Source organism: Pseudonaja textilis, chromosome 7 (assembly GCF_049901715.1).
Source record: "Pseudonaja textilis isolate UNSWEBS1 chromosome 7, rPseTex1.2, whole genome shotgun sequence".
NCBI lineage: Eukaryota > Metazoa > Chordata > Lepidosauria > Squamata > Elapidae > Pseudonaja > Pseudonaja textilis.
The window spans coordinates 25,184,224-25,472,581 of record NC_141996.1 but is presented as its reverse complement, the minus strand read 5'-3'; the positions used below and the strand labels follow the sequence as shown (position 1 = coordinate 25,472,581).

The window sequence follows — 288,358 nt, the reverse complement described above, 5'->3', positions numbered from 1 at the left end:
TGCAATCTAGAAATATCTCTAAAGATGCTATTACAGTAAAAATGAAGAGGGGAAAGTGAATCCAGAAAAAAATGAAAACAGAATAATAGAAAAACAATCAAAGGAAGCAAGATAAGATCATTGAGGGTAAAGAAGCTTATTGCACACAAATAAGCACCAAAAGAAAACAATTTAAGAGGAATTGACATAAATGAAGTGGATAATTATGGATGGGTCTAAAGAAAATAATGAGAGGAAAAATAGTAAAAGCTAAAAGGTTGAAAAGCAAGGGAAAAGAAATATATCATTTGATTTGATTTATTTGATTTGTCAATCGCTTACAAGATAATAGGTATAAGTATAAACATAGTTATGAATACATGAAATGGATACATATAAGAAAAATAAAAGAAACAATAAGACAGGGACGGTAGGCATGTTGGTGTGCTTATGCACGCCCCCTACAGACCTCTTAGGAAAGGGGTGAGGTCAATAGTAGACAGTCTAAGGTTAAAGTTTCTAGGGTTTGGGGAAGAAACCACAGAGTCAGGTAGAGTATTCCAGACATTGACTACTCTGTTGCTGAAGTCGTATTTCCTGCAATCAAATTTGGTGAAGTTAACCTTGAGTTTGTATCTATTGTTTGCTCTTTTATTGTTATGGTTGAAGCTGAAGTATTCATTGACAGGTAGGATATTGCAATGTATGATTTTATATACTATACTTAGATCGGACCAAAGGCGGCATAGTTCTAGGTTTTCCAGGTCTGGAATTTCAAGTCTGGTGGCATAAGGTTTTCTGCAACGAGTAGAGGAATGGAGAACTCTTCTTGTGAAATATTTCTGGACTTTCTCAACTATGTTAATATCAGTTGTGTAATATGAGTTCCAGACTGATGAGTTGTATTTGAGTATTGGTCGAGCAAATGTTTTGTATGCTCTAGTTAGTAGTGTGATATTACCAGAGAAAAAGCTACGTAGGATTAGGTTAACAACTCTTAATGCCTTTTTGGCTATGTAGTTACAGTGGGGTCTAGCACTTAGATGCTATATTTTTAAGTAGGGCATTTTTAAAAAAAATAACATGTTGATCTCAATGATAATGACAGTTAAGAATTCTCTGTTAAAATAATTGGAAAATCAGCCTCTTATTGCCATAAATTGATTGATTTTGAGACAATGAGCTCAAAATTATGTAGAAAACCAAGCAACACTTAACAATACTAATGAAATCCATGTCCTCTTCAAAAACTGTGTTACAGTACATTAGTGACTGCAATGAATATTGGAGTATTGTGTCCTGCAACACCACCATGTGGTAAATCTGTTTTCATTGTGTTGCTCTCAGACAGAAAGTGGTTGATTCCCTGAAGGAAGGAATAATAATAAATATAAAATTGAAGCATTCTTTTATTTAAAAAATTATCAAGCAAGTAGTCTAATTATTTGGATACTAAAAGTGGTAATCACAACAGTGATGGTGATAAAAAAAATAGTTAAAAGACTGTAGTCCTTGTAACCTGATAATTTTTAAAGGGATTAAGACAACATTGTCTAGAGAGATGTTTGTGGTCATTACAAATGTAGAAGTCATATACCACAGTAATTAGAGAAGGCATTTTGGCATTGTGAAGGATATGAAAATGCATATGTACAAATGTAGGTAGGAAATCAGAGAACCAAACATAGAAGGAGGTCGGATTAGTGGGTGAAAGGAAATAGAGAATCTAAGTGGAAAATATTGAAATTGTTTAAATAGATGAAAACTAATTCAAGAACATTTGAACTGTGAGGCACCACAAACTCTTCTTTAGCCAGTATTACTAACTGATTATTTAGTCTTCATGAACCATAGAAAATGTGCTATTCTGTAGACCAATGTGGCTGAACAGATCAGAAGAAGTCAAAGTCTATCACCTCCCAGCTTGGAACAGATTGTATAATCATTTCTCTTCTCCACATTCATATTAAGAGCCCATTTGACATTATGACCATCTTTTTTTCAGACATAATTAACATTTTGTAGCCAAGCTGCTGAGAAGAAAGAAGATAGGGTCATTTTAGAGATATTCCATTACTGATACTCCAAAAAGTGTTGTAATTTGCCCATATGAGTTTCTAAATATATTATCATATATTTACAATTTCATTAGGAATGAATGTTCCTGTGAAAATAGGGCAGGGATTTCTGGCACAGCCTGAGTGGCATCTGATTTTTCAGATCAGACAATAGCATACAATTGCTACAAATCTGTGCCTCTGGTGGCTTAAATAGACTGAAAGATATAGAATCTTCCTTCCTAGAAAAGAGTTGTTTGAAAAGTAATCTCAGTAAAAGGGTAGCATTTGTACCTCCATTGAAATCCCTTACTAATCTGCATGTCTTTCATGCGACAATGTACTGGCTGATTTCTCAATATTCAAACTATTGTGAAGAAATGAAGAGTGCTTTAGTGCTAAATAAGAGCTGAAAACAGATTTCAGGTTTGTGATTCTGTGTGTCTTGGATCTTTCAACTTTTGTCTTTAGGATCAACTTTAGACATGATAAAACATGTTTGGTCTTAATCTATCAAAGAAACAAATTTATGCCCATCTAATATATTGTATTGGTTCTTCCGGTCATGGCAAAATTATCTAGATTATTGATTACATTGTGGCGTGAACTCAGGCCTCCATGTTACTGTTGTTACTATTGCTACCTGAGATTGTTCCTCAGCAGAAGAGGAACAACCTAATGCTTTCATAGAACTATATGATGTGAATTGATTTTGATTCTACAAAGGATAGTGTTATTAAGTGACTTAATGAGCTAAAGATCTGTCCTAGATTCTGGCCTTTAGGGAATGTTAGCAGGTATTGGTAAGTATAGAGTTGCATTTTGATTCTGTCCAAGGCAAAATCTTAAATATGATCTACATTCAGCTCAAAGGAAAATTTCAAGGAAGTTTCAAAAGCTATAACCCTTATACAATGGTGTGTGTGTGTGTGTGTGTGTAGCAAGATCATATTGCTCATATTTTGCCCTGCCCCTTATAATGTAAAACAATACTAGTGGTTTGGGAGGCATTATTGATAGGAAGAAATATTGGCCAAAACCAATTACAGTGAAAATAAGTACATGGGCATAGATGCTTCCAAAAAAAGGTTCCTGATGGGATATCCATCTGGTCTCCAAATGGAATGCCAGATTGCTTGCAATTTCAGTACCGAAGGCATATTTAGAAGCAGAAGCCAATGAAATATACATAATTGCTGTATCATTCCTCTCATCAAAGAAGTCAAAAAATTCCCTATTCCTGAATTTATCTTTCTAATCCACTCAGACGCTCTGTGAAGATTATTTTATGAGCAATCAAATATGAGTCTGCTGTGGTCCTTTGGGTAAGTCAGTATATTTCAGCTCCCCTTAGAGGCTTATAGTGATGGATTCTAAATTGATATTAGGAAAGCACAACTCATACTTTGCTTCCCACATCAATGCTTGTTTGGGAGGCATGCGAGTTATTTCAGAATTAGCTACATCAAATAATTGCTCCCCTTTGTTGGCATCACTCTTAAAGTATCTTAATTTGCATCTATAGTCGATCATATATTCAAGTATTGGGTGACCTCTGGATCTCAGAGTTTTAACTAAAACATTGTTGCCCTGGCTAAGATTCATATAGCCAAAAGTGATGAGGCAAAATTATGATAATAATATATTTATGAATGTCAGCAACCCTATCCTGGGGAGCTTATGGAACCCCCGATGAGGACGACCTTTTCATCTGATACTATGTCCACAGGGAACCAACCTTACCATTGAGTTTTCTGTGCTTGGAATTGGACTCTCCCTGTGGCTTAAAACCCTTGAAATTATTTCAAGTTGTTGTAAGCAAATGCAGTGTGTCTATCTGATGAATCCCCTGAGACAATTTAACAGTATGAGAAGGAGCTGAGGAGGGAAAGGAGAACCTCTTCCTGTAGAGATGCAGAAGCCCTAGCAGTGATGTTTAGATAGCTCCATGGGAAAGAAATCTTTCTCACAGCAGAATCATCTTCCCTGAAACAAACTAACAGGCAATTTCTATTATCTGCTTAAAACAAATGCCTCAATGCTGCTGTACACCCTGCAGTGGTTTTCAGTGTCATCTCTTAAAGATCCATATCAGCTGGTGGTAGGCAGTTGGTAAAAGGGAGGAATTGCTCCATAATTAACCTCCTTCATTCCTGGGATTTCATCACATACAGAACAATTATATTTATCAGGGCAGAGCCCATTAAACCTAATTTAGAGGTCAACATTGCTGTTGATTTAACTAATTAGAGAAGGATGCATGGAATCTTCCTGGATACCGAAAGATTTGGATTTTTTTTAAAAAAAAACCCTCTTAATATGTGGCTATTTAATTTAATGATTAAAATGAATATACAAAACTAATGATAATATGTAGATAGATAGCCAGATGTCTGAGGAAAGAAATAGGAACTGAAATCTTAGTCTAGTTCTGGCCAGGACTTATTTGCCCTGAACTAAAATATTATTTTGCCAAAGATGTCTTAGTAATGATCTGCTTTGTTCATAAATATAAGGTATAGGTAATCTGCATTTTTTCAATTTCCTCAGATTCTTAGTTATGGCAGACAGTTATTTTCTGCAGACCCAGTTATTTTCCATGATGTGATTTTCACCAGAAAATTCTGGCGACTGATTCTAAAGCCTTGCAAAATTGACATTTTACTAATGAGGTACAGCCCATATAGCAAAGCTTGCAGCAGAGGGCTATAAAAGTGACACTAATTGGAAAGGAGAAGCATTCCCTTACTCAGAAGAAAAATCAATCCTTTATATAGTCAAATCAAAAATTAATAAAACTCAACTTGACCCCACCCCGTATATACATGTCCTTTTTTTCAAGCTTCTCCAACATTTTTCCATTATAAACGTTTAAAGTAATAACTCCACTATTACGCCTGATAAAAATAAGGGTTTTTTCCCCATTTCTTTTTCATGGAGTTCTATATTTTAAAAGATTCCCTAACTTACACTCAGGTTTATTATTGGACTTCAACAGGGGTGGGCTTCAAAAATTTTAGCAACGGGTTCTCTGCTGGGTTGCTGGGTGGGTGTGGCTATGGTGGGATTGTCCAGTCAGCCTCCTGCACCATGGTGGAGTAGGATTTGCCCTCATGGGCTCTGGAGGCTTTCCTTGTGCCTCCAGGAGGGTGAAAAAGGTCTCTCTGGACTCTGGAGGCTCTCTGGAAGCTAGAAATGGGACCATTTCCAGCCTTCCCAAACTTCTGGGAGGCCAGTTTTTCACCCTCCCCAAGCTTCTGTATCTAAAATGTGGGAACTCCTGGGAGGAGAGGGGTGGGGTGAATGAGGTCAGCCAGGAGTGGGATTTGGAGAACCCCCAAATTGCATGGAATATTGGCTAGGGGTTCTCCTGAACCCCTGTGAACCTCCAGCAGGCCACCTCTCGACTTCAAAAAATTTAAGCAGAGAAGTCAACATTGCTGACACATTTGGGGCATGCTTTCACTCTTAACACAAGCAAACATGGCTTTCACTTTTTCACATGTCCTTCTTGAGAGCTTGCATCACATCTATAACCCAGTAACTTGTTATAGCTAAATTAAAATGTGTACAATGCTTTCAACATTCTAATCAACCCTAAAGAGAATATCCAGTCCCCTCCTCAATGAATTTCATAAACATCTGTATCTGTGGGAAAATATTGTGTCTGTAATTAATAAACTGCAGTCATCCAGCTGAATCTGCATTCAGATTACCTTAATATAATGCAAGGGTTGAAATATCCATACAAAGGTAATTGTCCTAATTCAAATGCACCATACAGTGTCACCATAGTTTGTTAATTCTTAGGTGTGCACTGCTCATCTTTCTTTCATTGTGTTATCTGGGCTGACAGTGAAAAGAGGATATGGGAACTGATTGTTGGTGCTGAACTATTTTGCTGACCACCAGATTGAGATGGAGATTCATAGCTTTGAGTTCCCTGTGTGCTTCATTCTCTGCAAGATATGTAGAGTTTGTGGAATATGTGATGCAAGAACTGTATCCAAGAAAAAGCTTTCACTGGCTGATGGTACCCTAAGGGCAAGATGTGGTTGCCTAGCAACTTTTGCTGAGTTTTATCACAGATATGTTGAAATCTTTCAATTACAGACTACATGTAACACATTTTGCATTAGAATTCTAATAAAAAAAAAATCTATTATACTAGGGGAATACTGCTTTCCCCTTTAGGTGTTTCCTTTCCCAGTTCAAATTTATTTTAGACTTGTCCAGAATCAAGTGCAATCTAGCTCCTTATTCTGTTTTTCATGGGTCTGCATACATTATTTTCCCACTACTAGCAGATTTACTACAGACTTACAATAAAATTTCAGTATGTTCTCATTGATTACCCTTCTGCTCCAACACTCCACTCTTGCAACTTTGCTTTCAATCTTAATTAAACCAAATATTCAATTCTATCTACTGGTTTAGTTAAAGATACAAAGTGTATAACTCCTGAACTGGTGGTTCAAAAACCAATTGCACCCCAGTGGATGAGTTAAGAAAGTTCATGCTACTTCAGCCAGAAAAGCTTTTGAGAAAGCAAGATTTATTCTCAGATGGTGACACTTTCTCTTATGACATGAATGCGTTTAAGAAAAGTGAAGTCAAATAGTGGTAGAAGGAGGAATGAAGCAGAGATGAAACAAAGCAACTATTGCCTATCCTTATCCTTATCTATTCAACATATCTGAGAACTTGTTTAAATGAAATGGAATGGGTGGATGACCTTGGGGAATGAAGGAGAAAATACTGCTTAGGAAACAATCAGACAAGAACCAGAACCCCAGTGGCTTAATGGTCAGACAAAGAAACATAAAAGCGCCACCATAATGGAACAAGCAATTAAAAATGGTGGCAGAAAGTTCATGCTTTCAAACTTGCAAGATTCTATTAATGTAACCTTACAATAAAGTAGAATTAGTTCATCTAATCCTGCTTCCTGCCAGGTTTATCTGGGAAGGCTGACATCAACATCCTTAGAAATGATGTTTTCTGCTGAATAAATTTACACACATTGGTAATTCATTCTGGTGAGAATTGTTTGTTACATAAAAATGATGACACATGTTCAGGAAAAATACACAGTATAGATCAGGGGTGTCAAAGTGGCAGCCGGCAAGCCAGATACATCACGTGCAGATCATGCCCATGCCAGCTCCATGAAGGGAAAAATTTGCAGTATGTCACATGACGGCAATGTGACACAGCGAGTTTGATGCCTGTGGTATAGACTGCACATCTGCGCAGTTGAAAAATACAGCAAAAATGTATTTCCTAGTTGAAAAAAATTACTGATAGAAAGTCAAGACATCAGGGATGACAAATAAAACAAGATGTATATGAGAAAAGAAATGAAAATGAAAAATAAAGCTTAATATCTTTCGAGGAGCACAAAATTTCCTTTTTAAAAAGAAAAGAAAATGATTTTTTTAAAAAAATGTATTTACTGATCTCTACATTTTCATGAAACCATCCCCATTGGCATCTGGGAAATGCAGTCCAAGTGTCCCATAGTAATAAAGTGCAATCCAGAACTCTTCTTGTATCAGTAGAAATATCATTTACTTGCTTTTTGTCACTTTGGTCTGTTTACGTTTGTATGTTGGTGTATCTCTCTGTGTGTGTGCACGTGTGTGTGCGCGCGCACCTATGTGTGTGTGTGTGTATGTGTATGTGCCTGTGCTCATGTAAACATATTTTAATTTTCTATCAACTTGTCTGAGAGATTCAGTGGCTTTGCTGAACTAGACTTGGTCAGTAATTGAAGAGAAAACTGCTTGTGAGTTTATCCATATCAGCTTGGGTTCTATTACTTTTTAAATTATGTATATAATTCTAAAAAAATTCAATCATGGCCATGAAATTAATATAATTATTAAGAAAAGCTATTCACTAGGATATTCCAAGAAACATTAGGGCTGGATATCTTCATGAAACTGTCATTAAATGCTACACCATTGGGTGGCAACCTTGTGCTATAATTGGCTCTCTAGAGGTTTGATGATATCCATTAGAATTTTGGATTACATCTTTGGATGGAATTCCATATCAATTATGACATTTTTTATGTTAGAGATTTTTTATTTTAAAATCATAGAATACTTGTAAACCATCTGATCCCTACCTTCAAATAATAAAATTTAATTATCTGAATTTGAGTAACTACTTTAAAATACCAACTTAGATTGAATTATGTTCAAGCCATACAGGAGGGGAGAGGATGAGGAAGAGGGAGAGGAGAGAAGAGGAGAGGAGTTCAAAGGAAGTCAGCAACAGAGAAGCAAATTAAATTAATGGACAGAACTTGTGTGTTAAATGTGCATTATTTATGAACAAATGGTCCTGTCTGATCAGAGCAGGCAAGAGAATCGAGTACTGAATGGAGTACTGAACTACTTTTAGTAGCAATATATATTTCTTTCCCTAATGTTTTTTAACATCAGTACTGAAAACCATATGTGTTTCTTGCAAATTAGAAAACTAATGTCTGGTAATGCCACATTTTTCCTTCTGAAATTTCTGGAGAACTGCTGTATGTCTACAAGTAGGGAAATCTTCAAAAAAAGATGTGCTGATTCATTATAAAGAATTCATGTAGAAGAATGCTATGGGAGGGGGCAGTTAAGCATGAAGAACTTAGACTTGATACTGCACTGACTTTATGCTTCAAGACAAAACTATATGCTTCCATTACAGCCTGTCTGCTTCTTTGTGTTTGACTTAATTGTAGTACATTCAGAAAAGATGTTCTTGAGTTCTTCAGTTTCTTAAAAAACTAGGAAGAACTTAAACCAACATTATTTAGAAATTAAAATCTGGCTCATTACTAACCAACTTGCTTTGGTATCCCCCTTTATTTAAGTATCCAATGTTCATGGGTATACTTGACCCCCTTGCCTCAAATTCATTAACATCAATAAATTTTATTTGGTTTATTGCCTTTTGTTTCTGATTAAGGTAGTACGCCCTACTTTTGTCCTTTATCAGTTTATATCGAGGACGGTGGCTAAAGTTTCAATCTATGTCAGTCTGGAATAAGTGGTCAATGTCTGGAATAGTGGTCAATGTCTGGAATACTCTACCTGTCTCTGTGGTTACTTCCCCAAACCCCAAAAACTTTAACCTTAGACTGTCTACTATTGACCTCACTCCTTTCCTAAGAGGTCTGTAGGGGTTGTGCATAAGCGCACCAATGTGCCTACTGTCCCTGTCCTATTGTTTCTTTTATTTTTCTTATATGTATCCATTTCATGTATTCATAACTATGTTTATACTTATACCTATTATCTTGTAAGCAATTGACAAATCAAATCAAATAAAAAATAAAATAAAATATGTCATACCTATTATGAATTCACTAAATGGATACCATTCCCTTCTCTTCACCCTTCTTCTGAGGAATTTGGATAGTAAAAGTCATTTACATCTATTATATGAATTACTATGAACTGGGCTTTACAACAAATTGGCCTTCTCTCTGTTTGCAAGTATCTAGTAAATGCACATGTATAGCGTTGTGTCTTCATTTTCTGAATTTCCCTGAAATACTGGAGCAACGTAAATGATGATGATATTTTTGTGGGAAGCCCCAAACCAGGGATAGAAAACTCATGGCCCTTCAAAGGTTGCTGAACAACAGCTGCCAGCAGCTTCAACTGATATAGCTAAAATGGAAGCTAATAGGAAATATAATTGAGAATATTGGAAGTTTGCATATTATAATTATTATTGCAGAGAATGTGAGGAAAATTCAATACAATGATGCCATTTTCAGAACTATTTCTTTAGATGGTGTTAAGTGTAGCCTAGGCTCTAAGAATTTTTTTGTAAAAAAAAGTCTGCATGTTTATAAAAATGGTAATAAATCTTAGCTCTTTAGATATTATTTAACTGTAACACCTATTATTTGTTATCTATTAGTCGTCTTGGTTAAAGGTAATCAAAATTAAAGTTTACTAGAATCTGAAACATTACCAATGATCTCTCTAAGGCAGGGCTGTCAAACTCCTGGCCTGTGGGTCAGATGCATCACATGATGGCCACACCCATGCCCAGTTTAACAAAAGAGAAAAAAGTTCCAATATATCACGTGATCACACCATGACAATGTGAGTTTGGCACCCCTGCTCCAGGCTTTTTTAAAACTGTTGATTCATACATATTCCATTAGTAAGATTTCTCATTAGTGAGTAGCCTTTTCCCACAAGATAAGTTCCTGAGTACAGAATGACAATAGTTGAATAATATTAGAAAGAGTTTTCAGAATTCTATACAAAATAATCTTACTATGCAATCTAAATAAATAAGTAAATAAAAACCATTTCTAATGCAGCTTGGATCAAGAGTGTTGTTGGCATATAAAGGACACTTGTGCATAAAGACATTTTTAAAAAATATTTTAGCCATATGTATATTCACTCATGTGCTATTTTTTACCTTGCAACAGATGCACACTCCTCCTTCATCCTTGTGCCACACACAGTTTGTTTAGTGGATTGTGGCTTACTTACTAGTTAGAAATCTTATTACAATGGATAAGATATACTGTACATTACTGTCACTAAGATCTATGTAGCCCCATTGTTGTTATATTTTATTTCATTGCTATTTTGTCATTTACCATGATTGCTTCAGCCTGCAAATTTCATGGAATTTGAAAAGGGAAAAATAACATTGTTTGAGAAAACAAGCGAATTTAAGGCTAGTCCCTTCCATTGCTCTCATTCAAGTAAGCATTGAATAGAGTGCTGGAATAAAATAAACTCAACAACTTGGAGTTGGGAATAGATTTTCCATATAGGGGAAATCTTAATCAAACTGGGTAAATCCATCAACTGCATAGTTCAATCCAACCCAACCCCACCCTTTCTGAAGCTGGTTTACTGTTGACTGTTTTCCCATAGGCTGCAACTGGGAAAAGAAGATTATATTTGAGCTTATTCTCTGTGAGAAAGAAAGAGACAAAATTTAAGAATGATTTGTATGCTGCCTATATTTGAGTCACTGAAACAACACAGAAGCAACTAAAAAGTGTTAATCTTATGAATGAGTTAAACATAAAAAGTCACTTTTTTATTTAAAAATGATCATTTTTAGACATTTATTTTTTCCAGTTAAGAAAACCTGTTGTGCAGGGAAAAAATCTTTGTTCCATATATAGAAATGAAATCTGAACCCCAAATATATGCTTTGGTTGTGTCCCATAAGTTTTGGATTGATATTTGTTCTTTTTTATTTTCTTTCAAGAAGTACTCCAACTCTTTTTCCATCATCTTAACACAATCTTTTTCTTTTAAAATCTCCCTATTTAACATCCATCTTCTTTTTTTTTCAATCCTTACCAAATTATTTTAATAGGGTTATGATCTGCCCATATATTCATTTCAATTTCTATTTCTTTTATTACATTCAATTTCCAAATTTGTCCATAACATATGCATATATATTGGTTTTTTTCTGAATTTCTTTCTCTCCATATATCTTTTAAACCTAAATCATTCGTCATTTATTTTATTTTATGTTTTATTTTATGTTTTTAAACTTTGGAAAATTAATAAAATATTTTAAAATAAATAAATAAAATGGATAATTTGATTGTAAAACTAAAAAAGTGGCTATTCTTTCATAAGACTCTACAATAAATGTATATTATGTATTAAAAAAAAACACAAAATGATCAATATCAACCCCTAAGGATAAATAGAACTATGTACTAAAAAAAAATCTGAGCTATTATGCATGTATTGGATTGGACTTTCTTTTGCTATATTCATCATCAGGAAGATAAGTGAAAATGGATATTCTAGCTAACCTTGCCTCAAAAAAGGCTAAGCAAGCATGGACTTGGTTAGTACTTGGATAGGGAACCATGAAGAAATACTGTGTTTCACTGAAGATCAGATCCAACCAGAAAATAAGCCCCAATTAAGATCATCAGCCAGATGGGCACATTTAGTTCAGTATTTCCCTGAAAATAAGACCTGACTGAAAAACAAGCCTAACGCATCTTTTGGAGCAAAAATTAATATAAGACCCAGTCTTATTTTCAGGGAAACACAGTACTAGGGCTATAAGCTAAATGGAAATGTTGAAGACAGAATTTAGAAAATAAGTTGCAAGCTGCTTGTGCAAGCTGCTTGTGCACTGTTATCCCCACCCCCAAAAAAACCCTATAGACTTGCACATGAAACAACAGGAATTGAGTGCAACTTGGCAGAGCTTATTTTAAGTGACATTGTATTTCACAAACTTTTGAAGTAAACCTTTACCCAAAATATGCCAGATACATAAATCACAGATTGTTGTAAATCGAGGATTACCTGTATTTCTTGGATGAGAAATTAAACAAAAAACTTGTAATAGTGTAGGAGTGGGAGCGGAAGATGGAATAACTCTAAAACTGTATCCATTGTTTGTTTAGGACCCCCACACAACACACACTCAAAAAACATAAGAAAAAACAGGAAAAACATAAGAAAAAACATAAGAAAAAACAAAGAACGTAAGAAAAAAACATCTATAATCTGATGTTTGTTTGTTTGTTTGTTTAAAACATTTATTTAATCTAAATATTATGCACATTTATATAGCCACTGTTAAGTTTGGGCAATGAGAGGCTGAACCAGAGCATGAGTGCAACAAGTACTTTATTATAACAATAAAGGGCTGACCGTGCTTGCCACGCCTGGGACTGGCTCGCAGCAATCAGCAACTGGTTGGACCCCGCAGCCTGCTTTTATAGCTGGCTGCTGGGGAGAACCAACCAATGGGTGAAGGGAAAGGTCGCCCACGCAAAGGGACTGGACCTGAGTGAGAACTCCTAGAATCCTCAGGACATAATACCCCTTCCCCCCAGATGCGAACATGCATAGTCCTTGAGGTAGGCGGGGGGCTTGTGTTGGCGCCCGGAACGGCGCAGCTCTGGAACATTGTCCGTTCAGGGTCAGTCAGGGACAGCAGAGCTGGCAGAGTGTCACCAACGTGCTCTTCGGCTCGGGCATCCCCGGGACTCGCAGGGTTGGTTACTGGGGACAAGCTCCCGTGGACTGGATCAGGCTGGTCATCCCTCTGGGCACTGTTGTCCGAGTTCGGGCTGTCGGGAACGACTGTAGGTGCGAACTGGTCGTTGGGCACGATGTGGTTGTGAGGCGGATGAGGAGGCCCCCTTTCGTCGGGTGACTCTGGATCCCTGCTGGCGAGGATGCTGAGGCGCCTCCGCAGTTGGTCTATGTGCCTCCTCCCGACGCGGCCATCCTCCAGCCTGACCCTATACGACCTCGGCCCGGTGATGGCTATGATCTCGCCCGGAATCCATAGGGGGTCCCCAGCGAAGTTCCTCGCGAATACTGGCTCCTGTAAAATAAAATGTCTAACCCCCGATGAGGAAGCGAGGGGAGAGTCAGGGCAGTATTGTGGGTGAAGTCTGTCCAATACAGTCCTCAGGCGCCGGCCCATCAGGAGCTCCGCTGGGGACTTATTGGTGACTGAACAAGGGGTTGAGTGCTGGCTCATCAGGAACCGCGAGAGTTTGTGGTGCCAGTCATCCCTGCTGAACCTGGCGAGGGCTTCTTTAGTGGTCCTGACGGCTCTTTCAGCCAACCCATTACTGGCAGGATGAAATGGGGCTGTGAAAATGTGGCGGATACCCAGGTTGGCAGCGAAACGGCTGAACTCAGTCGATGCGAACTGTGGGCCATTGTCCGAGACAATGGAGTCAGGTAGTCCGTGCGTTACGAACAGGCGGGTTAACACGTTGGTGATTGCTAGTGTGGTGGTCGTGGATAGCTGCGCTACGTCAATCCATTTGGAATAGGCGTCCACGACCACTAGGAACATCTTCCCATGCAAGGGGCCGGCCAGATCGATATGAATTCTGGACCAAGGGGCGCTGGCGCTCTCCCATCTGGTAGGGGTGGCAATGGGGGGAGCAGGACGGGATTCCTGACAGATGTTGCAGGAACTTACCCAATTGACAATGTCCTCGTCGAGACCCGGCCACCACACGTAGCTGCGTGCTAATGCCTTCATTCTCACGATGCCAGGGTGTCCCTCGTGCAACGCCTCCAGGACTCGGGTACGCAGCGAGGTCGGGATGACCACTCGAGTGCCCCATAGTAGACAACCCTGCAAACTGGACAGCTCCTGCATGCGAGTCTTAAAGGGTGTGAATTTGTTTTCAACGTTGCCACCCGGCCACCCCCTCCTCACCCAGTCGAGCACCTGGGCGAGCGTTTGGTCTGCCTTGGTTTTAGCAGCAATGTCAAGGGCAGTGATAGGCAGGTCCAACTGGGTGATCTCGAAAATAGCGTTGACAGGAGCGGGGTCTTCAGCCGGAGCGGGTAAGGGGCAGCGACTGAGAGCGTCGGCGTGGGACAGTGTTTTGCCCGGGCGGTGTATAAGTTTGTAGGAGTAGGCTGCTAGGAAGAGTGTCCACCTTGTTATCCTAGGGGAAAGGACTTGAGGGGTCTGTTTGTCCCCTCGGCCAGTAGGCCCAGGAGGGGCTTGTGGTCCGTAACCAGTTCGAAAAATGGCCAAAAAGAAATTCGTGAAATTTTTTCACGGCCGCAACAGCTGCTAGGGCTTCCTTGTCGATCTGGCTGTAATTGCGCTCCGTGGTAGAGAGCGTCCTTGAGAAAAAGGCGATGGGAGCCTCGGCGCCATTGGGAAGTCTGTGACTAAGGACCGCCCCAATTCCAAAAGGGGATGCGTCTGCTGCCAGCACTAAAGGAAGGTTAGGGTCGAATTGGATAAGCACCGCCTCCGACGTGAGTAGTGATTTGACGGCGTTAAACGCCTGGTCTTCTTTGTGCCCCCAGTGCCAAGGTGACTTTTTATCCAGTAATCTGTGTAGGGGTTCGGCTACTGAGGCTTTATGGGGCAAGAAGGATGCGTAAAAGTTCAGCAGCCCCAAGAAAGCCTGTAGCTCAGTTTTGGAGGTTGGAGTGGGAGCCTCGTGGATTGCCTTAACCTTGGACTCCAGGGGGTGAATGCCAGAGGCGTCAATTTTATAACCCAGAAAGTCCACCTGTCTAGTGGCAATGGCACATTTTTCTTTTTTCAACTTGAGGCCATGCTGTCTGAACCTTTCTAACACTGCTCGCACTCTCTGGAAGAGTTGGGGTCTGTCCCTGGCCGAGACCAAGATGTCGTCGAAGTAGGGTACTACACCAGGGAGGCCCTGTAAAATCCGCTCCATGAGGGATTGAAAAATACCTGGGGCAACACTTACGCCAAATTGGAGACGCTTGCATTGGAAGGCACCCCTGTGAGTGACAATGGTCTGGAGTTCCGCTGTTTGGTTATCAACAGGGAACTGCTGATATGCTTGAGACATGTCCAATTTAGCAAAAATGCTGCCTGGCTCGAATGTGTGCAATAAATGCTGAATGACGGGCACAGGGTAAGCGCTAACTTGTAAATATTTATTGATTGTTGTCTTGTAGTCCGAGCAAATTCTCAGGCTACCGTCTTTTTTGAGGGGTGTGATAATGGGCGTCTCCCACTTGGCGAAATCTGTTGGCTCAATGACCCCTTGTTTTAATAGTTTATCCAATTCAGCGTCTAGTTTTGGCCGAATAGCGAATGGGACTCTACACGGTTTTAGTCTGATTGGGACTGCCTGGGGGTCAACTGAGAATGAGATGGGGGTTCCATTATAACACCCCAGCTCCTCGCTGAACACATCTGCGTAATCAGCGAATAAGGAGTCAGTGTCTAAGGTTGAGACAGCATGGACTCCTGTTAGCCCTAGGCCGAGGTGGGGAAACCAATCGAGCCCCAATAAGGTGGGTAGATTGCCGTTAACTACCACTAGGTAGGTGACCTTTAAAAGTTCTAAAACTGACAAGGAACTTGCCTCTGCCGATCACAGGAATGGTCTTCCCCTGGTAGTCCTTCAGGCCAAACTGGCATCTTTGAAGCCGGCTAGTAGATAGGCTGGGGTGGAGTCTCTTGAGGGTGTTCCACGAGATTATTGAGAGCGCTGACCCTGTGTCAACCTCCATGTGGCACGGTTTACCTTCTAGGGAAACGGAGAGAGAAATTTTACTAACAGTGTGGCAAGTGCGCTTGGCAAGGCGGTGCGTGCGACAGTTTAATACTTGCCTCTGCGGTCCCGAGTGCGAGGGAGGGTGTCTTTGTGCTGCGCTTTGGGGGCTTGGCAGACTCTCGCGATGTGCCCCTTTTATGGCAGTTGTTGCAGGTGGCTCCTTTAAACTTGCAGGTGGCCCTTTGATGCGATCCCCACAGGCTAGGCACAGGGTGATGTGCTTGGGTGGACCGGTGTTTTCTTGTTTGGCCCCTACCTGCGGCCATCTGTCATTGGAGAGGCGGTGGACGTCGTTTTCATCGCTGAGGGTTTCCTCTGCTACCACCTCCTCGGAGTGGACTGGGAGTGATGTCAGCTTGGCACTTGGGCCCTGTATTTCGGTGGCTGAGTTCGTTGCCAGCTCGGCTGCCAAGGCCTCCTCGACTGCTTGTGTGAGGTTGAGGTCTTTTTTTGTGAGAAGTCGCCTCTGCAGGTGGAGGTCCTTGACCCCGCAGACTAATTGATCGAGGAGCATGTCCTCCAGGTAGGTTCCAAACCCGCAATGCAGTGCTGCTGTTCTGAGAGCGGCCATATATTGATTGATGGTCTCTTTACTCGATTGCTTCCTCATACGGAAAGTGAACCTCCGGGCGATCTGTGAGGGCCTGGGAGCATAGTGGTTAGTGAGGATCTCAAGCAACTCAGACCACGGAACGTTTTTCAACTCCCTTGGAGCCACGAGTGCTGCGGCAGTATCGTAGACGGAGGCTCCGCAGTAGATTAGGAAATAGGATTTTTTCCGATGCTCTCCCGCATCCGCCAGGCCGACCGCATCGATGTAATGATTGAAGCGGTTCTTATACGATTCCCACTTCTCTTCATCTGGTTTGAACGCCGGGAAGATTGGATTGGAACTCATGGTGCTGGGACCGGCTTGAGCTACCTGTGGAAAAAATCTCTCTGGGACAGCGGGCAAAGTTTTAGTGCTCGTGGTATGCAAGTGATTTCAGCTCCGGAGAGGCTTTTCGCTATCCTCTCTCTCTCTCTGGGTTAACCACGTTTGGCTGTTAGCCATTGGTGGCATCTAGATTCGCGCCAGTGTGGGCGTCAGTGACTTCGCTACAGCGCTGTGCTGTGTCTCTTAGGTTTGAAATTCAAATGACAACCGTTTGAATTTTGCGCCTGATACAGAGCGGCTGCGGCTCGCAGCGCTTCACTTTCCCTGTAGCTGGGCTAACAAGCGGCTACAGACGCTTCTAACTTTCGAACCTGACCGCTTTCTCTGGCTGCGGATCAGCGTTGCTTCTTCTTCGCTTGCTGACCGCTTTCTCTGTCGGGCGGATCAGCGTTTGCTCTTTTGTTTGCTCTTTTGTGTGCTGACCGCTCTCTCTGGCTGCGGATCAGCGTTGCTCTTAATGCCGGCCGATCGCTCTCTCTGGCTGCGGATCGGCGGCTAGTGACTCAGCGGTTGCATGGTGCTTCTGGTAGCCATCCCATCCTCGTCACCAGTGTTAAGTTTGGGCAATGAGAGGCTGAACCAGAGCATGAGTGCAACAAGTACTTTATTATAACAATAAAGGGCTGACCGTGCTTGCCACGCCTGGGACTGGCTCGCAGCAATCAGCAACTGGTTGGACCCCGCAGCCTGCTTTTATAGCTGGCTGCTGGGGAGAACCAACCAATGGGTGAAGGGAAAGGTCGCCCACGCAAAGGGACTGGACCTGAGTGAGAACTCCTAGAATCCTCAGGACATAACAGCCACCATCTTGTATCCAACTTTGGGAGCTCCCAATATTTTGTGCCCCAATTTTATATCCTTATAACATAGAAATAGAGTCTATGTTTTCCTTTGCTGTTTTGATCCTGCTTTTTTAATGTTTCTTTTTACTCCATAGAAAGATGATCTGATCCTTTCCTTCACATCACCCCCTTTCCTCTCATGTTCCCTGGTCTGATATAAATGTTCAGGAATTCCTTTCTTCTTCTCAGTTCAGTCTTCCTGCCTGTTCACAGCTCTCTTTATATGTCCTCCCTTCAGCCAAATATCTATTTTGTCTCCTTCTAATCCACCTTACCTTTTTACCTTAACTTGCTATCTCTTAGGCCTCAGGGTCTACGTTTGCATTTCTAATATACTTTTCATGTCCTTTACGTACTTCACTTGAATACCAGCAATAGATGCTGAATTTTTATTGCTGGTGAAAATCTCAGAATTGTTGCCTTTGCTTTTGCCCTTCTGCTTAGCACTGAAATTAATTAATTATATCTTATAAGAAATACACAACATCTTGTCAGCAATAAAATATGAGAAATGATTACTGGAGATGGAGGAAGAACATAATCTTCTTAAGTGTATAACAGGAGTATGTATTCTTTTGAACTTCCTCCATGCCTTTCTTCCTGTTTACCAATGGAAACCATATGGCTCAGTAAGACGCAAATCTAACACACACACACACACACACACACACACACCAGGCTGAATGTAACTCCCTGCACCTTATTTATACCTAAAACCTCTCCAGAGGTAATATACTTGAAGCCATTTTATTTGTGGATATTAAAGAGACAAAACTGGTATGTAAGTCTTGAAAAATCCCCTTAAGAGAGCTATTTTATGGGAGATTTGGGGAGCAAAATAGATCTTTCGTGTAACCTGCCCAAAGTTTTAAAAAGCATTTCAGTATTAAGCCCAACCCATTCTATGTCACAGAAGATGTTAGCCATTTAGCTAAGAGCTAATTAGTTCTTATAACTAATGTTCAGTGATCAGCCTTTCCATTTTTCTCTCATCAACATGTTTATGGCTTTCAGTGGTACTTTCAGTAAACTCTCTTTAGTTCTCATATACATCATCAATTAGATTAACGATTAAATGATTCTCAATATTCTTATGTACAATATTAGACTACCAATGTAAAATATCTCAAATCTCTTTTGCATTAGCTTCTTAATGTCTTTTGCCCTAAGGTGGTTTTTTTCTCCCTCTGTACTGTTGATCATGTTTTTCTGAAAGTATATTCTTGTCATGTCTTCTCTCACCGGGTCTCTGAAAAACCTAAGTCACAAAAAGAACATCTAATGTTTCTGAATATGTTGCTTTGCTGAAATATTCAGGCAATATTTCTAATTTAATTTCTCTTATGTTTTAATGTAATTTCTCCTTGTTATGCAATTTCATTTTGCATTTTCCTATTATAAATATTATTTGATTCACTCAGTCACCTTATGAGGGGATTGGCATGCAGTTCTGATTGGCGGGTAAATGTTACTGAAATAACTAGAATCCACAATTTATTATATCCTGCATCAAAGTTCTCAAATATATTTTTCAGTTGGATGGATTGTGTTTCTTTTTCATTAATGAGGAAAATATTCATGTTTTCTACATCATATAAATATGATGAATAGATTTTTAAAACCCTATATTTCTAGCTCTTATATTTACTGAAATAATGTTGAAACTTGTAACCTCATTGCAAAAGGAAGACCAAGAAGTCCACTCTCTAATTTAGTGGCTATTGTTCGCACTACTTCAATAAAATAGAAATAGCGATAGCACTTAGAGTTATATAGCACTTCACAGTGTTCTACAGCCCTCTCTAAGTAGTTTACAGAGTTAACATATTACCCCCAACAATCTGGTTCCCCATTTTACCGACCTCAGAAGGATGGAAGGCTGAGTCAGCCTTGAGCCTGGTAACATTTGAACTGCCAAATTGCAGGCAGCCAGCAAACAGCAGAAGTACCTTGCAGTACTGCATTCTAACCACTGCGCCACTGCAACTCTTGATTCTGAATCAATCAGAAAATTGATTCATTAGTTAAATAAATAAAATTTAGAATGCCATGTTGAGAAGATAGCCACAAGATATTGAGCATTAGAAGAAGTAATCCCTAAATACCTTATATGCAATCCATAAATTCAGAATTCACTTCTGTGTTTTGAACACACTTCTGTGTTTCAATATCTGATATATTTGTATTCATTAAAAAAAACCTTCCGACTGCAGTGAGGAGTGTCATCTGAAAAGCAATAAGCTTGCATTCATAATGTTTAAGTTTTAAGGTAAATATGATAGCTTCAAAGTAGCTGAGAGCATTGAGTTGAATTGACTATGCAAGTCCTCCAAAACAGGAGCTTTGCAACATGCATGAGTGCACAGGAAGCACCATTTTCTGATTATTGCAGCAAATGTATTTTGTCCATGTTTTCATAGCTGTTTCAGAATCGGTTTCATGTCTCCCCACATATGTGTTATGCACAAGTATGTTTGGGCATGCAGAGACAGGAGCAGAAACAGCTTATAAAATACAAGCTTCATAATTGCCTATGCTATTGTTGTGCATGGAAAAGATTTAATGTCAAAGATTTAATGGAAAAAGATAGAAAAATGGAGGATCTGCAGAAAGCAAATCTGTTGGTTTTATGTAGTTCCTCTGAAAGCAGGCAATTCCAAGTTTAGAGTACAAAAAAAGAATAAAAAGCAGAGGTTTTTTTTCATGGAAAGACATATTCAGAACTGAGAGTGATGGAGTTGGAAGGATAAACATGTACTTGGAGGATAATGTCAATAAGAACACAGAGATATCAGGTAAATCTTTAAAGGTAGGAGCAATGAAACTGTTAGGCCAGTAGTCTGAAAACCATCACAGTGATTTAAAGAGGAGAGATGCATGCAAGGCAGGGAAAGAAATTCTTGTTGTTACTTGTCAGATCAGGTAGTTATGAAAAGACCAAGTGAAACAACAGAGAAACTCAGAGAACACTATAGGAAATTTATATGAGTCAAAATATCAGTTGCCCACTCTAAATCATGACTAACTAGCTTGAAAAACAGTAATCCTAATTGGAAAAAAAATGTATAAAAGTATATAATTTACATCATCTTGTTGGCCTTTTATTAATTAATTTATCTCAGTTCTGAAAAGCTCTGTATCAATTTTTGGGGGGAGGGGGAATCAACATTCCCACCAAAGTCTTCTGACAGCTAAAATTCCCTACATTCCTAGAAATGTCAAACAAAATATCAGCAAGTAAAATGTGATGGTTTGGGTTTTTTAGCCCAACTCTCACAACAAATAATAAAAAAGAAGTGACTCCTGCATATCACATACAATAAAGGACGTAATGAAGCAAGACATGTGTTACTGAATCTTTTGTTATATTGGCAAAGATACAGAAATTTTCCACATAAAGAAAGTTATGTGTCTTCCCTTTGATTAACATAGAAGATAAAGTACTAAACCTGGATAACATAAGTGCTCCTCTATATGTAGCAGAAGTAATCCTATAAAGATAGCTAGGAACACAGAAGGGCCATTAAAGAAGTCCTTGAGACAACATGGTGAAATTTTAGCTCTGTCATTCTGTATATTCAAATCAAGGATTCTCTGATTAACTGCAGCATAGCTTTATCAATTCCAAGAGACTTTAGAAGCTGCAGGAAGACTAATTGCTGGGTGTGATTTTTTTTCAAGTGGAAACGAACTAAAGCAAATGGTCAGTGGTTCATCTCAGAATATGTCTCACCCAATCTTTCAAGTGGCAGATTTTCATTTGGACTGCTAAAGAAGGGCATTTAAGTTCTGACTATAGAAGGGCACTCAGCGTAAAATGGGAGACTCGAAATAAGGTTCCGATGAATTTATACTGAATTTCAAAATATTAATAAGCACAAAATTGGATACTCAACAATAATAAGATTAGCATCTTAGTACTAAATACTTTAATAGCCACAGAGTGATATGTTTCTGTTGCACCTAGCAAATCTAATAATTACGCTGGAGTCTTTCAGATCTCTTGAATTAGATATGACCTGGAAGTAGAATACTGAAAATAAGTAACTAAATGTTTAAAAGTTTTTACTTTCTGTTGCACCTTGATGAAACAGCTTTGTTTTAGAATAGTTTATTCCCAAGACCTCAATCTGGCAATGTTTGGCTAATATCAAAAGCCTACAATAGAAGCCAATCTGAATTACAGAAAAAATAGCAGTCATCAACATGAAAGTTGTCCCAAAGGTGCTTTTTCAAGAGGCAATTGGAATTTCACATTTTTCTTTGAAGATGTTTCACTTCTCATTGAAGAAGCTTCTTCAACATGAAGGTACTGTACATAGAAAATATTACATTGTTTAGCAAGGAAGGATGATTTGAAGATGACTAGTGCAACCATTAACATAAACATTAAATTTTAAAAGGGTCAGGTATCATTCTTGCTTGATTTGCTTTTGTTCAGGCATTGTTAAGGTGCCACTGCATTTCAGCTTCATCAAGCATTATTATTTAGTTACACAATCTTATAATCAGTAGAGGATGGGGTTAATTTTTGTCAGATTTACTCACAAGGGATCAACCTAAAAGCCACATTGAGATCAGTAAAGGTGACATAAAATGTTTCTTAATAATGACTAGGGTATTTTTCAACCAGGTGATGTTGGGAAACGCCTTGATCAGAAATCAAGAAGCCTATCTTATACTGTCATATTCTATGATTAAAATATCTTATTGATTAATCTAAGCTATCAGTTTTATATAGAGTTGCCTAGCGTATAGTTTGCTTAAGGTCAGCATTCTTCATTCATTAGAAACTCTTTTATGACTGCCCCGTCACTGCTTCAGAGATCCTTAAGGTTATTTTCCAAATAAAAAGTGACAAAGCTGCAGGTAGTGATATTTCAACTGAGCTTTTGAAATTAGTAATATTCTGGCCTGGATTCTTTAATTACCATCACTGATCATTCTATGCAAAATATGTATAATTGTTCCATTACTATCTCAATTTCCAAATAGAAGATAAGAGTTTGCTTACTACCCCAGCCTATTAAGTGTAATAAGCAGTCTACATTGGTCCATCACACGAACTGTTTACCACTACATCCTGTTTTCTATACATCAGCAGTCTCCAACCATTCCAGCTCCATGGACTAGCAGCAGCAGTGGTGGTAGGAGGGAGGTTTCATGTGCGCTGCTTGTATGGGAGCTTTACATGTTCGCCTGTCACTGCAAGACCCAGTTCCCAATAGACTCCTACTATACATAAGCCAGTTACTATTGTTTTTAAAAAAATAAAAATAAAAACCTTGTGCTTCTTACATCATGGCTGCCAAGTAAGTTAGCTTATAAATCATGTTTATTAGGCCTGCATGAAGCCTTATTTGTTTCAATCAAAGCTCTGGTGAAGTATCCCTTTGATGGAATTCCACAAACCAAACTAGCACCCCACATTTAGACTCTGTTTCTGAGGTGCCTCAAGCAAATAGATAAACTGCTTCATGAGCATTTGATGATCTTCTGCTTCTTGATGCACATGCACAGAAGATATTCCCACATGAAACAGCCTGGCATAATAATTATTTCAGTGGAAAAGACATGCAAAATTTGTGACTTTTCTGCATCAAGTCATCACCTTCAAATGGATTGCTCCAAGAGCTAGAGTCAGGAACTTTGTGAAGTAAAGTGGCATCACTTTACATAGCCCTCTTATCCACATACTTGACATTTTTACTTACAATTCAAAAAGAAAGGTAGTCAAATAATGTTTTTTGATAATCAGTACCAAGATGAAAAGAGCCAAAGGACTGGTGGCACAGTGGTTAGAATGCTGCATTGCTGGCTACATTTGCTGACTACCAGCTGCCTGCAGTTTGGCAGATGAAATTTCACCCGGCTCAAGGTTGACTCAGCCTTCCATCCTTCCAAGGTCGATAAAATCATCCTCTTCTTTTAACAATGCCATAACCCCTTGCAGCGTGGAGTCTGGGCAACTGAATGGAGCCTAGCAGAGTGTCTACTGGCTGGATACCCTTCTTGTCTCCAATGCAGAATTTTGTTCAGCAGATATATTCTCATTTCACCCAGAGAGAGAAATATTTGCCTCTACCTAGGATCAAACTCACAGCCTCCTGAGCATGAGGCAAGAGCTCCACTTCTAGCCCACTACACAATTCCACTTCCGAGGTCGATATAATGAGGACCCAGATTGTTGGAGGCAATATGCTGACGCTGTAAAACTGCTAAGAGGGGGCTGTAAAGCACTGGGAAGTGGTATATAACATTAAGTGCTGTTGTTATTATGTTAACAGAGGAGTAGGAGTTTTACAGTAGGAGTATTCAACTCTATTCATCTTATCAAGGAAAAAAAACAGGAGAAACGAAAAAAATAATTGAAAGGGGCAATTAAAAGAGGAAAGGTGACAGGAAATGGCTGGCTGGCTAGCTGGCTGGCTCTTATTTAACAATGAAGAGAGAGAAAATCTTTAATTTTAGCATTACAGAAAAAGAAGGAATGGGCAGAAATGGTGGACCAATCTACTGCACGGCGTCAAAAGTAGAGAAGATACACCAAGGAATTGATATGTATCAGAAACATAATTCTCTTACATGATGAATGAGAATGAGAAGGCTGGGCTTTTATAGCAAATGAACTCAGCTAGTTTGAAGTTTCCTAAAGAGATATCCAACTGCATAATAACAAGAATAAATGGATTGGAGGAGCACTGGTTGAAGGACAAGTGGTGTGGGACCCCAGAATGCAGTATCTTATATTACTGTACATCTGATTTTGGAAAGCAGTTGTGGTATAACAGAAACAGCTGAAAAGCAAGCTCTTTCTCCAGATAAATGGAACTGAAGTTCACTGTTGAAAAAAGAACATGAACATTTATGTACTAATTTCAGACAAAAATATTTGAGAAGTACAAATTGTCCGTGAAAACTGGGAATCTAATTTGTGCCACTGCAACTGTGCCAATAATCTTCAGGCTGCTTTTTCAGCTAAACTATATTATTTGAAATTTATCGGTTTGATCTGATCATTTCATTGTCTTATACTTGAAATTCCTCACAAGCTTGTCCTCTAAATTATTTGCAGCTTTCCAATGATTCTAAGACAGGCAATACCGAACAAAATCCTCTTTTTTTTACTGTTTCATGCTCTGTATCACATGTCACAAATTCTTTTAATGCTAGAAAAATGCTTTTGTTCTTTCAGTACTTTGCTTGCATACTAGCTCTTAGTGGACTCACATTAAATTCTATCATCCATATAAATAATCTACAATACTATCAAATTAATATCTATTGCCATTTTTTTCAAAATTCATTCTTTTGACTAGACTACAAACTACATGTCATCCAAGTTTCCAAATGCACATCTGTCAACAGCTGAACTTAAAGGAAAGATTTATGCTGAAAATATTTGATAAGATCAGCATAAAATTAAAAATTAAAAGGTAAAGAGCAATCAAATATTTTCATCTGTACTGTAACTAATTTGTACTAACTTGTACCTGTAGCTGAATGATTGAGTCCACAAGATAGATCTCCAACCTCTTCTCTTAGAAACTCTCTGAGTTTTTATACCTGGGCCCAATACCTGCACCTTGTGTTAGCATCTTAATACTGTCACCTCTTATCTTCCACGAAGCACCTCAGCTGGTGTTCTATTCCTGTTTTATGAGATCTAAGCTCACAATTTTTGTTCCCTTTCTGGTGGTTAAAAGGTAAAAAAGTGTGTGTGTGTGTGTGTGTGTGTGTGTGTAAAAATCTCCTGGTCATCTAATTTTTGTGACAAGACATCTTATTTATCCATTTAGGAGATAAATTCACTTGCAGAGAGAGAGAAGGAGAAAATAACTTTTCATGTTTAGATATCCATGGGTGGCAGAAAAACCAAAGAGAGTAGGTACAAAAAAATGACCCACTGCACCCCAGGATAGGAAGAAGGTTAGGAAGCAGTTCTTTTGCTATAAGTTCTCTGAAGAGATTGGGAAGCTTGCAACAAAGCAACCATTCCCTACTCTGTCTCTCCACTCCTCTTCTTCCTCTTTCCATAGGTAGCAGGAACAATAGAAAAGAGGAAAGAAGCAAGAGTTCTTGCTGTCAGTTCTCCAAAAACCAAAACTTTCCTCAATGGTCAGTCTTCTGAATTGAAGAGTCCTCCTGTTCCCATGGTAGAATTGCTTATCCCATAATTATATGTAGTGTCCAGCAGAGTATTAGTACATAACTAGTTACCTATTTTCAACCCCACCCCAATAAAAAATTCGGGGAGGTGACACCCCTCTTAAATGGCTTGGGAACTATTAGAAAATTGGCCAATATGGCTTCAAGGCATATTTTAATTATACATCAAGTGGCACACCACTACACAATTGTATTTAAAATGTTCCCCAAGTCATGGGGGATTGCTAGTTATAGCACACTATTGCTCCCAACTATCCATAGGATATATTCCTGCATATATGTCCTAATTCATATATTTCTTTAATCACACTCATTATTCATTTCCCCTGTACCTCCTGGAAAAAAAGCATAGTGTGATAAGTAAGAATGGTTATATATTATTTATACCTGGCAGAACTGCCAGGATGTCACAAATCTGTCCATATATCGCTAACAGTTACCAATACCTGCCTACCTGTTTATCTATCTATCATCTATCTATCCATCCTACTATTACTAATGTGATGCTGATTTCATTGGTTATATGTCTTCTAAACAGTAATAGACAAATAGAGGATAATGCTCAGTAGCTATTAGCCCTGATAGTGAAATGGATGTTCCAGGATCAGAAGCAATTGACTCCTAAATACCATCTGGTATAAAGTAAGAGATACTGCTGTATCCTCAGTTTATAGCCTTCTAAATAATATCTGGCTAGACCCTATTAAAAACAGAATGCAGGGCTAAATAAACCCTCAGCTTGATCCAGGAGGGCTTTTCAAAATTATTTATGTTGCTGTCAAGGCATTCGCAGTTTCCATTTGCTAAATTACCTTATCTAATAGGACAAAACTGACATAATTATTGATTACTTCAAGAGCTGCAGTAAGAACTAAGACTTCAGTGCAAAGAATATGTTTTTAAAACATCAGTGGATACAGATTCTTCCACAACAGAATAGTACATTTAAGCATAGTTCAATTTTTATTTAGTTAGCACATTCATACAACTACCCATCCACCAATGGAATTGTGAGTGGCTAACAAAGTTAAAGTCATAACGCAATTATCTAATCCAATTACTCAAACAAAGAGTCTAATTGCTAACTTCAGGAGTCATAACAGCCTAACTAATGGCATGTGGAATGACCTTGAGAGACAGACGGACTACTAGCATGTAAAAGATCACAGAAGCACGGAAGGCATTTGCAACATTTCAAAAGGGACCTTCGCTATTTTCCAGACAGTAAAAGGAAAGGAAGGGAAAAATAATTCTAATCCTGCAAGGTTCAATATTTGAGTACCTGTTTTTCATGTAGCAGATCTTAGTTTCAATTTTCAATATCTCCATCTAGGGCTAGTGAAGCATTTTTTCTGAAACCATAGGAAGCACTATTCTCTTGTGGAGATAATAACTAGTTAGAGTGGGTTGGCAATTTTCTGGCAGCTGAAGACTTATTTGTAAGAAGGATTATTATTATTTTAAACATACAGTATACAAGCCCTTGCGATATATGTAAGGTGTTATGACTTTCTAACACTCCATTATAGCTGCTTCAACCCTACGGTTACTCTTTTTAATCAAGATGAAAGAAATGAGGGCTGGAAGAAATATGACAGGAGTTTTAAAATGCTTTGTTTGCAGGGTAAAACTAGATCAGTCAAGGGAAGATAGTCTTAGAATTGCTTAGCTGTACCTGTTTACAGATTTTACATGGTTTTTTTTTTTAAGTGCAATATTTTTAAGCTAATGGAATATATGATGCAAAAATCCCTCAATAATCCATAGATCCTTTCAAAATAGAAATGATACAACTGAAACCCCACATCCATTGCTTCCAATCTCATCAGATAATAGCAAATTCTAAACAGGAATGCAGTCAATCACTAGAAGATAAAGATATCCCCTTTGGCAGCAAGCTCCCTTAATAAAGCACTGTTGCAACTGAAACAAATACATATCCTGATGCATTCTACCATTAGAACTTCTACAGCTCAATTCTGTATGCTTGTGAAGGGAATTTTTTAAAAGGACTAGCTATAAGAACCTAGAGTATTTTGATGATTTCTTGGATACAACAAAACTTCCAGTATAAAAAGAGAAAGTTGATTTATGAGCCAAGCAGGAAATATTGTGCATATGCATGTGCATCTATTTCTGTCTTCTTTAAGATGTTCAAAGCACATGAAAGAAACTGATACTGGGGGCAATGGATGCAATAGCTTCAGGAAAATAATATGTATGGTATGCATTACAATTTCATAAGCCAGGTTAACCCCGCAGGGCTGAAAAAAATCAAAACCAACATATTCTGAATAAATATGATATGGAAATCATATCATGGTCAAGGCAGTGTGAATTTATCTTCGAGGCTACCACTTGGATGGGTGTGAGACATCATCAAGATAAATTTTCAAGCTCACAATAGAAGAGATTGGCAAGGCTCTTGACCTCCAAAACGTGTGACTTTCTCCAAAGAAGCCAAGGCGTGACATTTCCATTTATCGGCATGTTGTTTTGAACACATCATTTCTAGATCCACAAGAGAAAAAAAGCTAGATTTACTGTACATCTCACTAATTCCCTTAAGTATGTCACTTTTCTAATGTATGGTAGTGATTACAAATTTTTATTTAGATGGATCCCACTTCAGCAATCTGAAAGCAAATAATTTAGGTTGCACTTTCAGTAATCTCTTTATTTGATTTGGGATTGTTCGCACATTTTTTTAAATTCAACATTTCATGCAACTTCACAAACTAGACTTAAATTAGCAACAGAGGTATAGTGTTTTGTTTTAGACCACATCTTCAATCATTTGCAATAATAGTGGATCCTTCTGTGGGAATGCTAAACTTTGCCTTGGATAGCTGGTTTGCTCTATCTTAAAAGGACATTTGGATCTTGTTATGTATTGTAGACGGTGGAGCAGCAATTCCTATTGTTTGTATACAATCAGGTATGTTGTGCTACATTAAATTTGCCTCTTATTATTATAAGGCTTCTCATTTTCAATAGTTAGGTAGCAGATGGGTAGTACTTAGTACTAGGACTTTGACTGTTGAATATATTCCAGTGATGATAGTAAAGTATTTTCCTTTAGAATAAGAATCTATCAAAATTCACCTTTTTCAAAATAATAGAATTGAACATTAGATTGAAGAAGTATTATCCAACAAACAAGAACAGGTAAAAATAAAGAAATTCAGCCCTCAAGTTCTCCTTTGGTAAAATGACAGATTCAATCTCCATAGACCAGTAGTGATTAATCTTTTCAGCACGTGCTGAAACGGGAGCATGCACATGCGTGTGTGGAAAATCAGAAGAGACCTCCCTGATGTGCATTCACAGGACTGCCCCAAACTGCAAGCTTATCTTCCCAGCACACGTATGCATGCTGGCCACCTGGTCTTCCAATTCCCAATGCTCATGTATGCATGAAGACCAGCTGGCTGGTGCACCCATGTGCTCCAGGGAGCAGCTCTTCTGGTTTCCGGTACTCCTACATGCACGAAGATCAGCTGGCCGCCACGCGCATGTACTCCGGGGAACTGCTCTTCTAGTTTCCAGTGCTCCCATGGGTAGAAAGACCAGCTGGCTGGCACACATGCATGCACCGGAACCCGGAAGAGCAAGGGGTGACAGCTGGTATACCCAGAGAGATGGCTCTGCATGCCACTTCTGGCACGTGAAGCATAGATTTGCCATCACAACCATAGACCAATAAGACACACATTTGGATAATGTATAGTGAAGGTTGTTCTGTGTGCTAGATCTGTAGTATACTGTATGTCTAGAAGTTTTGGCTCCTCGTAGAGACAATGATATATAGGGCAACAACAACCTTAGCTTCTAGATTCATTGAAGGACTTTGTGTGTGCAGAATAAGCTTTCTGAAAATTTAATCTTTGTAGTTCTAATGGCCATATGGGATACAATTTCAGTGGAACCTAAATGGAGAATCTAGTTTCACTGATAGTTGACTTAATCTATGAATATATATAGTAGTTCCAACTAGCTCTAGCTGTATTTTTAGAAGCACCATGATAGGCAATTTGGAAGTAAATGTAAATTCATTTACACTATAAATTCACTCGCCAAAACCAACACCAACCATAAGAACCTCCATTGTCGCCCTGACCTAACCATACAGCAACGTGCCCGCTCCCATGTACTCCGCACTGAACTCAAAAAATGTATAGACAATGGAGAGAAGGACCTGTACATTGACTACCATGCTGACTGTATCAAAAGTAAGTCACACAACCCGCAACTCAGCTTTAACCTTCAACCACAACCTTACCTCAACCAATCCACCATCACCCAAGACTAGGCACACATGCCCCTAACTACCTCAATTCCAACTACTGCTGGCCTTAAATGCAAGCTACTCAATGCAAGAAGCCTTGCGAATAAAATACCTGAATTTCTCCTCTTACGAAATATGGCTAAATTCAACATCATATTTGTCTGTTAAACATGGCTCAACGCATCTCTCCCTGACTCCATTACCACAGTAAGAGACTATCATGTTTACCGATCAGATCGTGAAATTCGTAGAGGAGGTGGTGTTGCTATCTTCTATAAAAAGTCCTTACATCTAAAAAACATCCAAGTTACCCAGGAGCTTGCTCTTTCTGAGACCATCATCTGTGAACTATCCTTAAATATCACATTTCAATTCTTAATATGTTATAGAGCACCTGATTATGACATCGAACATGTAAACAAGCTAAATACACTACTAACATGGGCAGCATCCTGCCCACACGCTTTTATCTTTCTTGGTGACTTAAATCTACCTCATATTGACTGGACCCTAAATGAATGTACAACTGAACCCATACACGCAACCTTCTCCAATGCTGTTACAAATCTGGGACTGGAACAACTAGTAACCAACAACACTAGTCTAAACAATTGCCTTGATCTCATTTTCTGCAATAGTTTGAATTTAATTTATGGAATACAAACTAAAGAACCCTTTTCCAGCAGTGACCACAATATGATTGACTTTTGTCTCAACATACGCCTACACAAAAATCATCACAATGGCGTAATCCCCAATTATAACTTCAAAAAAGGCAACTATGATCTAATAGACAACGATCTCTCATCCCTTGATTGGCAATCTCTATTCACTGGATGCAATACTGTTGAAGACTATTACAACATATTTTTACTTGAAGTCAAAAGAGTCATCAAACTATATGTTTCAACAACAACTCCCAAAACAAAACAAAAAAACAGATTACCCATAACAATAAGAAAACTTCAATCCAAAAAGAGATCACTCTGGCAGGAAAACAAATCTGGTCACGTTGCCAATTTCAAAAGCCGATAGAAAAAATTATGCCACCAGATAAAGACTGAATGCACCAATTATCACATTAAACAAGAGGAAAACCTTCTATGCACCAATTCCACCCGCACTTTTTACAATTTTGTAAACAACATACTAAAAGACTCAAGGTCCATCCCACCCCTGATAGGACGTAATGGTAAAGACTGCAACGACGACACCATTAAAGCCAACATCATTAACACATTCTTCAGCTCAGTATTTGTAAACAGCAATGGATCATGCCCAGTATTTCCTAGCCAAACCAGACAACTACAATGATCTAATACATATTTTACAGAAGACAATGTTGGAAAAACACCACGCAATCTAAAACTATCTATTGGACTGGATAGAATATGTGCCTACTTCTTAAAAAAGCTATCCACTGCCATAGCTGAACCTCTAAGCATAATCTTTGAAAAAATTTTCAGGACCAGCTCCTTGCCTAACCTATGGTCACAAGCCACGGTCATCTCCATCTTCAAAAAGGGAGACCCCAGCCTAGTTGAAAATTACAGACCAATCTCCTTATGCTGCATCACCTGTAAAGTCATGGAATCAATTATTAACCAATCCATTATCCTCCACTTAGAGACAAACAACCTATTCTCCAATAAACAGTTTGGTTTCAGGAAAAAATTATCCTGTAATCTGCAACTCTTGCACTGCAAAAACATGTGGACTACACAACTCGATCAGGGCAAAGCAATAGACGCAATCTACATAGACTTCTGTAAAGCCTTTGATTCAGTGGTACATGACAAACTACTCCTAAAACTAAAATCTTATGGTATCTCTGGACAACTGCATAACTGGATAGAAGCATTCTTGTCAAACAGACAACAAATGGTCCAAATTGGGAGTGTCCTATCAAATTCTGTACCTGTCAATAGTGGTGTCCCCCTAGGCAGTGTTCTAGGACCAACTCTCTTAATACTCTACATAAATGACCGCTGTGATCATATTAAGAGCAACTGCGTTCTTTTTGCTGATGATGTAAAGCTGTTCAATGCCACAGACAATACTGCTACCCTTCAAAAAGATCTTGACGATGTATCAGAATGGTCAAACAAATGGCAACTTCAAATCTCAACAAATAAATGCTCTGTCTTACATATTGGCAAAAAAAACAGAAAATAAAATACAAGCTGAATAGTCAAGATCTTGTTGATGATCCAAGCTCTGTAAAGGACCTTGGAATACTCATCTCTAATGATCTAAGTGCTAGAGCCCACTGTAACTACATAGCCAAAAAGGCATTAAGAGTTGTTAACCTAATCCTATGTAGCTTTTTCTCTGGTAATATCACACTACTAACTAGAGCATACAAAACATTTGCTAGACCAATACTCAAATACAGTTCATCAGTCTGGAACCCACATTACGTATCTGATATTAGCACAGTTGAGAAAGTCCAGAAATATTTCACAAGAAGAGTTCTCCACTCCTCTACTCATTGTAGAATACCTTATGCCACCAGACTCGAAATCCTAGACCTAGAAAACCAAGAACTACACCGCCTTCAGTCCAATCTAAGTATAGTATATAAAATCATACATTGCAATGTCCTACCTATCAATGAATACTTCAGCTTCAACCATAACAACACAAGAGCACACAAGAGATACAAACTCAAGGTTAACCACACCAAACTTGATTGCAGGAAATACGAATTCAGCAACAGAATGATCAATGTCTGGAATACTCTACCTGACTCTGTAGTTTCTTCCCCAAACCCCAAAAACTTTAATCTTAGACTGTCTACTATTGACTTCACCCCTTTCCTAAGAGGTCTGTAGGGGGCGTGCATAAGCGCACTGATGTGCCTACCATCCCGCTGCTGCTTCTGCCCCCGCCACCGCTTCTGCCCCCGCCGCCGCTTCTTCCCCCGCCACCGCTGCTGCTTCTGCCCCTGCCGCCACTGCCCCCACCACCGCTTCTGCCCCCGCCGCCGCTGCCACTTCTTCCCCTGCCACCGCTGCTGCTTCTGCCTTCCAGTCCTGCCTCATCCAGCCAGGCCACTTGCAGGCGGAGAGGTAGGCGCGAGGCAGGCGAGCTTTCTCCCCCCCACCCCCCGCAAAATTTGGCTGGAAAATAAACCATAATAAAAAAAACCATGATAAAAAAACCGTGATAAAAAATAAATAATTTTTAATGAATAATGAATAATAAATAATAAAAACATCTCACTAACTTCATTTCCAAATAAATTTAATATTTTAACTATGTTTTCTATGGTTTTTTTGGATGATCAGGTATCGTTACTGTTATTTTATTTTATGTGCGGCCCAAACCAAATTTTCATCTTCTAATGTGGCCCAGGGAAGGTGAAAGGTTGGACACCCCTGATGTATATACTTATATTGACTCTCTTGTAAGCAATTGACAAATAAAATAAATAAAATAAGATAAAATAAAATTCTATTTTCAGAGAGCTTGTAATAGGCAACAAGGTTTTTAAGATGCTTCTTCAAGGGCTTCTTAGAAATATCTAACCAGTCATCTTTTGTGTATATGTGAGTATGTATGTCTGAGTGTGTGTGAGCATACATCTTTAAGTCAGTGTTGACTGCTTATGACTGTTTGAATAGTCTCTACAGCTTCCTTGGCAATATTTTGGAAGTGGTTTGCCATTACCACTTCTTAATGGTAGTGCTTCTTAAGGCTGTAAAAGAATGACTAACGCAGGACTAGAAGTCATGTTCTCCCAGTTCCTAGCTCATTGCCTTATCCACTACACCAAACTGATTGTCTCTGGAAATGGAATGCTTGGATTCCCATAGCTTGTTTAATTGGCCTGTCTGTACATAACTAATAAGCCTGGTTCATTAACTTTGGAAGGCCTGAAGGGAGGAGGGGATAACTTAGTGTTTTGGGCAAAGCGAGCTTGTTTGATGTTTGTTTATGATTCAAAGTATTGGTTGAAAATAGGTTAAAATTCAGCAACCAGCTTAATTGTCTGTCATAAGATTAAGCATCTTGGCTCCTCCCCATCAGGCTACAATTTTATCATCAGCCCCATTTAATTCAATTATGTATCTTTTATTCATTTTTCACATTCTTGAACTGTCAATCTCCCTCCTTTATAGGAAATGGCTTTTGGGGGGGAAAGTCTTTTATGTAAAATATAAATCTGTTTTATAGAAAAAGTAATAAATAAAATTTTACATGTGTAAAGGGGCTTTCTCTAAACCAATTTTTCTCAACCTTGGCCCCTTTAAGAGATGTGGACCAATTCCAATGCTGGATGGGAAATTCTGGAAGTTGAAGTCCACACCTCTTTAAGAGGTCAAGGTTGAGAAACACTGCTCTAAACTGGGGGTCTCCAACCTTGGCAACTTTAAGACTTGTGGACTTCAACTCCCAGAATTCCACAGCCAGTTTTGCTGGCTGAGGAGCTCTGGGAATTGAAGTCCACAAGTCTTAAAGTTGTCAAGGTTGGAGAGCCCTGCTTAAACAAATCATTAAAGGAACAGAAAATATAGTGTGTGTGAAATGTATATTTTTTTTTCTAAATATTACAATTTTGAACGTTACTTTGCATTTTAAATCCCCAGAAGTCTGTTCTGACAAGAAATAAAGGACAGGTTCAGTTATTTCATTTTTGTCAGTGGCTTTTTACTTATTGTTCTATTACCTTTATACATTTTTAACTATGTTGTGATTTATTACTGGCTGTGTCAATTTGATGCATATTTATGCTAACTGTATCTTTATCTCATATATGACATTTTACATAAACATATTTCCCTTGATGATTAGATTAACATTTGCTCCTAGGAAATAGTATAATATGCCAATAGCCAATCTTTGATGTGTCTTCTCTCTACAGTTTACTATGAATGTTGAAAAAAAAGAATCAAGTATTTATCTTTGAACTTTATATCACAATTTTTGCTTTAAATATTTTAAATGTTACTTTTAAATATTTTGCTCTAAATATGTAAAATATGATATCAGAGACTTAAAAATGCCAGGGATTAATGAATACTCATATGTAAAAGTTTAGGTGTCCACATTCAACAACGAATTAATGATGCAAGGATTACAGGTTGATGTCTGTGATGGCCCTATTTTTAAATGTATTTTACTGATCTCTATTTGGTATAGGCTTCTAATCATATTACAAAATTAAAAAGCTCATGAGAGAATTTACAAAGCTGGTTGGTAAATTGGCCAAACATCATTCTCAGCTAAAGTTGCAGTGTGGTTAGTCACAAATGACTAACATTGAACGATGTGTCTTTGGATCATAAAAGGAAGCAGAAGTGCCTAATTTTATTAGAAATGAAATGTCTACCTCTTTTAGAGTTATGTGGTCAACGATAAAAATCCATCAACTTCAGGTTCTGCCATTTCAGAGTTTTAGCACAGAGATATTTTCTACCAGATATAGGGTATGGCCTTGAAGAACAGCAGGAAGAGCTGCTACAAAGGTAACAGTCAGATAAGCAAGTTCTTCAGTCTGGATCAAGAAAAGAAGTTGAGAAAATATCTGAGACAAGCCAGAATATGAATGCAGCAGAGGTGGTATTCAGCAGGTTCTGACCAGGTCTGGAGAACCGGTAGCGGAAATTTTGAGTAGTTCAGAGAACCAGCAAATACTGCCTCTAACTGGCCCCTCCCCCATCTATTCTCTGCCTCCCGAGTCCCAGCTGATTGGCTGGGTCTTCTTTTGTTGCCCTGCACAGGAGAACGGAACTGGAAAGCAGGTTAGTAGGGCGTGGAGGGAATGGGGTTTTGCAGTAATCTTCCCCTGGAGTGGGGAGGGAATGGAGATTTTGCAATATTCTTCCCTGCCACACCCACCAAGCCATGCACACCAAGCCACACCACGTTCACCAAGCCACTACCACAGAACCAGTAGTACAAATTTTTGAATCCCACCACTGGTACTGTTGATAGTAGATTATAAGTGTCGTCCTAAATAGAATTTTTGATGCATTTGAATTTATTACATATTGCAAACCTACATGGTAAAAAGGTCAGTTTGAAAATATACAGAAAAGGAGCCCTTTTGAATTTGTAGAATTTGGATCTTAATAGTTAATTAAGTACTGTACATTTCCCATGCATTTTACCAGTAAGCGTAAATAAGTCAGGTTCAAAAATTCAGCACCCTTCAAAGTATACACATGTACTACAAATCTATTGGTGATGTCCATTTTGCTATATGAGGGCATGGTGGCTTAACTCAAACCCTAACTGAGGTTTCCCCCAATAGGATTTTCCCATGTATTTTACCAAAAACATAGATAAGGCAAGGTAAAAAAAAGTCAGTGCCTTCCTAAATATAGCTATGAAGACCAATTGGCAATGACAATTTTTCCATGGTGACCTAACCCTAACCCAAATTGGATTTTTCACCATTGGGATATTTCCATGTTTTTTACCAAGAAACGTAGATAAGGCAAGATTAAAAAGTCAGTGCCTTCCCAAGCATACCTATGCACACTGATTCCGTTGGCAATTTTGGTCTCCAAATTCATGGTGACCTAACCCAAACCCTACCAACTGCATTGTGATCTAACCCTAAATTGATTGTTGACTCATTGGATTTTCCCAGGTATTTTACCAGGAAACGTAGATAAGGCTGGCTTGAAAAGTCAGCGCCCTCCTAAGCATGCCCATGCACTGTGAATCCGTTGGGGATTTCCATTTTTCTATACAACATGGTGACCTAACTTTAACCCTTAGTGGTTTTTCCCCCAATGGAATGTTCCCATGCATTTTACCTGGAAACATAAATAAGGCAGGCTCAAAAAGTCAGCACTCTCCTAAGCATACTCATGAGCTGTCAATCCATTGGCTATGTTCCTATTCCTTTCTGAATTCATTGTGACCTATTTGTAAAAGGTGGATTTGCCTTCCAAATGGCATTTTGCATGTATTTTATCACGAATTATAAATAAGGCGGACTTGAAAAGTCAGCACCTTCCTAGGAATACCCATGCTCTCTGAATCTGTTGGTGATATCCATTTCGCTATCCAACTGTAGTTACCCTATCCCTATCCCTAACCCTATTTGGATTCTCCCCCTATTGCATTTTCCCATTTATTTTTCAAGAAAATTGAGATAAGGCTGGCTCGAAAAGTTAGCACCCTTCTAAGCATACCCATGCGGTCCGAATCTTATTTCATTAGTGATGTCCATTTTTGTATCCGAATTCAAAGTGATGTAATCCTAACCCTATCTGACTGAATAGTGACCTAATTCTAATCCTGAATTTTCCTCCAATTGGATTTTCTCATATATTTTACCTGGAAACTTAGATAAGCCAGGTTTGAAAAGTCAGCACACGCCAACGCATACCCATACGATCTGAATCTATTGGCAGTGTCAATTTTGCTATCCGACTGCATTGTGACCTAACCCTAACCCTTAGTGGATTTTCCCCCAGTGGGATTTTCCCATGTATTTTATCAGGTAACATAGATAAGGCAGGTTTGAAAAGTTAGTGCTCTCCTAAGCATATCCATTCACTGTGTATTCATTGGCAATATCCATTTTTGTATCCAAATTTATGGTGATTTAACCCTAACCCTAACTGAATTTTCACCCAGTGGGATTTTCCATATATTTTACCAGGAAATCTAGATAAGCCAGGCTCAAAAAGTCCACACACTCTTAAGCATACTCATGCAATCTGAATCCTTTGGCGGTGTCCATTTTGCTCTCTGAATTCATTGTGAGCTGACTTACCGAGTGTACCTTATCTATGTTTCCTTCTAAAATGCATGGGAAAGTCCCATTGGGGGACGATACACTTATGGTTAGGTTGAGGGCACCATGAATTCAGAGAGCAAAATGGGTATCGTCAAACGATTCAGAGTGCATTGGAATGCTTAGGAGATTGCTGCCTTTTCATCCCTGGCTTATCTACATTTTCTGGTAAAATACATGGGAAAATCCATAGAGAGAAAATCCACTTAGGGTTAACTTTAGGTCACCATGAATTTGGAAAGCAAAATGGACATTGCCAATGGATTTGGAGCACCTGGGTGTTCTTAGGGAGACCCTGACTTTTTGAGCCTGCCTTATCTATATTTCCTGGTGAAAATCTTCAATCCCCAAATACCACCACTACTCAGCTTCTTGCCACAAGAAATTTCATCCTTGATTGCTCAATTGATTGTAAATCCTGTCCTCTGGCTTTTATCAATATTCATAATAATATTTGTATTAGTTTTGCTGCTCCTTGCCTCCCTCTCTAGATTAAATAGTTTTGGTGTCTATCCTAGAAGAAAATCCCATGCGTGCCATCTTAATTAATCCAGAATGACCATTACTCCGTGGCTGTACACTCACAAATATCTATCAGGAACAGAACCATACTTCATCAAGATATATTTTATGTGGACAGTTATTTAGTCACATTAGTGCTTTCTAATGTTGATGTGTCACATAAATTCAGTTTTATTCTTTGAGGACTTTCCTGCTGGTACTTCCTATTCTTAACAAGAATATCAGTTGCTTTATTGCTTAACAAGTTCTGCTATGATAACAATGAATAGCTATTTTCTCTCATAAATAATAGCAGACTAAAGACCGCTGAATCAATTCAAAACACTTTTGAGGAAATTTGTGGGGAATTCAAAAGTAGAAGAATTGTGAGGATAGAAGTATAAATTAATTTGTCAGAAATTGATGTGTCACTTATAAAGGTGTTTTATTAGTCTATTCTTCCTGTGTTTTATTCCTCTCAGTTTCACAACAAACTCTGAACTGCTCTTTGTATAAAGGACATATTAATGTATGACTCTATTTCAAACCTCATCTGGAAAATACTTACATCACAAAGAACATACATAGGTCCATCCTTTCTTTTCTCTCAACCTTTCTAATTGAAGTGTATCCAAAGACTCCTTTAACTATTTCACTTTGGTCTGGAGATTATGTAGTTAAGCACACCTGCATAATCATGTTTTTGGGTCTAGAGAGCATATCAAATCACTTGCCAATCAGCATTTGCCTTTCCCACAATAATTAAGCACAGTAAATGGTCAACCAATTAATGCTAGTTTACTTACTAGCCATAAAATCTTAGCCCTTCCTCAGATCTGTGCAGTGGTGGGATTCAATTTTTTTTACTACCGGTTCTGTGGTCATGGTTTGGTGGGCATGGCAGGGGATGGATACTGTAAAAATGCTGTGCATATCATAGCGGGGGACTTTAATCAAGCTGATTTAAAAGCAGTGCTCCCTAAATTCTATCAGCATGTTAAGTGTGCTACTAGAGGAGCAAACATATTGGACAAAGTATATACCAACATGGTATATACCAAAGTATATACCAAACATGGCTATAAGGTTATACAATTACCACATTTGGGACAATCAGACCATATGTCACTGCTTTTAGCACAGTGTACATCCCTCTTAGGAGACAGGCTCTGCCAATAATAAAGACAGTGAAATCTTGGCCAGAAGATGTTTCCCAACAACTTCAGGATTGTTTTGAGAACACAAATTGGGACATCTTTTACTACGCTGACCTAGAGAAGCACACTACAACTGTTCTGTGATATATCAAACACAGCACAGATACTATCACTGTGGATAAACGTATTAGGATCTATCCGAATCAGAAACCCAGGATGACCAAGGAAGTCCAGCGCCTCTTGCATGACAGGACCAAGGCCTTTACCTCTGGTGATAGGGCAAGATACAGTGTTGCCAGAGCTAATCTGAAGAAAAGTATTTGGAAGGCCAAGACTGATTATAAGAAGAAGATTGAGGATAATTTTTATAGCGATAACATGAGGCAGGTGTGGCAAAGGATTCAACAGATTACAAACCATCAACTGACCAATGTCATCCCTGTTGAGGGAGATGCTTCATTGGCAGAGAAACTAAATCATTTATTTGCTCGCTTTGAAGAGGAGACATCAGAGACAGATAAAATACAACCATCAGCCAATTGTAGCCCCCACCTCATTGTGGAGGTGAGGAGCATTCTGAAGGCTGTGGACCCTAGAAAGGCTGCCGGTCCTGACGGTATCTCTGGCCAAGTGCTTAAAGACTGTGCTGATCAGTTGGCTGGAGTCTTTACCAGGATCTTCAATCGGTCTTTATACTAGTCCACTATTCCATCTTGTTTGAAGGCTTCCACAATTGTTCCACTGCCAAAGAAGTTCCCTATCAATAACCTCAACGATTACAGACCAGTGGCATTCACTCCTATCATCATGAAGTGCTTTGAGAAATTGGTCTGCTGGCACATTATTTCTGGTCTTCCACATACATTTGATAAAAACCAGTTTGCATACAGACAAAACAGAGGATGCTATAGCCATCACTCTTCACACTGCTGACTCATCTAGAACGGGGGTGGGGGGGCTATGTGGATTTTTTGTGGATTTTACTTCTGTGTTTAACACAATTCTTCCACATAGACTATTGTCTAAACTTCTGGACCTTGGGCTTTCTAATTCAATCTGCCTTTGGATTATGGATTTCCTGTCTAGCCACTCACAGAGGGTCAGATTCGGTAATCATACCTCTTCATCCCTTATTTTTAACACTGGTACACCACAGGGTTGCATGTTGAGTCCCTTATTCTATATTCTTTATGTGCATGACTGCATTCCCACTCACGCTAGTAATATTATTGCTAAATTTGCAGATGATACAACAGTGGTGGGACTTATCTCCGGGGGAAGATGAATCTGCCTACCAAGATGAGGTGGACCGGTTGCTTTCATGGTGTGGAGACAATATCTTGGTCCTCAATACCAATAAGACCAAGGAGCTTATCAAAGGAACAGATCAGACATCCAGCCCTTGCTTATCAATGGAGACCGAGTGGAGCAAGTGGCCAGTTTTAAGTTTCTGGGTGTTACCATAAAAGAGGACCTGACCTGGAGTGCTCACGTTGCAGCACTGGTCAAAAGGGCCCAGCAGAGATTATACTACCTGAGACTTCTCAGAAAACAACAACTGAATGAAAAACTGCTGGTGACCTTCTACCGCTGCACCATAGAGAGCATTTTAACATACTGCATCTCTGTATGGTTTGCCAATTGCACAGTGGCAGATAGGAAAGTACTCCAGAGAGTTAACATCATTGCCCAGAAGATCATTGGTTGCCCTCTCCCCTCTTTGGAAGAGCTTTGTAGCTCCCGCTGCCTTAAAAAAGCTCAAAACATTATTAAAGATCCATCTCATCCTGGGAACCCTTTTCTTGAACTATTACCATCTGGCAGATGGTACAGAATAATAAAAATAAGGACAAATAGGCTGAAAAACAGCTTCTATCCCAGGGCAGTAGCTCTTTTAAATTCTGCTGTATAGTGCAGTGTTGGTGTGGTGTCGGGGTTTTTTGGTTCAATCTGTGGAGGATGAAGGATGTGTGTTTGTGTTTATTTTCTTGGTCATGGTCATGATGTGCACTGAAGATGGTGTTTGATTTCATTGTACAAGGTGCTATGACAATAAAGTAAATAAAATCTCCAGTCAGAAGTGGTATTTGCTGGTTCTCTGAACTACTCAAAATTTCCACTACCAGTTCTCCAGAACTGGTCAGAACCTGCTGGATACCACCTCTGGATCCATGTCTAAATAAATAACCCTTTCTTTATATAAAAAGAGAGAATTGGAAAGCTAGCATTCCCCTGAGTTTCTGTGGCACACCATATTCTCATGTTGAAAATATTGACATTAACTCTTTCCTAATCATGCCAGTACTTGGAAAGCAAATTGAGCCAAAAATTTTCTCCAATGATGGCATAGAGAAGCCTCAGAAGCACAAAACAGCAATACATTGACTTGAAATAACATTATCCTATTCTAGATACATTATATATAGTGCATAGGTCTACGTCAGAAGGGCTCACATTTTCAGGAGGCACTTTATAACTTTATGTTATCAACAGGGGGCTCATCTCACCTCATTAACACAGCCACACTTTTCCCTGGAAGGCCTCATAAAAGATGACTGAAAAGAAAAAAAATGCCTGCTAAATCTGATGGTATTTACACAGTCCCTTCTGCTGCTTTCTTGCCAGTTGCTATTTATAACTTTTTCCTTATAAAAAAAAATAGTATAATATGGTGTTCTTAATATACACTAAAATGACTTGAGAAATGAGGAATATTTAATTTTCATTAAAGAATGGAAACTATGTTCTCTCTCTCTCTCTCTCTCCCCCAACCCCGACCGTGCCTTTACCTCCCCCCCACTCCCCTATGGGAGGCTTTAAAAAATGCTTAATTTCATCTTTCAGCATCTCACACCGCTGCCCATGCTCAACAGCTGGGTTTCTTGAGATTTGTACATCTGAAAGTCCTCAAATCACATAGATCTTATTATCTAACAGCTCTCTTTCTCATTCTTGGTTATAGTTCCATCTAATCCATACAAATCAAATAAAGTAAAAATATATTTTGAAGATCTGAGATAAATAAAAATCTGTGCTACTAATTTTGCTACTCCTTGATGCAAAATCTGATATTTTTTCCCATTATTATGTGGTATCAGTACTCAAGGTTCAATAGATAACAAGAACATCACAGAACATTTGAATGATTTATCTTCAAAATATTTAGTTTGTACTATATATAATAGGATACAACAAATGCAATGCCTGTTGTTCAATATCCTATAGTAAAATGTTCTCACATTTAAAATGTGGCACAAACAAGAAAAGCTGTGAAATTCAAGTACAGAATAAGACAGCTGGCCTTGCTACTTTGGCAATTCAATAATGTCAGCTAAATGCATGTTCTTTCTTTTTCAGTGTATCACTATATAAATATGTAGTTTCACTCCTTTCATGGAACTATAAGGATTTCCTTTTTGATTGTTAACATCAACAAATAAAAGACCATAAAAATAAAGCACTTCTACTTAGTTCTTTGATAAAGTATGAATCATAATATACATCTAAGATTAAATATTAAAACTGGTATGTACTTATCACAGTCCTTTATACAGACCTAATTTTGGACTGAGAGCAGAATACAATATCCTGAATGAGGAATAGAATAGAACAGAACAGAGCAGAGCAGGACAGGACAGGACAGGACAGGACAGGACAGGACAGAACAGAACAGAACAGAACAGAACAGAATAGAATAGAATAGAATAGAATAGAATAGAATTAAAAATGACTTGAGAGAATCTTCAAGAATTTCAGGCTCACATATTTGCCCAAATTTTTCCAGTATGTCAGAAGAGGCAGAGTATCTTCTTCTGTTTCTAAACAAGCCATAGCTCTTTTGATTTATGAAACAGGAGAACAATGGGGCTTTGGGATTTTTTTCCCCAAACTATCATGAGGAAGAAAAGATTACATTCAAAACACAGTTCTTAATGCGGCCTCTCTTGTAGAAACAAATGATAACTCCTTGAATCTTCTTTGATCTTTTCCTTGAGACTCACTATGTCTCATTTTCATAGTGGGAAACCATAGTTTCCTGGGTAATATTTGAACTGAGTCAGTAGCAGACAGGAGATTAATAAAGAGACCAGCAGTTTCAAGGCTCAGGGAAAAAAACTTGAATAATTTACTTACCAGAAGCATGTTGAAGACCACACTGGCAGTAGATCAACCAAAGGATTTTGTTGAAGTGCTGTCTATAGAAAGCATGAACAGCAGCTCACTTCAAAGTAAAGACACCTGACTACTGTTTTTATTGATCAAAACCATCAAACACTTTTCTGGTCTGCTAATTAAGAACAAGTTCATGCTTTTTAGAAAACTGAGTACTGATGACTGTCATTGGCAGACTCCAGACAAGAAACAATATCATAAACCTTTAAAGTTGGTTTGGGGAATCAGTGGTTCTTTAGATGTTACTAAATCACAATTCCTGCATGCATAATAATAATAGTGCAAAATAAGAACACCGTCTGCAAATTGGAAAGTTCTTAGTCAAAATTCTGTTTCTGAGATGAACTCTCTGGAAGGTCTTAGGGAAATCCACATATCTCATTTAAACATCTGCAATACTGGGAATATGACAATATTGTAATTAATGTTACTGGGATAATGTATATTGCCTAACTCTTACTTATTTTGCCCTAGCTTTAACCTAGCCTAATGCTGTTCAGTTGTGTTAAATTACAACTCCCATAAACCACAGGCAGCTTAGCATTACGCTAAGGAAGACCAGAATAAAAAAGTGACTAGTAAACACATTTGGAATTTCAAGAAAATAATATAACTGCATTGACAAAGTGAGGGTTCATTCATAAATTAACTGCCAATGGTGTGCATGACCAGTGACTATATACCCATTTATTAAACTGGTAGTCCACAATCAAAGGTGTTCACAAAATCCAATAGTTTTGTCATGACAAGTAAAGAGCTTCACAACAGAAGCTTTGACCCTTAAGTATGCCATTGCAAGATCATAATGAATATTAAAGGGGCAGAGATTGCACTGAGACAGAGCAATGCTTATTTTATTGTTAGTTTCCTCTTGCCTTAAACTTATGGATGCTTGTGGTCCTAACCACCTCTGGCCCCAGGATGTCATCTCCCCACTGCAAGCACATTTCTTTATTATGTTGGGCTTTACTTTCTAAGAATGTTTCTGGGACCCATATCTGAGACCTATATTGAAGGAAATAAATTTAATGCTGGGGGCAGATGCTTTGACATACCAGCTTCTCGTTTAAAAAATAAATAAAAATAAAATCAGGTGAAGTGATTTTAGCCCTGCCAGATAGTTCAAACTAAGAAATCAATGCCATGTAGGTCAGATCTACTTTACTTGTCCCAGCTTCTGCCAACCTAGCAGTTCGAAAGCATGTAAAAAATGCAAGTAGAAAAATAGAGACTCCTTTGGTGGGAATTGGGAAGGTAACAGTGCTCCATTTGTGTTCGGCATTTAGTCATGCTGGCCACATGACCATGGAGATGTCTTTGGACAGCGCTGGGTCTTCAGCTTTGAAATAGAGATGAGCACCACCCCGTAGACTAGCACATATGTGTGAGGGGAACCTTTACCTTTACAGTATAAGTTCATGCTTGCCTAAAAGTGTTTCCCATCTTCCTCACTTTGTCTTCATGTAAACGAGGGGAAAAGTTATGTGAGATGTTTTCTCAAATTAGGTCCTTGGCCTGGACTGAAGGCTCACTCCTTGGTAGCAGTTCTTCCTTCTGTCTTTCAAAGCCATTTCTATATCCTGCTCTATGACTGTAATAACTATTTCATTTGATCTGATTTGAAACCATTCCTTGTGTTGTCTACAAACAGGGGGCTATGCCTATTCCTAGAGAATCAATATTAGGGGAATTGGACATAAAAATTAAGGTAAAGCAAAATAAGATAATCTTTATTGCCACTATTTTCTATGACATTCTATCTCACATTAAAAATGAAATTCTGATGCTCGCTCACAAAAGTGTGTGTGTGTGTGTATGTATATGTGTTTGTATGTATATGTGTTTGTATGTATATGTGTTTGTGTGTATGTGTGTGTGTGTGTGTGTGTGTGTGTGTGTGTGTGTGTCTTTGGTTATTTGGGTTTTCTCCCGTGTAAGATTGGAAGTATCTAGGCAACGTTTTGATGAAGTCAGCCAAATTTCTCGCCAAACAACTACAGCCCTATGCAGAATCCATCAACTCACACGCAAGAAACTCATTCCAGTTCATAAAGGTCATAAAGAAACAAAACTTACAACCCAGCGACCTACTAGTGAGCTTCGATGTCATATCCCTCTTCACCCAAGTGCCAATAAAAGAAGCCTTGACAGCCATCCAAAACAAATACAACCCCCACAAGCACATCCTAGATCTGACCAACCACTGCCTATCCAATACATATTTCACCTACAATGGACAAAAGTACAAACAAATAGAAGGAGAACCCATGGGATCACCCCTCTCAGCTGTCATCACAAACCTCTACATGGAACACTTTGAAACACAAGCTCTAGAAAAATATGATCACAAACCCAAACTCTGGCTCAGATATGTAGATGACACCTTCATAATCTGGCCACATGAGAAAGAAAAACTGAACAACTTCCTCACACACCTCAACGGTCTACACCCTAAAATACAATTCACCATGGAAACAGAAGCTAACAATCAACTTCCCTTCCTAGATGTCTTGGTATACAAAAAATCCAATGGCTTCCTAGGACACACCATCTACCAGAAGAAAACACATACAAACCGCTATCTACACGCACTCTCACACCACCACCCAGCACAGATCAATTCCGTAGCCGAGACACTCATCTCCAGAACAAAATGCTTAGCCAACGAACACCTAAAAACCGAACTACACACTCTCACTAATGTACTAACAGCCAATGGATTCCAAAGAAAGAAGATTACCCACCTAATTCAAAAAGAAACCCCAACCAAAATCCAAGACAGAGAACAAGAGAACGGCAAAGCCCTCCTCCCATATATAAAAGGCAATACAGACAAAATCAGCAAGATCCTCCAAAAACACAACATTAAAACAGCATTCTGCACAAACAAAAATATCCACCATCCTAAGAAACCCTAAAGACAAAATCGAGTTAGAAAACCAAGAAGTATACGAAATCCCTTGCACCGCCTGCCCTACCACATACATTGGACAAACTAACAGAAGAATAAGTGCACGCATTGAAGAACATAAGAACTCAATCAAAAAAGAAGAACCGACCTCTTCCCTGGTCTAACACCTCAAAGCCACAGGACATGTGATTGACTTTAAAAATACCAGAACTATCGCCAAAACCAAACACTTCAACAACAGAATAATCAGAGAAGCCATAGAGATAGAAAAACACCCACACAGCATGAATAAATGAGATGATACCTCCCGCATACCAGCCATTTGGAAACCGGCCCTCACGAACAGACGAGTACCTAACATGAAGAATGACACCAGACCCACACCCACGAGAACCACACAAGATGCTACCACCACACTTCCACGTAGAAAGCAGACTCACACCTACACAGAAGATGAGACACGACCACAGACCAGAAGCCACACTGCAACTGCATCACTACCCGCTTCAAACCCCTCCGAGCCATACATGAAGCGAACTGACACCCACCATGAAGATGCGGCACGACCACGAACCCAAAGCCAAACAGCAAGATCACAGCTCACCAGCTCAAATCCCCCAGCAACTAAGACTAACCTGAGCACAACCAAGCCCCCACCTGAACAGAACACACCTCCAGCCAATCAGAACACAGCCAACCCCCCAACCAATGAGAACACAGCCAAAACCCCAACCAATGAGAACACACCCCCACCCAATCAGAACACAGCCAAGCCCCCATCCAATCAAGTCAAACCCCCACTAGCAGTTAAAAGGAAGAAGCAGCTGCAAGCTCACATTACTCTGAGAAGCACAGAGCAGAAGACACAAGCCTGAAGATGATTAATGAGACTTCATCGAAACGTTGCCTAGATACTTCCAATTTTACGTGGAAGAAAACCCAAATAATCAAAGATCCATACAAATACCTGCGAGAACCTCAGAAAACAAATACACACACACACACACACACACACACACACAAATACATATTCTCTCTCTCTCTCTCTCTCTCACACACACACAAACATACTGTAATATATATATACTGTACATATATTCATCACAGTCCATTTTGAACACATATGGAAAAAAGAGTCCACTGTATGATACAGCATCTAGTTGTTGTGCTTCAGATAACACGAAGCCTCCTTCCAGAAGGTAACAAAGAAAACCGGTCATGGACAGGATGTGTAGCATCCCAGACAATATTGTGGACCCTGGTCCAGCATCACTTATATGCTGTGTTCTGGATAGAAGGAGATGAACCTCCAATAATCTTTTCTGCCATCCTTACCACTCTCTTCACAGCCTTCCTGTCCAAAACAGTAATGCTTCCAAACCACACCATAATAAAATATGACAGGATGCTTTCAAGTGTCCTTCAATAGAAAGTGGCAAGAATAGGGAAAGGAAGATGTGCTCTTCAATATTGTCTGAGATGCTACACATTCTCTCCATGACCAGTTTTCTTTGTTACCTTCTGGGAGAAGCTTTATATTATCTGTGTCATCTGCAAGTCTGAGAAGCATCCCCTTAGTCACCAATTCCAAGCCATTTATAAAAATATTGAATAGCAGAAGACCTAGGATAGAGATTTAAGGAATGCCATATGATATTTGATGCTTGATAATCAAACAGAACCATTAACCATTGGAGGCACAATCACTTAGCCCAATGTGATTCCACCTAACCATCTAGATCAGATTTCACCTTTTATTATGGAGAATATAGTAAGAAAGATTCTGCCAAACACTTGCTGAGATATAGGTACATATTATATGCCCATGGTATTTCTCTGATTTATTAAGCTATTAAATCTGTTAAAAAATGATGGTAAGGTTAGTTGGCATCTGGCATAAACTCAACTGTTTGATAAGATCTGTTTAAGAATCCTGTCCCGTATCAATAAAAACATTGTAATTTCCCAGACCCTCCATATCATCTCACTTTGCCCTTAAGTACATTTGTCCCAATATGTAGTTCAAGTACATACATTTTGGTTTTTTGCAATATGATATAACACACATTTTATACTTTGTCCTTCCTCCATGGACAGCTTAGTTATGTAATCTGGTACAGTCATTCTGATATTGAAAGAAATTATCAATGCTAATGGCAATATATCTCATAATTATTAATGTGGAAAATGCCTTTTATCGCTTTTCAAAAAGTAATCATATTCTATGACAAACTTAGTTTTGGGAGAGAAAGAACAGTATACTTTACCATGACTTGTAAATAGCACAACACTCTTCAGTACATTTTAAGGCATAATAAAGTACTCCATGAAATTTGAAAACTAATGCAGGACAGAAAGACATTACATTTTTTTGTGGTGTTCCCTCTGGAAATAGAGGCAGATAATTAGTCTACTAAGAATCAGATGTAATGAAGGAAGAGGATATATAACAACAAGCTATAATGACAGCAGTAATTATGTAACAGGAACTCTTCTGGTTTTCTCTGTATTATTGTGACTTCTTGATCCATCAAAAACACAGTATTCAGAACTGTAATTATTTATATCTTATTATTTCTAAAGTCTTTGTAGGCTTATATAGGCAAACTTGGTTTATTAAAATTATTCATCCTTCCTACTCTGGGAAAAGTTTCCAATTTGTTAGAGACTTTGTTAATTTTTATATCATTATTTTGAAAAGTTGGGAAGATATAGCAGCATGAAACCATTTCAAGTTGAAAACTATTTTAAAGATTAGACTGAGGAAAAGGAGGAAAAAAATATTATTATGCAAGCTAACAGAAATTCCAGGACTGCAGTTCAAAAGACTAGCCTATAGGATTGTTAAACTTCAAGAAAGGCAGTGAAATGATGCCAACCAATGACTTGACTCAGCTGTGATATGCAGCTGGAATCCTTGGAAAGCTTCTTTATGGTTAACCCACCTCTGCTCCTAGGATGTACCCTAAGAATTCAGCATGTGAAATTCATTTATTTAGTTAGGGACACTGGATTCTAGACATCCCTTTTGATGATGGAAACTTTGGTCGAAATTAAATCATGCACAGATATGCTCTGCTGCCATGTATAATCTTTGGCTTTATATATGTGAGGAAAATAATTCAGTGGCGCCTGCCTCTTTATAAATCTGAGTAAGAATGCTCTGTCACCTGGCATTCTTTGAAAGGTCCATGGGAATAAATAAATTTAAAGAAATCATTGCAAAACTCTTAGTTCCACTATAAAATGAGCTCTAATATAATCCAACTGTCTGTGAGTAATCCATTCATATATCTCCTCAGAACAACTTGGGTAACATAATTGACCAGGTATACAATTAGTCAGGATGAAGTAGCTCTCTTTGGAAAAATCAGACAGGGATCAAAGAAGATAATATAGCTTTGGAGCACTTTCTTGTGTGCCAATAAAACAAATGCTTTGTACCTCTAACCTAATTTATTGCCCTTTGGCATGGTATTGGATTTTGGGTAATTAATACTATAATGAAATCTCTCTCCTAATTTCTCAGAAGTCTTCTCACCCTTGTGAAAAAAAAAACCTGTTTAATCACCTTATCCTCAGAGTGCTTTAACAGTTCATGAGTATATTTTTACTGTGTAGAGTATTTTATTGTGAATATCAGAGAAGGCTGTATCCATCTCTATCATTTTCTAGCCTTTCTGGTTGCTCCTATTTCTTGATCAAAAACATATTAAAGGATCATAATTCATACCATAAAAAACATAAAATCTTAGAATTGGAAAGTACCATTTAGCCTATCAAATTCAACCTGATGCATAGTACACAGGAACCTAAGATTTAACATCTCACATAGATAGCTGTTTAGATTTAAGGTGAATCTGTTGAAGCATCTGAATCCATTTCCTTCCATGAAGGGAAACTCACCATCTCTGTCTTTCCATTGGTCAAGTGAAATTTGTTCCAACATGAGGATTCATTCATTGTGTCTTTTCTCAGCCTTTAATTGTGTGAACTATCACTGGACACTTCCGGTTCCTGTCATTCCCTCCTCTCTGAATCCTTCTATCCCCTCTCCTTATACTTTATGGCAGGCTATCATCAAAGCGAAGCAGGGATGAAGCAGTGTAAAGGCAGATCTGATAGGCAAGTGGTTTCATCACAACTATTTGTTGGCCATGTAAACTGGATCTTAAGACCTCTTGTAAGGGTTGAAGCAGGTCGCAATGTTTCTCAGGTCAGAAATGGCCAACTTTCCATCAATAGCACAATTATATGCTGTGCTATGTACTGATTAATTCAGAAGAATCCACCAATTTAAACCCCAGAAAGCATAAAATTTACCTTTTATAACTAAAGTATTTTGCTTGCAATACAGATTTTAATCAAGTGAATTATTTCTTTAAGTCTTCTGCCAAGAGGGCCTTAGTGTCTGACAATCTGAGATTTCCTACCATGTCCAAGATGGAAAGACTGACAACCATCATCTATTGAGATTTGGAAAGCCATAAGTTTACTACTGCTGGCCTAGACCATGTGGGGTTTTCCTAGTTAAAAATGTTTTTGGTTATTACAGCCTTGAAATAAAGTATTTCAAGATAATCAAAAGCACATACCTTTTCTCTTCAAAGTTCTAAGAGTTCATTCCTTCACTTTCAACCCAACTTCAAACCACTTTTATCTACAACCCAAGTTACCTATAGAATTGTATTTACTTCATCATATCAGTCCATACCCTCACAGTCTGACAGGAAAGGTAAGTTGCATACTATCAGAGTTTGTATCGTGTGACTGGGTGAGACAACCCAGGAGCAAATACAGCACACAGGTTTGTATTTACATATAGTGATTTTATCCCTACAAAACCATATGTGCATAAAAGTACTTTGATATAAGCCTTGAACAAACATCAATCAGTAATCAGCTACACATGGAAACACACATGGAGAGAAAGATACACCCTCACAGGGACTCTCTTATATTACAGCCTCTTAAAGCGGTAGCAGTCAAATAACCATGCTGACTCATTGCTACCATTGCATCATCGTTACAGTGTTACAGTATAACATTACCACAGCTGGTCAGCTATCAAATCATCATTACTCTGGCACATACCCTGTCATTTAAAGAATTCTGACTGGTGGAGTCCAGGAAGACACCCTCCTCCCCTATCCTTGGAACATTCTCCCTCCAAAGGCGAGGTGGGTCTCCATACTTCTGGCCTTCTGAAAATTGTTATTAATTTAACCAGTTAAGATCTGGTTCTGCATCTCACTTGAGGGTCACAAAAGAGCATACACTCTAGGGATGGTTAAGAACCCTATCTTTTAATTAACATTTAATATTGAATTTTAACTAATCTTGTCGCTATGTTAAATTTCTATATTGTTTCTGTTTCTAACATTTTATTTGTACGCTGTCCAGAGACCCTCTCTGAGGAAGATGAATGGTTTCTAATAATAAATAAACTTTTGCTTCCATGTGGATTCCTATTTTTGGTAAAATAATTCGTAGCAAAAGCAAAACCTTGAGCAATATAATTCTAGAAGTTTCAATACAGTTAAAATATGTTAGTATCAAATTAATTTTTAAAGCTCTCAATATAGAAAAGGACCTCTTGGTGAAGAACTAACATTTGAAAGGTATTTAAGTTAAGATAACTACAAATGTAGCCATTCTGCTTGATATGATATCCTTTTCCCCCTAACCAAGACTGAGAAAATTCTCACATGAGAACAAAACCACCTTATGGAAAAGTGGGTAGCACATGAATGGCTTCACAGTCTCTATAATCTTTAAATGATAATTCATTAGACACACTTTTGGATAACCTTCTACAGCGATTGTTCATCATTTGTACAAATTTGCCTCGTTGCCAATTTTTATTTCCTCCCAACTTCTGCTTTTAGCCTTTGGATCTCATATGCATTTGGAAAATTAAAGGCTGTTTTATGACTCTCTTTCTATTCCGTTGCTTCCCTATGGCGACTACAGAATTTCATTTGATTGCAAAAAAAAAGAAGTGAGGGGAGGGGGAGAACAGAACCAGATTAAAAAGACACAAAATAAAAATTCTCTTTGAACCAGTGTGATGTAGTTAACTGTTTAATCCCCCGAACCCTTCAATTTATACTTTACACATTTTCTTTTTCTTCTTGAACAAAAGAGTTTTATATTCATTATCTCTTTATAGGCAGCTGTCCAGTATCATGTTCTCTCAGATTGCCTACCGTTTGGTTCTGAAATACTGGAAATTGGGAAAGTTAGTAGACTTTGCAAAAGAAAGAAAGAAAAGATTTTTCCCTATTTTATTAATAGGATACTGCAACATGGATATCATTTGTTTAAGTTTATTCTTATTTAATTGATTTATTTCTGTTCTGGAAAATACTCCAAAAAGCGAACAAAATTTATAAAGGAAACAAAAACAATTAAAGAATTTAAAAGATCAATAAAATAGATTATTATCTTTAATAAAGATGTACAGTAATGTTAAGTGACTCTCCCCTCCTGATAAATATGGACTCCTGTAACTTTTTTCTATCTCCTTCTCTGTCTTATTTCTCTCAATACTACATCTGCTTGCTGTTTGGTTTTAATTGTCTATGGCAAGGATGTCAAACTCATGTCATCATGGTGGTGTCATGTGATGTATTGGGACTTCCCCCCCTTTGCTAAACTGGGCGTGGCCTGCACAGGACACATCCAGCTCGTGGGCCAGAAGTTTGACAGCCCTGGTCTATGATGTTTCTCAGTCATTTGCATCATGGTTATCCCAAAGGTGCTTTTTCAAAAGGCAACTGAACTTTGGTTTTCCTTGAAGACATTTCGCTTATTGTGATGACCCAGGGTGAGATACAAAATAAACACAGTCACAAAAACAGGTGAAGCCTCTTTTATTCCTTCACTTTGCTTCAAAGCTCCAAATATCCTTGACTGGAGACAAAAAACTCCCCCACAAGCAGTTATGAAAAGGAGCAAATGCCGTTGAAACTAAAAATGCCTATAAAGAGTAAAAACAACACAAACCACACTGAAGCAATTAAGGGAACCAGGCAAGATAAGGGCTTGAAGATGTCCACAGATATCAGAACACACACTGGGAAGGATGCCAAACTCAGAGAGGAATGTCAGATTAGAGATATTTCCACGCTTTGTTTCTAGCACTGGTCCATACGCATGTCCATCCTTTTAACCAGTTCTCACAGCTGCAGCCCATGCAGAGGATCAAGGCCCTTTCCTCGCCCATGTCATTCATGTCTCTCCATTATCCTCTCCTCCCTGCATGCCCTAGGATGGAGAGGGGATAGGCCTGGGTCTTCTGTGACTGCCCAGCTGGCCTCTGCCCTTCCCTAGCCTTCTCCACAATCTCTGGAGCCACACTTCCACTCCCTGTCGGCTGTTCCTCCTCTCCAACAGGGGCATGACACTTATCATCCAAGAAGATGGATGTCAGAACTTCAGTCAAAACTGAAGACAATTCTTGGATGTTAAGTGAAATGTCTTCAAGGAAAAACAAAGAACTCTAGTTGCCTTTTGAAAAAGCACCTTTGAGACCTGATTTTAATTAAACTCTTCAGGAAGAGTTTAGGCACTAATACTGTGAACGGGAGGAGAACAGGAAAGAGAAATGGCAGAATCTCAAACTGTTGTTCAATGTCACCATTTATGCTTTTATAGCCTTACGTAACTTGTTTGAGAGGAATATACTTTGGTAACACAAAGAGACTTTAAGAAGATGAAATCATTTGTCACCCTCTTTGACTTCATTGACCTGTTTGCAGTTCTTAAAGTCACTCTGAATTAGATTTTTGCCTGCTTCTCACCTTGCTATGATATACTATTGGAAGACTGTGTTAAATATTATATATTTATTTATTTATCCATTCTATTCATATACTGTCCATCTCAGCTAGTGATAGTGGCTTACAATCATTAAAACTAATAAAACATTCAATTCGGCTTAAAATTGACAAAGTTGGGAAAGAAAGTTGCAAGATGCATATGTGGGTGTTGTGACTCCGAGATTTGAATCTGATCAGTCAGCAGATGTGGGTTCAAGCGATGAAGAAGATCTGGCACTGAGATTCGAGCCTGCATTATTAAGTGACTTAGAGAAGAGTCAAGTAGAGGGAGAGGAGTTGGATCTGAGATATGAGCCTGATTTATTGGAGGTTTCAGAGTCCACTCCCTCCCCTGAATCTACTTCCCTGATTGCACCTCAGGTGTTAACTGTTAATCAGGAAAGTGTGTCAGAGGCTTTAAGTTGTGATGAAACTGCCGGATGCTGGCTGGATGCCAGAACTAGGAGAAGATTGAGACGTCAATCTCAATTAGAAAAGAGACGTCCAGCAAAGGATTAATTAATGAGACTGACACACCCTCTCTCAGAGGATATAAGGGAGCATATGAGTTCGTAATCTTTGCTGGAAACAAAGTGGATTTTGCCTTGGAAAGAAGTGCGTCTGACTACAGCATTGTGATTTACAAACTACACAGAATTGCCAGACAGATTCTATGAGGATTGCCAAAGGACTGTGATAACAGAGCAATTGAATCTTCTGTCTCTGGTTTTGTTTGCGTAAAGTATTTGAACTCTGTAACTTGAGATTCTCACCTGTGGATACAGGTGGGACAGAACATGTGGGTGAAGTGACATCTTATACAATCAGTTATATCTGTCCCGAGTCAGACCAGAGATGACTTAGGAGAGGCCCATGGCTGCCCTGGGTGCCATGATCTCCTGGCACACTTCCAAGAGCCAACCCAGGGATGGCAAATTGAAGTTCCCAAGGACTATAAGCAAACATAGCCTGAGATGGCCACCAGCAGCTTACGTAGGTAGGTTGCTACACAGCAGGGAGGCTTGTACAGGAGCAACAATCCCAATTGATCCCATAAGCCCAGTTTCAGAAACAAGGTCTCACAAAAAAATTTCTAAACTAAACCATAAAGTTATAAAATAACATTAAAATGTTCATAAAGTCATCGAGTTATATCCTTCCTCTCCCTCATGTGGTTGGTTAGCTTGAGGAGAAACATGTCAGTTTTTACAGACTCACTGTCTGTGTTTCTATGTCTTTGTAAATTCTCCAAATTCTAGTACTCCCAAGATCAATAATTTTGTGTCTTATGATACCGTTTAAGGACAAGCATCCATGTATACAACAGTGGTCTCCATGTTGAAGAAACCTTCACAAATTATTTATGTATACATTGCTTTTTCTGTAACTCAAACACTAGCTGTGCTGAGTTTGGGGCCTGTACCCTCAGTAGTGACATCTTGTACATGTGAACACTTGTCCTTAAACCACATTACAAGTACTATGAGGAGTTTATCAGTTTTTATAAAGTTCTAACTACACCCTATAAAAGCTTCAGAAACATTCAGTTTTGGATTCAAGTCAATTCTGAAGACCCCTGCTTTGATTTTTACATCTTCTAAAACTTTGCAACTCAGTTCAGTTCAGGATACAGTTGCACACAGCCAATGATATACTATCATATAATTGTCAATATAATATTCTCTTAATTTTATTTTTATGATCTCAGGGATTACAAGTCTGTTCAAAAGGCTATATTTTAAAGATCATCATCAGTGTAAATTATGCTTTTTCTCTAATAGAATTAGCATGTAGAATAATGAACATATGGCATGATTGCAGCTTTTAAAGGACTATTCAGTGTATGGTGAGAAAGGACTGGGATACCAAAATAGTCAGAAAACTGTTAAGGATCATAACACCTTTACAATAATTTCAGAGTTTGTGTGATACCCCCCATTTTATCGTATGAATCTGATCTCTCTGCCTTCATCAGTAAAGCTTTTACCCAAAACTATGTAGAAGTAATATTTCAATAGAAGAGAGCACCAAGCCAATTTCCCCTTCTGCACCATTTTTTTTGGTACACACATGCGCAGTCAGTCTCACTTCTGGTCATGATCAAATCAGGTTGTGACCGAAGTCATGGAACGGATTATGATTGTGACCAGAGGTTCTACTGTATAATAATAGTACAATTGTTGTTATTCCCCCCTGTCTATATGCCAGATTTAAGCCATGGCTACTTACTATACCCGTAGGAACATGTGTTAGCCTTTTCTATGTGAGTGCTGTTTTCTTTCATTATTGAAGAAAATGCAGAATGATTTCTTTTTATCTCAAGAATGAGATGAAGCTATGGAAGAACAAGAAGAGCAGTTGTTTTTTTACAATGCTACAAAAAAATTACCTAATTTCCAAAGAGTGACCAGAAGATGTATGAGAGCCAAATCACACTGTCAAATGTGGAATTCATGACAACTAAAATGGCAGAATTGAAGACAATGAACCATATATCAGGCAATAGTAAGTCAAAAAGGATTTTGTTCCCTGGACCAATCGTCATTCAAAAGCTTCTTTTTGAACTTGTTTCCTTGAAACATATGTCTGGAATGTCAAATTAAATTGATAAGAGACTAAGAAATATGACTTGAAGGACAATAATGAGAGAGGGCTGAGTTAATCCCCTTCTTAGTTAATCAGCTTCTTTTATCCAGCTGTTATTAACTGTAAGCTGATGCACAGTCATTTACTGTGTTACTAAATTAGCTCTTTGCAGCACTGGATTGGAAGATAGAAAAACATTTGAAATTGCGCAAACACAGAACTAACTTTCTAATATTCATTCTCAGGTGTGTGAGCCACTAAAACATAAGATCCTCAATCCACTTTAAAAATGGCAGTACTTCTGCATTTTTGGCAATTCCAATTCAATTTGGAGCAGGAAATACTGTTGAATTTTTAAATTGGGAATAAAAATTCAGTGAGGTTTTAACAGGTTGATTGCAGGCTTCTGGTATTTAGTTTGTTAAGGGATGATAAAGAGGCAGTCAACTTTACAGTTGTCTCTCCGGTAGTCCCATGTTTCAATTAAATCTTAAGAGAATGCTCTGCATAATCAGAAAAGAAATTAATTCTTCCATAGGGGATGGTGGGGGGAAAGCAGTGACAGCCAGGGAGGTTGAAAAATAATGGAGAGACACCTAAAAAGAAAAGGCAATAAAGCAGCACCCTCTGTCACTTTGCAAGAATAAGGTAAGCTCAAGAACTAGCATCAAAGGAAATTCTAAAGGAAAAATAGTACCTTTAGAATGAGGTAGAAAAAAGGAATGAGGGTGATTCCCATAGGAGAAAGAACATCACCAATCGCCAACTTATGAAATGTCTCAGGAATTGTGGTAGTATCTTGATTAATGGTATCAAATTTCCCCCCAAATCCAGAAGAATCACCACTGTCCCATTTTTCTTTTGGAAGCCATAAATCATGACAATTAAAATACTTGAGCTGATCAGTTTGTCATGTAAGTTAGAAAGGAAAGTTTGGACATTTATTTTACTAATGTTTGCCACTGCAAAGTTATTACTACTTCAATCATATGAGCCATCATGCCATTTAGGTTCCTTTTTCTATGAGATGTTTGCTTTTACTTTTGCCTTTGCTTATCCAGCTGAAGGATAAGCAGAGAGACACAATTCAGATATTATTCAACCCTGATGTTCCATTCCATTGCTAATAAAGATATTGGAGGAAGATCAGATGCCATGTCCTGCATGCTTCCCCTACCTAGTTTATTCAAAGTAAAGAATACTTTGAACAAAGGGTGGTTCCTGATAAGCAAATGGACATATCTATGTTGTCTTCTTAGCAGCAATATGAAAATTATTTCTGATTGCTTCTGAGATGGGAATTTTTTCTTTAAATTCCCAAATGCTGCCACCAATATTGATTTGTTTTTAATTAATTATGGTTGTTTGTAATCCTAATGTTTTTCAGGGAAATAAATAAAAGGGATTGAGACATCCAGAAAATTTCTGGGCCATTAATGCTTAAAATTTTGTGGTTTAGATCCCCTTTATCAAATGCAGGGAAGCAAGAGTGACCAATCACTTGGGGTTGACTGACCTCAGGCTCTAATATCTGAAATATTTGGAATATATTCTAGGCACTTTGGAAGGCTGGCTCCTGAGACATTACATTAATACATTCATTTTTGCCATTTTGGAAGCTTTATTGTTATGCTTTTGTAATGTAGTATAGTTAATTGTTCCCTTTATCTCTTTTTTTCAATTTTATAAAGTTGAATATCCCCAGAAAAGGGTTTTGATTATATATGAATAAACTCTGAATTTTATAAATATACATATTGTTAATCTTAAAGGTATCGGAGAGGTGAACTATGCCCTGTGAACTTCAAAAGGAGAAGACTGTACAATCCATGGCATTAGCGTCAGTTGAAGTATGCTGTGAGCATGTTATTCAGATCAATTTAATAGCCCAGTATGTGAGAGTCACCACCTTTCTTATTGCTAGAAATTGAATTCAACTTTGGAACTGAAAAGTATTATGTAAGGAGCCCAGACAGAATCTTACACTAAAAGCTGTAAAAGAGCAGAACTATATACACATTATTAAAATGTTTTATGTTGAAGAACATGCAGGAAAAATCTCATGCTCCCAATTGCCATCATTCAAAGAGTTCATGTTTGTCTCTGAATATCAGATATTTGGGACAAGCATCAGGGAGAAAGTATTGCATTCTTTATCCTCCTTGTGAGATTCTATAATAGAGATGGGACTTGTGTTTTTACAGATATTAAACTGTGATTCTATGTCCCACCAAGCATGATAATGATTACATCTATGGAGCAGCAACATCTGCAGGGTCATAATTTAGTGGCATTTGTAGCAGAGATACTTTTATATATTTATTTATCAAATGTATATGCCGTCTTTTACACAAATGTGACTCTAAGCAGTGTACAGTAAAACCAACAACTAAAATATTCTCCAAAACCCATTAAAACAATTAGACATAAATAGAAATAAGATCATCAGAGAATTCATCAGAATCCTAAGCAATGCCTACCAATAAAGTCATTAATTTGAATATTATTGGTGTAGTGTGGATGCTATTTCTATCCATATAATCTTATATTGCAGCCTATGCCAATCTACCAACTGCATAAATTCCATTTTTGAACCTGAGACGGGCCAAGTGAGGCTGCTCAGGTCCCTCCCACCCCAGTGCCTAGAGGTTGTGCAGATCTAAAGGGGAAGGAACTGACTGCAGCTCAATCCTACCAACATGGAGTGACTGCAGATGTTATAGCTCTGTGAACCTAAGAATTTTCTGCCTATATTATAGGATGGAATTACATTTTCCCATGCAAGGATAACATATAATCCAGGGTCCTTTTGAACCCAATGCTCCTATTTGAAGAGCAGATAGTGTATTTTTTGCACTTTAAGATGCACTTCCCTTCCCGCAAAACGTGAGTGGAAATGTCTGTACGTATTGTAGAGCGAATATTGTGGCGAGGGAGAGGGGGTTGGAATGGCAGCAGCATTCACCGCCACCTGTCACTGCTGCTGCCATTTGCCACTGTTGGGGAACGCTGGAGTCTTCACTGCTAAGCAGCTGATCAGTGGTTGGATCAGCCTCTCAGAATACCGCTGAGCTGTTCTAGGTAGTGGGGATTGCCACCACTGTTGTTCGCCACTGATCATCACCAGTGTTCACCACCACCACAGCCGCTGCCGATCACCGTCACCGAATGGCGATCGGCAATGAACAGGGGTGGCAACAGATGGTGATAGACGATGATAGGCAGTGGCAGCAGCAATGCCCACTGCCTAGAACAGCTGATCAGTGGTATCTGGGAGGCCAATCCAGCCACCAATCAGCTGCTTGGCAGCGAAGGATCCACCATTCCCCAGCAGCTGCAGCAGATCAGCTCAGTTGACTAGTGGTGGGTGTAACAGAGTGGAGCCCTGATGAGCCTTGTGCAGGAGCTGCAATAACATGCTGAAGCTGACCAGGCTGTTTGCTGTTTGCTGCAAGGACTCTAGCCAGATGAATATCGGATGGATGCTAAAAGGCAGATTTTTGAATCTGCTTCTGAATACAATTTATGGTGCTGATCATTGCCTATGAAGACCCACATGGCATAGGGATGAACTATTTAAGGGACTGTCTCACCTGCTCTTTTGAATGTGATGCCTCCTGAAATCCAAGAAATGTGGCTTCCAGCCTTTAGCATACCATAAGGCCATAGAAACTTGGTTATTCTCCCAAGCCCTGTATTAAGATACATGGAGCCCTTTCTTGATTATATATTTTTAATTTTAGTTTTGATTAGTTTTAACCAAACAAAATCAGATAAATACATTTTCATAAATCCCCCCCCTCTCTTTGTATATATATATCTGTATATACACACACACACACACACACACACACACACACATATATATATATATATATTCCTTAAGTTTTCGCGGGTACTTACATGTATGGTATTCAGCTTTGTTCGGGTATTTTCCCACGTCATTGTAGTTGTGCTTTTAAAGTTGTAGCAACGTTTCGGCAGAATCTCATCTGCCATCATCAGGCTTCTGTATTGTGTCTGTCTGGACACAACAGACGGACACAATAAAGAAGCCTGATGATGGCAGATGAGATTCTGCCAAAACGTTGCTACAACTTTAAAAGCACAACTACAATGATGTGGGAAAATACCTGAACAAAGCTGAATACCATACATACATACATATGTGGATCTTTGGTTATTCGGGTTTTCTCCCGCATAAAATTGGAAGTAGCTAGGCAATGTTTCGATGAAGTCTCATTCATCATCTTCAGGCTTGTGTCTTCAGCTCTGTGCTTCTCAGAGTAATGTGAGCTTACAGCTGCTTCTTCCTTTTAACTGCTAGTGGGGGTGTGACTTGATTGGGTGGGGACTTGGCTGTGTTCTGATTGGGTGGGGGTGTGTTCTCATTGGTTGGGGGCCTGGCTGTGCTCTGATTGGCTGGGGGGTTGGCTGTGCTCTGATTGGCTAGGGGAGTGTTCTGTTCAGGTGGGGGCTTGGTTGTGCTCAGGTTGAATCCCACCACTGGCCGGCATGATTAAATGCTGTTACCTTCCCACCAAAGTGGTACCTATTTTTCTGCTTGCATTTTTACATGCTTTCAAACTGCTAGGTTGGCAGAAACTGGGTCAAGTAACAGGACCTCACTCCATTACACGGTGCTAGGGATTCGAACCGCCGAACTGCCAATCTTTCAGATTGACAAGCTCAGCATCTTAGCCACTGAGCCACTGAGTACCCACAACTGTTTATAAATACTCTCTAATCCAGTTCTATTATAATTTGCAAATAAAACATTAATTTTAAATAAAGCTTATTTGTCTTTATGCTGATATTTTTAATCATAGTGATTTATACACTCTTCTCTTAATACCTTCATAGCTTCCTCATGTAATCTTATTGATGTTTCATTTGTATGATTCTCTTAAAAAAGTTTTTTCAAAGTTTGAATTAATCTTTGCTTTGCTACTAAATTTTATGCTATTACCAATTATACCAATTACCAATTATAAGTGAATGCTTTCTTAAATCACATGAGATTTAAATGATTTAACATAATTAAATCTTTTTCTTCTTAATAGAATCTCCCAGACCTCTAACATTTAAAGAAATAATTTTACATTGTTCTCCTATCACCCACATTTTTAGAACGTCTCTATCTAATTTCCCTATGCAGTTAAGATAATCTTACAGCTGAAAAGTTATTAAAAGCTTATTACTTACAAAATCTATCAAAAAGTTGTCTGATATTATGGAAAGCATGTATAAAATTAATAGTCTTTCCCCTGTCTTAATACCTTTCTCCCTCTCAGAAAACCAACCATCACCTTTAACCCTTCATCCATCCCATCCCCCACCCTATGCAATTCTTCCACGTCCAACCTTCCTCCCCACCAATCCCACTTAGACTCATGGCAAAAGACTTTCAGAGGAATCTGGTTCCTTCTTCTCTTCACTAGCCAATGAACACCAAAATATAATTATGAAAATTCTTTAGCCATAAGTCTTGATGTATGCAACAGACGTATTTTTGTCAACGATTTAGCAAAGTGCGTCCAAGATACTATCTTGTTTTGTTGTGAACTGTATTTTTTATTACTTAGTATACTGTGAACATACATGGTGGCTCAGTGGCTAAGACGCTGAGCTTGTCAATCAGAAAAGATGGTGGTTCAAATCCCTAGCACCATGTAAGGGAGCGAGCTCCTATTATTTGTCCCTGCTTCTGCCAACCTAGCAGTTCGAAAGCATATAAAAATGCAAGTAGAAAAATAGGGACCACTTTGGTGGGAAGGTAACAGCATTCTGTGCAGCGTTTAATCATGCCGGCCACATGACCATGGAGACGTCTTTGGACAGTGCTGGCTCTTTCGCTTTGTAACAGAGATGAGCACCCCCCCCCCCCCGAGTTGGGAATGAGTAGCACATATGTGAAAGGGGAACCTTTCTTTACCTTTACCTATACTGTGACCTGCCAAGAGTCAATCTGAAGTCAAGTGACACATGAAATGAATGAGTGAGTGAGTGAGTGAGTGAGTGAGTGAGTGAGTGAATGAATGAGTAAACAAACAAACAAACAAATAAATATTTTTAAAAGAAAAAATACATCCTGGGTTGAGGGGAGATGTAAAGGCATCACATTTTCTACCACAACTGTTCCCATTTCCTCTGACCCACACAGACATATCTGCTTTACTAAGCCTTCTATGCAAGAGAGTTAAAGGTATCAGATGGAACTATATAAAAATAACTGCTCCCCCCATACTTGTAATGCTTTAGTTCTGCAAGTGTTTGACTCAAAAATGAATAAAAGCTGGGTAAATGCCAACAAACCAAGGTGAAAAGATTCTATTTGCTCTTGAGCATGAATTCATACTCTGAAGGGTAATATGTCTGGAGGATGGATTATTCATATTCATATTTTAACATTCAGACTTCTTTCCCTTATTGAGCTTAACTCAGTTAATCACTATTGATTTCAGAAATGTTAAGCATGACTGACTTTACGTTCTTATATGCTGAGGAGGAATCACATTCTTTCATTTGGGGGAATAGGAAAGGCATCCTTTTCCTCTGTCCCACAAGGAGAATTAAATGTGCACACTTGGTTATTTATTTTTTTCAGTTCTTAATTTTTTTTGTATTCTTCCCAAAATACAAACATAGAACTTTCTTCTTTCTGAATGCTCACATACTTCAGAGAAAACAGTCTTGATGTAATCATATCTATGACTGATTGCTTTTTCTGCTGAGTTTTACTAATGTACAAACATGCTTGTTGATTGGCAGAATTCCACAAGAAAAGCATCAGGACTAATAACTGAAAGCAGGTCTGTTTTATCTCCATCTCAAGTTGCCTCAGCAATATTACTGAGGATGATCATCAAGTCAAGATTGGATAAATAGCTTTTGTCCATTTATCAGAAGAATAGACCAAGTGGAGGCAGGTGATAGAATAATTAAATATACTAATAAAATAGTAATAAAGCTTTATGTAAAATATTCATAAAATATGATATTAAAACATATCAAAGGAGCATAAAATATTTAAAGCATAGTAAATGAATCATATAAAATGATTAATAAAATGATTGATGAAATGAAGCAATTGCAATACAATTAACTAAAATGTTTAAATTAGAATAAATAATAAATCAGAAACTAATCAAAGTATCATCAGTGGCACAAGGCATATTAAATCTAATGGGAAAATAATACATAAAATTCCAAATTTTGCTAGTCCTACTATAAGCCTATTTAAGAATCCTATTCATTATTTTTAAAATAATAATAATAAAAGGACATATTTCCATTCCAATTGAAGACTCAATATATTTAAGGTGGCTAGATCAGCTTGCATAAAGCCTACCGCATTCTAGGAAGGCCCAATTCACGGGAAGCAGCAGAAGAAGAAGACATCTCTGACGTGCACTGAAAGAGGGAATAATTCTCAAAGGAGCACCACAGCACCATACTCAAGTTCAGTGGCAGCAAGCAATAAATTAGGGCATGGATGGAGTTGCTGAGTGGAGTTATGGTCTGAAGCCATTTCTTTGCAAAGGGATAAGGAATTGAGTTAAGCAGAGAAATAAGAAGTGCATGCAAACCCTGCTTGCCAGCTGTGCATCACAAAATCTGTGTGTCCTGAAATATCACTTTTCAGAGTCCACATCCAGAGCTTGGAGAGGATACATATATCTAAGTTAAAGCCTAGATTTGGAATTAGGAAGTGGTGCAATGAGTACAGGGCTTTAAAATCTCTGTAGAATCTACACACTTATTTCCTTTCCAACTTTGGCAAGCTGAAATCTCACAATACATGAGTCTTTCTCCCGCTTGTCTTGTAAGTCACACTGTCTTTGGTAGAAGGGTTGCAAGACTTAATATCTCACTCTTCGGGTCTGGTACTGTTCTAGCTTGTTGAGTTCAGCAACGTGTGGATATATTTGTTCTCTATACTATTTTGTTCACATGGGAAGGGGAGATTATCATGCATGGTGGCATGTATCTTCTCAGTGCTCACAATGCGTAAATGTTCCCACACTCAAATTACAAATGACACTAACATGGCCGACAAAGTCAAAGAGAATCTGATTTTAAAAGAACCAGAGCAATCACAAAACAGGTTTAAGTTTCTTCCATGATTTCAGCAAGAAATTGATCACTGGAAATAATAAATGTGTAATAATAATGGTGCAAAGCCCCAGTGAAGCACTACTTTGATGTGGTTGTGAAGTTTGCATGCTCTGAAGAGGATGAGGCATCTGCCAGAGCTTCAATCATACTGGACAGATCTAACCAGAGGAGCCAGATAAAAAGGGCTTCTCCAATAAGCAAAATGGTAAGACATCATTTACAGAAACCCATACCAAATCAGTTGTCATCTGGGTCAACAAGGACCATACTAGGAGTTCCTGGATTTTTATGCCAGGATTCCAAGTAATAAATCCATTGCAAGCAAGACTCCAAGATAATTGAGTCCCTCAGAAATCATTTTTATTGGAAATATATTGGCACATATAGGGGTGAGTTTCAAAATTCAACAACCAGTTCTCTGCCCTGTTGCTGGGTGGGCGTGGGCATGGTGGGCATGGCCTAGTCCTGCACCATGGTGTGGGGGGGTGTTTTCATCCTGCCTGGGTGACAGAGGCTTTTCTTGAATCTCCAGGAGGGCAAAAGTGGCCTCCCAGGGCTCCGGAGGCCCTCTGGAGGCCAGAAATTAACTTCCAGGAGGCCTATTTTTCACCCTCCCTATGCTCCAGACAGAGGTAGTATTCAGCAGATTCTGACCGGTTCTGGAGAACCAGTAGTGGAAATTTTGAGTAGTTCAAAGAACCAGCAAATACCATCTCTGACTGGAGATTTCAAGTATCTTTCCCCTGCCACGCCCACCAAGCCACAGCCACAGAACTGGTAGCAAAAAAATGAATGAATTCCACCACAGGCTCCAGAGGCTTTCCTCAAGCCTCCAGGAGGGCGAAAATGGCTTCTCAGGGTCGGGAGGCCCTCTGGAGGCCAGAAACAGGAGGCCCATTTTTCACCCTCCCTGAGCCTCTGTGCGGGCCCTGCACTTACCTGGGATCCAAAATAGGCCGCATGGAGACTCTTGGCAGGGTGGGGGGGGCACCCAGTCATTGCAACTACCAGTTCGGTGAACCAAATGTAATATTAACATCCAGTTCACCCAAACCGGTAGCAGCCCACCCCTGGGCACATATCTGATGAAAACTGATTCTGAAACTCCTGTGGTTTTCACCTTATGAAAAGTAAAAGATTTTCTACTTTCTCAAAACAATCAGTCACATGGTCCAATTCATGTGCAGTCTGTCAATCTGGCAGCATCACTCCGCCTCTTTCCAACTAGGTGTGAGAATGTCCTTGGTTCCCAAGAGAAAGCATTTGGCTACAAAAATCCTTCTATCTCAAATCCCTCCTCCCTGACCCTCAGCTCCAGTGTGGCAACACTGAAGCGGACAAAATGGCTTTGATCATGACAGGGTTGACAATCTCCTGACAAATGGGCTATAGGAATCAGGACTGTTGGCTGGGCACCGATGGTCAGCAGCGCAGGACTAATGGAAGAAAAGTGGTTTGCAAATAAATGAAGACTGGAAACAAAAAGAATAATGATATGTTATTACAAATCAAATCCTCAAGAACAGGATATCTGAAATGAATGCACCAGTTCTGGTGGGGGAGGGGACTATCCAGAATAAAAAAATAACAGAACAGAGGCTAGCAGATAAACATTGATTTCTAATACATAAAAAAGGAATTCACAGAAGTTGAATTTGAAGAACTGCAAAGGGATACCTAAGACAAAGAATTTGGAGACTTGCCAGAAATAGCTTAGATTGTAGAGGGAAACCAGAGGGAGCTGGTAGTAAAAACAGTGAAAAATAAAGACAACAAATCATGCCTTCAACCATACAGTGATGTTGACAGAATCTGTTTACCGAGCAAAATAGGTGGGCGTGGAATGTTGCAAGTACACCAGATATTTGAGGAAGAAAAAAGGGGCATTGGAGTAATATCTGGAGGAGAATGAAGAAGATACAGTGAAGCTAGTATATGAAGGTTTACTGAGTACTGGAGAGATCAAACTGGCCTACAAATGAAACTACAAAAGAGATACGGCAAGGCAAATTATTATGTGGTACATTAACAAGAATAACAAAAAATAGCAGGGAAAGCAGATAACTATAAGACCTGGCAGTGGCTAAGAGCAGGAAAGTTGAAGAAAGAGTCAGAGGGGCTAATTATGGCTTCAGAAGACCAAGTCTTAAGAACAAAAGACAGCATTGAGAATACAGCAACTGAGCAAATGCTGCCTCTGCAAAGAAATTGAAGAAAGAGTGGGCCATCTTGTTAGTTCCTACACAAAGATTGCACAGACTGATTTACAAACAATGGCATGACAAATAGTAGCTATGGTACATTGGGATGGTTCCAAGAAACACCACTTTCTTTCAGCCAAGAACTGGTGGGACTACAAAATAGCCAAAATAATAGAAAATGAGCAAGCTAAATGCTCTGGGTTTTGAAAATTCAAACAGATAAGTATGTGCCACATAATACCCCAGACTTAACAATAATGATAAGAAAGACAAAAAAAATCTAGATGGTACCCATTGCAGTAGCTGGAGACAGCAGAATAGGGGATGGGAAAGAACTAAAGGGATTGACAAAATACAAAGATCTGCAAATTGTACAAATGTAGCAAAAGAAAGCAAAAACTGTACCAATAGCAATAGACACTGTGAGTGTAATCCCAAAATATCTGGAGGACCACTTGAACATCATCAGTGTTGACAAAATCACCTTCAGTCAATTGCAAAAAGCAGCTTTGTTTGGAAGAACATATATCCTGCCACTATACTTTTAACAGCACCAAACAATGGCATCTCCCTATCCGAGGGACAGTCAGACTTAGATACAAATTCCAAATCATTTTACTGACCTCAGAAGTATGAAAGGCTGAGTCAACCTTGAGCCTAGTGAAATTCGAACTGCCCAATTGCTGGCAGCTGGCAGTCAGCAGAAGTAGCCTGCAGTACTGCATTCTAACCACTGCACCACCACAGCTCTCATAGTTATAAAACATAATTGTGCACTGATTTACCGCACTATTAATATGACAATTAAATTATCATGTTTTTTTCACAATTCTGTGTCCTTCAGTTAAAATAACAAATGAGGATCTAATATTAGAGTTACCTGGCCTCATTTAGAGGAAATATTATGTCTCCCCTTGGTTAAAGTGGCACTGAAAGTGTCTTCATTCTTTAATGGTATGCATTTTTGGACAAGGAGGAGAAGGAAATGATTAGCAGGATGTGGGTGGTGAAGCGTCTGATCATCTCACAGAGCATACAGTAAGACAAGGTGCCAAGGTCCTTGTAATCTTCTATCTCTTTTTCTTTATGTTATGTAATGGAAATTTGGCTTGCAAATTATCAGCCGAGGGATGGCTGCTATCGCTATCTCTCCAACCATATACATTTGGGAAAGCTAACTTAGGAATTATTTCCTTATGGATTTTTTTCCCAGAAATTCCTCATGTATATGATTAGTGAAATATTCTTTACTGAAACATCTTTTCCATATATATATGATTATTTCAGAAGAGCATTCCTTGATCATTACATCTGATTTCATCACTTGGTATTCCCAAACTTGTTTACTATATAGGAAACTAGAGAAAGATAAATTATTAAGCATTCATGGCTAATATTTGAAATTGGCCAGAGGGGTTCTTCATCATGAATTTGTGATGTCCTGCATTATGCTCTACTGCAAACATATTAGATTTTAACTGGACAAGGGTCCTATAGGGTGCAAATTCTTACCATAGCACAGTATATCAGTGCCTTGCCTAATTGCTATTCTCCAAAGAATGAACCCATTAATAAGCTAAGTTGAAATCAGATCTGCATGCTAATTAGGGAGCTGCCTCAGAGGATATTAATTAGGGGTGACCCTTTGAGGGCAACATCTATTTTTCTTCTGCATGTCCCTTTTAAGACGTGCTCTCAATGAAAGCAGAATATGAAGAGCAGAGGATCAAAAAGAAAGGAACAGAAAATGGAAAAGGAGAGGGAGGGAGAGAACATTGCAATACTAAGCATGTGTCTTGGAAGTTTTCAGAAAAAGATGTTTACACTGAGGTTATAGAACAAGTTTCTATTGGTTTCTCCACAGAGACAGGGTATATTTTTCTGGTTCTGCTGCAAAGACTCCCTTTGAATGATTGCCCACTTTCATATTATGGAATATTCTCCAAAATGCTTCACATTTCTTTCAGAAATTTTAAAATTTACACTCAGGAAAGAAACGAAATAAGTAGGAGGAAGTGAGCGTACATGTGAGAGAAATTATAAAAAGTATTTGGAAAAGCCTGAAGCCTAGAAATCCTTATTCTCTATTAATGAGAAAAGAACATATTTCTGTAAGCAGAGAACTGGATCCTGGTTACAACTAAAGTGGAGAGAGAGAGAGAGAGAGAGAGAGAGAGAGAGAGAGAGAGAGACTAAAAGATCTCTTTGTCCATTGGCAGAAGTTACATTTGGTTTCTTTCAGGCCCAGCCTTGGCACCGCCACTGAGTACCTTTGTTTAGGATGGCCTACATGGGGCAGTGGTGTCCAACATTCAAATTCCCATCCTATCATATTTTTCCTCAAAAAGGAAAAAAAACCCAGCATTTTCCCATTGGAAGGATTCTGGCAATCAAATTCAAAATCCTATTTCAAATTCAGATGGACATTACTGCTATAAACTAAAAGGAAGTTTACAATCCTCTTTTCTCTATCTCAATTTCTTTTCTCTCCCTTCCCCAGTTTCTCTTCTTTGATCAAAATGAAATTACCTCTTGTGGGCAATTTCACAGTATACAAGCTTGGTCATTTAGATACAATCATTTTAAAAAATGTTGCCTGGTGTCAATGACTACCTGATTTACAAAATCAGCATTTATAATCCTTTGATACTTTCATTTGCTAGATTGAGGTGAGCATATGTCTGAGAAACCTTCACTAATCTGACCTTATTAAGCACCAGAGTTTTTCTCAGCCCTTTGCTGAGTACTCTGAATGTCTGGGCAGCTTAAAGGTCTTTTAGCCATTTCCTGTAGGGTTTGTAATAATTTAGTAAGTGTCCAATTGTATGTTGCCAAATGATCACCTGTACTATAATCCCACTGGGGATCTAATGGAGGTCAACCCATTTTTGGTTTAGGGGCTATTTATCCCAGCCATGTCTGGTCAATTAACTATTTCTATAATTTTTTCCAGCTAATTTTAATCTCTTATCTGGGGTCTACAGAACATGCATTAAATTCTGGACATCAACACAAATGATTAATAAGACTTTAAAATAGTACCATACCTTTTTTGGATACTTTCAGAATGAAGGGGTATGCTGTTGCCCATTCACCAATGGTGTGTGAATTTGTAACGGAAACAACTTGTCGCTTCCCTCCCTTGCAGTTCCAATTAGCAGCACTCAAAGGGGTGCAACGACCAGGATTTTTGCAGAACGATTTATGGTTTTGTATGGTGAAGATACCAAGATTTCATCTGGTGGAAGATGACAAAGACCCTTAGGACTGTATGGGCAATTTCCATATGACAAATTTGTCCACAGATAACAATATCTGATCTGCTGAGGCACCAAGTTCTCCAGAAGTTACCACAACAGTTTGAAGGGACAATATTGAGAAGTACTAAATTTTTTGCCAAATCTGCCTACCATAATTACGTTTTCAACGCCAAGTCCTAGCATGCATTTTTGATATGCTGGAAGTGTTTCTTTAATCCATTGAACAAAGAGTTTCTATCAGTAATTTAAACTTATTGTAAACATATAAGGAAGCTATTCCAAGAGTTTGTGAAAAAGATTTAGAAAAATATCTGTAGGAAAGGATCAGACTGGTTGGAAGCTGCAAGTGGCTGGAAGCAAATAACACAACAGCTTCTAAATGGAAAAAAAATCCAATTCAAGCAAAGGACTTGATCCTCCAGGAGCTCTATTTTATTTTTTTTTCTGTAACAAAGCAAGCAATGAAAATGGCTTTATTGTTTCAGTAAGGAAAGGAGGGAAGGAGACGACTAGTGTGCTAGGCAGAACAAAATGTCCTTGGAGTGAAAAGCACTTTGCAGATTGTTAAGTGTTACTGTAAGAGCCTGAAGAATAATGTTGAAGAAGGAAGCAGCAAGAAGAAATGAACTCTTTATAAATTATTAACCTATTTACACATTAATGTAATTCTGTTTACTAAAGAACCTGAAGATCATTGTGTGTGGAAGTAAATATGAGCCTTGTTTACATACACTGCCACAAAGATCATCATCTATGTGTAAATAACTTCAGCTACCCCTGAACAAGCCTGGTATCTTTATTTAAGATCATATGCACATGCACGCACCTACTATATACATATCTCTGAATGAGGAAAAAGTTGAAATTTATAAATTGGGCTAAAGGAAAGCAAGTTGTATTGCTGTCTCTTATTGACAATGTCTGTCAAGATAGCAGGTAAAGGAAAAGAGATCTCCATAAAACTACAAAATTCATCAAGATACACAACAAACCAATTGCAATGTGATAATGATAGAATTGAAAAATAATGAAAAGACCATTTTCATCTTTTGTTTGGGAATGAAGAAACCATCTACGAAGAGTCTGGCATTGTTAAGTATGATGTTTTAGGAGACCTCATCCAGAAATTGCCCATTTTAAAATATGGACATTCCATTTTCCAAATCTTAAATGGAGGCTATTTAGTTTTATTTATCAAATTTGTAAGGCTGCCCATCTATCCAGCAAAGCTCTGGATGCCCACATGTGCATATTATCTTATAAAACATTATATGCCATGTAAAATGTCAGCATTAATAAAACTAAGCAAATGAACTAAGCAAATATCCCTGGATACGGTCCTCTCATTAAAAACACTTACACCATGCATCTAAAGTGGTATTCCCAAACTAAGATCCTGGTCTCAACGCCTAGAGGAAGAATCTGGTCTTCATAGTCTTCAAAATATCTATAAGTTTGGGGTTATCCATATCTATTAGGAAAGGCTGCTCCATAGGGCAAATACCATGACAAAAAAAGGCCAGCATCCTATTAGGTGACATTGTTTCATTGAGGAGACCTGGAGCATGCCTACGCTGCCAGCTTTGGTGGAATGAGTAGAGACCATTGGGTATATGGAGTTCCACATGTAACCTGGCTCCAGGCCATGCAGAGCTTTAAAGGTGACAACCAGAACTTTAAATTGCACCTGTAAGTCTACTCGACTGTCAATGTAGCTTACTGGAAATCAATGTATCTCACTCACACCATAATAGTATTATGTGAACATATCACGCTGTACTCCATACTGCATGTCCCACCACATTCTAAACCATCTGAAATTTCTGAAGCATTTCAAGGGCAGCCCACACAGAACACATCGCCACAGTCCAATTGGGAACTGTGGAGAACTTCAAGACAGTGATCTGACCATGTCAAGAGACAGATAACAATTTTTTCTGAAACACCAAATTACTATTATCACAAGATAAGAAGTGGAGCCAATACATAATTCCCAGTGTGAGTTGAGCCCTCAATAAGGTGGAAAAGTCCTTCATTTCCATGATGTCCATAATGCCTGAGCCACTTCTGCCCCTATATCAAAGGACAGCAGACTGAAATCTTCCAGCATGATAAGCTAGGGATTCCACCACCAACATGGCCATAGAGTCAAGAAAAAAGTAAAGCTGTTGTTCAACAGGGAGAATGGTACATAAACATCAGTACCAACTGATCTTTACATTCAAACTTTATAAATATGGTGTCATAACCTGATGGGGCCATGACATCCACCTTTCAGTGGGACACTGACCCAGGAGGCCTCCATAGTCTTCTGGATAATGGCTGAACTTCCACCTGTATTCTAGAGTCCCTGCTGATGCCACATCTGAACCTCAGCCAAGTATATTTCAGAGAAAAGAGCAATACCTTTTCATCCCAGCCAGCTAAGTCTCAGTGATGCATGCCAACTTAGCCTGCTCATCCATAGTTATATCATGGATGAAAGAACCCTTATTATAGATTGACCTGGCAGTCAGTAATAAGAGAGCATTGCTTTACCCTACACAATTTTCCCCATTCTCTCCCCCCAAGGAGAGAATGTCCCTGGTTTCCTACTAATATCTTTTCCCCAAACCCATCTAAAACCAAAATTTCCAATCCCACCAATCCAAACACAGATCTTCAACAAATCTTCCTCATCAATGCCATGACCCATAAAATTATTCATAAATTTGGATAGTATTCTGCCCACATATTAAATTATTTCATTTGGGTTAGGGTTGGGCAAGAGCTAAATATGCCATTTACCCTTAATCAGTCCATTTTAATCTACACATCTAATAAAAACAATTACAGAACCATTTCATTGAATATAAAACATTTTCATGAGAAATAATCTATCAATTAAATTTAACCCATATTTTAAAAGGGAAAGAAAGTTTTACATGATTATTAAAAATCTATTTTATTTTTCAGGTAGCCATTCTAATTTCTCTAGCCACATTTATATTAAATTTTTATTTGCTCTTTCTCACAACAAGTATATAAAATTCTAACTTTGCTCCTAGCTTGTCCAGGTAGAGCAGGAACAAATTCTGACAGAAATCTAAATTAGGATATGTGAGCTACAGAGATTGCTCATAGCAAGCCAGGGTTCTGTCAGGCTGTGCTCCAGGCTTTCTTTTCCATTTTGCTTGAGCAAACCAATTGCCAGCTTGTCTAGTTAGAGCAGGAGGAAGATCTGACAGCACTCCAGCTTTGTACACGTAAGCCATAAGGCTTGCATATGCAGAGTTAGAGGCTTGTTCAAAACTTGCTCCAGAGTGAGCTTGGATGAGCTGGTTTCTGGCTTGTCCGAGCAAAGTGGAGGGAATTCTGACAGAAATGGGTTCTCAAGTCATTTGGCAAGTGCACACAGATCTGGAACCCTGCAAGACAATGCTCTGGGCTTTGATCTCTGCTTTGATTGGACAAGCTGACAGATGGCTTGTCAAGAATAAACAGGAGCAAGTTCTGATAAGGTTTCTTGCTTTGTGGGTGCACAAACCACTCCCAATTGCAACTCCCCTTAAATTTGCTAACAACCCTCAGAGACTTGTGACCTATGCTTGAGAAACTCTGTCTTAAAAGAAGATGTTGAAAGAGTGGCAGATTCATCTGACAGCAGGTAGAAAGCATTTCAAGCTTTACAACTTAAGCTAATTCTGTGGAATGTGTCCAAAATCAAACATCCAAGCAGAGTCTTGGCCAAGTTCCACTATGAGTCTGTTTTTCCAATTATTGCTGCTTGGTGGTTATTTTACAATACAGTAGTAAAGTACAAGTACAATATTGCACTTACATATCCCACAGCTCTGTAGCATTTGATTCTCACTGCTGCCCTGTTGCTACTATTGACTGCCTTAGTACACATTGGCATGTGCTTCCCAAGATATCCCACATTTAGACATTTTGGGGTGAAGTCTATAATAAAACATTTCCTGCAATAATTCAAGCAGCTGACAGCAGTTCATGGAGTAGTGTAAAATACCTGAGGGAGTACTTGCAGAAAGACATATCTAAGGAACAGCTTTGCAATAGCTGCTGCTGGATCAGACATTGATAGTAAAAAGGGATCTGTTGAATGAATCACTTCCTTTTTAATCCCAAAGGTGCTTTTTCAAGAGGCAACTGGACTTTCTGGTTTTTCTTTGAAGACATTTGTCTTCTCATCCAAGAAGCTTCTTCAGCTCTGTCTGGTGGGGAATGAGAAGATTTATACTCCTTGCAGAAAGCTGGTTGTTTGCATTCTTTTAGAGAGTCATTGAGGCTACTTGGAGGTTTGTCTGTGTCATCAGGGTTACCTGAATAGTGCAAATGGGCGTGGAGCCTTTTGGAACTGTTGAAACTGTTGCTCAATGACTCTCTAAAAGAATGCAAATGACCAGCTGTCTGCAAGGAGTATAAATCCTCCCATTCCCCACTATCCAGCCAGAGCTGAAGAAGCTTCTTGGATGAGAAGCAAAATATCTTCAAAGAAAATCCAAAAAATCCAGTTGCTTCTTGAAAAAGCACATTTGAGAAAACCATGACCTGGATGACTGAGAATCTCCATAGACTTCCTTTCTAATATATTGTCTACTTTGAGAAGTCAAGTTATATATCTTTGTAAAATACAAAAAAAAACCCTGGTGTAACAATATTGTCATTAGTTGCAATCACATAGCCCACAGGATGCTCCAACTGGTATAAATACATGCTGGTTGCCAGGCACCAGTATTTTGGTCATGTGACTATGGGGATGTTGCAATGTTTGTAAGTGTGAGGACCTGTCATAAGTAACATTTTTTCAGCAGTGTTGTAGCTTTGAATGGTTGTTTAAAATGGCTGTAAGTTGAGTACTACCTATACTTCAAATCCAAAGACTGAGCAGCAGCCTACCATTGTTTTCAATGAAAGATCAGGAAAGGATTCCTAGAGACATTCTGGGTAAGAAAAATAGTACCTTCTCCTGGAATGGAAAGCCCTCCAGACAATCACGCCTACACTGATGACCCTGTATATAGATTATTACAGTATGTTATACATATGTGGAATTTTCAGCTGGTGCTCAATACACTGCCACAGGCATTAATTGTAATACTTCTGACTCATAAACTATGCGCTAGTTAGCTTCTTGTGCAATTTCAGGTATTGGAAGTGATCTAGAACAGGGGTCCCCAACCACCGGGCCGCGGACCGGTAATGGTCTGTGGAACATTTCCTACTGGGCTGCCGGTTTGCTGGGCGCCGCCATCTTGTTTGACAAGAAAGTGCTTCCAGGTGAGCTTTTCCGGTTGGAAAGCGGCATTTGGGTCCTGAAGGAATCCTTGCGCCTTAGTTTCATCGAAGGGGGGGGCTTCAAATGAAACTAAGGTGCGAGGATTCTTTCAGCACCCAAGGCAAGGCGAGCCGAGCAACCGTCCCGAAGCTGTGCCGAAGCGAAGCCCATCGACAAAGGTGCAAAGGAGGAGTTGAAGGTGGCGGGGAGAAGTGGGGGATGGCTGGCTGGCTGGTCATTCGGCTCGCCTTGCCTTGTCATGCGTGCTGATGCCGGTACTGGGCCGCGGATCATTTTGTGATGCCGGTACCGGGCCATGGTACAAAAAAGGCTGGGGGCCACTGATCTAGAAGGCATTTCATGTGGGATAGCACCAGCTCTCTGAGGAGCCATCTTTCTCTAGTATTTTCTGCCCATCCTATTTGATCAGACTGAGCTGAACATGCTCCAGGTCATATGAATCAACAATACCACCAGGTGATCTTTCCAGAGATGTGTATCGCTTGCTCCCTACTTCCTTCAAAAAGGTCTCACATGGCTTTTACCCCAGGCCTTCAGTTATAGTGGAGGGTAAGTTGCTCATAATTTTCTCTACTGAATTGAACGGCTATCTCTTCTAGATATATTTTGTTTCTTTTCTGCTTCACTTATAGTTCTGGAATTACAAACTAGCAGGCAATTTTGGCTTGCAATAGGTAAGCTTCCCCTTTAAAAAAATATTTTTTTGGTTTGGTGTATTTTGGGACCCCACAAATATAGCTTTAAAAAGGATTTTGGAGGGATCATGAAACAAGTCCTAGCTCAGTACAGGGGCTGTAATACAGATGCAACCATTGCCCCCGAAAGATGATAGCCCAGTCAGTCTTTAAGTCCAGGAATTTGACAGCCTTTGAAATAAATTATTCCACTCTAAAATGTATTTTTACTTGTAGTACTGGAGAGACGGTTCCTCAGAGAACTGGTATTGTCCTACACAAAACATTGTATACATGATATCCAATATCTTGAATTGCACAAGAAGCTAACTGGTAACTGGCATAGTTCATGAATGCCCTATGGTCATTACTTGTTGTGATCGTAAGTTGAGGCATCAGGTGACTGGACTCAAAGCTGCAATCATTTTTATGATGGTCATTAAGTGAATACAGCAGTCATTAAGCCCATCCATTTTACCCAATTAGTGTTTTTTTTTTCCTGGAAGCTGGAAGAAAACACCTGGACACAACAGAACAACCCACATGGGTTACTACAATCATATGCCTGTGGGAACCCTGCAAATGGCCTTAAAAGTGGATCAGGTACTAAGCACCCAAATCGTGCTCACCTGACTACAGGGATGTGTGCAGCCCTCACAACTCCAAAAATGGGTTATAAGAAGCTCTGGAAAGATTTGTCATAAGTTAGAGTAGTCATTAAGCAACCAATCATAAGCTGAGGATTATCTGCATGAGCTGTTCAAGAAAGGCATGCCTGGTGTTTGCTATGGTTGTTTCAGCACACTCCAAACACATTATTATTATGCTTGGTTGCACAACAAGCCGGATGTTTAGACCGGATTTGGCATTAGGTCAATCCATGAGTACTCTCCGTGGACCTGGAAGTGGGATAGTCAGCTGTTGTTGTTTGATGGTATTAAAAAGTATCATATCAAGATGTAAGCTGCATCCAGGTAAAGCTACATTTAGCAATTTAGCTGATGATTTTGTCAATGCCAATAGTATTTAAGTGGTGTTCCAGATGTTTTGGGGTTGTACCTATTACTACTGGTATTATCTTTGTTTGCTCTTGCCATTGTTCTTTTACTTCTATTTGCAGGTCTTTGTATTTTGCAATTTTCTCCTGTTTTTTTTTTCTTCGCTTCTGCTATCTCCAGGTATTGCAATGTCCACAATACAGACTTACTTTTTTTTGGTCTTTCTTATCAACAAATGTTAAGTTTGGCATATTGTGTGGGAGATGCTTGTCTGTTTGAATTTTCAAGTCCCAGAGCATTTCAGCTTCTTCATTTCTTAGTTGTTGATTTTGTGATCCCACCCATTCTTGCAGTATTTCTTGCAGATATTCCAATGTATCGTTGTTGCTATTTTGTTGGGCTCTTATTTATAATCTGTGCAATCTTCTTGTAGCAACTAAATAGCTTTATTATTTCTTACATATATAAGTAATTATTTTCCCCACCACAGCAATCCTGTGAGGTAAGTTGGGATGGAGAGTGGGGATGGTCCAAAGTTACCCTCTCAGCTTTCATGTCTAAGGGAGGTCAAGAACTCATAGGCTCATGATTGTAGGCCAGCACCTTAATCTACTCATCACCTATTGTATTTATAAGAATGGAGAGTCACTCATTGTGTAGATCTATCTTTTCTTAAATTATGCAATTGATCTTGAGCAATCCTTACCACCATCACCAGTTTTTTCTTTCTGTCTTTGCCTTAATTCCACAGCTATACAAATAGTCTTCAACTTATGACTACCATACAGTTTAAGCCAAAAGTTCTGTTGCTAAATGAGAGAAATTTCTGTTGCCAAGTGAGAGAAATGTTAAGTGAGTTTTGACCCATTTTATGATTTTTCTTGCCACATTTGTTAAGTACACAATAGCAGTTGCTTAGTAAGACGGTTGTTAAGTGAATCTGGGTTCCTCATTGACTTTGCTTGTCGGAAGGTCACAAAAGGTGATCCCATGACCCTGGAACACTGCACCATTATAAATGGTTGCCAAATGCCAAGCCTCTTAATTTTGATCATGTGACCCTGGAAATGCTGCAACAGATGTAAGTGTGAAAAATGGTCATGTCACATTTTTCTGTACTGTTGTAACTTCGAATGACAAACTGTTGTAAGTTGAGGACTACCTGATTATGGAAACCTGTCATTAACACAAGAGTTCAACAAAGAAACTTGCAAACTGAAAGAATCAAGTTAAAATATAGTATTCTGTGCACCATAACTAATTTAGCGTCTCTCCATTTGTACAATACAGATTATTTTTCCTACCTGAAGGATGGGGAAGAATACGTCCTTACAGAGGAAGTGGATTGCTATTTTCACTGTGCTATAGCTGTGGAAGTCACTATACAACCTTTTCTTTCTGGGTCATTTAGAAGAAATCTCCTTTGAGGTTGAGTCATTCCCCTCCCCCAAGATATATACTGAAGGGAAACAGAGACTCTTCATAGTTCCCATAACTCCAAAATTACATCAGCTAACCTATGTGTAATGTGATCCATGCACTCAGCACTTTTTGTCAGGAAAAAAGAATAAATATTTCCAGCAAATGCTCTTAACAGAGGTTTGTTTGCCAAGTGATGTTATCTTCTGACTTGCTTACCAGAAAGCATCTTTGTTATATAAGTCAGAAAGCCCTAAATATTCGTTTGTAATATTTCACCCATTTGAAGATCAATTTGTTTGCACATGATGGCTATTTTTTTCTCTAAGCATGTGGGAATGGAAAATGCCTATTCATTTCAAACACCCTACATGAATTGTCTTACAATTTGCTTAAAAAGGGGTGGTTTTTTTCCTTGTTCCTCCTCTCTTACCTACAGAACCCTTAAGAACCAAATATCAAACACAGATTTTTTTACAAAAAATCTTCTCTTAATTATTTTCAGCAACAGGTATTTTATATCACACAATGAATACTTAAACTAAGTGCTTAGAAAGGTACTGATATCATAAAGTGCCTTGCTTTGATATCTGCATTAGCAAAGTTAACAAATGAAAGCAATTGAATGAACTTTGCTCGAGGGCAAAGTCAGTTTCAAGTAATTATCCCAGTCTAATCCTGGCATTTAAATTTGTTTCAGACCCAGCCTTAATTGGGAGAAAATAACTGTTTATGGTAATGACAAAAGTCAGTATCTAGTCTGTGCAGTGGGCGGAGGGGTTTTTGGGCAGAGAAAGTAGGAAAAAAGGCAACTTGGTATATAAAAAAAGGAGACCTAGCTTCTGAATTGATGGAGTTAGTTCTCAAAGAGTGAAGCATGGGTCATCAAGTAGTCAATTTAAAACATGTAGTAAATGGTGCCTCTTTCACCATTGAAAGAAAAATCAGCCATAAGGCAGGATTAATAGGTATATCGCCACAAAACTGTGTCTGTGTATGTATGGGTGTATGTGTGTATAGGTGAGTATATACACACCGTCCACACACATAAACATAGTCTGGAATGGTAGGTCTGAAGGCTTTGAAAGGGATATTCGAATTCCATAATATGTCTACACCTACAAAAAGCAAGAATTGTCCAGACAATGGTTTTCCCTGTGACATTATATAGATGTAAAAGTTGGACTTTCAGGAAGCAGGATAAAAGAAGTATTGATGGTTTTCAATTTTAGCATTGGTGAAGATTCCTGAGTATACTATGGTTTGCATGGGACACAGGCAAATGGATCACGGAATAAATTAACTTAAGAGTTCTCACTCAAGGCTTAATCATATTTCAGCTACATTGTGGGAAGAGAAGTCCATAATGCTGGGGGGGGGGGGGAAATGAAGAGAAGAGGATAACCCGTAGCAAGGTGGATAGATCTGATTGCAACAGTAATGAATACTCCATTAGACTTAAAAGGCCAAGTTGAGGGTAGATGATCATGGAAAGAGTCTATACTATCATTAAGAGTCAATGCCAACTTGATGGAATTTAATTAAGCAATGTTCCTAATTTATACCACATCATTCCCTGTATCTCTTCATACATCTAGTCTTGTATCTATGACATCTATCTGCAAATTAAAGGACATGAAAATCCAACAGAGGTACCTATGGGAGAAAGATAAATGCCATTTTCCTGACTTGACTCCAACTGAGGACGGAAGCAAGAGACAGTATTCATATCTTTCATCAATCCATCTAGAAAGCATATCTTGTGCACCTATTTAACCCTAAAAACTATCAGGAGCTTGTAAATTCCTTCAGGTAAATGTTATTACAAGCCTTCTTCAATCAAGGAACCAGCCTTATCATTTTTTTCTTCTGTTCAATCATCTCTGGTTCTCAAATTATCCTGCAATTTTCTTAGCAAAGTTTTTTTTCCTCCAGAAATGGTTTGCCAGTGCCTCTTTTCTAGAGTTGAGAGAAAGTGACTAGACCAAGTTCATCCAGCTGGCTTTCTGCCTAAAATGGTACTAGAATGCAGTCTTCTGCTTTCTAGTCTGATGCTTTAACTAACACATCAACTGCCTCTCACCTTATTCATATCTCAAACCAATTCAGTTATAAGAACTTGTAACTCCCAATGTCTTAAAATACAAAGGACTTAGGTGTATGAGATGAATTGTGCATTATGCCCATTTCCACTTAAATACATGTTGTAAATGCCTACGTCAAATTGTGGACAGATTTAAAAGTGATGTAGACAACTGCATAACAGTGTTTTGCAAAAAGCCACTGGAAAACAACAGTTAAAGATTATTGCTCCTATGCTCTCACTTCTCAAAGATGTCTCGTGGGTCATTCTGAGAAGCAGGACACTTCACTAAATGGACTGTTGGACAGTCTCATGATTCTTAAACTTGTCTGGAGCTAAACCATGCCAAAGGTGGGTTCAGTTTTGTCCTGAAATTGTAGAAGTGAAATTGGATACACACATTTGGTCTGCTCTAGACAGCATGACATCATTGTGCTTTGTGGCTCACCCTTCTTGAATCGTGAATATCTCCTGGTTTCCACCAAGCTTGAGCTAAGCAAACCTTCTTATATATCTCCTGCATTCTCTCTGAAATACATTAACCTTGATATACCTACTGAGATGTTGGTTTTCATGGCATTTCAAAAGCAACAGCATCCCCTAGTGTTTTGTTATTTGAGTACACGTGCCATTTATAGACTTGCAGGTCAAAATGTTGACCAAGCAATATTTCAAGGACATAATTTAGAAAACTCTGATTGCAGGAAAAGCGTCCATTTTTTTAGGCGCAGGAAAATCTGAGAACCGAAAGTGCTTAGCACTTTTACAGTTGATGGGGAAATTGTTTACTACTGTCAACACTTCCCTTCCTTTGGAGCTTTCCACAGTAATAAGTGTTTTGAAAGTTTTAATTTAAATTAGGTTTACAAGCAGCTAAATAAATAGGGAAATGAGATGCATATGCTGTATGTTAAGGGATCACAGACACACAGCTTGATGGACTGGGATTTGAACTGTAGCCATGTCCCCAAAATTAAATTCAAAAGCCTGCTATTCAGACTCTGTTTGCAATTTACATCTGGTTGCTTAAGAGCATGACTGAACATCTCATGGTAAGAGTGACCTCTAGTGGGAATATATAATATTTCTGTCCTTCATTTTAAATCAGAGAGCAAGGAAAAATGACTTGCAAACTATGGAACATTTATCATCTATAACCCTGAGTCTTCTAGCTAGCACCAGCAGCTTTGCTGTAGGAGCATGAATTAGGACAAAGGCATGTGCTCAATGACCATAAAGAAAGCAGTGACCAGCAGAGTTTAAAGCATAATTTATGTCTGGGAGAACAAGCTATTGAATGTTATTCACACTTGGAAGAATGAAACCTTCACAGCATAAGAAAATCATTTCCAACTCGTGTTCTGACAGATGTTCCGGTTTTCTAGTAGACATGTGATATGGGATACGTTCGCAACTCGTTACCTCCAATCGTGTCTGCAGGTATAATTTGGTTCTGGTCTCATTTAGTGGTTCTTTTATTAGTTCTGATAGCAACAATTGCATATTGTTTTAATCGAACTGTTCTGGGCAGCCATGTTTTCTTTTATCTTAAAATTTAAATCTGTAGTTACACTATCACACAAAGGAGGTTGGTCCAGCATTTCAGAACTTTGAAGGGGCATTTTGCTTACTTTTAAAAGGGGAGGATTAAAAGCCATAGTTTTTCAATGTTATCTTACAATGCTTTGAATAAAACCTATTGAAGCAAAATGCCCCTTCAAAGTTCTGACAGGCCTTATCTCTTCATTCAGGCTGGATTTAACTATAACACTAAATCCTAATATGGACTATCGGTTTAATGAATTATACTAATTGTGGTTTTAAAAACATAGTTTTGGAGTTTGCTATAGCTTGTTCAATAAACCATATTTTCTGTTCTGCAGTCTCAGGCAAGAATAAATCTAAGCATAATCCCATCTTCCATGTATTTATCAGGAAGAAAGAAACAAAGACAATAAATATCATTTCCCTCCTCTATTTCTTTCCATTTTTTTCTGAGAGAAATCAAAGAAATTTACTAGTAAGATAGGAGAATTCTCAACTTCTTCTTTACTGTATCTTTTTAAATGTTCGGCTCCACTACTCACCAGCAGTTTCCATGGTAGATTTGGGAAGAATGTTTACCTACATTTTCAGAGGGAAAAAGGAGAAATAAAAATAAAATAATCCTCTCTGAAATAAAAGAATCTTCTCCATTGCATGTATCTTGCACTCTCCCAAAGGATTTAGGGAAAAAGAGTGTTGGAAGAATTATCCTTTTGGGTTCAATTCCAAGTGGGGAATACAGGAGGAACATCCAGGAGTCTGGCTCTCCCATAAATATTTTTTTCCTAGTTTTGGATTCATTCATAAGGTCCTTCTTTTAAACCCAATAAAGCCCCAAATAGGATGAAAAGTGGATTACTTTTAAAGGAAATGCTACATTCGCCCTTCAAAGGGTGACTTCTTTGTGTACACTCTAATGGACAAAATCCATGGGAGCTTACAGCATGGGCTTTCCCAACATCATTCGTATCAAAAGCTTCCTCTGTGCAAGGGGAACATAAACAGAAATTCTTCTTGAGGTATTGGAATATGTCACCAGGATAGGCTGGAGAGAGTCTTACAGCATTCCTTGTCCCAAATGGCCAATCCTCATTATCCTGTCAGAGCTGAAAAAGCTTCTTGGATGAGAAGTGAAACGTCTTCGAAAGAAAAAACAAGAAAGTCCAGTTGCCTCCTGAAAAAGCACCTTTGGGACAGCCATGACCTGGAGGACTGAGAATCTCTACAGACTTTTACAGCATCCTTCTTTCTGCTGTCTTCCTTAAAGAAGCCATTTGCTCTGATCTCATTCTGTCAGGCTTACTTTCTTGATGGCATGGGAGCTGGAATAAAATTAGTCATCTCTTTAAGATGCCTCATCTTAAAGCCAGTCTCTGGACTGGTGTTTCTCAACTTTAGCAACTTTAAGATATGTGGAATTCAACTCCCAGAATTCCTCAGGTTTTTAGTCCGAACATGCAAAGGCATCAGTTATCTTTCCTGCTTGCTTTGCAAGACTTAGCAAGGCATAATCAACCAATTCTGCAGATCCAGGGATTCCCAGCAGATGTCAGACCAACAGCGTCCGAATCAAAAGAACTTACTGCCTATATCCAGAGGGCAAATCTCAATGACACCTTGTGTTTTTAAGGACACAGAAACATCTCCCAATGAATCAAAGAATGCCTACTACATACAAAGAGACATGCTGAGTATGGGAATTTGCTAGGAGAAAGCAGTCCATTTATCATGACTACAGAACTGTGTTAGGTAACTAAGACAAATAAATGGTTCTTGTTCACAAGCAAATTCTTAGCTCTGACAGTTGTGGTTGTTTAGTTGTAAGGCTGTTTCTTTCCAGCTGTTCTATAATCAAATAAAAAAATATAGCAAGTCCTAAACAGTAATCCCCAACTTTTCCAATTTCACAGACTGGCGGCAGCAGCAGTGGTGGTGGTGGTGGGGTTCATGTGCACAATCTAACTCCTGTGCATGCACAAATGAAATTTTGTGTACTCACCTACCGCTTGTGCAGGCTGGTTCCTTAACAGGCCACAGATTGGGACAAGTCTGTGGCCCAGGGTTGGGGATCCCTGCTGTGGAGTTCATATATTACACGTCTTTCTATAATTTAATGTTAAATATGTCCAAGGCATTATCTTAATATACAGCATTAATTTACAACAAATGAAATCAAGGAAAAAGTGTAGGCGCGGTTCCACTATTGAATGATAAGTTCATCTGCTGAATTGCCTCTACATTGCTTCTAGTTCAATGGCCCTATATGCTAATTAAATGCATGGAGGAAACATTTAGATTTATTTGTTTATTTAATTTATTTTGCCCATGGAGACTCGAGGCGGCTTAGAATAGAATAGAATAGAATACTTTATTGGCCAAGTGTGATTGGACACACAAGGAATTTGTCTTGGTATAAATACTCTCAGTATACATAAAGAAAAGGTACATTCATTAAGAATCAAGAATCATAACGTACAACACTTAATGATAGTCATTGGGTACAATCAACAATCAAAACATACTAGGAAACAGTCAAGTGGGAGGGGATGGGTGATAAGGAGTGGTGAGAAGATTAACAGTAATAGTAATGTACACTTTGTAAATAGTTGAACAGTGTTGAGGGAATTATTTGTTTAGCAGAGTGATGGCTTTCGGGAAAAAACTGTCCTTGTGTCTAGTTGTTCTGATGTACAGTGCTCTATAGCGTCGTTTTGAGGGAAGAAGTTGAAACAGTTGATGTCCAGGATGTGAGGGGCCTGTAAATATTTTCATGGCCCTCTTTTTGACTCGTGCAGTATACAGGTCCTCAATTGAAGGCAGGTGGGTAATAATTGTTTTTTCTGCAGTCCTAATTATCCTCTGAAGTCTGTGTCAGTCCTGTTGGGTTGCAGAACCAAACCAGACAGTTATAGAGGTGTGGATGATAGACTCAATAATTCCTCTGTAGAACTGTATCAGCTGCTCCTTGGGCAGTTTGAGCTTTCTGAGTTGGCACAGAAAGAACATTCTTTGTTGTGCTTTTTTGATGATGTTTTTGATGTTAGGTGTCCATTTTAGGTCATGTGATATAGTAGAACCTAGAAATTTGAAGGTGTCTACTGTTGATACTATGTTGTCTAGTATTGTAAGAGGTGATAGTATAGGAGGGTTTCTTCTAAAGTCTACCACCATTTCTACGGTTTTGAGTGTGTTCAGTTTCAGATTGTTCCAGTTACACCTCGAGGCAAGTTGTATAACCTCCTGTCTGTATGCAGATTCATCGTTGTCTCAGTGAGACCAATCACTGTTGTGTCATCAGCAAACTTCAGTATTTTAACAGATGGATCGTTTGAGATGCAGTCATTACTATATAGGGAGAAGTGGAGATAGCACACAGCCTTGGGAGGCCCCTGTGCTGATTGTACAGGTATCAGATGTGATTCTGCCTAGTTTCATCTGCTGCTTCCTGTCTGTTAGGAAGCTTATGATCCACTTATAAGTGTGTTCAGGTACCGCTAGTTGGTTAAATTTACTTAGAAGAGTGTCTGGAATGATGGTATTGAATGCTGAACTGAAGTCTACAAAGAGGACCCTTGCGTAGGTATTTGGAGATTCAAGGTGTTGTAGGATGTAATGCAGAGCCATGTTAACAGCATCATCTATCAATCTATTTGCTCGGTATGCAAACTGCATAGGATCGAACAGCAGATCCGTGATGGTTTTCAGGTGGGACAGCACAAGCCTTTCAAAGATTTTCATAACTACAGATGTTAGAGCAACTGGTCTGTAGTCATTCAGTTCCTTGATGGAGGGCTTCTTTGGCACTGGGATGATGGTAGAACATTTGAAGCAGGAAGGAACATAGCACATCTCTAGTGATCTATTGAAGATTCGGGTGAAGATGTGCGCCAATTGGTCAACACAGACTTTTAAGCAAGGAGTTATCTTGTCTGGCCCTGGTGCTTTTCCTGGCTTCTGTCTGTGTAATACAACACAGTATAAAACCATATTTAAAACAAAAAATAAAAATAAAAAACAATGAAAACTAATAAAAAGAATCAAATAAATTAATAAAGAACAATAGAACAAAATCTGGAAAAAATAAAAATAAAATCACCCCCCAACTCCCACCCCTCTGCCCCAACAACAGCAGATCACTCTAGCCATTTGATGGGCTCCATCTTGGTCTGGGTTCTCCAGGCCCACTGGCAAAACCAGGTCTTCAGTGCCTTCTGAAAGAGTGCTAGAATGGGGGGGGGCATTCTAATCTCTGGGGGAATGATGTTCTGGAGGGAGGGAGCCACCATGGAGAAGGCCCTTCTTCTGTGTCCTACCAGGTGCATCTCATTCAGGATAATAGACAACTGGTCATAATGTTCTTTTATATTATGCTTTCCAAAAATATTTGAAGATTCTTATCAACCTGGCTTTGTTTTCAAGAAATCTATTCTTTCTCTATGATGAAAATGTTCATTGTTGTTACTTGCACATCTTTAGAATTGTATATATTCTTGAGATGCTCTGTATTCTTGAGAGTTTATAAATCACTCACTTTTCTTTGAGCCAATGCAACATCTCAGAATTTTTAGTAACAGATAAACTGTCCTAGGGTGTGGAACATGAATTGAAGCTTATCATGCATGTAGGTAATTGATAGATGTTATGCTTTGAAATACATACTCCTAGACCAATGTGATCTCAATGGGAAACCCATTGAGAAAGCAATAGATTATGGGATCAAAAAAAGTCAAATTTCAGCTTTGACAAGTTTTTTTTTAACGACAATCATTTGTTTGGGGCTGGTTATATTAAACTGAAGAAGAAATTCATTCAATGAGATTTGCTACAATTCCACAAAGAGAACAATTACCTTAACATACAAGTAGTCCTCATTTAGCAACTACTTGTTCAGCAATTATTCAAAGTTATGATGGTGTTGAACTTACTAGTACTTACTAGTCCTCAAAGTTTCAGATATCCCAGCATTCCTGCAGTCATGTGATTACAATCTGGGTGCTTAGCAACTGGCTTGCATTTAACAATGGTTGAAGCTCCCAGAGTCATGTGATCACCTTTTGAAATCTTCTTGCTGGTTTCCTTCAAGAAAAAGTCAACAGGGAAGCCAGTAGACAAAGGTCACAAATCATTCTGGGAGATCACTTTCCCTTGCCTGGCAGCAGTGACTCCTGGCCCTGCTGTGCTCACACTGCACTGGCTACCCACACACCCCACCCAGCAGCAGACACTTACCTGCTTGCAAATCCCTGGACTTCCTTATTAATCTGAAATCCTCACTTCATGACAGCAACGGGGAATGTCAAGATGGTCATCACTAAACAAAGCAGTCACATTATGTCACTTTGCTATCATATGACTTGGTGATGGCCATTCCAGTCCCAATTACAATTGTTATACTGGACTATCTGTGTACGCTATGGAGTAGCAGCCTAGATAAACTATATAGTCCACGTGTGTGTGTGTGTGTGTGTGTCTCACACACACACAAACATACAGAATAATTGGCAACCTGACCTGGAGAATTTGGGGACTGGATTTCTATAATCAATTGTCCAAGCCATTCTTAAAGAATATTCACTACTTTTCAGGATTCTGGCTTATTCTCTGTCTCTTCAGAGACTGGGTGTATAAAGAAACTTGCAGGTAAATACATCTCTGATAAATAGATGGTGAAATTTCCTAACAGAAAGTGATGCTTGTCAGTGGAATAGACAGCCTCAGGAAATGAACTCAGCTTTACTTGAGACATTTAAATCACCGTGTTATTGCATTCTGCATTTAGGTTCTATGCAGAACAAGGAATCACTTCCCATTCAAAATTTTATGACTATGCCAATTTATGAGTTCACAGAAAGCAGGATTAAGCAACTACTTAGGTAGAACCTATCCTGTCTGGGCTGATTCTATCTGCATGCGTGCCAAAGGATGTGTGATGCATATACGCATGAAGACTTTTTCGCATCTTTCCATAAACTCTTAAATGTGGGTTGATTTAAATCTTTGATAGTGGTTGGCTGAGGTTGAATATCTTTTTAAAACAAGAGTTCCAGGTCACAGATTAGATATACTATCTGGCCTAGCAAGGCTTCTTTTGCATTGGAGAGACTCAGCTGGGAACAAGAGGTCTTTTGAACCCATTATCTACTGTCAGATCCCTGCATCTGCCATTCTTCAAAGGAAGGAGAAGGGGGGAAGGAAGTTGGTAAAGAAATCATTTTTTGATGTAACCTGAATATATTAAATCTTATATTGAATTTGTATAACCTACACGATACAACTGAAGGATTGGAGCCAGATGCCCCAGAAACCTGTCACCTCTGGAAGAGACAGCAAGGGGAGAAGGGACCATAAAAATTCCAACTTTGGAAGATACTTCCTGGGAACGCTTCAAAACATCGTTTCCAGAGGAGAGGGGGAATTAACATGTTGGTTCTTTGTTTGACAAAATACACATCAAGATAAGGGAAGGGGTCCTAACTTCCCTTATCTATCACTGCATGCCTGGGAGCCATTAGACTCTGCTTTGAAACCCTACTTGAATGGTCTCATCTCAATAAATAATTCCTTTTGAAACCTCTAGTTTCTAGAAGTTCATTCTTTCGGATGATTGGGAAAAGTTCATTAGCTGACATCTACATTATTTCACCTCTGATTTGCTTCCCTTTCCTTTCCAAGGGGACAGCAATGCAAGCAGGAGAATGCTACTGTGCCAGCAAGGCGGGCAGAATTGCCTTTACATTTTTCAAAAAGCAGGTTTAAGTGGTGCTAAATTTGGGGCTTCCAAGTTGTAATGCCCTACTCCAGTGGTCAATAGCATTACCTTAAATGAACCACTGCTCTCACTTTGCCTTACAGCTTACTCTTCCTCAGGTTGGGATTGCTGTATGTTATCATCAGCAACAGGAAAACAGTTACCTTGATTGTCCTGGGATCAGGGGATAGGAATAGGTTTAAAGCAAGGCTGTCAAATTCCTGGTCCATGGGCCAGATGCATCGCGCACTGGCCCTGGCCACATCTGGTTTAGCGAAGGGAGAAAAAGTCCCTATATGTCACATGATGCCACGAGTTTAACACCCCTGGTTTAAAGGTTCTGCTATTTTACCTCATGGAAATGATGATGATGATGATGGCCACAAGAGTCATGGGATTACAATCTTTCTTCATCCCAGGATTCATTTGTATCCCTATTAGAATTAGAAGTGGAGAATCAGTTACCTCATCTGCAAGGACTCTAGGGAGATCAAGGGAAAAACCTTCCTCCTCCATTAACCCTGTTCAAAATCAGTGTCCACATTGTGATATTCAACAGGAAAACAACTGTATTCTGCAAATAAGGTAAAAACTTAGGAAAATGGATGGCATATTTACCCAGATTCCTTATGGAAAAACAAATATTCTACACAAATACTTCTACCTTATTTTCTTTTAACAGATCATACTGTTTTAATCCCAATTAGGTACTGGGGAATTTGTATGTTCTTCAGAGTTGACACACTGGAGTGAAAATAAAATAATTGAAGGCTCCATGAAGTTGGTAGACTGTGATTGCCAACAAATTGTGCTTACTCAATCACAGTGCTGAAAGTATTATTTAAATTTAACAGTAGGGAGATTTATTCTACATGTTAAGAGGTTCAATTCTGCTTAATAAAAGTTCTATGTTTTGGACCCATCCTATCATACTCAAATTTGCATTCAGTTTGCATTTCCTGGACAGTGGTTCATTAGCTGTTCCATAAATGCAATTATCAATAAGGGGCAAATTGTACATAAACATTACTTCAGTCCATTTCTTAGTTGTATATAAACATTACTTCAGTCCATTTCTTAGTTGTATATAAACATTGCTTCAGCCCATTTCTAATCACAATTAAGTCCAAATTTAAGCTTCTGAAGAAAAAACAGCTAAATGATGTCTTTTCAATGCAACTTGTATTTTGCCCCTTTTCTAACCCCAATTTTAAAAAAATCCAACCCCCTCCCCACATCTCTTTTTTTACTAGCAGTTCTGTTTAGGATTGTGTTATGTACAAGTTCAAATCTGGGATTCACATAACTAAGAAATACACAGACTGCAAGATGTTTCTTTTGTGTAAAGATAAATACATAAATGCCCATACAAAAGATGTGAAGACACTATGGGACAACCTCCCCACTCCTGATTCCCATCTTGACTGTAATAGCTTATAGCAATGGGTACAAAATTCAACTTGCTGACAGTGGTGTGTAGGTGTGCTGAATTTGAAAAAAGAGCAACATGATTATAGCTTTTCAGTGCTATACATTTCTGGTCATCTTTCTGGTGGCTTTCTATTTGTACTTGTCCTGGCAACAATTCTTTGGCAGCTTCTGGCAGAGTGCCCCCCTCCCACCAGAATTTCCAATCTTTGATTCTTTTAATCAAAGATGGTCTAACTGGAAGCTGGGACTTCATGTTGCACAAAGCATGCATTTTAAAACCAATGTAGAATGATTAGAGTAATGATATGTGGCACGCACAGGGCCATGTGGAGTGGGTTAAAGATACAAAGTGAGCAGGATCATGTAACATGGGTGGGCAGGTCGAGGATTTTTATTTAGCTTGTGGTGTTAGGGCTGTGGTTCTTTTTTTAAAAAAAAAAACTTAACTATTTTAGAACTTAATTACAGTTTTCTTGTTTTCCTCGTAGAATAATGGGAAACTGCACTGCCCATTTTCAGCAATGGTGGTCAGAGAAAGGCCCTGAAAACCTGAAGATCTATGATCCAGTGGTGAGATTCAAATAGTTTTACCACCAGTTCGGTGGGCGTGGCTTGGTGGGTGTGCTTTGCCTAACGCCAGCGCGCAGCTTTCCCCTCACCAGCTGAAACCTGCAGCGCCAATCAATTGAGAGGATAAATAAAAGTGCAGGAGCAGGTGGGAGGGCCGATCCTGCGCTTTCCTCTTCTTTTTCCCCTGAGCTGATTATGGAGGATTTTTTTTTCCTCCTCTCAGCTGATCGTCAGCTTTTTTTTACTACTGTTTCAGCTGAAACAACGAACCTGTAGCATACCACCACTACTATGATCCTTGTACCTTAAGTATTCATATATATATAACATAGAAAGCAAATAAATAACCACATTCAGAGACAATCATTTTCTCTTTTATATGAATAAAAGTTTTATTATTTTTTTAGACAATTAGAAAGACGAAAGAAAGAGGAGAGTGAACAGTAGAACCAGGAAGAGCTTTCTGAGCACTAGTTGTAGGCTGCTCTAAGCAGCCTCTCTTGAAAATGCCTCTTGTGTTTCCCGTTGTTAGAAAAGCGGAGAGGGAGAAACCATGTTTATGTTGTTGTTTGTTTTGCACTAACTTAAAAAAAAGCAGCCCATTCTTCTTTCTTCTAAGCTATCCCCACTCCAGCAATGCCATCACACAACTCCCAAATAATAAAAAAGGAGAAAGAGGCAGTGAATAGGGGAGGAGAGATGCTGCTCCCTAGGAAACACGTATAAATACAGCAGCCATCTGTCTTCCCGGTACGCTCTGAAACTGATGCAGCAAGTTCATTAGCAGTATTTTGGGGTGGGGTGGGAAGGAAAGTAAATGGGAAGGAGAGGTGTTTTCTTTTTTTATATTAAAAAAAGCAAAAAAAAAAGGCACAGCTAAGCTTTAAACCTAGTTCAGCCTAGAGGGCTCTCTTGACAATGGCATCCTATAGATCAGGGGTCTCCAACCTTGGCAACTTTAAGACTTGTGGACTTCAACTCCCAGAGTTCCTCAGCCAGCAAAGCTGGCTGAGGAACTCTGGGAGTTGAAGTCCACAAGTCTTAAAGTTGCCAAGGTTGGAGACCCCTGGTATAGATGGTATATATGGCCTGTGCAGAGAGCTCTCCTAATGACCTTAACATCCATTTGGAAACGGGGAGGGGATGAAATTAAGAGTGAAGCAGAATGGGACGTGAAAGAGCAGCGGAGATTCCCTAGGAACCTCATTTCCAGTGCAGTTCGGAACGTGGAAGGGTGCCAGTGGAAGAAGGCCTACCTAATTCCAGGCTTTGATCAGAAGGATAGATTTTGTCAGTGCAGAGAAGGAAATCCTGTTAGGAACTTCCAAAGGGAGTTTATTTAAGACCAGTGTGTCAGTGATCATCAATGAGGCAGGTGCGGACAGCAGGACTCAGTGAGGTGTGCCTGGCTGTGCTTCCTCGAGGTATTCAGAAATGTATTCCCTTCCCACCCAATCCCAAGCTCCGTATGAAGCATGGAAGATCCTCCCTTTTATTTCTTTCCGAATTCTCCACGGTTATTATTCAATTAAGGCTAATGAAATTACAAGAGTGACACATGTCACCATGGGCTACTATTTAGAGCAGACCACATTTCAAGAAAAGAGAAAGGAGGGACAATGTAGCCACAATCCATCTTTCATTCAGCTGCTCTTAGATTTCTTTCTTTATTCCTCCCCCTATTCCTTCCTTCCTTCCTTCCTTCCTTCCTTCCTTCCTTCCTTCCTTCCTTCCTTCCTTCCTTCCTTCCTTTCCTAATATAAGTCCAAGATATCCTGTAAAGGAAGAATTAAAATGAATGCTTTGAATGTGTGAATGGTCAACTATCAACCCAACCATGCAGGCCAGCCCCGCACAGCCATATATGCCATGCAGATGCTAAAAGCTTTGGAAAACTAGCTCTTTTGAGAAACGCCAGCCACACACCCTAGAAAATACACAGCCAGTTCAGTTAAGCAATGGAGGCTTTCAACCCCACACCATGCCCTCCCCAAATCCCTCCTTTCAACAACAGCCAAACAACAGCAACAGCAGCAGCAGCAGGCCAATCAGATGCCAAGCAGCCCTTCAGGGAACAAGGCCAAAACGACCAGTTGCCATGGAGGTGGCAAAGGATGTGAGAAGCATCCAGAAAACTAGTGCAAGGGGGAGAAAAATCCAATTTGGAGAATGATAGGAAGCAGGAGAAGGGAGGAAGATAGAAATAAAGAACTCCAGAAAAATAATTAAATAAAATATAACTCTCAAGTCAATCGCCCTCCCTCCCACTTCTTTTTCCCCAGCTTATTTGTTTCCTCTGCTTTTTTTACTCTGAGATCAGTAGTCACAGACAGAATGTCACCAGTTTCCCCTCACCATCATCTGTTTCGAGCCAAGCAGCTATGGGCTAAACCCAAGGCAGCTAATCTGATCTACTGATCTCTGGACTTTATAAATTCCATCTGGTTTACCATACAAATAGAAATAGAAATTTCACATAGCAGACCTTAGAAAGCAAGTATGGTCTCCTTCCCCTGATGCCTTAAATGGCCTCCTTTTGACCTTGGCACATACAGCCATAGCTGAGGAGCCCCTGAGATCATGAGGGTGGGGTAATAAAGGAGGGATCATCACATCAGTTGGGTTCAGTTGATTGGGGTAAAGGAAGAACACAGATCTTCCCCTCCATCTCAGGGAGGAAGAGGAGAGTCTCTTATTGAGCCCATCTTCACTCCCACTTATTGTAACAAATTTGCAGAACCACAACCATTTTTTTACACCAAAGAGCCTGCTCGGCTCTGTGCTGGTACCATTACAGGCACAGCACCTATCCTCTCCAGCGTTGCTTGGCTGACAGCATAGGACCATGTGTGTTGGGGTCGTGGTTTCCGACTCACTGATCCATTACTCCTGGCCATCTCCTGTGTAGATGGAGCTGTATTGGTTGTCACTACCAATGTCTTCGGTGGAGGGGGTGCTGGGTGACCTCCATTAGCATATACAGAACGGGCATTGGTACTTCCAGAACGAGAGAAGGCCTGCCGTGCGTCATTGTTAAGGTGAGTGAAGGAGTCTGTAGCATGGTTTGCTTTGGGGTCATTCCAATATCGGCTGTTGTAGGTATTGGAAGAGGTAAGAGTGTCATTTTCAGATGAGGAAGCATCACCATGAAAGGCTTTTGTGGATGAAGAACATTTGGGTGGCAAATCATCCTCCCTAAGAAAAAGAAAGACATAATTATAATTCCCGTCACACCATTTCCTCAATATCCCCTCTTTTCTAAGACAAATAGGAAATTTCCTTGCTTATTGACAAGTATGCATGAAATAATTAACATCGGACAGCAAAAAACACCCAATTATTTCACGTCTTTGATACCAACATCTTAATTCTTGCCCAAATACACACCACAACTTTAAGTTTTACATTCTAAGTTTTTGTGCTGATATCCTGGTTTCATTCTGTCAAAGCTGAATACACAGTGATAATGGACAAAAGGCAGAAATTAGCCATGGTTATTTCTTATGTTATTAACATTAGCTAGCATTAAAATGAATTATTTTCTCTTGAAGAATTTATTGCTTGTTTAGACTGCCATGACTAATTAACAAACTATACTTCTCTTACCAAGAATATTGCATGTAACCCTCTTGCTAACATGTCAGAAAAGATGATGGATGAGACTTGCACTGCACTTATGCCTACTCCATTAATAACTGGCACTGCATAGCCATACCATTACGAGTATTATAAGAATTAGGAATGAGAATCTTGTATGCTAACATCTAATTTGGATTCATTACACTCAAGAATGAGAAGTTACTGTAATGTCTTTCTCTTGAAACCTGGAGACAATCTTGCTTGGAAGGAAGGGAAGAAAGTTGGAAGGGTAGACAAAGTATTTTCCAAGGCCAAACCTTATCTCATTGGGAATCTCCTCCTCCTCTTCCTCCTTGTGTTTGTTTTTCCAATAAAAGAGTGTAACAGCCACCAAGACAATGCAGACAATAAGCACAACTGCCCCTGCTGCTGCAGCTCCGGCAATCAGACCAATATTCCGAGGGTTAGCTGTGTGGGACATGGAACACATGCAAAGTCTGAGTAGAAAGAACACATGAGCATGTTCAAAGACCAGCTGTATTCCTAAAAGTAACCAAAATCACTTAGAAAAAAGCGTCCATGAATCAAAAGTTCAGGGATGTTGTCTTACATATTCTTGTAACTTGCGATAAAACACAAGAGGTTGTTAACATTTTCCCAACCTTTTGTCGCACTAAATTAAATGTTTCCATATGCACATTTTGGTGTGGATTCTGGCATTCATTCAAACAAGAGAGCTTTTAGCAAAGTGAAATTATTCCATGCAATCTGCACATAGCCAAAACAGTTTTAAATCCATTATGAATGTCTGAAGTCCTGAGACAAGGTGATAGGACAAATTAATAATTATACAGAGAATCTAATGTAGGATTGCTGTGCATATGTGTTTGTGTGAATTTTATTTATTGCTCTTTTTTTTAGAAAAGCAAACAACTTCACAAACTTTGCTAATTTCTTCTTAAAATGATAGAGCTTTAAAGAGCATAAATGCTCTCTGTCTATCAACTCAGACAGCCTTAACTTCTTTGTATTCAATTAAGCGACTGAATGACTTAATTTTGGGATATCTCTGTATATTCGACTATATTTGAACTCAGCCATGTTGATCAGCATCATGTCTATTGCCAATATAGAATAGAGGCAAAGTGGTATCTGAATATCTTCACACCAAGACCCTCTCAGGTCTTTATTTATTTATTTATTTATTTAATTTAATTTTATTTTTATTTCTTCTTGTTCAAACAAGTCAGATGCAATGATGTGCAGTGTGAATGAGGCTGCCATAATTTTAATAGTTATTCAAGTGATTACTGGCAGACATCTCTCCTTTAGTAGTGATGCATTGAACAGGCATGAAAAGATGTTTCCTCTGTTGACTATGACAATGCAAGTATTTTATTTTGTTGCCTAGAACAAAATGTGTCTGTTTCTTGAAAATGTGTCAGAAAAAAGCATTTGATTTTAAAACAATGAAATATATAAGGAGGTAAAACAGATATAGTTTTACTAAACTAAAAGTTCCCCGAGTGCTTTTATCTTCCCCAAGGCCTTCCGATATGGATTGGAGCCAAAATGCAGAAATGAGAATTTACACTTTTCTACTGTGCAGCAGTTACAATTCAAGATCCCAATAAAATTGCCTTGGTGGTACAGTTATTATGTTTCTTTTTCTAAAATAACAGCTCTAAGATGCAATTTAGACTTGAGATGTGTGCAGAAAATAGAACTTCTTGAAAAACTAAATCACTTATAGCTATTTGTAGGAAAAAAAAATTGTGCAAGAAAATTCAATTATCATTCAGCCACATAATAGTTCATTTGTTCTAAATGTCTAGTGTAGTGAAAGCAAGCCTTTCTCTAATGTTGACCTTCCTGTAAGAAAGGTCAGAGATGATCAGAACCAGCAAGATTAGGGATGTTAAAGAAATTTCCCACAGAATTTCTGTGAATTGGTAGAATCTACTAAAATAGGCTTTGCAGCAATATAGGCAGCAGCAGCAGATAGCAGAATCTAGTAGCATCCATCATTTAGGATGAAAAAAAGAAAAAAAATCTATTTAATCATAACAATAACCCCACACAAGAAGTTATATTTTGGGAAGACTATGCAAAAGAGTACATAAATATATTTTTAAATGAACATAAGAGACATTCATATTAAAAATCATATTGGAGAAATGTAAGTTAATACATTGGGTATATGGTATATATTAGAAAGAACGTTTATTTATATATGTTACCATCAATGCCTAGAAAATCTATAGAATGCCAAAAATGTCATCAATGTCTAGAAAATCTACAGAATGCCAATAAATGGGAAAGTGTGAAATACTTAATATTTCACACATTTCCTAGACATTCTATGCAATGGCAAAAGGGGAACCAGCAAAGTATAAAATACTGCTGCTAAAATGTCATTCTAGCCTTCCTTGCTGCAACAAGTAGGTCAATACTGGGTTTTTTCGCTTGTTTTTTTACAGTAAGAAAATCCTTTATTTTTCATTTTTATATATGACTTCTCAATAGAGAGTTAGGGGTAGGGTTAACCCTAATCCTAAATCTTTTCATGACTCTCTTTTCATACTTTGACTGAATAGTTTCTGTCCTCCAGCATAATGCCTAGGTATTATACAGAATGACCAGGGAAAGTATACAGCAAATTCATACCTTGTGCATCGAACATCATTCATTTTATAGATTTCCTAGGCATTCTATACAATGCCAGCTTTTCACACACTGCTGGTACCTGATATAAGGACTGATGGTTTTTCCAATATAAAAAAAAAGCAATGGAATGTATTATTACCTGAAATTCTGCAACAGTAATATAGACAGAGTTATAAAGCTGCACAGATCCCAATACAAGACAACAAGTTCTGAATACTAAATCTAACTCACGTATAATCACTTGAACTTCAAGCGAACAGGTGCTGCTTCCAATGACATTGGATGCCATACATTGGTAACGTCCTGATGACAAAGAGGTAATATTGCGCAGAAGAAGAGTACCCTGAACTAGATCTAGACAGGAAAGTCCAAAAACAAAATAAATAAAATCTTATACATTAAATTGCAATTTATATAAGGCAGAAGAACCATTTTACCAGAATTTTGAAAATCCAAATCCAACAAAACTTAAGTTGCAATGTAAGGCTCTTAAAAGACAGATTACAAAATGACCTTCAGATGAAAGCATATTTTACAAATGAGACTAGAGTTTAAGAAGCTTATAGTGGTCATTTTCCTCTGAAAGATTGTTGTTATAATTTGGAAGCCTAAGACGGAAGGAACACAGTTTAGAAAACTTAAAAAACAACAACCTATCTATCACTTTAACAAGGAAACTGAGGACAGATTTGAACGAGTCAGTTTTTCTTCTTTTTCTTTCTTGTTTTGTCTTGTCTTTGCATTGTTTTCCTTTTCTTTTGTTTTCCTTCTTCCAGAAAACATTTCAGCCTGTGAATCAAGACTCATAAACGAATTTAAGAAAATCAACCACCATTCACATAATACAATACCTCAACACCATCTAATCAAGCCTTCTCAGCAAATATTACATTTCAAGAAAAATTTCATATTTTAGAAGGCTGTTCTAAATTTTGCTAATAAAAATTAAGACACTTTTGCAAATCAACAAATACATGAATATATTTTGGGATGCAAAATAAACAAATTTGTTATAATACAGTATGAAATATTTAGTAGCAGGACAGCAACATAGCTTTTACAATGCTTCAGGCAATCTGTCTCTCAGTCTGGGGCCATAGGAAGTTTTAGATAACGTTTCCAGGAAGATTATTTTCACTCCAGTCCTTGCTACAACCCCCTTGATCTAATCCTGAGTTTTAAGTGCTTAGCTAAACACGCCAATCAATTTTATAAGTTCTATACATATAATGTACTATGAAGAAATCTTTAGAATAAATAATGAACCTAGCCTATAACTCTGGTTCCTGGAAAAACAGTTTCCCATGTAGGAGGTACTACCGACATATCAATAAGATCCAGATGAGAGATTTTCAATTTATAGACTATCACCATCGCCATCATTGTGACAGATATTCTCCATACTTTATTGACCCAAAGTCTATGTTCATAATCAGTTCCACTATAGCAGAATAGCTATTTGTGAATCTGAGCAACTAATACTATAATTGGAAGTAACTGTTTGCTAAGAACTTGTTTGGTTGTTGTTGTGGCTACAAATTGCTGAATTTACCTTCTAGCAAAAAATCAGTTTATCTTTACTTGTATTGATTTCCTTTATTTATTTTGTATATTTTTAGAGTTTTTTTCCCCCAAGGATGCTTTCTAAGACGTGATGAAACACTGCATAATCAATGAAAAAAATGTGGCCTACTTTTAAAAATTAAAGCTAAAAACACCTAAATTCAAGTGTATTGTTAACCATTGCTTCCTTCATGCCTAATAATAAATAGCTTGCAATCAATGGTACCAATGGTTGGCTTATCACACAACTTGGTGATATACATAGGTTCTGCAAAAAGCATATAAGAGGAGCTTATGACTGCAAATTAACAGAAACTTTCAGTCCAACTTCTGACCTATCTCTTTATATCAGGGCTGTCAAACTCCCGGGCCTGGATGTGTCACACGCTAGCCACGGCCATGCCCGGTTTCATGAAGGGAAAAAAAGTCCCAATACATCACAAGACGCCACCATGACGATGTGACACCCCTGCCTTATATGAATATTAGCAAATTTAAACAACTTTATCTTTTCCCAAAGTATGTTTTGTTCAACATTAAAATATTACTTCTTTCCCATTAAAACAATATTAGGTTCAGACTGACTTTTTTTCTCTTTTAGTCAGAAAAAGGGGTGCAGGAAATGTTGCTGATTAATCTGACAAAAGCTGAGGATTTTGTTCAGTCTGGAATGCACTCAACGGTGTTCCAAAAGAACAGACATAGTGGTGTTAACAGGCAAACACAGAACTTCCAAATTCATCACAAGGGGAAAAAATACTTTGTAAAGTCAGGTTGGCACAGAGAAGAGCAGGAGCAGCTCTGGGTAGAAATGCATCTCAACTGAGTATTGAGATCAATAATCAAAATTATGTTCCTGCAAACTATTTTCCTGAAATTTCAGATCACTCTCCTGTGTTTCTGACTTCGTTTTTACTTGATATGTTAAAAAGCTTTCTATTTACAATTTACCATTACTATTCTAAGTACAAAATCTGATAAATTTATTCTTGGCAAAACACTTTGAAAAGTCTGTTTACTATCATTACTCATTTTTCATCAGCTGGTGAAATATAGCTATATGTCTGTCTGTCTATATCTAATAAAACTTTTGGAATAAAGTGACTGCTATATGCATTTTTTACTGATACACTTTTTTTTAAAAAAAGTTTAATGTTGCAAATACTTAGATGTTCTGAACATTCATTCAAAAAAAAAAAACCCCAAGTACTATATAACCTTGAAACAACCAAATATAAACTTATTTAAAATAACAATGCAATTTAATTATTACAATAATCTTTTATGACTTCTGTGAACATGATTCTTTTTGATTAAAAAAACCTGAAACAAGCAAAAGAAGATGCATCTATTCTTTGAGATCCTCCTCTTTAGAGTTTTATTTTTATTTTTTTTCGCATTTATTTCATGTGGGGGGCAGAAAGCACTGCCAAAACTCTGAAATCCTTTGTGATATCACATAACCTGTAGTTATGGGGTATATGATGTTTCACAGTCATCCTAGCTATCTGAACCCGATTGCCTAGTATTACTATTCATGTAAAATATATTACAAGATAAAAGAATTAAAAGGTGGAACTATTTTGTTTTATAGTATATTTTTTAATAACAATATTTGAGCCATTGGATTTCTGGCTGATTTGCCAAAATAGCCGGCTACCATTACTTTAAAGTAATGTGCGCTATTTTATTTCATACATAAAAACACTTAAACTAATTAGAATTCCACTAGAGGGCACCCAATGCTTTATAGGCTTGGTTGTTTTTTTATCATCCAAAACAGATTTTTCCTTTCTCCTCTGCTTGTTACTTTTAATCATTTTTTACATTCAGATTATCAGCATTAATTGAGAATATCAGCATTAATTGACAACATTAATTGCTTTCCTCTCTTCTGTAACATGCTTGGACCAGGTGCTTTACAAAAGTAACTGAAGCAGCAGTTTGGGACAAAATGCAAAACTTACTACCACATTACCACCAAAATGAATTAAGAAAAATTAGTCAGGCATCCAAAAGAAACAGAAAGAAAGATAGAGAATGGTCACCTTGGATGGATGTTGGAGGCAGCTTGGGAGCATTATCCAGCCTTTCCCAGTTGTAAGTTGGCCGAGGAATGCCTTCTTCTGAATTACAACTCAGTGTGATGTCACTACCAATATTCAAAGAACCCTGAATTCTGCAGTCAGGAGCAGATGGAGGAACTGTTACAAGAGAAGATGGCATGGATTATTTACAGTAATTTTTCTTTAACATTCTTGTCATCTTTACAAATATAGGCAGCATTCTAAAAAAAATGAGAGGATACAGATGTTCAAGACTAATAAGGAAGCAACAGGCAAGGTAACCTGCTAAGACTTTTGTAACTACAGGTAGTCTTTGATTTATGACCACATGGGACTGATATTTTAGTCGCAAGCCACTATGGTTGTAAGTCAAGGCACCATGTAACCTGACTCAATTTTATCACCTTTTAAAAAACTGTCATTAAAGCGAACCACACAATTGTTTATCAAACTACACTGTCAGTTTGAAGCCTTTTTGTACAATGGATGCTTTTGCCATTTTTTTGCCTGAAAATGGCAAAAAAAATAAATAAATCACAAAACACAAATGTGTTGCAACAGGATGCTGCAACCCTGCGCAAATGCGAACCAGTTGCTAAGTGCCCCAAATGCAATCATGTAACTGTGCGGTTGGTTCAGCAGTCGTAACTTTGAGAATATGGCTTAAGTTGCTTTTTTTCAAGTCCATCATAACCTTCAACCTGTTAAACTGAGCTCAGTCATAACTGTAGGCTTAAGCATGGCCATTTTTTATTACAAGGAAGGACAACATCTGTGGTCCCTCTCAATTATCATAATAAAGTTACTATGAAAATATTTTACTTTACATCTAGATTCTATTGTCTTGATAAGGTTATGAGGTTTACATTTACTATCTATGTAGAGAAAGATGATATGACTATGGATCAAGTAGGTACCAAATTCTTAAAAGCACCTAACATAAACATGGTCAAGCAATGCTAAAAATAAATTATATAGAGCTTAAAGATACTTATACCACTAGCAAAAACTTTTGAAAATGTGCCACAATAGATCAAAAATAGAGAGAATTCTTTGCCTTCTATAAGTGGTTCTATCATATACTTCTGACTCCTATTACCAATCCTATCTTCTACTATCTAAAGCTAGCTTGAATCTCTCAGAACCCACTTCTGTCCCACTTATATCAGAATCTACAAAATTTATCTTTTAATGGAAAAAGTTGAAAGGGTCTTCTATTTCATTTTTTTTCTAGAAATCAGGAAACTGGACAGTTACAGTTCAGCTCCCCTTACTTTTGTCAATTTTGTTTACAGACATTTCTAAAAACCTGCTTTTACTTTGTCATTATGGGGTACTGAGTATAGATTCATGAGAAAAAAAATGAATTTCAACAATTGTAGAATCAGGCTGCAGCATATAAAATTGACAAAAGTAATCTGAATACTTCCTGAATGCACCATGTATTAATTATATACACATTGGGTAATGATGCTAGGAATTCTGACTTCTGGTCACTAAGTGAATCCAAAATATCTAAACACACACACATTATACAACTAAGGATTAAGTGATACATAATGCCAATATCAGATAGGTATGGGTTTTTGTTAACAAAGTGTGCATGCTTATATTTGAACTATTTCTTCCTTGCTGCGGTGTCAACAAAATCATTCTTTCATCTAAGACAGCTGTGAATTTAAAAGGCATTTTAAGAGAAAGAAATCCATTTTAATTTTTTTAAAGGAGAACAACATATTGGCAACAAATTTAATTGACAAGATGCAGGTTTTTATCTTGGCAAGAAGATAGTCGGTGGGTTTATCCCTGCCTTTTCCTAACTCTTTCCCAAGTACAGATAATCGTCAGCTTAGGACAACAATTGAGCCCAAAATTTCTGTTGCTAAGCAAGATAATTCTTAACTGAGTTTTGCTCCATTTTGCGACCTTTCTTGCCTCAGTTATTAAAGAAATCAGTGCAGTTGTTAAGTTAGTAATACAGTTGTTAAATGAATCTGGCTACACTTAACAATGAAGTTAAAATGACTTTGCAGAGTCACAAAAGATGACTTTGGGGCACTGCAACTGTCATAAATATGAATCAATTGCCAAGCATATAAATTCTGATCACGTGACCATGGGGGATGCTGCAATGGTCAAAAGTGAGAAAAAGTCGTAAGTCACCTTTTTAGTGTTGTTGTAACTTTGAATAGTCACTAAATGAATTGTAAGTTTAGAATTACCTGCATGGAAACGAGGCAGTTGGATGGGATACTGAGTGACTGAAGGCCCTTCCCTACTACTGAACTAAAGTGATATCCACTCCTCGAATCACATGACATTTTGTACAAGTAGTCCTCAACTTACAACCACAATTGAGCTCAAAATTTATGTTGTTAAGTGATAAATCTCTTGCATTTTGCCCCATTCTATGACTTTTCTTGCCACAACTGCTAAGCGAATCATTGCAGTTGTTAAATTAGTAACATGTTTGTTAAGTGAATCTGGCTGCCCCATTGGCTTTGCTTGTCAGAAGGTCACAAAAAAAGGGATCACATGACCCTGGGATGTTGCAACCACCATAAATGTGAGTCGGTTGTCAAGCATCTGAATGTCAATCAGGTAACCAAGGGGATGCTGTAATGATCATTAGTGTGAAAAATAGTCATAACTCGCTTTTTTTCCAGTGCCGTTGCCACTTTGAACAGTCACTAAATGAACTGTTGTAAGTCGAGGACCACCTGTATTTCTACTGCCATTCTTTTCTGCCTTTATTCTCCCAGTTTCCAATCTCTGTTTATCTGTATTGCTCTGATTTGCGAGTGGGCCTTTTGTGACAGGCAGTGATGGTTTTAACTAGCTGTCTTTATTGTACTCCCTCTTCAGCGTGTCACCAGCCAGAAGGATAAGCACCTGGCAGGAACTAGGTGGGCCTAAGTACAATATTCTGTTATCTCCAAATCGTTTTTTGTCTCCTTTGCTATACTCTACTCTGTCGGAATTTTAAGTATTTACATCCTATCCTTATTTACTGACCATACTCTGCCCAACAACTTAGCTAAGTGAAATGGTCACTAAGTAAGGAGAAAGAGGGAGGGGGAGACAGAGAGAGATGTTGCAAGGGTCACTGTTGCTATCCTCTCATTCAGACAAAGATCTCCCTTACAATGTGCCATATCTGATCTTTCCTCTCCACCCTCCACTTTTGCCCCCTCACGGGATTTTGGTTAAAGAAGCTTTCTCTTCCTGTTTTTTTCCTCAGGCAGCACTTCTCTAAAAAGTGCTACTTACTGTGTTAACAAGCTCAGCTCTGTGATCTTAATTAGTTTATTAGAACCCTCTGGCAGGCTTTAGGCACCTGAAATTTGCTGATAATTGCACATATTAGGCAGGAAATGAATTTTTATTAACACCTATTAATCTCATATTTGTGAATGGTTCCTAACCAAGGTAGTCACTAAATGAGGAGTGGCTGTAATGGAGCAAATATGCCAGGAGTTGAGTTGTTCATAGAAGTTTTAGAGAGAGACCAATTTTAATTATGACTTCTAATCCCTTTCCGTTGTTTTACTGGTGTGTTATTTCAGATATGAAGGAAACTGGCCAGAATCATACAGTTAAAGTAAATTATAGTTATCTAGTACTCTTGTGCAAAACTGGTGGACCACTGACATGGCAGAAATTCCTGTTCCAGAGTCTTGCTTACAATTAAAATTAAAAAGAAAGTTGTACATCAGTTCACCTCCATATTTTAAGTCTATCATCCATTTTAGAAAGATCATACCCAAGACATTGAGCCCAATGACTCCAATATGCCGTCCTCCTAGGTCTGGTAGATTATTCACCAAACACTGGTACGTTCCTGTATCTGAGAGCTTGGTATTGTTGATGAAGATGGAGCCACTGGTGGTTGGCATTGTTTTTGCAAACCCCACTCGCCCATGAAACTGGGCTGCACCATCAAAAATCTGACCACCCTGGTAAATAATAACCTGAAAAAGACAAGGCACCATATCATGCAAACTAAAGATTAGAGTAAGAAAGTTTTTACTTATTATGCTCTGATTACAATATCTTACCTGTATGATGTGATTTAAAAACACTTCAGAGTCTAGCATAAACCTGAGTTTTGGATCCTCATTTTGCACACCATTTCTTCTGTTTCTGGTATGGATAAGTTTTTGTGCTGATTTCTTTTACTTTATGGTCAAATTTCACTTTTTTTTTTTTTTACAAAAATGCAGATAGAAAAGAAGAATAAAATAATCAAAAAGTATGCACACCATTATATAGATATAATTGGGGAAATAAAAATGTAAAATCTGTGTTTGTGTACACAGCACAAAAAGATATAGTATCAGCCAATCACACAAGAAATAAACAAAATCAAACTTTTTGTAATAAAAGTACATATAATGTATAAAAATAACTTTTTAGCTTTATATATTAAAATAGAAATGTGCACTATTGAAAATTATAAAACTGCTCAGTTCAACAAAATATTATAAGTTAAATTAAAAGGCAAATGAAACTCCTGGCAAATTAGTCAAGCTGAAAACCCCGAAGGACCACTAGGTGGCAGTGGTTGGCTTCAACTTTAAAAAAAGTTTGTGTAAAAGTTTAAAATGGGATTCCAAATCGCAAAATAATTTAAAGAAAAATTATTTACTATTGCACAGAGATAAGTATAAATGTGTCAAATTACTGAGTTTGTAGGTAGAACTACGACAAAACTTAACACAGAAAAATAAGTATCAAAGTTCTTGTGCCCATTCCTTCCTAGACTTATTACCTAATTCTAAAGAAATAGAATTCAATTGAAATCAGATGTTCCTTCCGATTGAACTCCATGGATCTCAATTTTTTCCCCTTGAAATTCCAAACTTAAATTTGCGACACTAAAGAATTGGTGTTTACAAGGCGAAAAAAGCATTTCCTCCTGAAGATATTGATTGATCATATGAGCCAATTTGACAGCAAGTGAGTCTAAATGCATGAAGAATACAGGGCTGCAGTTTTGGCAGTCTGCTGTTATGAGAAATACAGGCTAATATTCCCGGAAGTTATAGATGAGGAAGTTGTATAACAGTGTTTTATCAATTTTTTTAAAACAGTTTCAATTTGATGACAGTTTTTGCATGAATCTAGAAAATGTTATCTAACTGGGGAAAAGAACTCTCAATAAAATTTAAGGTACTAGGTTTACATGCCACCTAGTATGACACGCATGAGTAGAAAACTAATAGCAATAACCTTTGAGGAAATTGATTCTGGAAAAAAAAATGCTATGTTTATCTTATATCTGTAATAGCAATGTGTGTTTTGGAAAAAAAAGGAATAATTTACAAAACAAATTTATTTGCTATAAAAATGAAAGTGCTCTAGAGCTCTTTGCTGTAGTTAACTGAAACTTTATAGGCATGGTGCTAATTTTTAAAAGAATGTCACCCTCTGTCTGTAACCATTATAGCCTAGGTAAAGGTTGCAGCAGGCCCTGTGATTTATACAGCAGGACTCGGGTACCTGCAGGAATCCTTTCTGTGACTTCACCACCTACCTAGTGATGTCACCTGCAGCCCTCCAGCTGCTTGAGGGAGCAAGTTGTGACTCCTGACCCTGGGAAAATTGCCCTCCCCTGCTGTAAAGGCTGCTCCAGCATGGCTTCAATGGAAACAAACAAGAAACAGGATTTTATTTGGAATTCCTTCAGTTCCCAACCAGTAGCATTCACGATAGCATCTGTCTGAAGTTACAGACAGGAGAAAACTGGTTTTTGTTTAAAAAAAACTGGAAAAAAAAGATATGGAAATAAATAAGAATAATAATTTCCATAATTCCATATCAATTGTGAAATAAAATGAAAGGTGAATGAATCAGTAAGCGGATTAAAAGTTTCAACAATAAAAAAAGTAATGAAATAACGACATATTTTTCTAGCTTGTAATATTTTTGCTACTTATAATATGATGATCTAGTTACCATATTAGAGCAGTAATAAATCACTTCATTTTTTTTTTTCCTCACAAAGAGCTCTACTATGTACCACATGGCTGAAATCATAAGACCAATGATCAGGTGCTGAGCTCCAAATATGGATTTCTGCAACGTTCTGTATTCCCTCAAACCGGAAAAATCACGGTGCTGATGAATCTGCCTTAACCCTCACTTGTATTTTTTTCATTTAGAAAATATCTGAAATAGTCTGGCAAAAAAAAAAAAAAAAGTAGCTATGATCCCAAGATTCAGATAAAAGCTTAAGGAAGTACAAGACTGAGAATTCATCTCATTCATCTGATATACTGTAGAGATCAGTTTTGTGCAGCCTTTTCACAGCTGAAAAATTCCAGTCTGACTAAGAGAAATGTGGCATAAATAATCTTAAATGAGAAAGAGAGGCAAAAGGGAGCTCATCCATTTTTCTGATAGGACTTGGTACCTGTTCAGGTTGGTTGGCATTGGAAAGAGGCGTGACCATCCAGATGACATTAAGGTTAGTGAGTGCAGCACTAGTGGTGAAAGTACAGGGCAGGATGGCTGTCTGACCCCGAGCAACTTCAACACTCCGGGTATTCATGAAGACCTCCAAGGGACTCACTAGACCTAAAAAAAAAGAGAGATCAAGATAATATATTCTATCTCCATTTTACAATGATGTAGTAATACAGTAACAAATGGGATAATAAACCTTCTGTCTTTCTGGCACACATACAAAAACGTTCTTAGCTTCTTCTCTTATACTTGCAACCACCAAGCTGCCTCCTTGCCTTACTTTCCAAGACTTTCTACTGTCATGGAGGAATCCAAAGAAGTAGTAGTAACATTTTTATCCTGGTGCACAGTATGCAGATGGAAAGGGTAAGGAAAAACAAATGACTTTGCTATATGTGTATACTACAGGCCACCCAACCAACTGGAAGAAATAGATGAAAATCAGTTAGGTGAGGTGTGGAGGAAACTCGGCACAGTAGTAATGGGGGACTTTATTACCATGACATCAACTAGGAAGAAAACTCTTCAGTGAGTGGGAGATCAAACATGTTTCTTACGTGCCTACAGGACAACTTTATTATACAAAAGGTAGAGGAGGGAACTAGAAGGACAACTATCCTTACTAGCAGGGATGAAATGGCTGAGGAGGTAAAACTATAGGAATTTTGGGGGACAGCAACCATGTCATAGTTGAATTCACCATAATGCAACCACAAGTAACTAAACTAAGTCTGACTGGAATTTTAGATATTAAGAGAGTTGACTTCAACAAGCTAAGAGAGAGACTAGCAAGGATTCAATGGATAAAAAGCTTAAAATGAAAAACAGTTCAAGATGCTTGGGTAACTCTGAAAAATGAGATAATGAAGGCCCAAGCAAAAATAATACCAAAGAAAGATAAAACAAAAGACACCGAACAAGATCAGCATGGTTGCTCTCTGACAATATGAGGAACAAAAAAGTCAAATATAAAAAATGGAAAGAGGGATACATAATTAAAACATAATATCAACAAATAGCCTGAATCTGTAAGGAGAGAGTCAGGAAAGCTAAGGCCCAGAATGAGCTAAGACTGGCAATTAATGACGACAACAACAACAACAATGATAATAACAACAACAATAACAACAATCTATTTCAATATGTAAGGAACAAGAACAACGTCAACGAAATGATAGGTGAACTATCTAACTAATGGGAACTGAAGGCAAGAAGGTGATGGACAGGGATAAAGCAGAACAGTTTAAATCTTTCTTTGCATCCAACCTATCAAAAGCAGCGAGGGAGACTGAACAGGAACAGGCAAGGAATTAGTAAGAGAATCCCTTACAAAATACAAATCACCTGAGCCAGATGGTTTACATCCCAGGGTTCTGAACGAGTGGGCAAACATAATCTCAGAGTCATTGAATGTAATCTTTCAAAGCTCCTGTACCACGTGGGAACTACAGGAAGACTGGAAAAGAGCTGATGTGGTTCTGATCTACAAAAAGGAGCAAACTGGAAGCCAGAAATTATCAGCTTGATTCCAATATCTGGGAAAATCTTGAAAAAAATAATCAAGTGGTGAATTTATAAAAAAGATGCTGAGACCCTAGAAAGCGTGCAGAGAAGAACAACAAAGATGATAAGGAGCCTGGAAGCTAAATAGTAAAATGAACAGTTAAGGGAGCTAGGTGTGTCTAGTCTTTCAAAGAGAAGGATTAGGGCTGACATGACAACTGTCTTCCAATATCTGAGGGGCTGTCACAGTGAAGAGAGGATTGGCGTATTCTCCAAAGCAACAGAGGACAGGACAAGAAGTAATGGGTGGAAGCTTGTTTAAGAGAGGTCCAACCTAAAACTAAGGAGAAATTTCCTAACACTGAGAACACTGAGAATTCAATGGAATAACTTGCCTCCTGGAGTTGTGGGTGTTCCATCATTGGAGGTTTTCAAGAATAAACTGGATAACAATTTGACTAGGATGATATAAGTTCTCCTGCCTTGAGCAGGGAACTGGACCAGGGGTGGTATGCTTCCAGTTCGGCCCAGTTTGGGTGATCCAGTACCTCTGAGGATCAGCTGAGAATGAACTGGTTCAGTTTGCTGCAACGATCATGTTTGGCCCCGTGTGCTTTATACCTTGTTTCTCAAACTCAGATGGTAGGCACGACACAGCAGATTGCCACGCATCAGGTGTGAAACACACAGGGATTGCCAAAGAAGGTCATTAGCAAACAATATGCATGCGCAAAGTGCATGCTCAACGAACTGATAGGAAACTTTTTTGAAACCCACCACTGGATTGGACTAGACAATCTCTAAGGTTCTATGTTTATAATGAAAGTCCTAGACCTCTACAGAGTGATAATAGGAAAGGCACCCAAACAGCTTTTGACAATGAGATTTGTGAAGAACAGCGGCATATGCTAAGCTATGTTCATATGTTTATTGGTTGGGATAGGATAGATTTATATAATTAAACTAACAGCATAAACCGAGTGGCATGCAAAGCCAAGGTAAAGTGGAAAAAAGTGACTGTTTAAAAAAGTCATATGTTATCTTACATGTGCTAATCATACACACCAGACAAGCTCCCACCTGTGAGATTAGTAATCAATGTATTTACACTCATTAATTTATATATATATATATATATATATATATATATATATATATTTATTTGTTTTCTGAAATATATATATATGAACAGACGAGTACCTAACATGAAGAAGGACACCAGACCCACACCCATGAGAGCCACACAAGATGCCACCACCACACTTCCATGTAGAAAACAGACTCCCACCCACTCAGAAGATGAGACACGACCATGGACCAGAAGCTGCACGGCAGCTGCATCACTACCCACTTCAAACCCCTCCGAGCCATACATGAAGCAAACCGACACCCACTATGAAGATGCAGAAGGACCACGAACTCGAAGCCAAACAGTAAGATCACAACTCACCAGCTCAAATCCCCCAGCAACTAAGACTAACCTGAGCACAACCAAGCCCCCACCTGAACAGAACACGCCTCCAACCAATCAGAACACGGCTAACCCCCAACCAATCAGAACACAGCCAAACCCCTACCAATGAGAACACACCCCCACCCAATCAGAACACAGCCAAGCCCCCACCCAATCAAGTCCCACCCCCACTGGCAGTTAAAAGGAGGAAGCAGCTGCAATCTCACATTACTCTGAGAAGCACAGAGCCGGAGACAGAAGCCTGAAGATGATGAATGAGACTTCATCGAAACGTTGCCTAGATACTTCGAATCTTACGCGGGAGAAAACCCGAACAACCAAAGATCCATATATGTATATATATATATATATATTGTAGCAACGTTTCGGCAGTATCTGTGATGAACACTATACAGAAGCCTGATGATGGAGGATTAGATTCTGCCGAAACGTTGCTACAACTTTAAAAGCACAACTACAATGATGTGGGAAAATACCCGAACAAAGCTGAATGCCATACATATAAGTACCCACGAAAACTTAAGAAAACAAACACACACACACACACACACACACACACACACATATATATACATACAAAACTGCAGCTATAGACTCCTAAAGACACACAGAACAAACATGTTTCTGAAACAGACCAATATGAATACTTATTCCATAAATTACTAAACAAACATCCAATAATTTGTTATTATTCAATAATAATACTGCTTTTAAGTTGCAGTTTTGGATCAGTGGTGGGATTCAAATATTTTTTACCACTGGTTCTGTGGGTGTGGCTTGCTGGGTGAGCTTTGTGCGCACACGTGTGCCAAACATGCACTTTGCGCAGGCACAGAGGCATTCTAACTCGCCTCCCGAAAGCTTGCATGATCCTGGTTATTTCAGCAGCTGCTGCGCAGCACTCTTCTGTGCCACGCAAAGCAGCTGCGCTTCAAATTCAGAGGATAAAGTGAGTATGGGAGCCTGGGCGGGCGGGCGGGCAGACCCAACAGCAGAGCGGCGAAGAGATCCAGTTAGGTCTCCGCTGCTCATCGCTGCTAGCAGCCTGGTAGAACCAGGCCGAACCAGTAGAATACCACCACTGCTTTGGATGTGAAAGAGTAGTTTCCCATGTTTGAATGCTTTTTCCTTTAAAATAAATTCCTGCCTAAACAAAACTAGCATTTCATGGCAGATCTTCAGCTCAGAGGCTAGAGAATTATTCTGTTACACAAAAAGTATATTTATTGAGTTCCAAAGCAAAGCAAGTATCATATAATCACTTGTTTAATAAAAAAAGCCATATACTGATCACTTGTTTAATAAAACAAAAGCCATATATTAAGGGCAAGTCTCAGTTGCTCTGGAATTTGTGTGTGTGTGGGGGGGGGGGAATGAAATCACCAGTGCAGTTAATTTCTTTCTCCTATGGCCTTGCTCACTGTGTATAGCTTGGTTTATTGGAAAAAGAATATAAATCTTGTTAAATTTATTTACACTTAGTCTGTAGCTTGGCTGTGGTTTGGATATATGCAATTTCATTTGTAAAGGATTGATTTTTACATGATTTTGCAACCGTGATGACCTTAATTAATTATATAGGCCTCCCTCATACGCCAAAAGAGCCTTGACTGAGGAAAAGTTTTTATAATCACATTTGCCCTTTCTCTCTCACTCTTACAGACCTGGTGGAAGTACAAAGCCAAGTGCTGGTTTTCCTGTGATAACAAAAAGCAGTTTGGAAGGACGACCTTACTATTTTGTGCAAAACTCTCAGTTCCTTTTTTAAACTTTCCCTCCTGGATTTTGAAGTAGCCAAATTAGCTGAGCCAACCCTGTGCTTCAGCTGCAGAAGCACCCCACACCCAAATATGATTGGGGTTGTACCAGGAGAAAACACTCATTGGAAAATGAGATGAGAAGTGGCCTGATCAAAGGCATTAAGGACAGAGTCAACTTTGAGAATGCATGGGGCCAGAGCCAGTTTAGAGAGGGTGACTGGAGGTGGAATATGACATGAGCTGTTTCAGAAGACAAGTGGCTGAGAACTGTTAACAGATCAAAGAGACAGAAACAGCTGTGAACACCAACAGGCACACTTGCTTATAGGGTAAGAGGCAACACCGACAGCCAGCTAGTAGTGGTAATAAACTACTCCAACCCAGGAACTAAGAGATGTCAAAACCCAGCAGAAGTTCAGGTCAGAGCATCTCAGAGTGTGGTTAAAATGGGGTGATATACATAATGATATATGATGATTTGCACCATCATTTTATTGACCTTTCTTGGCCATATTTTTAATAACCCTGAGAGGCAATGTATACTGAATCCCAAAGCCTCATAAATGCGAGTCAGCAACCAAGGGGATCTAATCTGGGGTGTCTAAATGTTGGCTATAACTCAGGCTGAGGAGAAAAGAAAACTATCTCCGGCATTCCATAGTTGGAAGAGTGACTGAGGATGAAGTGAGATAAGGCCTTGTTACTTGTTAGCAGTTTGGGCAATTCAACCCTGACTGTAAAAGAAAATGGGGGACAGCACAAGAAGTTTAAAGAAAACCATAAAAAGCTACAGGCATGATAAGAATCTCATGCAATAACAGGGAGGGAGGGAGAGAGAGATCTAAAACAAACGGTTACCTTCCATTTTTTGGAAAAGGAATTATTTTTGTATAATAAAAACCTCACTGACAACAGAAGGACAAAGAAGCACTTCTTGTTTGTAAGATTCCCCCAAAAGAAAATCCAATTGCAAACACTTATTGTCTCAATCAAGTTCATTTGATATACAGTATCTTCCCCAATCTATCACACACAGAAACATATTGAAACACACTTCCAATCCCACTTCTCACGTATTCACATTTATCTCCCTTATATATTTATGCCTAGACACAATTATCTCATCATCCTTGCATTTGTATTGAAATGAAACAGAAACCAGCATTTCTATGTTCTGTCCAGTGAAAGGAGTTTAAGAGAGCATCTTTAGAATATGATCATAGAGCTGTGTGCGACCATTATGTAAGGTTTGAATGGCATTTATGACTTATGCTAAGCCCCACAGATGATTTCTAGGGGCCAAAGAACATGGTTATGTGTGGATTAAAAATATCAGTAATAATACTTTTAATAAAAATATCAAAACTGAATAAGACTATACTTGCTCTCAGTGGATTGACACTATGTTGTTTTTCCACAAAAACATCAAATCTTGTATTATCCTGGACACCACTTCTTTGTGAAATTCAGTCTTGGAAACAGACCAGCTCGCTGTATGCACACTCAGAATTCTATTCACTTATATTAGCAACAGGGGAGCAATTTTGTAATGAGCCAAGACGGCTAGCTGCTAACAGCCTAACCAAAGTGGAATACTTTTTGTGCAGTCCTCCAGAGTTCTTTTTTTTACATTCTGGCCTTGATGTATTGGGAAGCAATGTTTATAATAAATGATTTGGTTCAATTTCTTCTTTGCATAAATTCATAGAACTTAGACTATTTTATAGCCATTTCCTATATACAGCTTTAGTATAATATGCACGTTTTAGCTGGAGTTCTCAATGGCTGTATTAAGTATGGAATTCTTGTTACAATGCCTGCTAATGATTAAATGCCAATATGATTCATGCCTTGAACAAAGACTATAAACTCAAATATGTCTAATGCTACTTTCTTATCATCTCCTTCCTTCCACAGTAAAACACAGGGTTAGCTTCTCACAATAATAATCAGAGCCTTGACAATTCTAGTATATCAAAGTTGCTATGCTGTTTTTCGAAGAATATGGTCTATCATGTTTTCAGAGCATGAAGGATACCCATGTTTTCCTTCTCTTGTTCCCTTATCAAATTTAAAATAATTCTGTTTATGAGATTTCCTATTAAAGTATACCCATGGTCAAACTGTCTTTGATCAATGTTTTATTTAAGACCCATGTAAACATGGGGCTCTCTTGTTCCTGGCTTATCTGGTGCAAGAAACCAATAATTTACTGTAATCAACTAGCTTTGGAAAATATAGCGATTGTTTGGATCTTTTTCAGCTGTTGGCATTTTTAGGGTGAGTTTTTCATATACTTTGAACTTGGAAATATTCCCATAGCTTTTTCTAAAGTACTTATAAATGAAGCCAAAAATTGGAATAAAAGCAAACAAAAATTATTGACATTATTTGACAACTTGCTGAAATGCTATGGAATGATTTTAGATTAATCAAGATTAAATTACTGAATTTAGTCAAATTGTTTAGACTAAACATTTGGGAAAAGTTATGTCAGAGGCAGGATGAATTTGCACTAATTCAGGTTGGGTGGATCACTCCATTGATAGGGTATCGTAATTTCAAAAGACAGTAGTCTATCAAAATCCATTCCTTCCCATTTCTGCATTAGCTTGCAAAATTTTAAATTTACTATTAGTTTAATAGCCATCTCTAGCGTGGTATTCCAACATTGGGTGCCCAGGCCATCTGGCAGAGCCAGGTCTTACAGAAAGACAGGAGAGTGGGGGCAGACCTCACTCTGGGGGCAGGATCTTCCAGAGGGCCAGCACTATAGCAGAGAAACCTCTTCTTCTGGATCCCGCCAGTTGGAATCCCTTGACTGACAGGATCTGCAGCATGTCTATCCTCCAAGCATGAGTGGGGCAGGCTTGTCGTAATGGGATGAGACGGGTCTTCAAGTTACTTGGATCCATACTATGGAAGATTTTAAAGGTGATAACTAATCCCTTGATCTGCACCTGGAAGCAAACTGGCAACTGGTGCAGTTTGTGAAGCAGCAATGTAACATGGGCCATTGTAGGGGCCCCAAAGGCTGCTCATGCTGTTGCACTCTGTACTAGTTAAAGCTTCCAAATATACTTCAGGGGTAGCCCCATGCAGAGGGCATTGCAATAGTCCAGATGAGAAATAAGTGGGGCTTGAGCCAGGGGTGGGATTTTACTGGTTTGGACCCGTTCGTGTGAACCCCTAGCTCCGACAATCAGCTGGCAGCGAATTGATTCGCTCCGGTGATCATGTGGGCCCGCCCGCCTACCCCTGCGCTATACTTATCTATATCCTCTCAGCTGATTTGTGCTACAGAGTGGATTGCTACTTCTCAGCTGTGTTACTCCCCAGTAATAACATAGCAAGTAAGTATTTTTAGAAAGCTGTTTACGTGTGCGCAGCGTGAAGCACACAATCACCAAACTGGTTGTTGTACCGGCAGCCTCCCACCTCTGGTTTGAGCGATTGAGCGCAGGGAATCCTGATGCAGAAAAAATGTGCACAACTTCAAGCTGTGCAAAGGGTCTCCTAGCTGTGCCAGCCATCTGCTCTTTGAGCAGGAGTCGCAAGTCCAGGACAGATTAGATTAGTTCTGAATCATCCTTTCTGATATTAACTTCTGCAGCTAGAGAAAAATAGGGCAGGATGAACTGGGAGATGACTGTAGTAGAAATGTACCACCTTTCTATTAAAAATGAGACTTTAGGCAGCTTAAAAAATAAGAATAAAATAATGTGTGATAAATAAGGAATTTAAATTAAAAGGAATTAAAAACACAAATCAAATGATCAATACAAGAAAAAGATGATGAAAACACACCTCAGCAGTGTGGGCAGCTTACAGACCTAAAGCCTTGTAGAGAAAAATGAAGGGTCTTGCTTGTGGCAGTAGTATAATAAAAGGTGGGCTCACCTAATCTCTCTTGGCAGGAACTCCTTAAGCACAAGTGCAGTTATGAAGGAGAGTTTCTATTTCACCTGAAATGTGTCTATGAATGTGGCAGGAGAGATAGTTGCTTCAATTCATCTTAAACCTGGGCAAGATTACATTCTTCTCCTACCTCCCGTGTATTCTTTCAAGTTTTCATTACATTTACATTACTATGCTACGCTACTCAATATTTCTCATTGGGCAGGTACTTCTCCATTAAGTCTATTTAAAACATTTTTTTTTTTGCATTTGCAAAACTTGAGGTTCCCGTAATACTTCCCTTTAGTTTCTCAGTCACCCTATTTTCACCATGCATTTTTTATTTAAAATACCTTTGTTCAGATATTGATTTAGCACAGAAGCAAAAAAGCTAACCTAAGCATCTTTAAAATTGGGAGAGGGAATCTAACAGGACAACAGAAAATAAAGTATGCTGTTTTCTTTACATCTCATAGTAAATGCCTACATGCCATGCAACACTCTAAATAAGCAGACAGACATAACTATTGTGGCCTTCTTGGGTATCAGCAACCACTGTACTAACAATTGTATTGACAGACACATTCATTACCCGTACATCTGTTCTATTTCCCACCTGACCCTGATAGAGCTGATAGTGTATGTCTGGGCCTGGCAGAAATAAAACAGAAGAAGTGCCAGATTATCAAAGCCCCTTTGATTCATGCTGAGCTCTGGACTCCTTGTTGCCTTTGTGAGCAATGATAAGACAGTGTAGCTTCTCTCTCCCACAGCAGAAGAGAGTCTCTCTACAGTTGCTGGGAGGAGAGTTGGCCACTGTTCCCAGAGATAACTGAAAGTATATCTACCTTCCACTCCATGCCAAGTTCACCGATACCGAAGAGGAGAAACTCAGTGTGTAAGGTGATAAGTATAGCTTAAAATAGTTGGAGCAATAAATTAGGTTTCTTGGAGCTTGCTCTGATCTTTGAGAAAGGTTACTTTGCTCTTTTTATTTGGTTGTTGTTGAAGGAACAATTGTTTGCTTAAATGGAATACAGTGAATGTGCATATTGGTTAGGCCATTCATGACACAGTATGTGCATTAATATGAGGCTGTGGAAATAGTCCTGACATCCTTCTGTGCTTTCTCTTCTCATTAGCACTTGCCTACCTGTATGAAAGTTTAGCATTCATAAACCTTTAAATGTAGAGCATCTGTAATTTTCTATAGCTTGGTGTTTCTAGAAGATCAAAGAAGGTTAATGTCACATTATAGAATATGGTCTCCAAGACAAAAACAAGTGCAGTTCCATTTCAAGGGAGAAACAACAGGAAATGAAACATATAGAGTAGGAATATGACAGTGGAAAAAAAAACACAATTTCTCTTAATGCTTGCCTCTCAAAATTGCTCCCAACTGGAGTTGTAAATGAAAGGCAGCAACAGAAGAACAATATATGCATTTCTCAATAATGCACAGTTAACCTTTGAAAACCTGACCTCCCCTTAAAAATGATAAAAGAAAAACTATGTAACAGGAAATTCTAATAATATATTGTTATATTTTACTATGTGCCATCAAGTTAGTTTTTGACTCTAGTTGGCCACATTTAAAATTATCTTGAAAGAGTCAACTTTCCAATAATAAAAACAACATGGTTTAATTATATGTACAATTGTTTTTGAATACATATGTATACACTTGGTCTTTATATCCTTTCCTTTTTATTTCCACCTTCATTCTCTTGTTAGCTGCCATATCTCAATCCAAGCCAGGGAAAGTATACATTTAAGAAGCTGTTGCATTCGCTTTAGTCCAGAAAAACAATAAACCAATAGCTAGACACTTGGAAGTAGTCCTTCCATAAAATCTAGAGGGCTTGAGATTCCAGAAGCCAAGAGGAAAAAGACTATTAAAAACAAACCCATATATCTAGAAGAAAACAAAGTATGCAATTTTGATAAAAATAAAATTACTACTTGCCCAATTCATTTAAGATTTCTTGTTGCATGACCTGAGATTCCTGTTTTTCTTCTATATCCCTATCTTCTTTTCCTAATGCTTCCATTTTGAAGAACAAAATGCAATTTTGAAGTTGTTTTATACTATTAGCAAGTTAAAAATATAAAAACAAAGTACATTGATCAGAATAAAAATAGCATCTAGTTTGATGTTAACTTGCATAATGCTAATCAATCCTCATTAATTTCAGTGACATACATTAATCTCTCCTCTCCACTGTATATGCTATTACACAGTTGGTTATATATGGGAGAGTTAATTTGATGCATCTAACATTCAAGTCCAGAGAATGAGCATTTTTTTCTAAAGAGTTAGACCCTGAGGTCTTTGCACTTTCATTTGATTGCAGAGGAATTTTGTAACAACTGTACCGATAAGGCTCAGTGATTCTTTTCATGCTTTGATGAATAAAGAAAGGCTGCTAAGTAAAACAAGGAACACTTTCCAAAATCACAGTACATTCCCTCACTGCTTCTTCTGCTTAATGAAGAATTTAGCTGTAATTCAAATGTACAATTCGTATTGCTATTTGTGACTGTAGACAATGGCAGGCCAATAAACTGTGAATTGTTAGCAAAACAAGCCAAAGTTTCTGGCTTACATGTAATGCCAAACAACAAACTAATAATCAGTTTGAGTTTATGTAGAATGGAAGAGATTGAGTAAAATGTATTGAAACATTGACCAGTTTTTGGATTAGCTAATCTTTTTCATCTTGGCCATATAACTGACATGGCCAAGCATGTTTATTAATGACTTCTGCATGGATAAAACCTATTATTGAATATCAGATCCCACCATCCCTCATTACCATCCATTAACTGGCAGTTTACCAACTTTGGCCCAGTCTGGCTACCATATAGAATAATTTAAAAGAAAGAGAGAGAGAAAAAAGACAAAACAAAAAGTTCTTCTATAACTACTTAGTCAAACTGCTATTTGCTCTTCCCCCTCACTCAGATTATAAGAAGTTTACAAGCAAAACGCATTAGCAAAAGAAGCCATTTTATTTGTTTGTTTGTATACTGCTTTTATTATTTTTACAAATAACTCAAGGCAATGAACATATCCAACATACCTTCTTCCTCCTATTTTCCCCATAACAACAACCCTATGAGGAGATTGGGCTGAAAGAGTGTATCTGAGTCATAGTTATGATGATCAGCTCATGATCAAATATAGCAGCTGCACTAAAGTCCACATTTTATTACGAGAATCATCAGAAATCTCAAACAAGCCAAATGAGGGATTCTTTTGTAACAGTATCGAGTTCTTTTTTAATATTAAATTGTGCTGCTTAGACACATTTTGATTCTAGTTACCTTAATAGTTTAATAGCAGAACTGGGTCACTGAATACAGATGATATAATGTACCGAGTTACATATTGGAGGGAACTGTAGATTCAGATACATCTATGAAATTTATTTGCTACTCCTGTCATGCTGAATGATTAAAACTTTCTTCTGCATGAAAAGAACCAAAAAAAGATGACAATTCAGCAGCACAAATAGAATAGAATTTATAGAAACATGAAATCACTTAAAGCCTTCTATCCAGGTAGATAGATCTATTATGTTTTCCTTCTCTGGTTTTAAATTCTCTCTCTATTTTTTTAAATAGGCCTATTTTCATTTTTTTTTTTAAAAAAAAAACCCATCAATTGAACGAACCTCTCACCCTCTTTTACTCAAAGTTCCGCAAATAACTGCAGGAGACTGATAACAATGGCAAGAACAATTACATCCAGCGACTGTTTCCAGCAATTTGTTTTCCTCTCAATGCTCATTCATTTTGATTAAAGAATTTGCAAGGTGCACTTCAGCACAGCATCAGTGTCATCTTTCCTCCATTTCACGGAGGAAAGCGCTGAGGCCAGCTGTGATATATTATAACATAAGTGAAATCATCTACATAGGGCCACATGCACGCTAAAAGTGTTTCTCCTAATGAGAACCAAACTGCCTTCCAGCCAAGCCCCAGAAAATAATTTAGAGAGCCTGAAAAATCTCAAGTTAAACCAGTGACATAAAGCACAAAGGGTAGATGTCTAATTAGCATTCCTCCCAGGGAGCTAAAAGCAGTAGTAATGCAAAACCGCTACCACTGTTATCACTTGCTTTTTCCTTCACCCACCCCTGCTGCCAGTTTCTCTGTTCAGATTCATCAAGCTGAGCCAAGTCAGCAAAGATGCACTGTGTTGTGGATTGGTGCCAAGTACAGTCAGCAGCACAGCAGCACAGCAGCGCAGCAACAGCAGCCTGCATTCCTTTGCTAACACAGCAATGCAGATGCTCTAGGGAACTGTGAACTACTGGTAATCTCTGCAGAAGGATGAATCTGCTTGCTCCAGAACCCGGGATCTGAGCTGGAAGCAGTGGAATTGAAACAGGCCAGGGAGGCTCTGCCAAGAGGCTTGTTCCTATTTTCTGTTTGCCGATCCATAAAAAATACATTAATGGCCCAGCAGCCTCGTAAATGATTTATAGTCAGATGTGTAAATTTCCTTCTCCTTGCTGAAAAATGTGGTGATAAACTGCCTAATAAAAAAAAAACTACTTAAGGCCAAACATGATCAATAATAGATCACGATAGAGAAGAAAAAAAATTCCCAAGAGGTACAGTGGACAGATGGCTCACGGGGAATAGATGAGCCAATATGGGAACATTAGAATGAAAGTTTTTGTGCATGTGCTAAAAACAAAAAAGATGATGACAAGATGGCAGTGGGATAGATGGGTGAAGAAAATAACCCTGTTATTCATACTGTATGATTTGTTTAATAGACAGTAGAAAGAGACTATTACATTGCAGAACTTTAGGAAAGCCACAGATTCTGAGATATTAAAACATTTAGATTACTCACAGACCCTAAAAATAGCAACATTTAAATAAAAAAGTGCAAATATAGATATTTTCTGTCTCAGAACAAATATAATAGGGCAATCCTTTTGAAAATCTTTAAAGAAACTGGAAAAATTCTTTGAGGACAGCAAACCACAAAGTGGAGGACCTGTTAGTTTTGCTTTCTCCTGCATTTAGAAAGAAACTTGCCAGTAAATCAAAGCAAAAAGCAAATTAAAGCCTGACTATGCTTAGAGATGAAATTCAACTGGTACAGGTATTCCTAAGATGGAAAAGATCTTGTTGAACTTCCTGAAAAACATATGCTAAAGGTAAAACTGTCAAAAGATAACTCTAAAACAGCACAGCCAATGTCAGTGAATACACATCACTCAAATCTAGGTTTCATTTTCGCTACATGAGATATTTAGTTAAATCTGAAGCTATTCCATAGTTTTAATGAAAAGTGAAAGAATTTCTTATCAAAGGAAATAAAAATTCACACTCATTCCTAAGAAAAACACAGGACAAACTAAACAGCTCTGGTGTTCTCTTTTCCTTAGTAGAGGAGGGGCAGTTTCAGAAACTTAAGAGAATCACTGAAAAAAAGATTAAAATAAAATGTTGAACCCATTTACCACATATTTTATCAGTATCACCGGATATATCAGCCTGGTATTTTGCCATTTCAAAGATCATTTACAATGAAGGAAGTCTGAAGTGTAATGATAACTTTTGTTCATCAGCATAAGAACGAAGAATGAAGGCATCCATTCTGATAGACATTCCTGATGACGTGGAGAGGTGCAAAAAGAATCCAAGAGAAGAACGAATAGTTCTCCTCCTGGTCAAAAATACACTATAGTTACTTCCATGTTTTATAATGCAAACTGACAATTCAGTCTGTTCTTGTCCTCTCTGCAGGTGTGTTACATGCAGGGTTCTTATTTCCATTCCTGCCTCATAAGATTTCATCAATTTCAATAAAAGTAATGCTGTGCTGAAAATGCTTTACAATTTTTCCAATTGTTCTTCTACCTTATTCTTGGGGAACCTTATCCATTACTTTCCATATTTTCTGTGTGACATTTTTGATTTAGTATTGAAAGTGGCAGAGTATATTGCTGTGTTGTTTTCTGTCACATATGTTTCTATTACTCAAAAGCCTTCCTGACTACTCACACCTCTCAATCCAAAATGTCCAATAATTTCCACATGTTGTCTTCCTTTGAAATGTAAGTATCATATACAAAGTAGATTGTATACTATTAGAAAAACAAGAAGACAAGGTAATCATACTCTTTGACCGTAACTAAATAAAAATAGCAAGAATGCCATGCTCACCTGTGAGATTTTCACCAAAATGTTTTTCGCAAGAAATTTCAAAAGCAAGCAATCTCTCATCAAATTATTTTGAATTGATAACAAATGAAAGGTAAGTAATCTGAAAAGTAGAAGCAATCAGTCAACGCGCAAATATCCCAAAGATTCTAAATACAATCAGATTTGCAGATTACAGGGAACAATTTATAAAAAAATTCTGATAGTCCTATTGGATTTATTGTGACAGTGATTAAAAATTGCAGCTGTGTTTCTTATTTGATTCCTGGCTTCCTCTTTGCATCAAACAAAGTGTGATTATATTTTTTTCTCCAAAGCATCATATGAGAGATCTCTGAGATAGCTTCTCATGACTCTTACAAACTGGAAATCTAAGTGATACTTTCACTTGTGTGCATGTGTGTGTGTGTGAATATATATACAGTATATATCCTTGTATTTCCAAATTCCTATACTTCAGAGTTGAAAATTATCCTCATAGGGATTCAAGAAAAGACTTCTTCTGATTAAGGCTAACTGGTTAATACTTATCTTTGAGCCAATACCATCACTGAACATAACCTTAGATAATGCAAGGGTATTCCAATCATCCTACATTCTGCTTTTCCTATAGTATAATTTAATGTATGATAGTATAATTTATTTTATACTCCCAAAGTTTTCATTCTCAAAAATTAACTGACTACTGTATTTGGAAATATTATAGTGTATAATTTTCCCACTTTTATGTGGAATTTATAACATAATAGACTATTCTGATATGGGAAGCCTGGAAATTTTCTGCCTTATGAGTTAACTTCTTCTCAGTTACTGAAACTAAATATTAATATTTAGGCCTGAAGAGTTTCAGTTCAATGTTGTACCTTTCAAAAGTATTTCAGAATTTTATTTTGTAACAAGTTTGTTCTTACTTTAATTGCAGTATATGCACATCTAGTCAGACACAGGATCCATTCAATGGGGCATTGAAATTGCATGCCAGTATCTATAAAACAGTAGCTCATAAACTGTAGGATGAGTCTTCTTACGGCTTCAGAATATGTGTTTCAACCCCCCGAAATGGTGACAATGTCGAACGCCATCTCAGGGCTGCCATACCTGGGAGGAGGGACCCCTAGTTTGCAAGATGAGTGGTGGGGTGCACGCAGTGTCACAGAATCCATCAGTGGATGTCGGAGGCAGTGAGAGGCACATGCAGGGCAGAGCTGACAACCAGTCAATGAACAGCTGCTTCCATCTGCCTGATGTCAGCCAATGATCAGCTGATCGTGGTTGCCTGTGGGTCGGCTGACGATCAGCTGATTGTGGATGCCTGCAGGCTGGCCAAAGAAAAGCTGATTGCACTAGCCGATGGTGGGCTGCTCCAGGGGCAGAAGGGCGGGGCTCCAGCCTTAATTTAAGTCACAATAACTTATGGTATGGGTAGATAATTTTACACCTTGGATTAAGTGTTTTATAAGGATGCCCTTTTGATAGCTTTTTGTATTACTTCAGCAACTTCTGTCATGTGAAACTATATTATACACAAGCCTGAAAGCCATAGCCTAGATAGAATATGGTCAAACAGAACGGTTTCAAATATGCAAAGAAATGGGACAAAATTAATATGCATAGTGCTTTCTCTTTGTCACCTGTTGAATAGATACTGACACAGGTTGAATTAGAAGATGTGTAATTTTAAATCTGAAAGAAGAAACATCAATAACTTGCACTATGTTACTTACAATACTCTGATGATTAAAATGCAAATAACTGGAAAGCTTTTAGTAATGAAAATCAAGGAACACAGTAATATGGGATTAAGGTTAAACATTATTTCAAATTCTGTACTACATAAATGTAGCAGATATGCATGGCAATCCCAGCTGTAATAGGTTAACACACATTCTGAACAAGCTTTAAGGGATTCTTCCTTTTAGCCTCAATGCAGCAATAAGTAGAAAAATTTCTTATTCCTGTGTATCCATAGTATATATAGTCTAACTTGTACTGTAAGAATAAAATATATAATGAACTAATACATGGCTAACACTAAACAAAAAGTTCAGATGTGAGTGGATTATTTCTTTGGCATTTTGCCTTTGGAAAACATTTTTGTATGTTTTTCTCAGTAGTATTTCTGACTATCTACTTAGGTTAACTTGCTAAGCAATTACGAAAAAAAGAAATGCAGGTTTTTTATGATTCAAAATGCATGCAAAATGATCAAGAGACATCATCCTGTTTTTAAGCAACAACTTGAGATATGCACTTTAAAATCCTAATTCAAGAAAAGAAAAGGGAATATTCTGGCTGAATTGTGGTAAAAGTAATTAAGCACAGATTCTTTCAAAAGCCTCCAAAGAAAGTAACAGGGAACTTGTAACCTGAATTTAACAAAACATTGCTACAATCAAAAGAATGGGCAGTGAATTTGAGCCAAAACTATGGACAATGAATTGGGCGAGAGAAATGCTTCAAAAGAATGGCATGAAAACAAGGCACTCTCTGTGTTTTCTGAGAACAGGCCTGTGTTTTCTTTAATACGGTGAAAGGATGAAACCACACTCACTTGTAGCTGATTGGTGTCATGAGACTACTAAAACAGCCAAAGCAACTATAAATATGCCTTCATGCCATTCTTTCATAATCATTGTAGGAATAGCAAAAAAAATTTGCTGCTGCTGAGTGCCAGTTGATTTGACAAGGTTCCATTATTTGAGACATTATAAATGAGGAGCAGGCTAATCTGGCATGTATTACCAAGATCTGGATAAGTTTTTTTGTTTTTTGTTTTGTTTTTTGTTTGTTTTTTTTGGGGGGGGCTCTTTGGAATATGGCCAGTCAGGTATAGCATATGGCATCAGACCTTGGCTCATGGGAGAAGAGAAAATGGTGGTTGTCTGGGAATCTCTGGTAGTCACCTGGGATGCTGCTCTACAAGTTGCCAGTTGTGAAACTCTATTCTTGAATTAGTCTCAAAGGAGCAATTGGGATTATAGTTATTGTACCAGCCTCCCTTGCTCTGTGGCAATATCCCTGCCTGAGTACTGAAAGCCATCTCAGGATTGGCAGTGGAGTTTCCCAGATTTATGGTTCTGAGTGACTTCAACTTGCTGTCTCTGGTGTGGATTTCCAAAGTGGCCTGGGAGTTCTTGGCCTCCACTGGGCAACTCCCAGATTGTTCTTGACCTGACTCACTCTGACTTGTTTTTCTTGTCGGAGTAGCGGCAACATGATCTGAGAGGATAGCTTTCTCTAGTTCCCATGTCATGGCAAGTTCACATTCGGGTGACTTTGAGATTCTCCTGCACTATCCCACTCTTCAGGGAGGCTCAATCCTTTTATTTGGTCCATCTCCAGTGACTGATGGACCCAACTTGGTTTCTAAGAGAACTGGGGGAACCATACCTGCCAACCTACAACACAGTCCTGCTGAGGGCGCTTGGCAGCAGCTGCCTGGAATAGGGAGACAGCCAGAGCCTTAAAAAGGATTGTGCCCATGCACCCTCTCCTGGCCCATCATTCCTATTACTCCCCATGGCTCAAAGAAGAATTGAGGGAGCTGAAAAGCATTAAAAGATGCCTAGAGTGCTGCTGTAGACAAACAAAGAATGAACTTGACTGGACAGAAGGTTACTTTAAGGTATACTTTGTGGTGCTAAGGGCAGTACGGCATCAATACTTCTCTCTTTTTTAGTTTTTCCACAGAATGCTGTCCAGTGGTCCTGCTTAGGGTCACCCAGAGCTTCCTTGGAAAGAGTGGCCTGGAGATCCATATTCATGGCCTGCAGAAGAATTCTCCGGGCTTCTGGAAGATAAAATCACTTGGTTTTGATCCCAGTTGGATACCAAGCATGGTGCAAGTCTTGTGGAGATGCCCGGAGAGCAAGCTTATCTGGAAATGGTTTGATTCTGTTAAACTTGAGAAAGCAGACAGTGTCCCACAGAATGCAAATGTCACCACCTGCAGATTAAATCCATGTCCCTCCTGGCTGGTTAAGACCGCCCAGGAAGTGTTATGTGAATGAATCCCAGTGATGGTGAATTCAACCTTGTTGGGAGGGTGTTTCTGGAACTTTTAGAGAGGCACCACTGTGCTCTTTATTCAAGAAGCCATCATTGAACCTCGCTATCTGGACAACTTTGTTCAGTCTCCTACTTCCCCTTTTCGGGAAAGGTGGTTGAGAAGGTAAGTAGTATTCCAACTCCAGAGGATCCTGGAGAAAATTGGTTATCTGTATCCTTTTCAGTCAGTTTCAGGCCCAGCTATGGGATCAAAATGGCATTGATTGCACTCATGGATGATCTCTGGATGGAGTAGGATGGAGGTGGTGCATCATCCTTGCTGTTCTTGATCTTTCAGCAGCTTTTGATACTATAAACGATGGTATTGTTTTTAGGCTGATTTAGGAGTTGGGAGTGGGTGGCAGTTATCTACTTGTTTACCTCCTTCCTCCAAATCCAGTTGCAATCAATATTAATAGGAATCCCACAGGGTTTGGTGCATTCTCCTATACGTTTTAAATCTACATGTGCTGATGTGCTGGATGAGATCATCTATCACCATGAGGTATCACCAGTAAGATGACGATGCCTAGTATACTGTATATCTCCAGTATACAGTACAGCTGAAGGGTATCCTGTTGTGGACACCTATTGTGGTGCTTGGAAGCTGTGGGGGCCTGGATGGCGAATAACAGACTTCAGCTTAACCCTGGCAAGATGGAGTGGCTGTAGGTGGGCCCCTCTATATCCGTGAGTTTATAATTTTTGATCTTAGATGGGCTACTACCAAGACAGACTGAGTAAGAGGACCTTTGCTCAGCTTCATATTGTGTACCACTTACACTGTTTCTGCATTGGGAGGCTCTCCACTTGGTCATCTCCTGTTTGGATTATTGCCCTACATGGAAAAAGACAAGGCTGCCTAGGGGACCAGCTTCTCTTCTGTTGCCCCTGACCTGTGGAATATTTTCCTCCTGGAAGTGAGGCAGGCCCTCACTCTCCTAGGGGTTAAAACATGACTCTGAGGCCTTGCGTGGGGAGCCCAGGGAAGCATGCAGGTTGGTTGATGCCTTGAGAGTCCTCCCTTCATCAACTGATTTTTAACAGGGCTTAATTATTCTTACCTCCCTCAAAACATTTTTTGGGGAAATTTTAATTCTTACATTTTAATTTTTATATACTGTTTTTATATGCTGACAGTTTGTTATACATGGCCCAGAGGCCATCTTTAAAGAGGATGAGCAGTTCAGACATGTAAAAAATAAATAAATAAAATAAATAAACAAGCAACAGAAAAGCATGTGAGCCGAACTGAAGTAATAGTAAAGAAAAAGATCTAGCAATCTTCTTCTAGTCAGTTCTAGTTAAGAATTCAAATTTATGGAAATCCTCTGATTGTTGCTCTTTTATTTGTTGCCTTGTAGATGTTATTGATAGTGATACATGCAAGTTGGTTTACTCTGATCACTAGAAAATTAAACCAACAGCACTGAAAAATTACAAATGGTCTTGTACACTGTAAGTGTAAACTGTTACTTCAGAAATCACATGCACTTATAAGATCTCTCCATTCCCAATATGAAGTGGGTAAACTTAAGTAAATAAAAGAAGAAATTCAACTAATGTGTGCATTGTGTTATGTGTTTAATGCCTGCTGAAATGAATGAGAAATTTAGAGATGGAAAATTTCACAGATACATTCAAATACTGTACCTTAGAAAAATCTGAATTGTTAAGGTGACTATTGTGAATGAAATAAGGAAGTACTTCTACAGCATTATTAGCAAATTCTGACAGTGGGGGAAAGGGGGCAGAGAGAGAATCATTCAAGATATCGGATGGTAGAAGGTAGGTGACCTGACATATACTCTACAAAGATCAAATAACTTCTGCCAGGAAAAAGATCTATAGAGGAGAAGGGACATGCATAAGTGCTCCAACAAGCCTAGCGTCCCTGTCTTAATGTTACCTATTATTCGAATCTATTTCATGTATTAATAATCACGTTTATACTTATATACATTATCAAATGCATGCTTGACAAAATAAATAAATAAATAAGAATCTGAGATCTCTTTTCCCAGAAAAAAAAAGGAAGGTCAGGCAAACAAGGCCAGGAAATAATTAAGGCACTTTTATTGTAACAACACCAGTAAGTAAAAAGCGCTTTCCCCCAACTGGATATAAATATTTGCTTATGCCAGTTCATGCTTGAAGTATTTTCTACATTCTTCTCTTTGTATTTGTGTTACAAATGTGAACATCGAGCCTCTGCTTCAATTTCATTTATCCACAGCCCCTGCCCAGACACCATATTTAATGTCTGATTGATACAAGCTCTTTGGCAGACCATTTAAAGCTTAAAAGTGGCTGGAAATAAACAAACAAGCATAATGCAGACCATTTACTGCATCAAAAGAATGGTACAAAAGTATGTACCAACAACAACTTACGCACATAGGAGGATTAAAAATAGTTGTCATAAATTGCAGCAAAAATCCACTCAGACTACACAGAAGACTGAAATTAGGTATCAGAACTAGCAATGCTAAAATGAAACCTAGTATTTATATTTATTTTTTCCACCCTGCAGGATGCCAAAATGATTATATAGCCTGGCATAAAAATTATAGCATGCAGAATTATACCTTTTAAAAGCTGAAATGAAATGTAACTTTCCCTTGAGAATGAATGTGGCAAATTCACAGAGGTAGATGAGGTTTCATTGCAAAATACTACAGCAAACTGAAACTGAGAACAAAGAGTTGAAAGAAATCAAAAGCAAAGAAAGCATATATAACTTTCACTACTGTCCATTTGGATTTAATCTTTCTCAAATGTCACCTTTACTGCAGCAATTTCTATTTTTACAGGAGATTAAATTGCATTTACTAGAAATTGCATTTAGGTCTGAGACTGTCAGTCTTTAATTATATAATTTTAGTCTGAAATGCCATTATATTTTGACAAGGTTCCTTTGTTTGCATTAGTGATTGATTTTATTGATGGGGTTAAAATATTGTTTGACTGAAAGACAAGACCGAAAGATCCCAAACAAATATATGCATGCTCATGCATGCAAGGCAATAAGAACTTTATTCTGAACCATTTTGACCATTTCAACCTGCTTTATGAAAAGCAGTACCCAATCTGACCCAACTAACTTAGAATTCTGAGAGGTGTGATCCAATGTGACCATGAGATTAAAGTAGCTCATTGGAATTAAAGACTTCAATCCATAAAACCTTCCTTGACCCTTTAAGTTTCAGTTTCTGCATAGTGAGTTAACAAAAAGAATGGACCAGTTTAATTGGATTAGGGAATTGTCAATAGGCAAAGAGGTACATGTTCTTTTTTCTATCAATGTGATAGAAGGAATGGATACAAGTCCAGAGCTAATGGCTGTTGATTAATAAAACAATTATCTACCTGTACTGTGCATTAAACTAAAACACTAGAACTCGTCACTAGAATGAATAAAATGCAGTAGAGGGAAGCTCCCTGCAGGCGGGTTCCAGCACGAATTAAAAAGCTCAGAGGAGTAAACCTCTGGTCCCCGTGATCGACCCAGATTCCATCTTGCAACATTATTCTGGGACACATATATTTGCCTTCATTCGTAATAATTATTCTCATTCAACTTAATAAAGGAAATATTTTTCAACAATTTCAAAGAAAAAAGAATTGCAGATGAATTCTTAAAAAAAACGAAGTAATGTTCTTGTACTTAGCTTAGTTCTGAAGTTACCATGTGTGACTATGTTTTTTAGTTACAATCTCATCATAAATTTGAATCATTCCTGAATCCCCACACTTCAGTTAAATCTCAGATGCGATACCAGAGAAACCTCTTCCATCAGACTTTTAATGGCATTACTAAGAATCGTGTCCTTGAAAATATTGCAGAATTTCTTCTTCCTCTGCACTGAAAAATCTTCCACCTTTTTTCTGCCAAATTCAATGAAGTTTTGAAATATCATTTGAACCCAATCTTTCTAATCCTTTAAAGTTCAGTTTATCATTTAGGACAACTCCAGAACATCAATTTCCAGGAGAGAAAAGAAGGAAATTTTCTCCTTCTCTTTCCTCCCTGGTACTTGTCAGAAGCCCATAAGAACATTTTGCTCAAATGCAATGCTAGTGATGTATGATAGTTTGTACATCAGAGAAAGAACTGAAAATAAATTTGGTCAGTGACTGTAGCACTCCCATGGTGTTTTCAGACTTTTACATTATATTTAAAGCAGTTTGGGAATGCTTTAATAGGTAAGATCATTTTTCTTCAATAAGAGGCTTTCCTTCTAAGACAATGAGCAAGCTAAAATTCAAGCCTTTATTGTCAATGCACAACATGTGTATGATGGGATTGGATGAGCCTCTGTTAGTACAGTTCCTTCCTCCCCGCCAACCACAAAATACAACACAGCTATCAAGATACTTGCTGCAATGCTATGTTGGATGTGAAGTGGCCACTGTCTGGATAAAACAGACTAATTACCTATCAAAAATGTGTGTTGCAAAGCAGTCTATGCTTATTTTTATTATCTTTTTTTTTAGTATTTTGCTATTTTGTAATGATTTTCTCCAATTTTCATTCTAAGTTTTTTAATAGGTTTTTTTTTGAGAGGGAAGAAAATTTTGTAGAACAGCAAATATGGCAAAAGTATGAATATTTCCCCATTAAATAAGCACTTCAACTTCATATGTATGCTCAAGAAAGACAAATAACTTCTTCCTGCTTAATATCTGAGTAATTTTGTTCCAAAATCCAAATCTCTGCCGCCGCCCCCTCCCCCCCAATTTATGGATCCAGCTTTGCCTTTCTCCACATCTAATGCCAAGAACCCTGTGATGTCTCTAGCAGAGCAGCTTTAGAATGCTGGGCTACTAGGAAGGCACAAACTTTGGTGAAGGTTATTAGTGGCTCATTACTCCTTTCTGGGCAGAAGCCAAGATGCAGGAGTTTGCAAAATTACTGAACTCAGCATTTCTCTTCTGCTGGAATGACATCTACAAATAAGCTGCCCCTCTGTGCTTGATACCTGTAGCTTTCTGCAGTGAAACCAAGAAAAAAATGAACCAGTTTTGGCATACTAGTACATACAAAATTTCATAATGATTAATAATACTAGTAAAATAAATAAGGGGTTTTTGCTGTATGGTGGGGAAGAGGAGGGGTAGGATGATGTTTCTCATCACTTCAGTTGCTTTTTTAAGCAAGTTTTCTTCGTTCCATTTTTCAAGCACTATTAAGTATTAATGTTTATAGATTTTTAAAAACTGTATAAAATAATTGAATGACAAAACAGATACCTCTTCAAATGTTATATTATTACTTTCCTTCCTTGTTTTGTTTTAGGAAAATGGGACATACTGTATTCTTCTTGCCAACAGTAGCATAAAGATAATGACATCTGCCCCTCTCATTTAGAGAAAAAGAGAAATCAAGAATTTGTCCATACTTGCCAAGACTGACCAAGGAATACAAGTATATGGGAGGAGCAGGAAGCTAGTTGAGGAGCTCAGTGGCTCATGAGGTTAGGACACTGAACTAACAATTGGTAAGCTCTTGTTCAAGACCTGGTTTCTGCTGTGGGACTGGGTGAGTTCCTGTCACAGGCTCCAGCATCTGCCAATCTAGCCGTTCGAAAGTGGGTGACCTCGAGTAGATAGAAGGGTACCATTTTAGTAGGCAACTTATCAGGGACATGAAAGAAGCCCACCAGGCAACAGTGATGTCACTGTTCAATCATTTCAACCTAGAAGCACTTTGATGCTCCCAACATGAATATTATAGTAGGAAGCTAGCCTTTTGTACCGTGAGGCAACATCAACTTGTGTACCTATACAACTTTTGCAGGCTTGCCTTAACCTGGCTCTAAAATTGCCTATCAGCTGTGCCATGATTCCCTTTGCTGAGGCCCAGGAAGGCAAAAAATAGAGGGAGGTGCTCAGCCCCCCCCTCCAGTTTTTGCCTTCCTGAACCCCCAGAGGAGCCTTCTGGGAGCAAAAACACTCCCCAGAGGCTCTTCTGAGGCCTGGAAGGTCCTAAAACAGAGTGTGAAGGGGTGCTGCGTGCCCCTCCCATGCTCTGTTTTTTTGCCTTCCTGAGCCCCAAAGGAGCCTTCTGGGAGCAAAAACGCCTCCCAGAGGCTCTTCTGAGGCCAGGAAAGTCCCCAAACAGAGCATGGATGGGTGCTGTCTGCCCCTCCCATAATCTGTTTTTTTTCTTCCTGAGCCCTACGCGAGCCTTCTGGGAACAACCCCCCCCAAAGGCTCTTCTGAGGCCCAAAGGCCCAAAAAACGGGTGGGAGGGTGATTGCAAAATAGCAACAAAAGCCCTGCCCACCCAATCACATGGCCACGCCCACCAAGCCACACCCACAGAACTGGTAGTAAAAAAAAATTCCAATCCATGAAAGGTAAATGGGGAATATCAATCTGATTTATTATACTATGGATTATATGTATATTATAACTATTTGCTTATATATACTCTTCTCTTAAATGCTTGTTTTATTGCCACATAAAAGTGACTAATAAAGAGGATAAGTTTTATTTGCCAGATTGATAATGCAATCCTATATGGGCATACTGAGAACAGTTTTCCATAGGGCTGAAAGACTGCATAGGAAACTAATTTAAGCAACATCTCCTAATACCTGCTGTAAGTTATTGTCTTTGACCAGAGATTCCAGCTTCAGAATATAGGTTTCAGTAGTATATATTTTTGCTGGTTATCAATGATAAAGCATACAAACAATACGAATCACTTTTATTAAACCTCTACTGTTTAACAGTATAACTATGCTAACCTCTTATACTCTACAGAGGATAATAAAAATATTTTTTTTTATTATGGTTAACTAAAGTCAGAAGAACCATATGCCCAACTGGTGCAAATTCCCAGACTAGAAAAGATAAAAATCTGCTCAATGTGTGAATTTGAGTTTTATATCTTGTAGAATAATATCATGAGATTATATTAGAACCTTGGAAGATGTAAAAATATTTCATCACAGTAATGTAAAAAAACTGTTACAATAGTAAAATAATAGGCTTCAAAGTATTTGTAAAGAGACATCTTAAAACAGCCGTTATCAGCTGGCATGAGTCACAGATCAAACACAACAAAGGACAACAAAACAAAAATTGTGTGAGTGGTCAAAATATGGAACATAAATATGCATGCATGAAATAGAGCAGGGAAGAAATGACACAGAGATGAGCCAAAAACACGGATATGAAAATACCAGGCGGATAGCTAGGCACAAAGCCAAATGACAAGTCCTATGCCAAAATAAATTTTATTTTGTTAAAGAGACTAACAGGCCTGAGTGGATCTCTAAGTATATGTAACCTGTGATTCCTTTGCAGCTGCATTAAATAGAACCAGCAAAAAACAAGACTTGGCTCTTGATGCTGCTACCAAAGGGGCAAGCAAGCCTACAATTGCACCTTATACTACAATATATGTAGATTTAGAAGAGGTGATGAAGATCTAGTTTTCTATACTCTTTGCCTGAGATTTTCTATACACTTTGCCTCAGAACTTTAAACATAGAGAGCCTAAATACATGCTAAATTTCATTTTAGATCCAAGCTTAATATTTCACGTTAATTTGCCTTTAATCTTCTTGTTTCTCATTACTGACTGATTTTCATAGTTTGGAAAAGAAAACACGAAGGGCAAAGGGTAGGAAAAGAAGGTAGGAAAGACAGGAAAGCATAGTAAGGGCAGATAGTATTGTTGACAGCATCTGATCCACCAGATTAATGTATTTCTAAGAAGATTAACCAAATCCCAAATGCTCTGTGACAGGTCTCTCCTGTAAGCTTCTTGCTCCATCATGTAAACAAAGGCTTCCTATTAAATATATTTCCCTGAACAAAGACTCACTGCAGATAGCCGGTCAAAATGTTCATCATTTCTCTATACTAATAGAAAAACCAACATGAAAAAGTCATAGAAGGCAGAAAAACAAAAAACAGAAAACACAGAGAGCTTTGAATATATAAAAATAATTATTTCATTCATTTCCTCTTTTGCTTATTTCTGCCTAGTATTATCTAGGTCTCTAGGTCTCTGGAAACGGGAGGGCAAATGGGCACACAAAACCAGAACCACATTAGTAGAATCAGTAAGCAGACTGGCTCTATATGGACAGCGCCATGAATGACTTCCTCCGGCTTTAGCTATACAAAATATCCTCCACAACAACAGCTATAACCCTTAGCAAATGAGGGGAAATACCAATAAAAATCCATTAAAACAAACGAAACCTGATTCCACAAAAAATAAAGAAATCACAGCCATGCTGAGCCTTCTAGACCCCCTCAATGAACGTTTCTCTCATAATGTAATTATGTAGTTAAAATTATATAGATATAAATCTCTTTGCCACAGATTTGGTTAACTAAAAAAAATAGTAATTCAATATTAAATTATGCAGAGGAGAGCCATTTTGGCAGTCAGTGGCTCCTATTAGTAGCAACTTTTTATGGATAAATCTACTCAGATATGATGTTGAGCATCATTCATTTACATCCATATAGAGTTTAGCAATACAGATCTCAATAACTCATAATGGGGTTTTTTGTACCAACTTAACATTATGAATTTGGGGCATTTATTTATTTATCTATAATAGCTTCACACCAACTCCTGTTCATGCATAAATATGTAAACGTTTTTTATTCCTAAGTGGGACTACTAAGGCTCCAGGAAAGTGACTAAGCCCAATGATATTTTCAAGTTTTTAGGGAATGGTGTACAAATCCTGATTAATGGCTGAGAATCTTTACTGATCCTAAAAATACTTATGTAGTAATACACATACCTGTCTTTAAGCTGCCACAAGACTCTGTTGTCTTTGCTGTAACTATTTCACCTACTACCATTTTTAGAACTGCAAAATTATGTGTGGCTGGGCTGCTATGCCTTTGTGTGGGGAAAAAAAACATTGAAATGATAAGTTGATTGACAACCCAAACTCCACTGAGAAAATTACTTTCTATTTTCAATGATGGGTGCCATTTAACACTGTTTTCCAGGGAGAAATCTGAAGTGCCCTTTGACTATTCCATTATATATAATAAAAAGTGGAGGGGATGAGTGTTTCATTTATATGATAAAGCATGCTCTAAACCTAACTCTTGAACAATAATTTACACATTCGGATGGAGAATGAATAAGTCTATATTACACCAGAAGAATTTCTCTGTATATCTTTATGTTGGGTTACAGGGATCAGTTTATTTCGTTTCATAATACTTTAAATTCTGAACAAGAATTAGTCAGAAACACTGGTTGTGACAAGTCTTATTTTGATGAAATAGGTTCACATTAAAAAGATGCCATTCCTACCACCAGATAAATAAGATAATATTAAAAATAAGGACAATAAGTATTTAATACATCCCAAAATGGAAAATCCCAAGTATCTGAATTTAAAGTCACAGCTACCTGCAATGTGAAAACAAAAAAACACAAAGCAGACAATGTGGAAAATGTTATGTCTTCACAAAGCCTGACTGCTCCTGTATCACATCTTCTTAAGGATACCTTATCCTAGACATTTAGCAATATATTGTAATGATTTTGTTGTTTTGTACAGTGTTCCTCTTTACAATGGATATCTGGAATAAAAATTTAATGTTTTCAAAGAACTTTATTAAAAATGAAAAACAGGAGGGTCAGCTAAATATTCTACACAGAGTTAGTTAATATTTCAAAGGACAGATTCAACCGGGAAAAAGGAAACCGGAGCTGACACTGCCCAAGCATACAATTTTGTTATTTGGGGACAGAGAAATGTCAGAAAGAATGCATTAATACATTAAGAAGACAAATAAGGAGATATGGATGAACTAAATGTTAATTTATCCGTTCAATTCAGTTAAGTATAAATATAATACCCTGGATGTTGTTTAGCTTGTCTTAACTGTCTTAACTCATATTAGGTTTTTGAACATCTGACAATATTATGCATATATTCAGATCACACCATATTCATGCAAAAAACCTCTGAAGATATGACTCTCTAAATAGACTCATTAAATTCTTGAAACTGTTCAAAACAGAACTGCAATATACAATAGCATTAATAAGAGCAATCTGCATTGTTTACTGAAGCATTTTATTCCTATTAGTACAGGTAGTCCTCAACTTACAACAGTTCATTTAATGACGGCTCAAAGTTATTACGGCCCTTAAAAAGTGAGTTATGGCCATTTTTCACACTTATGACCATTCTGCATCCTTCTGACAAGCAAAGTCAATGGGGAAGCCAGATTAATTTAACAAGTCATAAAATGGGATAAAATTAATTTACAAATTTCTCACTTAACCGAAATTTTGGACTCAATTGTGGTCATAACTTGAGGGCTACCTGTATCTCAACAGATTCATGAAAATCTAGTCTTAAGTCATGTGGTTGCCAACTATTTATAAAAATATATTTTGTCGTATTTTTTTCTTTAATCAACTTTATCAAGTTTCAAAGAGAAATAAAATACAAAATAACAAAAAAGAAAAAATTGTGACAAAAAATAAAAAATATTTCCAGCTTTTTAGTAGATATAAATATACAGTATAATAGAACAACCACTAATTCTAAATTAAAACAAAAGGACAAAAATGTCATATAAAAATGCACATTGAACTATCAAAACAGCATTAGAATTATATAACAAAATAACCTATTTCTAACCATGGCTTCTGTGCTGAAAATTGCGTGCGCGCCAGCATCCAGAAGGCAATGCACACACCTCTGCACCCCCTGCATCTGAGCGTGTAACCCCCCTGCATGTGCCGTGCATCTCTGCACATGCGTGCAAAGACCCCCCATATGCCATGCGTGTCTGTGCATATGCACGAGACCCCCGTATGCCCCATGCATCTCTGCGCATGCACATGTGTCTGTGCGCCCCCCACGCATGTGCGCCAGATACCCAACAATCAACTGTCAGGCAGGCGGCGGGCATGCATGCGCAGTGGGACTCTTCCGGACGACCTCTCGTGTGCCGGCAGAACTGGCTTTGCGTGCCACTTTTGGCAAACGTGCCATAGATTCGCCATCACGACTCTAGCCTCTACATCGAATGTGTAAGCCCTACTTATACATGAATACAGACATTAACCTCAAATGCCATTTTTCTTAATCTTTTAATTTAAAGTTATTAGTGTTTGATTATCCTCACCATCTCTCCCCTCTGCCCCCTTTATGATTGATAAAAAGCCTTCTTACAACTTGCAGTTGCCCTGTGGAATTCCCCATCCTGCCAAAAGTAATTTGCATTTTTCAGATGCTCTTGATAATCTCATAGCTATTAACACTCCATGAGAACAGATTATAACGGTCATAAACATCATTATTCATTTTTAATTTTAAGACTGCTCTAAAGAAGTCTCTGAGGCAATGCTCCCATGGGCTAGGCATTTTATAGGTATCATGAACCCAAAAGAAACATTTCTACCTTTTCAGCCTGCTTGCTCATAATACTGCTATATATTTATCATCTGCAACCTACAAACAGAAGACCATCCTACTGAGATTCAGAGATTGTCTTTTCCTCAGCTCAGAAATGGTTTGCATTCTGTACACATAGTCCTCGAGAAACCACAGCCACATAACATTCAATGTTATGATGGACACCCCAAAACTACATGAGATTCAGTTTCAAAGTTATGAAAGCTACAGGGCCTTGCAATCATTCACTCTTACAATAGATCACAGGGATGGTTCAGAACCACCACCACTCCACTTGTCTTCTGCCATCCTGTTCTAATTGGATGCCACAGTGCTTGGGCCTCCTCCCCGTGCCCGTCATTACTTGAGGCACTTCATTTAATGTTGTCCTGACTTTCTTATGTTTTATGGTTTATTAGTTTATAATATAATATGCAAAGAGAATACAAAAGCAAATATTAGGGAAATTAGGGAAGGAAAAGGGAAAGTGAATAGTGGGGGAAAGAAAGGGAAAAAGGAAAAAAGGCATTGGCTTCCGACTCCTTTATGCAGTTGAATAAGCCATTAAGATCTATGCTCAACTTTTTACTTTTCCATAATAATAAAAACTAACCATTTCTGTAATAACCAATCTATCTAATCAGTAAAACCCAAGATCAAACCTTCATCTTTTTCCACCTCAAGCACAAAGTCCAGAAGTGGTTTCCAAGTTGAAGTAAAGATATTTGTATTTTTTTTCTTTAATCAGAGCAGTCAGTTTAGCCATCTCTGCTAACTCCAACAGTTTTTGCAGCCATTCATCCATTGTGTGCGTCAAGGTGACCTTCCATTTCTGTGCATAGAGTAGTCTTGCTGGTGTCAGCATATATAACATCAAAGTTCTGATTTTTTTTCCCAGGTTTTGTTTCATTAAACCCAAAAGAAAAGCCTCTCGGTTTTTTATGATATTCACTTTAAAAAAAAATTCTGTATTAAGCTATGAATCCTATTCCAATATTTCTTTGCTTTATCACACATCCACCATAGATAAAAAGTCCCTTCTTTACATTTACATTTCCAACATTCATTTGAGGTACCTTTACACATTCTTGACAATTTATCTGGATGTTAATGTTGTCCTGACTTACAACCCTAATGGGCAGCCTCCCTCACGATTGTAACTCAAGGACTACATGTACTTTTAAAATGAAAAACACAAACTTTCAAAAAGCCACAACTCTCTTGAAGAATCAAAACCTTTCATTTAAAAGAAAATTCTACCTTTTGGAAGTCAGTCCCTAGTCTTTAAAGATTATACATATACATAGATATGTGTAGGACTATATGCTTATTGTTGGAACAAATATTTAGATTGATTAAATTATGTAAGCACATGGTTTTTGAAAAAAAAGATCAGTTATATTTCAAGAATCAGTAGACAACCTGTAGCCCCAGCCTAAAAGTTATTTTCAACCTACTTCTCAAAAAGATTGGCATAATTTCCATATATTCTGAAGCAGGAAATATTTTAAAACTCTATATAAATCATCACTCTTTAAAATGCTACCAAAATTTTCATCAGTACACATGGACACTGCTTCTCCAAGGCTTGTGTGATTTCCCCCAATCCAATTTGGCCAAGCTTTGCAATCTATCTTGCAAAGCCTGCATATACAGGTAGTCCTCGACTTACAACCATAATTAAGCCCAGAATTTATGTTACTAAGTGAGAAATTTGTTAAGTGAGTTTTACCCCATTTTATGACTTTTCTTGCCGCATTTGTTACGTGAATCCACTGCAGGTGTTAAATTAGTAACACTGTTGTGAAGTGAATCTGGCTTCCCCACTGACTTTGCTTGTCAGAAGGTCTCAAAATGTGACCATGTGAGCCCAGGACACTGGAACCGTCATAAATGTGAGTCAGTTGTCAAGCATCCGAATATAAATCACATGCCCATGGGGTTGCTGCAACGGTCATATGTCAGTGGTGGTATTCAACTGGTTCCTCCCGGCTCTGGCACAAAAAGCATTTGATAATGTGAAATTGGCGAATCATGTTGTTATTGTTGGAACAGATGGGGTTTGCCAGAAAATTTATTCAAGCAATAGAAGCCATATACTACAAGCAGACGGCAAAGGTAATGATAGAGGGAGAATTGACAGACTCTATTAAAATAAGAAAAGGAACAAGACAAGGATGCCCACTATCACCTTTGCTATTTGTGTTAACTTTGGAAGTGCTAAATAGAAATATTAGAGATGAAAAGAGTATAAAAGGAATGAAAATTAAAAAGGAAGAATTTAAATTGCAAGCCTTTGCGGATGATTTGGTTTTTATCTTAGAAGACCCTTTAGAAACATCACCAAAATTACTGGAAAAGATAGAGGCATATGGCAAGGTGGCTGGTTTGAAAATTAACAAAGATAAGACAAAGATTTTGACAAAGAATATGTTATCAAGACAAAAGGAAGAGTTGGCAGTTCTATTGAAAATTCAAGTCACGAATAAGATTAAGTATTTGGGGATACATCTCACAGCAAGATGTAGTTCATTAAAAGAGAACAATTACATTAAACTTAAGCAGCAGATAGCTCTTGACTTGGCGAAATGGGAAAATCTACAACTGTCATTAATAGGGAGAATTTCAACAATCAAGATGAATATATTACCCAGAATTCTATATTTGTTTCAAACAATTCCAATTAGGTTTGGAAAAGACTATTTTGAAGATTTAAATAAAATTGTCTTGAAATATATATGGCAAGGTAAGAAAACGAGAATAAAATTAAAACTTTTGCAAGACGCTAGAATTGGAGGATTTGGATTGCCTAATTGGGAGTTGTCAGAAAGTCTCAAGCTACAAATTTGATGTGGGTTAAGGAATGGATAACATTAAGAAATACTAGATTGTTGACATTAGAAGGACATGACGTTGTTGGGGTGGCACGCTTTTTTATGGTACAAGTGAACTAAAATACAGGGATATTTTAGAAGACACCATATACGGGAGTCTTTGTGGTTAAATTGGGAGACAACTAAAAGACAATGTTATTTGAAAATTCCAGTCTGGTTATTGACTATAGAAGCATTTTCTTATCCTATAATATATAAGAAGGAACAAACAGTTAGATATGGGGAAATATTGAATGAAAAGGGTGAACTTAAATCGATGCAAAATCTAGAGGAACAAGGTATAAAGATGAATTGGTTTTCATATGCGCAAATACATTCAAGGTATGATAAAGATCTCAAAACAGAAGGATTCTATGACAAATTGACTGACTTAGATAAGTTTTTGACAGGTACTGATGAAAAGGTGATTAAAAAACTGTATGGTTATTTATTAGAAATTAAACTAGAAGAAGAGCAGGTTAAAGAAACTATGATTGCTTGGGGGAAGAATTTTGGATATGGGATTGATTTAGAGAAATGGCAAAAATTGTGGTCTCAAAATTATAAAATGACAGTGTCAACAGCATATAAAGAAAATTTGTATAAGTTGTTTTACAGGTGGCATTTTCCCCTGACAAGAATAGCAAGAATGTTCAGGAACAAATCTGAAAAATGTTGGAAATGTCATCAGATACCTGGCTCATATTACCATATGTGGTGGACTTGTGCAGATGCTAGAAAATACTGGACCAGAATCCACATGTGGTTGGAAAAAAAGACAAAAAAACATATAGATTTGAAACCAGAGATATTTTTATTGGGAATTTTACCTGATACATATAGCAAAGATTTGAAATACCTGACTGTAAATGTATTAACAGCGGCTAGGATTGTATTTGCTAAAAACTGGAAAAATGAGAAAATACCATTGCAGGAGGAAATTATTAAGAAAATATTGGAATGTGCTGAAATGAGTAGATTGACATTTGAAATTAGAGAGCAAGAGGATAAACAATTTTATAAAATTTGGGACCTTTTCTAGAATGTTTGGTGCACACTTGCACGCAAAGTGTGTGCATCTGTGCAAAGCGCGCCCACCAAGCCGCGCCCACCAAGCCACACCCACCGAACCGGTGGCAACAATATTTGAATCCTGTCATATATGTGAAAAATGGTCCCAAGTCACTTTCTCCAGTGCTGTTGTAACTTCAAACGGTCACTAAACAAACTGTTGTAATCGAGGACTACCTGTAGTTTTATGCTAGTCCAGTATGCTAATGATTTACTTATCACTGCCCCATGCCTTCCTGCTTGCTTAGATGCCTCCCTAAGGAATAACTACACTTCATTCAGTCTACTCAATCCTTTAGAGTAGATTGAAACAAGTATGATAGTTTAGATAAGATTACTGTCATCAAGTCCTTAAATTCTTTTTATATATAAATTCAGTCTCACTGTCTGAGATTATGGGGCTTTTTTTTTTAACAATCCAATATACTTTTAGTAAGTATGTCCAAATAAATATTCAAAAGTGACTTACCTACTTTTTCTTTTTCATTTCTAGCTTTCATAGTTGCATGTTATCTGTAGAAACATCATTGCCTTTACTAATCTGATCTTTGTATCTTGGAAATGTCCTTATCTTTTCATGAACTCGTCTATATTTGTCTTACATTCCTAAGTTTTCTACTATTTTCACTTCTTTGCAATCAGATGTACCCTCTGTAACCCTACTGGTTGACATTACTGTTGTCTTATTAATACTCACCATTAATCCACCTTCTATTTTCATTTCATAACCGACTCTATTCGTTTTTTTTATTTTTATTTTGCTTTGTTTCTGTTTTTAGAAAAAAAAATTGTGCTGTCTGCATCCCTCAAACTGTTTAGTGTTTTGACCTCCAATTTTGATTCCTGTTCTCATATCTTATATTCCTATCATTTATATATTTGCTGAATAATTTAAACAGATATGTGGACTATAAGCATCCTTGTCTGACCCCTTTCCCTATTCTGAACCACTTTTGTTTTTCTAAATTTAGTTCTTATAATAGCTTTTTGTAAAGATTCCTTGGAAAAATAATCAAATGTTCTATTACATCCTTTATATTTAGATGCTTCACATATAAAGCATGATTTGTACATTGAAAACTTACGTTTTTCAGTTTATCCCTAATTTCTAATTTACACATTTAGAAACTTACATTTTTTCAGGAACTCTCTCCATTGCTCACAAAATCATGTCAAATCTGACTAGATGTTGTTACATGTTCTCATATTCTAGGTCAGGCTGAAGTAATTCAGATAATTCTTTCAAAATAATGTTTATGTCTCAAGCCTAGTCACTAAGCTATTAATGAGGAAAATAATACAGAAAAGCAGAGCACATATGAGCTCACCCACAGAAGAGAAACATTGTTTTCCCAAAAAGTCTAAAGCAAAAAGAAAACCAAGAAAAACTATTCTCTTCCAGTTGAAAATTCCTGCTGAAGTTACCAATTTGAGTTGGTAGGCTAAATGAATCGATTGTTCACTAAGGGGCATTTTTTGCCAGAAAATGGAAGTAAACCCTGCTTTCTGAAAAAAATGTAAATCAGAGTTATAGGACCATGGGATGCTGCAAACAGCTGTATACGTGGGCCAGTTGCTGAATGCTCAAAATACATGACCACTGTGCCAAGCAAACATCAGAACTTGGAATCTGGGTCATCAGTCCCTTTTTCAAGGTCTGTTATAACTTCAAACAGTCACTAAGCAAGGCTACCTATATTCCATTCAAATTACCACAGTCATCAGAGAAAGGGCGTTGGTATTTACCTGATACGCCCGTTCTCTGTGAACTGTTCAGAGCATCCAGAAGTGGGAGGTGCTTCAGTCTCTTCTGGAAAGGCTGGGCTTAAAACTCTGGGACGCTCCTCCTCCTCCACGGGACACCTCCCCAGCGTCCCCCAGTTTTGCGAAGACTGAGTGCCAAAGTCCGGAACTCATCACCTAATCTAGATCTCTGACTGGAACAGAACCCCACCAGATGGAAAGAAATGGGTAGGGCTGGATGCTCTTCACAGCTCACAGAGAACGGCCATATCAGGTAAGTACCAACGGCCTTTCTCCCATGAGCTATTCAGAGCATCCAGAAGTGGGACATACCAAAGTTTGGCCTGTCCTTAGGGAGGGACCCCGTCTGGATCGAAATCCACTCCTAAACTCTGTGGACCCTCTGCGGGACTCTTCTGCCAAATGAAGCGTCTGCTGAGGCATAGACATCAATTTTATAATTTCTGACAAAGGGCGATGGTGAAGCCCAAGTTGCCGCTCTGCAAATTTTGTCTATGGAAGCCCGTGTGGCCCATGCTGCTGATGTTGCCGCGCTCCTTGTTGAGTGGGCTGTAATGCCCTTAGGAACTGGGATGGACTGGCATTCGTAACTTTGAGCTATGGTGGCTCTCAACCATCTACTAATGGTCGTCGACACCTTGTGTCCTAAAGTAGATGGGTTGAAGGATAGGAATAGAGCTTCAGATTTTCGAAATGCCGCCGTGCGGTCTAGATAGATGCTTAATGCCCTTCGAACGTCAAGTCAATGCCATTGATGCTCCAGTCTATGAGATGGTTTCGGACAAAAATTTGGAAGCACCAACTCCTGCACTCTGTGGAAGACTGAATTAACTTTAGGGGTGAACGATGGATCCAATCTGAGAACCACTCTATCCACATGAAACATGCACAGGTCCTTTCTCATCGACAATGCTGCCGATTCGGAAATCCTCCTTGCTGATGTGATTGCAATTAAGAAGACCACCTTATATGTCAGGAATTTGAGACTAGCGGTTCTTAAAGGCTCGAACGGGCCAGTTGTAAGTGCGGTTAACACCTTGTTGAGCTCCCAAGTGGGATAGCGGTAAATTACAGGAGGCTGTAAGTTTGCAGCACCCTTAAGAAAGCTGCGGACATGTGGATGGTGCGCTATGGAACGGAGGTCACCCCAGGATATCACTGAGGCTAAGGCCGCCACCTGTCTGCATAAAGTATTTGGAGATAGGCCCTTGGTCAACCCCTCCTGTAAAAAGTCCAATAATTGTCCTATTGATGGAGCAGTTGGGTCGATCTTAGACCCCTGGCATCAGCGACAAAAGGCTGACCACGTGGCCTCATATATACGATTTGTTGAGGACCATCTGGATGCTTGTATGGTGGCAATGGCATCCTCTGAAATCTGTTGGGTCCTTAAATGGCTCCGCTCAACCTCCATATGGCTAGGCTGAGCCGTTGTGGGTCTGGGTGAAATACCAGCCCTTGTGAGAGGAAGTCCTCGGTGGTGGAATTTTCCAAGGTTGTTTTCTCGACAGGTCCTGTAAGTCCGCGAACCACGTTCGCCTGGGCCAGTAAGGGGCGACCAATATCAGTTCCGCTCGTTCCTCCTGGATCAACCTGGGTATTACAGGGAGTGGAGGAAACGCATATAGAAGTCTGGGAGGCCACTGACATCGCAGGGCGTTGATGGCCTCCGACCCCTGAGTTGGGTACCTTGAAATATACCGGGGCAATTGGGCGTTGAGGGGAGAGGCAAATAGATCAATCACTGGTTGCCCAAACCTCCACACTGCTTCCTGGAAGAAAGACAGGTGTAGGCGCCACTCTGTCTGATCTATCATGGCCCTGCTGAGCCAGTCTACTTGTGTGTTTAAGGCCCCTGCTATGTGCTCTGCCTTGAGCGAAAACAGATTGGCCTCAGCCCACTTGACCAACCTGGCCGTCTCCAGCATCAGAAGTTTGGAGTGGGTACCCCCGTCTGTTTATGTGGGCGTTGGTTGTGATATTGTCTGTCAAGACCAGAACATGGCGTGATTGGAAAAGGGGTAGAAACCTGCGTAACACCAGATGAACTGCTCGCAGCTCCAATAGGTTGATGCTTTGTGATTGTTCGGAAATAGTCCAACTTCCCTGTGCAGTGTGGGATTGGAAGTGAGCTCCCCATCCTACCAGGCTGGCATCGGTTGTGATCGTTGCCCTGCAAGGTTCCTTGGAAGGACACCCCTTGTTTATCGTGTTTTCCGACCACTAGCGGAGTGATCAGAGAACATTGTACGGTACCTTTATCCAGACATTGGAAATGGCTCTTCCGGATCGTTGGAAAGGTAGCAGGAACCATTGCAGATCTCTAGAATGGAATCGAGCCCAAGGCACAATGGAAATACAAGAAATCAGTTTCCCTAACAGTTGAGACAGAACTGCCAGGGAAACCCTCTTTAAGGCTCTGATCTCTTTGGCCAAAGACTGGATACTATTCAACCTGTCCTGAGAGAGAAAAACCTTGCCCTCCACAGTATCTATCACTGCCCCAAATGAACTAACCTAGCTGAAGGAATCAAATGGCTTTTATCCCAATTTATGGAAAAGCTGTGACCTTGAAGGGTCTCCAGAGTAATCTTGGTATCCAAATTTGCTTGATGTCTGGAAGATGACAAAATTAAAATATCATCCAGGTAACACTGTAAACGAATAGATTTGATCCTGAGGGAGGCAGCCAAAGCCGCTAGGACCTTGGTAAAAGTCCTAGGGGCCAAAGCCAGACCGAATGGTAGGGCGATATATTTGTAGTGCCGATCACAATAACAAAATCTAAGATATTTGTCGTGAGCATATGTAGATAAGCCTCTGTCAGATCTATAGAGATCAGGACATCATTCTCTCTGATGCTGAGCAGAATGGACTGGAGAGTAGTCATCTTGATTTTTTGATAAACCAATGATCTGTTCAGACGTTTGAGGTCCAGAATTGCCTCCCAGCCCCCCGAACTCTTTGGGACCATAAACAATAGAGAGTAATAACCTTGACCCTGTTGTTCAGATGGGACCTCTCTAATGGCCCGAATATGCAGAAGATGATTGATAGCCTCCTGCATCAACGCTCTCTTAATGGGGTCCGTGGACCTAGGGCTCCTAATGAAAAAGTTCGGGGGGGAGGATTGAAACTCTAGCGCCAAACCAAACCTAACAGAGTCCCTGACCCACGCATCAGAGGTGAAGCTGTCCCACTGATCAGCAAACAATTTTAGCCACCCTTCAATGGGAGCTGCTGTCAAGGACTAACTTGGGGCGATGAAAAAATCGGCCTCCGGTACCTCTGGGGTTTCTTCTGTTTTGGCCTCCCTGCTGACCTCTATCGGAAGATTCTGACCTATCCTGTCTAAAACTGAGCCTGTAGCCTGATGTTATCTGAGATCTGGGAATGTATGGGCCTTGATAGTAGGACCGAAAGGAGCCCCTTCAAAATGACTGGGGCGTTCTGTTTTCAGACCTCCGAAAAAGAGGGGGAAGCACTTTTATCTTGTTTCTATTCTCAATAAGTAGGGGCTCCAAGACACTGCCAAATAATTTATCCCCCGATATTGGGGCTGATGCCAGCTTGCATTTATGCTTGGTATCCACCTGCCAATGTCTGAGCCATAGCAGTCTCCGTGCTGATACGTGAGATGCTACAGCTCTAGACGAGAATTTGACTGCATTAAATGTGGCGTCGGCGGAGAATTCTGCCACTGCAATAATCTTAGCAATGTCCTGGTGGGCTCTGACATTTGACACCAGCAATATATCCTTCAAGTGGAAGAGCCATCGTAGGGAGGACTGTGTAACAAAAGGACGCAGCTGTAGCTGCCCTAATGGCCCAGGCATCAGAAACATGCACCCTATTGAGTGCCAACTCTGCTCTCTTTTCCTCCGGTCTCAGGGCTTCCTCGGCCTCGTTGGGAAAGGTTGAAGAAGAGGCTAGTGCCACAATGGGTTCATCCACCTCCGGCGTTTTGAGAAAAATTGAAAACTCTGGTGCCAAATTATAATATTGTTTATTGTACCCTGTTGGGGCTGGGTAGGATGCTGCTGATGCCCGTTGATTTTGTACTAATTCAGCAAACATACGAGGGACAGGAATAGTTTCTGCCTCATTAGCCGGTTGTGAGAATATTAGATCCTTGGATTCGTCCTGAGACCCTGCTGACAATGGATGAGGGCTTGATGTGCCTAGTTTAGCGGTGTTCTTTGCTTTGAACAGTAAAGATTTAAAGAGGTGTGGACAAAAAAGGCCAGAAAAGGTAGGTTGGTCCGGAATGAGGCCTTTGTCATCCGACATTCCTCGTTCTAGTGGGTCAGCCTCTGACAACTCCAAGTCCATCTGATGGATCGACCCCACCTCCATGGGAACATCCTGGTCATCTAATTCCACCTCCTCCCGAAGACCCTGGACTGGTATGTCAGGAATATTGGGGAATACCTGAGTTTGATGATGCTCCATATGCGCAAAGGATCGAGCAGACAGGGATCCCGCTTCCGAAGTAGCTGAAAAGTGTCTGGTCCGGATGGATTGCTGAACTCCAGCCGCAATGCCCTTTTGTATGGCTATCTCCATCCATTGACTCATTTCGATGGGAATAGTCTCAGGTAATCCCTCCTCCTGTCTTAAACCGGAGGCCGTAGGGGTGAAGGTTGCCTCTGGGATTCGCCGGGCAGTGCTCATTGGAGGAGATATGCTTATGGGAGGCTGTCCAGAAATGGCCTGTCTGGGCGGATAAGTCCAAGGGCCCCAACAATGTACTTGGGCCCTGATCCGATTGTTGTGTCATAACCATCTTGTCCGCCTCCCTGGCCCATTTCTGCAACTGCCTTTCCAAGGCTTGATGCCATCTATGAGCATCCTTATCGACCACCCACTGACTTATCTCGGGACTTATTTGTCTTGGAGCGGGAGAAGTTGTCACCTTCCATTGTGGAGGACTGATTCTCATGCCTCTAACTTTATTTTTTAAATTATTATTATTATTATTATTATTATTATTAGTAGTAGTAGTAGTAGTAGTAGTAGTAGTAGTAGTAGTAGTACTTCTTCTTAGGGGTGATGCCTACCCCTGTGGTTGAAAGTAGAATGCTTCTCCAGGAGTCTAAGTCTCTCTCTCTCTCTCTGTCTCTCTCTCTGTCTCTCTCTCTCTCTCTCTCTCTCTCTCTCTCTCTCTCTCTCTCTCTCTATATATATATATATATATACATATACACACACACACACACACACACACATACACACACACACACATATACATATACGTGCCTATATCTACATGTAAAACTGTGTATATGGGAAACAGTATCTAAGGGTCCCCAACAAGGGAAACCCCCAAGCGCTCCAAGCAAGAAATATTCTGGATCCCTGGTCCCCAACAAGGGAAACCAGCTATACAGGGCCTGGATGGATCCTTTCCTGTCAAAAACGTCCTGCTGTTTGAAATGGCACTTGCGACTTCACTCCAATGTAATGATCCAAAAGCAATTGCAAAAGAAAAAAAATCCTGTTTAAGGACTAGCCTGCTTATCCAATGCTAGCAAGATAAAAGAGAAATAATGCCAAGGAAGTGGAGTGGGAAGGTACTTGCCCCAGTCCCCAAGAAGGGAAACCAGCGGGGAATGGCACCTGTGATATTTAGGTGCGAACTTGAACCCAGCCGTTGAAAATGGTGGGAAGGCAGAATCTCCGATGTTAATTGCCTGAGCAGTTTAACGAGCCGCTGCTGCTGACTCTCTAAATTGTCAGATAAATGATCTTGTCAGTTGAAACGGCAGGAAGAAGTGAGCCGCGGCTGCGAGCGCTCCGCCAAGATCGCAGAGATAAGATGGTTGGGGGATTAGATAAGCTAATTGCCTGAAGAGGCCTTCTCAAGCTCTGCCAGCCACAAAGAACTGCTCTCAAACTGATCGGAGGATGACCTAATAGAGCCACAAGCCTTGAAATCGCCAAATTAATTGGGGAAAAATTTACAAGCTGAATTAACCCAAAAGCAAACCTGAATTTTGACTAGCTGAATTAGAAAACCGTTCCAGTCAGGGAGTGCACAACCTCTTATCAAGAAGGCTGAGCTAAAATTGCGGGACGCTGGGGAAGTGTCCCTTGGAGGAAGAGGAGCGTCCCGGAGTTTTAAGCCCAGCCTTTCTAGAAGAGACTGAAGCACCTCCTACTTCTGGATGCTCTGAACAGCTCATGGGAGAAAAAACACAAATGTGTGGATGGGCAGCACTGGCATCTAGTCGCATGATCAATAAGCCCTCTGATAAGTTCATAGGCTCTGATAAGTTCATAGTGAGATAGTCTGTGACCAATTAAGCAGGAGGATTACAATATAGGAATATTATGCAAGCAGCCTAACCTTTTAAAAGAGCTTTATATATCTTCTAAAGCCCATATACATAAAATATATTTTTCACCTTCAACTGCAACATTATAAAAGCACACAATAGATACAAACTTAATGTAAACCACTCCAAACTTGATTGCAGTAAGTACGACTTCAGCAAGAGTGGTTAATGCCTGGAACACACTACCTGACTATGTCGTCACATTTCCAAAGCTCCACTCTTTTCCCCTCAAACTAACCACTATTGACCTCACCCCATTCCTAAGAGGTATGTAAGGGGTGTGCATAAGAACACGATTGTGCCCACCATCCCTGTCCTATTGTCCCCAATTATTCGTATCTATTTCCTGTATTTATACTTATGTTTATTATTTTGTAAGCTATTGACAAATAAATAAAATAAAATAAAATATAATACAGTATACTGTGGGGTCCTTAGTGCTCTCTGAGCCTGATTGTTTTCTTGCAGATATTTCATTACCAAACTAGAGAACATCATCCATCAGCGCTAATAGGGAATGAGGTTTGCTCTCATTTTATATATTAGTGGCTTGCCCTGTCAGTGGTGGTAGGATTCGTCTTGATGATTCCTTGTTTGGCTGTTTTTTTTACTGTTACCTTGTTTGTCTGAGTTGGTAGTTCGTTGATTGGGTAACTGTCTGCATCTTGATTGTTGTCTAATGTTAATCTTATGTTATTCGCTGTTGATTGCTAGTGAAGAAGTATTTGGGGCTTTTGTTTCTGCTTTGGCTTTTTGATTGTCTCTTTTGAATATGTAACTGTTGTTTATCTCTATGTACCTGTTTAAATCTTTTGGTATTATCACCTGGTTGCATTTTAGCATTTAATAACTATACGCCTTCACAATTTAACTTATATTATAGCTTATTCTTGCTTACAGGCAACTGACAGATAGGCTGGCAAACTGTGATTTTAACATATATTTTATTTGTTATTTTATTACTTTTTAATTCTAGAATGTTTTAACTAGATACCCTGGAATATTTTTTATTGTACTAGTCTTTGACTGTAATACATATTTGCTGTCTATGTGCCTCTTGATGGCTGAATTGTCTGAGTTCCTGGCTTCATGGAAATTCTAGCGTTTTTGGACATGCCTTGATCTACACTGAAACCTACTGTCTATAAACTGCAGCTACACTAAATAATAGTGAACCAGTGATAATAAAATCTTCCTGTAGTGCTGCACATTTAAATTTTGCCCTCCTAAAAAGATTAATTTTACCTTTCAATTTTACCTTTCATACAGAGCACAAGTTGTGCCATTTCCGTGGCAATGCATGACTGTTAAGCTGTGGTGGTGCAATGGTCAGAATGCAGTACTGCAGACTACTTCTGCTGACTGCTAGCTGCCTGTTTGGCAGTTCGAGTCTCACTGGCTCAAGTTTGACTCAGCCTTCCATCTTTCTGAAGTTGATAAAATGAGGACCAAGATTATTGGGGGCAATATGCTGACTCTATAAACCAATTAAGAGAAGATTGTAAAGCATTGTGAAGCGGTATAAAAGTCTAAGTGCTATTACTATTTTTTTTCCCTTAATGAAACTTTCCTTCCTGGAACAGCTTGATTAGTTCCTCTTTGTCTCTTTTCACAGAATATTTCCTTGGTTCCACATATTGCTTTTGTAAATCCAAAATAAGAAGGCCTTTCAAGGCACCCTTATGATTTATTATTTGTATGTCTCCTTTAATTATTAAAACATCAACTGGTTTCATTTGTAAATCCATTTTGACATCGTTTTCATACTTCTGCTAACTTGGAAAAGGATGGGCAGTGGTTCTCTTGTTGAAGTAACCAGCAATGTTACTAATTCTATTTGATAGTAATTGTTATGGGGAAGACTTAAGCCTAATGTTGGAAGTGTTCATTTGGGATTCTATTTGAATGTCATTGTCATATAATCTATCAATTATTCTCTTTTTTTAACTGTTCACCTCCATACATTTATATTTATTGTAATGGCTTGGACATTTTAGCTGTACATAAACTAAGCTAAACACGGGAAAGACAACACGTAATTCTCAAATTACAAGAGCAACTGGAAACAGAATTTCCTACATTAAATGATGCAATTGCAAAGAACAGTATCATGTGACCACATAGCAATCCTGGTAGCCCCAGTTGCCAATGTTAATATCAGGGCCACACAGATCATTAAATAGCAAGAAATGGGACACCCAGGCAACTAGTCCAATGGGTATGCAGGGGATATGTAGGTATTATGGGGGCGGAGGTGCACAGCAGGCTACAATGTTGTTGGGTATGCAGATGTCTCAGATAGCGCCATGGGCAAGCAATAGGGAAGAGGTGAGTACATGAATACTGAGAAGGGTGCTACTGGCAGCTGCTATAGCATCCAAGTGGGCAAAAAAGCAGCAAAACCAGGGAGGACTTCCAACTTCCTGATAGCTTCCTCTTTGACTGCTTGTGGCAAGCAGCAGGGAATGTCAACAGTTACAACCACGCGACTGTGGCTCATTGTGATATCACAACTGCAGACTAGGCACCAAGAACCCAGAAAATAATTTAACAATGGAACACTGCAATAGCAGAACTCCAAAGCCTAATTGTAAATCCTCCTCATTCAGGTCTGTTGTAACTTTGAACAGTCACTGAATAAGTGGTCCCAACCCTAGGAAATACCAAATGCAGGGGTGAAATTCAACCACCTCACAGTACCTCAGGAGAGGTGGTAGGGATGATTTGAATCAGTTTGGAGAGGTGGTAGGGACGATTTGAATCGGTTGGCCCTGCCCACACCCGCCCACCTTCTTCCTTTTATAGACTCAGTCCCACCAAGCCATGCCCACAGAGCCAGTTGGAAAAAAATTTGAATTTCACCCCTGACCAAATGGCACTTTAAAGTGAGATGATCACTTTTTTAAATTAGCAACCAAGTTTTCAAATTTGTTTTCCAAAACAGTTTCTAAAAGCAGGTGTCTTGTAATGGGATGCGTGGATAACCCTGGGGAAGAGGGGTAGAGATGACTGCCTAGGAAACAATCAGACAAAAGAGGCAGTAGTCCCATTGGCTTATCAGTCATAGAAAGACATTTAGGAAGGATGTGCCATAATTGATGGTTAAAAGTAGTGACAGGAAGTTTGTATCTTCAAATATAGCCTTAGAGATGAAGTAGATTTGGCTCATCTCGTTGGGTTTCCTGTCTGCTTTACCTGATAGGGCTGATATACCTATTCTGTTTCTCTTAAAATTTCTCCAGTGGTAAACAATGCTTTCTTTTGAAAGAATTAAAGAAGGTAGCAATATTCTAAGATTCTTTTAAGATATATCTAAAGAGCAATTAGCTTTTTAAAAGATGTATACACAGTATTGGTTTTAGTATCCAAGTAAAATTAAAATCAATGTGTAAGGTTTCTTACTGTCAGGATAAAGATGCAACAACTAACCTAGCTATATTCCCTATAGGTGCAGTCTTTTATCTTTCTTGGGTAAATGGCCAGCACTTTTTGTGATGGAGTGGGTAGTAGTCATGCATACTATTGAAACACCTATTGATCTTGCTAGTTCAATTACATATTGACTTTTGTGTGATGCTGAACAACTCTTCTAGCCTACAAAATAATTCAAATTTACAGCAAGTTTCTTTATAGAATATACTGGTTACTGCATTTCAGCCTTTTTATCTATGTGGTTTTTCAGAAGCCAGCAAAAAAATAGGACTCTTGGGGAGGTCCTGCAAATTATAGCACACATAGAAGGGCTGATCCTGAATAAGATACCCTGAAGAATGATTTTCCTTCAACTTTCTCTCATCTCTCCCTCTCTCATCTTTCCTCCCCCTTCCCAATCCCTTCCCTCTCTCATTCATGTGTGTGTGTGTGTGTATGTGTGTGTGTTTGTGTGTGTGTAACAGAGATGAGCACCACCCCTAGAGCCAGAAACAACTAGCACATATGTATGAGGGGAACCTTTACCTTTACCTTATACTGCATTACCTATACCAGGTAGCAAACATAACTCATTACTTCTCAGCACTACCCTTTACTGTTTAGCAGTGGCTTGGATCCATACTACAGTAGAATTCTTTTTAATCTAACATATAGACCAGTCCCAAGCAATCAAGATTAGTACCGTACTTATCGGCGTATAACACGCACTTTTTCCCCCTGAAAATAGGGGGCAAATGATGTATGCGTGTTATACGCCGATGTCCCGTTCCCAATAGTGCCTAGCGGCGGCGCAGCGTCATGACGCTGCGCCCGCCGCATATTAAAGGGAATGCGTGTTATACGCCTGTGCGTGTTATACGCCGATAAATACGGTACTCATGATTCTCAGATACTAAAGCTACCTCTATATTAAAATGCAATTTATAAATTGGGAACTGAAATGATATTTTGATCTCCATATTGTTCTACTTTCTCATTTTAATAATTTTCCTACTTGCTATTACATGACATACAATTTTTTTAATTTTCCCAATGTACTGATCATCACAGATTCATGAGCTCTGAGCTTTAAATCAAAATTATTTATTTCTTTGTTTGGGGTTTTAATGCAGCTTTGTAATACAAAATGAGAATGGCAGCAGAGAGACTTGCTAATTGCCATGTTTTCAAAAAAAAAGTCATATTCAATACAAAATATTATAACATAAAATGTACTTTTGTTGTCAATTATTTCAAAATATTGAAAAATACTAAGATAAACCCTTCAATTATTTTATATAGGACTACATATGGTATCACTATATCTATAGCAGATGAGAAAGAGAAATCTTTGGTTTTTAAATTGGGGGAAATATTTTTTTCAATTTCTATCATATTGTTGACAGATGGAAGTTTATGAAAGCTGAAGGAAAGTTGTGAAAAAATCTGAATCAGGAAAGATTTTAATTCTGAACATGAGCATGTGTTAATCTGGATAGGGACTGTGTGAACAAAAAAGTAAATAGAAAGAGAACACCATGTAATTATAATTAAATGTATTTTGATATTAAATGACAAGGTTACTAGGATACTTTAGAGTGAGATGGCACTTTAGATTTGTATAAGAAATGAGTAGACTCTTCTGTTTTGTGAAAATTACTTCATTTCCAGTTCTATCCAACAGGAATAAAATAATTCTCTTACGACTACAAGACTGCAATAGGACAGAAAAAGAAAACTATATCTAATTCCAAATTTCTGTAAGGAAGGTACTTATTGATACACAAACAACAGATTTTTTGCTTTAAAGTTATCGATCTATATATACAGACATATGAAGACTTGAAAAAATGGACTTTTTCCCCCTTTGTTTAGTCAAGGTCTTGTTTCTTCCAATAACTGAAAATATTAAAAAAAAACATTTTAGAAAGAATAAATAAAACTCAAAAATATTTTAGAACAATGATTATGACAAGACAAACTATTCATATTGTATTGTACATATTGCTATCATTTGTCTTTAAACTTACTTTTCCTAACTTGTACTAAACTTTTAGATTATTTTACATCTCTGCTACAAGAATTATGATAAATGTACTGATTGCAAATTTACAGAAATCTCATTTGAGCTATCTGCATGAATTAATTTCTTTGTAAAAATACACTTTTGACAGTTAAATGTGTTTGGTAATTTTTAGTTATTAAATTTAATATTTCAAAGTCCCATCTATTTTTTTTTCCACATAAAAACCATATTGTGGGATAGTATGACCTAAAATCAGAAATGATATTGTCTGACATAAATATCAATATTTTATAACGTTTATATGGTGCTGAAGCAATACAGAGTAGTACAGAATTGTTATCTTTGTAATAATAATAATCCAACTATCAGTAAACAATGAGAATCAAATAATTTTTTTGTGAACAAATATGTAAGATGCTCTAAAACAGCAAACTGAGATACTGGGAGTTGCCATCTCTACAAGCATTGTGACTGAGTTTCAAAATTGGAGCTGGCCTTTGAAAAGTCAGTTTTGGAATCTGCAGCAATTAGTTTGCATAAGGAGCCATGGAATATAAAGGGTTATTTTCACTCTAAGCAACACATATTTTTCAATTAATGCTCTTTTAATTGACATTGACTTTAATTGACGGATGACAGGCCTTTGATGACCATTCCAGCTCTGTTCCCTATCCATTTGCCCTGAGGTCAGGAACACAGTAAATTCCATTATCTGGAACCTACTCCCCCATTTGCATCAATCTCCTTTCTGACCCATGGAGAGGTCACTGTAGAAAAGAAAACTATAGAAGTGAAAATTTACATTTTGAAACTTCATTTTGAAAGAAGCAAATTATATTCGTGGACTGCTGCCACTAGAAGGACTCAACCTCTGCATAGTATAAAATTATTAGAACATTGTTTAAAAGGGAATAATCTGAAGTTCTAACAAACCCTAACAGAAGATATAAAAATGAGGCAACTCAGTCAGTAATCCAGTATACAATCTTGGGGGTACAGAGTAAATCCCATGGGGCTTAATTGATTTGTTTGTCGCAATTGCATACAATTACATAGTAAAGCATCCTTCAAAACATTTTCTAGTACCTGATGAATTTAATGTGTGAAATTAAACTGATCTGCAAAATACCAACTCAAAACTGTTCTTCTCTCTCTTAAAAGAATATAATTCCTTTTTATATCCTTGAAAAGGTAAGAATTTACTTTCTGAGTCAGACTAGGCTATTTAGGCTAGCATTGCCAACATCAGCTAGCAGCAATTTCTGTAAATATTCTTTTCTAAAATTACCACAGTCCCCAAGGATTTGGTTTAGGTTTTTCTGTATTAAAGTGATATTCTGTATTACAAAATTATGATTAATAATTTTGATTTTTCCAACAGAAATAAAAGTTTCTCCAACTTTTTTCCCCTCTGTTCTGAAGTCAAGGTAATGTTTTTTAATTTTGGTTTTCAAGTTTTTGGCTGCAAGTTTAAACAGTAGGAATGGTTCCAACATCAGACAATTATTCTTCCCCTACATTTCCTCATGACCATCATTACCTCAGCTTAGATGTACCAGGGCATGATGTAGGGAAATTATTGCTTCTACAAGAATATTGTTAAATATTACTGTTTTTGCAGAGAATGAAAAAGAAAACTCTAATAAGTTGTCTCATAAATCTCTAATAATTAATACATTAACTACGCAGATTAATATTGCACCAATAGTTATTGTTTTTATAGAATAGTAACACAGCAGCTCAGAGAACAGCAAAATACATTTCTACTAGAACAATCTGAGTGGAATAGAAAGTCATTGAAAGATCACATCCCACAGTATCATAATCAGCAGCCACAATACTACTGATTGCAAGTTACAAGATGCTTTCTATTCCTTTCAGTTCTTTTGATCTATAAAAAGAAGACAAGCATTTCACTTTCCATAGCACTATCATTTCCTCAAGGGTTTGATGGACATTTTCTCAAGTACTGCCCAACTTGATAAGCAAACAATATTCCAATCATGAGGATACACAGAAAAGAAATAGGAAATGCTTTGTTGATTTTCAGGATCTAAATATAGGCATATAGTAATAGAAAAAAATTTTTTACTTCCCAGATTGCCTGTTAATGGTCCGGGATAGTTGGTATATATTTTCCCAATAGAAGTCCAATGAGAAGGAAATAGTTAAGCTTCTAAGTATGTTGAATAGCATCAAATTTTCAAAAATATTTTTCTTTGTCTCTCACACACTGGTTTAGGAAAAAGGGTTACATGGTCATGTACATATCATCTTCCCTCCCTGTGTGTGTGTGTGTGTGTGTGTGTGTGTGAGAGAGAGAGAGAGAGAGAGAGAGAGAGAGAGAGAGAGAGAGAGAGACGGAGGGAGGGAGGGAGGGAGGGAGGGAGGGAGGAAAATAGGTATTTGAGAAACAGAAATGAAGGTTAGGAGTCCTGGTCTGTGAAATGACACCTGGAACAATTTTTAATATTCAAGATGATTCTTGCTGAAGCAATACTGAGAAGTAATACTAAATGGTACATATATAGACTTGTAAATAAGCTATATATTATTAAATTTATTATTTTATGCATTATTACAATTTATATCTTGCCTTTTGTTCCTCAGAAACCCAAAGTACCATTCCCTCCACCAATTTTCCACCACACAATCTGTGAAATAGATGGGACTGAGTCTTTGGTATGAAGTCACCCAAATAACCTTCATTGACGAAGGGGAAATTTTAGCCTAGCTCTCCCTGTTCCAATTTTGTTTATTTAATTAAATTATTTATTTTGTCAAACAATTATTAGATAACTTTATAACTTGGTTATAAATACATGAAATGGATACGAATAAGAAAAAAAAAGAAACAATAGGACAGGGACAGTAGGCACGTTTTGGTGTGCTTATGCATGCCCCCTAATTGTGATCGTTAAGTTGAGGACTACCTGTTGTAGGATAGTATCTTCTAAGTATGGTTTTCTTACAGTTAAATGCTGAGATATGAAATGATTTTACATATATTAATTAATATTATTTTAGGGATCTATCTGAACTTTTTGTTGAAACCTGCATTGGAAAAAGCATTATTTACTGAATTTGCTTATAGATAAACAGTTGAGTTATGTGATGAAGACTTTTGTACTGTTATTTACGAAGAGATAAAAGACAGGGAAACTTTATAGTTGTGATGAGGTGGAAAGTCTTTTTTAGGGTTTTTTCCTTCCTATTTTTCTTTCTTACTCATTTTCTTATATCTTTTACTATATTTCTGTTTTCTTCTTTAGTTTGCATTATCTTGTATTATTGCAATTTAAACTTTTAATAAAATAATTTTTAAAAATAAAGGTGCACAAACTGGCTTAGTTTACATTTTTTTTAAATAATACTTCAATAAGAAAGAAATGGAGAATATTATGTTAATTAAACTAATATAGCAAAAATCTAGTAAAAACATGAGATGAACACAAAAACTAAAATCTAATTCTTAGTCTAAAATTATTTACTAAGTTCATGTTCCTTCTGCTTACACCAATAAATATTCATACTACATGTAATCACTATTGCAATTAAGGACATTGCCATAATCAAATCACTTTCCAATAGATTTCTTATATTTGTTGGCTATAAAAGTTGGTCTCTTTGTATTATAGTCACAAACCATAATACTAGCAGAGCTCATTTGCATGAGCAACTAAATACGACATACATACTAATATAAGGAAAGCAGACTTAAAAATGAAACAGGAAATAAAAATAAATCCACTAAGAGCTAAAGGATTGATAACATTAAGAATTGAACAAAACAAAGAAGCCAGGGTTCGGCTTTAATGTAGCGGTCAGGAGAACAAAAACAAAATGCATCCATTATGAATGTGCTCCTTAAAGGGCTTTTAAAGAGTTATTTTAAAGTGGTACAGCCAATACAAGCCTGTCACAGATTGGCATCTTTCATTTGAGCGGTCAAATATCTAGAAAAGAAATATGTGACATTGTGATGTGACATTGCATTAAGCACTTCCACACCTTCACTCCATTCTATTCCACCCCATTTCATTCGCAGCCACTAGCAGGGGACCTGAAAAATCCTGAATAGGAGATTGTAGTTATTATAGGTTTCCAATGAGGTTACAGTGGTGTGCAGCTCAGCATTCACTTTTATTTTTAATTAAGCTATGTTGATGTGATCTCTCTCTCAGCAGTCATAGACATCCATAAGGAGGGACAAACGATCAAATGTGTCTTGTAATATTGGAACACATTCTCCACCACTTGCATATTTTTACATCATTTTGCAAGTTCCAAAAGACCCTTCTGAATTCTGTCAATGAAGGTGCCCTCCAAATGTCTGATTGTGCACACAGAGGGTTGCAATAATTGTTGCTCAGTGACTGCAATATAATTTACTTATCATTATATCATGCTCAAAATTCTCATGTAGACCACAAAAGGGATTGCTAACTTTGGGAATGAAGAACTCAAAACAACATGATCCTTTTAAATATTCAGAGATTGCTTTTGGTGGGAAATCAACACTCGAAATAAAAGCCTGTCCTATGACAGTTTATTAACCCTCTGATCTAATTAAATAGAGAGTTGCTCTAGTTGCCCTAGAGCACTAGTCCTCTAGAGCAGAGCATTATCCAAGTTAATTTAGGAGTATGGTGATATTGATATATTGCTAACAACCAGCTCTCTTCCCTCCCCCCAAGTAACATCAGACCCAGAAGCAGTTGCTTTGGTTCTTAAGTACTGTTTGGGTGATGTGCAATGAAATATGCTAAAGGTTAACAGTATGAAATTCATAGCATGTCACTCAGAAGTGGTGGTGACCAGAAAACTTTCCATGAACCAACAACTGTCTATAGATAATGTTTATCCTTCTGCACTCAATCAATTCTCTATAGCCAGGGGACAATCCTTGAGATTATTTTACTTTTGGATGCAAGGTTGCATTGCATAATCTCTTTCTGCTGCACATTTTCTGGCAGGAAAAAGAAAACACCTAATGGTAAAGCTATGACAGTGATCAAGGCACTGGAATAACTGGGACTTCCAGTTTGAGCTTCTTCAGTGACAGACCGAAACCTCATCTCTGCGAAGCTTCGATCCGTGCTCGCCGGTGGAGCGCCCCGAGCCAGCTGGTTTCGGGGCTAAGCCACCCCATAGAGGTGGTGAAGAGGGGGGAGACTGCCAGCAGGGTTGAGGAGAGCCGCATCTCTCCTCCCCAGCTGGCCATTACTCCCTTTCCCAAAGGCGGTTGCAGCGGTGGTCAGAAATGGCCACCACAAAGAAGAACTCGACTGGAAAAGAATGTGCAGGAGGAAGATAAGAAGAGAAAGTTTTGGTTGACCGGGTCAAACAGCAAAAGCAACAAATAAGGTACCCTGGAATTGAAACTGTTAAAAAACAGTAACACTGTTCCCTAAGAAGATTTTTAAGCTGCGAAGGAGAGAGAAAAGGGAAAAGATTTGGTTTTCTCCTTTTCCTATACTGACAGCTAAGAGACTTAAGCAAGAAATTGGAAAAAAATCCACTTTGACATCAATAGGCATTTAATGCTGAAAATAAAAAGTCAAAGGGATAATAAAGATTTCTGGATAATTAAAAGCTTTTGAAAACAGGAAAGGAGAGAAAAAGAATAAAAGGGTAGGATCTGGAAGGGAGGAAACTGCCTGGAATTAAAAAAGAACTTACAGCAAAATCTCAACAAGACTTCCAAAAGATATATTCTAACTGAAATATCGCAACAAAAACCCCAGGAAGAGAAAGTCGAAAAAGAAATACGAAGATATAACTCGGGACTGTCTGGATTACGTGATGATTCTTGGTTATTGTTTTGAATGACTAAAATCAATCGGGTGGTTGTTTAAAACTTTTTTAAATGGCTCCACTTTTAGAAAAACTGAAAATGGAACTTAAAAAGTACAAAGAAGATGCACAAGAAGGGAGAGGTTCTTTTGGCTTCATATTTCAGTTTTTAGAAATGGAGATTTGGAATTATGAGAAACAACAAGAAATGCCTGCAGAACAAGAAGATTGTGGCAAAGAAGAAGCCATCTACTACCATATGTGGTGGACTTGTGAGGATGCTAGAAAATATTGGACTAAAATCCGCATGTGGTTGGAAAAAATGACAAAGAAGCATATAGACTTGAAACCGGAGCTTTTCTTATTGGGAATCTTACCAGATGTTTATAGTAAAGATTTGAAACATTTGATTGTAAATGTATTAACTGCGGCTAGGATTGTATTTGCTAAAAATTGGAAAAATGAGAAAATTCCATTGCAGGAAGAAGTTATCAAGAAAATATTGGAATGTGCTGAGATGAGTAGATTGACATTTGAAATTAGAGAGCAAGAAGATAAACAATTTTATATAATTTGGGACCTTTTCTATCAATGGCTGGATGATGAAATACAAAAATAGAATATTTAGAATGTTAGACAATAAGGAATATTATTGATTTCACTTTTCTTTTTTCTTCTGGTATTTGACATTATATTTATAAAATGTTTTTTCTTTTTTTTTTCTTTTTTTAGGATAGAATTGGTATGATTATATGATTTGTTATAGAATAAATTACTTTAATCATAGTTATCTCATAAGGCATGATTGAATAAAAGTATAGTCAAATCTTTTTTTTTTATAATGATATGAGGATATATAAGTTTGGATTGATAATAAGAGTTATTATGTAAGGTAATTGTAATTATGACTACGAAATGAATGCACAAAACTGATGAACCAACCGACACACTGTTTGTACATAAGTACGGATGAGAGCTGATGTTTTTATGTTTTGTCTGTTTGTTTGTTTGTTAAAAAAACAATAAAATTGTTTTCAAAAAAAAGAAGAAGCCATCTTTAATGAACAAGTAATCTTAGATGGGGGGGGGGAAGGAAAGGGGAGAAAGAGAATGGAAAGTTTAAGATTGGGAAAAACAACTCCAAAAAAAAAAATAGAGTGAAAAATAAGTATAAAATCAGAAAGCAACAGAAGAGGGAAATGCAGAAGAAGAACTAGAGAGACAAGGGGGTAAAAAGGGGAGGGGGAAGATGAGAGGGAAGAAAGAAAGGAAAAGAAGTTATAAAGGACAAAAGCAAAATATAGAGAAACAGGGTCTATTTAGAGATAATGGGTGAAAACTTAATGGAAAAAGGGATTCTGCAAAGGTATATAAGATAGTATGGTTATATTAGAAGCAGAAATAATTTTAGAAAATATGAAACAATGTATGATTAAAATGTCTGATAAAATAGCTATCGTAATTCAGTGGAATGCTTGTCAATAAATAAATGTAACAAAAGGAATATTTAATGATTTATAAAACATATGTGAAGAGAAATAAGGGAAAAATGAATTATGGAGATTACATGTGTTTTTAAGGAAGTATGATATTTAATTGAAAAGAAGTGTTAAAGATGTTATGGTTTTAATGATTATTAATGATAGAACTGAACTGGAATGGAATGAGGGTTTATAATTACATATATTTACAATCTTTCTTTCTTGTTTTTTTTAAGAATATAGTGTGTATTACAAGAATGTGCCAAGCAGAATTCGATTGGAAGTTATGTATTATGTATTATATTAAAGGTCATAAACTTAAGGTATATATTGAAGTTTAAATAAGAGTTGAATGGATGTAATTAAAAGATATAAAGGTGTCATACTCCAATTAGTAACTACAGGAGAAAATTTGTTTAATGAGAAAAGATAATATGAAATTGAAACAGAACAGACAAAAGTATAAATATAATGATTTGAATTGAGATGAGATAATCAAAATAAAATTGAGAAAATTAAAAGAGGGGAAAAACTATATAGAAAATGTAAAATAGTATAAGATATGGAATAGAATACAAAAAGGAGCATGAAATTGAGTTTTGTGTCTGTATAAAGAAGTTCAACCCGGGACCATGCTATTTTCAAAAAAGATGTTTTACTTGTATTTTGTGTGTGAAAACCCAAATAAAACTTTATTTTTTTTAAAAAAGGCACTGGAACCACCAGAATTAAATTCTTCTTATAATATGTCTACAGAACTGTGTCAAAATCTTTTACTGAGCCACAATGTAGCAGGGTATCTAATGTGAATTTGGGATGATATGCAATTCTGAATTCATTTTTCCAAACAATTTTGCCTTCTGAGGCATAAACCATGGATCTGTACATTTTCAGTGATGAATGTCATTGATTTAATGCCATGGCCAGGATATACAGTTGCAAATTTTTATTAGTTTATCAAAATATAAAATATGAAGAAAAATGAATAGTCAGAAAGTAGGAAAGGAAAAGGGAAGAGGAAAAAGTGTAAGATAAAAGGGGAAAAAGAAAGAAAGGTGCTGCCTTCTGATTCTTTTTAATGCACTAGAATAAAATAAAAACATACAATCTCAATTTTTTCCTTTTATAAAATAGTATATACACTAGTCATTTCTATAACAACAAATCTATCTAATAAGCAAAACCCAAAGTCAACGTTTCATTTTTTTTCCTCTTCAAATTTCAACTTCCCCTGCACTACACCATAATTTGAAAACTTGGTGTTCTCAAGCAAAATTTTGTCATAATGTGAGCCATAGTGGAACAGTGGTTAGAATGTAGTACCACAGGCTAACTTCTCCTGACTGCTAACTGCCAGCAGTTCAAATCTCACCAGCTCAAGGTTGACTCTGCCTTCCATCCTTCCAAGGTCAGTAAAATGAGGACCCAGATTGTTGGGGACAATATGCTGACTCTGTAACCTGCTTACAGAGGGCTTGTAAAGCACTGTGAAGCAGTATATAAGTCTAAGTGCTATTGCTATTCCTGGATGAAATCACCAGAATTCCATACACTTCCTATCAGTAAAAATAATCTGTAAAATGAATTATTTAGGATCCTCTAAAATAATTCCTATGACAGAGAAATTCCCTGAGGATGAGCTCCAGCACGAATCCAAAAGAGCGGAAGACAAAATCTCTGATCCTGATGACTGACCAAGACTGGATCCTGCAACACTATCCTGGCACATGTATATTTGCCTTCATTCATGAATTATTTTAATTTGATTAGGGTAGATTTTGACATCATCAGAATTATTATCCTTTAAGCACCATGTTGCCCAAATCCTAAAGTATGCCTCTTCATCCATCAGCCATGCTGTGCTATTACAGCAGTTTAAAAAAAATCCTCTAAGTTGACATGGATTTACTAATGTTTCCTTCAGCCCATGACCTTGCAATTCATCATCTTTTAGAATACCTTTTTATGTAAAATCTGCAGTTTTTAATTTATATGAAAAGGTATTTGAAAGTCTTTCAATCTGATTCTTTTTAAACCATTATTAATAAATTATAGTTGTTACTATAAAAAGTATATCAGTGGTTTTACTGTAATCACTGCATATACATTCTCAGATGCCACTGATTGTCCTCCCTTGTTGGACTAAGCCACTGCCCAGTCTACCATTCAGCAAAAGCAGAAAAAGAGAACAGAAAGTCATTTTCATTGGCTTTTGAAGGCCATCTGTTCCCAGACTCTAGGGAGACTCCAAACAGCAGCAGCTGGTCAGCCATAGTGCAGGAGGGAGAGTTGGACTGGGTGGCGGCGGTGGGGGGGGGGCTCATCTATTGCCCTACTTTATATTGCTATTTGCATCTTACTATTTTTAGCCATCTTGAGCTTTTCTGTTGAAGAAAATATATGCTTTACAGTAATAGATTATTTTTGCAAAGTGCTTCATTTATTTGTGAGAGGAAAGCAAAAATAATCAGCCATGCATTTACATCATTTCTGTCTCTGAGCTGCTAATTTTATGAGAGAGGCTGTTTAGGAGATCATATGCATCAACATTTCCTAGGGCATAGTTTTTTTTTTTTAATGTACAAATTCACCTTCTTGCAATTATTTTTTTTAAATAGCCTTGACTACCTATGGAAGATTCTAGCCTAGCCACCTACTTCTCTCCCCCCTCCCTTTCTAAAATTTATTCATGGCCAGGGAATTTTATTCTTTTTAAAAATATATTTTTCTTTTCTTTTCAAAAAAGGAAGCATTCAGAAACAAGTTTTCTCAGGTACAATGTTAAGATTCACCAAGTTTCTGGGAGAACGAGAAATATTATGAAAGTTTCTAACAAACAGAACTAACCATTAGCACAACTTCCCCCCCCCCCCGCAAAATGCCCACAATTATACAACCTCTGTAAATGTGTCAGAGTATACCAAATAATAACCAGTGAAACCAATTAAGAGCACTGGCACCATTGAAAAGGGGACAGCAGGAGTGTTCACAGGATACTGTTGCTTTTGTCAGACTGATCAAGTGTGAGCCATACCATTCAATATTATGTCACATCCAGAAAAGGTATGTGCCCTTTGTAAATACCTTCTTTATTCTTCATGTGGATATCACTGAGAGACAGTTTACAGATAGTCCTTAACTTACAACCACAATTGGGACGAGAATTTCCATTGCTAAACAAGACAAAATGTTGAATCATGCCTGATTTTACGATCTTTTTTGTCATGGTTGTTAATCACTTAAGTGAATCATGCAGTTGTTAAGCAAATCCAGCTTCTCTCATTGACTCTGCTTATCAGCCACCAACTCGGAAGATTGCAAATGGCAATCATGCAACCCTGGAACACTGCAACTATTGTAAATATATACTAGAGGCACAGTGGTTAGAATGCAGTATTGCAGGTTACTTCTGCTGACTGCCGGCTGCTTGCAATTTGTCAATTCAAATCCCATCAGGCTCAAGGTTGACTCAGCCTTCCATCCTTCCGAGGTCAGTAAAATGAGGACCCCCAGATCATTGAGGGCAATATGTTGACTCTGTAAAACGCTTAGACAGGGCTGGAAAGTTCTGAGAAGCAGTATATAAGTCTAAGTGCTATTGCTAATGTTATACTATCTGACAAGCGCCCAAAATTGTGACTGTGTGTATACTACAATGGTTGTAAGTGCGAGGACCAGCTGTAGGACCACTTTTTTCAGTGCCACTGTTACTTCAAAGAGTTGTTAAACAAATGGTTGTAAATTGAGGAGTACATGTCATTCTTTTCCCAAGCGGATGTGAATCTCCAGATGATCTTTTCCCACATATATTAAGCTATATGCACAAGCAGGAATGGACTGCCAAATAAAAATAACCCCTCTTGCCATTGTAAGAGTCAAACTGTCTTCAAAATGCTAAAGATGCAGCCTCGGTGAAAGCGGGTAATCCAATACTATTCCTCAGAATAGATACTTCCCCAGGCTGCTGCCTTTGGTAACTATATCCTTAACTGTATCTTTAAAAGAAGAACATCTCAAGATTTCAGAGCTCTGCCTAAGAACCAACTGCTCAAGGAACATTTTCTCTGTCAGTAATGGATCCCATAAAACTTCACAGCAGGTGTGAATCTAAGTAGTAATCAAGACCCCACATTTTGACATGTTATTTATATACAACTAGAAAGACTTGCAAAAGCAGGTCTGACAGAAAGGGAGCAATTGAATGACCAGTTGACAAGGGTACGAATGCAATGGAAAAAGATACTGCATGGGAAAAATTGCTACGTGTTTGTAGGTTTATCGTAAGGCAAAGCCTGAAATTTTACAAAATAACATTAGCATACCTTTTGCTACTAGGATAGCATGTAGGTGAATTTACAGATAACTTGCTATCTGATGGTTTTAAAATGTTGTAAATAGTTATGTAATAGCAGTTGGGTGAGAATATGCTGAAGTTGATAACAAGATGAAACCTGAATGATTGGGATAAAATGCTACTTTTGTTTAGACAATGGAAGTTTATTAATAATTAAAACAGTTTTAATGGGAAATAAAAACAGAGAGGAAGGGGTCACACTATTTTCCAAAGCACCTGTAGGCCAGACAAGGAATAATAGATAGAAACTGAACAGGGAAAGATTCAACCTGGAAATAAGGAAATTTTCTGACAGTGAGAACAATCAACCAATAGAACAGCTTGCCTTCAGAAATTGTAGGAGCTTCATCACTTGAGAATTTCAAGAAGAGATTGGGCTGCCATTTGTCAGAAATGTTGTAGGGTCTCCTGCTTGGATGGGGGGTTGGGCTAGATGACCTATAAGGTCCCTTACAACTCTGTAAATTTAAAGACTGAAAGAATGCCGGACTGAATGCATCTTTTTCTAGGAACAAGCAGATAGACTGAATGCTGCTTCATTTTAAAATCATCGGCACACAAGTCAATTCTGGTTCAGATCAGATGAGAATAAATCACAGGGTGATTTTTGTGTAATGCTCTTGGAATGTTCCAGTCCGCTTTGATAAATAAGTCAAAACCCCTTTTTACTGGACTAAAACAACCAGCTAAATCAAACTGGCCCATTTCACTTCAAGGAGTGAAAATTTTATGAACCAAATAATTGAGGAAGCCTGAATTAAGGCTACATGCAACTACTTTGCCTAGGGTTAGTGTCGTCCTTTGCACGGCTACTTAAACCTGTCAAATTAGCAGCTCTGTCAAATTCCAATGCATTGTTTCTAAATCTGCAGAGCAATGATATCTATCAATCAGTCACAATATTGGGGGAGACAGACTAGCAGAAATACTAATCAAAGTAGCATGCAATGGGAGCTGAAAAGTTTTGACCCATTAAAACTAGCAAGCTAACACTGCTGTTTTTTAAAAATCTATTCATGTTGCTGAGATAAGAAGTTAATAATAGCAAACAAAGGAAACTGCTTTATATCAAATCAAATGTTGCCCATGATAGCCTATTCAGTCTGGCATAGGTGCTTCAGGATCTCAAGCAGAAGGATTCTCAAAGCAAAGTAGACAAGTGGAAGCTACAAACTTTCCCAGAAGTGCCCTCAGAGTGTGGTTAAAAAAAGTCATGGTGGAGTTTATGTTGGTGCAAATGAAATTCTGCCTTTTTATGATGAAGACTCCCTCCATAATGTAAATGTGACCATATTTACAGCCATTTGCAGCATCTCACAGTCACATGACTATATTTTGCAATATTTTTGTCAAAAACCGGCATTTACTTCTTGTTTTTGACAAAACTGGTCCATAGCAAACAATGAGTTCGCTTGATGAACCCAGCATTCACTTAAGACCAATTGCAAAACAGATTGTAGAAATGGGTTAAACATGTGTGTGACACACTTTATGCTTGTCACAACTAGGTATATATGGATTTTAAGTTCAGCTTTTTTGTAAACTGCTTGGGAAGTTGGTGGCACAAAAATGCAAAAGCTATTAGGAAGTGTGTCATTCAGATCTTTGGAGGTAAACTGTTTCATAAAACTGGAGCATATACCCCAAAACATTCAACTTTGATTCATCCCAATTTTTCTTTATCTCACTAGTATTCTTAGGATGAATGAATCAGACAAGCTAATCCCACTGAGATCCTGCAAATACCAGATGTTTAAATTATCCCTTGGGAACCTATGGAATCCAATGTAGTACCTGCAATTATATAGCATGAGTAGCTCTATCCACAAAGTTGTTGCCATACAACCTAGCAGTGGTTTGTCTGAAAGCAGGATGATGGATTATGCTCCAAATATAACCCCATGAAGAGGAGAACATCCACTAGAACAACATAGTATACAAAAAAATGCTTATTCTGCCTCCTTTGTATCTGTTGAGTCCAAAGAAGCTGTTTTAAGAATTGAATAAAAGTTTCTGCTGTTTTGTTACTAAAACTGCTGTTGGCAACTCATCAGCACATTAGCACTGAAAAACAAAGGACCCTCTTCTTAACATAGACATTACCTGCCTTTTTTCCCCCTTTTTAAAAAACTGCAGAATCCTTCATGTGGTAGGATGAAGGATGCCATGTACTTGATAAAAGAAGAAAGGTTCTTGTTCAAACATCCCTAAAAAAACCTGGGGTAGCATCAACTGTTTTATTAGCAATATAGAGCAAATGGTATCTGCAGGCAAGACCAGATGGCATTGTTCCCTGGGGTGCGGGGAAGATGACTCTGCAATTGCATCAAGGGAGTGCACTGTGGCATAAAGCCCAAGCCATGATAATGGAGGCAGATGGTATGCCAATGGGATACCTGTATCCCCCTGTGCTAATAGTCTTCTTTAAAGGAATTTTTTTTAAAAAAAAAATCTTACACTCAATACCTAAAGAAGTAACCTATTTGTAGACCAGCCCTTGTTTATTCATTCTAATTTCCATTATTCTTTCCCACTTCAGTTTACTCTTTGGACATAAATATATACATACAGAGAAAAAGAAAGGGAGAGAGAAAGAGAGAGAGGGGGGAGGAAGAGAATGAAAGGGAGAGAGGGACCACTCACTGTGGTAGCACAGAAGCACAGATCACATTTCACAGTTTGATGCATGTGTTCATCTGAGTGAGGAGTTAGGAGAGACATTTCTTCCTCACTCAATTTAAAAGATGGCCTTGGGGTGTCTTTCAAGAAATTTTGTATTTAAATAATGCTTTAATGCATTCAAAATACTACACATGCATTATTATCAATTATTCTTACAGGAGCTATTTTCCCCACCTTGCAAATTGATGGGAAAAGCAAGACTCTTAGTAGCCTGCACAGTATCAAGCAGCAAAGTCACAATCAGAAATTGTATACAAAGATCATTGTGTATTTCAATAAAAGTAAAATGGTGCTTGGCTGACTTGGCTGCAACACAGAATTAAACTCAATGTGTATATCATTCTCTAACTAAACATTCGCTTAAAATTAGTTATGTCCCCACTTATATTTACATAGCAACTAAGTACAAAATGCATAGTAATAAACTGTTTTTAATTTTTGAAAAGTATATACGTATTAAGGAAACCATCTTTAAAAAAACGGTTGGAAAAATATGTAAATTAATAAATAAAATAATAAAATACAAAATCAGCATAATAATATGGTACCACAAAATAATATTTTCAGGCCTTGTTGATGTGTGTTACAATAATCTTTATGAACATCCAGAAAATTCCTGAAATAATGTTGTCTTCAGAATTAAATTACAAGCACCACTTCTAGGATGTACTGTTCTTATATATCAATGCATAAGTATGTTTCACTATAAATTTCATTGATCATCCTCATTGTAGAAATGCCCCTAATATAAAATAATGCTTAGAACTAAGTTTTTTGGGGTCATATACTGTTGCGATATGACACATCAGTAGGAAGTCACGTACACAGACAGCCCAATACACATACAATACATATATAGGGTGACACTATAGGAACAGCTACGTGTAAAACCTGAGTCACTTAGGATTAACCATATATGGCAATGTTTCCTGTTCCTGTACAAAATCCTGAGTCAGCTATAGCATAAGGATTAACCATATATGGCAGTGTTTCCTGTTCCTGTCTAACCTCATGTAACCTAAACCCACCCCCCTGCTTGCTGCACAATAAAAGAGAGGGGCAAAGTTTGCTCTGGGCTCTTTTCCTCTCACCAAAAGAAACCTTTGTGTCTGTCATCTTTGCCATCAAGAGGAGCCCACCCAGACAGTCTGTCTGGGTGCAGGTCGTCAGCTGATTCATCCTGGTACTGGGACCCGCAACTCATCAACTGGTGACCCCGACGTGATCGCTTTCACGTCCCCTTCACAACGTGCTCCTTTTCTAGGGAGACGTCGCCCTGACTCCCGTACTACCCACTGGGCAACAGCAAAGCGCATTCGTAAGTATGGGCTCCCCACTTTCCAAAGTTCTGTCCAAGCATGTGGATGAACTTCATTTTTTAGTCAGGAAGGCCAATGCTCTGCAAAGAACTAATGGCATGACAGTCTTTCCTCTTTCAAGGAAAGCTATAATATCTTTTCTCCTCTATCTTCAAAAACATTGCCCAGCTTATTCCGAGGATGGCACTCTTAAACGCTCCACATGGGAGAAAATTGGGAAATGGATCCATCAACCTCCTCGGGCAGCGCCACATATTCTCTGTACCTGGAGAGCGCTCATGGCTGCGATTGATATTTTTATTCTTCTGATTCAACTTTGAATCAACAAGATTCCCTCCCTCCTTCTTCAAATCCCCCACTCCTCTTTCGGCAGCTTCCTTGCCCATTCCCCCTGCTCTTTCGGCAGCTTCCTTGCCCAATTCCCCCTGCTCTTTCAGCAGCTCCTTTGTCTAATCCCCACCTCCTCTTCCAGCAGAAACTTCACCCATCTCCTCTTTGTCTTCAAACACCCCCCGCTCCCCCCCTCCTCCCCTTCAACAAAAGCCTTACATTCCTCTCATTCATCTCCCTTAATCCCCACCTCCTCTTCCAGCAGAGACTTCACCCATCTCCTCTTTGTCTCCAACCGCCCCCCTCCCCCTCCCTCCTCCCCTTCAACAAAAGCCTTACATTCCTCGCATTCCTCTCCCCCTTCCCCCCTCCCCTCCCTACAGCCTTTCAGCCTCAAAATCTTCCTTTACAAAACCTGACTCCTTCCCCTCTGATACCCCTCCCCTTGCTTCGTAACACCTTTCAGGAAGCTTTAGCTAATGGGAAGATTAATGCAGAAGATCTTTCTTGCTTCCCCATGATCCTTCAAGCCCCAGCAGCAGGAGGCAATCCAGTTGCTCAGTATGCCCCCATGGAATGGAATCTTATGAAAGATCTTAAATCTGCCACCACCAACTACGGTCTAAAGTCACCCTATGTGCGTGCCATGCTGGAGAATATCTCTAACAACCATAATATTCTCTTTTCTGAATGGCAAACAATGGCTTCCATGCTCCTGACGTCCTCCCAGCTTGCAGCGTGGCACAACGATTACCGCTTGGCCGTCTCCATGGCTGCAGCAGCAGGGCTTCCCCAGGGTGTCACCTTGGATCACCTTTTGTGCCAAGGAGCTGTGATCACCCCACAAGATGAGATTCAAATGGCTACTGAGGGCTATCCTATCATGCGTAATGCTGCTCTTAATGCCTTTCGTAGGGTTCCTGACCCATCTCAACCCTCTTTGTCTTTTCATAAAATTCTTCAGGGTCCTTCTGAACCTTATACCTCTTTCATTGACCGTCTATCAGATGCACTCAACCGGCAGATAGAAAACCCCCATGCGCAAGCTGAGCTTCTCTCAAAGCTTGCAGTGACTAATGCTAATGATGATTGCCAACAAATCCTGAAACCTCTTCAGTCCATTCCACATCAGACCCTTGCTGACTATATTAAAGCATGCCAGAACGTGGGAACTGAGGCGCATAAAGCCACTGCCCTTGCCTCAGCCATTACCTCCTCGTTTGCCATGACCACCCCCGTGCAGGGAATTGTTTCAACTGTGGCAAACCTGGTCATTTTAAGTCTCAGTGCCGTTCGCCAGGAGGTGGCAGTGCACCCAAGGGAAGGGGACCTCCTCCTTCCTCTGTCAAGCCAAAAACAGTTTGCCCTCGCTGTCGTAAAGGTTTCCATTGGGCTAGCCAATGTCGCTCTAATCCACATCCCTCTCCAAATGCCCCCTCGGGAAAATAATTTCGGGGCCAGCAACTAGCCCTGCCTCCAAGGTTGCATCTACTTCGTCCCAGACAGCTTTCCCTGTTCTGCTTTCAACTGCTATCATCTATGAGGATCCTGGATCTGTCTTTACCCTCCCTCTCACAGTTACACTTCCCCGCCCACTCTCACCTCACACGCCCATCTTGCTCATCCCAAACTCCTCTTTGATCATGGAAGGGGTGATCGCCGCCCCCTTTCTTTATGACTCATCCGCTCTTAACTGCCTCTCTCTTACAGCAGTAGGTGATAGACCTTTCTCATTACCTGCTAACACTATCGTAGCCACTCTTATTATTCTCCCCTCCTCCATCCCCACTTCCTCTTCCCCCTCCCTCATGGCTATTGACTACTCTATAGAAGCTTCAAAACCTCTGCTAACAGTGTCTCTTAATGGTCGTCCTTTTACAGGACTGGTGGACACTGGAGCAGACGCCTCGGTTATTTCAATGACTGAATGGCCCCCAGAATGGCCCCTTGAACGATCACCTTCTGTCCAAGGCGTTGGTGGAGTTCAAAGCGCTCAGGTCAGCTCTAATTGGCTTACGGCCATTACCCCTAATGCTTCTGCTTCTGCTCTCATCAAACCTTATATCCTTCCCCTTGCTTACAATCTGTGGGGTCGGGATCTTTTAGAACAGCTTGGAGCTACCTTTCACATTCCTTGATTGTCATCATGTCTGTTTCTCTCCCTCTTACCCTTAAATCATCCATTCCTGTATGGGTAGATCAGTGGCCACTCCCCCAAGAGAAGCTGCTTGCTCTGACTGCTCTTGTCTCTGAACAATTAAGTGCTGGTCATATTGAACCTTCTACCAGCCCCTACAATACCCCAGTTTTTGTTATAAAAAAGAAATCTGGGAAATACCGTCTCCTTCAAGATTTAAAGGCCGTGAACTTTATCATTCAACCAATGGGTGCTTTGCAATGTGGACTTCCCAACCCAAACCTTATCCCACAGCATTTTGACCTTCTAGTTATTGACCTTAAGGATTGCTTCTTTTCCATCCCTCTTCAACCCCAAGATAGGCTTCTATTTGCTTTCACTGTCCCAGAACTGAATAACTCCAGACCCACCAAAAGGTATCAGTGGAAAGTCCTTCCTCAAGGGATGCTAAACTCTCCCACTATGTGTCAGCACTATGTTGACATGGCTCTCCAACCATATCGCAACCTATATCCCTCCTTTCTTGTATACCATTACATGGATGACATCTTGGTCGCAGCTGAAGGCCCTAAAGGCACAGTTGCAAAACCCTTCCCATCCTCACTAAACTCTTGACCACAGCAGGCCTCCACATAGCCCCTGAAAAATACAATCTCACTATCCCTTTCAATATCTTGGTCACAAACTCCTGTCTTCTGCTGCCACTCCTGCCTTACCTTCTCTGACTCTCCCTTCCTCTCCAACCCTTGTACAACTTCAACAATATCTTGGCACGCTCAATTGGGCACGGCCTTATCTTTCTGTCACTACTGCAACCCTTTCCCTCTATTCCATGCCCTTACGGGCTTGAAACATCCTTCAGATGTGGTCCATCTTACAAGACAGCACTTGGAGGCACTAGCCCAAGTCAACAATACCTTAAAGCAAGTGTGGGTGGATCGCATCATCCCCAACTGTTTGCTATCTTTGGCTATCTTGCCCACACCTGCTCTCCTCACAGGCTATTCTCTTCCAAACAGCCCCCAAAACAAAGAAGCTGTGCATCATTGAATGGCTTCACCTTCCCCATACTCCTAGAGGACAACTATTACCTCTCGGGCCCTTCAGCTCGCCTTGCTCTGTACTAAGGGGCGTCACCGAGCTAAGGCCCTACTCGGCCATGATCTCCAGGCAATACATGTTCCTTTCAAACTGTCTCAATGGGACCCCCTTTTTCAGACATCTGATGTATTACAGGACGCTCTGGAAAATTGGATTGGTCCCATCTCTTGCCATCTCCCTTCTGACCCTCGTTTGCAGCTAATAAAAACGGTACCTATTACCTTTTCCTCTCCAGTAGTTGCTTTTCCACTAACTCAAGCCATCACAATCTTCACTGATGGCTCTAAAACTCATGGTGCCTGTGTCTGGTATGATCAAGGCAACTGGCACAAGCAATTGACAAAGCCCCAATCTTCAGCACAACAAGCTGAATTGGCTGCCTTTAACTTGGCTTTGAAAACATTTCCTGAACAACCAATTAACATCATAACGGATAGTCTATATGTCTCCCAATTGGTCTTACATATTTTTGAGGCATATCTATCTCCTTCTATACAACCATCATTAATGACACTGTTGCTTCAGCTGCAAATGCTCATTCAATCTAGGACCCATTCTCTATTCATAGCCCACATACGTAGTCATCAACATCTCCCAGGTTTCCTTTCTGAAGGGAACCAGGTAGCTGATACTGCTTGTAAAATACTTCCAATCAGTATTAAGATGCCTCAACCTCCCCCTCTATCAGCAGGGGAAAGTCATAGTTATTTTCATCAAAACAAAAAGGCTTTGGTTAAACAATTTGGCATTTCTCTGGAAGAAGCAAAGGCAATCATCCAACAATGTCCCACTTGCAGTTTGCAAGCAAAAACTTTTCCTCAAGGGATTAATCCCAGGGGCATAGAGGCTTGTGAGACATGGCAAATGGATGTCACTCAATTCACACCTTTTGCCCCTTGGAAATACCTTCATGTGTCTGTTGACACCTATTCAGGGTTCATTATGGCCACCCCTCAAAGGGGAGAGGCGTCAAAGCATGTTATTAATCATTGTATTCGGACCTTCGTAGTGCTGGGATCGCCAAAAATTCTAAAAACAGATAATGGACCAGCCTATATCAGCTCTCAATTCTCTGAGTTCTGCTATCACTGGTCCATTATCCACAAGTTTGGGATTGCCTACAATAGCCAGGGGCAAGCTATTGTTGAAAGGGCTCATCAAACCTTAAAATTGGCATTGCAACGATACATGGGGTCAAAAGGCCTTAGAGGCCCCCCTAGCCTCCCGGCATTACAAAATATTTTGAATGTTTGTCTGTATACGCTTAACTTCCTTAATCTCACTGGCACCCCTCCCCTGTCTGCTGCGTCTCGACACTTTACTAAACCACCTGTTCCCACCTCGAGACCGCTTGTTTATTACAGACAGTTGCCTGATCCTGCGTGGAAGGGACCTGCTGAGCTGATCACCTGGGGGCGAGGCTACGCCGCCGTCCAACTCCCTGAACGAGTACTCTGGATCCCAGCCAGGTGTGTTCGTCCCTACCACCGTGACCCCTCGCTCTCCACTTCCTCTCCAAAAGGCGCCTCCACTGACCAGGATGAAGATCCTCTTGCTTCTTTGCTGCTGCTTCCTTCCTGAAGTCATACTTTCATCATCTCATGACAACGCTCATCGCCCCTACAACATCACATGGACAATCAAGGACGCTTATGGACAAATACTCAGCTCCACAACTAACTACACCATGATTTTCTCCTATTTCCCTAAACTACATTTTGACTTTGCCGAAATGATTCTAGGTAAGGCTGCCTACTCTCATCCCACTGATGCCCCTTTCCCAAGCCATAGTATTGTTAAAAGACATTACCTGTATGTCTGCCCGGGACATATTACTGATGCAGACCATATCTACACCTGCGGGGGAATTTCTGATTACTATTGCAAATCCTGGTCCTGTGTCTCAACTGGTTACATTTCCTGGACACCTCCCTTGAAGAATGATCTCATCACACTTACCAGAACCACCCAGGATATACAATGCACGGCAGGTAACAAAAAATGGTCCAGATGTAATCCAGTGACTGTCTCCTTTACGACCGAAGGAAAACGAAGTAACATTTGGGACACTGGGGCAAAGTGGGAGGTCGCATTTACGCCTACTGGCCTGGATATCATTATGGGAATGTCTTCTATATACAACGCCATGTTCATGTTTCCCCATCCCTATCTGTAGGACCCAATGCTAACCAAATCCAATCTGAATTTTTGAAACCCCTAACAAATGCCCAGAACCCACTGGTATCCCTCGTTGCTTCTGCTCACGCATTGTTGAATCACTCTCAAGATTCCTCCATTTCTCAGCACTGTTGGCTTTGCTTGTCTTCAAACCCCCCTTTTTATGAAGCCATCGGCTCCTCCCAACCTATTTCCAACTCCACTTCTGATAACAATTGCCGATGGAGGAATAGCCTTCTCACTATCACGGCCATCACTGGCCAAGGTTGCTGTCTTGGCCACATACCTACTAATTATTCACAATACTGCCTTAATGCCACCCACAGACACAAATGTGAACTTTATCTACCCAAAGAAAGAACCGGCCTTTCAAGTGGAGGTTACAACCAGGTATTCACCACATCTGGTGGCAATATCACAAAACGCCTCCAAGGCCAAATTTTTATTCCTGGAAATAACTCTGTTTGGGCTTGCTCAACAGGTTTAACCGCATGTGTCCACGGAGATGTATTATTAGCAAAAAATCATTCTGTATTCAGGTCCAGCTGTTGCCAAAAATTGATGTATATGATTCTGAGGATTTTGTTTCCATTTTAGAACCTCGACAATACCACCTACGAGCTAAACGAGAAGTTGTCACAGCTCTTACCTTATCTGTGCTACTAGGTTTAGGTGCTACAGGTGCAGCAACAGGCATATCAGCTTTGGTTGTAAATGATAAAAGCATAACACAGTTAAGTGCCACCATAGATGAAGATCTTAGAAGGGTTGAAAAATCCATTCTTGCCTTGCAAACTTCTCTTACCTCTTTATCTGAGGTGGTCTTACAAAACCGCAGAGGCCTAGACCTCTTGTTTTTGAAACAAGGGGGACTATGTGCTGCTCTTAAAGAAGAGTGTTGTTTCTATGCTGATAGCTCAGGAGTTGTCCTAGATTCCATGAAAGAACTAGACACCAGATTAAAATTAAGAGAAAGGGAACGAACTTCACAACATACTTGGTATCAAGGACTATTTAACCTTTCCCCATGGTTAACAACATTGTTATCTGCTATAGCTGGTCCACTTATCCTTCTCTTGTTGGCATGTACCATTGGACCATGTGTGATAGGTAAATTCTTAGAAATCCTTAAAAGAAAATTTGGCCAAATTGATTCGGATTTATACTCAAAACAAAAACAAATTAATGCGCTAATAGAGAAAAAGGCCCTCTTGCAATTCTCCTCAGATTCCGATGACCCTGATAACGAGTTCACCAAAGATGCTGCCAAAGGGGAACCACGAATTCTCATGAACCTATGACAGGATGAGTCGGAGGACCTAGACTGGACATAACAGTGAGGATAGTGAGTAAATAGCCCTAAAAACAAGATAAAAACAGAGGAGATGTTGCGATATGACACATCAGTAGGAAGTCACGTACACAGACAGCCCAATACACATACAATACATATATAGGGTGACACTATAGGAACAGCTACGTGTAAAACCTGAGTCACTTAGGATTAACCATATATGGCAATGTTTCCTGTTCCTGTACAAAATCCTGAGTCAGCTATAGCATAAGGATTAACCATATATGGCAGTGTTTCCTGTTCCTGTCTAACCTCATGTAACCTAAACCCACCCCCCTGCTTGCTGCACAATAAAAGAGAGGGGCAAAGTTTGCTCTGGGCTCTTTTCCTCTCACCAAAAGAAACCTTTGTGTCTGTCATCTTTGCCATCAAGAGGAGCCCACCCAGACAGTCTGTCTGGGTGCAGGTCGTCAGCTGATTCATCCTGGTACTGGGACCCGCAACTCATCAATATACAAATCATCACAATTCTTGCTTCTGCAGTAATGATTAGAAGAGTATTTTAGCAGCAGTATTAAACAATGTTCTGTTAACCATGCTTATCTTCCTCTGATACTCATAATAACGGGGGATGGGAATAGGAATGAGACTAATGTGAATTTTCTGAGCATCTCCTAAATTTCAGGTGCAGAAAGTAATTCAGACAAAAGGAAACATTGTTCACTATCTAAACTGCCTTTACAACATACTTTGTAATTTCTAATTATATGAAAACAGTCAGTTGGGATATATTGGAAATTCTGCAAATCTATTCCTTGGAAACAGTGTTATACCATCATCATAATAAACATACTGGTATATATCTAAGAAATGAGTTCAGCACAGTGTTCATATTTAATCTAACAAATGTATAGGTTTTGTATCCCTCAAATCTAAGCTCAAGGTGTTCAAGAAATAAAAGTGACCTTCAATATGTTTCTGATAATTTTTCATCCAATTGTGGTTATTGGAATCAAAGTAAAGTGAGTTGTTGTTTTCTTGTAAAGAAAATAATCCATTTTACAGAGTTAAATACAAGCCATAGGCTGAAAAGAATGAGCTAATAAGAATTACATATATTTCAACAAAGAAGAATTAATGTCAAAGTAGCTATCATTGGGCTTTTAAATGAAGTTATTATTACTTTCTCCCAAAAAATGATGATTCTAATTCATTTGTTAGAATGGATAGTAAGAATTAACTTTCTAGTTTTGGAAGCCTATATGCTAGAAAGAAGGTGAGATATCATATACCAGGGGTGTCCAACCTTTCACCTTCCCTGGGCCACATTAGAAGATGAAAATTTGGTTTGGGTCGCACATAAAATAAAATAACAGTAACGATACCTGATCATCCCAAAAAACCATAGAAAACATAGTTAACATATTAAATTTATTTGGAAATGAAATTAGTGAGATGTTTTTATTATTTATTATTAATTATTTATTAAAAATTATTTATTTTTTATCACGTTTTTTTTATCACAGTTTTTTTATCACAGTTTATTTTCCGGCCAAATTTTGCAGGGGGGGAAGAAAGCTCGCCCGCCTCACGCCTACCTCTCCTCCTGCAAATGGCCCGGCTGGATGAGGCAGGACTGGAAGGCAGAAGCAGCAGCAGCAGCGGCGGGGCCAGAAGCCTTCCCCCGGCGGCGGGGACAGAAGCGGCAGGGGCAGCGGGGGCAGAAGCGGCGGCGGGGGAAGAAGTGGCGGCGGTGGGGGCAGCAGCGGCAGCGGCGAGGGCAGAAGCGGCGGCGGTGCCGGTGGCACCAACAGCAGGAGGTGGCGCTCTGACGGCGCCCGCCTTTTCTCTTGCTGCTTGGCCTGGCACTTGCCTCGCCCCGCTTCGCGCCTGCCTCTCCTCCTCCTCCTCGCTGGCTCTGGCACGAAGATTGGGGTGGGCACTGGGCAGCATTACAAGGCGAACTGGGCCGCATGCGGCCCGTGGGCCGCGGTTTGGACAAGCCTATCATATACAGTACTCTAATTTTTTTTAAAAGGTAGAAATTAAGTCCTTTTGGTGAAGTCCTTTTACTACACTTCAATGAAGTAGTGATGTGCAAAACTTTCTGTGTAAGAATCAAACAATATCAGTATCAGACTGAAGCATGAATGCTTCAACCTTAGATAGACACACTGCACATGTTAGGATCGTGCATGGATTAAAACCCACATACTCTTACAAAGGTATCACAATGTGGAAACAACAAAGAGATGAAATTATCATAGAATGGAAGAGTGAAGCAAAGCAGACCTGGCCTTGGGAATAAAGACGACAAGAATGATTTCTTAAGAATTACTCCCTGCATGAATTTACCTCCGTCTCACTGAAAATAACTCTATGAGTAGTCATCTCAACAATTATATCTATATAAGTGAGACATGTATCATGTCAGATTTTATTCAGGTTTAAAGAAAATATTTATACATCCTAAATCATTAAAATTATGCTTTAATATTGACTTTCAAAATATGGCAAGGCATTTTTTCAGGCCAATATAACATGTGCTTTTGATAATAGAAAACTCAACAACTATATTATTTTATGTATTTAGCTATTTTATTCCACTGGTTTTATATTATTGCATTTCTATTATATTTAAAGTTTTAATAAAATGTTTTATTAACAGTTTATATTCAATCTAGGTTTTTTATATAAAAGTGCACACACTAATAATATACAAGATAAATGTTTAGGATAATTTTTCTTCACTTGGTTTTATTAACTGATTTATTATTCCTTTTCCTGGGTGAAAAATCATTGTCTCTGGAACATTTTCTTATGATAGTTTATATAAAAATAGCTAAATAAACACATTTAAAAATTCATAGCAGAAAAATGTTTTTAACGATGAAATATATATGAACATTTGCTTGAATTTTTGTGCTGATCTTTTTTATTGTTACACGATATGATGCATTGATGCAAAGACTTTTTGAATTACCTTATAGTAAGAACATTATCAAATATAAATCAATGATATCTATAGTTTCATAATGGAAATGATATGCAATTGGGTTCTTATTTCATATTAAATAATACATATTTTAAAAGTTTTGCTCAGGTCTTATTCCAATTTTTCTTGAACTGTGTAATAAATGAAAACTCTCTGATCATCTATTGGCAACCTCTAATACTGTCATCTTATATGAAAACAATCTCTAAAATCTACGTTTAAAATTGTTATCCCTAATTATGAATTTGAAAAAATCTTGTCTTTCTAGAAATGAAGAAACAGGAAAAAGGAATACTGAGGGCTTCATATTTTTGTAGTGCCATCTCATTAATTCTCAAAACTAATGCCTAGATAGTCTTTAAATATCTCTTGCAGATCTCTTGCAATTCTCAAGTGTTTATCGAGTAATTCAAAATATCTAAATGAAGGACATTTTGGTAAAACTTTAACAGAGGATAAAGTCAAGAAATATTGTATTCGGTAAGTGGATCTTTTGCCTTAAATCTAGTTTAGTCAATTAATTTACTTACAGATATGGAAGCTAAATGCTAAAAATAATTCTTACTATTTAGCTGTTAACTGATTTCTGATTTCTTTCCATGATTAAAAAGGACAGTCCTGTTAATTAAAGTAAAATAGCTAAAGCAGCTAAAATAAAATATCCCCAGGTTTTAACCTAGATTTTGATATAGCTATCTACAAAGTAGACAGTAAATTTTACACAGATCTGCCAACACCAGGCCCAGAATATCTCTTCTTTTTAAAGAAACATTTTGGCTTAGAGAGTTCAGCACGTCCTAGAAATCTATTAAAACTTCCCTAACAAAAATACAATCAGCAATATTTCAGATGGAAATTTGGTCTCCTCCTCCTCTCCTCTTTCTTATGGAGGATATGTATCAGTTCTGCCATGTTTGTCCCTAGCTTAAAAAGCCAATCATACTGTTTTGGCATCATAAGAAATCTATTTAAGGATAGTTCATATAAAATAGAATTCAAGTGGGAAAAAAGGGGGAAAAAAGCATATAAAAAGTAATGAGAAAAATGGCACATCAAAAATATAAGTATGAAAACTTGGCCCTGTAGCGATTGCCAAGTAGCACATAGTACCTATCAACACTCTTTTAGTAATAAGGAATAGTAAAGTCTGAAGGCTCTCCCAACTCTTAACTTAAATATGCTACAATTTCATATGGCAGTTGCTTTGTTATCTATGGTCTCTATCAGGCTGGATAACGAATGGCCCCAAAACCACATTCATTCCAGTAATGAATCTGCATCCATCTGCACTACAGGATAGCGTTGAGAGGGAGGGAGGGAAGGAGGGAGAGAAGAGGAGAGAGAGAAAGAAATAGAAGCAGAAGTAGAAGGTCTAGTTGGCAAATTGTTTTAGTTTTCACTCTTAATCCTCTTTCCATAATCTCAAACGCTAACTCTAAAATGTACCTAATTTACCCTTGAATATTGGCAGCACTAGCCTGGATCATCTAGGGTGGTTAAGTCTGGAAGCTTGAACATTTTGCTGCCTGAAGGTTTCTCATTGCTGTTGCTATCCTTAAAAAGACAGAAAAGCATTGAAAAGGGGACAATTGCTCCTCCCAATTTCTGTAATGACATTTGCAAACTTTTAGTGATCAAAAGAGCAAACTGCAACTTTTATTCCAGAAAAACTGTTCATCAACTATAGAATGGTGCAGAGGATACCTATTTTACATTAATTGATAAAATTATTAAAAGAGAATTCAGCTGAGATTTGTTGCATGTATTTTTCACATGCACACAAAAGATTAAAGCAACTCTACTGTTCATTATGTTAATTTATTTTTATTTTATATAATTATACTTTTGTATTGTTGCATTATATTCTTTTATTGTCACAGCATTTTTCATATTTTTATCGTAGATATTTAGATTAGTACTTTCTCTATGTAAACTGCCAAGTGTTTTTGTGGTGACATAGGAATATGTTTGATAAATAAAAAGAAATTTCTCTTTGTTTCTTTATTTACAATCCAAGAATAATCAAATGCAGCAACTAAAACATATCCAAAATCTTTGCATGTTATGTGTGTAGGACAAATTACTACAATCAATAATATGAAGAACCTTTTATAATTATGTTTGAAATAAAATAAATAATTTAAACTGAAAGTTTTCCACAAAAGAAGGAAAGGGATGGTACCCAAATCCAGGTTCACTTTAATTATTCACAAACAGAACAGCTCATAGGCAAAATGGGGGGGGGGGGAGGAGGGAGGAATACAGGTAGTCCTTGACTTACAACCACAACTGAACTCAAAATTTTCATTGCTAAGCAACAGTTGTTAAGTGAGTTTTGCCCCATTTTACCATACTGCCCCATTTTCTTATCATAGTTATTAAACGAATCCCTGCAGTAATTAAGTTAGTAAAATTGTTGTATAAGTGAATCTGGCTTCCCCATTCACTTTGCTTGTCAGAAGGTTGCAAAAGGTGATCACATGACCCCAGTACATTGCAAATGTCATGAATACATGCCAATTGCCAAGCATCCAAATTCTATCACATGACTATGGGGATGCTGAAAGGTCATAACTGTGAAGAACAGTCATAAGTTGCTATTTTCAGTACCATCGTAACTTTGGTCACTTCATGAATGGTTGTAATGACTACCTGTAGACTTAAAGGATATTCCAATTGACCAAATTTGGAACAGTATGCTTTTAATTTTAGGAGAAGTGTTGTTTTTGTCAATCACAGACCATGTGTAGAAGAAATATAGAGTGATCCTTGCAAAGTACTTCTCACATGTTTACAAATACTTTTTTATTTATTTTATTTTGGGGGCAAAATGTATTTTGCATTTGAAGCATTATTTTTACTTATTAATATTTTTTTTTAAAAAAACTTTTTTTTCATTTAAACTTTTTAAAGTTTTTTACTGCTTAGTTCTGTAGAACAAATAATATATTCCAAAAATGGTTTGCACAATTTGCAATATATAATTTATTTTAGAATAAGATTGAGTACTAAACTACCAATTGTTCTGGCTTTGTATGAAAGAATTAAAGTTGCCAACACACAGTTACAAGGGTGAGATTGACAGACAGAAAGACAGACAGACAAGTGATTCAATGAATATTCAGCATGGAATAGAAACATAACTAGGAAAATCAGAAGGGCTTTTTAAAAAATAGCAAAGCAGAATAAAACAAAAATATGACAATTGTTGTACAATTTAAAAAGATAACAGACCAAGAGAGTCAGAAGGGACTTTACAAGTCTTCTAGTCCAAAAGAAGGCTAGCTATTCAAGACACAAGGACCAGCTATTGCCCATGTATGTATTTCTTCTGGTATGTCTTAATAAACTCCCCCCGCCCCCCGCTTTTAATGACCCTGTAATCCCTTGCATTGGGGTAGAGTCAGGGCAACTGAGTGGAGCTGAGCATTTACTGGCTGGATGCCCTTCCCAACACCTATGCGGAGTTTGTGGCAGATACTTACTTATTGCACTCAGAGAAATAAATATCTGCCTCTACTTAGGATTGAATCCACAGCCTTCAGATTGTAAGGCAAGAGAACTCAACCTCTTGACTACCATGCTGCTCATCCTAATGAACATGATGGCCCTTTAATTCTGAAGAGATATTTACAAGAAGTGCATTGTTTATAACAAAGATGTAAAAAGTTGTTGGAAGGAAATCAATACAATTGCAGAAAACCAAAGAAGCTGATATTGTGCTTATTCAGCTACTGGATAATTTGACTGAGGCATTCTCCAAGGACAGGCATTGGAGCATACTTATAGCAAACTTAGTTGTTCTAGTGGTTAAGGCACCAGGCTATAAACCAGGAAATGGAGTTCTATTTCTGCCTTAGGCATGAAAGCCAGCTGGATGTCTTTGGGTCAGTCCTTCTCTCTCAGACCAATTTAACTGAAAGGATTGTTGTTGTGAGGAAAACAGGAGGAAGAAGGAATATTAGGTATGTTTACTGAATTGAGTCAGTTATAGAAAAATAAATGAGTCATATAAATAAATTAAAAAGTGATTAAATAAAAATGAGTAAAAAAATGAAAAAATGAAAAATGAACTGTGAACAGCATCTACACCTTTACAGAAAAAGAAGTCAATAATAAGCTTAAGTTCACAATTCGCAAAGCAGCAAAAACTACTTTCCATTTTGCATTTTTACTTGGCTTGGTGGATGCAGCATTCAGAACACTAGTAGCTAAAAATGCAGAATAGTAGTAGTAAAATTAAAAAGATTCTGGAAGAAGGTCTAGTTGACAAGAATTTGGAATGAACACACCAATGTGTGTGTGTGTGTGTGTATGTGTGTGTGTGAGAGAGAGAGAGAGAGAGAGTATGCTTTCTTAAGTTTTCGCGGGTATTTATATGTACAGTATTCAGCTTTGTTCAGGTATTTTCCCACATCATTATAGTTGTGCTATAATGACGAACACTATACAGACGAACACTATACAGAAGCCTGATGATGGCAGATGAGATTCTGCCGAAACATTGCCACAACTATAATGATGTGGGAAAATACCCGAACAAAGGTGTATACCATATATGTATGTATGTATGTATGTATGTATGTATGTATGTATGCTTTCTTAAGTTTTCGCGGGTACTTACATGTATGGTATTCAGCTTTGTTCGGGTACGTTGTTTTATTCAAAATGTTGCTACAACTTTAAAAGCACAACTATAATGACGTGGGAAAATACCTGAAAAAAGCTGAATACCATACATGTAAGTACTCGCGAAAACTTAAGAAAACAAATTATGTATGTATGTATGTATGTATGGTATTCAGCTTTGTTTGGGTATTTTCCCACGTCATTATAGTTGTGCTTTTAAAGTTGTAGCAACGTTTCGGCAGAATCTCATCTGCCATCATCAGGCTTCTGTATTGTGATCATCTGTGAGTCAGACTTTCACAGAAGCCTGATGATGGCAGATGAGATTCTGCCGAAACGTTGCTTCAACTTTAAAAGCACAACTATAATGACGTAGGAAAATACCCAAACAAAGCTGAATACCATATATACCTACCTACCTACCTACCTATATGTATATGTATATATGCAGTTTCCCCTTGCAATGTGTCAATTGGAAATAGAGCATAATGCTTCAAAATAAAAGGTATATTTCTTATTTTATATTTAAATCATTTTATTTTTTTCCAGGCTGAAATACAAGCATGTATTTCAGTAAACTGTTGTATTTCTTGTATACAAACTGTTGTACTTTCTGCATTGTGATATATTATGTATGTATGTATGTATGTATGTGTGGTGGGATTCAAACTTTTTTACTATTAGTTCTGTGGGCGTGGCTTGGTGGGCATGGCATAGCTTGGTGGGTGTGGCAGGGAAAGGATACTGTAAAATTTCAATTTCCACCCCATTCCAGGAGAAGGATACTGCAAAATCTCCATTCCCTTCCCACTCCTGGGGGAAGGTTACAGCAAAATCCCATTCCCACCCCATCCCACTAACCTGCTTTGTTCTCTGTACAGGGAAACAAAAGAAGACCCAGACAATCAGCTGGAATCAGGAGGCAGAGAATAGATGGGGGCGGGGAGGCAGAGAATAGATGGGGGCGGGGCCAGTCAGAGGTGGTATTTACCGGTTCTCTGAACTACTCAAAATTTCTGCTACCAGAACTGGTCGGAACCTGAATCCTTCTGTTTCACTGCATTAGGCAGGAATATTCTATGTATAATGCAAAGCATATCTAGAATCAAAGGTTTGCTATTTGTTCAAAGTACATGCCTAACTGATCAGATTAAAAAATAAGACTCTGGACCAAGCTACATCTAAAGTAGAACATTTGGGTGTCTATTTTCATTGATATATGGTATACTGTATATAAATGCAGTCAAAAGTTTTAGTTTTGTCATAAAAGAAGTAGAAAATTAATTATAATCACTTTTACTTTAAATAAAGTTAAAGCACATTAGAACAAAGTATCTTAACTGTTGGGCTCCCAGAACAGGAAAAGGTACCCATCTGAAAGAACAGAGCAAAGTGTACCCACCATATGTTACAGCAGCTACACAATTATAACAACTTCCACACAGGCTTTTAAATAGCTAGTACATTTAGTGGAATTTATCACTATTTGCCAGAATTAGAGAAACAGGGGAAAAGAATAATATACTGGGGGGAGGGAGGGAGAGAGAGGATTAATACATTACATACACTATATGATTTCTAAAATCTGCTTAAACAGAGATATCAGATGTTTATATATTAAGCATGTAACAATATTAAATGGTAATTATTTTTCCATAAAGTGTTTTTAACCAGCCATGAAATAAAAGGGACCATCAAATTTAAACTGCAGTATTAAATGAAGCATCAAACTTTTATTCAATAATCAAAAATTCCTTATGAAACTATTTGAGAGTGTAAGGATTAGACAGAGATTTTACAAGGGTTAAACATACCATATAATCCAAGAAAGAAATGCAGGCCACAATAGTACAACTCAATGTTATTGATTTAATGTAGAATGAATTGACTGACAAGGCTGCACTAGAATGAATTAGTCCCTGAGGATATTGTACAATTCAATTGCCCAAAGTTTCCCCTTAGGCACAATCTAAATTGTTAGAAGTCAATTGGTAGGAGTACAAATTTTATTGCAATGACATAAATTACCATCTCATTGCAATAAAAAAGGAAGAGTGGTTATGGAAGCAAAACTGAATGTTTTCTGGCAGTTTTGATGATGAAACAAGATTATCCTGAAAGCTGATCAAAGAATCCTCCTTAAAAGCTTGAAATTTGAGGACATCATGACTGTTCATTAAACCTTCCTTTTGCTTATCTTAGGTTTCATACTGTTTTCAGCAATGTCAATATTCAAAAACTCAAGCCAATTCTTTTGCAATCTTGTAAATCTGAGGTTATTAAAACCGATCTCTTGGCTGCAAACAGTATCGTAAATTTGCTGGAAAAATATATGAACGTAATCAATGTTATTGGTATGTCAGGCACAATCTTAGCTGGGATTATTGCATGTGGACCAAAGAAACAGGAATAATCAGAAGATGGCAAGATAGATAGATAGATAGATAGATAGATAGATAGATAGATAGATAGATAGATAGATAGATAAATAGATAGATAGATAGATAGATTTGTTCTGCATCTAAGGGGCATGTGAAAGTTTGTGATATGGTTATGGTCGGTGGTAGGATTCAAATTTTTTTTACTACCGGTTCTGTGGGTGTGGCTTGTTTGGTGGACCTGGCTTGGTGGTCATGTGACTGGGTGGTCATGGCAACTGGGTGGTCATGGCATCTTGCTGCGAGTGATGTCGAGTTGGTCACGCCCACTCAGTCTCATGACCAATGCTGCAGAGACAGGGTGATTTCCTACGTACCTTCCCCCCTCTCCTCCACCCTTGGGATGACGAAAAAAAGCTCAACTAAAGATCGCAACTGCTTGCTGAGTCTGACTACCGAATGGGTTTTGTTTTGGGGGGTGGTTTTTGTTTTTTGCCAGAAGCCTCTCAGAGATAAATTTGCACCGCCAAATCTTACTGTACCTTGTTGTTGCACTGCTACCTGTTTCTGCTGCGGATGCTGCTGCGGGCATCTGGCTGCCCAAGTAAAGAACCGCAACGGCTCAGGATGACTGCAAGAAGCAAGAGGGGAAGCCAAGGTGCTCGCCCCATAGCAGCCAACTTCACTCTGTCTCGCTCTGGTTAGGCACTCCCGGCATGCACAAGGAGCATGAAGGAAGGGCGTCCATCCTCCCAGAGCATGCTTTCTTCCTTCTCCCAGCGGACGCGCCTCTTCCAGCCTGGCCTGATCCAGTCAGCCAGCAAGTGGCCACATGTCCTGGGGCTTCTCGCCCCTCCTTGTCGCAATATGCCTGCAGCTGATCCATACTTTTTTCGGTGCGGCTGGAGTCCAGCAGCTGCACTGAAAAAAGCACACCCTGTTATATGTGCTGGGCCCATCAAGTCCGAACAGCCAGTGCATAGAACAGGGTGGCAAGAAGCCTGCACCTGTTGCGTGTTCTCCAGCCCCACCCCAAAAACCCACAACATGCGCTGCTGGCCCATTAGAGAAGTGGAGCGGCAGCTACAGGATTCTCACATCGAAAAAGGGGTGGCTGGAGGCAACTCTTTTTCAGTCTCCAGCTGCCTCTTTCGCGGCACAAGAAGCCTCCTCCAACTGGTCGGCTGCTCTCCTCCTCTTCAGCCATACAGAACGAACAGGCAGAGAAGGAGGAGAGCAGCCGGCCAGTTGGGGGTGGCTTCTTCTGCTGAAAAAGGGGTGGCTAGAGACCAAAAAAGAGTTGCCTTTGATCTGAAAGGATGTGAAGTCAACTTCATAATAAAGAATACTACATATAAAGAGAATTTTTTGGAGAAATAGTAGGAATAAATGTAGTAAAATACAATAAAGTAGCAGGAATAAATACAATAAAATATTCACCTACATTAAATTTTCATATTAATTACTGCAGACCAATAATGGTTCTGAACATGCCCAAGCTATATGTAAAAACATGAATTTACACTGGTGGAGAAAAGTCACTTGAGATATTTTGCCTGTTGTCCAGCAAATCATGTTTGTCTATGAAATCATTATTTTTATTTAGGGGTTGGATGGCATATATATTTAATGACTAAGCAATAACAAAAAAAAAATAGTTTTGCTTTTCTATTCCCATCACACTGAACCTTAAATTCCCGGTTAACGGAGTTAACCCTGAGTTCTAGTTTCCTTTTAGGCACAGAAACCATCTGGATGACTCTCAGTCAGCCATTTTCTTTTAACTGCACCACATCATAGAGTTGTTGTGAAGAAAATAGGAGGAATGCTTCCTATTGTACTTTGACTGAGAAGCAATTTGCATATTTGCACTTTGTTTTATTTATTTATTATTATTATTTATTTGTCAATCACTTACAAGATAATAGGTAAAAGTATAAACATGAGAAAGAATACAGGAAATAGGTACGAATAAATGGGGACAATAGGACAGGAACGGTAGGCACAATGGTGCACGTGCCTTACAGACCTCTTAGGAATGGGGTGAGGTCAACAGTGGATAGTTTGAGGTTAAAGGAATGGGGGTTAGAGGATTTAACAACAGAGTCAAGTAGTGCGTTCCAGGCATTGACCACTCTGTTGCTGAAGTCGTACTTTCTGCAATCGAGTTTGAAGCAATTTACATTGAGTTTGTATCTGTTGGGTGCTCTTGTATTGTTGTGGTTGAAGCTGAAGTAGTCATTCACTGGCAGGACATTGTAGCAGATAATTTTGTGTGCTACGCTTAGGTCTAACCATAGGTGGCATAGTTCAAGGTTGTCCAAGCCCAAAATCTCAAGCCTGGTGATATAGGGTATTCTGTTGCGAGCAGAGGAGTGAAGTACTCTTCTCAAAATACTTCTGGACTCACACGATTATATTAATATATGATATGCAGTGCAGATTCCAGACTGATCAGCTGTATTCCAGTACTGGTCTGGCAAAAGTTTTGTATGCTCTAGTTAGCAATTTGATATTTCCGGAGGAGAAGCTTCGTAAGATTAGATTTACAACTCTTAATGCCTTTTTGACAATGCTGTTACAGTGAGCTCTGGCGCTTAGGTTATTTGCATGAGAACTCCAAGGTCCTTGACAGAGTGACGATCATCAACGAGGTCATATCCGTCTAGTTTGTATTTGGTGTACTGATTTTTTACCAATGCGTAGGACAGAACATTTGTTGGTTGAGATTTGGAGTTGCCAATTATTTGACCATTCAGACACATAATTAAGGTCGCTTTGAAGCACAGTAGCATTGTCGATGGTGCTGAACAGTTCTACGTCATGCGCAAAGAGGATGTAGTCGCTTATAAGGTGATTGTTGAGGTAATTCCCCATTAGGAAAATGAGCGCATACGGGGAGACGTATTTGAGAGTAGTGTTTGAGTAATACACACACAGCACACAGATACACTGTACAGTAAATGTAGGTTTTTACTTTCCATAAAGGTTCAAGCAAAGTTCAAAATAAGCAGTCCAAAGTCATTCACAGGCAAGATCAGTCAGTTTTTAGTCCAGGGATAATCCAATAACGAAGTCCAGTGTCAAAAACAGTTCAGTATCAGACTTACATCAAATCCATGAATATAAGTCAATTAGGAAAAATGGAGTAACAGCAATACTCTCCAACAGAAGGAAAAAGAGACTCACTCACACTCTCTTCTGAGACTAAGACTAAAAAACCCAGGTTTCTGGCTCCATCTTATGGCCATTTGAGAAACCACACCCAATTACAGTTTTGTGTTTTCTTAAAGATACAGTATTAAAATGTCTATCCTGGTTTATATATTGTCCAACCCAAATATCTGTTAGGTGACTTACATTTCTAACAGTGATGACAAAGGTCATTTATATAAAGAGTGTGGGTCCTAGAACGCTGCCTTGGGGGACACTGCTGTTAACTGGAGCAGGGTTTGATATAGCGCTCCCTATTTTTACTATTTGTTGCCTGTTTGACAGGAATGCAGTAATCCACTTATGAAGGGATCCGGAAATGCCATAATAGTTTAGTTTTAACAGTAGTTTGTCACATACCACTGAATTAAAGACTTTGCAGAAGTTTATGTAAATTGTGTCTATAGCTTTACCCTGGTCAAGTAGAATAGTCCATATGTTTTTGCAGTGTAGGAGTTGAAGATTAAGGACAATTTTTTTCATGAAACCACAGTGTTTTTTGGAGAATAGGTTGTTTGACTCTAAGTGGAGGGTGATGAATTGGGTAATGATTGATTCCATGATTTTGCATATGACACAACACAGTGAGATTGGTCTGTAGTTTTCAACCAGGCTGGGTTCACCTTTTTTGAAGAAAGGAAGACCGTAGCTAAGGACCATAGGTTTGGTAAGGAGCTGGTTCTGAATGGTATCTCATATATAATGCTATCGCAGAGGAGAGCTTTTTAAAGAACTATGCACATAATCCATCAGGGCCAATAGATAGGGGTGGTTTTAGGTTACCTAGTGCCTTTTCTATGTTATCTTCTGTTAAATCAATATGTAGTAGGTCATTACAGTTAGTTGTGATACGACTAGGAAATGTCAGGAATGAACCTTTGCTGTTTCCAAAGACTGAACTGAAGAATGTGTTGAAGAGATTGGCCCTAACAGCTTAATCATTGCAGTCTTTCCCATTTGGTCCTTTTAGGGTTGGAGTGGTTCTTGAGTCTTTAAGTTTGGTGTTTACAAAATTGTAGAAGGAATTGTTTTGTTAGTAAGATGTAAACCTAAGATGCTTTTTGTTCTAAAAGATCAAACAATTGATCCCTTTGTCATGTCTCACTGTGAGCACAGCCTCAAAGCTACTGATCTATTTGTAGATTTTTCCCCTAATCCAATAGTTACCTTTGAGAATCTTAAAATGATATATGGATGATGTAGCAATATGTTTAAGCCAGTATGTAACAATATACGCATGATCTTTAGCCTTCCATAATCCTTGAAAGATGCCCCCAAGATCTCAAAAAATGTAATCCAATAATAACTTATAATATGACAGAAGGGGAAAGTTATTAAATTAATAACTGCAGAGTATTCATAGCAACCTCATTTGTCCCCCAGCATGACACTCAAAAGTCAGTGTCATCCCAGACCAGAAAAAGTTGTATATTTTTGGTCCAAACTGTATTTTCTCAATATGTTCTTTTAATTTAAATACTTATATTCATACTTAACACATACTTAACACTATTTTTTTCTTTTGAGATAAATAATATTACATAAAAAAGAAAGGGGTTGTAAAATAAATTAAAATAAGGACATAAGAAAAAAGAGAATATAGCTTCTCCTAGATTATTTTTGCAAATTTTTCTTGCTTCCATTATAATGTACCTTCTTTTTCCCATTGTATTTTCTTTCGATAAATCATCATCCCATACAATATGCCATATATTATCCACTATCTGTCTAGCAACATCATTTCATTTCAAGAGGAAATTAAAATTTAATTACAACAGGACAGTGTATTTTAAAAAAATACTTCTTAAATTTTGTTACAGAAGTAGTTTCAAATTAACTCATAGATTTCAGCCTTTGGCAGGCATACATAGTACATTCAAATATCTCAAATATGCCCTCGCTCACTCTCTCCCACCCTTCTCCTCCTCCTCCCTCCCTCTCTCTCTCTACACACACACACACACACACACACTTTTACTGTCAATACTAAAGAAAATCATTATCGCTTTCTTACCAGAAATAATTCTATCCTGAGGTCAAAATGTATGATACATGATGAAATGATCCAAACCAGAGTCCTTTCTTACAGCCCCAGATCCATTTTGAATCAGATTTGGGCAGTGGTGGTATTCAAAATTTTTACTACCGGTTCTCTGGGCTTGGCTTAATTTGTGGGTGTGGCTTGGTGGTCATGTGACTGTGTGGGTGTGGCTTGGTCACATGACCAGATGGGCATGGCTTTATGATCACATGACCAGATGGGCATGGGTTTGTGGCCATGTGGGTGGGCGTGGCCAGGCGACCATGTGACCAGCAAACCAAATACAAGTGATCCACACTTAATGGCCAGTTGCTTAGCAAGTGTTCTAATTTATGACTGATCTCCCCAGAGCTACTTGACCTGTTTTAGAGTTTTGACAGCCATACACACACACACACACACACACACACTTACTTCTAACCCTGCTATTCTATGATTCTGTAACAATCTCCTGCTGGAGGAGGGGGTTGGACAAGATGACCTCTGAGATCCCTTGCAGGCCAGCCCTAGATTGCTGTGTGCTTCAAAGAGTCTTCTGAAGCCAAGGTTTGTGTCCTTCTTTCCTCTCTTTTTTTTCTCTCTCCCTCCCTTCCTCCTTCCATGTATTTATCTACCCATCCATATATCTCATTCATGGTCCCCTCCCTTTCTTTCTTTTTCTTTCTTTGTCCCTTCCTTCCATTTCTCCCTTTCTTTGTCTATCCCTTTCTTCCTTTCGCTTCCTTTCTATTTTTTCTTTCTTTTGTCTCTCTCCCTTCCTCTCTCATTCCCTTTTTCTCTTTCCCCTTTTTTTTCTCTCTTTCTCCTCCCCTTTCTGTATGTGTCTATGGGTCTCTCCCCCCCATGTATCTCTGTCTCACTCACTCACTGCCCCTCTCTTTATCTTCCCCTCACTCTTCCCTACTCTCTCTCTCTCTCTGAGTGTCTGTCTGTCTCTCTCTCTCTCTCTCTCTCTCTAAGCCGCAGCTGGGCCAAGCGCTCTTCGCTACTTTCAAGGGATGGCGGCGAACAGAGGAGTTTCCACAGGGCATGAACCACCCAAGTGGAAGGTTCCCCCCCAACCTGAAGGAGGAGGAAAGCTGCATTGACTTGCTTTCTGTTGGTTGTCGTGCTGAGCATGGCAAGCAATGGTATTTGGGGTGGCAGGGTGAGGGGGGGAGAGAGAGAGGTTGAGCTTTGCAATATGCTGCTGTCGAGCTTTGCAGCATGGAGTGGAAGGTGGGGGCATTTGCAGATTACACTGGCAGGGCTGGGAGAAGGAGAAGAGGTTAGGAGGGGGGATTTGTGGGCAGTAGGGCTCAGAAGAGAGCGCGCGCAAAAGCTCTTTCCATTCTCCCCAGGCCTTTTTCTGCCTTCGCAGGTGGCATCTTCTGCAGCATCAGTCCCACCCCCTTTTCCTTCGCTCATCTCTTTCATGACCTGAGGTGGGGTGGGGGATTGAGCAAGTGTGGGGGGGGCTGAGAGAGCTTCTTTAGCTCGGGGCGGCTGATGGCTGGGGTAAACCACTGCTGCTGCTGGTACCGGGACTACTACTGAGACTGCCGCTGGTTCAGCTCTGTGTGTGTGTTTTTTTCCCCCACTTTCAGTGAGTAACACCGAGGCTGGCACTTGAGGAGGTAGACGTCCCACGATCAGCTGCCGCCAAGGAGGTGGTGGCAGCAAAATTCAGCAACGGGTGCCGGCTGAAGCAAAAACGCAGTCTTCTCCCTCATGGGGGGATAGGGTCACCACATGCGGACAGGGTGGGTAGGTGGGAATGGCAAGCACAGACGTGCATCTGCCTCTGTGCGGCTGGAGCTGGAGGCACCAGTGATGTTAAATGGAAATCGATGAGCCGCTTCCAGCGCAGCTGGTAATCCTTGTTCAGCCAGTCTCTTCAGGCAACCCTTCTCCTCCACTCGCGACTGGCACACAGAGACACAGAGTGGGGGAGAGAGAGGGGAAGATAGGGACCCGGCCACTTCGCTATCCCCTGCCGTCGCCCTTACCTTCTCAGGCCAGGCAAGGGAGGGGAGGGTGAGGGGCAGGACCAGCCACTAAACCTGGGAATGGTGGCTCCCAGCTAAGCCGGCCGAGGGGCTGCTGCTGCAGGCATTGGCGACAAGGGGAAAAGAAGCCCTGGGATATCTGCCCACCCACGTGCTTGCTGGCTGGGCCGGGCTGGCCTGGGCTGGAAAAGATGTGTCCACCACTGGGAAAAGGAAGAAAACATGCTCCGGGAGGGCAGGAAGGCAGGCGGATGTCCCGGGGCTGCTGCACATGCGCACATCCACCCAAGCTGCCCCATGGCCACCATGTGGTACGGAAAGCTAGGAGAGCAACCGGGATAAGCAGGCGACCAGGTGACCCAGTTTGGGGGTGTGGCCAGCCAGGGGTTGCCACCAGTTCTGTGACCTATGCCAAATCACCACTACCGGTTCTCCCGAATAGGTGCGAACCAGTTGAACAGCACCTCTGGATTTGGGGCTGCCAAAATCTTTTTTCCCCTTCCAAAATGCCAAATTGGAATTGGATAGTAATCCAATGCAAGAGACCACTATTTGTACATAAACTGTATTATTGCAATTCTCTATATCTCAAGTTTCTATGACATTAAACATTTGCAGCCTTTAAGGAAAGCACATATATTACTCTCAGCTAAACTATTTGATACAAATACTTCTATTTTTTATGTATGTTTAAGGATCTGAATTCACCATGGTAACTGTGGCTTATAATTTATAATAAATTTATAATAATATGTTTATTATAAGAATAACTGATTGCCTTTTTTTATATAAGTGCTTTACATAGGAAATATATTCCTAAATAATACTAAATTGGGGAAGGGTAATATAAAATAGGAAATCATCAGCAAGTAATTTAATATGCAGTAACACAAATAACACATAAACCCTACTGAATTGCTTCAGTTAAACTTAACTTGTCTCCCCGTCTGGACCCTTAATTGCTTTCTGTTCACTGAATCTTCTAATCACTTGGGACAAAATGCTGTACAGAGCAAAATATAGTTAATTTGCCCAAATTAGACATATGTTTTAGGATTAGGTTTTTAGGACAACATGTTCTGATGTGTTGACCCGAGAAGCTCTTCCATTTGATACCAACAGTAATTCTCTCAAACCCTCCTACCATATATCCATATATATATAGATTGACATTTAAAGCAGATAAAGCATTAGTTAAGTTTTCCCTACTAGAGACATTAATATCTATACAGGAAGGGATTGGAAAGGAAGGAAATGCTACTGCAAGTAGGGTGAGGATTTGTTTTAAGCTATGAACAAAAAAGCCCACTTGGTAGTTTTTGCTAGAATATTCTGAGCAGTCTGCATACCAAACAGAACAACATTCAAGCTCATGTTCGCCCTATTCTGTGGAAGAAACACTTAAAACAGTATTATAGGTATTTCTTATTTAGCTACGCCAATTGGAAGTAGCAAAATGGTACTAAATCAAAGAAGTCGCCAAGTGAAACAAATGTGCTTACAATCTTACTTCAGCTTTCCTTCCTATAAAGCCGGTGATGGTCATAAAAGGCAAGGATTGGTTGCAAAGTTACTTTTTTTTATCACAAACATAACTATGAACTGTTGCTAAATAAATCAGTTGCTAAATGAGGAATGTACCTCTTTTGTTTCTCCAAAAATATTTAAAACAACTTTGGAAAGTTTCTCTGTACATTTGTTAGCAGACCAAAATCTGGAATCCGTGGAAGCCTTGGATGCAAGACAACTGCTCTGTACTCAAAGATAATGACTTTTCACTGACATCACTGTGTGACATTTGATTTTTTTTTCTTTTTATATAAGAGCTTTCAATGTTGGCCCACAGCAAAGGTTAGCATGCAGCATTCATAGGCCCCTGGATATCCATTACCTCAAAAGAATGATCGAAACTTCTCATCACTACATTTAACCCAAAAATTAAATATTTTTAAAATGAGGGACATGACCAAGTTTCATGAGATTGCTGAATCTCAAGATTCACCAAGAATGTCCAGAATCTTGTAAAACGCCTGAGATTTGAGGTAAAGAGATTTCATTTAACAACCATTTGTTCGGCCAACTGAAGTTCTAATAATGCTGAACAAGCAGTACTTATGACCAGTCCTGAAAGTTCCAGACATCCCAGCAGACTGCAGTCACAAGACTGTGATCTGCACAGTGGGGAACCAGCTTGCACTTTTGAAACCTTCCCTGCCAGTTTCCCACAAATAAAAGTCAATTTGGAAGTGACAGGGAAGGTTTCAAGTTGCTCCAGGAAGTCACTTGCACCATTCTCCACTCTGCAGTAGCAATTTCTGGTCCCACTGTGCTTGTCCCATGCTTCATGGGCTACTTGTGCGCCCCCTGTGGCCCATCAGCAGCCATCCCTGTCTCTACCACACCGTACCTGCCTGCCTTTTTGTTAGTTACGTGAAATTCACATAACAACCTACAATCCCTGCTTAATAATGGCAACTAGGAGTGGCAGGAATGCCATCACTAAACGATGTGGTCAATGACATCATGCTTTATCATCATATTGCTTAGGGATGAAAATTTTGGTCCCGATTACTGTCATTAACCAGGAACTACTTGTACCATAGTCTCCTGAGACTGAATGATCTTGCCACATTCTAAATGACTTGGGAAGGGGGCATTGTGAGAAATTATGCAATATTATCTAGAAAGGTTAACATTCCCAGATCCAGAGGCTCAGAAATGCATTGTTCAGCTTAGAGTGGTTCTCCCCACCCTTAAAGCACCAGGCCTTTGTTAAATATGCATCACGTGCTGTCATACTCTCTTTCTTACTTCTATTACATTATGCTAAGTTATGTGAGATCTTTTTTGAATTCATACCCTTAATGAAATTTGTTTCCACCCATATTTTGAAATCATGATATGAACAGCTAAGGAAGCATCTGCACTGATCACTTTCAACTCAACTTACCTCTCAGGGGAAAACCTAAAATGAGGGAGCACTATATGACATATTTTGAGCCCCAATTCCAAAGAGGAAATATAAGTCAAATAAATAAAAGAAGCTCAGTAGAGCAGGGGTGTCAAGCTCAATTTCATGGAGGGCTGCATCAGGGCTGTGGTTGATGTCAGTGGGGCTGGGGTGTGTGGCCAACTGGGTGGATGTGGCTAGTTTGACGCCAGCCCCCAAACTGCTGGCACGTTTCCTCTTTGCATTGGGTAGACCAGGCCGAAGCCAAGCTGGCCCAATCTTTCCTCTTCACATTGGGTAGACCAGGACAGCCCTAAGCGCCGGATCCGACTACATCACATCTGGCCCGGGGGCCTTGAGTTTGACACCCCTGCAGTAGAGGGAAAATTTGAAACTTACTGTGTAACAACCCTGTTTCATAAACTATGATTACCGTAGAATGCCACAAGTCAAACTGAACTAACACTGGTTTATTCAGTTGGGTTCAGTTCTTCATCCTTCTGTGTAGGACATTATCCTTCAGCCCAGCATTAGGAAAATAAAATGATGATCTTTTTCCCAATCTACAAAAATGCACAACAAACCTTGTGGTATGTAACTGCAGTTTTCACAGAGTGGATTTTTAAAGAGAAATTCCCTTATAAAATTAGTGGCTCCAACTCTATAAGCATAAAAGGCAATTTATGGGAAAAAGAGACCCATGATGGAAGTGTAAAGGTGCAGTCTGGTTTTCATCAATTCTGCCTTTATATAAAGGGATTACAGGGAGAGGCTTTTCTAGGAAACCAAAGCTGAATTTTGTCTATTCAAAATGGGGGCCTATTTATCAGATTTTCCATGTTTTTCATACCAAACCAGGAACACATCACACGATATTACTCTACTTTATATTATGAACTTTTAAAAGGGCAAACTCGAGACCTACAGTAAAAATAAAATAAATAGGATTCATATCCTGAAGTAATCTTTAAAGCAATTATTTAGGAAGAGACAGCCATTGGAGACAGGTATATAATTATTTTGAATGAATAAGTTTGCGAGATCTGTTTAGTTTAAGAATAAACTACAGGATGACCAATTCATTAATCAAGAACTTCATAAAACGCTGTAAATCAAAAACAAACGATTATGTCCTTCATGTGATTTCAAGGTCATGTTTATTTTCTGCACTGTAGAAAAAGAGAAATAAGTCTGCTTGCAAATGTCTTGCTCCAAAACTTTTCTTCCTTATTTCACGCAGCATTCAGCCAAAATACAATACTTGTATGAAAATGCCAGTTTGGGCAGAAAAGCCTGAAGATCCTCTACTCAAACGTGCTTTTAACAAAGAAACTGAAATAAACTGATAAACAGAATCCAGTTCATAGGCATCTTTGTGTTCAAGAAGAAACAAGAAAAATATTTTTTCTGACCTTATTTTCAACATCCCAGTATGAAAAGGAAAAAGAAGAGAGGAAGGTAGACACACAAAAGGATGTTGTGTGGAAGGATTTATTTACAACAGAGATGGGTACAGTTTTGGAAAATGTAAGGAACAAGTTAGGGAAAGATTGTAGTAAATAAAATCTATATCGTATATGTTGTATAGCAAATTACTTTGATATTGGGCACTGCACTAGCCTTCATATTGGCTATAAAATGCTATTTTTACAAAACTTATATCCGTACATTTTATAACACATTCATGGTTTCCTGAAATCAAAACCTTCCATCATTCCATTGAAAGCTTCACCTACATAAATCTCAGTTGGATGGAATCTGTTTCCCCTCTTCTGCTCAAATTAAACCTACTTCTATTGCAGCAGAAGGAATTGAGAAAAGCAGAAAAATTACAAATGATTTCTCATGTATAAGGTACTTGACTTGGCATTTCTCAATACATAAATAAAAATATTCTAGATCTTACTAACATTTTTTTTAAACTGATACCCTAACAGTGAAATTTGAATTGTTCTCTAAGAAATAACAGAGCAAATTTATAATCATTTTAAAATGAACATACTCATGAGAATGATAGGTATTATTCCATCTAATAGACAAACTCTTTCTGCACTAACACACACATACACACCAACACCTCACACACTCACGAACACCCTTATTTATTTATTTACAAAGGTTTTTATGATTCCTCAATCATTACAACATTAAATGGCCAAGAACCAAGAAAATACAAACATGCTTACATAGCCATACAGCTACAACGTAAGAATCTAATGTCCATAGCAATACCATTAATTAATCAATCAACACATCAATTCAATATTTATTTTACAAAGTAGACTTACTGTGAATCATATTCATTTCAGCAAAGTTGCAGATGTAAGTTTTGTTGTAAGTTTTTTTAAAGATACAATTGTTAAAATGTTGGGAATATGATTAAAAACTGGTAAATTAACAAACTGTTTACAAGAAGAAAACAAAATATTCTTAATTTTTAAAAGAAACCAATGTGTTAAGAATCACATATATAAAAAATCTAGTTAATTGCATTTGTTTTCATTTGATAACAAACTACTCAAACTTGATGATATGATAAAGCGATAACAATTGGGTAATTTTTTGAGTGAGACTGATATTCAACAATTACCACAAGATTGTGTATTTTGAAAGCAAAATTGAAACTTTAAGAAATATTAGACACCATTTATTTGCTGGAAAAGAAGACCCCCAATCTAGATGGACTTTGTTGAATTGTGTAAATCGTTTTTATACAATAATTTAATTAGAAGTCAGTAATAAAACATTTAAATCTAGTAAATTCCTTTCATCTTTTTATAAAGATAAACATTTTATATAACATTTTAAACTGGATAAATATCTAAATACTGCACATCATAAAGCTGCATCATTAATTAATACAGATAGCAATTATTAACTGCTTAATTAGTTAGGCATTTACAGGGAGTGTTACCATATATAATTCATCTCAGTTCAAATTTGTTAAAAAGTAGAACAGCTAGAATAATTTATGTTTATTAATAGATATTTTGGCTATAACTCAAGATACATTGGATTTTTCTGCACTAATGCATTTAGATGCTGAAAAAGCTTTTGATATTCAGATTAATTTTATAAAGCAAGTTATTTATAAATATGGATTCCTGCCCTATAGTAAATGCATTGCAATTTACTATTTGCAACCAAAAGCAGCAGTAGTAGCCAATCAATCAATTTCTGGATCAGCTGAGTTACAATATGACCCTTGTCAAGGATGTCCAATTTCTTGGTGCATTTTTATTTTAATTCTTCAACTATAAGCTATTTATGTTAGACATGCTGATTACACTTTGGATAATTACTTCATAGTTTACTAATTACTTCATAGTTTAACTTGATACTGATTGTCTGACAATATGGTAAATATTTGAGTTATAAAATTATTTTGGAAAAATATAATTTACTTTCTTTGTGTGTGATACATCAATTAATGAATAAAAGAGGTTGGGTTATGTAATCTGTACAGATGTTTTTGAGGTGGAAAGTAATTCATCAAAATATTTTATTCCAATCTTAAATGAAACCCAAAGAACATATCAAAAAAGCATAATTGTAGTTTTCTTTATTGGAATGAAAAAAACTGAGGGTATGTTAACCTATATGGTCTGGGCCATTATTGATTTATTTTCTTTTTAATACTGTAACACTTATACGTAAATTAATGGTCGAGGTAGCCCTCTACAAAAGATTTAGTGACCGTTCAAAGTTACAACTGTGCTGAAAAAAGAGACTTATGACCATTTTTCACACTTATAATATTGCAGCATCCCTGTAGTCATGTGATCAAAATTTAGATGCTTGGCAACTGGTTCATATTTATGATTTGATTTGTCAATTGTTTACAAGATAATAAATATAAGTGTATACATAGTTATGAATACATGAAATGGGTACATATAAGAAAAATAAAAGAAAAATAAAAGAAACAATAGGACAGGGACGGTAGGCACATTGGTGCGCTTATGCACGCCCCCTAGAGACCTCTTAGGAAAGGGGTGAGGTCAATATAGACAGTCTAAGGTTAAAGTTTTTGGGGTTTGGGGAAGAAACTACAGAGTCAGGTAGAGTATTCCAGACATTGATCACTCTGTTGCTGAAGTCGTATTTCCTGCAATCAAGCTTGATGCGGTTAACCTTGAGTTTGTATCTGTTGTGTGCTCTTGTGTTGTTATGGTTGAAGCTGAAGTATTCATTGACAGGTAGGACATTGCAATATATGATTTTATATACCATGCTTAAATCAGACCGAAGACGGCGTAATTCAAGGTTTTCTAGTTCTAGAATTTCAAGTCTGGTGGCATAAGGTATTCTACAACAAGTAGAGGAGTGGAGAACTCTTCTTGTGAAATATTTCTGGACTTTCTCAATTGTGCTAATATCAGATACGTAATGTGGGTTCCAGACTGATGAGCTGTATTCGAGTATTGGTCTAGCAAATGTTTTGTATGCTCTAGTTAGTAGTGTGATATTACCAGAGAAAAAGCTACGTAATATTAGGTTAACAACTCTTAATGCCTTTTTGGCTATGTAGTTGCAGTGGGCTCTAGCACTTAGATCATTAGAGGTAAGTATTCCAAGGTCCTTTACAGAGCTTGGATCATCAACAAGATCTTGACTATTCAGCTTGTATTTTATTTTCGGATTTTTTTTGCCAATATGTAAGACAGAGCATTTATTTGTTGAGATTTGAAGTTGCCATTTGTTTGACCATTCTGATACATAGTCAAGATCTTTTTGAAGGGTAAGATCTTTTTGAAGGGTAATCTTTTTGAAGGGTATAATGATAGTTGCGATGTCCCAGGATCATGTGAGCCCCTTTTGGACCTTCTTGAAGTCCAGTGGAAACCAGATTCACTTAACCACCATGTTATTAAATTAACAACTGCAGTGATGCACTTACAACTGTGACAAGAAAGGTCATAAAGATGGGGCAAAATTTACTTAACGTTTCACTTAGTAACAGAAATTTTGGGCTCAATTGTGGTCATTAGTGTAATTGTTTTCTAACATGGTGAATCTTAATATTAAAGATGTAAATGCTATTTTGAATTATATTCCAACATTATGGAATCTAATAATTTTGCAGAATTTTGGTTTTGCTAGTAATTTGGATACTAACTATGTACAATATTTATAATATATCTAGGACCTAGGGGATAAATTGCACAGTTCAAGTGGGTATATTATTTATGTTAATATTTATTATAATGAATTGCTCATTTTTCTCTTTTGGTAATATAACTAATAAATCAGATTATCTGTTAGATAGGTGTAGATCATCTCTTTATAAGCTTTTGTTTCTTTTTTCTTTTCAGTGTTTTTGTTGTAAGTTGTTCTTTAGGCGTTGTTGTTTTTTAAAAATGCAATAAAATACTAAAACAAAAAATAATTCAACTTGAATAGCAATCATTAGCATTTTCAAACATTTCAGATGTAGCCATTCAAATAGAGAATCCTCCCACGTCATCACCATTTTGCTCCTCAAATCCTCAGAAGTAGTGTTCAAGCAGGCTGATCATTCTTACTGCAACTAGACTTGAAACACAGAAAACCCCCAAGCCCATTTGCAAGCAAGCAGAATACCTTTTAGATTAATAGGTGGTTGAAAAAAAAAGGTACATGTGAAGGGACTCAAAAACAAGATAAACTTATAAAGATGAGAGTAAACGAGCTAACATGTTGCAAAAGAATACTGAAGTAGATATGCCCATCAAACATATGATTTTAAGGATACATGTCATACAAGTAGACACATAGGCATATACAGATCACAAATCTCATGAATACATAAACACAACACAGGACATAACTCAGAAGCAGCTTTAAAATAGACACATAAAAAACAAAAATCCCATAAAGTATTTGTAGGAGATGTGCTGCCAGGGCACTTGGCAGGACTGAGAGAAAGGATGACCTTGTACATAAAGAGAAGAAGAAGAACAGTCCTCCACATAAAGCACGTAAAATTCACAACTTTTGAATTTTATTCACAGTTTGGCTGTTAAGTCTTGCTTTGAGAGTTGATCGAAATTTGCTAGAATTCCACAAGCTTTGAAGAAAAAGGCATTGCCTGTTTCTGATGCTTAGACAACTGCAATAAGGGGAAAAGGATTATAATACAGCAATTAGTTTGGACTAAAATGGATAATGTTCCAATACCTGTTCAATTGTGAAATCTGCTAGTTCATTCATATGTCAGGCTTTAACCCAAGTTAGGAAATTTCCATATTTGCTTCTGGTTTTTTGTAGCCCTTAATGTTTTCCCAATTGAACACCAGTCAATTTATAATAAATCTTAAAAATTCTAAAGTATCCTGAATATGAGACAGAAAAATTGTAGTTTCTTTGGCAAGAGACAACATTCTCATTAATCTCACTTTATATATTAACTTCCACCAACAGAACTAAATAGGATACAATGCAGAAAAATTGTCATCTCATTTTCCTATCTTCTCATTTCTACCCCAAAATTCTACAGACTTCAGATTTGATCAGAATTAAACACAGGGTTTTCAGACAGTAGAAGTTTCCAGGATAAAATTTCCTGCCCTGAGGCTATTAATCCAAGAGTGAAAAAAATACACATTTATACATTTTTCAGCACTTGCAATAAACTAGGATTCTACCTGCAAAGTGACACAGTATTTTACCTTGGTAAAGCAATCCCATGTCCTGAAATATTAGCAACATTTTACATTTATCAATGATGCAGGATGAAGAGAGAGATTATATGTCATGGGTGATAACGGCATATAATAAGGTTATTAGAGGAAAGGACAACTCATATATCCTACAATATAGGTAAATCATGAATGAAGGCTTCTAGGAAAGGAATGAACTTTCAATGGATGGGAAAAGAGTGGACTGATAATTACAACGAACAAACAGAACCCAAAACATTGTGTGGAGTCAAATTATCTCTTTGGATAAAAAAGCTGTTGTTGCCCTATGCCCTGTGAATGTGAACAGAAATATAGCATTTCATCCAACCATGTCAGGTTGGCAAATCTAATTTAATATGGCTCTTCTAACCTAAAAATACATTCAGTTTTTAATGTAATATTGAGAAAAATATAAAAAAAATACCAAATAATCCCCTAACCTATTAATTTTTTCCTCATACAAATTTATTTATTTATTCATTCATCCATTCATTCAGTTGCTTACAATATTCAAAATGATTTAAAAACAAAACAAATCCTTAGTTGTAAAAGTAAATACAGTGAAACATATACAAGAGGTCAAGAACATAATTATATTTGTATCTTTCGATTATTTTGATTCTGCCTTTTAGGGTAACAATCCTCCCAAAATGGTTTTCAAACAATATAAATGACAAGAAAATACGATTAAAAAAAAAAACTAGAATATTTCCCATGGGGCTATTGATGCAAATGGATCTGGAGGGGCGAGAGGAAGGGACTGGGAGAATTCATTTGAAACAGGTTGGTAATGCCTTTTAATATGTGCATGTGTATACATAATGTAAATTACAGAGGCAAACAAAATAAGCTAAAAATGTGTCCCAGACACCAAAAATATGTGTCAAAATATTCTATGTGTTGTCCAGAAATAAATATCATTTTGGATTTCCCAAGAGTTTTCTATTATTCCAATTGCTTGGCAAGTTTTGAGTAAACAAAGATGAAATGAAGATATAATAGCAGGATTTCAATTATTATAAGCAGATTGTTTGGCATTGTCAAAAGGTAAAGGGAGCCTTGCCCTTTAAGAAAAAGGCAAAGCTCCTTACTTTGAGAATTAAAATTTCGCGGCTGGGAGATTCACTGCAAAATAATTGGTCAGCTGCATTGGAAGCCAGAATCAGTTTAGTAATAGGAAGGCAGTAATACAGCATTCCTGAGACTAATCTAATCTTTGTAAGTAAAAAACCCCTTTTTATACCCTTCAGGTCCTTTGATTTGTATGTGAAGTCTTTGATTTGTACGTGTGAACCCTTAAAGTCTTTGATTTGTGTGATGAGTTTTTATGGCATTTGAATCCTGTCTCCTGAGATTGGAATCTTTCCTGGGATCTTTGGTAGGAGTAATTGTTTTATAGCCCAATCCCTGTTTTCCTGATCCTTTGTAGCTGCTTGCTTGCTATAATTAATCAGTTTGCATTTTGTTGCAATATCCTGAATTTTCTGTTATGCCTTTGGTTTGCTATCATGGTATTAAATCTTTTTCTTCCTGCCATGCTTTTTATGACCGTGTTTTGATGAGTATCTTCTTTTCTCATGTGTCTTGATCTTTTTCCTTTTGGAGTTTGCTTTTGCTATTTTTTCACAAGTTTTATAGCTTGCCCTCTATTTGATTTCTATAGGAAATGATCTTTGCTAATTTGTAGGCTTTTTCTCTGTATCCCATGCATGTAATTTTAGCCTTTCTTTGTTGTGAAGAGTAGGCTCGCTTAATGGCCCTATTTGACAAAGGTGGGGGCCGATGGAGCTGAATCCCTGCTTGTGTTTCCACTTCTCCTTTCTTTTAGGGAAATTTTCCTTCCCCTTTTAATATTTTAAAATTTCTTTTCTTTTCCTAGGAGAGGGGTGAATCATAACTTCCAACAGCATATAGATTTCATCTCATGAGATGTAATGTAAGGAGGAGATTGAACCCCCAACACAACTTATTCAAAGAAGTCCCATCAAAGAGATTTGACTAGCTAGATCCACAATCTTATCAATTTCTTAACTGCAAACATAGTTCTGCATTACCCACCGAGATTTGAACACCTGCCAAAGACATTAATTATATCACTTCATTTGTTAAGAAGCTGTTTCTAGAGGAAAATTCATTAGAGAATTGTTCAGTCTCCTTGTCCTATTTTACCTTATTTCACAATCCTTCAGAATCAGTCTCCTTTTAAAGTTAACCTAGAGGGTGCATACTGTATGCAGAATTAGCACAAAGTTTGGAAGGTGAGTTGTATAGTGGTTAAAGTGCTGGACTGGAAATTGGATTCTACTCCTTTCCTAGGCACAAAAGGTGGCTAGGTGATTATGAGTTTGTCACTTTCTCACAGAAACAATCAACACGAGAGGCGTGTTGTGCGAAAATATAAGAAGCAAGCATTACATAGCACTCTTGAGTGTAGAAAATAATGGTGGGATTTAAATCTAATGAATAAATAAATAGAATAATATTGAGTTACTTATGGTACTAATTTAGTATCACTTTTTTACAGGTAGGATAAATATACCCTGGACTAAGTTTCTTGGAAGAATACAAAATATATTTATTTAAACTAAGAACATAAACAAGTTTTGGAAAGAGTAGCATGATACTCAAAAATATTTTATCCTGAAAAAATCAAAAGCAAGAAAGCAAAACTATTAAGTTCACATTTATTTATTTAACAATATTTATACCCCACCCAAATCCAAATGGATTTTGAGGAAGGTACAAAAAGTCCAAAAAAGTGCATTAAAACTACATCTGGATAACAAAAATCAACACCTTAAAAAGCTTAAATTATGCGAACCGTGAAATGTCTGTTGTAACCCTACTGATTCCAAAATATTTGTACAGAATATTTGGAATTTCTGATTCCAAAAATATTTGTAATATTTGTAGCTGAAGAGGGAAAGTACTCCATAAAATGGAGGCCTTAACTAAGAATGCCTTTTGCCTCATGAAAATCATGAGAAGGTCAACCTACAATAGGCCCTCTCTAAAAGACCAGATCAGGTGAGCTGATTTCAATTTGTCAAGATAATGACAAATCCTGCTGCTGGGGATAACTACCTCTCTGAATTGGCCCTAAAAGCCTAAGTAAGTAAGCAATGCAGCAACTCAGAGTTTTACTATTGTCAGCTCAATAAAGTCAAGTCAGAAAACTGATATACAAGGACTACTTGAACTCCACATCATTACTGGAAGATAGAATGATAAAATATTTAAAGGCTCTGCCCCCTTATACCATATAAAATCATCAGGAAGTTATCTGTAATTTCTCACACTTCTGTTTCTTCCTAAAGCCGTTTATATTTATTTTCTTAACAGTTCTTGCATTTCTTCTTCAAGATTATCTCTATACTCCTCTATAGCTTTGGGAAGGGAGATTTTCTTTAGTGCTTTCTGTCCCTCGCCCTGGAAATAAAAACAAACAACTTACTCTCTAATAAACAATTTGGTTTCAGGAAAAAACTATCATGTAATTTACAACTCTTACACTGCAAAAACATATGGACTACACAACTCGATCAGGGCAAAGCAATAGACACAATATACATAGACTTCTGCAAAGCCTTTGATTCAGTGGTACGCAACAAACTAAAACTAAACTAAACTAAAATCTTACGGTATCTCTGGACACCTGGATAACTGGATAGAAGCATTCCTGTCAAACAGACAACAAATGGTCAAAATTGGGAGTGTCCTATCAAATTCTGTACCACTCAACAGTGGTGTCCCCCAAGGCAGTGTTCTCTTCGCTGATGATGTAAAACTATTCAACATCACAGACAATACTGCCACCCTTCAAAAAGACCTTGACTATGTATCAGAATGGTCAAATAAATGGCAACTTCAAATCTCAAAAAATAAATGCTCTGTCTTACATATTGGCAAAAAAAAAATCAAAAAATAAAATACGGGCTGAATAGTCAAGACCTTGTTGATGATCCAAACTCTGTCAAGGATCTCGGAGTACTCATCTCTAATGATCTAAGTGCTAGAGCCCACTGTAACTACATAGCCAAAAAGGCATTAAGAGTTGTTAACCTAATCTTACGTAGCTTTTTCTCTGTAATATTACACTAATAACTAGAGCATACAAAACATTTCCTAGACCAATACTCGAATACAGCTCATCAGTCTGGAACCCACATTACGTATCTGATATTAACACAGTTGAGAAAGTCCAGAAATATTTCACAACAAGAGTTCTCCACTCCTCTACTTGTTGCAGAACACTTTATGCCACCAGACTTGAACTTCTAGACCTAGAAAACCTAGAATTACGCCACCTTCGATCCGATCTAAGTATAGTATAGAAAATCATACATTGTAATGTCCTACGTGTCAATGAATACTTCAGCTTCAACCATAACAACACAAGAGCAAACAATAGATTAAAAACTCAAGGTTAATCGTACCAAACTTGATTGCAGGAAATATGACTTCAGCAACAGAGTGGTCAATGTCTGGAATACTCTACCTGACTCTGTGGTTTTTTTTTTCCCTAAACCCCAAAAACTTTAACCTTAGACTGTCTACTATTGACCTCACCCCTTTCCTAAGAGACCTGTGGGGGCTATGTATAAGCTCACCAATGTGCCTACCATCCCTGTCCTATTGTTTCTTTTATTTATCTTATATGTATCCATGTATTCATATCTATGTTTTTACTTATACCTATTATCTTGTAATCAATTGACAAAAATAAATAAATAAAAAATAAATAAAATAAAAATATGAGCTACTGGTGCTTTTTCTAACTACTTAGCATCTTCATGGCATTTTCAGAATGATATATGGAACTGAAAGTCCTCAAAAACTTCTACCAACTTGTTTTGCACTGCAGCAATTCACCACAATTCCTTTGGTTTCTGGCTTCATGCTGTTTTGCTGCTGCTAATTTGTTCTTCCAGCCTTGGTGGATTTTTCCCTTTCCTATCATGATAAAGTAACCTTCAAATAAGGCAGCTTGACAGCACAAGTCAAAACAGCAGGTTCTATCTCTTCTGGTTTCATTTTAAGCCAACTTTTAACTCTTAATGGCAGCAACAAGAGACCCACTTTGATGAGCTCTCTTAACTGGAAGTATCTCTCATTCGGCTCATCACATTTCTAGCTTCCAACATTCTTATACTCCAAGGACATGAATCTTTCCCAAAAGCTTCAGATACAAGGACTGAAGGCAGTGGTGGGCTGCAACTGGTTTAACAACTGGCTTTGTGAGCCTGCCTGCAGTGTGCAAAAAACATCAATTTGAACCTCTACATCTTACTTTCTAGGACAGCTCCGGTAAGTAGAACAGCTGAGACACGGAAATCCACTGTGCCGCACGAATCAGCTGCGCTGAAAAAGACAGAAATTTCGGACAGGATAGGGCGGGGGCGCAGGCCAGCTGATCGTCAGAACTACCGGTTCGCTAGAACTGGTCTGAACCAGCAGCGGCCCACCACTGACTGAAGGCCTCATACCAGTTCTTTAGAGCTTTGTGATCCAAATCCTTCAGACTGTCCCATTTCTTCAACTTGTCACCAGTATTCCACCATCTTCAAGAACAATGGCATTTAAATAGTCTTGTCAATCACTGTCATCCACAGTACAACATGCAGTACTTGGATGCACTGAACTTTCATTCTCACTTAGCCTAATATTTATTTCAACATTTTTTAATACTCTTAACAGTTATTCTTTCTTTGCTAATACAAGGCAAAATCTTGCTGTACATTTCTATAAACAAATCCATGAATTAACCTAATATTAAAATTGTTCCAACTTAAAAGAAAAAAATTAAAAGCAAACATTATATACTTATAACTCAGTCCCAGCCTCTGCTCTCAGTCCAACTTTACTTCTCCTTCAATTTTTTTAAAGCATCTTTAAACTTGAATGTAGAAAGTCTGCTATTTCTAAGAAGCTGAAATATCATTCCAAAATATACATATAAAAATTATAATTGGATGAAGAATAACATAGGAATAAAAGAACAACTTGGTCTCTATTGCTTTGATTGTACCATACCATGATACCATAGAATAGTAGAAGAAAGAAAGGAACTGTGTGTCAAAAGAGATGGCAAGGGGGATGTAGGGAAGAGGTGATAAAATACCCACATGTACAAATATATAGGAATGAAAAGAAAAGGCACAGAGACTAGTGAGGGGGGAATGATCCCTAAAGGGAAAATGCAGACATTAGTAAACTGGTCAACATAGAATCCAGCAAAGGCTTCTAGCAGGGATGTGAAGGGCAAGAAGCAATAGAACCACCTACCCCAGTATACATAGTCGATAAGCACCAACTGGTTCCCATTGCCAATCAGTGGAATTTTTGATGTTTGGTTAAGCAATGGTCAAGGGCAGCATAAGAGACAAACAATTTAGGCTGCAATGTGGGATTGTCCAGGTTCAACTGATACTAATATAAAGCTCTGTGCCACTACTTCTATTTGTACTTTAAAAAAATTATTGATTTAAGATTCATATCTTTAAAAAGTGTTTTACAATCACGAGCTCAATGGTACATATGCAATTTGGGGAGTTCTATAAAACCCATTAGTGGGAGAATTCTGCCTAACTGCAAACAAGGTGTTCCAATTAGACTAGGAGTGAACCAATATGTAAAAAGCAAATGGCCTGATTGAGAAGAATCTATTTGCTTTAACTGCACCAAATTTGAGACTTCTTCCAGCAACAATTTTTTTAATCTACACATTTACATTTCACTGTTCTTTGTTAATTCACACAAAATTTTCCCTTTTCTCTTCATTAAATTGTAGCTAAGTGTCCCTAGTCGTATTCATCAAGTAGATACTTTATGTAGCTAACTCTTGTAGGAAATACAGACTACAAATCTAGGAAAATGAAGCTACACTGCTTTTGTGACAAATTGTCACAGTGATTACTCGGCCTTTAAATGTAAAGTTCAGATCAGCAAGCAGTTTTTTGCTGGAATCTGCAAAATTATTTTCACACGTTTGAAGGCCAGGGCTGCAGGTAAGGAATGTCACACCATTTCCAAAAGTGTTAATTAGAGACAATTATATAACCCAACTGACCTGCCCTGGCATACAAATGCCTCGATTCCCCTGACTATTAAGGCATCAAATTTATGTCCATATTTAGGAATGATACAAAAAACCCATATTATGCAAAACACAGCCTCCCATCAAAACACATTTGGCTGCTGTATTGTTCAAATAAAACAAAGATAGTAATAGTTGTCAGTAAATGGGTACGTGTGTGTGTGTGTGTGTGTGTGTGAATATTGCTAGGATCCTTTAAATGAGGTTCAATTTGTTTTTAAAATCAGGTTTTATATTTTTGATATTCAACCTGAATTGAATTTTATTTTATCAAAAAAATATGTATTTTCAAGGAACCAGCTTAGATTGGATGGATAGATGGACAGATATATAGACAGAGACTATTTCCACTATTAATATTCACTTACAGTTGAAATTCTTTGGCACTGGAAACGGGTTTTTATAAGCTTTTTCGTCAAGCAATATCAGTATCAAGAGAAACGATGTCCAACCGTAAGACCAGATCTCAAATCCTTACAAGCAAGAAAGGGATCTCGCACATGCTAATAATTATCTAACAATTCCCAATCACTACAGTCCAATATAATACTGGGAATAATAAAAATTCATTTATCACAGAAGGGTGAAGGATAAATAACTGTGCAGACACTACAAAGAATGCCAGTCCTTGTGAATTTGATGAAGCATTCCCTCAACTGGGAGAGGGGATTGTTTCTATTTTTCTTCCCCACCCATTGTTGCTAGCCTGGCCAATAGGAAGAGGCTTTGATGAAATAAAGTCTAAGCAGTATCTCCTGCTATAAGGGCTCAGGAAGTATTTACGGCATTTTCGGGCTTTTTATAGACAAAGTTTTACTTTTGCATGATTGTGTGCTGCCAAAGCAATCAGCAAGGACTCTCAATTAAATGTGGTGACATAACAATCATGTAAAATTATTTTCTCTTCTTTGAATGGATTGAGATCAGATAGCTGTTATAAAATTAAAAAAAACTTGCTTCACCTTATTGATCTTATGTGTTTATTAAATGTATGTCCTGCCTCTCTGTCTATTCAATACTCAAGACAGGTTAGTTATATAGTAATTCCTGGATGGACAGAAAACTGTCATTACTTTTAATGAGATACAGATACAGATAATCAGAGTTGGAAGGGACCTTGTAGGTCATCTAGTCCAAGCCCCTGCCCAAGCGGGAGACCCTATACCATTTCTGACAAATGGCAGTCCAATCTCTTCTTGAAGGTCTCAACTGATGGCGCTCCCACAACTTCCAAGAGCAACTTCTGTTCCATTGGTTGATTGTTCTGTCAGAAAGTTTATCCTTATTTCCAGGTTAAATCTCTCCTTGTTCAGTTTCCATCCATTATTCCTTGTCTGGCCTACAGGTGCTTTAGAAAATATATTGACCCCTTCCTCTCTGTGGCAGCCCCTCAAATATTGGAAGACTGCTATCATGTCTCCCCTGGTCCTTCTCTTTACTAGACTAGCCAAGCCCAGTTTGTGCAACTGTTCATTGTATGTTTTAGCCTCCAGTCCCCTAATCATCCTGGTTGCTCTTCTCTGTACTTTTTCGAGAGTCTCAACATCTTTTTTATAATGTGGTGACCAAAACTGGATGCAGTACTCTAGGTGTGGTCTTACTAAGGCTTTATAGAGTGGTATTAGTACTTCTCTTGATTTTGACTGTATCCCTCTGTTAATACAACTTAGGATTGCATTAGCTTTTTTGGCGGCGGCTGCACACTGCTGGCTCATATTTAGCTGGTTGTCCACTAAGACTCCAAGATCCCTCTCACAGTTACTGCTATTGAGCCTGGTTTCACCCAGTCTATATGTGTACTTTTGGTTTTTCTTGCCTAAGTGTAGGACTTTACTTTTCTCTTATACTGAATTTCATTTTGTTAGATACAGCCCAGTGTTCTAGTCTGTCAAGATCCATCTGGATCTTGAGTCTATCTTCTTGGGTGTTAGCTATTCCTGCCAGCTTAGTATCATCTGCAGATTTGGTAAGTTCCCCATCTATTCCCTCATCTAAGTTGTTAATGAAGATATTGAAGAGTACTGGGCCTAAGACGGAACCTTGTGGCACCACACTGCTTACTTCCCTCCATGTAGACTTAGACCCATTAAGGGATACTCGTTGAGTACATTTTGCCAGCAGTTGCGAGTCATCTAGTGGTGGTGCTATCTATTCCACTTTTTTCTAGCTTACCAAGAAGTAGGTTGTGGTCTACTTTGTTGAATGCCTTGCTGAAATCTAAAGATATAATGTCAACAGTATTTTGCTGGTCTACTAATTTAGTCACTGTGTTGAAGAATGAAATAAGATTGGTTTGGCATGATCTGTTTTTAACAAACCCGTGCTGACTGCTAGTTATTACTTTACTTGTTTCTAGATGTTGGCAGATCTGTTTTATGATTATGTTAATAAATAAATAATAAAGAAAGAACTCAATCTACAGGTAAGTTAATGTTTTTTAAAAAGTAACAGAGAGCTTTTCTCCTCCAAAACCCTCCCCTAATGTAATTCTTTAAATTAATTAGCAACTTTAGTTAAAATGTAGAAAAGGTAGAGTGATAGAAACATTCTATTATCTGGAAGGTCTTTTCTTATAGCTGGAGTTTTATGATATTCTCAAAGAAAAATGGCTATTCTCTTCCCATAGGAGACAACCTTGGGGATTAACTAACAGTTGTTTGCTAATGACAGAAGACTAAGGCAGACAGGATGCCACTGCTGTTTATCACTTCAGGGAGCGAGAGAGTACTATGAATAACAGGTTTCAGACACTGTGCAGTAATTTGTATGTAGTTATTTGCCCATCCTTTCATCAAGGCCAACAAATAAGTCATTTATTTAACATCCATGTTGCAAGTTAAAATGAGTAAGAATATGGCTATGTGACTACAGTTTACACTACACTTAGCTCAGTTCTGAAATCCATGGGGAACATTTCCTAAACAGCCATTTAGAAGGACCAGAATGCAGCTTCTTAAAGTTCCCATTCTTTATCCCTATTTAGTGACTTCTAAGAGCTACCGATCATTAAACCAGATTAAGCTGACAACTATAATGTGCAATCCATAACCATGGCTATTAAGAGAATGACTGTGGACAAAAAGTAACAAATCCTAGCCTGCAATATGCAGGAGAATCAAATTAAAGCAGGTTGTTATTATCTGTGCACCTTTCTTCCCAATGGTCACCCTTGCCTATAAGCTAGTGAAACTTTCAAACTTTTTCTTGGAAAGGATGGTAAATTTATAAGTCTTCCAAAAGTTATAACCTTGACATGTGCAGACTATCAGTTGGTAAAATGTCAAATGTTAGAGCTTATTTCCCCCATGAGAGTAAAGATGAATTTAGGCTGCTCTACTGACACAAACTGATAAATCCAATGAGATGATTTAGGATGTTTTTTTCGATCCTGACTAGGCCAATCTAATTGCAGCATCTCACATTCAAATTTCCCAGGTAACCAATATAGTAGATCCTAAATGCTGATATTCCAATATTAGAATGCACAGAGTTTATGGATTGTTTCCAAAACTAAAATGTAAAGATATATATAGCTATAGTATAGTGCAGATCCAATTGTGTATACAACTGGTCATAATGGCAAGATTGTCGTGAAATCTAATCAGCAATCAAGAATAGAAAGTATTTATGAGATCTTCCATTATTTCATAAATGGAACCTAAGGCAACTTTCTTGCAGAGATGACTATTCATTGGCCCCAAAGAGCCCCCAGGTTCTTTTCCATTATGGATAATTTTTGCAAGCAGGACCACTTACATTTGTTTTGAGATTCAAGCTTCTTCAAGTGTTTGCACATTCACACATATGGCAGAGGGCCTGGGTATCTGAAGGACCAATTATTTCCAATTGCTTCTGCCTGCCTAGAACTTTCCAGTAGAGTCAGTCCAAGTTCCCTTTAGTAAACATTGTCAACTTGTGTGACCAAGGAAGCATGCTTACTCGGCTAAAGCCTCCACCCTCTGGAACAACTTCATCCTAGGTATAAGGATGCCATCCTTTCTCTCTCCTAGGGTTCTAAAAAGATTTGAAAACCTGGTTTTGAACTCACAACTAGCTAAGTGTTATTGTTTGTCCAGGGCTATTGTCTTGTTTGACTTAGTTGCCTGTAAGACTATTTCAGCCTGGGTTATCCATTTGTTCTTTTCTATGTTTTTTTTTTTTTTTTTTGGTGGGGAGGGGATGTTCTAATTTTGTATGCCACTCAGTAGTCTATTGAAGTTGGGCAGCTTATACATTTAATAACAACACAAAAATTTAGATCTTAGCTTGATTTATAAAGGCCTTCAAAGTTTTTGCCTTGTCAATGATATCTGAGATTACTAAATTTCCCCTCTCTTTCTACAGCAAATTCTCCTGCCCTGAAAGAAGGTGGTAATAAGGTCTTTGTTAATAAACATCTTGGACTTGGCTGGTTTTAACAACTAACAGCTGTGTTCTATATTCCATATTTAGCAAAACTGGTGGCAAGGCAATGGTGCAACAGTTGTAAGGGCTTAGATGAAGCAGATTATCTTGGTCCTTTTCAATTTGGATTCTGACCTGGACTTGGCATGGAAACAGCCTTGGCTGCTCTGATGGATGATGTAGAGCAGAATAGAAAGGAGTGCAACTCTGGTGATACCCTTTGATTTCTCATCAGCTTTTGATACTAATAGCAGATATCTTATGTCCTTGAGCAAACCAGGGTTTAAAATCTCTCCTATTTTTCTGGGTGCTAAGAGAAAGTGATACTTGCTATTTTCTTTACTTAACCCCTGGGAATTATTCTAAGGGTTTCTGTAAGATTCTATTTTCTACTCTATGTTCTTTATTGTTCTTGGGAATATGTTGATGATAGTCCATTTGAGCAAATTTCTGAATGTCTCAAAGCTTCTCAGTGTTTCCAAGAAAAACAAACTGGATGTGGGAGATCAAACTGAAACTCAGAACAAGGTGAAATTGTTATTAATATATTAATCATTATAAGTATTGTCTCCTTCAATTCTTAAGGATAACAATGTCAGATCTTTCAATTCAGAAACTTCCAAGACAACCTGTTCTTAATGATAAAGTAAAAGAAATTAGTGGCAGCCTATAAGCAGCTATGATTATATATTCTTATTGTATAGACAAGTTCTTGGTTTTAAATCCCAAATCTCAGGGCTAGTTATAACATGGCATCAGCTGGTTCCCCCCTTTTCCCCACGCTGTGCTCCCTTTTCTCTCTCTGCCTTTCTCTCACACAAATATGTGAGCCTCAACTTACAACCACAACTGAGTCCAAAGTTTATGTTTGCCAAAGTGAAAAAATTGTTAAGTGAGTTTTGCCCCATTTTATGACTTTTCTTGCCACATTTGTTAAGTAAATCACTGCGGTTGTTAAATCAGTAAAACGGTTACATGAATCTGGCTTCCCCACTGACTTTGCTTGTCAGAAGGTCACAAAGGGGATCACATGACCCCAGGACTGTCATAAATGTGAGTCAGTTGTCAAGCATCCAAATGTAAATCGCATAACCACGGGGATGCTGCAAAGGACATAAGTGAAAAATGGTCATAAGTCACTTTTTTCAGTGCCGTTGTAGCTTTGAATGGTCATTAAGTGAACTGTTGTAAGTCAAAGACTACTTGTATTTTCCCTTCAGGGACATAATTCAGAGGTACATGTTGTGCTCACAGGAACTAAACAGCCCAATAAACTCTCTCTTGATGCTCACCAAACTCCTCTTCCACTTTTTGTAAACTTTTTTCTTCACATAATGAGAATTTCCAAAACAACGTCCTTGACTTATAACCAGTCATTTAGCGACCATTCAAAGTTACAATGGACACACACACACACACACACACACACACACACACACACGTATTTATGACTTGATTCCAAAGTTCTGAAAGCTGTCTTTCCCCTCACAGGTTCAGTGATGCATTTCGGGCACTTCACAACTGCCCTAAACATACGGCTGTCTGCAGTATCTCACAGTTAAGTTACCACAATTTATAATGTTTTTCCTGGCGTCTACTTCCTTTTCCCATCAAAAACACCCCATAGCGAAAGTAATTATACGTACAATTGTATTTTTATCTCGCTCTCTAACCTTAAACCATAACACTCGTCTTTGTGCCTAATCATCAAAGCCATAAATCACAAGTTCATCTTTTTTTTTCATTTTTGTACAAAAGTACGTAAGAGCTTTACAGTCACCAATAAATGTAGATAGTGATCTAATCAAAGAAATTCAACCCCCTGTTTTATTTGTATGTATGTGCCCACTTCCCTAATTTCCCTATTTCCCCAAATAAAAAAGACGTAATTAAACTAGGATCAGGACAAGTAATTTGGGTGGCTAGAATGTCATAACTGGCTACTGCTGAATATGGTAGCTGTTTGCTTAACAGACAAGTATTTTGTGACAGCATCCATAATTTTGTGACGGCATCCAGCATTACTCTCAACCAGGGAGAAGGATCCAAAAAGTCAAAATGGAGGACTTGGCTCTGTGACTGACTTCCCCTTTTTTTCTTACACATATTGTGTGCACAAAAGAGGGGCAGCTTCATGGCATAGTCCTTGCTTTTAAAGTTCCAAGTACACCAACTGGTACCCAAAAAGCTACCTTCTCTGATTCAGATGTAAAAGGATGTTACTCCTCTCCAATCATCTATAGCTTGTCCCAGTGGTGGGATTCAAAAAAAATTATTCCCGGTTTTTGGGGGGTATGGCCATGTGACTGGGTGGGCATGGCTTTTTTTTTTTTTTTTTTTGCTTTTTTGCAGCCCCCACCCATTTTGGGGGCCTTCTGGGCCTCAGAGGAGCCTCTAGGAGGGTGTTTTTGCTCCCCTAAGGCTGCTCTGAGCCTCAGGGAGAAAAAAAACAGAGCATGGGAGGGGCACGTAGCATCCCTCCAAGCTCTGTTTTGGGAGCTTCCTGGCCTCAGAAGAGCCGGGGGGGGTGTTTTTGCTCCCCTAAAGCTCCTCTGAAGCTCAGGAAGGCAAAAAATGGAGGGCGGGGCTGAGCCAGTTTTTGCCTTCCTGGGCCTCAGCAAGGGGAATCCCAGCACAGCTGATCTATGTACAGCTGATTGTTGGGAGGGGAAAAAAAGAAATACCCTAGGTGGGCGGGGTGAGCGAGCATCGGGCTGGAAGGTGACCGGGTCAGAGGCATAGCCAGCTAGAATTTACTACCGGTTCGGTGACCCACGCCAAATTCTTGCTACCGGTTCACCCGATCCGGTGCAAACTGGCTGAATACCACCACTGGCTTGTCTATGGTGATACCAGGGACCATTTCCTGATGAAATAAGCCAGTTGTATGACTGATAACACCACCTAATAGGGGAAAAAATACTATGTACAGAACAGATGTTGTGCGTCAGACAGTCCAAATATATTTTTCTCTCTCTTTTTAACAGAAAAAAACACCAGGAATACTTTGCAGTTTTGTATATATAACCTGAGGCCACACTGTAATTTTAGAGAATGAATCCCAGTAGTTTTGGATGGCTTGCTCATTAGGCACTTAATCTGCATCCGTACAGTCCACTCAAGCTTCAGTGAATGACCCTTGAACACCTCTCGAACATGATATTTCTTTTTTTATCTTTTCACTAAGTTGCTAGGGTACAACTCTAAGCAAGATAGATTTTACGTTGTGACAATGTTATGTTGTAAATCCTTACTTGTTTGAACTAGAGTGTATGCAAGAAAGAAAAGGACCTATGGAGTAAGAAATACTGCTGAAAAGCAGCATAACAAAGGGTGAGAAAGCGCAAATAAAAAAAGAGAAGAAGCAAAGTAAATAAATCTTACGTACACTATAGCATGTAACTATACAAAAGCAAAGGGTAATGCTAATATTTTTTTAAAATGAAAAACTAGTTGCAAGTCTTTTAAAAAAGGCTCTGTGATAAGTCGTAAAACTTTAGAGTTGGAAGGGTTAGAATTTTGAAGTACTTCACAGATTAGTTGAGTCTGTTTAACAGAAGCAAACTCTCCCTTCCCCTTGAATGCAAACACCCCTACCCACACCATGCATACAGAACACTGAATAAAATGCATTGATAAAGACAGATGACATCAAGACTGGCTGAACATTCAGTCCATGAACAGTGGCCTCCTTGTCTCCTGGCCTGAACTCACAGGAAAAGTGCTGGCGCAAAGCCTGCTATTCATATGGAAATCAAAGTCCAATGAGGAGAAAAGAATAAACCCATTTTCTTAGATGTATTGCTAGATTTTAAATCAAGATACGTGAGATTTCAGAGGAACCGAACAGCCAGGGTAAAATATGTTAAGTTCTTTTTTGCTTTTTTGGCTAGCCCTTTTTCACTAAGTTTATCTCTGCAATAATCTAATTATCATAAAACTTCATGCTTCTTTAATTTTTCCAAGACACTTTTCATTTTTAAAAATATCACAGGTGGTAGAAGGTTCTAAAGATAAAAATGGTTAATTTCCTCAAGTTTTTCCAATATGAATAGTAAAATTCTAAGTGAGTTTTCTCAAAAATATGGTTCCAGGTAGGCTTACTCTTTTGTAAATTAATTTAGAATTCCAATATAGATTTATATACCCACAGTCTGGAACCACTAACTTACTATATCTCAGCATACTATATTTCCAGGAGCATCATGCTGTGGTACCCAGATTTCATTTTTTTTTCCTTCCCATTTAATTCTAGTCATTAATTGAATAATTAAACCAGGTTCAGTCTCAACCCTAGCTGTAAAGCTGAGTGGGGTTCCATACTTTCTGGCCTAATGAGCATTTTTAGAAATTTGAAAACATATCAAGGTTACATTTACAATTACATGGCTAATCGGAAGATAAAGAGGTAAAATTGTTCTTCACAACACTGTTCCATCTAAGTTATCAGGGTCAATGTTCAGTAATTCAAGGTGTTATTACATCTCAACTCTGACTCCAAATAGTAGTTTGATCATATAAAGGGGTCTGGTTGCATAAAAATGATGAGCTTGTAATTGTGAAAGTGCACAATTTTTTATCGAAATTTCAAACAGAAGAACATGTACATACAAACATGCAAAGATTTGGCAATATCTACAATGGAGGAATGGCTGGTGAAGATGGTAGAATTTTCTGAGATGGTCAAACTGACTTGTTTGATCAGAGAAGACACAGCTATTTTTTTTTTGCTAACTGGAAACCACTTATGGATTTATTTTGCATAAAACAGAAAACACTTATCATGGTTTTGACAATTAGATGCTATAGATTATAGAGGAGTTATAGATACTATAGGTTATAGAGTTATAACTTTAGACAAAGAGGTAAATCAAGTTTTACTTATAACTGCTGCTGTAAAGACAGAAGACACTTCTTTGTATCTTTTTCTTTCTATTCTATTTTTCTTCTTTTTCTGTTTTTGAACTTTAGATTTCTCTTTTATTTCTTCCTGTTTATTCTTCCTGCTTATTATATTTTAGTTTCCATTACTTTTGATTCTTGGTTTTGTAACTTTCAGTACATTTATATTTAAAAACTAACCAAAACTAACTTGCATACAATGAGGCCTGAACCAGGAACACACCTAACAATATGCCATGTATCAAGAACACACACACGCATACACACAACATCATGAGCCAGCTCTGTGCCTGTTTTACATTAAAAAATAACTATTTTGTGATAGATTTTTGAAAGGTGAGCATATAGTCAGCAAAAAAGGCAAAATTAACCCCACCTCTCATTTGCTTATACACAACTAGACTTTAATTTGGGAGAGATAGAGTGTTCAATTGGTGGACATAAAGAACCCTTCTTTCTGTGATTCTGTGGAGACTGCAAAGAGATTCAGCAATACACACACACACACACACACACACAGGTTCTTTCCCTCAAAATCCCTGATTTTTGTCTCTGCAGAAGATAGCTAGATCCAGCTGATTCTTGAATGTAATTTTTCTTTGGACACTCTCATCAATTAAACTTGGTCCCACTCCTTTCTTAAGAGTTATCCTGATTAGAGTCCAGGGTGGGATTCAAATTTTTTAACAACCGGTTCTATGGGTGTGGCTTAGCTGGTGGGCGTGGCTTGGTAGTCATGTTATTGAATGGGCATGTCCAACTCAATATCACTCACATCGAGGCACACATCTCCTCGCCTGGCCTCTCATGACTGTGGGGATGCTGCAGCAGTTTTAAGTGTGAAAAATGGTCATAGGTAACTTTTTTCAGTGCCATTGTAACTTTAAATGGTCACTCCACACAAACAAAGTGCCAGCAAAGGAGGAGGGGAAAATCCAGAGAAGTTCCTGAGACAGGAAGTCTAGTCCTGCCAAGAATTTATTAAGAGTTAATGGAGAGGCAATTTCTGTAAGCAACAATAATATTTCCTTCCTGCCTTCCTTACAGGATTAGGCCAGTAATTTCTTCTAGCAACCGGTTCTCCAAACTGCTTAGAATGTTAACAACCGGTACTAGCAAATAGGTGCGAACTGGTAGAATCCCACCCCAGAAAGAGTCCCAATTCCGTCGCATAATTTTTCTCTAACATTTTACTCGATTTGAAAAGGATAAAATGTTTGGTATGTTTATTGGAATGTTTAATTATGTTGCTTTAAAGAGAGGTAGCCCTCATTATTTGTGGGTTCTGCTGCACCATTAACCAAGGATAGAAAACCAAAAATAGTGAGACCTTAAGTCTATGTAAATTGTGAGCATAGATTGAGTTCACGGTCATTGTCTTTTCACAATGAATATCCCTCCCTTTTCCTCCTATAATAATAACAATAGGAGAAAAATATCTTATATTTGGTCATTCTCTGCCTTGCTTTGTCAGAGTGGAGCTTGCCAGGTCAGCCCAGGTTCATGACGGTTCCTTCACTCTGAGCAGCTCTTTCAAGATATCACTGAATGGATGAGTTGATGTTTAGCTAGATTCTAGTGCTGTCCCACATTATTTGTGGCTCACTCTAACACTGTGAGAGTAGTCTACTGAGAACACAAGAGGGCCCAGCACTGAAACAAGGACAAAACTACACAAAGTCAAGACGCTAGGCAACTTTTTCCACTATCATCACCAAGCAAGTTACTTCAAAGAAGTCAGCTGCCTCAAGGAAGCCACATGGAGGTTTGTGACAAGACTGATCTAATAAGTTCCACGATGAGAAACAAGAAGAGGAAGCAGCTACTGGTATACTGTATAGACTTCCTGTGACCCTTAAAACATATTTATACATATGTAAGTTAAGTCAAAGATTATTGATATGTAACATTTTTACATATGGCAAGGTGTAGTCTCCATCTACAGAAGTCCAAAATTGAATACAATGAAACGATAGATGAAACAACACTCCAGATGATAGGTTCAAAATCCAGAAGAATCTTGATAGATTTGAACACTGGCCCCTATCTAACAAAATGAAATTCAGTGGTGAGAAAAATAAGGTTTTACACTTAGGCAAGAAAACCCAAATCCATAAGTACAGAATAGGTGGTACCTAGTTCAATAGCAGTAACTGCAAGAGGGATCTAGAAGTCCTAGTGGACAACCACTTACATAGGAGCCAGTAGTGTGCTGCAGCCACCAAAAAGCCAATATAGTTCTAGGGTGCTTTAACAGAAGGATAGGATCAAGAAATGTTGTACCCGTTTATAATGCCTTGGTAAAAACCACACTTGGAATATTGCATACAGTTTTGATTGTCACAATATAAAAAGATGTTGCTCTAGAAAGAGCGCAAAGAAGAGCAACAAAGATGACTGGGGACTGGAGGCTAAAGCATATAAAGAACATTACAGGAATTGAGTATGTCTAGTCCAGGGGTGTCAAACTCAAGGCCTGTGGGCCAGAACTGGCCCGCGATGTGGTCAGATCCAGCCCATAGGGCTGTCCTGGAAAATGTAAGTGTGTCATGCCCCTGTTGGGAGTCTGACTCAGAGGGAGAGATGGAACAACTGACAGGGAGTGGGAGTTGGCTCCGGTGGTTGTGGAGGAAACTGGGGAAGGGCACAAGCCAGATGGGCATTCAGAGGAAGACCCAAGCCCATCCCCTCTTCATCCCAGGGAACGCAAGGAGGAGTGGATAAGGGAGAAACAAGAGTGGTGTAGTCTATGGGGGAGGAAGGGGACCTGATCTCCTTCATGGGCTGCAACTGGGAGGACTGGTTAAAAGGACAAACTACACATGGCAAAGTTGCTGGAAGCAAAGCGTGCATTCTTGTCAGACCTTGTGTTTTGGCTTTCTCTCAACTGTGGTTGCTGCGTTATCTGGTAGAAGTCTGCAATTAATCATCCTTGCCTGCCATAGTAATTCCTTTGGTGTGGTGTGTTGGGTTTTTTATTTCGAATTAACTTTACTTTGGGTGCAGACTGCATTTACTCCCTCTGTAAACTGTTTTCTTTAAGAGTTTGATATCCTGACGAGGATAATTGGACACTGGGGCCAAGTTGGAGGCATTAAAAGGACTTCCTTCTATTTTTGTGACTTGGATATTTTTGTGTCGTCACAAAGGGGCTGGCCCGCATCACTTCAGCCAGGTCTACCCAATGCAAAGAGGAAACATGCCAGCAGTTTGGGGAATGGCGTCAAGCTGGTCACGTCCACCCAGTTGGCCATGCCCACTCAGCCCCCCGAGGTCAACCACAGTCCTGATAAGGCCCTCAATGAAATTGAGTTTGACAGCCTTGGTTTAGTCTATGAAAAGAAGAACTAGGAGTGACCTGATAGCAGTATTTGATCCAGTATTTGAGGGGCTGCCACAAAGAAGAGTTGTCTTATTCTCCAAAATATGTAAATATAAAATATATAAAATATATGAAGTCAGGACAATCAGCAATGGATGGAAACTAACGAAGGAGCAAAGCAAACTACAATTAAGCAATCTAGAAATTTCCTGACAGTGAGAATAATCAACCATTGGAATGGCTTGTTTTCAGAGGTTGTGAGTGCTCATCATTGGAGGCTTTTAAGAATAAAATAGACATCCATTTGTCTGAAATTGTATACAGTCTCCTGCTTGATTAGGGGTTGGACTAGAAGACCTCAAAGGTCCCTCTGTTATTCTGTTAAAATGCCACCCAGAGATATAAAAATATATACTTTATTATTCTAGAGTCTTGATTCACGATTTTGCTGGAAACCAGCATTTGCTTCCAGTTTCCAATAAAAACTGCTGATAGAAAACAATGGGCTCACCTAACAAATGCCACGTTCACTAAAAGACCACCACAAAAAACGGTTACAAAACAGGTCTGTTCATGTGATGACTGTTCAGCTGTCACAACTTACGACTTTAACTGCTCAATTATGTTTATAATTCAAGGAATATTGGTTCTGCTACTATCCAACATCAGCTTTTCATTCATGTGTGTGTATGTATGTATGTATGTATGTATGTGTGTATATATATATATATATATATATATATATATATATATATATATATATATATATATATATGGATCTTTGGTTGTTCGGGTTTTCTCCCGCGTAAGATTCAAAGTATCTAGGCAACGTTTCGATGAAGTCTCATTCATCAACTTCAGGCTTCTGTCTCCGACTCTGTGCTTCTCAGAGTGATGTGAGATTGCAGCTGCTTCTTCCTTTTAACTGCTAGTGGGGGTGGGACTTGATTGGGTGGGGGCTTGGCTGTGTTCTGATTGGGTGGGGGTGTGTTCTCATTGGTAGGGGGTTTGGCTGTATTCTGATTGGTTGGGGGGTTAGCCGTGTTCTGATTGGTTGGAGGCGTGTTCTGTTCAGGTGGGGGCTTGGTTGTGCTCAGGTTAGTCTTAGTTGCTGGGGGATTTGAGTTGGTGAGCTGTGATCTTGCTGTTTGGCTTCGAGTTCATGGTCGTGCTGCATCTTCATAGTGGGTGTCGGTTTGCTTCATGTATGGCTCGGAGGGGTCTGAAGTGGGTAGTTATGCAGCTGCAGAGCAGCTTCTGGTCCATGGTCGTGTCTCATCTTCTGAGTGGGTGTGAGTCTGTTTTCTACATGGAAGTGTGGTGGTGGCATCTTGTGTGGCTCTCATGGGTGTGGGTCTGGTGTCCTTCTTCATGTTAGGTACTCGTCTGTTCATGAGGGCGGGTTCCAAAGAACGAAGATTACCCACCTAATCCAAAAAGAAACCCCAACCAAAATCCAAGACAGAGAACAAGAAAACGGCAAAGCCCTCCTCCCATATATAAAAGGCACTACAGACAAAATCAGCAAGATCCTCCAAAAACACAACATCAAAACAGCATTCTGCACAAACAGAAAAATATCCACCATCCTAAGAAACCCCAAAGACAAAATCGAATTAGAAAACCAAGGAGTATACGAAATCCCCTGCACTGCCTGCCCTACCACATACATTGGACAAACTAACAGAAGAATAAGTGCACGCATTGAAGAACATAAGAACTCAATCAAAAAAGAAGAAACGACCTCTTCCCTGGTCCAACACCTCAAAGCCACAGGACATGAAATTGATTTTAAAAATACCAGAACTATCGCCAAAACCGAACACTTCAACAGCAGAATAATCAGAGAAGCCATAGAGATAGAAAAACGCCCACACAGCATGAACAAATGAGATGACACCTCCCGCCTTCCAGCCATTTGGAAACCCGCCCTCATGAACAGACGAGTACCTAACATGAAGAAGGACACCAGACCCACACCCATGAGAGCCACACAAGATGCCACCACCACACTTCCATGTAGAAAACAGACTCACACCCACTCTGTTGGGTATATGGATACACCAACCAGGTTTGGGTTGAATAAATATGTAAACCTAGGATTAAGTGTCTTGTAGCTTTAAGCAAGAAACTGCAATGTCATTGTGGGTGCGGTTGCAGGCAGCAATATAGGTAGGAAGGGAAACGTAATAGACCCCGGCTTCTGGATGCACCTGGTTCTGTTCCTGGTCTGCTGCCTGCTGGAACGTCTATCTGCTTACTCTGGATGGCTACTGTGCCAGATACCATTTCAACTGAACACAAAGACAGTTTGCTTGGTGAGCTGAGGATTCAGCGTTGTCTTTGAGAGAAAGGTATCGGGAGGAGAAGATTTACAAGCAGATAAGGACATTGTATTTACTGTTAATGGACTTGATAACTGGATGGATATACTGGATAATGATATATGGACTGAATGACACTTCTTAATCTCTGTGTGCAATAAATAACTATTTTATAACTACAAACAGTGTTTTTGTCTCCAGTGTGTGTATACTCTTGGGCCCACTCTCTCTCTCATTTGCCTGCCTGGCTTGACTGCTGCTGCATACTCTGCTTGGGGGTTTATCCCCAAACACTAACATTGGTTATGGGCCCAGCAGAGTGCACAGTCTAGCTAACCAGGATATACTAGTGAGAGTTAGATTTTGGGGTGAGTTGCACATTGCTGTAAAGACAAACTGTTTGTTGAATAGTTATTTTTCTGCAGAGCAATGGCACAGGTAAATTTGCCAAGTCTGTCCATGATATCCAGGTTAGATGGAACAAACTATGTTTCATGGTCAATGAAATGTAGTTTACTTCTACGAAGAGAAGGTTTGTGGGACATAATTACAAACCCACCAGATGTATCTAATTTAGATCCTACTGTTGATGAGGATGCCAGAAAGATACAGGACTATAAACAAAAGAATGAACAGGCTTTGTGCATCATAGGACTGACTCTCTCAGACCAGCAATTGATTCATATTCGTGGAGTGGAAAATGCTGCAGACTGCTGGGAGAATCTCAAAAAGGATTTATGTTCGAGACAGTGTAGGAGCTCATATCAATCTTACACGGAAGCTGTTTAGAACACATCTTGAGATAAATGGAGACATGTTAACTCATTTAAACTGTATGAAAAGCATTTTTCAAGAATTGCAAGAAAAAGAGCTTATATTTAATGAGTTGCAACAAGTATACATTATATTGTCTTCATTGGATCGAAGCTATGATGATTTTGTGACTGCTTTAGAGGTATTGCCAAAAGACAGTTTATCAGTAACTGAGATAACTGGCAGGCTATTAGAAGAAGCCAGAAGAAGGTTTGAACGTGACCAGCTGAGAGGAGATAAACCTAATGAAGAGAAATTATCTTCAAGACCTGAAAGAAACCAGCTGTGTAAAGTAAAGCACCCGGAGGAAGAGAATTTATCTTTAACGGCATACACAATTAAAAAGTGTTTTAATTGTGGAGGCAGAGGACATTTGGCAAGATTCTGCAGGAAAGGAAAAAGCCAGAATGTAAAGAAGCCAAAGAAATCCTTTGAACTGGCCATGCTTGGAAATTGTGATATGAAGAATGATTTATGGGTGGTGGACAGTGGTGCATCCCACTGCATCACGAGAGATAAGACAAAGTTTATAAAAATGTCTACAAGTTCTCAACGTATATCACTCGCCAATGGTTGGCACCTCAAGGCCAAGGGTGAAGGTATTGCTTATTGTCCATGTTTAAACCAGAATATAAAAATGTTATATGTACCACAGTTAAAAATGAATTTACTTTCTGTAAGAGTATTGGATAAACTAGGATATGTGGTTACATTTAAGAATAATAAGTGCATACTGGAAAGAGATGGCAAAAAGGTAACTGCAGCTTTAAATGGAGCATTATATGTCTTACATGATAGTAAGAAAGGGGAGGCACAGACTGTATTTAATAATATCAAGCCTCATGATGAATGTATCCATTTATTGCATAGACGTTTGGGGCATGTGAATTTTAAAATGCTAAAACGTACAGTAGAGTTATCTGAAGGAATAAGGTTAAAACCCTGTGATAAGTATTTGCGTTGTAATGTCTGTTGTGAAGATAAGAGTAAAATATTGCCTGCAAATAGGCTAAATGGTTTTAAAACTAAAGAACCTTTAGAAGTAGTATTTGCAGACATTATAGGTCCAAAGAAACCCAGCATGGGGGGTGCTCGATATATACTGAGCATTATGGACCATTACTCTAGATATGGGTTTTGCTACCTAATGAAAAGCAAAACTGAAACATATCAACATTTCTTCAACTGGTTAAAGTTTGCTGAAAGAAAAACCAAACGGCAACTTATAACCCTGGTGACAGATAATGGCATGGAATTTGTTAATAACAAATTCCAGAATAGATTAAAGGCAGCTGGAATAGCTCATAAGACATCTGCACCATACAGACCACAGCACAATGCATTTATTGAAAGGCGAGGCCAAACATTGCAGGCGATGACCCGTACTATGTTAACTGATTCTGGGTTACCTGATTCTTTGTGGGGGGAGGCCACAATGTGTGCTAATCATTTATTAAATAATGTTGTTAACTCAACCACTGGTGAAATACCATTCACCATGTGGCATGGCAGGAAGCCTGATCTGAGTTACCTGCACACATTTGGTGCACCAGCATGGGTGCATATCCCTACACAACTCAGGCGTAAAGGGCAACACAGAGCTAAACAATTTTTCTTTGTTGGTTACCAAGCGAACCATAGGGCATATAGATTTTGGGAGAAAGGCACATCTAAGGTGTTATGTAGTGCCAATGCCCAATTTCTAGAGCACGTAGGATGGGATAAGTTAGAGCAGGATAACAATAAAGAGGTGGTTATTGAATCCTACAGAAATCCCATCAAGTATCCCTGTAGCTTTAAAAATAAAATAAAAAGAGAAGTACAGGAAGAAATTGTGCCCATAGAAGAAGTAAAGGAAGAAATAGCTCAGCAAGATGAGGAAAAGGACCAGGTAGTAACTCAACAAAGAAGTCCTCATACAAGCCCTGTCATTCCCAGAAGAACTACACGTATATCTAGACCGCCTGATAGATACCAGGCTAACACAGTGTGCCAGGTAAATAGAGTTCCATCTACTGTGGATGAGATAAAAAGGTATCCTTCTAAAGAGAAAGAAAATTGGTATGCAGCAATGAATAAGGAATTGAAATCCTTGCAGGATATGAAGGTATATGAAAATGTGAGATTACCTGTTGGTGTAAAACCCATTGGCTGCAAATGGATTTTTAAGATAAAAACCGATAAGGATGGAAATATAATCCATAAGACAAGGCTAGTAGCCCAAGGCTTTAGACAAAGTGCAAAAGACTATGATGAAGTATTTGCACCTAGTCTTAAAGCAGCTACGTTAAGGGCAGCCTTAGTGTGGGCAGCAAGCAAGAAATATATAGTTAACCATTTAGATGTGGAAACTGCTTACTTGCATGCTCCACTAAGACATACTGTATATATGAAAAAGCCTAGTGGATTGAAAGGTGATAATAATAATGATTGTTGGTTGTTAAAGAAGAGCCTCTATGGTCTTAAACAATCGGGCTATGAATGGAACCAGTATATTGTAAAGGAACTGAACAATATAGGGTTTAAAGCTGGTTTAGCCGATCCATGTCTGTTTAAAAGGGAGACAAATGGAAAAATATCATTATTATTGTTGTTCACTGACGATATTGCGTTGATTACTGAGACTAATGATGAAGCAAATAGAATTATAGCATCATTAGGTAAGAAAATAAAAATCAAGCAATTGGGGGAGATCAAGAGATATCTGGGTTTGAATATAGTGAAAACACAGAAAGGGTATAAGATATCTCAGGAAGATAAGATATCTAAATTGCTAATAGATTATAAGATGGAACTTTGTAAGCCTGCAAAGACTCCAATGAGTCAGGATATTTGCAAAATGGATACTCAAAGTCCCAAGTTTGATAAGGAACTGTATCAATCCTTGATTGGTAGCTTATCATATATTAGCAATTGGTCAAGGCCAGATATTGCTTTTAGTATTAATCAGCTGGCACGACACAATAACGATCCGCTTCAATGTCACTGGATAGCATTGAAAAGAATCCTAAGATATCTTAAAGGTACATTACACCATGCACTGCATTTAGAACCAGAAGGTGATCTCATATTGAGTGCTTATGCAGATGCTAGTTTTGCAGCAGAAAGAGATACTAGAAAGTCGACTTCAGGAACAGCCATAATGCTGGGTAAGACGTTAATAGGCTGGAAGTCTATAAGGCAACAGCATATAAGTTTGTCTACTATGGAGGCAGAATTCTCCTGTTTATCTTTATTGTGTACTGAGTTGATTATGTACAAACAAATGTTGAAGGATATGGGTATAACTGTAACTTACCCCATAGTTGTACATGAAGATAATCAGGCAGCAATTCAAATGGCCACTAATATTGCAGTTAAAACGAGAAGTAAACATACAGATTTGAGGTATCTTAATGTACGACAATCTGTACAGAGTAAATTGATACAGCTGGAGTACTGCATGTCGGAGGACAATGTAGCTGATCATTTTACCAAAGCCCAAGGTGCTATTAAGCATCTAGAGAGTTGTGAAAAATATGGGTTTAGAATGTAAAGGCATTACATATTTATATCACCCAAAAGGGGAGAATGTTGGGTATATGGATACACCAACCAGGTTTGGGTTGAATAAATATGTAAACCTAGGATTAAGTGTCTTGTAGCTTTAAGCAAGAAACTGCAATGTCATTGTGGGTGCGGTTGCAGGCAGCAATATAGGTAGGAAGGGAAACGTAATAGACCCCGGCTTCTGGATGCACCTGGTTCTGTTCCTGGTCTGCTGCCTGCTGGAACGTCTATCTGCTTACTCTGGATGGCTACTGTGCCAGATACCATTTCAACTGAACACAAAGACAGTTTGCTTGGTGAGCTGAGGATTCAGCGTTGTCTTTGAGAGAAAGGTATCGGGAGGAGAAGATTTACAAGCAGATAAGGACATTGTATTTACTGTTAATGGACTTGATAACTGGATGGATATACTGGATAATGATATATGGACTGAATGACACTTCTTAATCTCTGTGTGCAATAAATAACTATTTTATAACTACAAACAGTGTTTTTGTCTCCAGTGTGTGTATACTCTTGGGCCCACTCTCTCTCTCATTTGCCTGCCTGGCTTGACTGCTGCTGCATACTCTGCTCGGGGGTTTATCCCCAAACACTAACACACTCAGAAGATGAGACACGACCATGGACCAGAAGCTGCTCTGCAGCTGCATCACTACCCACTTCAAACCCCTCCGAGCCATACATGAAGCAAACCGACACCCACTATGAAGATGCAGCACGACCACGAACTCGAAGCCAAACAGCAAGATCACAGCTCACCAACTCAAATCCCCCAGCAACTAAGACTAACCTGAGCACAACCAAGCCCCCACCTGAACAGAACACGCCTCCAACCAATCAGAACACGGCTAACCCCCCAACCAATCAGAATACAGCCAAACCCCCTACCAATGAGAACACACCCCCACCCAATCAGAACACAGCCAAGCCCCCACCCAATCAAGTCCCACCCCCACTAGCAGTTAAAAGGAAGAAGCAGCTGCAATCTCACATCACTCTGAGAAGCACAGAGTCGGAGACAGAAGCCTGAAGATGATGAATGAGACTTCATCGAAACGTTGCCTAGATACTTCGAATCTTACGCGGGAGAAAACCCGAACAACCAAAGATCCACATACAAATACCCGCGAGAATCTCAGAAAACAAATATATATATATATATATATATATATATATATATATATGGTCAACTGCTGGACACACACCAATTTCTGCTCAGAGAAATGGTATATTCTAGTACATACTATTTATGAACTATAGCTGTGATGGTGAACCTGTGGCACAGGTGGCACGCAGAGCTATTTGTGCCGGCACACAAGCTGCAGGCAAACTTACCTCACTGCACATGTGCATACCTCACAGCTGATTTTTCACAGGTTTGAGGCCTTTTTTGGTCTCCCAAAGTCTTGAGAAAGGCTTCTGCAGACTTTGCAGGCCGAAAACTAGCCCCGTTTCATCACTTCCTGTTTTTCCGAAAATACTGGAAGTGATGAAACGGGGCTAGTTTTCGGCCTGCAAAGGCTTCCTTTGGGAAGGCTTCCTTTGGAAGGCCGAACAAGGCCTCAAACCCATTGAAAATCAGCTGTGAGGCACAGTTCAAGTAAGGGAGCAGTGAAGGGGTAGGGGGGATTGTGTGTGCATGTGTAGGGGGTGTGGGGGGCACTCATTGCCTTCTGGGTGCTGGCACATGAGCATGAGGAGCACACACAATTTTTGGCACAGGAGCCCATAAAGGTTAGCCACCATTGAACTATAGTCTAGGTAGCACATTTTAATAATTAGTAATGGTGTAAGTGACATCTTAGAATAGTAGGATCAGAATACGTAATTTTAAAAATATTGCATACAACCTTGAGTGTAAGATTGTTCTTAAGGAATAAGGAATAAATAGTACATTAGCTTGCAGCATTTCTTACTCACTCATGTGAAGAATTTTGACACTACGTTAAAGTGCTAAATATCCAAGAAAAGTTACTTGTATTTTTATACTCCTGACAATTAGCATTTTTAAAAGACAAACTTCAAAAGGAGAAGGAAAACAAAATGCCCTCCCAATTGATCCACAAAATTAGGCCTACCATTTGGATTGCAAAATGTGCACAACCAGCAGATAACAGATGGACTAATAGTTCTGTTACATCTAAAGATCATCTGGATTGTTGCAGCCCAAGTAAGATAAGCCTAAACAAAATGTTTAAGGAAGCATATATGTAAAATTATTTCTTACTGGAAAATTAAAAGACAGAAGATATACCTTTTCTAATTTAATTATTCATTTGAGAAAGGAAATCTTTGGCAAGCATAAGCTGGTTTCTTGAACCGTATGCACAAATTACTGAAAGTGCATAAAATATGAGAGGCATAACAGAACTTGCCTCATCAAGTGTCTCATATCACTTTGTAAAAGGCAGCGCATCTATGGCATAAACATCTGTCAGAGTAGACTTACATATACACTGGTTTCCTTGTCAGTAAGAACTGAGTGCTAGCTGAGTGCTTGCTTGCATAAAAACCAACGCACAAAGAGATACATGAACAAAGACCTCCTCGTGACATGCAGCCTATGATATACAGTATCTTGCTTTAAATGAACAAGCTGCTTAACTAAATGGGAAGGACAACTCTGTCACGGAGTAACATGGTCATTAAGCAGTGAGCATGTTCATGACTTGAAATTTTCTTCTCGGTTGATTCTGTTTGTCAGAAGCCAGTTGTGAAGCGGGCAAATACTGATCACATGACCACAGGATGCTTAGATAGTCATAAATGCTTACCAATTGCGAAGCACTCATATTTTGATAACTTGACCATGGGCATGCTGCCATGGTCATAATTGTGAGGACTATCATAATATTAGTTTTTCAGCACTGTTTTAACTTTGGACAGTTGCTAAACAGGGCATTTGTTAAGCGAGGTTTACCTATAGTAACTCTGGATTAGTCTCTACTGTATAGCGCCACCTCCTGGAAAAGATTCTGACTGGAAAAATAACATGTACCTACTAGGAAACATTATCCACTTCTTTCCTGCTGAGATAGTGTAAAAATCTAAATGACTCTGATTTGATTGTTGTGACCTTTATTGTTCCTTCATTTTGTGATAGATATACCATCTGGACAATATGCTGAATACAGCCTCATCCGCTGCACGCCACACTGTATCTATCAAAGAGGAAGAACACAGCAGAGGGGACAGGAAATGTGAACAAGAGCAAGATCAGTGAGAACCACAGATCCAACTCCTGTATGCAAGTAACTTCTAATTGAACTTATTAGAACTGTCCTAGCATGAACTAACACCACCCCCTTGAGTAATTTAAATGTATCTTTAAAAGACAGTTCTATATTTAGGGAGTTAGGATAATCGGGGTGGAAGACCCATCTGTCTAACATTTGCTCCAGCTGAGGATGCAGAAATCTGTGTATTATTTCTACCCCTTGCTTCTTTTTCATTGTATTGTTTGATTGTTGAGAGATGCTTTAGCTAGAGCAGACAGAGATACAAAGGCAAGATTGAAACTCTCACAGGATTTTTATCATTTATTCAGGCCACAATAAGGATATTAAAATGCAGTCACCAGAACTTTCCTTCAAAAAAGGGAGGAAAAACAGACCCAGGAAACTATAGACCAATCAGCCTAACATCAATACCCGGGAAGATATTGGAAAAGATAATAATAAAACAGATCTGCCAACATCTAGAATCAAGTAAAGTAATAACTTGCTGTCAGCATGGGTTTGTTAAAAACAGATCATGCCAAACCAATCTTATTTCATTCTTCAACACAGTGACTAAATTAGTAGACCAGCAAAATACTGTTGACATTATATCTTTAGATTTCAGCAAGGCATTCAACAAAGTAGACCACAACCTACTTCTTAGTAAGCTAGAAAAATGTGGAATAGATAGCACCACCACTAGATGACTCGCAACTGGCTGGCAAAATGTACTCAACGAGTAGCCCTTAATGGGTCTAAGTCTCCATGGAGGGAAGTAAGCAGTGGGGTGCCACAAGGTTCCGTCTTAGGCCCAGTACTCTTCAATATCTTCATTAACGACTTAGATGAGGGAATAGAAGGGGAACTTACCAAATCTGCAGATGATACTAAGCTGGCAGGAATAGCTAACACCCAAGAAGATAGGCTCAAGATCCAGATGGATCTTGACAGACTAGAACACTGGGTCATATCTAACAAAATGAAATTCAATATAGAGAAAAGTAAAGTCCTAAACTTAGGCAAGAAAAACCAAAAGTACACATATAGACTGGGTGCAACCAGGCTCAAACTGTGAGAGGGATCTTGGAGTCTTAGTGGACAACCAGCTAAATATGAGCCAGCAGTGTGCAGCAGCAGCCAAAAAAGATAATGCAATCCTAAATTGTATTAACAGAAGGATACAGTCAAGATCAAGAGAAGTACTAATACCACTCTATAAAGCCTTAGTAAGACCACACCTAGAGTACTGCATCCAGTTTTGGTCACCACATTACAAAAAAAGATGTTGAGACTCTCGAAAAAGTACAGAGAAGAGCAACCAGGATGATTAGGGGACTGGAGGCTAAAACATACAATGAACGGTTGCAGGAACTGGGCTTGGCTAATCTAGTAAAGAGAAGGACCAGGGAAGACATGAAAGCGGTCTTCCAGTATTTGAGGAGCTGTCAGAGAAAGGAAGGGGTCAAGCTATTTTTTAAAGTGCCTGTAGGCCAGACAAGGAATAATGGATGGAAACTGAACAAGGAGAGATTTAACCTAGAAATAAGGATAAACTTTATGACAGTGAGAACAATCAACCAATGGAACAGCTTGCCCTCAGAAGTTGTGGGAGCACCATCAGTTGAGACTTTCAAGAAGAGATTGGACTGCCATTTGTCAGAAATGGTGTAGGGTCTCCCGCTTGGGCAGGGGATTGGACTAGATGACCTACAAGGTCCCTTCCAACTCTGATTATCTGTTATATGTTAACTGTACTTTTAAGACTGCTGTGCTTATTTGTATTGGGTTGGAAAAAGGATAAGCAGGCCTAGATTATTTAACATGCCCATTTTCTGATAAGGGAAGACTTAATATTTATGTTCTTTTTTGATAAATTAGGTTGTTTTGTTTTTTTTAATTTTTATTGGTTTTTAAGACAAACATAGACAAACAAAACATAAAAACATCAAGCCATCATCCATATATATACATACAGTATGTCAGTTGATTTACAAATTGTTTTGTGCTTCCATTTCGTAGTCTTCAATTACAATTACATTGTATATATTCTCATATTTTCAATCAAATATTAAATACATTAATATCATTGTTAATCAATCATTTGACTATACTTTTATTCATTCATGTTTTACGAAATGATCCATACTTTACTTAATTTGTTTTATGACAGTTCATATTATCATCTCAAATCCTACAATCATTTTGTAGATATAATAAGAAAAGAATACATCTTTATATATTTATTATTTTCTAAGAATCTACATATTTCATTACCATGGTTTATTCTCTAACCATTGATAGAATAGATCCCGAATTTCCAATCCATCAATTTTCAAATTAGGCTTCTCACAGCCATTAGGAGCTTCTAATATAGCTGCAAATACACAGTGATAAGTTTGGGGACAGACAATAATCTTGTTAGAGGACTAATAAAGCTCAATTAAACTCTATCTGAACTGAGAATTTCAGAAATGAATTTTACAATCTGGGAATAAGAATAAAAGAAGCAAAATCCCAATCAGGGAGGGAGAGAGGGAAGGAAGGAAGAAAAAAGAGAGGGAGGTTAAATTAAAAATACTTACTATGATTAAAAGTATCTGAGCTATTTTATTTGTGCTGATTCATTCTACCATCTCACCCCAGAGCAATTTACATACAACAACAAATCAAATTATAATCAGCATCTCCCCATCAAATATTTAAAAAAAATATTGGAAAAAAACCTAAATCGATTATTATTAGTGTCATGAAATATTGAGTCAACCCAGAAATTTAATATTAAAACTTAAGTACCAGTAATTCACGAGTAATATCCTTTATATCCTCAATACCAGCTTTAGGTCCATCTCAGGCAAAGAAACAACAGATAGAACACATAAATCACAGGACTTGAAATATCTGTGTTCAATCAAGATGCAGAAATTCCAGCCACAGAGAAAACAGCATACTTTAAGGTCCAAAGGTTACAGTTATTTCTTACAAAAGAGAGACTTAATTAAAAAAAGATTTGAAGTATTAGTTCTTAAAGAAGCTTTTTATTAAATAAGAAGTTTTTATTTTGCAATCTTTTGCAGTCTATATCCTAGAATTCTGCACTTTAAAAAGCACATCAAACACATTCCTGATTAAAAATTCAAAAATATATCATATTACTGTATAATTCGGTTTATAACAATAATACAATAAATGACATTCAGACATCATATATAGTATGCTTATAAATACAACCACATTTGCCTTTTAAATGTTGGTGGTGAATGCTGATTTGCAGTCACTAACAACCTACTGTGGCAATTTTGGGGGGCGGGAGAGAAAATAATTAGAAAATACAAAGATGTTACAATGTTCTAGAATGTCAGTAAGTGATTAATCTATCCTTCCCATTGCAATAATAAACCCATTTGCAAGAATTCATGAGAAATACACAAATACATGTATGAATAAATATAAATCATGTATTTATATAAAGTTAGCATTGAAAAGAAAAGTAATATGTACTGAAGGTAACGCCTAACCCAGCATGCCGCTTAAATAGACTGAAGCCTAAAAAGTACTTCTGTACCTTTTTCATCACCCTAAACCAAATAAACTACATTACTGCTTAACACAATCATGACATGAGCTTCTTGTCTTCTATCAATGCCATTCAATATTAGGTTTTTAGTTATGGCAGATTCATATTAACTTTCATACTTCTACTACTCATATAGGTTTAACAGGGGAGAAAGGCATGGAAATCAATAATATATTTTTAATGGTCAACCATCCAGATAACATTTAACAAAAATTCCTTGTCTCTTCTTTATAGTATTCTAGATAACATATACGTAAAATTCTAGAGTAAAACACAAAGGTAAACTCCAACATATACATACAATCTCACCCAAAAGTACAGAGATATAAGTCATAACTTATCACAACCCATATATTTATTTCATATCAGTTTATATTCTGCCCTTCTTGGGCAGAAAACATACTATATTCTCTACAATATCTCTCTATCTCTATTAACTGGCACAAAAAGCAGAAACAAAATTCAGTTTATATATTAGGATCTGACAATCAGAACTGCATTAAAATTGGAATATCATGGGTTAAAGAGATTAAAGTTGATCCTTTGCCACTATGAATGAAGAATTCTATCCTCATTTTGTTCACTTAAAAAAAGCCATTCTATCACGATTATTGGTCATAGGCTAAAATCTTCCATAGTAAATAGGATAGACATATAATTAAATACAATGGCACTACTAGATGATTATATTATTCAGAAGATTCATGTTATGTTTAAACCTCCCTTGCATATCTATATAAAACTCATATACTTTTAATTGTGTAGAAATATGGGGCTGGAAGAGACACAAAAGTAATCTAATCTAATCCTCGACAGATTTAGCATACCCAAACTAACAGCAGCAAATTAATCCACTCAGTGGAAGACTGCATCTCTGATTTAATTATATTAGAGTAGCTCATAAAATAGAACAGGATTTAAGTGGCCACAAGAGGTGGAAATTCAGTATCTCCAAGAAACCAAAATTCCCTACTTCAGAAACAGCACAATGAAATTTCTCTGTGCTATCAGTTCCAAAATGATTTCATTTATTACAATAATATTTCATTGTAAGGACAATGGCTAGAGAGTATAACAGTATACTATTACATGTATATAAATTTTGGTCAATTTAAAAATACATCAGTTATATACAGATCCAAAATATATATAATTTCTTAAAAGATACAGAACATTTTATATTACAGCACTAGCAGCTGCAAATCCTTTCAGCTTATTGGATATATCATGCGTTAATGATAAGTATGTCTCCTTGAAGTAAACACAAAATAAAGATAAAATAATATTAGAAGTTGTTAAATAAAGAGGTAAAAGATCTTATGCCAAAAAAGATAACTACTAACAAAAAGCTCCCTAAGAATAATAACCAGTGGCGAGGAAGGAACAGAACTCAAAGCAACTGAAAAAAAGACCCCCAAAGATAAGTATTGGTGAATAAAAAGATAACGATAGAGATAGACGCATGGTATGAAAGCCAGAATTGGAAGAAGAAACAGCTGCTGCCATTCTCCTACTTAGAAACAAGGATCATGCAGATGATCAGGAAAAGTATCGGGAAGTCAATACCTCTACAAATAACAAAGATGCCTTCCTTGTTATTTATTTCTTTTCTGCAATGCAACCAATATCAGTACCACAAGAAACTAAGCATGCAAAACTAAATGAACAAAAAAGGAGCTTGCCAATTCACAATGTCGTTTGGCACTACTGTGTATTCTGTATTGGATTCTAAAGAATTATTATCCCCTCCGTCTTATTGAAAAAAGTTTAGCAAGCTTAACCTATCCAACCAGCAGACTTAACTTCCAAAAATTATTCTTTAGGAGCTTTTACATATGTCAGGTTGCCTATATACCAAGCCAGAAAGGAGAAGTTCCAACCTGAGGTATTCCCTTACAGGTATATCACAGCAAGCCATGTTTTATGATCAAAGAATCATAACAGTTAGAAAGGAACTTTAAGATTGTATAATCCAGGGTGTCAAACTCGCAGCCCGCAGGCCAGATGTGTCACACACTGGCCACTCCCACCCCCGGTCTAGCAAAGGGGGAAAAAGTCTTGATACATCACGTGACGTGAAGTTTGACACCTCTGGTATAATCCAACCGCCTCCGCATAGTCTAGGAAGTAAATTGTGTTTTCAATATTCAAATCCAAAAAAGAAGAAAAATGAAAACAAATAAATTTATTTTTGTTCAATTTCTCTACTATTCAACTATGCAACTTTTATAACAATAGGGCCAGGCACAATAACAAAAAGAATATAAACTATGATAAATTAATATCATGTTTAAGCATAACAACTATTGGCATCATCAACATGGGTAGCCCTAACTACCAAAGACTCTATGGAACAACTCAGTTTTTACTACTCCATGGAAAAATGTTAAAATCTGTGTTAGTCTAGCTGATTGGCAGGAAGAAGCCCTCACTGATCTCACTTTCTCATGGCCAGGATAAATTTGAGATAACTGAAAAATAAAAAATAATGTTTCTTCCTGGACAAAGAAGTGGACACAGAGGTATCAGGTAGAGCTTTAAAGGTCAAAAATAACATTCTAGATTTTATACAGAAGGAGCAGAGCTAAAATGACAATGGAGCAGCAGTTTCTCTGCTGAACAACTTATGATCTGATATTATGTGGTCTATGACTTTATCCAGAAGCCTCTTTGCAACAAGCACTTGCTGTATTGCGTGTGAGAAGAAAGCAAAGTGGATTTTGATTTTTAAAAATGATATAGGCCCTGAATTAAAGTAGGCTTGGAATAAAATGTTATATTAAAGTGTCAGCAAGAGTGATTTCCTAAGAATAACAAAATATTTGTAATCTGATGCATTAGAACAATATTATAACATGTATCTGCAAAGTGGACAGTTTCAGAGGCTATTTTGAGTAGGAATATTGAAAAATAGGGAACTGAAAGTAGATGGTAGGGAGTTTCACATGTACACATAAGTATGTATGAACTGTGGAACAGTACAAGAGAACAAGTAAATAGGTTCAGTAAAATTCTATATACGGAAGGGCTGTCAGAAGAAAAATATAAAAGGGGGAGATGGGTCTCAGATCATGGCCACTGACCATAGCTATTCTTTGCTGGATCTAGCTACTGTCTCGACCTCATTGCAATGGGTTATTGATGGACTGTTGTTATATTGTGTTGGTATGTTGGCTATTCATGTTCTAAATTGCTCATGAAATATCTGAATCTTAAAGTAAGAATTGTTTTACTGGATTACTGCTCGTTTCTTTATTGGGATATTTTACAACAGGTTAACATGGCTCTCATTTACCAGTTGAATGGCAACTGCATTTTATACCAACTGTAGTATCTGAGTAGTCCTTACAGATAATACAAAACAATTCATATTCCAGTAGTTTATCCTGGTAGTGGTAACAGAATACATAATTACTACTTGTTCTTCTCCCAGAAGTTGATAAAACTAACGCATCTGTTGTAGAAAGGATGCCCTCATCATAGCTTCCACCTGCCTGAGTCCAGGATACCCAAGACCAATTTGCTCTTTTGGAAGAATGTTATCCGATATGGAATTATATAATTCTGCATACAGAAAATTATAATGACTTTGGGGCAAACAGCAACTCTTGTCTTGTCACACTTAGCTCAAATCTCTTTCTCACTAGGGTCTGGACACTACACAGATCTTATTGTCTCAATTTGAGGACAGCCACCCAAACACCATTCCCATTCTCAAACACATAGGAAAAGTTGGGAGTTACCACTGCTCTCCAATGGTTGTATTACAACTTCTAATTCAAACTCTGCGCTCTAGACTAAATATCCAAAAGAGAACTATGCACTTTCTACTCACCCGATTTCTTCACCTATCATTCAACGGGGGAGTATAAATGTTGGCAATGCTTTTGAGAGATATTGTCAGTATCTTATTTCAAATGTCTTTGATGGTAAACTATGTCTCAGATATTTCTTTGTTTACATATCCTGTCTCTTCTCTGCATACTCCTCCCTTCTACAATGTCATGCCTTCGTCAGAATTTGAATCTGTGGGGGAAGATGAGCTGGAACAAGAGTCATCAGAGATTGAGAGAGCAACAGAGATTTAGAGGGCAGCTCCTCTGGCCTTGGAGGAAACTGGGAAGGGCAGTCTCAGTTCGGGCAAGGCTTTTCAGGATTATTCCTGGATTCTTGTGGCAGCATTGATGAGAACACAGGCTATGAGGGAGGAGAGTTCCCCACCCACCTTCACAAGGCACACTTGGGGATGTAAGAAGGTGCCGGTGGGAAATGCATTTGTTGGGAACAAGCATTGAATCTGTGGAGCCTTGTGTGCACTTGCCGACAACTGGAGCTCTGTCTTGTGGGGCTTGCCGTTTGCCTGCTTTGCTGAACTTCTTGCTCTGATTACTGTTTTGCTAACCTAGCTTACTAGACTGCTGGCCCTGGTTATTGTTTGGCTAACCTGGTTTACGAGATTACTTGCAGCCAGAGGTTGCTGAAGGTACATATGAAAACTTTGCTCCAGGACTTGTAATAAAAGTGAGGATGTTTGTGGGGGGCAATGTTGGAGCAATAAAGGAGAGTTAGACCTGTTTTCTGGCTGTGTTGCTTTTGTATCACTCCACGGGTCATCACATACAGTATTAACTATGCAGAAGTCTCTGTTTCCATTCCCATGAAGCTCCAACATTCTAAGCATCATCAACAGCTTGCAGGTCTACACTTCTCAACATTGTTCTATCTTCCATTCACTTGGTTCCTTCCCCCTCAGCCATACTTCTGCTGCTGACCCATCACTATCAGATCATTCTTTTCTTAATAGCATTCCAAAATCTCCACAGCAACCACTGCCAAGCCACCCATTTTTCCCTTCACTTTCACATTTAGCAGTTCATTTTAATCTTCAGTTTCAGCAATTGCCTTCTACTCTGGCCTCAGCAAAGAAGTACAATTTTGTACTCTGCATCTTCTGCCATAATTCATACCTTCAATTAATCATTAAAAAACCTACATTTAAAAATGCAAACTAAAGATATTATATAAAGTTCTGCTATGTAACCATCTTTTTGTTGCAGTGGGAGTAGATATATCCAGGAAATATGAGGCTGTTGACTAAGTTATAGCATCCAGTTGTCATCCTAAAACTCTGAAATTTGCCTGCTGATCATTCAAGTCATAAAGGATGCCAACCACTATCAGCCTTGAAAAAAGTTTGAACAGTCCATACAAATTTTATATTTATCCTCTGTTTCAGGTAGAGAAATATCCAGCAGCCAAGAATAAAATTTCTATGTATGCAGAGCTTTGGAACTTTATCATTTTTACTTTGGTTGGAAGAGTCAGAAGATCTGCTATAGCCTGCCAAATAAATGCCATAATGCTGCATTAAAAAAATGCATCAATGATCAATTGAAGGAATCACACTATTTATTTAGCAATATTTTATTAGATGTTTTGGAAGATAAAATCCATAATCTTCCAAACATTACCTTGAAAATTAGAAGAAGAATCATTTACGTTTACACAGAAGGAAATCGTTTACATTCATTTTTATTAATTTATTCAACCAGAATAATCTTTCAAAAAATGAATAAAAATAAGAATAATAATAATATTATATAATAATAATAGCATAGAAAGGATAAGAATTCAAAAATAAATCTAGTCAGGTTTTAAACTCTAATGAAAATCCAACTGAATTAAAAAGAATATTAAACTAAGGATTTATTTCTTCTTAACTTATAATTCCTTTAGATGGACTGAATAGACCAGCCTCAACAATTGGGAATCCTCTCCGATTACTATTATGTGGACGCTACAGCTCCTTCATTAATTGAAAACTGAAAATTCCATCCAAACATTTCCAGAGGTAGTCAGATAGGGAAGGCAGGTTAAATCAATGTGATTCAGGTATTTGTCCTTCCCTGTAATTGAATTTCTTGCATTGGAGATGAAAATTTTACATGTGTGGTGCAGATTATTTACAAACATGTTTTTCCCCCTTAATCATTTAGGCAGAGAAATACATAGTATTGGTAAGGTCACAAAAGACTTGCATGCCATTTTATGATTTTGAAATAAAAGAAACATTAGTAAAGTGATATACAAAAAATATTATTCAGCCACAAAGTGCAAAAATATCTTAAAACACTTGCATTCATCTTTACTCCATGAAATCAACACAAATCGTTACAATCAGAATGTTTATTTATATATTTCTTTTTCTCTAAAAGACAGCTGGCTTTTTAAAAGGATACAATACAAAATCATAACACTTAATGAAATTAAAATAAAGTAACATAACTTAAAAATCACAATAATTAAAGATAAGCCATGATTATAACAAAGGATTAGAAGGCAAGTGGTACAAACTTAATTTAAAATTAGATGAGTCAAAATCTATTAGCTGTGTTTTAGCTAATTTAGAAAAGTCTGTTAGTTTGTGTCAGAACCATTCAAACAAAGTTCCAAGAAAGAGAATCTCTGTGAGCCAGAATCTTCTTACTCAATTTGCACTGTTTGCTGATTTTTTACACACAGTCTATCTTTTCACCAGATTGTAAATGTTGGTCAGTATTCCCTCCTCTTATTTTTCTCATTGTAACAACACTGGGATAGACTGGGCTGAGGGGAAATGGTTGACTCATAGTCACACAATGAGCTTTAACTTGGATATCCCAGGAACTTCAACCACTGCAACACCCTGGATGTCAAGGAATATTCAAAGTATCTGCTTCTACCTGTTCATCAGTTCAAAAGCAGATTTCAAGAGCTATGTTAAAAGGCCAAGCCATTTAAGATCCTTCACATGAAGGGGAGTGAAGAGGAATGGAATAAAATGAAGAACTACAAATACCTTCAAGGAGACTTTTCTTCCAAGTTTGAGTCCTTGTTGGAGCACTGAACATTGATGCTGACTATCAAGCAGCTATGTGTGAACATTTGAACACAAGTTAGGAGTTACCCCCTATTTGTATTATTCACCAAATTCAGCTTGTGTTCTAATCTACACGCACAATTTTCCTTTAGACTGTCATTCAACACAAGCAGGTTATTAAATCAGAAGGGACTTAGCAGCCCCTATATGAGGCAAGCATAGCTTCAAATGCCTTCCTGGGTCTGGGGCTCTCCTTAAATACTTTTATCTGCCTAGAGCTATCCAAGGTCCTGCAATTCAAGCTAAATGTCATACATTCGCTAAATCAAAACTATTCTGGAATCCCTCATAACCCAAATCCTTTTGTTCATAGTAAAGGCAGGTTATTAGCAATAGACAGTATGTATTTACTAAAATTGATAGAATATCATTCATATGATATATGCATATTAGTCTTTGCTCATTTTAAAAATAACTTACTTATCTCATATGTTCATGTGTACCCAATTTACTCTTTATTTTTCTGTTATGATGTTTATTGTTTACTTTAAGAAGTTGATATCACATAGACTTCCACCTTATACAGTTGTATTTGCCTTATATTATATTGTGCAAATAATGTGCTGTGATAGATAGATAGATAGATAGATAGATAGATAGATAGATAGATAGATAGATAGATAGATAGATAGATAATCTTATCAGTCTTAACTAAAATATGAGATAGGACTATCTGATCTCATTTCTTTACATTCTTTACATTTCTTTACAATGGCATTTTATGTTTTCAGTAATGTTAAAAATTTGAGGGAAAAGGGAGTATGAGAACAAAAATCAGAGAGGAATATTTCTTATGAGATCTAAACTTATTTTATCGCTCGTATACATCACTGTTATGAAACAAATATAATACCCCAAATATGTTTTTCAAAAGACAACTGGACTTTTTTCCTTGAAAATATTTCACTTCTCATCTAAGAAGCTCCTTCTGTTCTAACAGTCAGAACTGAAGAAGTTTCTTGGATAAGAAGATAAATATTTTCAACAAAAAAACCAAGAAAGTCCAGTTGCTTTTTGAAAAGCCCCTTTGGGACAACAATGACCAGCATGATTGAGAATCTCCATTTGTCTCCATTAAGACAAGGATAACTTTTTACTTACATTATACATTTTAATTTGCATTCCAAATCATTATACTATTTATTAAAAAAAGCAACTGTCAACATATATACATATGTAGCATATCGGGCAGCAAGTAAAGTAACATGTTAAATGTTAATCAAGAGGAAGAGGATGCCAATTCTTTTTATATTGTACTGCAATGTCACAAATAAATGTATAAATAATAAATGTATAAAATTTGATGAAATTTTGGCTTACATGTGAGTCATTTGCCAAGCATTTGAATTTTGATCAAATGCTTCAAATGCTTCAAAGGTTGTAACTTTGAAAAATGAGCATAGATCACATTTTTCAGTGCTGTTGTAACTATGAACAATCCCTAAATGAACTATTGTAAGTCAAGGGCTACCTGTAGTCTCCCAAACTGTAAATACATAATAAATAAGCAAGCAAAGAATATTTTTATATTCATAAATTTAGTTTAGGCTTCTCATGATAGCAGTACATAAGGAATAAGGAGGGTTGTGTGTATTTGTATTGCAAATAGAACTGTTAAAGAACAAATCTGAACTGAAATAAAACAGGCATTAGCCTATTTTTTGTTAGAAAGCTCAAGCCACGTTTTTTCAGTGACATCAAAAAATTAATTTCAGTAATTAGTTACATTCATCAATGAAAATTTTTGACAGACTCAACAATTGTACTGGGAACCCATTCAGTCATAGAAACCCAGTAGATTAAAATGAGAGCTGGGCTAATACAGGATGATCTATTTTATGGGAGAAAATATACACAAACATGACAAAATGCTTTGCCTTATTTCAATTTCTGTAAAATGAATTAATAGATTCATAGCACAGTCCAATCCAGAAAACTAGTTCAAAAAAAGAATAAACAGCAACTGTAAAACTTACTGTAAAATTTATACCAAGTCGGAAAAGAGCACAAAGTTAAGATGGCATTAAACAACATGACAACCCCCCCCACACACACACACACACACCCCGCCAAGCATACTGGCTTTGCTCTATTTGAGGCTAGCAAAAGCCTTCTTTCTACTGCAGTCACTTGGCAAGCACACTCTTGGCTGACTCAGCAAGCATCCAGCACCTCTTGTCAATTACATCAAGATACTGCTGATGCTAGAAGGACCATTTCAACTAAAGTTGCAGTTAAAAAACATGGCTTAGGGAAGAAAAGAAAAAAACCATGTCTGGCCTATATGGGTTATTATCCAAATGAAGGCTTAAACACACTGCAAAAAGTTGTTTGTGTCCATCGCCACTTAAAACCACCAGGATTAAATGTAAATAGAGAAATTTTAGTGGAAGCTATAAATGCCTTCTTGAAAAATGGTTTTGTAAAGAAGGAACCTACAGCAAATGACAAAATACTAGAGAATCCTGAAGAAAATAGATGCTGCACGTACACAAGACTATGCATGTATCATCCAGAAGAGACTGTCAGCCTCCAAGATTTCTTCTTTTGCTTGACTCTTTCTGGCTGCCATAGAAATGGGGGGGAATAATTCAGCCTCATGGGGGAAAAGGGTGCTGGAGGTTGAAGTTGTTTGAATTGTAAAAGTTTTAAGGAAATTTCCATAGATTTCATTGTGGAATTGCCTAAGAGTGGGGGAAATACAGTCATTTGGGTGGCTACTGACCTATTTTTCAAACAAGTACATTTTATACCCTGTGCAAAAATCCCTTCTGCAGAAACTTTGGTTAAACTGTGTAACTTACATGTGTATATACTACATGGTGTTCCTGACCATATAATTTCAGATAGGGGGATTCAATTTACTTCAAATTTCTGGAAAGAGTTCTTGAAGTTATTAGGCTCCACCCAGGGCTTAAGTTCCACCCACCACCCACAAACTAATGTGGCATGTGAGAGAACTAACTTGGTATTGGAACAATATCTTACATGTTATATCAATTATCAACAAGATGATTGGTCCGACCTATTGCCTTTTGCAGAGGTGGCTTACAATAACTCTTCACAGTAGCACTGGTTTCACCCCATTCAAGGTAGCTACGGGTCAGGATTTTGTATCCATCCCAGAGCTGCCATAGGAGAAACCCAAAATCCCATCGTTAACAGAGTTGATAACCCAATTTCAGCTTACCTGACCAGTTACCTGTAAAGCATTGGATGATTCTCATCAAGCTCATCAAAACAGGCGGACAAGAAGAGAGTTATACAAAAACCATACCAAGTGGGTGATAAAGTCTTCTTGTCCACTAAGTATTTACAAACAACCCAGAAATCTAAACAGTTGGGATCTAAATATGTGGGACCTTTCCCAATTGTACAGGTTGTGAATCTTGCTGCTGTGCAACTACAACTGCCAAAAACCGTTAGAAGGATCCACCCTGTCTTTCATGTTGGTTTGCTGAAACCTGAATATACATCCACGACTTGCAACCTGACCAGGCTGCCCCACCAGTTCCTCTTCTGACAGAGGGCGAGCAACATTTTGAAATCAAGGAAATTCTAGATTCCAGGAAACAGAAAGGAAAACTCAAATATTTAGTTGTTTGGAAGTATTTTCCTCCATCTCAATCGGAATGGGTAAATGTACGCGATGTTAGGACCCCTAAGATTATACAAGGGTTTTGTTAGAAATATTCTGACAAGCCTTAATGGTTTTTTTGTACATAATATTGTATGTGGAATGTATATTTACTTATTATTTCACTCTCTTCTCTTCTGTGCCTTTTGCTTCAGATCTGTATTTCTTCTGTTGCTACCATTTCATATTCAGTAAAAGGCCTTTTCTCTATAAAAATGGAATCTAAGGTTTTCTTTCTTGGATTTTGAATGGAACCATATCTGTCAGAGACAAACCACTTGTACCCTGGACAACAGCATAGAGATAGGAAAAACTTACTGTGGATATAAAAAAAGGCAGGGGAACACTAACTGTTTCAAGAGCAAAGAAAAGGATTAGCACTAGGATTGATGCCAGACAAACAATCAAGCAGCAACAACAGCCTAATCAAAGAATTACCAAGGAAAAACAATAACCTTACCAACACTGAGAGAGCAAGTTTCTATATATAAACAGAGAGCAAGCCCTACTCCCTTCCAGCACGAAAAATATTATCTAGATAATATTATCTAATATTTTATCTAGATAACTAGATAATTTCTGCAGGAAAACAACCAGAGAGCACCAAAGATTCCACAATTCAATCCTGAGTTACATACATTTTCTTCTACTGGTTCTGTCTGGATAGAATACACACACACACACACATACACACACACAATCAATTAGTGAAAGATTAGTGAAAATTTACAGACCTGATAACTGCCCCATTATAAGAAGCTGGATATTTTAGGATTCACAATTCTTTAGCCTTGTTCAAACTCATTTAAGAAACCTTGAAGAATCTCAGGATCTAAAGCAACATTTCTTCCCAATCCATTTATCAATCTGATTTAAAGAGAACATTACTTTTCTTCTGTTTTGGTATAGACTACACGGTCACACTATGTAAAAGTTAGCAAAATTAATTAATTCTTATAGCAACTGAACTATTATCAACAGCTTAACATTATTAATAATGATGAACAGAAGGTAAAAAAATGAAGTAGTTAAGGATAAACATTTCCTCCTCTATCCCAACATTATGCATGTAAACACACACACTGCAGCCCTTCTATTAATGCCCTTGACAGATAATCTTTCGCTCATGAGCTCTTTAGTTAAAACATTTATACTGTAAGCTTTTCCAAAGCCATAAAAAAGCCTCTCATAAACATTTCTGTCTCTATAGAAACTTTAATCCTAAAGTATCCCTAAATAGTAGTAAAACGTATCTGAAGGTTCAGTATTAGTTTTACAAAACCTAGTACATAGAACAAAGAGAGGGAGAAAGGTATGGAGAATCCAGCTTTAGTAAACAATGGAGGAATAGTTTAAAAATATATAATTATTTTAAGCATGAATCTATGGTCATGACTGAATAAAGTCCACAGGATAGCACTATGAGGGACAAACTAATTACAAGTTAAGTTCCATAGTTTTTCCCTCATTTCATATACACATACATACAGACTGCAACTATGAAAGCTGATATATGTAGCAATATATGGGATGCCACATCATTCTTTTACCAAATTGTTTTAAAATCACCTCAATCTCATTCTTCTGCTGGAAAGCAATCTATACATTATGCTAGAAAAGAAATGGAAAATAGTTTTTGATATAAACTACTACAAATAAAAGAATTAATCGTTTTTCCCTTAGATTCTGTTTCACACTGCAACCTTTAAAACTGATTTTTTTAAAAATACATGAGGAAATGAACATCATGTATAGGCCCTGGCTGAATAAATAGCATTTGATAAAAATCACTTTTATGTGAGATAGGCAGCTATCCAATTAATATAAAAGTAAATTTAAAAAAATAATTTTAGCCCTGACCTAAAGTTCTATACACTTTTATGAAGTAAATTTAACTTACTTTAAATATAAAAATACACGAAGGTTTCAGTGTCCATTTCAAATGATAGATGTATTGTATTCCGGAGGTATTTTTAACATTAAAGAGTACTATTTTCTTCAGTAAGGTACATAGATTAATCCAAAATACATAAATGATTCTCAAAAACATATCTGATAGCCAAATGAAGTATCAATGACCATGAACAGAAGTAATTTTAATTTTCCTTAAAAAACATCCTAGAAATAAACTTGTGAGGCATTTTCTATTCCTCACCCATATATTTTTAAAGAACCTTTTCTAACCGTTTTTTTTTTTATGATGGTTGGAATCACTGGGAACCATAGTCCAAACACATTTGGAAGCTATGAGATAAAGAACAGCTGTCCGAAAGCGGTTTGATCTGAAAAAAACTCCAGTGTCTATGAAACACATTAAACAATTCCAAAATAAAATATTAAAATAATCTCCTCATTTTGTTTCTGTTCACAGAATTTTTAAAAAAATGTTGTTTGAAATCTACTGCTTCGTCCAGTTAATAAAGTACTAGAAGATTAAGATGCCAAAAAATTAAGGGGTATGAACTGAGATCCCCACCCCCACCCCTGGAAAAATGTATTCAAATGTTTGCTTTTATCCACTATTACATCATAAAGATTATTCTGAAAATCATAGTCAATCTATTAAATATAATTAAGTTCTGACTGTTATTCCCTCTTAATATATGCCCGGCTAACCAGAACAGGATGATTATACAAATGTTTAAAAACAAATAGAGCAAATATTAACAAATCCTTTTTCTAGTATCCTAATCTAAGCAGAATAGGGAATGTTAGCAAATACTGCACTTCACTTTTATAAGCAATCTGGGATTTATAGTTCATTAAACCTATTTGGCAAAAGCTAATACAATAATTATAGTTTTAAATTTATTCAAAATTATATAAACAAAGTAGCATTCAAACATCGCTGTTATACAATCTTTACTGTAGAATAATAAAGTTTCTACAGTTCAAGTGTTTAGTCATTCTATGTCTGACATGAGTTTTCCTTTTTTGGTGGATATAGGGAAGAAGAACTCTGCACATATATTAACTTTCTCTTAGATACAGGCAGGGAATTAATCGAAACATCAATGTTTCAACAAGTGGTAAAGTATTTTGATCTCTGATGAGGAGCGGCACTTTTTAAATACTTGCTCTCTACATTTTCCCTGGATACAACTCTTACTTTGGCAAGAGAGGGTATAAATGCAAAAATAAGAAAGAAATTTATGCATATGGAAAATCAACTCAAAAACAGAAAAAATGTGTATCCTTTCTTACTACCATTCTGTTCCGGCTATCACTTGGAAATAATACAGGATCATTGATAAAATTTGTAGCTGATGACCTTCTGACTGAGATCTACCTTAATACCATATTATGTTTGCCATCTGGAACCAATTAGCAGAGTTATTTCACTCCTAATGACACATCCTGTAGTACCACAAAGTAGAATCCTACTTCACCTTGTCAATCCGCTCCTAAATTTTAAACAGGCATTTTGATCCCTGGCTTTACAAAGGAAGCTTCCCGTCCCCAGGGAATTCATTAGGGATTCATTTTAGTGACAGTTCAACTGAGTGATGATATAACTATCATGATATTTATCTACAACATATATGAACAAAGGTTTGTATGGATTAGCAGTGGGCTATCTGATCTTTGCCTTGTACTACGCCAAAACTGTAAACAAAATAGACAATAAGCTTGCATGCTACTGTGGGTCTAAGCATGTTGTAAATCTTAATAAGTTCAATGTGATTCTCTTGGAATTCTGCTTGGAGATGTAACCTTATCTACAGTCATCTATCAAATGTGACTATAAACTTGATTTTACATTATTTATCTACAAGTGGCTTCCGTATTTACTTCCAAATAATATTACGTTTAGAATTGCAGTTAATACACTTGGATAAACTAAATGGCTACATTTTACCCCTTATAAAATGAAATCACTACAAAAGGTATAATACAACATGCATGTTTAAATATTATATATTTTGCATAATGAAAAATAAATACACATTGGGATATGCTTAAATAGTTTCTCTCTTAGGACTGAGGCAAGTTACTTTTGTTCCATTAGCTTAAAAAGGCAGAAGATAATTGGAACATATATAAAATGTCAGTAATTATATCTAACAGGACCAGTTTGGTATAGTGATTAAGGTTAGAAACCAAGAGTCCCATCATAGACACAAAGCTACTGAAGCTAGGTGACCTTGGGCCACTCTCTCTTAGCCCTAGCAAGCAGGCAATAGCAAACCACCTCTGAAGTCTTGCCAAGAAAACTGCAAGAACTACTCCAGGCAGTCATTAAAATCAATAGTAACTTGAAGGCACCAACCTGTGGATGTGTTTTACACCTTAAAACTGCATAATATCTAAAGGAATTTTCATAATCGCTTACACATTCCCATTTTAGTATTCTCCACAAATATCACAATCTGAACTGCAGGAGAATAAGAGAGGGGAGATTTCTCGGCCTTCTGTTGTGGCCAACATGTTGCATCCTGGATGCTAATAGTTATGAAACAGTATCTAAGATCCACATGTTCCTGGGAGAGCACCAGGTAATAGTGTGCAACAGGCATAATATTTTAGTAAGAAATTTCTGTCACTCCACCTCTAGTTGTGTTTTAAGAAACCTGCATATCTTGTAACCAGTCTTTCCTCTCAAAAAATCAAAATAGCAGTGGAAAATAAAGATTATTCAAAAGCACAGAAGAGACAACAAAGGACTCGGTGCCTGTCCTGTTCCAAAAAAGGAAAACACTGCAATTCTGCACTGCCTCCCTTTATGGAAATGTTGATCTAACAAAGCTAGGGATCCAGGCAACACGAAGACTGATTACATCAAATGTGTATAGTAATGACAATTTGAAGAAACATAACACACACAACAGCTTTACTGCAAAGATTTTGGCACATGTTTAATTTTTCTCTTCAATGCAATCTCGTTGACATACTGCAGGAATAATGTTGACGTATGCAGAAGCATTTGCATAGAAACATACTTTACTGCTTCCAACCATTCAAGACAAAACTCACTATGGACTACCACAGGGAAAAGAAATCTGTGTAGCATCCCATTTAGGAGAGAACTGGTAAAATAATATGCAGTCAAAGAAAAGATGCTGTTCTTTTTCCCATCTGTAAAGGAAAAAAAATAAAACATTTGAAGGAATAGTGAGACAAAGAAGAATGAAAAAAAAAAAAACCCTAACATCTTTTTTTGATAATTAAGCTACAGTACATATTTACAGAATTTCTTCTCAATCTCTATTATTTTATTCATTTTTCTCCCCACTGAAAAATTAGTAGCTAGTTCAAAAAAATGTTTTAAGTTATTCCTTTCAAGCTTTCTTTTCCCACCTCACCTTTTATATTAAAAGGTATTTTAAAAATGGACAGCTGGCATGATGTAAAGCAAATGCTAGCCTCAGGCATGCTCTTCATTTCTGAGAATGAATCAAATATCTAAAACATTCATTCAAGCTTCCTGAATTCAAGAAAGGAGCCTTGGAAAGAAACATGCATGCCTGGCTCTCTAAACAAAAAAATTCCACTAGATAGGGACTACCACAGAGGAGGCCTCTTTCTACTGCCTGCCGATTTTAATTCCTTTAGTGGCAATTCAGTAATTAGTCTCTAAAGAACATCCTTAAACATATATGCAATGCAGGTTTGTGATCTTAGATATCATCCAGCATGCCTAGGTCAACATTTTCACTTAATTTGTAGGGGGGGGTGGAGAGATTGAACTTTACAGATGCTTATAACCACAAAAATATAAGATTTCCCCATTTTAAGGAACAAAATGTATATATCTATGTACATGTTTAAAAATGTATAAACTGCCTTACTCCCAAGGCTCTAGACCAGGGGTCGCCAACCTTTTGGACCTCAGGGACCACCAAACTCATAATTTTAAATCCCAGGGACCACTAATATGAATTTTGACTGATGGTGGCTTGCTGACGTTGGTGGGGGGGGGGAGAGAGAGAGAGATCTGATCTAACCTCTCTCTCTCTCCCTCTCACACACACACACAGAGGCAAGGATGGGATTCAAATTTCTTAACAACTGGTTCTATGGGTGTACCTAATTTGTGGGTGTGGCTTGGTCATGTGACTGGCTGGGTATGGCTTGTATGTAAATATTATAAATATTGATGTAAATATTGATTTTTTTATAAAAAAGAGCAACTTTTACCCCAAATCAGACAAAGCAGGCAGGCAGATTGAGTTGCTCACAGAATCACAGATTCATTCAGAGATCTATCGTTCTGCCATTGGCTACCTGAGCCTTCACTGAATAATAGAACCTTCACTCCTAAGAAAGGTTCGGCTCTGCTTAAAAGCAGAGCTGAAGATCTAAAGATTAGCTAGAGAGCAAGAAATCCAATGTTTTTCTGCTTTCTAGCTAATCTAAATCTCCCGGCACAGCAGAACAACTGATGGTCGGGGTGGGGGGGAGGAAAAATAGCAACTTAGCAGGCAAGTTTGCCAGGTAAGGAGTGAGTGGGCAGGGAGGGTTCCCGTGGGCCATGTGGACGGTACAGCCTTGTATTCCCGCTCAGCCTGGATTAATTGCTTTGGGGGGTGCTCTGGGGAGTGACATTTCTCTCCAGACCACCAAAATTTTCTCATGGACACCAGTGGGCCACAGCCCACCAGCTGGCAACCACTGCTCTGACCATGTACAAAATAAAACAACACAATGTAAATTTAAATACAAAAAGATATAGAGTAATAATTTTATTAAGCCTCTGAAAAACAGGGCCTTAATACATTCTTCAAACTCTCCTCCAACACAAATTCTAGTAATTTTCTATTTCCAAATCTTTTTTTTTACTTAAAAAATGTATTTTTTCACTTTATTAAATTTATATGCCAGTCTTTTCACTGCCACTTTATCTACACAGCAAGCAACATCACTAAAAAATAGTGTTGTCTTCATTGTGCCCTCCTCTTAATGGAGAGGAATTAGACCTTATTTGTGTGCAAATGCTGAAAAAGTTTAAATATATTTATAAATTACTTTTCACAATAAATTTGAAATGAAATGAAATGGGCATTGGTAGAAGTTACCGTGAACGCCCTTTCTATCTATGCTGCGAGAAAGCCCAGGCTGGGTTGACTCCTTCCTATGACATCATTTAGCTGAGTCTGTACTAAGATATAAAAGCCAGTCCCCGGAAGAGACCCTAGCTTTGGCGAAGATACTTGACAGACTGAAAGGTGTCTCTGAAAGCACAAATGAATACAGAAATATGACTTACCCTCTCCAGATGAATCAAGGGAGGGGCTGGGCTCTCTCAGCATAGATAGAAAGGGCGTTCAGAGTAACTTCTACCAATGCCCATTCTCCTCCATGCTGCATCGAGAGTCCAGGATGGGACATACCAAAGCTTGCATGTCCACGGGTGGGTCCTCGTCCGGCTCATCACACCGACTGTTGAACCACTCGTTGAAGCACCCATCTGGCAAAGGCTGCAGTTGCCAAGGCAAAGACATCCAGACAGTAGTATCTGATGAAAGGAGACGGAGATGGCCACATGACAGATCTCCTCCAAGGGTGCTTGGGTCGCCCAGGCAGCCGAAGTGGCTGCGTTTCTGGTAGAGTGCGCCGTCACACCTCAAGGAACCGGAAGGGCCACAGCTTTGTAGGCCTGCTCAATGCAAGAACTGACCCACCTGCTAATAGTAGGAGAAGAGGCTTGGACCCCAAGTGAGAAGGGAAGGGAAAGGAAACAAAATGGCTTCAGACTTCCTGAAGGAGGAAGTGCGCTTAATGTATATTCTAAGAGCCCTACCTACGTCCAGCGAGTGCCACTGCTGCTCTAAGTCATGGTGTGGGAGGGGGCAGAAGTCAGGCAACATAATGTCCTGGAACCTGTGAAACAAGTGTTAACCCTTGGAATAAATGAGGGGTCCAGACTGAGGACAACCCTATCATCATAAAAGGAACAAAGGTCCTGTCTGATGGAAAGAGCAGAGAGCTCGGATACCCGCCTGGCTGAAGTGATGGAAACGGAGAACACTACCTTCAGAGTCAGGAAACGGAGAGACAATGTTCTAAGGGGCTCAAAAAGGGGCTTTTGAAAACCTCCTGACTGAAGGGTGATGGGACAAGGAAGGAAGCGAACCCCATGAAAGAACTGAGGAGAGCGCCTCAACCTGCCTGCATAAGGTGTTGGGGGCCAAACCTTTCTCCAGATCATGCTGAAGGAATCTAAGAACCTCTGCCAACTGGGCTAAAGCGGGAGAGAGAGAGACCCTCCCTAAGGCACCATCAGGAAGGGCCTTCCAGGTGGCATCATAGATGCGCCTTGTGGGAGGTTTGTGAGATGCCAGGATAGTGATGATGACCCTTTCGGGAAGATCAGCCACCTCTAGCTGCTGCCGCTTAAGTGCCACATGGTCAGCTTGAGCCACTGGGGCTCCAGGTAGAGCAGAATCCCCTGATGAAGGGAGATTAGATGGACTGGGATCCTCCAAGGAGAAGCCACTGACAGGTTGACCAGGTCCGCAAACCAGGGCGTCCTTGGCCAATAGGGTGCCAGGAGGAGGAGCTCCGCTCATTCCTCCAACATCTTCCAAATTTCTGCCGGAATGATGGGAGCGGGGGAAAGGCATAGAGGAGACTTTTCGGCCATCTGCACTGAAGGGCACTGGTCCCCTCCGCTCCCTGGCAAGGAAACCTGGTGAAGAATCTGGTGACCTGGGCAATTTGAGGAGTGGAGAAGATCCACCTCCGGTGTTCCGAATCTGAAGGAAAGGTCCCTGAATAGAGAAGGAGAAATAGACCATTCTGCCTGGTCGACTAGGCTCCTGCTGAGCCAGTCGGCCTGGGAGTTGTTGATCCCGGAGAAGTGGTTTGCCGAGATTGACAACAGGTGCTGCTCTGCCCATAACCCCAACCATAGAGCCTCTCCCATGAGGGCTCTGGACCTCATCTCCCCCCACCGGTTGACATGAGCCATGGGGGCCATGTTGTCCATAAGGACTAGAACATGAGAGCCGGTCATGAGTGCCTGAAATGCTTGAGAGCTAGAAAAATGGTTCTGAGCTCTAGCCAATTTATAGGAAGGGCCTGCTCTGACCTGGACCAAGGTCCTGAGCTATCTGGCCCTGCATATGGGAACCCCAACCCAGGAGGCTGGCATCAGTGGTTATCACTAGCCTGTCTGGGACCCTGAAAAGGAGTCCCTTCCAAATTAACGGGGAATACCACCAATTGAGAGATCTCCGGATTTGTGGCAGGAGCGGGACCTTGATGGATGAGTGGCTGGTTCCTGCTTGTTGGTAGGGAAGCAGGAACCATTAGAGTGGACAGGAGTGGAAAAATCCGTGGCTCTGGAGATATGACAGGGTAATTTGCAGATCCCGATGGGCTGCATGGATGAAGGAGGACAGAATCAAAATGTTGTCCAAGTAGCATTGGATCCTCACTGGAACAGAATGCAGAGATGCCATCAATGCTGCCAGAACCTTCATGAAGACCCTTGAAGCTGATGAGAGGGCGAAGGGAAGTGCTCGATACTGGTAATGGGTATTTTGATAACAGAAACAGAAAAACTGGCGATCATGAGTCCCAAGAGAGGAGATCGCCCTCCCGAACACTAAAATAGAATGCAGAGTCTGCATTTTAAATAGCCTGTATTTTACAAATTGGTTGAGAAATTTTAGATCCAGGATGGTTCGCTACCCCCCCCCCCCCCGAGGCTTTGGGAACGATGAAAGGCGAGAATAAAGCCCATGTCCCCATTGAGAGGGGGGAACAGGTTTGAATAGCTCGGATTTCAAGAAGGAGTTGAATGGCTTGATTCATGAGGTCTTACCTTGAAATGTCCCGAGACAGGACAGATCAATTTTTTTGGGGGGGGGTGCATTAGGAAGTCCAGTTGTAATCCTGACCTAATAGTGCTGAGCACGCAGGCATCCGCCATTGACTCCTCCCATTTGGAGGCAAAGAAGGCTAGGCGACCTCCAATGGGTGGGGAGAACAAGGGATTACTTAGAGCGATGGAAGGAACGACCCCCACCCTCCCGAAAGGGCTGTTTACCAGTATAAGGAGCTGGGCGATAGTCTGCTCTCTTCCCAGAGGAAGAGAGAATTTTACGTTTATCTCTGGTTTCGATGAGATAAGGTTCCAGAGCATTGCCAAAAAGCTTATTGAATGGAACTGAATGGAACTGAAACCAGCGTGACTCCGCCTGCCAATTTCTGAGCCATAACAGTCTTCTTGCTGCTACTGAAGGTGCCATGGCCCTAGATGCAAATTTGGCGGAATTGAGAGTGGCATCTGCAGTAAATTCCGCTGCTGTGATAATCTTATTAAGGCCTTGGTGAGACCGAAGGTCAGATGTAGGCAATCTAATCTGGAGTTGGTGCTGCCACCGTATGGATGCCCACGTGAGAGTGCCAGAAAATGGGAACGAGGCCAGAACCGGAATGTCAACAGAAGGCACTGCCAGGGTATTGTCCAGGGCTGCGCTGATGTTGTAGAAACGCTTATCCAGAGAAGATGGGCAAGGACCTGCCGAAGGGGAAGCGCACTGTTCCTTGACCATGTCCAGGAACAAAGTGGGAGAAGGCAAAACCCCTGCATGCACTACAGGCTTGGAGAAAAATGAGTCTCCCTGGCTAGAGGGAATTCCTTGTGGCTGAGTAATGGCCTGAAGAGAGAAAGATTGAAGACCAATGCATAGGAAGTCTGCTCTGGGCGAGAGTCCTCTTCCTCTGAAGATTTTGGTCAAAGGTCTCGCCCTCTTCACGTTCTGAACAAAAGGAGTAACTGTGTTCAGATGGTGAAGCCCTTCCCTCCTCATCAACCTCCTCCCATTATGGTAGAGAAGAATGGACCCTGAGGTCCTGGGGCCTGTGTAAATCAGGGTGATGAGGCAACTTATAGATTGAGAAGGGAAAAGGGCCTGAACCCTTTCCGGAGGTCAAAGGATTTGCTTGAAGCCTTCAGCCAATCCCTGCCTAATGGCCAAAGAAACCACATCTTGGATATCCCCTGGTCTATGCTCAAAGGTAGGGGCAAAAGGCAGAAGGCCCGCTGCTGAGGGAGTGAAGGTGGCTTCAAGCCTAGATTGAGAAGAGGTTCGAGGCCTGGAGGGAGGGGGAGGAGCACAGGGCCCAGAAGCCTGTTGGAAATAAGGCCCAGATCTGCTTAAATCCTGAGGATCATTGTACTGCAAAAGCCTCAGGAGACCAGGATGGAGGATGGAAAGGTTCATAGATAACTTCTCCTCCCCTGGGAGGGCTTGGCTGGTGCCCACGGGTATCACCTGAAACATGCTGTAGTTGCACTCCCTTCTCTTGAATAGTTCTATTGAACTGCCTCTCTAAGGCTGCATGTCTGCGTTTTTCTGCCCTCAACTCAGCCTGAGTTGCCTTCCTAAGGGCTAGAGCCTTAGCTCTGATTTTAGCAGCCACCTCCCTCTAGACTGATTGGGTGCATTGCCTACAACTTTTTCTCTTATTGGCTTAAGAGACTGTTCCGGGGGGGTGGGGGGGACTGTGCCTGACCCTTATCTTGCTCCATTTGAAGAATAAAGGCTCTTATGATGGAAAGAAACTGTAAATTTTTTGTATTAAGCCCTTTAGGGTATAAATTGGCTCCCGGACTTACAAAATGGCCGCTCACCTCCTGGTGGAAGTCTTCAATCCAAGATGGCCGCTGACTATGGGAAACAGGCTCCAAGATCAAAGAATTTCTCCTTAGGCTATAAAGAGCCCCGAGTGAAGTCAGCAAAGGGCAGCCTCTGGCCACACGATCAGCTGGCTGACGCTGGTATTGCCGATCGCTTTTTACGACCGCTCAAACCACAGGCGTGGGGGGAGGTCTACAGACACTGCCCAACTTTCCTGAACAGCACTCTGGCAACGCTGCTCCCAATGCTGCAGGAGAGAGAGAGCCCTGCTCTCCTGGAAGAGCAGCTGCCCAGATCCTGGGAGCTGCTGAAGTGAGGAAAAAAGGTACTGAAGATCGCTGGTGAGTGCTATCTACAGAACTTCAGCTGGCTGAAGCTGTTATCGGTTTGCCGATCGCTTTTTACGACCGCTCAAACCACAGGCGTGGGGGAGGTCTACAGATGCTGCCCAACTTGCCTGAACAGCGCTCTGGCAACACTGCTCCCAACCTTGCAGGAGGGAGAGAGAGAGCCCTGCTCTCCTGGAAGAGCAGCTGCCCAGATCCTGGGGGCTGCTTGAAACGAGGAAAAACGGTACTGAAGATCGCTGGTGAGTGTTATCTAACAGAAGCTTTCAGAGACATAGCTCCTGACTGAAAGGAGCGGAGTCAAAAGCTGGGGTCTCTTCTGGGGGCTGGCTTTTATATCTTAGTACAGACTCAGCTAAATGACATCATAGGAAGGAGTCAACCCATCCTGAGCTCTCGATGCAGCATGGAGGAGAATGAAATACTGAAGGGAAGAGTGCCCTATTTTAAGTCATTATCCGGTTTCTCAAGATGACAGAAATTATTCATCTCTAGTGGAATATGAATTTATTCAAATAGGTGTTGGTATAATTACCTGAGAATGCCCTTTCTATCTATGCTGCAAGAGAGTCAAGGATGGGTATGACTCCTCCCTCTGATGTAATTGAGCTGAGTCTGCCACTATATAAAAAGCCAGCCCCTAGCTGGCTCCCCAGCTTTTAGGCGAAGATTACGTGACAGGCATAATGTGCATCTGGAATAGAAAATATGACAATGAAATCACCTCCCCTCTCCCTACCAGGATCAGACATCAAAGGGCGGGGCTGGACTCTCTTGCAGTGTAGATAGAAAGGGCATTATCAGGTAATTATACCAACACCCATTCTCATCCACGCTGCGATGAGAGTCCAGGGTGGAACATACCAAAGCCTGCATGTCCAAGGGAGGGCCCTTGTCTGGTCCCCTCACTCCAACTGTGAGACAACCTTCTGTAAGACCTGTCGTCCAAATGCTGCCTCAGCAGAGGCAAATAAATCCAACCAATAGTGGCGTATAAACGGTGATGCCCAGGTAGCCACCTTGCAATTTCCTCAAGCGACACTTGAGTGTTCCAAGCAACGGAAGTAGTCACACTCCTAGTGGAGTGGGCTGTAACGTTCCTGGGTACTGGCAGGGACGAAGACTGGTAGGCTTTAGAGATACAAGTTCTAATCCATCTACTAATGGTAAATGAGGAAGTCTTACTCCACAAAGATGAGTGCTGGAAAGAGACGAACATAGCTTCGGACTTCCTAAAGGCCGCAGTACATTTGATGTATATCCAGAGAGCTTACCTTACATCCAACGTATGCCATTTGTGCTCTAAGTCATGGCGAGGCTTGGGGCAAAAATTTGGCAACACAATGTCTTGTGCCAATAAAACCAAGAGTTCACTTTGAGAACAAACGTAGGGTCCAGTCTTAGAACCACCCTGTTCTCATAGAAAATACATAGGTCCTGATGAACCGAGAGTGCCGCTAGTTCCGACATCCTCCTGGCCGAATGGCCACTAGAAAAATCACCTTGAAGGTCAAAAATTGAAGGGACACCGAATTAAGGGGTTCAAATGGCTGTTCTGTAAGGGCCTGTAATACTTTAGGAAGGTCTCAAGTGGGGTATCTATGAACTCACAGGAGGGCAGAGATTAGAAGCCCCTTTCAGAAATCTGCGGACTAATGGATGGAGGGATAAGGCTGAATAGCTTTCCCAGAACAACACAGATGACAGAGCCACCACCTGACAGCGCAGAGTGTTAGGTGCTATCCCCTGATCTAACCCATCTTGGAGAAACATTAACACATCTGCTACAGATGCAGAAGTGGGGTCTCAGGCTGACCTGGCACACCCAAGTACAGAAGATCTTCCAGGTAGGTGGAAGGTTTACGGGAAGTTTGGATGGTCTCTATCACCCTATCAGGCAGCTTAGAGTCCCCCAAAGATTGCCGCTGAAGCGCCAGATGGCTAAGCGAAACCACTGAGGATCGGTTGGAGTAAGGTTCCTTGATGGAGGGAGATCTTGTTGGCCGGAATCCTCCATGGCTGGGTTACAGACAGATTCACCAGGTCAGCAAACCAGGATCTGCTGGGCCAATGAGACACCAGGAATATTAGCCCCGCCTTTTCCTCCAACATCTTCCAAATGACCGCCGAAATGATCAAAAGAGGGGGAAAGGTGTAGAGGAAACCTGGTGGCCATCTGTTCCGAAGCATGTTGGTCCCCTCTGTTCCCTGGGTCGGGTACCTGGTGAAGAATCTGCTTACCTGAGCATTTTGAGGAGAGGCGAAGAGATCTACTGCTGAGTTCCAAATCTGTGGGGCAGCTCCAGGAACAAGGACAGATGGAGATTCCACTCTGACTGGTCGACTCTGGGATGACTCAGCCAATCGACCTGGGTGTTTTTGACCCAAAATGTGATCCGCCCTGATGGAAAGAAGGTGAGTCTCTGCCCATCACCCCAGGCATTCTGCTTCCTTCATAAGGGCTCTGGACCTGGTCCCCCACTGCCTGTTTATATGTGCCTTCGTGGCCACATTGTTGATCATCACTAGCACATGACACCCTGTCACCCTGGTCAGAATCAACTGCATCCTGTACTTTATCATATACTGTAAAAGTCCCATCATCTGGCTGACATTCAATCAAGGTCTATTACTGCATATTACTGCATATTTACATCTTCAGAATGTAATGAATGAGATCAATGTCAATAATTTCATACTACAACACAGAATTTCCTTCTACGTATGATATATCTTCCCATGAACCTGGTGACTTCCAGATCTACTCAGGAAGGTTGCTGCAAGGTATATAAACATATCCAATGTGATACATGAATTTATGTTATATGCTTTATGCTTTTACAATTCCAAGTATTCAGCATGAAAAATAAACCATGTGGGGTCAAATCAGACAAAAGTAATCACCCAATCAAAACTGAAGAGCCAGTAGTGCTTAGCCTTCCAGAATGTGGTACCCCTGATATAAGTGAAGCTACAATTTCCATCTTCCATCATAATCACTCTCTACAGTTTTCTCCTTAAAACAATGCTAAATAAGAGAATTCTGACAAAGGAACAAGTTGTACAGCATGCAACAGTAGATATGATAGCTATATTTTAGAAATATTTTTACCATAGAGCTTAAAATGAAAAGAAAAGAGCATGAAGTTTTAGTTCTGAATGGCAAGTGTGACAGACGTTTGTAACAACCTGTCATGGTGCAACACATTTCTGAGCTATGCTAAGCTTTATTCCTGAGGTAGAATTCTTACTTACCGGCTTATGTCCAAGCAAACATTCTGAGTTCTTTGAAAACTCAAAATCAAGTAACCATATATATTGCTTTCATGTAATAATGCCAGCAGAAAATTAAAGCAGAACAACTATTCAGAAGATTGAATAGACCTTAAAAACAATGATAAGCTAGCATATTGCTCTGAACAACTCCAAATATGTTGTGTATGCAATTCTCCATGAAAGAAACCGTTTACAAGCACTCTTGCATACTGTATTTTTTAAAGTATAATAGAAGCATCTTGCCAAATAGATGAGTCACCAGAAAAGGAGTAGCTAAATATCCCCTAAGGGGTACCATGGGGAATGCTGTATATTTTGCCATAAAATATAAAATGTTCTCTAGTGACTAAGACTTGGTCCAAGGAGCCAAGAATATGTCATCTATTCATTTCAGCACAGACCGGAACTGCTGAGTGCCTCTACTTTCTGCTGTGCAAAATGGATGCAAACTATTTTAGCTCTCCTACAAGAGACCTTGGAAACAGCATCCCAAGTCACAATGTTTTGAAGTTTCTTACTCTATACAACTAAAGGAATAAGGACACAATGCAATTAAGTTTCTTGCCACTAAATGAAGGAAAGTTAGGTTATCTCACAAGGGCAACAGACTGGATCAGCTAACATATGACAGTCAATTTCAAAGTTAAGTAGAGAATTCCATATCTGATTCTGAGGGAAAATAAAAAAGAAGGGAAAAAGAATCCCATTATTTTAAATCCTAGCTCTATAAGTACCAACATTAGGAACCAGATGTTTACAGAATAGATGCTGATGATCATCTGACAGTAAGATTAGTTTTAATATAGTATTAACATGTTCACATATTAAACATAACATGGTCATGTATTTTTGCAAAATAAGCAGTAGTTATTCAAGATAGCATACAAAATCCTACCCATTGTTATCCTTCTTTTAAAACAATGCCAGAGTTACCTAGAAATTATATTCTTTTAGCATTCTTTTCACTTAGTTTCAAAATTGAGAAATTAAATAATTTTTAAAACGTATTATTAAAAAAGTTTTTTCTTGTTTGCTTTGTTTTTTCAATACATGCAGCTCTGGAAAAGGAAAAGAGAATAACAAAAAAGGCATATAATATTACACAATTGTAATATTATACATTTGTTAAAAGCTGAGTGGATTCCTATATTCTATTCCAACTATTTATTTATTTATTTAACTTATATTGCCGCCTATTCATCCATGGTGACTCGAGGCGGCTTACACAATGTAAAACCACAATTAAAACAAAAAATAAAAATAAAAAACAATAAAAACTAACAAAAAGAATCAAATTTGTAAAGTACAATAGAACAAAATTTGGGAAAACAAAAAACAAATTAAAAAACAAAAAATTATCACCATTTTAAAAGGGGGGAAGCCATCTGTTTTATCAAAACTTTCTTGAGCATTATTCTTTACATGCATTGGTCCAAATTATTGCTAGTTTAAAAAACAGCAAATATAGGTAGTACAGCAGCCTGGATCAGGTAGACATAGCCCAATGTCATTCTGAATACAATGGTTTATAATTAGAAAATATTAGACAAAACCCTCCCCCCGAGATTATGCAATTATTTTTCTACTAACATAGACATCGAATGACTTATATAGACAAAAGGAAGTATACATCTGTTCTGCTGCACTGTAAAGAATAATGGTCAAGAAAGTTTTGATAAAACAGATGGTTCCCCCCCTTTTAAAATGATGATGTTTTCCTAGAGTTATCAGTGATGACATGGATATTTCCATGTATTTTTGTAAAAAAATGACAATCATTTTACCACTTCCTCAGGGATATAGCTTAATTTTTCAGCTCAGACTACAGCTCTGAAATTTCATGGTAGTCTCCTAACCAAATTTTAACCAGATCTGATCCTGTTCAGCATTTCTGAGATCAACCAATATCATCTAGGTCCTGCCACCTGTTGCAATATCCATTTAAAGCAGAGTATATAAATATTCATAAATCAGTATTTCAGGTACTGTATATTGACCATCATACTGTTCAGTGGACTCCCTTTCCAAGCTTGTTGATCTGGTCTTTAGGATAGTGTTGGGATCCTCTCGTCTGATGTTGTATGTCCTCGGTCCATATATCTTGCCCAGTTTGGCAAAGCTTCAAAGTTCAGATTACCAAATAATCTCTGGTCTAACTCATACAGGAAGTCATACAGAGATCATGTCTGTCTCAGTGATTGACTGGTGACCCTAACATGGATGGCTTTATGTCCTATCCACTGCTGTGGTCAGATTAACTTCTTGGTACAATTAAATTTAACTGCCACCTGAGACGTCTGAAGAGTAAGGACCCATTAATACCACTTGTCCCAGGAATCTGAGGAATCCACAGGATTTCTAAACAATCCTTGATGAATATCCCAAACATTTGACAGGATGTTTCAGTGACTTTGCCCTCTGAATAAGTGCTTTCTCTTCCTGATCTTAAAAGCACATGTTGATTTTCCAAGAAGTTCCAGAACACAAATCACTAAAAACAAGCTTGGTATAGCAAGGGAAAGTCCAAAATTGAATTTATCAAGCATGGTAAAAGCTCAGTTTCAAATCTACATCAGCATAATAAGAGAAGCAAAGTATCACTATATCTCCTCCCTTGTTGCATTGGCAGTCTATCAACCAGCTGCCTTGTTTAGGGTAATAAATCCCCTCATAGGAAGGGATGTCCCGGAAGATCTTGTGTTTGGCATCCATTATTGTTTTGTTTACCATTTTGCCAAGAAAATTACCCCAGTCTTGCTCAGTCCTGAACAGTGGGGTATTATATATCTGGTTATCTGGAATTCTTTTTGGTCTGGGGACTTAAGGAAATGGACAGGTGAATATATCACATCCCTGGTATCTCACAATGTGAGAGGCTGTGCTAAGTCAAGAAATAAAAAGCAGGTACATTGCCATCTTATTTTATAAACGACTCCTCGGTCCAGATGGCAAGAAACATTGAAAGAAGCATTTGAAGAAGGCTACAGTACACCTTTCCCTAAGAGAGATTCTCTAGGGCCATAGGTATTTTGTAAGTACTACTTAGATTTTTCCTTTAGGTTGCTGAGTACATGGTAGGGATTCAGCTGAAGAACGCATATCCCTTGGCTCATTTAGATGTCTCTGCAACTCTTGACACTATTAATCAAGGTATCCTCCTGGACTACCTCGGGAATTGGAGATTGGGGCACAATGTTCCATTTCTATCTCAGTAGATAACAGCAATAGCAATAGCATTTAGACTTATATATCGCTTTACAGTTCTTTACAGCCCTCTCTAAGCGGTTACAGAGTCAGCATATTGCCCCCAACAATCTGGCTCCTCATTTCACCAACCTCGAAAGGATGAAAGGCTGAGTCAACCTTGAGCCTGGTGAGATTTGAACTGCCAAATTGCAGAGCAGTTTTAATTAGCTTAAAAAGACAGCCACACAAACCATCATGACCAAGTATCTTTTTCTCAAATGCTCGGTCACTCCTCAATAAAATGGATGAGATTAATCTGATGGCAGCAAGTAATCACACGATAAAAGACTGCTGTGTGATAGTTATTACAGAGAGCTGGCTTCCACTCAGCTATTCCCAATGCCTCACTACAACTGGCACGTTGTACCATCCACCGACAAGACCGTAATAAGGACTCTGGTAAGACTAAAGGAGGTGGACTTTGTTTATACGGTCATAATAACTGGTGCACCAACAGCCGTGCTATAAACAGATATTGCTCTCCTGATTTAGAGGTGATGACAGTCATTTGCAGACCCTTCTATCTACCTAGAGAACTGACAGTGGTGATTTTTACAACTGTTTACATACCTCCTGATGCAAATATTAGTACTGCCCTTGCATATTTGCATATTACAATAAATAAACAACTTAAGGCTTATCCTGATGGGGCTCATATAATAACTGGTGATTTTAATAAGGCATGCTTAAAGACTGTATTTCCCAAATTTACTCAGTATGTGACATGTGCCACCAGGGGAAACATCACACTTGATCATGTGTATTCTAATGTAAAGTGTGCATATAAAGCAGTGTCTCTTCCACATCTGGGACTTTTGGATCATTTATCACTGTTCCTTATACCATCATACAACCCCCTCAGAAGGAAAACTAAGCCTGAAATCAAACTCATCAAGATCTGGCCAGAGGGAGCACTTGATCAGCTACAGGATTGTTTCTCAAATACTAATTGGAATTTATTTGAACAAGAGGATTTGGAGGAATATACAAAAACTGTACTGTTTTACATCTTGACCTGTGTCGATACGGTTACTGTGAATAAGCGCATCCAGATTTTTCCAAACCAAAAGCCCTAGATGAACAAGGACGTTTAATTACTTCTCAAGACACGTGATATGGCATTCAGGTCTGAGGACAGGGTTTGGTATGACAAGGCAAGAGCGGAACTGAGGTGGGGCATCAAGGAGGCAAAAAGGGACTATAAAAGGAAGATTGAGGACTACTTCACAAATAATGATCCACGATGGGCTTGGCAGGGAATTAAACACATCACTAATTACAGGGGCAGCAACACCATATCGATCAATAAGGACGCATCACTGGCAGAAGAACTGAACTGCTTCTTTGCCCGATTCGAACTGAATAGGTCTTAGAACACACTGCCTCTACAAACCACCACTACTCAACTGTTCACAGTACAAGAGTATGATGTGAAGCAGGTGCTTAGAGCAGTGAATGTGAAAAAGGCTTCTGGCCCTGATGGGGTACTTGGGAAGGTACTCAAAGCATGTGCTGACCAGCTCGCAGGTGTGTTTACAAATATTTTTAACCTTTCTCTTACACAAGCCATTGTTCCATCTTGTCTCAAAACTTCCATTATTACTCTAGTTCCCAAAAAGCCCTCTCCTGATACTTTAAATGACTATAGACCAGTAGCTCTCACACCCATAATCATGAAGTGTTTTGAAAGACTGGTCTTAAAATATATACAGGATTGCCTCCCATCAAACCTTGACCCATACCAGTTTGCCTATTGGAATAACAGATCCACAGAGGATGCTACTGCCATGGCTCTCCACATTGCACTGGACCATCTGAAGCATAGTGGGAGCTATGTAAGGATGCTTTTCATTGATTACAGCTCAGCTTTTAATGCCATCATTCCAGATATACTGATTAAGAAGTTGCTAGAAATGGGCCTCTCCTCTCACATCTGCTGTTGGATAAAGGACTTTCTTACTAACTGACTCCAAACTGTTAGGATTGGCAGCTATTTTTCCTCCACTCTTGCTCTCAGCACTGGCTCTCCACAGGGTTGTGTGCTGAGCCCCCTTTTGTATTCACTCTACACCTATGACTGCACTCCCTTTTGTCCCACTAACTCTATAATAAAATTTCCGGACGACACCACGTTAGTGGGACTCGTATCAGGAGAAGATGAGACGGCCTGTATGTCAGAGGTTCTCAGACTGGTCTTATGGTGCAAGAGTCATAACCTCACCCTGAACATCAAAAAGACCAAAGAATTGATTATAGACTTCAGAAGATGCAAAGCAGAGCCTCTCCCACGATATATTAATGGAGACTGTGTGGAAAGAGTTCACAGTTTTAAATTTCTAGGAACTCATATTTCTGACAACCTTAACTTGGTCAGTCCACACTATGGCCACTGCAAAGAAGGCCCAACAGTGCCTGCACTTTCTGAGGCTGCTGTAAAAGAGTGGTCTGGGTGAGAAGTTGCTGGTTACTTTTTACTGTTCTACCATCAAGAGCATTTTGGCATACTGTGTAACAGTGTGGTGTGCTGGATGCTCTGCAGTGGATAAAAAGATGCTCCAGAGAGTTATAAACACAGCACAAAAAATCATTGGTTGCTCTCTTTCTTCTTTGGAAGAGATTGCGAAGACCAGACTCCTCTCTAGAGCACTAAAAATCTCCACAGACCATTCTCATCCAGGACATTCATATTTTGAACTGTTACCATCAGGGAGGCGTTATGGGTGTCTTAAAATGAGGACTAATAGACTGAGAAACAGTTTCTTTTCCAAGGCAATAATTGTCTTGAATCAAACAATGCATATGTGATTTAGCCCTATGTATATAGTGGCATTTTTAAACTATCTAACTTACTATATGTTTTAGATAGGTTTTAGACTAGGTTTTTAATTATTATTTTAATTATTTTAATTTTTAAATACTCTTTAGTGTGATTGTGATGTGGTGTTTGGGACACTGTGCTGGAGTAGCTTTCAAATTTCATTGTATTTGTAGAGTGCAATGACAATAAAGGTATTCTATTCTATTCTATTCTATTCTAAATTCCAATCAAGAGCAGTTGAAGGTCAGCCTATAGTCACTTGCTTCAGGAGTTCCATAAAGTTAGTCTTCTCTCTCTTAAGTCATCATTTCAGAGATATTGCCCTACCAGAGTCCTCAATGCCTTCAATAATGGCAGAGCTTCTAATATAAATCATGGAAATATTCAGAGATGCATCTGCCTTGAAAGCAGTCCATGATGAACTGTACAGTAATATATAATAATAATATATAATAATAATAGCTGAATGCTATTAATAAACACATCTTGTATGTTTGTGTGTCTTTGAGCTGTTAATTCTTGGTGACTGCCAAAACAGGTCCTGTGGTTTTCTTGGCAAATTTCAAAAGTGGTTTGCCATTGACTGCTTCCTAGGGCTAAGAGAAAGTGACTAGCCCAAGGTTACCCTACTGGGTTTGTGCCTAAGGCAGGACTAGAACTCACTCTCCCTATTTCTAGCCTGATGTCTTAACCACTATACCAAACTGGCTGTGATAATAAATATACTTTTATGCTGTCTAATGTTATTATAATTTTAATTTTATTTTGTTATTATTATGATGGTTTTGTTATGGTAAGCCACAATATATTGTCACTAATAATTTGTTGGCATGTAACTTTGATGGAAAATAGTTAAACTGAATTTAAAATCTATTAAATTAAAATTTGGAAGCTACAGCTGGTTCAGAGTACAGCAGTGCTAGTAAATTAACACACATGCCTTGGGATTTATTTTTTAATACTTTTAAATGCCACTCAACTCCCAAAACTAGAGGGAGCTTAAACCATCAAAACAAAGAAATAACAAGAAAAGCAATTTAAAAAGGAGGTGGAGATAAAAGATTGGAAATGGCAAAATGACAGGCCCCATAGAAATGAACCAAGGGGACATTCTCCCCACCAATGGCCTGGGTGAAGAGCCACATCTTCACAACTCTTCTAAATAGTAGCAGCATAGGGCTATCCAGATTTCAGAAGAAACCTCACTTCAGAGGGCAGGCTCTGCTATAGGTACATTCTGGGGCCCCAAAACATGACATTGTTTAATTGAAGGGACCTGGAGCATGCCAACCCTGCAAGATCAAACAGCCAGACAGATACTATGGAAGTCAACAGTTAACCAGGCCCCTAGGCCACCAGCCTCCAACCTTTTGGGCAGAGGTGGTATTCAGAAGGTTCTGACCAGTTCTGGAGAACTGGTAGCGGAAATTTTGAGTAGTTTGAGAACCGGCAAATACCACCTCTGACTGGAGATGTTAAATATCCTTCCCCTGCCACACCCAATAAGCCACACCCACAGAACCGGTAGTAAAAAAAAAAAATTGAATCCCACCACTGCTTTTGGGCACGATGGACCGGTTCTGTAGAGACAGATTTTTCCACGGACTGGAGGGAATGTGGTTTTGCATGGTGCCTGAATCCCGCTGGTAAGGCTTCAGTTTCTGGCATGCTGCGGACCAGTGCTGATCCACAGACTGGGGGTTGGGGACCCATGCTCCAGGCAATACCACTTCTGCACAAGCTAAACTGGTTGTCTTAACAGACATCTGGGTGAATAAAAGCTATTAGATATATTCAATAAAACTCTTCATGTGAAGCATATGACTAGAATATTTGAAGGTCCCCAGCACCAATTTCTCCTGCCTTCCTAATAAGGATTGGTTCCAGATCACACATGTTGAATGGTACCATCTAGTAGTGTGCCTTCTTTATTTCAGTGCCTCTCCCATGGTGGTAGCTCTTTCCAAAATCCAGATGGCTGGATTTTGGAAATACTGGCTTTTAGAATTATCTTGAAGATCCAGTTCTTCCCTTCAGCATTGGGCCAAGATGATGTGTTCATATGTTAATATTTATATTAAACTAACTGTTGTCTTTGTTCGAAGGATACATGTATATATGCTTTATTTTTGCTCCCCCTCTGGATTTTATTATTTGTATGCATTGCCATTTTTAAAGTTTCAGCCATTCAGACTTGTTTATGAATGAATTGCCAACTGAACTAAGTGAATACATTTCTTAAAGCAATGGCAAATCTCACCTGTCCAAGTAGAAATTAATCCACTTTCTAAATTCTAACATATTATGTGGTCCAATATACTCAAAAACATAAGCATGTATTAAAAGCCACAATGATATCAACATGACACTATGCACATTGTGAGATCATGGTGTAAAAACTGCAGATTACATACTTGTGTCAAAGATGCAAAATGAAATAAACAGATAATGTGTCATAACACAAAGAATCTTTCCCTCACTTGTCCCCACATGTGGATAATGTTTTACTAATGTTTCTCTTTTGTCATTCAGCTCCTATTCTACAGCAAAGGAGCTCTAAACCACAGCAGTCTGTACATGTTGTAACATGGGGAAGAAGCAGCTTGCTGTACTTTTCATTCTTCAAGAAGGAACAAAATTATATATCACACTGCTCAAGGCTCAGCATGATCCATTCCTCGTTTTCATACAACAAATAGGCAGCCTATCACATTCAAAGAGGGAACAGTTTAGGCCACTGAATCCAGACCTCTGCTCATTGCAGAACCCAAATTAAAACAAATAAAAAGCTCTAAGTCTAAAGCCTTCACCTGAACACATCAAATACAGAGGGACAATGACCTTTCTGGGGTTATTAGTTCTACTGTTGAATTTCTCTATGAGAAGGGGCCTATTTCCCCACCAACATTCAGTCAGAATCTGTCATCCTGTAATTTACGCCGTTATCCACTTTGGAATGAGAAAAAAAAAATAATTTTCTTTTATGAGACACATTTTCAGACATTTAAAGAATGACATATCCCTCTTCAATATTTTCAGAGTTAACCTACTCCTTCAATCTCTCTTCTAGACCCCTAGTAATTCTAAATGTTCTTCTCAGAATCTGATCCAATAGGATGCCCAAAACACATTACCTGAGGAATGGTATAACCAAAGTAGAATAAAGTGGAGCAATTGCTTACACTTACATGGATACAGCCTAAAATTCCACACACACTGCATCTATCCCACAAAGTCCTAATTATCTTGTCATTTTGACAAATTGAGTAACAGTTATAACTATATGAGGTAATCTTTTTTCCATGACTGTCATGGGTCAAGGTCTTGAATATCAGTTATCTTTGATGAATAATACAACTTCATTCGAGTCTAATCATCCCCATATCATATTTACTTTTCACTTTAAAGTATAGGCTTTTGAGCAATGGTAAATTGAACATCTACCACTTTCTGTAATCTCAATGTTGAGATCCAAAATCCAGTACTATTTAGAAAACATTTGAAGGCCACATTTGCTTCATTGAACAATCATTGCTCTTGCTATTCTAGCATTTCAATGTCTTGCACACAAATTTTGCCATTTTAGTTACATATCCCTTTACAACACAATATTAGCAAAAGCTTATGTTGCACTACGTTTGTGAGTATCATGTAATGTGGGCATAACTTCCCACATGTCTCCTTTTTTGAAAGATACATGCCAATACTTAAGTAGTCAAAGCACACTTCTTTTATTTCCACTGGAAAGCTCAACAGTCACAAGAAAACCTGAAAAAAATATTTCTGGTGGAAGAGACAATCAGTGTTCACATATTTCTAACATTTTTACATAATATTCTTAACTGTTATAAAAAATCCTAGCCTTATAACAGTGCAACACAAATAATCATTCCCTGGCTGAAATGGTTAATGCTGTTATATGTTTTATGGAGTGATATGACTTAAGTATTCCTCCTATCACACAAAAATTCTGGCACAATATTCTTGGTTTCCATTAAGAATTCCTCAGTACAGATAGTCAACTTACAACAATTCACATAGTGACTGTTCAAAGTTACAACAGCACTGAAAAAAGTGACTTAGGACTGTTTTCACAGTTATGATTGCTGCAGCATCCCCATGGTCACAAATTCAAAATTCAGACAGCTGGCAACTGACTCATATTTGTGACGGTTGCAGTGTCCGGGGTCATGTGACCATGTTTTTTGACCTTCTGTCAAGCAAAGTCAATGGAAAACCAGATTCACTTAACAACCATGTTACTAACTTAACAAATACAGTAATTCACTTAAAAACTGTGGCAAGAAAGGCCACAAAATCCACTTAACAACTGTCTCACTTAGCAACATAAATTTTGGGCTCAATTGTGGCTGTAAGTCAAGGACTACCTGTAAGCTAATACTAACCTGGCTTACTTTCATGTTAATGGTCAGAGAACTGGATGCTCCGGTTTAATGAAACCTCTGCATTCAAGTCAGCACTGCTGTGGGACAAGCCCCCTGCTCCAAAGGCAAATCTCAGTTTCAAATAACATACTTTACATACTCTGGACAGGTTATCCAAAGCTAGTTTTTTATGGCCTATAGAACTGATATGGATGTCCTACATCAACTCCCTTGAGCTACAACTATTTGAAACCAAATTCTGAAGTAACTGATACCTGCTTGACTTTGAGGGAACAAAGGATGCTTCAAGAAGCAGTGGCTTTCTGATAAGAAGGGGAAAAGTGGACATGTTTCATATCCAAACTAGGAATACTGGCTACAAGAGTGATCTCTAATTTTTCAAAGTACTTAAGAAAACCCTAGCAGAAATACAGACAATGTTACAGGCATAGAAAAAGGTGCACTGACAAATGTACAAAACGAATTGCCTCGCAGCTGGCAGAGTCCTGCATCTGGATCCTAATTGCAGGGCCTCAAGCTTCGCTAATGTCAACAACCCGAATGAATACACCACATGCCAGGATAACTAAATCACATGATCAAAAAGAGGAAAATGAGAATAAAAGATGTATTTTCTCTAAACACCCACCCTGACCTTTAAAACTTATCAAGATGAACCATAACCAATGAATAGACATAATTATCTTTATTTAGACATTTCATGTGGCTTCCAGGCTCCTCCAAGTTTTTGTAAACTGAGCCCTGATCCTAAACTCTCAACTTACACTCAAATCCCATTTATTTAAATTAATGGGTGGCAAAAGTCCTTGGAGTTCAGCTTTTTATTCTTCTACAAAGGCATTCCATGTATCTGTACTGTACTATACTGCATGTCCTATGGACATATGGGAATACTAAAATAAAGCAATACATTTTTTAATCTCAGTGACTTCAAATCCATTGTCTTTGAATAATAATAGAACAGTCAATACTGAATTAACCGATTATAAGCTTTCCCTCAGCTGACCACCCATTCTTGAGCTGCTGATTCCTATCCCAACTCTACTGCTTCTGTTCCCAGTCACCACCAGTCATGTGATTTCCCTCCAAGGTTAAAAGTAACAAAGCTTAATATATTTTATACATATTGAAGATGCCCTTGAACAGTGTCAGAAACAAGGGGAGAGAGAGATTCATGGAGGAAAACTGAGATGAAAATATTGTAAGGACACAAGAGAAAAACAATAGTTCCAGAATGCATCTGGGCCACTAGATGCCTGTACTAAAAACCTGTAATTTAAAAAAATGAGCAAGGACTATGCATAAATAACTTATTCCACTAAATACATATTTTAAATGTGACCACAAGATTTAGTCATAGCAAAATGGAAACAATGAGCACAAAAGCTGTACAAAAAGGTAAGTTATGAGATAAAATCTGGCTTCAACTTTAGGAATGTGGGAATATTATGATTCCTCATGGTCTTCACAGGACTTACTTCTGTAGTACAGAGAAGAATTGACTGCTAGAGTTTTACTAAATAGCATTTCTGTTTTTCTGATAAAGTTCTCCAGCATCATATGTCTTGCATGCTTTCAAGACAAACTCTACAAGGCCAAAGTAGAAAGTTTTACAAACTTTATTACTTTAAGTTAGAGCAATGGAAATGAAATGTAGGAATAAGAAAATAACATGAACTCATTTTACTTAACAAACATAATAATGGCATGTTTAAGAATATATGCCGTTTAACTGAGAAAAAGAATCTTGGGACATGAAAATGAGTGTTTTATAAAGTTAAATACAAACACCATGTATTGTGGGTTTAAAAAAATTATATTCAAGTTCTAAAAAGGAAAAACAGTGAATGCTCTCCACACCTGCTAGAAATAGTATCTCTATCAACTTTTATACTCCTGCATTTAGAAAAAAAGAGAGCCAAATTCAATAAAGCATTTCTATTTCTCTAATATCACTTTTAGAGAGACCGTTCCTTAAAAGATCATATAGTTGATTGGACTTATTCCCCCCCCCTCCTGTCCAGACAGAAATTGGTTCTACCATAACTCTCTGGTGCATATGATTCTTTATTTCCTTGGGCAGAATAGAGTGTTAAAAGACAAAATCTGATTATTCTGCGAAATAATCAAGGTGAACAACGTCTAGTGATATTTGGATAAGGCGAAACAACCCACCGGGACCTCTTTCCCTCAACTTTTTAGCAACTTCCTCGGTCAGCAAAGGGAGCAAGCTATTCGGAAAAGTGTCATCTTCTATGCTGCTGATAGCTGCTGTTCAGCCGACCCCAGAGCGGCAGCCTAGCGCGTTCCTTGGCACTAAAGTTGAGAGTTCGAATCCAGCGCAGGGAATAAAACTGCCGAAGACAAAGATGGGCGACTTGTGCCTCCCGGGTTTCTGCCACTTCTCCGGCGCCCGCCCAGCATCCTCTGGCCTCCCCCAATAAACACACACACCTCAGATTTCCCTTACCTCGCAAAGACAGCAGTGTAGCCAACGGGGCCACCCAAAGTGCCCAGCTCGATGAACCCTTGCAAGTCATGCCGGGCGCGGAGAGAAGCTGTGCGGGCAGCCGCGGCGGCGCGTCTTTCTGGCCGCCGAAATCCTACCGAAGCTACCCCTGCTTGAGGGGCGCCAGGTGTTATCTCCGCAACCCGGACAGGCAGAGCTCCGAGCCGGGGCGGCTCCCGCTGCAGCAGCGAGCCGCTCCGGCTCCTCCCGCTGCAGCAGCTGCTGCTGTCCCGGGACCAACCGCTCGCACTGCTTGCTCCCCGGGAGGCTCTGGCGCTCCGGAGCCCGGCAGCCCGGGGCCGCAGCCAGTCTGAGAGCCGGCTCGAGAGCGCAGCCTGGCGGCTCCCCGTGCTGCTACTGCAATCGGTGAGGAAAAAGAGCCGCCGCCTTCCCTTGGCCACAGCACGCGCGCTCGCCGCCGCCCCCGCCAGTCTGGCTCGGGCTACCCCGGGGTGGGGTTGAATGCGCGGGGGCTGGGCCGCTCTCCCTCTTGACGCAGCGGGGGGCACGGGCTTTTTTTTCCCGCGCGCCTCCGATACGGCCGGCCACTGATTGTCTGCACCTTTTGCCTTCAAAGTTCAAGCGCGCTCCCTGCCCAAACCGGCACCTCTTTCCGCTCCTGCTGTTGCTGCCGCCCCAACGCTGCCGAGGCGGCTTACTGGCGGCCCGGTCAACTATATGTGTAAAGAAGGGAGGAGGGGGCTGTTCCCCTCCTGTCTTTCTCCTCAGGTTATTTGAGCTAAAAGAAACTGCTGAAGTTGGAACAATTCTCCTTGCTTTGTATAAAGTCCTCCTAGAAGAGTGACCCGGGATTGCAACCCAGGATCCCTGGCAACGATGAACTTCTGACATCACGCGCAGGCTTGAAAGGTGGACCCGCATTCGCCTTTGTGACATCGCGCACCAGCCCGCTAGGGGCGTGCGGCGGGTTCCAAGTGGTGGCAAACTCTTGGCCGAAGCGGTGAAGATTACTTTGGATGCTAATGGAGAAAAGGTGGGAGATGAAAAGACTTCAGATTACAATGCTAGGTTTCTTCTTTATGTAACGTTGGAGGCCATCATTCTTGCACGCATTTCCCCTTCGGAAAAATTCATGGAGATGTACCTCCTTGTGGAGTTAATACAGTGAAAAGAAATCCATAAATCCTTGTTCCAGGTGTGGTCAGAAATGCAAAAGAGGAAAGGAAGTGCAAGTCATGCATACTTGCCTTTTCCTGCTTACAGATACTATTTAAAGTCTTGTGATTGAATAGGGTGTCTAGTGTAGCGATGCAACCTGAAACTACAACTGGGCAAGACATAATGGGGAGGGAGGGAAGGGGGAATATGCCAAGACACTCACCTAGAATTTCATTGCAGCTCCTTAAGTAGCTGCATCTTTTCTCAGCATATTCTTCAGAGCAACAAGAAAATCCCAGCAAAAAAATACATTCCATTTATGGAATTGCCAAGCAGGGCTGTGTGCATGCCCATACATGTGGTAGATAACATTTGCCTTCAAATCTCTATCACTGCACAGCCTTAATAAATAAAAATGCCATTACTCCTTTTTCCCACAACAACCCTGTGAGGTGGATTGGCCTGAAAGAGACTGGTCCAAATTCAGAGTCTCCTGTTTTCTAAGTCAGCGCCTTAGCCATTATACCAAACTGGCTCTTTTATTTTATTTACTTATAAACCATAAGTCTGGCTTCAGTTATGCATGAAGGTGTGAGCAAAGCTACTGAATGGATTCATATGTTAACCAAACATACTAAAAAAAAAAAACATACAGCGTGGCTTATTAGGGTATGTAAACACAGCTTTAAAGCCAACTTGGGTACAATGACTTTATCCCTTAAATTTTTGACATGAAAATTCTATCAGATGTGTAAGAGTAAAGTTTGACATCAGATGCTTTCTTTCCATTAAGTTACTATTATATGGATCCCGTCAACCAGAATTTCTCACAGACATTTGACACTGTTTATTATGATAACGGTGTGTGAGAGAGCTGAGGCTATGTAATCTCATAGGAAAAGGTGAAGCATTGTTTTTTCTTTTTTTAGAATATATATAAATCCAGCAAATTGTAGTTTATTTGAACCTGGTTTCACTACAGATGTTTGTCAGGCCTCCAGTTGAACATGTCTCAAGGCTGATTTAGAATTGTCCACAACTGCCTGTAGGTGTGCCTCATACCTACATTGCAAAAGAGTTGATGGTTAAGTATAGGTTGCAAATGGCTGCAGAAAGACTGACACAGACCTTTCCCAAATCCCAGCTGCGCGTTGTGTGGAGATGCACATCCTGAATACTGATTGGTTGTCCAACTTCATATTCTTTTGTTGTATTCAAACAACAAAAGAATATGAAGTTGAACAACCAAGCCCCCTAGCCAGGAGGTTATCTTTGTAGAAATATAAATGGAACACCTATGCAACCTTCTCCAAACAGATGCATATGACCCCTGGCTATGTACAGTGCTGGATAAGTCTGTTCTACCATTAGAAAAGAGAGTTCATCATGTCTCTCAGCAATTGGTTTCACTATCAAATTGCTAGGAAATTGTTCCCAACAGTCAATCTAGATCTGCCTTTCATAACAAGATTATTCAGTTGCAGAGAACATATCTTCACTTCTTCTATGTGACTCCCCTTCAGATATTTAAAAAGTGCTATCTGCTGTCACAATTGTGTTTTCTGGATTCAAAGGAAGTTGTATCTAGTCCCCTCATCATCCTTATTAACCTTTCTCGTCTTTGTTACAGAATCTCTGAAATTAACTGGACATAGTAATCAAAGTGGTGACTGACTAGTACAGATATGATAAAGTATTATGTCCTGTGATTTGAAAATGATATTAATGCAACCTAAAATGCCATTGCCTTTCTAGCAGCCATCAAACTTCATCTTAGATTAAACTGCAATGCAGACATCCTTTTCCCATATCCCTGCATCCTATAGCAGTACATCTGAAGGTTTTTTTTCCTAATTAAATCACATTCTGATATTTTCAGCCCACTTCTCTCTTACATATCTCCCATGTGTACAGGTTTACAACCACGGTAAATTGAACTGATTGATTGAAGCTAGAAAGAAAATTTGGAAATTTATTTTGTCTTCAAAACTATTGTAGCTTTGTGTCATCTGCAAATACGATATACATCTCTCCTCATCTAAATCATGAGTGGAAGATTTCCAGACCCCATGGAACCCCACTTGACCTGTCACTTTAAATTGATAAGGAACTGTTGATGAGTACTCTTTGACTGCAGTTTTTAAGCCTGTGGATTCACTTAAATAATGCCTCCTCCCAACCCATACTTAAATATCTTACTAATCAAAATGTCTAGGTTATTTGTTACTTGACGTGGACACTACTGCAATGATTCAATGGATATTTTAGTGGCATCACTTTCCTTGAGAAGAAAGATCTGCCAAAAATGTATTTGACGTAGTAGATAAAATTCTGCAGCCCTTTGGAATTCAGCCTGAGTGAAACATAATTTATGTCTCCAGCACCTCATAGCAGCTGTGTCTTTCCCAGGATTTCAATTTCCCTCCATAGCATTTGTGTGGCCCTGAGAAAAGATGCAGCTGCTTTAAGGAGTTGAAACAAATGCTAAGTTTATATTCCTGAATGCTCTGAACCCTTTTTTGAGATTAAAAAAAAATGTTGCATAACTTAATACTATCCAGATTAGGTTATTCTAAAGGTATCTGTATAGGACTGCTGTTGAAAAGATTTCAAATCTTCAAATATTTGGATCCTATTTTATCTGGATAAGCTTCCTCTTTTACAGACTCAGTTTTGCTGGTGGGTACCTGTATATCTGGAATGGCTCTGGACAAGAATTATTGAAAGATTACAGAAATAGGAAACATTTTGGGATATCCTTTCTTTACCCATTCCCACATATATCTGCAAGTCAGTTGTGATAGCTACCAAAAATACAATTACAGAGGCTGTAAAGTATCCAGCCAATGTACAGCATAAATTATCTAGCCAATATACAACAAAAAATATAAATTGCATACACATATCAGATTCATATTCCACCTCCATTAAAATGCTCATGGTGGCATACCTACCATTCCCATTTTAGCACATAAAATCAACATGTATATGTAATAAGAGGATATATAACATCTTGTTATGTCTTCAAGGTTGAAGTAGATTGAACAAGATCTTGGAATGCTGACCATCTTTATCATCTTCCCCAATTCATCTTTGCTCGGCATTCTGGGAGCTGTAGTCTCAAGCAATCTAGAGTCCCACAGACTTAAGAAGCCTAGTCTTGGCCATCCTATAGTAAAGCTATGGGATATTTTTCTTTTATTAAGAGTTTGCTAAATTGCTTTCTATAGGTCACATTTTGATGATTGGGAAATACATAAAAGCAGCAGAACAATGGATAGTGATAAAGCACTGGAACTGCATAGAAAAGGAAACTGCATTTTATAAAGACAATGTTTATTTAAAACACAGACTTTTACAATGTCCTACACTGATTTAAGTTTTGGGAGAAAGAAATATAGCAGTACAACAAAAGCTCAAATTTTCAGAGGATAATATTCTCTTGAACTACATATCTAGTACTTGGAATTTGAGCAACCTGATAACATTAATAGATTTTCCGTGCCCTTACTATAGATAAGATTGATACTGCAACATTGGAAAGATAAATGTATGGTCCCTTTCACTAAATGGATTGAAGACCCGACTGCACTTGCCAATATCCTGCCAACAGATTGCCTGTAGATATAGACTTTGCAGGGGTGGGATTCAAATTTCTTAACAACTGGTTCTGTGGGTGTGGCCTAATTTGTGGGTGTAGCTTGGTGGTCATGTGACTGGGTGGGCATGGCTTGTATGTAAATATTATAGTTATGTAAATATTGATTTTAACCAAAAGCAGGCAAAGCAGGCAGGCAGTTTGAGTTGCTCACAGAATCACAGATTCACTTAGAGATCTACCTATCTGCCATCAGCTACCTGAGTCTCTCACATAAAATTTGCTTGCAAGCAAACTCACAAAATTAACTCACAATAAACCATGTATATAAATATTGAATTTTTTATAAGAAAAAGAGCAACTTTTACTTAAAAGCAGGCAAAGCAGGCAGGCAGATTGAGTTGCTCACAGAATCACAGATTCACTCAGAGATCCATCTATCTGCGGTCAGCTACCTGAGTCTGCACTGAAAAGCTTCAGTCCTAATGAAGGTTTGGCTCTGCTTTTAGATTAGCTAAAAAGCAAGAAATCTAAGGATTTCCTGCTTTCTAGCTAATCTAAACCTTCCGGCACAGCAGAACTGATGGTCGGGGAAAAAAAGGAAAAATAGCAACTTACCAAACCAGGCAAATTGGATGGCTCGCATGCCAGGTAAGGGGTGAGTGGGTAGGGAGGGTCGAGGCCAGCCAGTGAAGCGATTTGCCGGTTGTCCAGACTGTGGACAGTCATAACATGCATGTGTGCAGAGTTTGCAAGAAATCATGAGCTGTGCTGCCTGGACAGCTGACAAGCGCTGCACTTGGGTGCACAGAGTTTGAAAATCCTCTTGTTTCCTGCTTTTTCAATCACAGCTGTGCCGCGCAAAGCAGTTGAGGGAAAAGCAGGGGATAAACATAGCCTATAGCCCGGGCAGGCTGGTGAGCCAAACACTGAACCAGTTCGATGTCAGCTGCTCTTCGCAGCTACAGGTTCTATAGAACCGGTAGCATCCCACCCCTGTTTGTATGGACAAATGAAAAATGGGATTTATTCATACAAAATACAGCAGATTAAAAAAAACAATAGTTATATAAATGTACTCGATATATATACATAAATAATAACTGCATTAGATAGCCATAGCACTTATATATAATGCTTCACAATGCTTTATAGCCCTCTCTAAGCAGTTTACAGTCAACATATTGCCCCCTACGATGTATAAAAATAAATAAATAAATAAATAAATATGAAGGTCAACTTGCTGTAGTGCCATTGAACAGACAGCAAAGAACACATCACCAATAAATACATGCACTCAATTTTACTCATATCACCAAACCCAATTATGAATAGCAGAAGTTAACCTGAGTTGAATTTTTTTTTTAATTTTCTTTTAAACTTTGATTTAAAATTTGGGAACATGTAGTGAGCACATCCACACGTGGTACACGTAGTCATTCAAAAGATAACTTATTTTCTAGAAGACAAATTTAACTCCCAGCTTTCTCTGTACTAAGGTATTCCTGCAGCAGACAGATGTAGGTTTAGATATATAAAAACATTAGGAAGTGGCATTTCATTTTGCAAAAGACTACATTTCTATTTAAATATTTAAAATAATGTAATCGTGTAGAAATGTGACTTAGATTTCATCAGGCAGCAAGAATGGGAACTGAAAATGTTTAAATATTGAGTTTAATAGCTAAGCATAACAGCAATAAAATATATTCAGCCATCCAAATTTCACAAAACACTCTGCTAGAAAATATCTTGGCATCTAAACCACATGTTCTTTTTAGACAAGGAATTGCCTTGTTGCTGAAACAATTTATCTATTATTCTGTGTATTGATTACTGAAATACATTTACAACTCAACACAAAGAGACAATAGTAACTAACTGTGCCATATTCTTTATGGGCCCAGTTTCCTGTTAGGCTTGATGACAATTTGTCACTGAAATTGAAAGAATAGCTGATAAAATCCAAATCAGGAAGTTAGGTAAATCTCTTGTTCATGTTTTTAATAGAAGTTCTATGAAATATTGAAGCTTAATGACTAATAACACTAGTAAGACTGTGTACCTATTCCATATTTAGCAAGCACATAAGATATATCTAGTTTTTCTATACTTCTAATTCATTTGTTGAATTTACCCTTGAATTAAATTCAGATGTGTTTAATTTAAAGTCAATCCCACACAGATGAAAACAGATATACCTAATAGATGAAAACAGATATACCTAATATCTCCATCTCGTGGAAAACTACAATTACCAATTCCAGATGAAACCAACGTTTCCTCAAATCATTGCATTCATGGGAAATACCAGCATACGTGCATGCAAATATGTTGCATATATTCTGTCAGAAACCACATACCAAAAATGAATAAAAAGGGAAAATATGTATAAGTAGAATCGAAATAAAATTTGAAATATAAAGAAAAGAATAAATGTTGTTTCCAGATCTACTCGTCAGAGTTGTACAGAAATGCAGAACATTCCACCAGGTTCATCTTACAGCCAGGCAACCAGGCTTTATCCTGCAATATTTGGCTTACCTTGGAAACCAGTGTGAGGAAATTTAATGAACCTGAAAAGGCTATTAATTATCTTAAACAATTGACGGCCACTTCAAGTATAGAATGTTCCACACCGGTCTATTCAGAAATGATCTATAGGTTTGGAAGTTCACAGGTTTATCCAGTGCACAGAATTTCTTTTCATTTATGTCTGTCAGCCACATGAGGTAGATCAGACCTGAAATCAACTCCAAGGGAAGACTACAACTATATTTTATTGTTCATTAGGCTATAATAGCAGAACCTTGCAAGCTTGGTTGTGTGTCTCCCCCCTCCCTTACACTCCAGAGGTAAAGGAGGAGCCAGACTAAATCTCTTTTAAATACTACCTTTGTTACAAGTGCTTTAGCATTGCATATAGTAATGTTTTTGAATATTTGCTTCTAGATTATCTTCCCGGCTCTCTACAGTACTTCCACCTTTTTCTTTCCCATATGCAGTTTCAGGAATAGAGAAAGTGAAAGTGACTGTCTCAATTATTGACATGTCGCTATCAATATTCCTAATACCAGTTGTTCATTATATTTTGTCTTGAATTTCATTTTAATTGGTTTTTTCATATTTTTCTTGATATATGAGTTGCCAATATTTAGTTTTGACAGAGTTTTGAAGATGACATCATGAGATGATCAAATTTATATCTTTAATGCTACATGCCTATTTACAAGAATCTCCCCAATCTGACTGCATTTTCTTGGGAATGGCCAGATAATGATTTCAGAGATTCTGAGGGAGGTAAGATTTCTGCTGCTTCACAATTTTCTCCAACTGTAGTTGGAGATTCCATCACAGAACAAAATGTCAGAGTGTTTGCAGCATGACTACTATTGTGAGACAACGCAGGAGCACAACGCAGCGCCCAGAGGCTTTGCCTTTTTAATAGTGGTTTATATACAAGACTGCTATATACATAAATATACATGTTAAGCACATACCAGGCAAGCAATCAGTCTTCATTACTCTGCATGAACTACAATGGAGATAGAACACAAGGAGAGAGAGATGCTCTCTCATGGCAGCCTTTATATAGACAGTTTCTTAACGTGGCAATAACCCTGCTGATCCAAACTCAGTCTCAAAGCGGCAATACCCTACTGACTCATTCTCATTGCAGTCTTACAACAACTGGTCAGCTATTAAATCTTCAATACCTAAACACAAGAGAATAGAGATGATGGAATTTTCAGGTCAAGCCAGTTGCAATTTTAATTGTGACATTTAACAGATCTCTTTTTATTATACAGCAATTGGAGATGAACTAAGCAGCCTTGGAAATATGGTGGTAGGCTTAGTAAGTTTAACTTTTTTTTATTTATGATATGGTAGCAACAAAAATCATTCACCTTTCATTTTTCCATTTCTCTCCTTCCAATTTCTGAAGGTCTTGAATTTTTATAGAATATGGCTGAAGTTAGTTAGACTTTTTAAAAAAATTTCCCTCCTTTCTGCCACAGGATAGCTGATCAATATCAGAGGCTTTGTTAACCCTTACTTATAACATCAATATCTAAAGCTATTAAATTTCTATTGTTTGGACTTGAAGATCAATTCTTTTTCTTTCGTTTGCATGGACTAAGCAGAATAAGAGCAATACTTTAGGTCTTTATTCTATTTCCCAGAGGACAGATGAGTTTGTTGTTTGTCCTTGGTCAGAATAAGAACAGATTTATATTAAATTGCTATGAAATTGAATGGGAATATTCAGAATGTTGCACCCTTCTTTGTTGGTACAGCATCTTAGATAATGCTGCTAGGCTGAATATAGTTGTCCTGCTCTACCCCTTCCCCCAAAAGTCATAAAGTAAAAGCTAGAACATAAAGCAGTGGATTTATGTGTACACTCTTTGATACTGCAAGCAATAATGACAGTCCTGCTAGAAATATCTTGTTCATGGCTGGATTCAATCATTTGAGAGCCAGCAGGTGGAACTAGCTTGGCATAAGAAATGCACTCTTCTCTTTATGTTAGCATACTCAAGTCACACCACAGATTGGCTGAATGTGAAGGATGCTCAGACTTAGACTGAAAGCACAAGGATTTGGCAAAGGAATGGAACAAGAATGAGGCACGATGCGTCTGTGGAGAGAGATGGTACAAAGTCATGCTTGAACAAACTCTACTACTGTAGGGGAAGAAATGAAGACAATTCTAGTGCTACAATTGATTTGGGTTTTGTGCTGATATTCCAGAACTCTCACTCCTATATTCTTCAGACTTTACAAGATGAATACAACTAGTCATTCAGTGTGCAAACAGGTATCCAGATATACAAGAATTGGATAAAAACAGTCTCCAACTTCTGTGACTTTGTTTTAAAGAAGGATATTTTAATAAATGAAACAGAAAAAGGTATTACAAAATTTTGTCTCTTCAACCAGGCAAAGGCTGATATTGCTTCAATCAGGGAAAATGTGGAGTTCCAATAAAAGGGAATATCTAGCTCAGGGTTAAATTGTAAAGTCCCTGGTGCTCTCTGATCTTGACTGTTTCCTTACGGACATCAGTGCAAAAGAGCTTCAGGTTTGCTCCCTATTTACCTACAGCAGTTATACCATATTTGTTGCACTATAAAATGCTCTAGACTATAAGATGTACCTAGCTTTGGGGGAGGAAAAAAAGAAAAAAATCTGCCTCTGCCTCCCAGCAATTTGCCTCCTTGCAGCAAACAGTAAACAGCCTGGTCAGCTTCAGCACAGCCTGATTTAGCACAAGCAGCTGATTGGCAGATCTGCCTCCCAGAATACCACCGATCAGCTGTTCCAGGTTGCAGGGATTGCTACCACCTATTGCCACTGCCGATCGCCACCTCTTGCATCCCGTTTTCAGCCTCTGCATGTCCTGTTTTTCGCCCATTCCAGGTGGTGGGGATTGCCACCAGTGCCAATCGCTGGGTATATAGTGGAAGCTGCATAAGGTGTAGAATTTGCCTGGTCCAAAGTCTGGACTGAACGGCAGAGAGAGCAAAACTGTATGATCCAACTTTGCAGTGATTTCTTGATGGCTGAGATGAGATCTATCATTGTTATGTCACAGCAACATTTCTTTCCTGTGTTTCCAAATACTTCTTAATTGTTGTTTCTAAGTTTTGGATGTTGCATATAGTGCTCTGAGTTGATAATAGCACCAATTTTCAAGAAATAATACCATCTGTGTCTCAAAAATCTGTACTCACGAGTTTCCTGCCTAAGTTTAGGTTTCAATTATTTTTCCACAAGTGAAGTTTTGTGTTGATATTCCATGAATTATTTGTTTCTGGATCATAAAGATGAGTCTTGAGTTTTGTAAATTGTCACAATGCTGTGAAGAAATTCCTCATCTTAATTCCCATAGCATACAACAATTGAGGAACCCATCTTTCACAAAGATATGTTATTTTGAAAAACATCAACAAATATGATCCACACATTTTTGTGAAATGCCAAGCTTGACAGCAATTTCTTAGAATGATTTGCCATTGTTCTTAAGTTAAAAGTTAAATTCATTAACTTTTCTCATGTAAAACTCATTGGTTTCTCTCATAGTTCATCCCTATTGTTCTTGATTTTATAAGTTAGCTTTTTCCTATTTATATTTTTTGGGTCTTGCAACATGTAGGTCTCATATCACTATAAATAAATAAATAAATTGCATTTATCAGTGAATTTCAATTGGAGAAGCTTTAATTGAAGCAAAAATTCAACCACAGCAAAAATTCAATCATGGCATATTGCTTATAGTGCAGGTTTCCATTTCACCAACAATAGCAACGAAATCTTTTCTCACAGTAACTTCCTGCCATCTGAAATAAAAAAGAGATGCCAAAGAACACATGAGAGCTTCAAGCATATCAATATTGCCATCTGTTGGCAACTTATAAAATGCATTAGTTGTCATCCAATGAAAGAAAGAAAATAGATTTGGGT

General features: G+C 38.5%; 1 protein-coding gene across 2 annotated transcripts; it reads right to left on the bottom strand.

The window, feature by feature from the left end:
* Positions 1–92,377: 92,377 nt before the first annotated feature.
* On the bottom strand, positions 92,378–277,871 carry IGSF11 (immunoglobulin superfamily member 11). 2 transcript variants are annotated; one of them, XM_026708898.2, is made up of 7 exons: positions 277,135–277,871; positions 107,875–108,038; positions 105,223–105,430; positions 101,442–101,597; positions 98,062–98,184; positions 95,481–95,631; positions 92,378–94,779 (listed from the first exon to the last, which is right to left on the bottom strand). In XM_026708898.2, the coding sequence occupies exons 1-7, from the start codon at positions 277,202–277,204 to the stop codon at positions 94,338–94,340; spliced, it is 1,314 nt and encodes a 437-aa protein (XP_026564683.1). In that variant the 5' UTR covers positions 277,205–277,871; the 3' UTR covers positions 92,378–94,337. The 2 variants fall into 2 exon arrangements, with proteins under 2 accessions (XP_026564683.1, XP_087793399.1); XM_087937273.1 differs by lacking the exon at positions 277,135–277,871 and adding an exon at positions 116,565–116,603.
* Positions 277,872–288,358: the final 10,487 nt, after the last annotated feature.

What these genes read in the sequence shown, in the direction of transcription:
- IGSF11 (XM_026708898.2), bottom strand. Translation starts at nt 277,204, where the DNA reads ATGACTTGCAAGGGTTCATCGAGCTGGGCACTTTGGGTGGCCCCGTTG. An exon ending in ATGCCAACCAACCTGAACAG is followed by an intron (nt 105,431 to 107,874) that starts GTACCAAGTCCT and finishes TGTCTTTTTCAG; the next exon opens with GTTATTATTTACCAGGGTGG. An exon ending in TGAAGTTCAAGTGATTATAC is followed by an intron (nt 95,632 to 98,061) that starts GTGAGTTAGATT and finishes TGTCCCACACAG; the next exon opens with CTAACCCTCGGAATATTGGT.